Source organism: Gasterosteus aculeatus, chromosome 7 (genome assembly GCF_964276395.1).
Source record: "Gasterosteus aculeatus chromosome 7, fGasAcu3.hap1.1, whole genome shotgun sequence".
Classification (NCBI taxonomy): domain Eukaryota; kingdom Metazoa; phylum Chordata; class Actinopteri; order Perciformes; family Gasterosteidae; genus Gasterosteus; species Gasterosteus aculeatus.
In genome coordinates this window covers 9,607,584-9,828,599 of record NC_135694.1, presented here as the reverse complement: position 1 = coordinate 9,828,599, position 221,016 = coordinate 9,607,584, and the positions used below count along the sequence as shown (strand labels likewise).

The 221,016-nt window shown below is 46.1% G+C and overlaps 10 protein-coding genes across 30 annotated transcripts; 5 read left to right on the top strand and 5 right to left on the bottom strand.

Moving 5' to 3' along the window:
- Positions 1-10,708: 10,708 nt before the first annotated feature.
- Positions 10,709-18,747, bottom strand: LOC120821320 (up-regulator of cell proliferation). Of its 2 annotated transcripts, none has more exons than XM_040179735.2 (4): positions 18,028-18,747; positions 16,802-16,867; positions 16,587-16,689; positions 10,709-15,660 (listed from the first exon to the last, which is right to left on the bottom strand). In XM_040179735.2, exons 2-4 carry the CDS (start codon positions 16,805-16,807, stop codon positions 12,899-12,901), a joined length of 2,871 nt encoding a protein of 956 aa, XP_040035669.2. In that variant the 5' UTR covers positions 16,808-16,867; positions 18,028-18,747; the 3' UTR covers positions 10,709-12,898. The 2 variants fall into 2 exon arrangements, with proteins under 2 accessions (XP_040035669.2, XP_040035670.2); XM_040179736.2 differs by having other exon boundaries at positions 16,593-16,689; positions 18,028-18,746.
- A 399-nt stretch (positions 18,748-19,146) lies between these two features.
- pop7 (POP7 homolog, ribonuclease P/MRP subunit) lies at positions 19,147-21,492 on the top strand. Its single transcript, XM_040179741.2, has 2 exons — positions 19,147-19,471; positions 20,443-21,492. The coding sequence occupies exon 2, from the start codon at positions 20,498-20,500 to the stop codon at positions 20,951-20,953; it is 456 nt and encodes a 151-aa protein (XP_040035675.1). The 5' UTR covers positions 19,147-19,471; positions 20,443-20,497; the 3' UTR covers positions 20,954-21,492.
- Positions 21,493-21,577: 85 nt separating this feature from the next.
- epoa (erythropoietin a) lies at positions 21,578-27,905 on the bottom strand. 3 transcript variants are annotated; one of them, XM_040179740.2, is made up of 5 exons: positions 27,796-27,905; positions 23,991-24,121; positions 23,773-23,859; positions 23,438-23,602; positions 21,578-22,969 (listed from the first exon to the last, which is right to left on the bottom strand). In XM_040179740.2, the coding sequence occupies exons 1-5, from the start codon at positions 27,806-27,808 to the stop codon at positions 22,817-22,819; spliced, it is 549 nt and encodes a 182-aa protein (XP_040035674.2). In that variant the 5' UTR covers positions 27,809-27,905; the 3' UTR covers positions 21,578-22,816. The 3 variants fall into 3 exon arrangements, with proteins under 3 accessions (XP_040035674.2, XP_077963513.1, XP_040035673.2); XM_078107387.1 differs by lacking the exon at positions 27,796-27,905 and adding an exon at positions 27,574-27,719; XM_040179739.2 differs by lacking the exon at positions 27,796-27,905 and adding an exon at positions 27,356-27,718.
- A 7,900-nt stretch (positions 27,906-35,805) lies between these two features.
- Positions 35,806-38,662, bottom strand: LOC120823042 (endonuclease domain-containing 1 protein). The gene is made up of 2 exons (XM_040183104.2): positions 38,227-38,662; positions 35,806-37,722 (listed from the first exon to the last, which is right to left on the bottom strand). The coding sequence occupies exons 1-2, from the start codon at positions 38,551-38,553 to the stop codon at positions 37,141-37,143; spliced, it is 909 nt and encodes a 302-aa protein (XP_040039038.2). The 5' UTR covers positions 38,554-38,662; the 3' UTR covers positions 35,806-37,140.
- Positions 35,888-37,015, top strand: ufsp1 (UFM1-specific peptidase 1). Its single transcript, XM_040183105.2, has one exon. It carries the CDS (start codon positions 35,888-35,890, stop codon positions 36,638-36,640), a length of 753 nt encoding a protein of 250 aa, XP_040039039.2. The 3' UTR covers positions 36,641-37,015.
- Positions 38,663-39,498: 836 nt separating the features above from the next.
- On the bottom strand, positions 39,499-40,973 carry LOC120822122 (endonuclease domain-containing 1 protein-like). The gene is made up of 2 exons (XM_040181519.2): positions 40,548-40,973; positions 39,499-40,395 (listed from the first exon to the last, which is right to left on the bottom strand). The coding sequence occupies exons 1-2, from the start codon at positions 40,836-40,838 to the stop codon at positions 39,811-39,813; spliced, it is 876 nt and encodes a 291-aa protein (XP_040037453.2). The 5' UTR covers positions 40,839-40,973; the 3' UTR covers positions 39,499-39,810.
- Positions 40,974-41,552: 579 nt separating this feature from the next.
- Positions 41,553-45,042, bottom strand: LOC120822121 (endonuclease domain-containing 1 protein). The gene is made up of 3 exons (XM_078107385.1): positions 45,019-45,042; positions 43,675-43,948; positions 41,553-43,091 (listed from the first exon to the last, which is right to left on the bottom strand). The coding sequence occupies exons 2-3, from the start codon at positions 43,858-43,860 to the stop codon at positions 42,453-42,455; spliced, it is 825 nt and encodes a 274-aa protein (XP_077963511.1). The 5' UTR covers positions 43,861-43,948; positions 45,019-45,042; the 3' UTR covers positions 41,553-42,452.
- On the top strand, positions 44,966-61,699 carry gigyf1a (GRB10 interacting GYF protein 1a). Of its 13 annotated transcripts, none has more exons than XM_040181517.2 (25): positions 44,966-45,389; positions 48,679-49,339; positions 49,446-49,509; positions 50,687-50,816; positions 51,001-51,096; positions 51,277-51,394; positions 52,037-52,145; positions 52,430-52,674; positions 53,275-53,510; positions 53,693-53,813; positions 54,015-54,206; positions 54,701-54,855; positions 54,958-55,117; positions 55,269-55,492; positions 56,016-56,110; positions 56,229-56,329; positions 56,414-56,487; positions 56,770-56,907; positions 57,221-57,433; positions 57,550-57,764; positions 57,913-58,070; positions 58,218-58,381; positions 58,661-58,705; positions 59,078-59,222; positions 59,689-61,699. In XM_040181517.2, the coding sequence occupies exons 3-25, from the start codon at positions 49,475-49,477 to the stop codon at positions 59,754-59,756; spliced, it is 3,237 nt and encodes a 1,078-aa protein (XP_040037451.2). In that variant the 5' UTR covers positions 44,966-45,389; positions 48,679-49,339; positions 49,446-49,474; the 3' UTR covers positions 59,757-61,699. The 13 variants fall into 13 exon arrangements, with proteins under 13 accessions (XP_040037451.2, XP_040037447.2, XP_077963509.1 ...); XM_040181513.2 differs by having other exon boundaries at positions 55,269-55,570; XM_078107379.1 differs by having other exon boundaries at positions 45,101-45,389; positions 53,696-53,813; positions 55,269-55,570.
- A 3,524-nt stretch (positions 61,700-65,223) lies between these two features.
- Positions 65,224-74,693, top strand: wrap53 (WD repeat containing, antisense to TP53). 6 transcript variants are annotated; one of them, XM_040181306.2, is made up of 10 exons: positions 65,224-65,438; positions 65,856-66,461; positions 67,073-67,168; positions 67,830-67,938; positions 68,966-69,054; positions 70,761-70,984; positions 71,895-72,106; positions 72,415-72,518; positions 72,688-72,831; positions 73,250-74,693. In XM_040181306.2, exons 2-10 carry the CDS (start codon positions 66,028-66,030, stop codon positions 73,458-73,460), a joined length of 1,623 nt encoding a protein of 540 aa, XP_040037240.2. In that variant the 5' UTR covers positions 65,224-65,438; positions 65,856-66,027; the 3' UTR covers positions 73,461-74,693. The 6 variants fall into 6 exon arrangements, with proteins under 6 accessions (XP_040037240.2, XP_040037241.2, XP_040037239.2 ...); XM_040181307.2 differs by having other exon boundaries at positions 65,233-65,408; positions 65,852-66,461; XM_040181305.2 differs by having other exon boundaries at positions 65,233-65,438; positions 65,852-66,461.
- A 7,336-nt stretch (positions 74,694-82,029) lies between these two features.
- efnb3b (ephrin-B3b) lies at positions 82,030-152,318 on the top strand. The gene is made up of 5 exons (XM_040181656.2): positions 82,030-83,588; positions 116,619-116,908; positions 141,142-141,234; positions 144,394-144,456; positions 147,971-152,318. Exons 1-5 carry the CDS (start codon positions 83,440-83,442, stop codon positions 148,381-148,383), a joined length of 1,008 nt encoding a protein of 335 aa, XP_040037590.1. The 5' UTR covers positions 82,030-83,439; the 3' UTR covers positions 148,384-152,318.
- The last annotated feature ends 68,698 nt before the right edge of the window (positions 152,319-221,016 follow it).

Sequence of the window (221,016 nt, the reverse complement as noted above, 5' to 3'; positions counted from 1 at the left end):
CTTTGTGAATGGGTTCAGGTATAGGCTCTATATGTCTCAGGAGGTGGCCAAGAAGAATTTAGCAAGGGCACAAGCTAAAATGAAGGAACGTTATGATTGTCGAACTGAGCGTAGAGAGTTTCTCCCAGGTGACCAGGTTTTGGCTCTGTTGCCCATAGTTACCTCTCCGTGGCAAGCAAGATTTTCGGGACCATTTTCGGTGCTGAAGAAGCTGTCTGATCAGAACTATTTAATTTCTACTCCCGCTCGTAGGACCAAGGCCAGGCTCTGTCATGTTAATCTTTTGAAGCCTTATGTCTCCCGTGCATCATTTGGGAGTGAGGGGGAGGTGGAGTTGTCTGAAGCTCGTCCTGTCTGTTTGGCTATGCCATCGTCCTCAGTTGTGTTAGAGGTGGAGGATCTAACAGGGCCGGATGAGGTTATGTTTTCTGGTCGGCTAAGAAATAAGGAAGCTTTAGATAAACTGGAACGCGTTTTGGGTCATCTAGAGTCTGGTCAGCGGGTACAGCTAGTTAAACTGATTAGAAGTTTCTCTTGCCTATTTGGAGATACGCCGTCACGTACAACTTTACTAAAGCATGATATAGACGTTGGAGGTGCGAAGCCCATTAGGCAAAGATTCTACCGTGTTCACCCAGAGAAGCGTAAAAACCTGGAGGATGAGATTAGATACATGCTTCATAATGGAATAGCAGTTCCCTCTGACTCTAGTTGGGCCTCACCCTGTCTCTTGGTCCCAAAGCCAGACAATACTCCTCGGTTCTGTACAGATTTTCGTAAAGTGAACGCAGTTACCAAGCCTGACTCCTTCCCTCTTCCTCGTATGGAGGATTGTGTTGATCAAGTGGGGGGGGCGAAATTTGTGACTAAGCTGGATTTACTTAAAGGTTACTGGCAAGTGCCATTGACAGACAGGGCAAGGGAGATTGCTTCTTTTATTACACCAGGGGGGCTGTACTCCTACAATGTTATGGCTTTTGGTTTAAGGAATGCACCGGCAACTTTCCAGCGCCTAATGAACTTGGTGGTGCGTGACCTGGAAGGATGTGCAGTGTATTTGGATGACGTGGTGGTATACGCTGACAACTGGGAACAGCATTTGGGGCGTGTTCAAGCTTTGTTTATGCGTCTAGCTCATGCTAGTTTGACAGTGAATTTGGCAAAGTGTGAATTTGCTAGGGCCACAGTGGTCTACTTGGGTCGTGTGGTTGGCCAGGGGTCGGTGAGACCAGTGCGTGCTAAAGTATGTGCAATTGATGACATCCCAACACCAACGACAAAGAAGGAGCTCATGAGATTTCTCGGTATGGTGGGCTACTATAGGTGTTTTTGCAGGAATTTCTCTACAGTGGTCGCACCTCTAACTGATCTTCTGAAAGGGAAGACGAAGTATGTGTGGTCTCCGGTATGCCAGCAGTCCTTCGAGAGGGTAAAAGCTCTGATATCGAATGCTCCGGTTCTAGTGGCTCCTAGGTGGGATCGTGAGTTTTGCCTGGAGGTGGATGCCAGCATGGTTGGGGCTGGGGCAGTGTTGCTGCAGAAGGATGATGAGGGGATTAACAAGCCTGTGTGTTTCTTTTCCAGGAAGTTTAATTGCCACCAGCGAAATTACTCGCTCGAAATTACTTACGTCATAGAGAAAGAGACGCTTGCGCTTATTTTGGCGTTACAGCATTTCAGTGTGTATCTGGGCTCCGGTCCGGTGGTAGTTTTCTCTGACCACAATCCTCTAACCTTCCTCAGCACTCTACAGACTCCTAACCAGCGCCTGATGCGCTGGGCTCTCCACCTCCAGTCCTACACTTTGGACATTCGACATATCAAGGGGCGGGACAATGAGGTGGCAGACGCGTTGTCCCGGTCTCCAATGTGTTGGGTAAGATATGCCGCCTAAAAATTTGCGTAGTTTCATGGGATACCTGCAGCTCAAGGGAACCCGTAGGTGGTCCCTGTTTTGTTAGGGGGGGGTGTTACGGCCCTTGGCCTGTTTCTGGTCGTTCTCCTGCCCCTCCTCTCGTTTCAGGCCTAATTGCGGACACCTGGGACGATGGGGGTTAAATGGGAGGTTCTCTGCTGCATGAGTTTTTTCTTCCTGCGCTGGTCTGGCGACGGGAGGATCAGATGCCGCTCGGTTGGCCCATCCGGCTCCATACCTCGCTTGGGGCTCCAAGGACGTGACAGATGCACATTTAAGTTTATTTGCGGTTATGTCTTTTATTTTTACAACCAACACTTGCTCCCACACATACCACACATCCCTACACTTGCTTTACACCACTGATACTGCCGTTCACACCTCATCGTTGGTTTTGTTGTTTAAAGTTGTGTTTGAGGCACAATAAACTTATGTTTGGCACCGTTGCTCGTGGCATGGTCTCCCCTCTTTTGTTGCGGCCTTGAGTCAGCCGTAACAAACACACACACACATACGCAACTCACTCACGCAACGGTAAAACAAAGTGCGTTAAAAACAGTTCATGCAATATCACACCACATGCTAAAATCTAATCTAAGAAAATACCCACGCTATCCCTCCACACAAGGGGCACCCCCCTCTTGAAATAAATGAAAATAACAGTAGGCAAGTACCCGAAGCAAAAACCGGAGCGCAGGACGCATACAATGTTATGATACCAGCTGGTTATAATTGCTAATCGCTACTCGTACCCGGATACGTCAAAACAACAGTTTGTGCGCCACCTGGAAAGGCTGAGGAGCTAAACCCTTCCCAACGACGTCCGAAGGGACTCCAGTCGGCCGGAAAAACCTGTAAGGTTGAGATCTGTAAGCTGACAATTTCCCCATAACAAACAACTCACCAGTTAGCGACCTACCTGCTACTCTCCTCTCAGTGGACTGCTAGAAAACGGGAGACGGCCCGTAAAATAGGGCGCTCATTGATGACGTCAGCCCGACCCCTTGATACTACCCGTCACACATGGTTTTTTATTTGGCTTCTACATATTCTACAAACAGCGACCGACTTATTTAGAACACCTCCGTGTTTGCAAAAGCCAAAATGTTTCCACGCGCTGGATCGATAAGATGGTTTTTAAATGTCTTGCTCGCAGTCGTCTCCTCCACGCTGTGTTTTGTTGCTGTTCAGAGTTTCGCGCGGCTGCCGCTGCGTACTGATGACGTCACAGACAGGCAGACTGAATCGAGTAACGTTTAACGTGTCTAAAGTGCTAAAAAACTAACAAACAAACACACATCCATCCAGTTTTTGTGCTTAAGTCCAATGTGCAGTTTCCAAATATCGATACAAATCGATTATGTACCATTTCAATCGATTCCTAATCGATATATGTCTTCCGGAATGCTGATTTGCTGAGCACAAATCAATTCAGTTGGATCGCAGGAATATAAATCGATTAATCGATTCAGTGGATGAATCGTTACACCCCTAACAGTGTTGGTATTCTCTGTTCTTTCATACTTTCTTATACACAGACATTGTGTCTGCTCTTGGGTACAGCTTAACCCCACCGTAACACTTGGGGTACCACAGATGATCGTTTAAATCCTAAGTTGACTACCAGCACTTTTAACATCCAACTATATCTTCCTGCTCCAAAGATGAAGACCTTTGAGTAGCCTTGGCACATGACTTGTATGTCTGTCAACTCTGTCTCCTGTTTGCAAATGTTAAATATCCTGTTTTGATCATTTTACACCGGTGTGGAGTGAGAATTTTTCTAACATAATTGGTCCTTCAAGTCGGATCTCAAGAACTCTTTTTCCTTTCAAGGTTTGAACCTGAAACTGTGCACAGGGAGTCTAGGACTATTTTCAAAGTCTTCAGCCCTAGTTTTGGGCAGGAGCCGTTTGAATTGGAGGAGAGCGATGAGATACGTTTTACTAGCGAAACTGTCGCGGATGCGTGGGGGAGACAGGACTCAGACGCAGACTTCTCGGAAAACAAAAGACTTTAATAGTCAAAAGGCAAAATCAAAAGGCCAAGGGGCAAAAACACACGAACCAGGGGGAAAAACAGCAGGCGGGAAACTACGGACATCCACGACAATAGACAACGACGCAACAAGTGACACAAGAGACACACGGCTTAAATACACAAGGGAGGTGCAGGTGATTGGACACGGGTGGAAACTATTAGACGATCACAGGGGATGACGGGACAAGGCAGGAAGTGAAGTTACCCAGGGACACGAGTGGCAGAAAACTACAAAATACAACAGGAAGTGAACCACACCGTGACAGAAACTGGACCAGTATTTTTCTTTATTACAGGTAAGAAAGCTAATAACTCGGTTATTTCAGTAACACGTGTCCGTAAGTCGAAAAAAAACAGGAAACATATATTATAACATCAGGGATATAGTCATGATACTGCATATTTATGAATAATGTTCTGTTTAATGTCATTTTCGTATGAAAACCAATGGTTCTAATTGTAATTATTCAGAAGTATGCAGTGTCATGTACAGGGTAGGGATTTCAACAAGCAGCATTTCTTGATTTATGATTTTAAAGTGAAATCTTGTACCTATTTTGGAACATTATTCTATTTTTTAGTACATAACATAATTATTCATAGTATGTATGCAGTGTCAAGTTTATAACAAACCAAACCGTTTAGAAGTCGGTTAAAAGTTTAGCAAGTTATGGTTATTTACCACTACCAACACAATGTTATGGTTTGGTGAGCTCACTTTAGCGAGATGGCCGCCATGTGCGCACATTCGACTCCATTGGCCGGCAACGCAGACGGGGAGACGCACCAGGAGACATTTCCAGGGGCGTGGACACTGCCTTTCACCTTTACTGATGTTGGGCAAGTTGGGCGCCTTACGCGGGGCACAACTTTGTTGGGCATGACGTAGGGTATGGTGCGTCGTTTGTAAAATGTTGCACGTTCTAAAATCCTGCGCAGTTTTGCTACATTTAGCATTATCATTACATTACATTACATTACATGTCATTTAGCGGACGCTTTTATCCAAAGCGACGTACAATAAGTGCATTCAACCATAGGGTACAAACTCAGGAGAACAAGAAACAAGAAAGTGCAATTTCTTCAAATAAGCTAATTTACAATTTGCTATAGATGAGTGACGTTACAAGTACAATTTAAGTGCTACAATTTGTTAGTCTTTAGTCGAGGTAGAGTCTGAAGAGGTGTGTCTTTAGTTTGCGGCGGAAGATGTGAAGGCTCTCTGCGGTCCTGGTGTCTTCAGAGAGCTCGTTCCACCATTTCGACGCAAGGACAGCAAAGAGTCGAGATCTAGTCGAGTGTATATATATATATATATCATATGAACAAAAAAGCACGACAATATTCATATGTCACTTTTTCAAACATTTAGAGAGAAATTCATGTAAATTCATGCAATAACCTTTCCAAGGATAATGTTTGGCAGTAACACAAAGTTGTTAAATAGTATAAATGTTAAATGTAAATCTAAATATTAAATGTTCGGTCATCTCTCACGGTAGACCGTGCATGCTTGACGTCACTGCCTTTGGGATCGACAGCTTGATCGCGATCGACGTATTGAGCACCCCTGAATTAGAAAATGGTTGTAGAGGCCTGAATCCTTAATCCTGAGGCCAGTCCGAAAAGTTGATTTGAAGAGGCTGTGTTGTCTCATCCATAAACTGATCAGAGTCAGTTCAGAACGATTAAGGAGAGACTGTCTCTAACCTCACACTGAACTGAGCCCAGTCTGGAAAGATTGAGGATTCAAGTCGCAAGTCGATTTGGAAAGATGTGGATTTGGAAGATTGTCTTTAACCATGCGCTGGCAAAAGGCCAGTTCAGAGAGAAAAGATTCAGGAGAGGTTGTGCTTAACCTTACAGTCAGCGTGGTTACATGGATACGAATAACTGGCTTAGTCGGACTGAAATCGAATTATCCGTTTCATGTAAACACCTTTGTCCGACTATGTGCGGTCCGACAACGATCCGACTAGCACCCCTGGATAACCGATCCGATCCAGTTGATAGTTCGACTATTGCGGCATGTAAAATATGTAAAATAAAAATAGTAGAGGGATGTAGCTTCACCTTGCTCTCCGTTCGCCATCTTTCTCGTAATGTTGTTGTTGGTGGTTGTTGTTGGTTGTTGTTGGTAGTGGTGAAGTGGTCAAGCGGAAATGGCTGTATCACAACTAGTTGTAATGAAAACAGCGCCACCTATCGTATCGGGTATGACATGCTTTCGGCCAATGATTCGATTTATTCACGGCCATGTATATTGGGATAATAGCACTTGCCCCGAAAGATGGCATAGTCCAACTAAGCAAAGATTCAAATTATACCATCATGTAAACACACTGATTGACCAGAGTCAGCCCGGACAGAAAATTTGAGAGCGGGAACTCACAGTAGAGACCAGGGGGACTCCTGTGGTGTCTGTGGCCTGGCCAATCAGATCTCTGAGCTGTTTCACCGAGAGAGAAATCACACCTAGGTGTGAAGGCACATTCCTTTCGGGGGGTTTATGTCCTGCAGCAGAACACTGCATTTAAAAGTCAGCCTTGGTCTTACGCTATGGTTGAGCCCAACACCGACCTGTAAAGATACCTGTAGGCACTCATTGTTCTAGACTTGTTGGAGGATGCAAGAGAAAGTCACTAAGTGGTAGTCTTTGAACTACTCTGTAGCCTGTTGATTACAGAAACTAGCAGATCCTCAGCTGGCATTTTATTTTTAGCACAGTCTTTTTTTAATTAAATACTTTTAATGTAAACTTCAATCCAAGATTTATTTTGGCCGTCCGAAGTTTCCTCATTTTTGTCCTAAAAAATAGATTAGATAAAAGCCCTAATGAATAATAATTCTATATAATTAATTATTGCCCGAAATTGGCTGGGATAGACTCCTGCAACCCTGTGTGCAGGATAAGCAGTGTGAAGATGGATGTATAAATAATATAGAATGGGGTCGCTCATCGGCAAAGAAAGGGAGGGTGAGACATTCAAGGGAGATTATGGAGAGATTATCGAGAGGAGTGTTAAACACAAGATGGAAAGATCAATATGGGTGTGACGGGAAGTTGACAGTTGCGAAGACATTGTGTCAGCATTGAACAAAGATAGGAGTCAGTGTTGCTGTTGTCTCTCTTGCGTTGTGTAATTAATAAGTTATTAAGACACAAGTCACGTTGTGGCTCCAACCGGCCATTTATTTCAGGCTACGCACATGAAGGCAACCAGGTGAACATAGAGAGGTTAGCGTCCTCAGAGAAACACCTTGTGACATCAAGTTTTATAGCTGTCAAACAACGTGAGCTGACTGTGAATTAGCAATTGGCTAGGGAGATTGCTACGGGACAATTTACATGCAGCAGACTGTAAGACACAGTTTAGCCCGTTTAGTCAAAATAAAAGCTGTTGGAATAAGGCAAGTCTTTCTAACTCAACAAGCAATTACTACAATTTTGGCTTATCTGTAAGGGGTAAATAATTAGTTGCACAGAGGTAAAGGAAATGTATAAAGTAACTCCTCAAACTGTATAACAGAATGAGAATTGGAGACTCAGTGCGGCCAACAAGGCCGCCCAAAGGTTATTCCTGGAGGAACTCTAGCCATTTCAACAACACACACACAGTGTTGAATAAAATTAATCTTGAGTGCAAATATTTCTCTAGGATAATTGGATTATGTCCTTTACTTAAATACCATGGCATAAAGATTGTCCATTTGGTTTTGCGTTTAATTCTAAAGAATAAGCTCATTATTGCTGGAATGTAAAAATTTACAACAAAACTTTTACACAAACGAGCAGGACATTTTCAAGATTCAAGATATTTATTGTCATGTGTACAGTTTAACAGGTTACTCTGTACAATGAAATTCTTATTTTGCTAAGCCCTCCTTCCGCATAGCTATTGACGTTAAACAAAAAAATAAAGTAAAAAGGAGATAAATAAATATACACTCTATAGAGCACAATGTATATATATGTGCATGCGTGCATACGCTAAAGTGCACCATGCGTTTTTGGCAATATTGCAAAGGAATTGCTGACATGAAGTCAGATTAGCGGACAGTCACAGGTCAGTATGTGTGTGTGTGTGTGTGTGTGTGTGTGTGTAGTGGGGCTGTTATCAGTGGTGTGGGGAGTGGGGTGAGCGAGCTGCTCATCAGCCTGATGGCCTGCGGGTAGAAACTTCTTGCTAGTCTCTTGGTTCTAAATTTCAAACTCCTGTAGCGCCGTCTGCCTGACGGCAGGAGCGGGAAAAGTCCGTGGTGGGGGTGTGTTCTGTCCTTGATGATATGTTGGGCTCTCCTGGTGACCCTGGAGGAGTAAATGTCCTGAAGTGAGGGGAAGGCTGCTCCTGAGATGAACTAACAGATCTATAAAATACAATATAAAATGTCCACATTGGAATTGTTCATACAGTAAAGGATAGAGTTGTAAAGTTAAACAGTCACAAGGAGTAGAAACTTCTAAACATGACGTTGAAAGATGGACGGCTTGTCAGAACGCTTCCCTTCCTTTCCCAATCTCTGATCCCCGAAACGAGTCTTTACTTTTCTCACTAGTCCGTCTCTATCAGTCCTCTAGATTTTTGCACAGTTTCCACTCATTCCGTGGTTGATCATCTGCTTTGTTCATGACAATGAGCTATTATCCTATAAAAATTACTGATTCTGTGAATTAGGGAGCAATGAATGTTTTCGTCTCCTCCCACCTTGAGAATCCCATCTTGATCAAGAAAAGTTGGGATCCTTTACTTATCAGCACCTCTGAATACTCCTGGATCTTTAAGTCTCTTACCTAAAGATGACTGAGAGTATTCGCTCCTGCTCCTGCTCCTACGCAACGAAGGAGACAGCTTGTGTGGCTTTATACCATGACGAAAACTTTGACAGGCGGTCAGAGACACTTGTTTTTTGCACATTCAGTGTTCAAATCCTTTCGACTTCAGGGTCTCCAATTGGGATTTCTGTGAAGACCTCTGAAGGGAATACCTTGCTGCCTGCAATGTTTTAGCAAACAAATACTGGGTTATGACTGCACTTGACATCCTAAGTGCTGTTATGCTAAATGTAAGTTGCTTTTTGTTTGGACTGTTACTGACATCCTTAAAGTCATCCTCAAGAACCCTGATGGCTTTGGATGGTGTCACTAGAGGAAGTTCTTTGACAGCAACTCTGTAGCACAAGTTGGTGATGCTTAGTGAGTCATTGTGAGGTGATGAACGGAATGTGTGTGTGATTCACTGGTATACATCTTGTGTATAGGAAGGAGGTAGATCTATGACTTTTGAGGAATTGTTAACAATTGTCAATTCTTATCGATCAACCTACTGAATGAATGAACAAACGCAATCAAAATTGGAAGCCCGGTTGGGGACAGGTGGAAGAATTCAGCCAAACAACTTCTCTCGTTCTGGTGGATGCATTTGTCAGATCACAGGTCAAGTATCAGTGCTGCATTTGCAAAGGCAGGAACAGTTCTGTTGGCCCGCAGGCCAGAAGAACAACTGGCTGACATCAGGAAGAACATTATTGTGGTGGCGGGCGTGGTTTGGCTCGGCTGCAGAGGGGACGAAGAGGGGAGTGGTTCGGGGAACGGTGCCGGGGGAGGCATAATCAGCCTCAGCTGATATTAATCAGTGTGTGTTTGTTCTGCCTTTAAGTAGGAGAGATCCGGCGACAGCGAGAGAGCTGAGCGAGGCGACGAGGCTGGAGCCGGTCGTGCTTGTAAAACCGATAAAATAAAGACTGATCACTAAAACCCTCAGCCACATCCTCATTATTCCGGGACCCCCACAGACCCACATGTTACAATTATGTTTCCTATTTATATAAAAAAAAGATTTCTATTGGCCCTAAACTGGCGTTTAGGTTTATTTTGTGATAACAAAAGACAACAGGTGCAGTTGGCAACAACAGAAAATGGCTGCAAGCTTGAGGTAAAAAAAAAATGCTTTCCATTAATAACATCCTAAATACATTTTCTTCCCCTTTGTCTCACATTGTCCACAATTACCAGGGCATCCTGTAGCACCATGATTCCTTACCAGGAGAAACACTGTGACATGAATGCATCATCACTGCAGCCCTCACTCGGCAGAGAGCATAAGACGCTGAAGTTAACTTTTTCTCGTTTCCAATTGAAAGAGTTGTGATGCAACTATTCTGCAGATAAAAGACTAAGAGCCCGAACAAAAGTCAGCTTTGACCGGCTGTCTGACTTAGTGGTGTGGGGGCTCGGCCTGTGATTCCTGGTCAGGACTTCTAAACCGAGACACTAAAAATAAAGTAGGGAAAACTAAATATTCCCCCAGTTCTCCTGTAGCGGTGTTTACATGTATCTATTTAATCACAGGTGGGATGGATATGAGGGCCTTTACACCACACGATGCCTCAGAGAGAAATGAAATCACACAGGACTTTTTGCCTCCACACACTTTGTGGCATTGTGGTGAAAGAGGTGGTGTTGAACTTAGTGATGTGAAGGAGAAGTGGAGAGCTTCATGCTCGCAGCAGTTGAGACGGATGAAATGTATCTGCAAAAAGTCCTGTGCGCTTTTAGAGTGTGAGCGTGTGTCCAACAGTGGATCAGACTGGATGTACGTGACACACACTTCGCCTCGTCTGTGTCATGAAGTGAGTCGCTGTGGTTCAGTGTTGCCGCTGGATTTTGGTTTACTCTTATTTAAAGGTGCCCGAAAACTACAGTCTCTGATAATGGCTTCATTATCACTGAGATATTATACATTAAAGACAATCATTCATTAAGTCTCTTTATTGATACAGTGAACAAAAGAATACACACAGACAAAATGAGTAAATTGTTTGTTTTTTGTAAACATGAATATGTGTATTCAGAATCTTAAGAATATTTCCAGTATATATGTCTAATTGGCATTTGAAAACAAAAGTTATTATTTGAGATGGAAATGTCGTAGAAACAAAAAAATGAATTAAGGGATAAGGCATATGATTCATGGTGTCAATCTTTTCACTGAAATATCATCTTCCTCAAAAACATTTCAGATTCTAAAATTGAACACAAAAAATGTTATATTTTAGCTTGTGCCCCTTGCGTATATATTGGCTCAATATATATCTGTATTTAGAATTTTCCTTATCAAAATAGAAAACATAACTTTACTTAAACATGTTTAGTGTGATCTGAGCATTGCATTTCCTTGTTTAACTTGAAAGCATGTCGTCTCTCACTTGATTTTAAAGGAGACTTTGATGCTTGCTTTTGCTTCCTTACGTGTGATCAGTTTCCATGTTTGAGGAACATCTGCAGGCTTTGCATCAAATTCTTTGGCAAACTGCTTGTTGAACTTTCTCACTACATATTTCCAGTAGTCTGAAGCCTGAAGGCTTACATCTGGAGCGATTCTCCAGTATGGGTAAATCTCTGTGTAACGCTTGTAGGGGTGCCATTCATTCTCTGTGGCAGAGCAGCGAAAACTTGCGTCACTGATCACAGAGGAAGAGCATACGTCAGTGACAAGCTGTTCTGTCAGAGTCCACCTGAATCTCCCCAGAGCCTGCGGCCGATGTATTGAGGTCCAGTGCTCGGTGTGGACTTTTTCTCCTGCCTCACAAGGCGCTGCACAGAACGGACACTGTTTACCACATCCAATCATTTTGGCGCAAAGCTCGTTCTGAGGATTCACGTTTAATCGTTGTAGTTTTGTTAAGATGTCTGTTTTTTTAAACTTCTCTTCAAGGAACTGTTTCATATCCTTCACACAGCCAGTCAGCCAGTGAGCAAACAGTTCCTGGTTGGCATTGTTCAGGACCATGAAAGTAACTAGGGCATCTTGGGAAATGACCAGTTTATCACCAAGTTCCTGACAGACATTTTGAACGAATGACCTCAGGTTTCCACTCTTCTTGGTTTTAGCTTTGTTAACTGCTTCATTTATGCTCTTGATACTTGACAGGAGATGTCGATCCTCAAACTCCGACATCGCAGAGCTGTTTGAGAAGCGCTCCACCATTTGGTCCAGTATCCATTTCTTTACGTACTCTTCATAAGAGCAAATGTAGCTCCGATAGTTCTCAAAGACATCCTTTGATAACAAATCCAATAAAACTGAAGACTGGAAGAACATTCGTGTGCTGAACTTCTGGTCTGTCAGCATTTCACCAATGATATCAGGACCCAAGAAACGGTTGACAAAGTCTTCGACTGCAGGCCTCAAGCAGCTCTTCATGAATTCTTCTGCCTTTTTGTGGCACTGGTCTCGTTCATTGAACACATCTTTAAAATCTGTGCGGAACTTTTCCTTGTTTTGCTTCAGGCATCTGTGGGGATCGTTCACATTGATGAAGTCTTGATGCATTTCTTGAAACTGTCTTGCTGCGATTCCACAGATGTGCTGTTTGAGAGAAACTTCAAACCCGATGTCTGTCATAACATCCTGATGGTTTTGCAGCCTCTCATCGATCAAATTCAAAATCTCCTGGATGTAAGTGTCATGATAATTGTTTTTACTTTGCTTTTTTCCAGTTATACACTGTGTGCAACTTGAAATGATGCTGTCTGCAACTTGTTGGACAGCCTTTGGGTGACTGGAAAACCATCCAATCACTTTCTTTAAGAATCCTTCAGCTGTTATGTTGAAGGGTTCAAGTCCACAATCTTGCAACTTCTTTTGATTTAACAATTTGCATGCGTGACTTCCCTTGTGCTGTACATTTTGTCTCAGGTGGTGAGACACACTAGTGTAAATGTCCTTGACCTCCATTTCTGAAAAGGAGAGTTCCTTCAATGTTTTAGTCCACATGTTGTCAAATTCTTCATCCAGCTCTTTTTCTGTCATTTGGACTTTTATCTTCTGGCACTTTTCAATCAATGCACACACTCTCTCTTCTAATTGTTTTGTGTGGTTCTCCTTGATTTTATCAAGTTCCGTCATCCCCTGTCTGATGTCAGCTGCTGCTGTGAGCTGATTAAACACAGAGTTCTACATTTCTACATTCTGACATTTCAGATATCTCAGATTTCCCAGCAACAGTTCCAAAGTTCTGAATCCTTGTTTCGGCATTCAGAACCCACGTGTACATGAACTTTCTCATTTCCCAATCCCATTTGTTGAACTCTGTGCACAGCCTCATGTATGCATCAGCCACAAGGCTGTTTCTGAAGCTGAAGATGAAGTTTTCGTGCTTCACCGCATTCCAAAGACTTTCTATCCATTCTGTGAACTCCAACACATCATTGGCAGTTGATTGACATCTTCCTAAAATTTGGATTATGTTCTTCTTCAGCTCGTACACGGCTTCACTGTACCCTGCATTGACTGGTGCCATTGGTGGGTTTCCATTCCAGAGTCCAGGAATGTACCAGTTCCCAGTGTCTGGGCTGTACTCCATCACATCAGTGAAGCTCTTGCTCTCTTCTTTCTTTTCCATTTTGGCTGCTGCCTGGGTCATCTCGTTTAACTGTTGCAGAAGCAGTTTCCTGTCTCGTAGGTTCTTCTCATGGGCTGAAACATCTGACACATTCTGGTGAACAAACTGACATTTGGGCTTTTTTCCCACTTCTGTCATCCTGAGGAAAGCATGCACAACTATTTGTAGGATGTCTTTCATTTCTGTCGAATTCTCCATTGCAATATTGATGATGGTGATATCACTCAGTCCCACAACAAGGGTTGCGAGCTCATTGTCGTGCTCATGGCTGTTGTCCAGCTGTGCAAGCTCTGGTGACTTTAAGCCCTCAGTGTCAATAATCACCATGAAGTCACAGTTGAGAACTTTTTTAACATCTTCCTTGATTCGGATGAGCAAGATAAAAGCACCTCGAGTGCATCTACCACTGCTGACTGCAAACTGCACTCCAAACATGGTGTTGAGGAGAGTCGACTTCCCTGTGCTCTGAACTCCAAGAACTGTGACCACCAGTATTTTGCTCTTTGCTGATATCAAGTCATTGAGCTGAGAAAGAACGTCACTGACCCATCTGAGAGGTATGTTGGATGCATCTCCATCTACCAGCTCAAGGGGAAATCCATCAAGTAACAATTGTGCGCAGAGTTTTGGCAGATGCTGTAATTGTTGGCGTGATGGATGCCTTTCTGGAAGGGAAAGTGATGCTTCATAGATCTGACCCATTTCGCGGAAGAAGTGTTCAATCCCCAATGAGCTTTTGGAAAGTTGTCTGTCAATTTCTTTGATTTCTTCTTTATTTTCTGAATTTTTGCATTTTTCTTTGTACTGCTCCCTGAGATCAGACAGTTTCTTTCGGGACACGTTATCAAGGTTTATTCGCATCCATTTCAGGAAGTAGCACCTCTCGGTCCCCGGGTTTGATATCGCCTGGATGAAACATGCCATTGCATTTGACATGTCATAAGAGTTCTGTTGTTCCCGAAGTTTGCTTTTCTCTTCCTGAAGATTGCTTTTGTAGTCTTCTATTTTTTCAGAACCAACATTTCGAAGCCGACATTCTTCCTTCTCTAAGCGGGTCAGTTCCTTCCAGATTTGACCTTGCAAGGGCAGCTGGGCTTCTTTGTATTCAAGGATATCTTGAATTTCAGAAGTGATGGCATCTGCATTTTTCTTGGCAGTCTGGCACTCTGGAGAATCTTCATCAACCCAGATTCCCAGTTCATGAGCAATGTCAGCCATTTCCTCGATTCCCATCTTCACCTTTGTGTTCTCAACAACATTGCTGACTGTCTGCCGCAATTTTTTGACAAAGTCTGCATCATTCATTTGTTTAGTCTTCAATATTATGTTGCTGTTGGTCAAGCCCAACTTGGTCGCTACCTTTTTTAGAGCATCTATACCGGAGCGCTTGCTTTGATGGTTCCCAACCAAGAAGATCTGTGCTTTGTGTCGTTGGTTGGTAAGCAGCTCACACTTAGAATCCAAAGTGTCAAAGAAGACAAAAACTGCTGCAGATGTCTCACACAAAAATGAAAATTGTGTTTCAAATGAATCAATGTCCCCACGAAGGTTAGCTACAGCTACCGGCTCACTAAAGACATCCATGTTTTTGTTCCCACAAGGAAGGTACCAAGTGATTTCAACCAGTCCATTGGATATTCTCCTTGGACTGTCACCACACTCCATGTCATGATGAACAAAGGTGTCATGGTACTGCTGAGAATTACTCAGAAGCTTATTGAGGATCTCGGACTTTGACAAGGAGCATTCACCCAGTCTCACAAAAGATATCATTGGAAGTTTAGAGAGAACAATTCTTTCTTCATTAAAGCCTTTGGATTCTGTAAGGGACTGAGGTCTGTACTTTTTGACGATGTCTCTCATGGCCCAAAGCATGAGTGTACACTGCTTTGTGTCACAATTAGGAAGCAGCAGAGGCACAGAAAACTGACACATGGACATTTTAAGTGCCATTTCCTGTCGTACAAAACCATCAGAACACAGAAAGAGGGCGGTGATTATGTCAAGGGGGTTTAGCATGTCACCTAAATTCAGATCCTCAAACAGATCATCAAAATCTAACTCTTTCTTTGCTGCTGCAGCATCACGGTTTGGCTGACTTACAGATGTACACTTTGCATTTCTAGCTGTGACATTAACCATCATCAGTTTCTTGAGAAAGTACCATGGTAGATCTGAGTTACACTTGGCAGGTTCATCACTGATGGTCTTCTCGTCAATCTGAAGTATTGTGCACAGGGACAACTTCTCTGGGTAGAGCTGCATCAACCCCAGATCCTCCAGAAAGGTCGCTAAGGTCTCTGTGGATATGAAGATTTTTGTTACTTCAAACCAATTGTGTGTCCACAAAACATGTATGTAAGCTGAAATTTCTGGGAAGGCTGTACAATTTCACACCCTCACTTTGCATTCAAGCTGCAGGAAACCATAAACCTCTATTCAATTGTTTGCTTTTTTTTTTCGTACGTTGTCAGCTCACAATAGAATTGTGAAGTGTGAGAAATATTATAAAACCAAACAGACTGAATTAAGGCTTGGTTTTCTTGTTCATTTGATTACCTGCTTTAATAATTGTGACGAGACAAGGTTTTTCTTTTTCAACAACAGAATACAAATCAATATGGCTTCATCATAAAATCCGGTGTGAATTCCACTCTTTCCACTACCCTACCCTGAGTCCACGTGTGCTCAGGTGATCCGTCATCATCACAGATCATTTCATTTTATTTTTCTGACAGACTCAGGACACTGACCTGGTCCTTCGATGTATGCTGCAGTAAACCGCAGTTTAAAGTGTACTTTATGCATGAAAATCTCAAGATCTCTATTTGTAGTCATTTGTTATCAGGCTCTTTCGTGTATAATTATGCCTGCACCAGCACAAACACTATAAATCTACTACAAAAATATCATGCAAATGTGTTTTAACTTAATTTAGTATCATTTTTTATTTGATTTTGATTTGATTGATGTATATCAGTTAACAACTTATTGACACACCTGACTACAGAAGAATCATCATTTACATTAACGTGTTCCTTGAGGATTTTAAAAGATTTGAAGTAAAGTTACTTATGTAGACAGACTTGCTACTGGCATGACAGGGTGCCATCCTCACAGGCTTGGCCAAGTGGAAATATATGAAAACCTGCTTTCCTTAAAGCTACTTATGGACTTAACATCATTTAGTGCCTTTCTGTAGTAAAATAGACTGTGTAAAACTGACCTTTACCACACGTGGCGTGTTGAAAGTCGGACCATTGCATTGATGCAGTGTCCTCTTCTCCCGAACGGTAAAGATCGGGGGATGAATCTTCATCATTGACCCCCTTGATGAATGACAAAATGAAAATTTTCAGGTTTGATGAATCAACGTAGAATCCCACACACTTTTTCCGTTCGTTTTCATTTTTGTTGTAGATTTGCAAACTGGCTGTTTACCTCCATTGTGGGTCAGTCACCCCAGATCTGGCTCACGATTGCTCTTTATTATTGAACAGCTTCTTGCTGAAAGTTAAAAAGAAACAAGTGTTAGGGCTTTATTGCTCAAGTGCTATAATATCATGCCAACACTAAGGCTACAACAACCATAGCTATTGGTAACTTTGCTTAGCTATGTAACTATTTTTATACTTGCTTATCACGTGGAGGATCAGGAGGGGTACGAATATGAAGAATTTGTTCTATCACGTTTTTAACATTGTGTGTGCGGTATGTAAATGTACAACTTTGGTAAATCTAGTGTAACTATGAACACAATGAACTAAAAAGTTTCAGAGAGCTAAAGGTTATTCAAAGAGTTCAAAGAGTCAACTGTAAAGTTAAACTTTAACATGCTCTTGAGCCCCTTCCTAACCTCTTCCTGCAGCGCTTATCGTTTTCATATTGCACAGTACTTAACAAACATAAGCAACATGAATCATAATGTCATAAAAAAACTAGAACATTTTGCCATTTGCAAACATGTATGGTTTCTTGGTCAAATTGTTTCTTCCCCATGCAACCTTGGAAGGTGTTTTGTCCCGTACCGGGTCATGAGCAAATATATCACAGCAGAACACTCCCTCTACTCTGCTGGGGGAAGCCACTTCCTTAAACATGGAGTTTATCAAAATCAGAATTTTTCAGGTTTAAATTCAATTAGTTTCACATTGCAAATCATTTAAAAAACGGTGCGTTGTAAGTGTAGAGGGGAAATGTTTTTTGTGTGTTCCAATATCAATTTAAATTCATTTTTATACAGTAATGATAGATGTTGAGATTCCCATACGTCATCATACAAAACAAACGTGTACTAATCGGTCTTTAATCATCAGTTTATGGCGTGAAAATATGAAACTTTGGTAAATACATGACTGTAAACCCAAAAGAGTGATTTAGATTAACTGCGCACAAATTCTGTGCTGAGTCAAAGGAAGAGTCTAACATTTTATCGGTGAAATATTTAGTATCCGCAATGAAGTCAAACGATTCAGGGCGATTGGTCAACAAAATAAACCCCAAAAGGTTTCGTAAATGACGAAGTCTGCACCAGATTGAGGTGACTGTCAAGTTCGAGGGAGTTTACAGCGATCTCCATTTTGGTTTCCTCGACTTGTTATAAAGATATTCTCAATCGTCACATAACTGCAAAGTAACGAACAAAACAGTAGCATCAAGAGACCCACCTCCCGGAGAACGGGTGTCCCCCCCTGGCCATGCAGCGACCTTTCTCCGTGCAGCTTTGAGTTGTGTTTGTCCTGTACGAGGCGCGCCGCGGGTGCGGTTCCCCTGCAGACCTCTCCTTATGTCCTCCTGCTGGGGAGAAAAGTTTCACTTTCGTTGTAGGGTTTCTTGATCACGTGGTTTCTCGGAACCGTAAACTGGGTTATGAAACTCAAGCAGCACTTCACACTGTTTCATCCATTAAGTAGTTCTCTCTGCTGTGCTGCACAATTTACACCTCGTTAGGAAATTAATTTCGAGTCCATGAAAATCACGATGTTTAAACATCTTCTCCTCGTGCAGCACAGTCAGGCTTAAATAACATTTTCACGTTACACTTAAAAAGCCATACAATTTAGCAATCCTCAAATTGAAATAGATTGGATGGCCCTAACTAGAAAATGTTCCACCAGCAGCCACTGTTATTGTATAATTTTCCTTCCCTGATTTTTCTTGTGAGGCAGGGATTTCCCCTCTTGGCCACTGTAGGCCCTAGAGAGAACAAGAACAAGAACAATACATTTTTACTTGGAGCATCATATTCACATGCGGTAGACATTGCCTAATCCAATATACTAACTTGTTATCAACGATGGCATTTAATTGTTTTCCCTCCATTGAAATTTCATGTTTTTTTCATGGAATTGCTCCGTGTGGAGATTTAAGCACATGAAGCGTGACCACTTACATTAAGAGAATTGAGGAATCCGTACAAGTGAGAGATTTCTTAATCAAATTAATGAAAAATATGAAAATAATAAGAACATTTTGAAGACATATGGAGTTCTAAACATTTGTCAACTTCAAACTTCTCCATATAGTATCTTGATCGACATTTTCTGACAACTGTTTGTCAGTGGTCTATAAATGGTTTGAGAACTGTGTTGAATGCATATGTCTGGATTCAACTATTAAATGATGATGTCATATATACACACACACTCACCAGCCACTTTATTAGGTACACCTGTACCTGTACCTGTTCAATTGCTTGTTAACACAAATTGCTAATCAGCCAACCTTTAACCAACAAAGTGTACTTATTGAAGTGACTGTTGAGTGTTTCATTTTGGCAGAATAAACACGGATAAATCCCACCTTTTGCGAAAATAGAACGGTTTAATGGGATTTTTCAAATCGAAAAACTTAACGTTAATGATTGATTATCAGATCATAATTATCTATCGAGAGACGTTAGCGACGTGCTCACGGACAGGCTGCCTGAAGTGTGTCACTTCCGTTTAAGGAGAGTGGCAGAGGTAATTCACTTCCGGGGGGCACGGAAAATAAACAGCTAGCAGTAGTTGGCTAAAGCCAATGCTACTGTTTCACAAATGCGTGTAACGCGTCTTCGGTTTATATCGATGATGTAAGGCGTGTTTCTTGACTTGAAATCATCTTCTGAAGGTAAGCGTGCTCATCACATGGCTGTACTGCTAGCTTAGCTTAACGTTAGCTGCCCCAGCGCTCCCGGGCTCGGTAGCGTTAGCTTGCTGTAACGTGTGCGTGCGGTTACCACACTGTGGTAGCATCGGTTATGCGCGCTGCTCCATAACACAGCGTGTTTTTCTGTCATTTAAACGTTGATTTTAGTTCCTCAAGTTTTGTGACCAAATGTCAAACATTGCGTCTCAACAGATGGGTTATATTCACTCTGACAGTTAAATGGGATATCTGTATCATCTGTTTCTATTGCAATAGTTGTTATGTTATATTCTCCTAGTCGTATTGACATGGAACGTGAATTATTTCCATTAGCAGTGTAGTAACTTTAGTATGATTCCGTTTATTTACTGGTCCTGTTACCTGTTTAGTAACATTAATTAGTCCTATTTGGAGATAATTAACGTTTCGGGTTGTTATTTTGTCTATTACTCCTGCAGTCATAAACATATAAGCAAGTGTTGGGAAAAAGATCAGTTTACAACATTTCAATAAAGGTGAAATTTATGAGTTAACCGTTCAGCCAAATTTGTCTGGCTCGATTAGATGAGTTACAGCTGCATTTTGTTGTTGTTGTTGTTGTTATATCAGTACAATTACGTCAGGGTTTTGAGCTGAAATAATAGTAATAACTGTTGATTGACCCAAACTGAATCACTTACCCTGTGTGAGGTGTTTATTAAAAATATTGTATAACATAAAGCGCTAGATTTAAGAATCAAACTGTCTTTGTTTGAGTCTTGAGCTTTGGACCGGTTGTAGATAGTAACAATTTTTTTAAGAGCGTGGCTAAATGTTGATGGGAATTGTTAATGTTTGCATACTTTTTATAGACCCCGTCCAGCAGATAATATTGCTACGCAAAACACAATAATCCGTTTGTATGCTGGAATGTATCACGACGTTTCATTAACTTCTTAACTTTATTTTCTCAGCTTGCTCGTTTGGCCCCATCTGCTGTCCTAAAGCTCATATCTACACGCTGGAAACATGACAGAGCCACGCAGCTCAGGAATGACCTCTCCGCCTCAGACAGCCCCCGTGCACGCTGACTCCGCCCCTCCGGCCGCAGACATGGACCCAGTGGAGTACACCCTTAGGAAGCGCCTCCCCCGGAAACTACCGAAGAGACGGAACGACGTCTACGTCAACATGAAGACGGATTTCCGCGCTCAGCTGGCACGCTGTCAGAAGCTGCTGGACGGTGGGGGTCACAGGGAGATCTGCGTCCACGGCCTGGGCCTGGCCATCAACAGGGCCATCAACATCGCCCTTCAACTGCAGGCCAGCAGCCAGGGGGCGCTGCAGCTGGCTGCCAACACCTCCACGGTGGAGCTAGTGGACGACCTCGAGCCAGAAGATCCCGACGAGGCCGGCGAGCCAATGACGCGCACCCGCAACAACTCGGCCATTCATATTAAGGTCTTCTACCCTGATGCTCAGTGAGCTGAATAGAAGTCCTTCTTGTTTCCTCGTGAATATAACATTGTCAGAAGGCGGGACTGTGTGCATGTGTTTGGACACCTCTGAGGACAGCAGCAGGAGACTGCCGAATGGACAACGTGTTGGTTGAATGCCCATTTAACTGTGTTGTAATACTCTAGTCTGTAAAACCTCTCTTGACTAAACATATTGAGCATGTTGAATTGTTGCTGTCATTTATTTTTTTTACTTTGCAAGTCGTCTAGCAGCAGAGGTGTTTGTCAGGTGAACCCTCGTGTATTTAACTACTTGTAGACATGGCTGTGTTAAATTTAAAGGGACTGTTCAAGTGTTAATGTTAGAAAAGCTGAAGAATACAAAGCTTTTACTTTCAAACAAGTTGTAGTAGTAAATGTCCACTAGATGTCACCACTGTAAATCAATTTAAATTTGGTTTTCAGAACACTGAACTGCTGGTGGTGTTAATCTTTATGTATGTAATGGACCGTTTTGGGGAAAACTGTGTATTTGATTTCTTGACTAAAAATAAATTGTACATTCAATGTGCTGGAATATTTAACTTCATCTTTTACTCCACTGACCTGAATAAGACCTGGGACATGAATGAACTGGACAGATCTCCCGTTATTGTGTTTCCATCTATCCTTTTATCCAAGAATAATATTTTGTATTTAAATAGCAAATTCTACACTGATGGGACAAAAAGAACAGGAAGAAAAACATGTACAAACATCCTAAACAACATCTTGCACTCTCAACAAGATAAAGCAATACGGGAAAAAACAAGGAAGGACACTTAACCGGTCTGAAAGAGTTGAGCATACATTTTGTAGAAAACCACGAGTTCCCATGTCTAACTAATTGCCCGTCTGCAGTTTGATGACGAACAAATGACGGGAGGAAAGCAACAGTGTTAACGTCAGATACTGGAAAACAATTTGCGATTCCAGCCTCGCAGGATGTGAATTCTAAGCGGGAAAACCGCATTTTTCCGGTCAGTGGGGCTATCAGTGTGTGAAGGGAGACCGGCTGAACAAAAACATCTCGTGCAACGCTCCAACCAGCCACACTGTCTTCTTACTCCTTTGCTTCTGCTAGCCGGAAGGACAATGCTTTGATATTAACCGCTAGTTGGGTGCATAAAACACGCAGCCAGACGGCAGCGTGCCATCGCAAATTATGCCAGTTGTTTTCAGTGTTACACAAGAGATCAGACACCAAAAAATACTAACACTGGAGCTTAAAAGTAGAAAACTTGTATAAATACTAATCCTACAAATGTATAAAAATATTCATCAAAAAAAAAGAATCCCAGAGAAAGAACTGTGACTGAGGCGTAGTTGAAAGGGCTTGTGGGGATGAGGCCTCGTTTGTTCGGCGCCTCCTAGCAGTGGCGGTGGAAAGGGACGCCCTTTCGCAACCCTCGGCTCACCGATTTCCAGGTGCAATCAATATTTTCTGGCAGTTTCACCCCACAATGCGAGTTAAGTGCAGGGGTCAGACTTACTGGAAACAGACACATGCACGCTTACACACAGATAAAAACTTGCAGCATTCACACACAAACACACAGAGTGCAAGAGAGCGTGCGAGAAGACCAGCGTCCGGAGCGGTGCCTCCCACGGCGTGTGCATCACCGTGTCCATGTTTCAGGTCCACGCTCCAAGGTGCAATCATCTGCCGCCCACCCAAAGCCCAGCTGGGACTGTCCCCTCCGCTCAGCGGCCGCCCCTCACGTGAGGATGGCTTCATCTCTCTTTCTGCACGTCGCTTCCAGCAGCCAGCGTGCAGGTCAACAGTGTCAAGTCCCTCCTCTTGCCTTCGGATACGCAAATGAGCTTCGCCTGGAGTGGGGAGACCGGCCGATCAGCTGACATCTTGCTGACAAGCCTGTGCGTCCAACAGAAGGAGGCGCACTTTGCCTCGCAGGAAGTTGACGTGGACTTGAAGCAAATCTGTCGCCGAGGACACCGACCACGTTCCCTCAAGCCCCGTTGCACTCGTCGGGGGGGTGTATTCCTAAAGGACAAGACAAAGCAACATGTTACGCTTGTCTCAATTTATGTATGTGCTGTAGCAGTCTTCTTCATCATGCCTTGGTATCAACGAAATATATCTAGAATCTTCCCAGGATTGGAAAAGTTTGTTTCTTTTTTGTTTTCCGCATCTTGGTTTTGGTTTTCATGTTTTAAGAACTTCATTCCAGATGATGAAACTTTCATTTCAGTGACCCCTGACCCAGATCACAGGCTGTTCATTCAGCTTCAGCTTGTCTATCCACAAGGCCTTTCCGCTTGACCCTGACTCATTTCTAAGGCTGCGAGGCCACAATTTGACGAACAAACTCTGACAGCAGCTTCAGTGCACACAGTCTTACTCTCAAAGGGTAACACTCCTCACTTTCTCTGTTACCGGACAAAACACCATTTTATTACAGCAAAGCAACAGACCGTATAAAAAAACAAATCTTGCTTTTCCGTAACTCACCTGTATGTTGAGGCTGCGCAGCACAGCGTTGATGCTGAGCAGGTTCCTGATGCAGTTATCGATGTGGCTGTGCAGTGCTGTGTCGGTGACCGAGGTCCGTAGCGAGCTGAGGCCCTGTTGTAAGAGCCACAAGCCACACTGCACCTCTTCGGCTTGCTCTAATCCCTTGCCAACAAAAAAAGAGACAGAGGACAGGCGTTAAAGAGAGCAGAATTAAGGAAGTAGCTACATTTTGAGTTCCTGGCCGGCCAAAAGGCCTCATATGTCCATGTCGCAGCTGATCTCATCGGGTTGTCGGCTGCTTGGCAAGTGTGCGGTTTTCTTTAGCTACTTACATTTTTATTCTCCCAGACATCAAAGTCGACTCTGGTCTGGGGAACAGTGACAGGCTCTGACATGGTGCATCCTTCTCCACAGGATTTCTAAGAAAAATCAGAAAGGGCTGATGTTTATCCAGTGGTGCGCAGACGTTCAGTGTGGCTGATATCCTGGGCCACACTATCTCTGAGGCGCTATACCCCCGAGATCAGAGTGCATACATGTCTCTTCTCACCATAGCGACTTCTGCGTCTCGTGCTTCTTTCATGAAATGGTTCAGGACCCTGAGATCACAGATCGGCCTCAGCGGGGACGGTAGGCCTGGCCGGCTCCACTCCAACACCATCAACAGCAAGGCAAGCAGTCCTGTCACAACACAGACGCAGATCCAGTCACACAAACGCTGGTGGACGTCACCACTGAATAAAAACTACGATTAAGGCTTCCCAGTTGTATGCCTTTGCCACCTGGTCGGTTTCGGGTTGACATCCAAGTCAGTCCAAAATATCATCAGATGTGTGTGACATTGTCCTAATTAGCTCATTCGTTCTTGAGTTATGGCGTTTCGTGACGTTACGATGACCTTTGCCGCTTAAGCCTCTACCAATCAGATTCTAATCGCTTCAAACAATTGTAGCCTAAAAGCATAATGCTTCGCCGTCGGTGGCGTCTTATCAGCTTTCTGTAGCCTAATAAATGTACACATTCCAACGTGAGGGAGCAGGACGGTTCATATGCTTCACAGACCAAGCTGTGACATCCCGTTAATCATACATGCGTGTCCTGTTTTACTTTGGGACTAATCTCCCCTTTCAGTTCCTTTCCTCGTGTTCCTCCTGATCCCTAACTCGTTACTCCTGAACCTAATCACCTTCCCCCCCCTGCCAGCCTTACAAACATACCCCCCTGCTTTCCCCCCCATTCGGCTGCCGGCTTGTCTTTGTGTTACCCCGTGCATCATCGCTCTCCAGTAATTTGTCCCAGTGTTTACAATGACCGGCCCTCCCTTCAGAAGCTCTAAAGAAATTGGATTTAAGTGAGTTCCACCAACTTTGAGATGTCTTTCAGTGCAGTTTAAATAGTAACGATCAACACAGACCTCTCATTTTGCATTGCTGTCCACAGCTTAAAATGTTTGAGTTATGTTTGAGTTAGCACCATTTGGCCTCTTTTGTTAGATAAAAAAAAAACTGTATGAACACCACAAGACTTTAGGAACAACTGCGTCTTGTGTAAAACGTCTCCACTGGACCCGCCGCCCTCAACGCCCTCGTCGGTGACGCCAGTCAAGGTCTTTCATCGTTATACACAGGCTTCACGGGACAACACATTCGGTCACTTTTTTTTCATGTATCTCATGAGGTTCTAAGGTCCAACCTTCAGGGGTAACGCCATATGATTTATATCTTTGAATCTTTTGTCTACAAATACCCTTACCACTAACTATCCATGACCCGAGCCGTAGGACCATTCATTTCGCTGCATGTGACGCCTTAGAAACCATGTGATATCCTGGATTTGGAGAGGAAACCTGATCCTACCGTGACAGTGCAGAAATGACTGTTGAGAACAGGGCGTTTCTATAATTGTGCGACTGGTTCAGCTTAATTCATAGAAGTAGACATTATTTCTAGAGAGCAGCACTCTGAACCCCAAGGACGCACTTGGCAATGACAGTAGCTCTGCTGTTGTGGGTCATGTGGGCCTCGGGCCTTTCACAGAGGCCTGAAGGTGTTATGCAGAAGCATGGTGGGAAACACAGATGATCTTCAAAGGCAGACAGGTCGAATACAGGCAGGGTTGAGCTCCCAGACTCCCAGATAACATGAACAAATGAAACTGAATGGCAAAAAAAGAAGTTAAGCTAATCCTGCGGGTTGGCTATCGTGGAGGTCAGTCGTGTAATCATGTTAACCTCCAAGTACTACGAGTGTAAGGTCATTGAGCAGACTGTCGTAGACACAGAGGACCAAACTGCACCAAGCTTTTCTTTCACAGAATCCTTGTGTATACTCAATAGTGTATAGTTATGCATAATGTTATTCAAAGGGAACTGCAAACTTTAAATATTTGTGCAGAAGGTATTTATCAGCCCTCTTATGGTACTCTAATTTTTTCTAAATAATCTTTTCTGGTCAGAAAACTCAGATTAAGGATTCCCAGTTGTATGCCTTTGCCATCTAGTCGGTTTCGGGTTGACACCAGGACTCCAGTAATCTTTAACATGGACCATTGATATATGGATATTGCAGTGTCAGTGTTGTCTGAAAATGACCTCCTTTCCATAAACTCTGACATTTGTCATTGAAAAAGGCAGCCACTATAAATATCTTTATACAAGTGTGAGTGACTCGGCTTGGCGATTATCACTGACCTTTTCACCTTGGCCGCAGCCTACGTGAGAATGCATCAATCTGAGCTGAGTACACACACTCTCTCTCTCCCTCCCGCTCTACATTCCAATGGAATATCAGTCCAGGAACGGTGGCCAAACTAAAGGTTATCACCTTTATCTGTCAACATCAGATGCCACAACCATGTTTCTATTTTTAATTGGAAGCCGAAGTCCCTAAGCGGCAGTGCTTTGGATAATGGCAAGCGTCCCCCACGTGTGGAGTGATTCTTTGGGAGGATGATCACGTGTCAAAGCTCAAGTGAGCCATCATTTGGCTCACTTGAGCTTTGACACGTGCCATTAACTCTGCCGTGTCCCACAGGTGAACAGAGAGACCTCTGCCATTAAAACCAACAAAAGCCCCCCCCTCACACAGTGCAGAGTGGTAAATAAGTGGGGATCACATGACACAGGTGTGACATAATTTCCTGTCCAGTTTCAGCGGAATCCCTCATGGCCTTTGATAACCTTTTTCTCTTTTCTGCTGACACGTATATGACGACAGCACGAAAATCTGCAGATTCAGCTTTTGCATTCAATACACTCAAGGTCCAGTTCTGCTATGTCATGATAGATGATAATGACAGAAAAGGAAACCGTGCTTGGCAAACCCCCAGGACACCATTGTATCTGCAATGGTGGTTTACAGTAACAGGATTTAATAGAGCTTTAGTGGCGATTGAACCAGCAACTGCAGTTGATGCACTGCCCTGCTCCGCTCTATAAAAAGGTCCAAGACCAACATGAAGATTTGCTTTGTCATTTTCTCACTAAACACTGTCTTTTCTCATGCCGTTATCTTCGTTCAATGTTGGTACCCTGTCATTTGGCTTAGTTTGCAAAGGGTGAAGGATTACAGTTTGGCAGTGAATACAATCATGAAGCATGCAGGAAAAGTTAGGCACAGATCAGAGAAAATAAATAAAAAAAGATCCAGTTTTCACCCATACACATTATTGAATTCTTCACTTCCAATTCCTATATATAGCTCTCTTCTGCATTATGCTCAACTCCTGTCCTGCGTGCTTCACCGCAGTATCACAGGAATATGTCAAATCCTAAAAAAATACTAGAAAGCCGCACGCCTCCGTCCACACTTCATACACCAGTAACGTAATTAACGTGTTGGGAATACGGCGCAAACAGACAGACTCATGCAGCACACAAAGTCACGCACGACACCACAAAGTTCCGGGCGCTCTTACCTCTATTCGTTTTCTGCAACATTCGCAAACCGGTGCCACATGTTTAAGAAACATCGTGTGTTTAAATATATGCACGAACCGTACGTGTCAACGTAAAGGCACCGCAACCATTAAGTCCAGCAGGCAAACCAAGAGCGCGGGTCCCTGCTCTAGTCCGACCGGTGTGTTGGTCCGTGTCCGTGAAACCATGTGTGCTGCTGGTGAGCGCAGTCACCTACCAGACTTTGCCTCCCCGCTGCGTTTGGCAAAACCTTTTATTTACCTCCCCTAAGGGTATAAGAGATAACGCGATAGTCCGCAAGTACTTGGACGCGCCTTTTTACGCACCACGGTGAGCGATTCAACTTCAACCCGCGCATGCGTTTGCGTAAAGAGTGAAAATACGCTGGCTGCTAAAGCTGTTGTACAGAGGGAGGAAAAAAATCATGTCCATAACTCACTGGGAAAGTCCATAGCGGTGTCCGCATAGCCCCTCACAGGGTCCTCGCGGTTTGGCCCATGGGTCCGTCTATTGCCGCTTAATTGGAATCGAAGCTCTTTTGTGGGTCTCCTGCACTTATCCGGTAGGTGTTTCTAAAACTGATCCTGTTTGATTTTTTTATTGATGACTTTGTAAATAAAGTTGCATTGTTTCCATGACAATCTGCACTACATCCTCCCATAAAACCGAATTCTTTTCTTTCATCGTTATCCAAATAATAGGTTATCTCTGTTTATAAAACGCTCAGCCACAATAAGTAATGTCTTTGAAAAAACGACGTGCGTAGACTCCATTGTTCGGATGGTTTTTAGAAACCCTCATTACAGTTGTATCTTATCAAAAAGACTGATTGTGTAAACATTGAAATTAGATCTCAAATGGGATAGTTTGTCCTGCTGCCAAAAGCATCTGGCTTGTATTAGAGAACTATGGTGTCCGTGCCAGGTAATCAAATGATGCCCCACAGAAATCAAGGTTTTGCATGAGTAAAACTTCTTCACTATTTGAAATTTGACTTTAAATTAAAATGGATAATAGTGGCATTTGGTCAGTAAGTATGTTAGTTAATAACTTTAAACATCCTCCCCAACATTTTGTCAATGGCATTGAGACAGAATGTGAAAATGCTCTGTGGTGCCATAGCTGGACCGCTACAATATTTGGACCTTGATAACCTAAATATCGACCTTCAATATATGAACCTAACCTTCATATAATTTACATTATGGACTTATTGTACATTATCTGGACATACGTCATCTTTACAGTATTATCACACAACGTGTTGTTATGAAACTGATCAATTTAGTTTGTTCGTATATGGATGAACTTTAGCCAATTGAAGCCATAAGAAATGGCACCAACATCATAAGGCTTTGCAAATATATTGCACTCAATTTTAATTAACAGAGCACTCAAGTCCATTTTATTAATTGTTTTTGTGGTTTTATTTTGTCTGTTTTATTGTTTTGTTTTTGACAAAACAAACCTTTGAATGGTTCGACCTGCATTTTTATACTATTACATTTTCATTTGATCAGTAGCATATGGAGTTAAAATGCAAACACTGTCTGCAACATATCCTCTGAACACTATATCGTCCAACAAAACAGGAGAAGCCTTTGAGTCCTCACCTGCCCCTTTACACAAGAATGATCATATTTCCAGAGCTTCCAAATAATCAATCTGAGACTGTAGTGCAGGCTTCCAATCCTATACCAGTATACAAGTATTGACATCAACAAGGCATGGCCCATCCTTCTAAATGATTATATTGGCCAAATTGCATCACTGAATTAAAGTCAATCCATGTTGGCTTGCCTGAGGCCGAAAACCCAAACAGTCATGCCAAACTTGTGAAACACAGAGAAACAGATATTTGTAGACCTTGTAACGTCAACAGCGCAAAAGGGAGAGGTCAGAAAGCTGGCTGTGGGAAATCATTAAACATCCCATACCTCATGGTTCTTCCCATTGTGGTGAAATGGTTCACATCCAAGTGCCAAAACCATAACGACCGTCCGTTTCCTGGATCTGTCCTTACTCAAAACTCCCCTTTGTTTCCAGCGGTAACAGGTAGCAGTCATAACAGGCATTTTCCACCTGGTCTACTTCTACCTGAAGATACCATACCTCTTTCAATTTGTGTGACCTGGAAAGCACCACTGAACCCAATATTTCTGAATCACTGATATTACCATTTTGCTTTAACTCTCAGGTGATGAGCTATCGTAGTTTGGTCGAAGAAGTATCGTAGTCTGGCCCTTCTACATGGATAATTGCCTTTCATTACCTGAAATGGCCAAAAGGCCGGTGGATGAACCACAGGAGCTGCTAACAACTGGTGGGTTATTAATCTCATAGTTGGCGTCCCACAAACCAACCGTAAGGGAACTTCTACCAAACAGTCTCAAGTAGCTGCCTGCAAAAAGTGGCTTAGATTTACTGTCTTAAGTAACTTGGGTATAAAACCTGTCCAGTGAAGAAGGCAGGGCTCTACAATGACCCACTTTTACAATGGGGGATACGTAGCTCTCATATAAATCAAACCAACAAGGTGAGTAAAAGCATTAGCATTTTCCTAAATGCTCTTGGCAGAATGTAGGAAAGTAGCAAATAAGTAACAACTTTGTTGGGCTAATTTTCTAAAACCGTAGCAATAAATCATGGTGGAATGGGGAAGCTAGCTAGCTAACAAGTGGCTAGATGGACAGTTAGCTGGCTTGCTAATACCACCATGCTTACAGATAATGAGCCTAACAGCTGACTGGTAGCTAGCGGCAGGACAGGGACTAACAGCCCCTCGGCCTCACCACTCATGAGAAGGACAAGCAACCCAGTTAACCAGCCAGTTATCCGTCTTTAGAGCTGCGTTTGTGTCAATGCAACAGTGCTATACAGACACCGACCAGATCCGTGTTAGACAGGCCAAGATCCAATGGGATGCCTCTCCGAGGGCCTACAGGTTTGTCTACCAACGCATTAAATGTGAGGAGGGCTACGTCTAACCAGCAGAATGTCTTGATGTGGCCCCAACCACTAGCCTGCTCTCTGTTGCCTTCTTTAATTTACCAAATGAGGAAATGTCTTTTGAAGAAGCCACCAGAATCCGGCCTCATTATCTCTAAAACTATTCACAGAAACCCTTTCAGTTGTAGATTGCAAGAATACAATGCAATTCAAAATTAATTGCATTTAGTTTAAATACTACCGACCCCTTCTTGTGGGTCAATTCAATTAACTGTATTTACTGTTTGTATGTGCATTATCTAGAGCAAACATGAGATGTCATGTGACCCACAAATTCCTGGAAACACGGATTAAGGTTCATACGGTTCTACCTTTTGTATTTCATAAGCCTATGTAGGGGAAATACGCACATTGTTGATGCAAGTTAAATAAAATGGTGAAGGTAAAATATTCACAAAAGATTCACAAGATTCACAAAAAATAATTGCACATAAAATCATGAGCATGGGATTTATAAATGATGAATATCAAATTATATTCTTGATAATTTAACTTATTTTCCATTCAACACTATAAAGCCTAAGTAACCAAAATGTGATGCTGGAAGTTTAGGACTAATATGCCTTGTATTCAAATATCTTGCATGTTCTTCTCAGTGAAAGGCGTTTTCTTATTAATGTATATATTACTCTTTCTGACATGAGTATTAATGCTGTAGGATCACCGCTGTCAGAAGTGTTGACAAAAAAAAATTGTTGCTCTATTTGCTCAAGGGGCTGTTTGCTTTTGTCTGAGCCAACATGAGGGAGAGAGAGGAGAGGGAGACAAGGTACGTGCTGTGAGCCATGCTCCATGACCAGGACATGGGGATTGGGGTGGGGGGCAAGCAACGTGCGAGGAGTGCGGGGGCAGGGGAGTCCAGTCACAATGTCTCCATGGTTGCAATGGGACACAGTTAATGAATTTTGGATGATTTAAAAGTGGACGGCTGTTTTTAACATCAACCCAAACAATCTTTACCTGCGATCAGGGAGGATACAAAAAACATAAGGAGGGAGAGACTTTATCATACTCTACAGAAGGCAGTGAAAGTGCATTATGTGTTCGTGTGTGTGTGTGTGTGTGTGAGTTTGTTTGTTTTTCGCTTTCTCATCCAGGTTTTGGGCTCGCAGCCAGCTAGGTCTACTCCTCTGGCGCGACACAAGACAGGAAGCTGACATAAAAGAATGGGGTGACTGTCTGTGAGAGACACAGGAGCCAAGGCAGGAGTCAAGACAGTAGCCACTGACGAGGTCGGAAGTTATTGTTTCAGCTTTCAAGCATCTACAGTGACTGGAATCGTATCCCTCTATTGAACATAATGGGATTCCATGGTGATGGGCACGTGTGGATAAATATTCCATGACGGCAAACCCTATGACCAAATACTTTCAAGTGGCCCATGAGTAAAGCATTTAACCCCTTAAATGCTCAATCGTAGCTACTTGCAGGCCAACAACGTAACATTATAGTCATTGAAATCAAACAGTATGTAATTGAATTGCAGAAATTGACTCATGTAGAGGTCCGGGCCATTGTTGTTTTGAACAACAAGTTCAAAGTTACCTCTCAGTGTCAAGTAACATACACCTATACAACGCTCCGTAGATGCAAGTTGCTCCTCCCAGGACCCTGATTGGTCCAAATCACTGTGGTTTAAACACAAAATCTAGCCTGAAGACAGATTGTGGTTAATTGTCCCAATGAGTCTCCTTGTCCCTCCTCTCCATTTCTAGTCCACCTCTTTGCCAATTTCCATCAATCCACCAGATGCCCTCAGATTCTCCCCCCGTACTCAACCACCAGACTGCTTAATCCATCTCCACGCCTACACCCATTCCCTCACCAGCCGAAAACCTTTATTCCACTGTCAGCTCTTCAACGTTGCCACAGGATTTTCTGTCATATACTCCGAGGTTCTGTTAGCTGCCGGCCTGAATGACCTCATCTGAACTCCTGTTAGTGTCCTTCCCTTGTTTCCACTGCCCATCGTTGTGACATCAAGTCCGATTGAACATGTTCAATATTTAATCCAGCATGGCATATTTTTTGGACAGGTGGTTTGAGTCCCTAAATAATGAGATATGCTGATACTTTATTATAATAACGGATGTTGTGGGTGAAACAAATAAAATGTGTTGCCAGTGAATGTTTTGCCAATGCATTCAGAAAAAGATTTGCTCTCGAAAGAAAAATGTGAATGAGAATAATTTGAAGGAGACAAGGTTCTCTGAGGCAAATGAACCAAATGGCTACAAACATTGACTATTGATTATTCTTGAGTGCGCAGATATTTCAAACATTATGTCCCCATATAGTTAAAAGTCCAAGCTGTGTTTGAATCCAGAGCAGAAAGTTAATCCTATCAAAGGCGGGACGCTCAGGTGAGCTGTCCGTCTTTGTACCAATATGAACGCGATCCAAATCACATCCTGTGACGTTAACTTTGCATGTTTGTTGTCCTCGTTGTAATGTCACCATCAATGTCAGTTCTCATTTGCACACTGGATCAGTTTACAAGCAATTGTATAAAAGAGTAGACCTCAATGTCCCCTGTCTGAGTAGAGAGGCTCCAACTCCCGGAGACATCAAACATAAAACATTATCTGATGTGTCAATACTTGCATCACACACTCCAGTGTCACTTGAGTCAAACTATTTGCTATAACAACACAGGAAACCACATAACAGATATGAAGGGTGAGCAGGTAGGTATAAACATGCAGAATGCCTTAAATAGCGTAGGAAAACTGTTAACAATTATGTTACTTAGACGCTGTGCATATAAAGCTCCTTTCCATTCCTACGCACACAAATGGCACAATAAGTAATTTGCCATGAAATCTAACACAGAACTTCATTTTTTGGAATATACAAATATAGCTTTAGTCACTCATCTGTTCAAAACACACGCTTACAACATAATCCAAACAAGCCCGCACCACATAAGTAGATGTAAATGCTCTGTGTAAAGTGTTCCATTCACAAAGTATTTAACTACATTGGTCTGTGCAGATCTGAGGAGCAACTTCAAGAAAATCATTCTGAATGAGACAATGGCTATATATGTATATTCTAGGTCTAGAAAAAATCTTCTTTGAAATTAAATAGTTAATTACATTAATACAGCGCCTTCATTTCAGGGACGCAGGTCCATAAGTGGAACCAAGACACCAAGTCTTGCCAAGTGAAAACTAGGTTTCCCTATCTTGGTCTGTCCCGTTTCCTCTCACGGGACCCGACAAGTCTTCCACTGCAGACAGGGGATGTAAAGCACATACAGTGCATGGCTGCGTAACTGTCCCATTCTTACTCAAATGTCTGTTTACTCTGGTGCGCTTGTTGCCTCAGAGATATTTTAGGTTCCATTGTAGTTCTTCGGCCTCTTTGTGGAAATTCTTCATGGGTTCGTGTTCGTGACAATGAATTAAAAAAAACGACACATTCTTCAATCATGAGGAAAATACCTGGTATGTCTTGGGATGAGACCCGCATTTATCAAGAGGATTTCTGTCGACATCTTTACAGTATTTAAAAGAATTTAGATTACTAACAAAAAATAGAACCAACTGTAAAAAAGTAACTTCCTGATTTTTGTATAATACACAAAACTTTGTCTATTGTACGTTTGCTTCTTCTGAGGTCAGGTATTACTTCCGCCAACTACACACGACTGAGTTTTGTGTTAGGAGCATCTGCGGTCACACCAGGAAGTGTTGTCCGCTCAAGTTCAGACCATCTGCGGCGTGACGGTGTATTTGGGATTACTGAAGTTTACAAAAATGATCTTTGTTATTTATTTGTTTGAGATAATGTAGATATCTGCCACAAAGAAAACGTGTAGGAGCTTTCGTAGGTGCCTCAGAGTATCGACCACTTCAAATCCATGATGAGATGTGATGGAATCTTCGTTGTCCCCCGTCCCCCCAACTGCTCTGGCGTCGGTCTCGACAGTCATACCCACCAATATGTAGAGTGAGCAAAAAGCCGTTTTAGTGACTGACTGTCGGAGGGCCCTGTCCAATGGGAGCTAGGCACCGTGTGAAGTGGCCCAACTGTCTGGTCCATTGACATTATTTTATAACTTTGTGTGTGTGTGTGTGTTTGTGTGTATAAGGGATGAGTAACCTGCATCTAGTTGAGTTGAGATCCCAGTGTAGTCACTGTTCTCCAGTCGCACAGCATCCACGCAGAGCATTGTCCCATTCTGTGGCTCTCCAGCTGAATGACAGAGAGACATCCTGATAACACACCTCAGCTGCGATCCAGTCCACCTCTCATCAGTGGACGTCATGAGCCGATACTTCAAATCCGAAGCACGGACCAACTGAACTGATTTAACAACTGAAGGGCGCCAGAAGAGGTGTCATTACTCCTAGCTGAAGTGGAAGGCTTGGGCGCAGAAGCAGTCCTTATCTTGCTTCCTTGAGGGGAATTTAGATGGAGACCCCGGCAACAGACTGTCCATGAGACGTCTGCAAACGGAAGAGCAACACGTGAGGAAATGACTCAATCAAATGTAAACATGATGTAGCCAACCCATTATTTTTATGAGTAACTTTGTTGACCCGTGCTCGCAGATGAACTTGTAGCTCAGAGGAGATAGTGTCCAGCAAACAGAGCCGGAGGAGGGAGCAGGGAGCACGTAGTACCGAGGAACTACTATTTGTTTTTCATTTCCAATTTCGCCACATATGGAGAGAATTCTTCCACCGATGGAGCCCGGATGTAATGAGAGGTGGATTTCGACCTGCCACGGTGCAAAGGGAGAAGTGCAGAAGGCCAAAGCCCCCGAGGGAGGATGTCGTGGGTAGCCGGGTTGGGGTTAACGGTTCACTATTCACTGTCTGCTCTCTGTGCTCACACACAGATAACGCACTGGTTACCCAGTGACATGGCTGTCACTCTTGACTTTGATCCTACACCCACATGTTACCATTAGGAGGACTAATCGTGTGTATTTCACCCTGGTAGCCATAGAGCTTTATGTCGTCTGCTTTCTTTTGCGAAAGAAAAAACCCATAGTGCTTCATGGATCATAGTGAAATCAATTTGTGTGCACAGTTCAAAGTCTGAAACACCCGACAAATAAATAGCATTGACTTTGCTTAACCAAAAATATGAGATGAGGACATATTTCTTCATAATGCTTTTATAAAATGATTTTGTTGACTACTTTGAAATCACAACTCACTATTCCTATTACTGAGAACAAGCTTATTAGTGCAGCTTTCGGCCACTTTGCGTCCTGAGCCAACAGCTGTTCGCGTCGTTTTTTTGTGGTGAGGGTAAGTTAACTATTAATCTGATCTTCACGTTATGGTTACATCAGCGAGAACGAAACGAAGCCGACGAAAAGCCCCTGAAGGCATCACCGTCAGTGGGAACAATAATATAGCTGCGGAACGAGTGTTCTTGCAAGTGCGGCGGAGGGACGGGCATCGCAGTTGCACCAAATACTATCCGGCTAAGTACTTCATATTACATATTCTGCAGGGAATATTGAATATCAAGCGCTGTATGTGACATGCCAAATACGACAAATGGACAACAACGTTGTGGTCGCGGCATCTGAGAGGATCGACTGGGGAGGAAGCAGAGCGGAGGACGGCACGATTGTAACCGCGACCGAAACCCCATCCAGCAACGTCCACGCCGGTCTCCCCAACCCGTCCACGGGCCCCGTGAGATGTTCTCTAATAAAAGGAGACTACTTCTACTTCCATTACGGCTGCGATGGGCAGGACGACAGGGGCTGGGGCTGCGGCTACCGCACCGTGCAGACGATGGCTTCCTGGCTGTGCCGCAGCAGCAGCTGTCCGCGCATCGGGGACATGCAGCGCGCCCTGGTGACCGTGGGGGACAAACCGGCCTCGTTCTCGGGCTCCAGGGAGTGGATCGGAACGGTCGAAGCCGCCCTGATCCTCGACTGTTACTACGGCGTGCCCTGCAAAGTGGTGCACGTCCGAGGTGGGGGGGCAGAGCTGGAGCAAGTCGCCGCGGAGGAGCTCCACCGGCACTTCGAGGAGCACGGCTCCCCCGCCATGATGGGCGGGGACGGGGACAATTCTTCTAAGGGGATACTGGGGGTGTGCACCGGGGACAACGGGAGCTGGCTGCTCGTCGCGGACCCGCACTACTACGGAGGTCCGCTGGAGAAGGGCGAGCTGCAGAAGCGCGGGTGGGTGGCGTGGAGAAGCGTGTCCTCCCTGCACCCGTCCTCGTTTTATAACCTGTGTTTGCCTCAGACTGCCGGCAAACCTTTCTGTCCCCTGCAATCTGACGGTCCATCGTGAGGACGAGCGACGGAGTTGTTGGGACAGACTTTGTAATGTAAGGGAATGGCATCCTGTGGATGAAATCAATAGCTACAACGTATATGAAGAATATATTGATCAAATAACCTGGAAAAGCTTCATTATGCCTGATGATTTTTATATATTTACTCGTATATTATATAGTTTGTATTCATTTTGTATGTATTAAAGGGTCCATCTGTAAATTTGCAAATTAGTTTTTTGGATTTGGTTTGCTTTTTATCAGACTTTTGACAAACAGTCAGTTTTCAATTGAATATGCTTTGATTGTGTCATTCCAGTCTGTCAAACATAACAATTTGTTTATGTTCGATGATAGTCAACTTTTTGAATAAACCGTAATCTAAATGAAAAGAACTCTTACATGGACATTCAGACGATGAGGCCGACTGCAATCAATTGGCCATTTTATTGTGTACAATGTATATTATCAGTTTATAGAAACTTTCTAACACACTTCAAGCAAAGATCACTTCATCTCAATTATCTGGTACACAGTCGCTGTAGAAAATCTGGAAGTTCTTATCCACATCCATCCTCCCCTTGAGAAACTTCTCCAGGTTCTTGAGAGGAACTTCCACCATGTGGTTGTTGACGCGATCGTTCAGCCCGTAAGCTGCAAACACGGGGAACTTGTAGCGCACAAAGTACGGTGCGTTTTGGTCGAACTCGGTGCAGCAGTAGGCCGACCACATGTACTCCGGCACAGCCACCCTGTCCAGGTTGTTGCGGCGGATGGTGTGGCCGGAGGTGGTGACCCCGGTGACCACGAAGGCTTTGCCGCGGCAGTAGTTGTTGAGCCGCTTGCGGACGAGGTCCTGGTGTTCCGACCAGGGGCCCAGGTTGAACTCCCTGATCTGGGGCACCACGTTTGTCAAGCTGTAGGTGGAGGCTTTGTCCAGAGGGTCGCTCTGGTGCTCGTCGGGATTCAGCTGGCCACGTTCGTACTGCACCACGTCAGCGTAGTCCTCCAGGACGGCCTGCGTGTCCTCGAAGTTCATGTGCATGCCGGAGGACTGGGGGAAGGGCTGCATGTTGCTGGTGCTCTTCTCTGAGGCCAGCTGGGGACGGCGTGACAAGGAGAGGCACAATATTGCAGGAATTTCCTTTACTGTTTTTATCACTTCTGTAAGTTAGAGCTGAAACTAATAGTTGATTTGTAAGTGATAGACTTCTTAGAGTCTAAATACATGTGCTACATTCACAATAAAGATTGGCAAGTGATACGATTGAATACGCACCATAAATGGTCACGGCTACACTATCTCGTTGATATGCTATTCACAGTCAGTAAAGCAGCTTATGTCAAGCTTACTTAGTTGCCAATAGCAACAGTAATATAGTAGCCACAGCTGTCTAAACTACTTGTCAGGTATTAAATACATGAAATATTTGGTTTTTGTTTCTTAGACATTAGAGCATCGATCAATGTAAACATGTAACTATATAAATATACTATAGTATACATTGCAAAAACAACCAACAATGGACTTGAATTGAAACTCTGACTGAAAAAAGTCTTTTAGTTGACTGTCATTCGGACTTGGAGTTGGAAGAACACTCACCTGGGGCTCAAACATCCACGGGAAGTCCACCTTCTTCTCCCCGTCTGACTTCTTGAACGTGTAGGCAGAATAGACGGGGATGTGTTTGCGGGGGTCGTACACCGTGACGTAGCGGGGTTTCTCCTCGTACCTCTGGCAGATCTTGGTGAAGGAGTTGCCGAGGTAGCCTCTGGGTGGGGTGCCCATGTAGAGGAAGTCCTTACAGCGCTCCTGATGGTTGAAGTCCTCCACCACTCCTGCCCGAGCCCCCTGGAGCAACGCGCAGGTCAGCGCGGCCACGACAGCCGCCACGGGAGAGACCCGGTTTCCTGCTGCGGGTATCGTCATGGCGCTCTCCTTCCCTCACACGTTCTGTCCTTTTAGACCTCGACGACGCTGCGAACCCACCGTGGCCCGACAAGTACAACCTCTACGACAGCCCTGCAAACTTCTTGCTTCATCTGTACTTCCAGCAAACTGGCCTCCCATTGTAGAGGCCTTTGCATATATTCAAAGCTCCACAGGTAATTCAAACGCCTTGAATGTTATCAATCATGGAGAGAAGTTTATTGCTGCGAACACCGGGGGAAAAGAAGGACGCCGACTTTGTTCTGGCGCAGTGACATTTTAGATGTGTTTCACGTTTCACACAGCAGATGTCCTTTCATTGTAAGCTATGCAGATGACTTGTGGCCCCTGCTGGCGGCGGAGGGGGGTGGGAGGGGGGGGCGCTTAATAGACATTACTGAGGAGTCAACAGGCAGTCAGTGACAATAAAAGGTGTTTTGAGAGGGTTTGAATCGCTGCAACCACGAGAGGTCGGGGCAGCTCTTATTGAGCCCCAAAATGTGTGTGCGGTTTCCAGCAGTATGTGAGATGAGCAGTGAACAAAAAACTACACATTTCGATGTGAATCCGTGTGCGAGACGGAAGAAGGACATCTGATCCTCCAGCTATAGATTGTAGTTTGTTTACAGAAATCTAAATCATCTGTTCATTCCAAAGATTTAGTCAATGTTCGAAAGTTCGAGGCGACTACAAAAGCACTGATGCTTTAAAAGGTGTTGGTGCAGCTATAATGCTGGTGATCAGTGTATATATACATTTAAATTTTACACTATTCTTATATATTTTATTAATTTCAATTTGTAAATGTATAGAAAGAAAATAAAAGCATATTGTATATATATATATATATATATATATATATATATATATATATATATATATATATATTATGTAGTATTACATTTTGAATGTGAATGTGAAAACAGCTGCAGAGACGGTTTGATTATAGTTCACAATGGTTTATTCACACAAATTAGACAAAGTAGCTGGATCTTTGATGCATTTTCCCTTTTCTTAGCACCCCTAAGGAACTCAGCCTCTGTGTTTGTATTTTTAGTAATGAAATTAATTCCATGTTGAGCTCCTACATTAGGCTGGAGAAGTTATTTCACAGCAGAAAAAGTCCAGGTGTGAACAATAGAATCAATACCATTTAGCTGCTTCTACATCCTGGTACTTTGCATGCTGGCTACCTGTCTGTCACTGTCATCGCTTACTGGGACACATGAGCACAACCATTATTCACGCTATTTAGTTTCATCTAGACCCTGGTGGGACGCAGTCCCTCACAAAGATCTGAAAGCTCTGGTCTACGAAGGTGGTCTTCTTGAGGAACTCCTTCAGCTTCTCGACGGAGACTTCCACCACCTCGTTCTTCTCCCCCTCGTTCAGGGCGTAGTGAGCAAAAGATGGGAACTTGTAGCGCTCGTCATAGGGCGCGTTGTGGTCGTAGTCCACACAGCAATAGGCGGACCACAAGTAGGCCGGGACAGCTACGCGGTTCATGTTTTCCCGGCGGATCGTCTTGCCCGAGGTGGTGATGCCCGTGACGACGTAAGCCGTCCCGTGGCAGTAGTTGTTGAGCCGTTGGCGGATGACGTGCTCCTGTTTGTTCCACACCCGGTTGTTGACGTCGGGCACCATGGGCACCACGTTGGTGAGCGTGTAGGTGGAGGCCTTGTCGTCGGGGTCGTCCTGATGCACGTCCGGGTTGAGGGTGCCGCGCTCGTAAAGGATGGCGTTTGTGTAGTCGTCCAGAACAGCTTGGGCGTCTTCAAAATTCATGTGACTGTAACCGAGCGGGAAGGGCTGCATCTCCTCTGTGTCAGAGGCTGTGGACAGCTGTGTGGGACACACAGGGACAGCGCCAGGGACATGAGGAGGACAGCACAGTAGAACGTGGTCGAGTTTATGTAAAACGATAAGATGGTGTTCATATTCAAACCTTTTAAAGTTTTTTAGCACATTGGATTCAACATTTCAGTCTTCCTTACCTGCGGTTCATACATCCACGGCACGTCCACGCATTTCTCCCCGTCGGAGCGTTTGAAGGTGTACGCAGAGTACACGGGTATGTGGTCCACGGTGTTGAACAGCGTCATGTAGCGGGGCTTCTTGTTGTAATGCTGGCAGATGAACTGCAGGGAGCTGTGCTCCAGCCCGGTCGGCGGCGTTCTCAGGTAGAGGAATTCTCTGCACTCGGGAGGCGGCTCCTTTTCCACTCTCCCCTTCACCGATGACGTTATCAAGCAGACGAGCGTGAAGGTCCGAGCCCACAATCCCATGGTCAGGAGGGCTTTCGAGCGAGTGACCGCTGTCAAATCCAGGTTGGGTGTGTTTCAGTGAGCTGCCACGAAGGGTTGAATGTGTCTCACTGACTTTTCCACGCAGCTCAAAAGAGAAAGCTTTGCCACCGTCTGTAATCAGGACTCAGCATGCAAAGCAGTGCACTTCCACACCTCAGCAGATCTACCCAGAGCCAGAGGAACGGCTGCACTCGGCCCACAAGGGAGACTCCGGCGTTTGACTACTCTAATACGCAGAATTACATCTCAAATAAGGACAACGTATGTTGCAGTACAGCCGGTGCAACTTGTTCTTCAGTTGACTTGAGTGGTGCCTTGGCGGATGTTAGTGAACTGTGAGAAATTAGCGTGCATTGGCAAAGGGCGGCCTAGAGTGAGTTGGGAGCGAGCGTCCAGGGAGGGGGGAGGGGGGAGGGGGTCTGCCGTCCAGGTTCAGCTGGCCCTTTTTGTAGCTGTTGAATTGTTTATGAGGGGTTTGAACCAAAGGTTCTCGTCTCTGTGGCGCGCTAATAGAGAAGTTTAGGGATTACACGTTTCAAATGAATTTCGGGTGGAAATTAATCATTGTAACATTATTTGACAAAGATCACATGTTTATAAAAAGGCAAGTACAGGAGAATTTCACAACAAGATACGGGATAAGTGGCATGACATTTAGTAGGGAACACTAGATAGCCATAGGCAGTGCACTTTGAACCACACAACACATTTGCAGCTGTATTTATTTTTTTATTTTTTACAGACTTGTTTTTCACCTCAAACATTGTCAGTAATTAATATATACAATTTAAGCAAAGAAACACATCCACAGTAAATAATCAGAACAATACATTCACAAATCCAACATATTTTCTAAACCCTCATGTGTGATAAATGAAGGTGTGCTGAAGGCCAGAAGAGATGGTTTCTTCCATCATTCACGGTTGGTTCCGTTGGAGACTGTGAGATGCATGTAATGGTCAAATATGTTATAACATTGTCTTGTGCTAAACCTGTGTCTCAAGTGTCTGTATTTGACCCTGACGTGCAAAGAGCAGGATGGTACAAAACTTTGAATTGGCAGCTGTGTCCCGAGAAGGGAGGACGGTCAACTCGATCTCATAGACGCTCCATCAAAGGGAATTCTGTTCAAGGCCTTCGTTCATATCTCATTTGGTATGAAAGTTTTTATATCCGCGTTTCTACTTTTTGTCTATTAATTATAATTTGCACCTGCCACTGAGGATGACCTTGTTGTGTGTGTATAAAAACTCAGCGTTGTTACTGCTCTGAGACGCCATTTACGCAGAGCACTGTAATACGTGCTGGTGTATTCGACCTCCTGCTTGCAAGCAATAGTTAAAGCCAGATATATCTGCCGAGAATTGCTCATGTAATCTTTTTCTCTTCTAAATAAATGTTAACTTTTTGACTTTAATTGATCAAGGTGTTGCGACCCTTCTCATCAACCAACTCGGGGGGATCGGAGATCCCGACAAGACGTACAGAATGTCAGAGGTACTTGTGTTCAAACCACCATATGATTTAAGATTTAAGACGATCTGAATCTAAAGCCAACAGATAAAGAATTCTGCACCTTCAACCCCGCCTCTCTTACAGTTTATCTGAGTCAGTCCTGTTCGCACCGGTCAGCTCTCTCTTCTTCCTGAAGGTGTTTTCTGACACACAACCCTTGTAGAAAATACTCAGGTCACTGTCTCCGTGTGACTGGCTCTTCAGGAAGCTCTCCAGAGTCTTCAGAGGGACTTCCACCACACTGTGGTCAGTCCGTCCGTTGAGTGCGTAGCCCCCGTAACTAGGGAACATGAACCTCACCTCGTAAGGAGAGTTGTGGTCGAACAGCGGGCAGCAGTAAGCCAGCCATATGTGTTTTGGGATCGCCAGGCGGTCCCTGTTATCTCGTTGGAGGCTCCCCCCAGAAACGGTGACCCCCGTCACCATGAAAGATTTGCCGTGGCAGAAGTTGTTGAGGCGCCGGCGGATGATGTTCAAGTATGGGTTCCAGGAAGTGTCCAGGAAGTGTGTGATTAAGGGGACGACGTTTGTCAGAGTATATGTGGAGGATTTGTCATCGGGCTCTGATTGGTGCTGGTCAGGGTTCAGCGGGGCGCGTTTGTATTCTACGGCGTCTGTGTAGTCCTCCAACACGGCCTGGCTGTCCTCAATCAGAGGGGGGGTGTCCTCGGTGAGGGGAAGTGCTCTCATGCTTCCACTCTCATCGTTTGAAACCAACTGCAGGGAAAAGGAAATGGATGCAAGTGACTTACGTCAAGACCTTCAAGATTGCAGCACTACAGCACTAATATAATCTGACAGAAATATGATTACACTCAAAATAATTCAACTTCTTCCACAAATCTATTTATCATAATAGTGACAAAAACAGCAGTTTTGAGCCATGAGATTATCAAGTTTCTTGCCAAGATGAGAGAATGTCATGTTTTCTTAGTGTGTCACTGTGTCAGTTATGTACGCGTAGGCCAGCTGTCTTTGTGCAAAGCTAAACCAACCAGCTGCACCTCCACCTACATATTCACATAGAGATTCATCCTCTCGTTCAACTCTCTGCCAAAAAAATAAAGCAATTTTAATCAACTTTCTCTAAATATTCCTCCCTTTAAAGTCTGTTTGGGTGATTGACAAGTGGCAATTGCTCCTTGTTTGTCCGGCATTATCCCCTTGCAGTCATTGGCGTTCTTTACCAAATTGTGTCACCTTAGCTGGGCAACTGATCTTTAACCTAGAAACAGCTGGAGTGAAATACAAACTACAGTTGATCCTCTTTTTCGGCGTAAACTGACACATCAGCATCTACCTGTGGCTCGTACATCCACGGTGTGTCCATCCTCCTCGTCCCGTCAGACTTCTGAAAGATGTAAGCTGAGTAGAGGGGGAGGCGGCGACTGCTGTCATACAACGTGGCGTAGCGCAGTTTGTCTGCGTACCTCTGGCAGACCATCCTCAGGTCGGACCCCCTCATCCCTGCAGGGGGTGTGTGCATGTAGAAGAAATGGCTGCAGTCTTTGAAGCTGTCCAACACACTAGCACTCACCAGGGTGGACGCCGCCAGCAGGGAGAAGGAGAGGAAGCTGGTGCACAACAAATGCATCGTCAGACAACCGCAGTAAATAATGCCACAATCGTGGGGGCGACATGTCCCGTCGCACACCTCTGTGGGTGAAGAAATTCCATGTGATGTGGGTGAATGGTCTGGTTGATATGTAATCGAGCGCTGCAGTTGCGTTATAATCGGGTAAAATGTAATGGCAGTTGGGCAGATGCTCTGTATGCAAAGTTGCAGCAGCTTACGGTGAATCTATTGGCTGGACGGTTGACTCATCTGCGGCCACAATGCATGCGTGTGCAGCCATGCATCCCTGCACAGGCCTCTGTCCGGTTGTGTACATGTTCTAGTATATCTCATGAATCCACACCGACATGATACATAATGCTTTATAACACTGCAGCCTTTCCCATTAGGATTAGTAATAATAATATTTCTAATTAAATAATCTCATCTATATGTGTCACACTGCCACTCCTCCTGGTTGCTTATGCTAAGGTAGTTAGCTCAGGTTCCAACATTTACAGTTTTAATATACATTTGATTAGTTCCAATTTGAACACCTGCATGTGACACACCCACTGAAAAGGTTTATACATGTACATTTGTACGTACATATTGGCATTCAAGTTCAAAATAGTTTTCTCGTTCTTTTGCAAACCCCTGTGGATAGCGCATAGAATGTATTCCTGGATTGAATTGAGCCTTAGTGCATGTTTACGGTATCTTATAATCACCATAGTGTGAAGAACACATCCCCAATCGGCCAGCGTTCATTCGCAAAGCGCCACTGTTCTACAGCGCCCTCTGCTGGCTCAACCTGCCCCCACACAGTCCCGCACATCGTGGCTAAAAATACTCTGCTATTCATTCAGTTCACTTTTAAGGGTATTGATAACTAATTACTGAACCTATCGAATTATACATCGTTATTTTGTTACGACGCGCTGCTGCCTTGCGAGTGCGAATCGAACTGGCTGCTTATTTCGTTTATGCCTAAAAACACAATCTTTTGCTAAAGTTGGCCTCGCTGAGCAGCTTGCTGGCTGATTCAACGCAGTCGTTAAATGCGCTGTATTTTGGGGGGAAAATTACCGTTGCAAAGTGGCTTGTCGAGGTCGCCCGGGTTGTTAAACAGGGGTGTGTTTGTGCTGCTACGACATTGGTTCGCCGCTTGTCAATGTCCAGTCACGTGGTGACACACGGACGGCCATGTTTCCGAAACACAAACAACAAGAAGAGCAGCGACCAGGAGCCAGCAGACACATACTGATACGCAGCAGCGACCGTTGGAGGAGAGGGGGGAAAAAAATAATAAATAAAATACAGAGCACGACTTTCTGAAAGTACGGTTCTGTCGAATGAATACGTTTACAGTGTTTGGAGAGACCAATGCATACGATATATTGGCTGTAGACACACCGTGCAGACAACCAGTCTGGTAACGTTAGCTTTAAACAGCGAAGGTAAGCCATGGTTCCTCTTTGCAGCTTGTCTTTTTGCTAGCTAGCTAGCTAACGCGAGCTAACGCGCTAACCTCGGCTATAGCAGCGCGAGTGGTTTTGACGCCTCTGTGTTTATTGGCTTCACGTACGTTTAAGGCCGAGACGTTGTTGTTCCTGCTGTTGTGTTTCGTTTTGTTTACACCACATTAGCCCAAGCTTTACACCGCGGAGTGGAAGTGGTCGTCCGCACATTGGCGGAGAAGGCCGGGGAGTCTGCTCGCAACACTCCGCCCCCCTCCGCCATCATATCTGGTGTCATTTGAACCTAGAGGCCTTTACGATCAACGCATACCTTGTGCTAGGCTAGGCTGCTAGCGAGCTAATCTTTATCTGTTATGCAACACAAATGTGATATTGTGGGTCGCTAATTCCGACGCATCGGTCGACGTACGTTATTTTGCCCACGCGCAAGATGCGCAGCGACGCGGTTTAAAGTGCAACATTGTAACGATGTTCGCTAATGTAGCTCGCAAATACTGAAGGTGGCTAATGTCAACCCGAGCGATTTTGTCAATACGTTAGCCATCTTTACGACGAAACTACTGAGCATCTTTAACTTCGTCTAAGTGACTTTTTTTCCGCCGCCATCCATCTTCTATCGTCTTTAGTGACGCTTTCCGGGCGGCTTTTTTGTTTAAAGTCGTTGTCCCGCCAACATTTTTAAGATCACAACAACTGCTAAGTTTCAAATGTAGAAGGAATGTCGTGTTCTGCAGCCGACGTTATGTTTGCGTGACCTTGCTTGATTTTCCCCGGTACAAAGTTTGAACTTCCCTACACATCGGCCTGTTGTTGTTGTTGTTTTTGTTGTTGTGGAGTAAAGTTGTGAAATGCTAAGGAGCTTTTACTAAGCGCGTGCGGTTTACACACGTACACACAGTTTTTATTGTGTTCCTTTTCTAAAAATGGCCTAGGTCTCTCAATGCTCACTAAATGACCAGACGTTCCCTTTATACGGGATGATTACCAGCATCAAAGACGGCATTTTGCATCTGTAGCCTAAAGACGTTTATCAAACAGTTGTGGCAACCAGAAATGGTAATAATAATTTCAATAATTCAATCACATTTGAGGCTTTGTGCTTCAATGACAGTTCTAGTTTGAAAGTTTAACAGTATGACATATTTTAACTATATTAGCACCAACTTCCTCTCCAGCCAATTTATTCAATGCAATGTATCAATGTATGATGTATTGATGTATCGATGTATGATATACAGCCACACAGCTGTCTGGTGGAAGTTGAAGCCTCACTTCCTAATGTCACTCCTTCCATCAAGTTATACTTGATTCTAATAGTGCAGTGTAGCACAATAAGTTGTAGAAGACCTGTGCTAGTGTGAATGGACTGCTAGCTTAATGAACAATACCTTTCAAAAATCAAATGTACGTTGATGTTGGATTTTTAAATAATTCGATTCAATTTACTGCACTGGCAAAAAATAAGTAACTTGCAGCCAACGCGTGGTAGATTTGTGTCACTTTCCAAGGGGGTGCAGACTGCGTAAAAAGTTCATTTGAATATTAGAAAAGTAGAAGGTGTCAAACTGTTTAATTTTCATAAGAGTACTAGAAAATAGTTCACATGCAGCAAATGTTCAGGTCTTCGCCCTGTGATTATTTCATTCAACTCTCTCCTTGAAAAAGTTTCACTTTTCGGTAATGCCTGCACATCCCCAAAACCTGCTGGTATCCACTTCTTTGATAATCTTTAAAAGTAGGTTTGGTTTTCACGTCCAATCAGGGATTCTCTTTTGCGTACGTATCTCTGCAAAGTGTTTGTAGCTTTTTGTGTAGAACCTCTTTTTAGCGCTCACAGCTGACCCGTAATAGTGTGCTTGTAACGTGCGATGGTTTCATGTACATTCATTTGTCACATTTGCTGTATGTTTGATGAGTGCATTTTTAGTAATCCTAGTTTTTTGGCCGCAGGACTTGAATGTCTTTCATAGTGATTGGCAAGTTTCAGTTTGCTTGAAACATCAGATTAATGAAAAGAGCCTTCTTCTACATCATGTGAATTCTGACTAAAATCTAAAATGGTACGCACTCGGATAGCACGGAAGCACTCTGCATTAGACATTTGAAGTAGTTTGGTTTGAAGTGGCACTGGCATGTATTCTGTAAATTGAGTTTCATTTTTTAATAGAGTCTGATAATGTAAACCTATTCTGTTTGTTTTATGTTTGATTACATTTAGACTGGTTTCTGATTAATTTATGGTTCCAGACCATTTTCTTAAAGTTCGTTCATGCTACTACAGTATCAACATCTTGCTTGGTAAAAGGCACTCTTAATTAAAACGCATTTATAACTGCTCTTCCTCTTAGATTAGCCTGCAAAGCCCAGCAGCATAGATGCATGCAAGACGGTGGTTGGGAAACCTGATATCTATGTCACTGCATCTGACGGCACATCTTGAACTCAGCTTGTGGAGGTTGGCTGTTCTGTTGGATGTTAGACAGCAGGGCTCCGTGCATCTGCAATGTGATGGCCAACGTGAACGTTGTGCTGGTAAAAAACAAACAAAAAACAATTGGGGAATAATGTCTGGGCTTAAAATGACCACATCTGCTAACGTAAAACGCTGTGAATAACCAACAGCAAGACCGGGACATTTTCAATCTGCCAGCCCCGAGTTGGACGTTGGTTACTGTAAACCCTTCTTAAAGTGATACGGCGTAAATACTATCGCCAGGAAGATGTAAATGTTTAGATGAGGGGATGCCAGGTATGTGTCCGTGACGTACAGCAGTTGAAATTCGGTTTCCTGGACGTCATTTTTAGGAACTATTCCAAAACCGGTTGCTGCTTTACGACATTCCGGAAATATACTCTTGTTTTTCTGGGTGGAAAAATGCCCTGTGAGCAGCACAATTGTTGGGCTATAATCGAGCGCTGCTCTAGAAATAGTTTGCTCGTTTCATTTATTCCGTGAAGGGATACCAGTGTTTGTTTTTTTTATTCCTCCTGTCTCAGTGTGCTGTGTCGGATCAATCGATTGGATTGCACTGGTACCTTTCAGCTAGTCCAAGGCGCGCTGTGAAAACACTGTGTCCAGGCAACACGGTGGAAAATCCCATCACACTTGTTTTCCTTTTACAATAAAGGCGGCCTGCCAAGCTGGGGAAATGCATCTTGCCAACAGCTCATTCATTCCGCTTTAACCGTATTCCTTTACATCTGTCTTTTTTTATGTTTTATGATTCCATTTCTCTGATCTGCTCTCTCCAACTCTGCTTTATTTCAGTGGTGCAAAGGGAGGAGGACAGAAAATAAAGGAGTTACCTGGAGGGTCTCCGTGAATCCACATTTCAGTTGGAGTGAGAGAAGGGCCACGGAGGGAGAGAGGGAGAGAAGAGAGGAGGAGTGCGAGTTGCGTCTGCTCTTGGCAGCTGTTCCAGCAGCCCGATTCAGTGTTTTGGCTGTTATTTTGTTCCGGCGTTACTTTTTTTTGATGAATCTATTGATATTTTTAACTTTAACGTGAGATATAACTGCTGTAAAAAAAAAAAAAAAAAAAACTAAAAAAAGGAAGAAAAAAAAAATAACGAGAAGAAAATATTACTAGCAAGAGTGTTTTATTTTGTTCCACTGTTAGTTTCTAAGGTTCATTTTTGTTTCGTTTTTTTTTTTTATGTTCATCAACCCTTTTCGGCTGTGAGTAGCAGGAGCTTCCATTCTCCAAACTATAGCCGAACCCCCTTCCTTATCTCGCCTGATAACCTGGTATTCCTCAAGCACCTGAAACTGGCAGCTATTCTCTTTGTGTCTGTGTGTTTGGGGAGCTCTGTGACCACAGCTTAAGCACCACTTAGCCTTCTAGTCACCTAAGCCTAACTAAAGCCAGCCAGCCAGCCAGCCCTAGCCTGGTCCAGCCCAGTCCAGCCTGCTCCGATCATCTGGACAGGGTAAGGCCTACAGGGGCACACGCGCTCCGCTGTTTGAACATTTCCTCGAGTTGTGTTTTGTTTGTTTTTTGACAGGAACTAACATTTTATTGTGTATTTCTCTCAGATACTCAGTTCTGTGCAGACGGGAGGAATATGACTGCTGAGACTCTTAACTTCGGCCCAGAATGGTAACTGATCCGATTCCTCAACATTATTTTAACACATTTTTGGAAGTTGTACTGAACACGTTAATAGATTCCACGAGGTTTCATGTGTGTTATGACTGGCTCGCCTCACTGTGAACTTGCCTTAATGCTTCTTAATCTTGTGTAAAATGTACGTTTTACAAAATCGCGCTGACGTTTTGCAAACGCTGTCGTTAAGCAAGTGAATAATGGGCTGATAAATTGATGATGAAAATGATCATTTCACCCGACATCACTGCATTCAGTGTGAAATGTTTTTGGGAATTTGTTCCCCGGTGATGAAATAAAATGTGTGTCTGTCTAACAAATCACTACAACTCTCCACATGGCGGCATCATGGTACTCAGGAGTTGTAAATGTAACGGCATTGTGTCGGTGGATGGGTTTCCCCTCCTTTTGGGAAAGCGTGTTTTTTAAATAAGGTCAAAATGTAGGTGGCCGTCTGGCAGCAAGCCTTGTAATACCTGCTGGCGTTGCAGAGTGATTTACACCGTGAGGTTCTGTTGGCAGTGGAGTCGTTCTGCTGTGCATTTGGATTGGTGTAACTTTTATAGGCCAACCTTTGCTCCGGACGAGCGCAAAGCATCGTGAATGTGTAGATTTAAATGAGGAAGATCCGGTTAGATTTCATGTTGTGTTGGGGAGGAAGCAGAAACGTATTCTTTGATATCTCCTCCTCAGTGCCCCTTTTAGTTTTCACATCAGTCGCTGCACCACTTATTTTTACCCTCTTTGATATGCCACATGCCATCGACTGGTCTTTTATGATGCCTTCCTTTACCTCTCACCCCCCCCTCCCTCCACATCTCTTGAGAGTTTCCATGTGGTTTTGATGTGGGTCTGTGAGTCAATGACCTGGTTTGTTGAGGCACATCAATGGGGCCATTGTTACAACAGCAGGCCTTGGAAACTGGGCTGCTGGTAAAAGCTTTTTTTAATGAAATCTTGAGATTGGAAAGCTAATATGTCATCTGTGTTGATCCAAGCTTACTCAGAGTGACCTGCAATAGTTGCAACACATTTGCCAAATATCCTTTTCCCTGCTGCAAGATGACTGGAATTTAATCCCGCTTACACACTCTCTTCCATTTGTTTGTATTCTGTATTCTGTGCCATGCATTTATGAGACATCTTCCTTCCTTCCTTCTTCCTCACTCAGGCTCCGTGCACTGTCCAGTGGGGGGAGTGTGACTTCCCCTCCTCCTTCCCCCGCCATGCCAAAGTACAAGCTGGCCGAGTACCGCTACGGCCGAGAGGAGATGTTAGCACTTTATATCAAAGACAACAAGGTTCGTGGCAAACTCGGGTCTACAGGCGAATAATACACTTTAATGTCTGCTTCTTTAAAACCTCCACTGACTTCCCCGTCATTCAAATTGAAGAGCTGTTTGGAGGTCCGTTGCGTTCAGAAGTCGTGGGGGGAAGAAAATGTTATGAAGATCATCAAAGTGCCTGTTGTTGTGGTTATTTTAGGTCCCAGAGGACATGCAGGATAAGGAGTTTGCTGCTATTCTGCAAGATGAGCCCATGCAGCCACTGGCACTGGTGGCACTCACTGAGGAGGAGCAGGTGGGTCACAAACGCACAGTGACGCCGGCAAACGCTGAGCGCTCTGAGCTCGCCGTGTGCTCCGTCACAGCACTCCCGACTTCGATTGTGGAGCGAGCTGTTCTGCTGATTAACGAATATGGCTGTGAGCTCGCATTCCTCACATTCCTCCCCTTTTCCCTCTTTCCGTTCTCTCTGCAGAGGAACTTCTCCATGTCTGTGAACAGCGTGGCTGTGCTGAGGCTCATGGGAAAAGGGGTTGGCGCGCCCGCCCCAGCTGGAGTGGCGCGAGGACGAGGTGCCCCGAGAGGCGGTCGAGGTAAAAACTAATGGCAACCCCCCCCCCCTCTCCACCTCCAACACCCATTAGAAGGGAAACTGCAAGAAATATGGAACAGCATTGATTGGGCCTAAGTACACTAATGATAAATCCGCAAGCACTTATGCTGAAACTCACTCGAGTCCAACAGCAACACAAATGCTGCCCATAAGCTTTGGCTGGAACTCCAATGGCTGTTATCCATTCAAAGTAACGGTTTATTCAAGCCAACCACTGAAGTGTTTATTTCCTCCTTTTCTTCCACCGTCTTGATACAGCACACTTCTCTTGGCCTGTCTGCATAGTCGTCCGTTTGTCCAGACACACGTGTCTCAAACGGCTGGGCTTATGAACTCCCCTTGTGCACGAACACCAAGGGCCAACGTAAACACCAGCCGTCCGCTTCAGGAAGGCCTAGGAAACAGCTGTTGGGTTTTTCGCAGTTTGTGTGCATGTGCTGGTGTTTGTTTCAGTCTGCACCTTTGCAACTTTTTCATCGGTGTTCATTCAAAATGGAAAATGACAAGCGAGCACATTCTGACTCTTATTACAAGTTCTCGGTTCAGATGATGCTGATGTGAAATATAAACACCTGTGTGTGTGTGTGTGTGTGTGTGTGTGTGTGTGTGTGTGTGTAATCAGGACGAGGCCGTGGAGAAAGTGGATTCTACCAAAGAAGTATTGAAGAACCCGAGGTGGGTTTCGGACGCAGCGTCCGAGAGATCCACCGTAGCCAGAGCTGGGATGACCGGTAAGAAAGCCGGCACGCACCATTAAGGGTCAAATAATTCATGGCTGCATGTTCTCTGCGGCATATTAATGGCAGTTGTCTTAACCGGTGACCGAAGCCTTCATCCGTGCCGTAGACTCAATTATCTTGTTTGGAATTTGTATTTGCGTCGAGTATCTTGTGTGGCCAGTTAAAGTGGACAAATCGGTATCGGTGGTGATGTGCTGCAAGTTTCGGCCAGAAATATTTCTCTTCACGTCTTGGTGACTTGACTGATCCGTCTGAATTTCCCCTCTCCTCCTCAGGGGCGAACGGCGGTTCGAGAAGCCGCTGCGGCGGGAGGTGGGGCGTCCTGGCTTCGAAGAGCCCGTCGCTCCCGTGGTTCCGGGGAGGAAGGAGTACACGCGGGCGGACAGCGACAACTGGCGCATCCTCCGGGAGGAGCAGGAGGAGGAGGAAGGCGGGGGTGGCAGCGGGGGGGTTGCTGGGGGTGTGGTCAGCAGCGGAGAGCCGGGCACAAACTGGAGACTTACTGGAATCCGCAGGGATGGTATGAGAAACACACACGTATTTATTGGAGTGCCGCCTGGTTAGTGTTGCAAATGAAAGCTAAACTGACGGGTTTAAATGGTGATCTTCTGTGTGTGTGTGCGTGCGTGCGTGTTCCCCCGATGTTGTGGCCGGGGAAACATTGGACCTTTTTTTAACTCAATCTTACGTTGGACGTTGAATAAATCATGATTCCTACAAACGGGCCCGAACTGTGCGCTCGACAATGGTTTGGTACACCTCTCAGATGAGACCATTCATCCCCGTAACAACACAAGGCGTTACCTCTTGATTCACACTTACTTGTGTGTGTGTGTGTGTGTGTTCTGTAAAAATACATAGGATGAAAGCTGATGTTTTTTTAATATATACTCCTAAAAGACATGGTCAGGTTATAGCTGAAACAGGGCACGTTAAAGACATGTTAAAAGGTTGAAAGGCCTTGAGACCTTTCTCCATAACGCTTAGATCGCACAGAAAGTGGAATTCATCATATCAAGACAACTGCTGTAACTTCCATGTGGTTTTAATGCTGTACCTTGTTTTTCTTTTGTGACTCCAGTCCAGTTTGACACTGATGGCGGCGCATGTCTTTTGTCAGATGGCGGTCCTCGCTCAGCAGGCTGGCGGGACCACACCGGTCCGGGGGAGAGTCGCCGTCGGAAGTTTGATTTTGATTTCCGGGACTCCGATGGCCACGGCGGCAGCGGCGGCCGGCGGCGCGCGGGCAGCGAGGGACTAGAGGACGACAGGGACGGCCTGCCCGAGTGGTGCACAGACGAGGAGGATGGAGAGATGGGCACGTTTGACTCCTCTGGAGCGTTCATGACTATGAAGGTGGTTTTTTTTGTTTACGTTCAGCACCTGGTTTCAAAAAACATATTCACACTTTTTTTTTTTTTTTTTAATGCAAAACGGTCTCAAAAACCAGCAACGTCTTGTATTTTACAGTCAGCCCTTTTCACTATTTGTTCTATTTCCTCTAATTTCTACAACTTCTCTCGCTCTTCTTGGGTCAGAAGGGTGGGAAGGATTCAATCCTGGAGGAGGAGTTTGAGTTCAAGGGCATCGAGGAGGACGAAGAGGAGGAGTGCTATGCTGACATGGACATGAAGAGTGCGGAAGGAGACAAAGACAAGGGTGAAGAAAGACACTATTTGTCAACTTATTTTGGAATATTTAGGCTCTTCAATGCCCACCTGTTGTTTTAGTGAGTTAAACACAAAAATGTTAATTCTAGTTGATGAAATGCACCACTGAAGATGAGCGCTCTGCATCCCAGGATGAACGCACGCCTAATGATTGTGGCATCTTGCTCTCTTTCCTCCTCTGCGACCTCAGAGAGTAAAGAAGCTGGCTCTGCTGGTGGGGAAGGGGAGACACAGCAGACGTCTCCCTCGTCGTCTCCCCCCGCTCTCATCCACTGTTCCCCTCCCGCCCTGGAGCCTCGGCCCTGCAAAGCCGGCCCTGTGGTGGAAAATCCTCCGCTGAACAACAGCCACCCCGTCAAGGCCAGCATCACGTCCAGTGAAGGTACGCCTTACTGCAACGCCATGAAGATGTATTTAGTCAGCTGCGGTATCGTCTGTCTTTATTGAGGTCAAACTTCTTACAAGATCTTGGATTGATTTAATAAAGCCAAAAATTGAAAAAGATTACATGAACCTCATATTGACTGATTCTAACCAATAGACTCACTCTTTTTGGAAGCCCTGAAGCAACCAACAGGTTTTTAAAGAGTTGACTTCCAGACCAACACTATCCAAACATGTAGCTATTCCAGATCTGAAGTGTTGAGAGTCCTGGCTATGTAACTTTAGAGCTTTTGGCTCTTTAAGTCTCCGACCTCGTGGGTGTGTGGAAGGAGATTCAGCCACGTTGATATTTTGGTTTGATACACAATATGTTTATCTCCAGTCATTTAATATCTTGTTTACTGAACCTGCTGTTGCTTCTGTAGCATATAAAGAGCCAGGAGCCCACCTACGCCCCCAATATCTAAACTCTCCTTTTTGTTTGTGTGTCAGACATGGCTACGTTCGGCTTCTCCAAGATCCACATGAACCTCGACGCCCCCGCCTCCTCCAGCCTTCCTCCCCCACCCCCTTCCTCTGCTGCTCCTCTCCACCCTCCACCCGGAGGAGACACGGAGGACGATGAGGGCATGAAGCACCTGCAGCAGGTAGGAACCACACATGCCGCCTCAGGGTTCAATCTAATCTTTGAAAGGGTCAACTTATGTTTTGGTGTAATGACTTGCGTGTGTGTGCGTGCACTTGCACAGGAGGCGGAAAAGATGGTGGCGTCGCTGCAGGACACTTCTCTGGAGGAAGAGTGTTTCACCCAGACTCTGCAGGAGAGCAGGAACACCGCAGCCGCTCTGCCGCTGTCGCACGAGGCCGCCATGAAGTGGTTCTACAAGGACCCGCAGGGAGAGATCCAGGGTACACTCGCACACCGCCGCATTCGCCGCCCCTCTTAACATGGCATTTTGATTCGTTAACATTAGTTTCGTCTGAATGGACGGAAAGGAAAATAGTCAGGTGCACGTAAACTCACTAGTCTGCCTCTGGAACCCCCCCCCCCCGCCACCAGGTCCGTTCACCACTGTGGAGATGTGCGAGTGGTTCCAGGCCGGCTACTTCACCATGACCCTGCTGGTGAAGCGGGGCTGCGACGAGGGCTTCCAGCCCCTGGGCGACGTCATCAAGATGTGGGGCCGCGTGCCCTTCGCCCCGGGGCCCTCCCCGCCGCCCCTGCTAGTGAGACAGCCCCCACCGACGCAGCGCCCGCAGTCCAGCCGGGGGTCCGCCGGGACTGTGAGTCAGAGCTCAGCCAACGCTGAGGATGGGGAGGGGAGGATGCAGAGGAGAGGGAAGCTTGATAGACAGGTTACGGTAAAAAAAATCATTGACTCATTCAAATTCCGTTTAACTTGAGAGATTTGTGAAATTGCTCACGCTTGGTTTTTAAGATTTGGCATTTTAACCGTTTTACAGCTAATATCCTCTTCCGTGGGAAGGGGATATGCAAATTCAAACCACAGTCATATAACAATATTACGCAGTGGCCTGGCATAAAATCCTTGTTTGCATGTAAACTTCATATTAGTGGTGGAGCACAGCCTCCAGACCTGCATTTAATGCTGTAATATAACACATCCTATTTGGCCCATTTGTAACGGCTCTCCATTCTGCAGACACGCAGACTAATTTGTAAAGCACCGCCTATGGTTGTAATTAATGTACAAGTCTCCACAAGCAATTCTCTCTTAGTCTTTTTAACACTTTATATGCATAGCTGTATTTTGGAGTTTTATTGATTGGTCTCTGAATTTCTCAGGGAAACCTGGACCAGGACCGCCTGAAAAAGGAGCTGGCAGCAGCAGCTCTTTATCAGCAGCTCCAGCAGCAGCAGATATTCCAGCTCATTAACAGGTCGGAATGTGGGGGTGTAATGTACTTTTGGTTGGGTCCTAGTTTCAGTACTTCCACGGAGGTATTTTAATAATTTGCCCTTTACGTCCATTGTTTAACTTTGTTTGGTTTGGTCCAGGTGCAGTGAGCAGGGTATGATGCCTTCGATGAACAGGTCGATGTCAGTGCCAGATACAGGGTCCATGTGGGACATGCATACCTCAGCTTCTCAGCCGTCAGGTACGCCCCAGACTGCCACCTGCTTGTGAACCGCAATGCACGTTCCTACTTATGCTTAATTAATCCAATTTTCTTTCTATGTAGGCGGTGAAGCCAGTCTTTGGGACATAACAATGAATCCTTCTACTCAGGGTCCAACTCTGGAACAGCTTCAAAAGGTGGGTTCAGTCATACAAAGCAACGGTACACATCTACAATTGATGGCTTTCTTTTTAATGTGTCTATTAAACTGTTTTGCGCGGAGTCGTCTGCTTTGTTGTATCTAATTGAGATACAACAAAGCACATGACTAATTGTCAAAAAGCTTTGATCTGAAAGCTCTAGCTGGCACAAAAACTATTCAAATTAGGTCGTGTCCAATGCAAAATGTGATTCCAGTCCTTGTTGCGTATTTCAGTCTGTGCCTTTTTCTCATTTGACTGCTGATGTTCTCCCTCCAGCTCCAGCAGGAGAGGCGAGAGGCTGAACTCAGGGCAAAGCGTGAAGAGGAGGAGCAGCGCAAGAGGAGGGAGGAGAAGAGGAGGCAGCAGGAGGACCAGAAAAGGAGGGAGGAGGAGGATCTCTTCCGACGCAAGCAGGTCAGCTGAATGAACAACATAATTCAGTTCAATTTGTTTTGTAGATGCCTAAAATGACTAATTCTTCAGAGGGCTTTAAACCTGTACACACGACATCGTCTGTTCCGAAACCCTCACAAACAAAAAAAGAAGAAAAAAACTTTAGACGGGGAGAAAAGAAGAAACTGCAGGAAGAACTGCAATGTTTGTTGCATTGGGCTTCAAATATCTAATTTGACTGAATTGGAACGTCTACCCTTTATGTTAATTTATGGTATAATGCAAGAAGAATGGCTCTTAAGTTATGAGTGACCTCTGTCTTGTTTTCCTGTAGTGTCGTCAGCAGCAGGAACTGATCATGAAGCTGCTCCAGCAGACCCCCCAGCAGCAGGGTCCTGGGGCAAGTGGATCAGGCTGGAGCGGGTCTCCCTCCTCTGGGCTATCCAAGTCCGGGAAGCCCCCGGCTCTGGCTCTGCTGGAGATGCAGCAGGAGGCCGAGAGGCTGCTGAAGCAGCAGCAGCAACAGAGAGCGCAGCAGAGAGAGCGCGTGAGTAGACGAGACGTTTCTCAAGGTTCAAACTGAAAGTCCCTTGTGGCGGGGGGAGGGTGGGAGGATGCAAATGTCCTTTTACTCGTCCTAATGATTTCTCTATCCCTTTCCAGCACTCTGGCCTGTCCATGGGGAGCTCCTCCATCGGAGGGCAGTGGGCGGACGGAGTCGGCATGTGGGGCGGAGGCATGGAGGGTAAGAGCAGCAGCGGGAGCTCTTCGGGCAGCATGGGCATGTGGGACGAGGCTGTGAAGAACCAGTCCGGCCTCCGTGGCAACAGCAACAACAACATGGGCCTGAAGAACAGCCGCAGTAGCCCGTCACTCAGGTACATCGACCAGATCGAATAAACTCAAATGCAAAAAACACTGTGCACTTTTTCCCCCGCCGACTGTGGCAGTTTTTTTTTTTACCTATGTTTTTCATGAGGAATGTGGTTGAGATGCATTTAACCTTCTGCCTCCCCGCTCCCGCAGTGAGCAGTACATGATGCGCCGTAAGCGGACGGAGGAGGAGGAGAAGTTGCTGAAGCTGCTGCAGGGCATGAAGCCTCAGGACGGCTTCACGACCTGGTGTGAACAGATGCTGCACGCTCTCAACACCTCTGCCAACAACTCGTCCTCCTCTCTGGATGGTAGGTTTCTTTTAAAGTTAGCAACGTCAAGGGGTGGGGGGGACACTTCCCCCTAAACCTAGATATGTGCTTGGTATGTGTTGTAATACAACTCACTTTATGCTCTTTTTAGCATCGCTAATCATCTCCACTCAATCTTTTATTAAGTTGCCACTATCGTGGCCTACCTGAAAGAGGTGGAGTCTCCCTATGCAGTACTGGACTTCATCCGGTCCTACCTAGGGGACACAGTGGAAGCCAAAGAGTTCGCCAAACAGTTTCTGGAGCGACGTGCCAAACAGAAAGCCAACCAACAGAGACAGCAACAGCAGGTAGGCCTGAGAGTCCAAAACATAACCTGACATACGAATTCAATCCGTGTAAATCATCTTTAACCATAACTGGGATGTGCTGAATACCTGGTACATTTTCATTGACAAATCTGGGAAATCTGTTATTGTAGAGAAGAGAGGGGAATAGAGCATATGCTTAGTTGGGAATCAGGTTTTCAACTATCAATAACAAGCCACGTGAAGTAAAATGGAGGGGCCTTCTAAAGTGTGCTATTTAAATGAATAAATCCCTCCTCTTCCCCTCTTTATGGATCCCAGTTATCAAAGGAAGTGGCTGGATTGAACATGAACTTCCCTCTGCAGGTAAATGCAGATGTGCTTTTGTGCGGTATGCTGATGGAGCTGAGTTGTTGTGATTGTGTCTTTTCTTTATGTCTGCCGCCACTTTTTTACAATCTTCCACTGAGACTCAAGTCCACATTACGAGCATCCTTCATGAGGAAACAAGTTCCTTCGAAGAAGTCTTTTGCACACTTGCAAGACGTCAATTTAAGCTATAAAAGCAGTTACTGAATACCATGACAAGAAAGGGCATTGATTTCCCCACGAAGCGATGATTCATGAATTTAAAATGTAGTTAAAAATGCATTCTAATAACTTAAAACGGTACAATTATTTTGTTTTTTTATTATTATTATTATTATTATTAATCTTTTCTTTTTTCTTTTGTTTCAGGACTCAATGCGAGGTATGAATCCAAGCACCCTGCAGTCCATGTTTCAAGCCAACCACATGGGCAAGTCTGGTCTCTATGACATCCAAGGGGGAAAGATGAAGAAGAAACAGCCCATGATGCTGCACTCTGATCCCAGCATCTTAGGTATGTGACCACCAGAATCTAATCTAATCTCTTGGCCCCATATTCGTATTGTGAAATGTGACAAATGCACCAGCCACACACCTTTTAGATCAAAGTAAGAGTTGGAGCCAAAAAGGAAAAAAATGTATCAGGAATCTGTAGAGTGGGACGTGCTCGTTGGCTGGGCTTCCGTCTGACCCATGCATGTTACCGCCTTGGCTTGGATGTGACCACTCTCTAAGTTTGGTTATTACTCAACTGAACATGAATGTGATCCAATGAGTGTTTGTTTCTTCTCACATTTAACATTTAAGGTCCAACCTTAGTCCCAACCTAGTCCAACTTAGTCCCAACCAAAGTCCCAACCTTCTATAAAGAGATAGCTTTTCTTATCAAATTATCTCTTGCTTGCCTCAGCCTCTGCTTTCTCTTTTTGCTCTTTGTCTCTTCTGATTGTTCCCCCTCCCCTCCCTTACCATCCCTGCAGGCTACTCATTCCACAACACGGGCGAGTGTCTGAGCCTGAATGAGATGGAGATGGTGGAGGATTACTGATGTGACGCAGCGCAGCAGCAATAGCTACCTGAGGCCTTCTGTCTTTTAATCAGACAAACCTGATGACGAATGTGCACTGCTGGGGGAACCGGGGGGGGGGGTAGGAAGGGAGCAAGCATGAGGGGATGTGCAGGGTGGAGGCGCCTGGATCTGCGCCTCCCACTCTTTCCTTCCCTCTGGCGTGAAAAAATAAATAAAGGGCTCCTTGCTGCACCAGTTGATCACTTGAGCGAGGGGGTGGGGGGTGGGGGGACGGGTGATGTTAAAAAGGAAGATGGGTTTCCTCTGGCACTCAAAAGATTAAGCACCTTATACTGAACTAACGCACTTTATTGAGATGGGATTTGAATAGGTTCTTTTTTTTCATGTGTGCGAATGTGAGTCTGTTGGGAATCAGTGCGCGCACACAATGTGTACATACACATTATCTGTGTGCGTCAGAACTGGAATGGGGGGGCGGGACGGGGGGGTCGGGGGTGTGAATGTTCGGGGCTGGTAGGTTTTCAAAGTCAGGGGGACCTTTAGTTGAAACCTTATCAGAGAGCAAATCCTTTCTCAAAAGACAAACACTGTTGATATTTCTCTTGTTTAGCATTTTTTTTTACGTTTATATAAAAAAAAAGTAAAGCTATTGAAAAAATGGATTATAAAAAAACTTGAAGATTTGCACTTGCCTAAAAAAAGAATAACAAAAACAACAAAAAAAACAAATGGGGTTAGTTCTAGAAGTGAATATTTTTGTGAATGTGTATGTATGACCTTGAGAATGACGGCTGCGTGATGGTTTGTTTGTGTCAGTAATATACTAGTCTGCACAAGTTCGTTTGTTTCATTCTTTTGTTGCTTACCAAGATGTATGAAACATAAGAGGCCATTTTTGTCCCTTTTTTTCTGTTCAGATGGTAATTTTTGTATTCTCATGTCAAGTGTGTGTCCCTTCTCCAAACAGGGACTTGATCTGTATGTCTTGAGAGAGTGACGAGAGAAGTTTTCAATGAATGAATGAATGAATGTGTGTTTGAGAGCGAGAGAGGGCAATTGCACAACACATCCTTTTCTCTCACCAGCTCTTCATCCCCAGATAGACGAAATAGAAATGCATACATTTGTAAATACTATCTTTGCGCTCCTCACACGATGACCACCACTAGTTTATTTCCCTTAGCCTCTCCCCGCCGTGGGGAGCCGTCTGTAGACCTGTGAGGACTAGCAGGCGGGGCGAATCATGAGGGACATTACTGTGTGTGCATCACGAGACTTTGTATGAGTGTGTGAGTGTGAGTGTGTCCGCGCATGTTCATTTTATTTCATAGAACTGAGTTGAGACTACAGGTACTCATTCTTTTGAACACGTGCTGATTTTGTATGCGTATGAATGCACATTTGTGCCTAAGAACTTGGATCGGGTGCGTGGCCATTGAGACATTAACTCTTTTTTGAGAGCGAGTGTGATGTGCGTCAGTGCTCAGCACAGTGTATGTAAAGTATGTCGGTTTATATATCGTAGATATTTCTAGTTTAGTCTAGGGGTGATCCATCGGAGGTTAGTCCAGTCTGTTGTCCTGGGGTGTGATCACGTTGCCTTTCGTCAGCTCTCGAACTTGTGAATGAAAGGTGTCGAGTTGCTGACTCTGAAAAAAAACAAACAGCATCTTAATGTGCAAGTGCACAGAACGGTGCATGAAATGTTAGCAAATTGTGTTACTTATTCGTTGTTGCAATTTGATAATGACGAGTTTTCTTTTTTTAATGAAAAATATATATGAATATATACATTATATACAAAGTTTAAAAAGTATTTGGACTAAGATAATGAGCACTTGGGGCTGCTATTTTTTGTTGTGTTAATTTTCTTTTTTCTTAAATTTTTTTTTCATTTTTGTTTCATTATCGCCATGTGAAGTGTGTGTGTGTCTCAGATAAAAAATGAATGTATTCCAAAATATTTTTGTTTCTTTTTACAAAGTGGAGAAGAAGAAGAAAAAAACAAACTTTGGATGGATACAGATGAACACACTGCCTCTACAATCCTGGTCATACAAATAGTGACTAAAATAAAAGAAAGGACTCTTTCTATTCCATACTGGAGCTTTGGTTGTTTACAAACCACATGGATAACTGTGGGTGCAGTTTTTATTTTCCTTTTTTTCCCCACACAAAACAGGTGGGGTTTGCAAGTGCGCTTCTGCCATATGGACATTGAGTGGTGTTATTTTTTTTTTGTATTTGTTTTTGAGGACGAGTGGCAGGTGCCCTGAGAACACGGACCCGATCCTCTGACCGGACCTTTCTGTGCGTGCTTGTGGATCCTGAGACTTGATGATCAACCTCAAGAGCAGAGGCTGGAAAATCGAGGATGGGTTCTGTTTTTGAAGAACGGCGTGCGGGGGGGGGCTGCATAACCCCAGAGGGAACTGAAAGTGGGGTGGGGGGGTGGGTCACCGGCTTAGTGCGCCCTTCTTCACCTCCACCCTCACGAGCACCCGCGCCCTGCCCACTCACCGACTCACCTATGCACTTTTGTTCATTCAAGCTGTGAGGTACCATTTTGGGGATGGGAGCACAAATCGCCACGGGAGGATTGCTACGACTTTTGACAAAGTCACTGAAAAGATATTCCCCAAACTGAAATGAGAGACTCAAGGAGCTCGCCTTCTCCCACCTCCTGTGTGTACATAACCGTATTTTTGTATTATCTTTCAGAGCAGAAAGAACATTTTCAAATGGATGAAGGAAAATTCATGAGACGTCGATTCTATGGAGTGAATGTTCCTCAAGGAAACCAATCTTTTTGAGTATAGTTTTGAGATGGACTCGCTGCGAGTTTCCCTTAGTTTGCCAGTAACCTTGAAATAATCGGGATGGAAGGGAGAGTTTAAAAAAAAGAAAATAAACTTAAAACAAACATGGAGTGCGTTGGAGATGCGACAGCGGCTCCGAGACTGACTGACTGACTGACAGCTACTTATCAAAATGGATGCTGCGGTCGCTCCAAAGAGCCCCGCCCCAAGATGCGTTTGATCTACGTGCGACGAGGCAGACCTGCGTTTTTGAAGAGCTTTTGGCAAGGAGGCTTCCACTTCCTCTCCAAACCTGATGACTGCCTTCAGAGACCGCAGGAGGAGAAGGCTCTGGCAATGGTAAGATGTTCCTCTTTGGTTCTTCTTGCCACCTCGTGTGATCCATGTTCTTCCCGGTCAATGCTTATGAGGGGTCGGACCGTGTGGTGAGTCTCTTCTCTCTCTCTGTCTTCTTACAGGAGTCTTGGCTGTGCTTTATTCGCTGCCCTCTGCAAGGAGGATCTAATCTACAGCCGACCCATGAACCAGTTGACCCTTGACCTATCATCATTTGGAATGAAACTCTCCTGTCCTGACCCGGCACGCCATTGGCATTATCGGTTGGACAGTGACCAGGTGACGGTCCCGCGTTTATCAACCGTGGGCCCCCGTCTGTGTTGGAGAGTGTCCGGTTTGGGATTTTGTCACAGACGTCAGAGATTCCAACGCTGGATTTTTTTTTTTTTGTTGTTGTTTTGACGGATTACATCAAAGTTGCCGTAAATCCCTGCCGCTGCGGACCTGGATGAACTAAAAGAATTGTACAAAAAAATACTTTTGAAACATGACAAAACAGACGCGTAGCTACATGTCACATAGACTCTAGAGTGCCGGGGAGTTGTAGACGCACACTACATGGACACACACACACACACACACAGCAAAAGCAGCATACACACAATCCCGGTGGCGCTCCTCTGGAACCACATCTTCAGACACAACAGGGCTACATCAACATGGAGTCCACACACACACACACACACACACGTATCGTCGCTCATAATATAAATGCTGAGCTGTGTAAATAATGTAAATGTTTGTGTTTTTGATTTTTCTCTTAGTGGTTTTGCTTCATTTCTCTGTTAAACATGCCTTAAATTGTACAGTTCAGTCCTGAGCGGCGAGCTGAAAGTGTTCTCTAAATAATCCATTCAAGTTGCAAAACCACCTCCTTAAACTGTCCCCTAAAGTGAAAGAAAGATGGGAGCTTTCTGTAAGTCCGGGGGCCGTCTGTTCTGCAGTCATTTGCGCATCCGTGTAGCTCCACAACAGAGCAGCAGGCGGCCTTTTTGATCTAATTTTGCTGGTTGGCTTTTGTTGCCCTTTTGGTTTCCTTTTTAAAGATGGAGAGTGGTTTTGTTGTGATGTCCTGTTTTGGATGATTGCTGGTGCAGGCTTAATAACCGCGGTCTGCACTGAGAGGAGCTGAGCTGACGGGGAGGGGGATGCACGCGTGGACTTACACACTGGTTGCTGTTGGGGCTTTTATGGTTGTTTTTTACACTCCGGGGAGGGACTTCAAGGTCTCGGAAGCAACTAGGTACTTTTTACACTTTTGAGACGTCGGATCGGGCTTGTAGGAAGCGTGGTTGTGAGAGCGAGCTTGCGTGATTTGCAGTATTTGTGGGTCTCGACGCTAAACCGCGAGGCCAAAGTTGCTGCAGATTTGGTGGGTGGTTGTGATGCTGCCTGCTGACCATTTTTGGTAGCACTGGATAGATAAGGAAATTAACCAGGCGTGTGTGTGCGTGTGTGTGTGTGTGAGTGTGAGAGAGAGAGATCTTAAAGGAAATTATATGTCCTAAAAAATTGGAAGGTGTCTTGCTCCAGGTATGTATATGTAATTGGATTTAAGAGATGAATGCTTTTAATCAACCAGTTTTTGGTTTGTATCGTCGATATCTAAACAATATTCAGTTTTTAATCCAAATGACAGCTGATATTGAGTGAATATCTCGTAATAAACGTGCAGGTTTTGTCTAGCTGAGGGTTCCGTGGATAGTTACCAGCTGCAGCGAACTATGTAAACTGAAGTAGCAACAGCAGGTGCCAGTTTGTCGTAACTGTTGAATTGTGCTAAAGAGTTACCAAGTTAATTGTTGTGATCAGTTGCCAAAATCATAAATATACTATCAGGTCTCATTGGTGAATATCTTTAAAAAATACCTAATGTTATGGCATTTTTAAAAGCTGATGTTGCTGTGGTGTTAGTTGTCGGTCGCTGTTGGAAAAAGTAAAACGAGGTTGCGTACCGTTCATTTTACTGCATTACACATATTTTTATGATTAGATCAATACAATTTTTGTTGTCAAAGCCCTGGATGTTTGGTTGCAGTCTAAAAACTAGAGCCAGTTATCAGTATGAAGTCGGTTTATTATAGCTCTGGAAACTTGTTTCAATCACATAGTTTGTAATGATGTGATTTCTATCCCTGTCAGCTCAGCTCCTTTGCCTAATAACTCTTGAATGTTGTTAAAATAACAGCATACGAAAAGAACAACTGAAAGATTTGTAAATATTTTGGCTTTTTGTTTGTTTGAAGAACAAAATAAATACAAAATAAATAGCATTTAACAGTGACTATTTCTTTCTGTGTGCGTGCGTGCGCGTCATACGTAGGCGCGATGCCATCATTAGTGCAACTCTCGCGATAGTTAAAAACGCATGGCCGCCCACAGTGTTTACAACTTCTCGCAATGAACCGATGAGTAAAAACACTGAAGTCCCGAAGAAGACGGCCGTAGAATATTTCTCTAACTCGCTGGTAGTCTCCGGCTTGCAGTTAAACCTTCTACACCGGCGAGGGGAAAAGTGCGTATTGCCAAATAGGCCACAACACAGGTCGGTAACATTAGCTCTAGACTGCTAGCTTATGCTAATGCTACCAAGAGCTAACGTGAGGTGGCTGCCTTGTTGCTGTTGTGGACCGACTCTTAACATACTGCATTTTCTAAGAAGTTCATTCAAGTTACGCGATGGGGGCGCGGCGGGACGTGCACGGGTGGGATTTGATTCCTCGCGAGCGTGAATTTAGCAATACGATTATCAATGCTTGTCCAGAGAGGAAGGCACGTCACCACCAGCCACAGGTGTCAGTAGATTGGTTGCACGAGCAGTTCCTTTTATTTATAACCCCCAACTAAAACGTCACGTTCCCTCCTTTTCAGTCGACGGATGATGTTTGATCACCGCGCTCATGTATTGCATGTTTTTGATATTCGCTCTCCCCTCTCCTTGTGTTGCTTGTTTCCAAGTCAGTCGGTGCTGTGATGTCCTCGACCCCCAGCAGACTCAAACCCCCCCACTGCAGGAAGAAGCACTATCCCAGTAGCACTTACCTCACCCACGTCTGACAGCCCCCCCCCCCCCCCCCAAACTTGTAGGCATCTGTACGCTAATTGGAGGACAGGAGACAACCAACCAGAGGGAGATGTCTGACACGGCTGGAGGAGGTGAAAGCAGTGGTGTAGGAGAGCCTGATGGGGACAGCGACGCCCCTCGTCAGGGACCAGCTTTGCCCGAGTGGGACATCTTGGAGGTGACCTCAGAGGACGGGGTCCCTTTGTCCGCCAAGCGGCCCAGAGTGAGCGAGGAGGAACCGGGTCCGGAGCCGGTTGCAGAGCCCGTCGATGTGCACGAAGGAAGGCCGGCGCAGACCGGCCCGCTGCAGGAAGATCCAGCCCCGCTAGAAACGGGAGAAGCGCTACACGGCGAGGACGCGGCGCAAGAGCTGCCCGTGAGTGGGGGAGTCGAGGAAGAACGGCATCAGGATGGAAATGGCGAGCATGAGGCACCCGTAGAAGAAGGCGAGACGAGGCCAGAAGGCGATAACGGTTCTGCAGACTGCCCCGGGGAAGAGCCGCGGTAAGTGGAGGAAGAAGGTCCTGGTTAGAAAGAAAAGGAAAATCAAGTTTTACAAACATTTGAACCATCGAGCATACTTGGAGTAAAGAGAAGAAGCTTCTGTTGTGGGCCTTCAAACAAGTAAAATGTGTAAAGAATTCTGTCAATCTCTAAGCAACTAGACCGTGTTTTCAGTTCCCTCCGCCCAGGCAGAGAGCAGTGAGTGAGGGTCTCGCTATCAAAATATTCTGATCATTTCACAGTTGTCAATCATCACCGTGGCGATATCTGGCGAGGTTTTGAAGGGTTTGAAAAGGGCAGGATTAACCAGTGGATGTGTGAAATGTAATTAAGGAGCACATCCACTGTGTGGCGACACTGTCTACTTGATTTGGTTTGTGTTTTATACACTGCAACAGTTCAGTACACAGCGAGGAAATACTGAATCCAAACAATTCTTAGCAGAACTACAGGTTGATTATTATTATTACCATTATTATTTATTTGGTTGCGTTCATTCTGGCAACTTAATGAGTACGATGGAAAATGTAGTCCCTTAAAATGACTGTGTGAGGTTTTCTTTGCAGTCTGTTGGAGTCATTAACTGAAGTCTTTCTCTGTTTTGCTTCCAGACTTGGTCTAGATTTCACCCAGAACCCGCAGATGCTCACTGGTTCCTGGACAGAGTACTCCAACCTTCCAGAGAATTACCTCAAAGGCTGCAAATGGTAATCGCTAATAGAAAAAGCATCACACCGACCACGTGGAGGTCAAACGGGTACTTTGTCACTAATATGACCAAATAGATTAGAAATAAGATCGTTACATTAGTACATTCACCGGTTGATCAGGCAAAGATCTAGAAAGATTTGAGTTATGTCGCCAGTAGGGCAGACAGTACAGTCACACACAACATGTCAGTAATGTTGCTGCTTAGTTTGAATCAGTCATCAATTTTCACTTCCAAAATGAGGATATAACCTTAAAACGATTTGCTACTCCATAGAACAGTGTATCTTATAACGGAGCTATCGTTAAGAGCTTATTTTATGATGTATCATGTTTTGAAGAGCTGCTTTTAGAATAACATGAAATGGAGGCGAGAGAGGGAATTATGAACCTGTTTAGCACCAAATTAAAACTTAAAACTTAAAAATATAATATACTAATATGTATTGCATGAAAATAAGCACAAAGGATCTGCACCTCTGATATTGCGGCGGGGAGCAGACACTGGGTTCATTCTCAGACCGTGTGCAAGTGAGGCTCCAAGCAATAAACATCTCAATCTTATGTCCCAGATAAAACCCAAATCAATTCATTTGTTCTCAGTTCACCGCAGTAAACCCGCCATCTGGTTCCAATTCACTTCCTACTCTTCTACTCCAGGGCTCCTGATGGTTCCTGTATCCTGACCAACAGCGCAGACAATGTGCTCCGCGTGTACAACATCCCGCCGGAGGTTTACAGCTATGACTGGGATTCTCTCCCTGAGATGGTGAGCAACCCCATAGCTCTGTGTTGATATAAGGGAATCGTTAAAGGAATAAAGAAAGCTCAATGCAACACGGCGTCGGGTGGGGACGCACAAAAGTGCCAAGATTATGGATCTTTAGCCTCCACTACCGCTTTGTTTGCCAGTGACCTAAGCGAATATTTACACTTTTCTTTAGCTAGTGACAAACAAGCTGCAACCGCTCTGATTCGAGCCATCGGCGGTTTGGGGACCAAAATGTGCACATTTAGATAAAAGACACCAGTCAACATTACTTAATGAGTTCACGTTCACCTTTTGTGAAATCTTTTTTCATACAAAGGTGAAACAACATGGATGTTATCTAGTTCGCTTTCATTATTTCACACTAACTCACCTCCAAGTCAATGTAGGGGTTTGATGCGGATATTTTGCTGTTTTAGTGCACGTGGGTGAGCTTCACTGGTTAACTCGCACCAACTTTTTTTCCCAATATTTTGAATCAAATTTGAAGCGGTTTCTCTCAAATGGTGTTTCTGATTAAAAAGCCACACTCCTGGTTATTACTAGAAAGTAATAAAAGGTTGGAAACTTTGGATAGAGGGGATAACATTTTGGTTATGGTGGCGTGATGAGGGGATTAAAATAACATTCAACTTTTACAGTGGCAAAATAGGGACGTTGATGACATTTCTCTGAAACGCTCGTGTTGTGTCATCAACGAAAGGAAAACATGTCAATCAGTGTTGGGCAGCAGCCTGAGTTACTTAAGATCTAAGGAAAGACATTGTGTCTTTTAGGTTTTGCCCGCCAGGGTCTTATATGTGTTACAGGCTGATAGATTGGGATCAGTGAACAAAAATAATTGAAATATAATCCCTTTTTCCCCCCATCACAGAGATCCGTCAGCGCTTGCTAAAAGGAGGGAAAAGCTGAGCTTTTATTGCTTCATCTGTCACACGCTGGCCGGTGAATGTGACTCCAGGGTGTCGCACCTGTTCAGCATCACAACTGTTTACGTTCCTGACGCTTTTCTTTCCTTCTGTGGCAGAGTCCGGTGCTGAGGATGGCAGAGGGCGACACCGTCTACGACTACTGCTGGTACCCCAAGATGAGCTCTCTGGACGCAGACACATGCTTGTGAGTTCAGCCAGGTGTCAGTAAAGACGTCCAAAGTTCAAGTTGTAGGTCCGCCCGTACAACGGGGAAGGATGGACACGCAGAGGAAGCCCCATGTTGTGTCGCTGATCGGCTCCGGTTGGTTCGCTCGGGCCGGCCTAATGGGCTATTTGAATATGTACAGGATATGGTTGTGCGCTTGTGAGTCATCCTTTGATCTCCGTGGTATTCACACCCGTTGTGCGAGGCCGGCCCGGCATCGCGGAGACTCTGAAGTGTCTCATTATGAGTGAAGAGTCGGCCTTGGTCTCGCCTGCCTCGGCCGCCGTGCTGTTTGAGGCCCACGGTGCTTTTCAGCACGATTCAGCCCACTAACTGCTCTCCCTGGTACAGACAACGGCCAAAGAGCCTCGCGATGCTCTAAGGCAGGGCATCGCTTTTCATCCCATTCCTCTTTTTCTCCTTCTTTTCTTCACTGCCGTGCGTGCGTGCAGTGGTGCACTCTGGAGGGCTTTTGAAAAGCGCTATTTGTGACGTCACGGTGGGTGCGCTGTTGAACAGAGCGGACATTAGTAACACCCCGCGAGAGAGGGAGGGCGGGTTCAAGTCGATAACAGTTTTTGCCCTGTATGCCCCCCTCCCATCATCCTCCACTCACTGCGTCCTCCCTCCCCAAAGATCCCACTGATCAAGGCCCCGCCATGGCACCACTCCACCCGTAACACCAGACAGCCATCACTGTGTGAGAGGACAGGGGGGGGTCAGGCGCTGTGTGTCCAGAGATGAGTTGTGTAAACAGCAAAACGACTCATGTGGACAATGAACAACTCAAGAGGCGTGTGTGTGTGTGTGCGTGTGTGCGTGTGTGCGTGTGTGTGTGCGTGTGTGTGTGTGTGTGTGTGTGTGTGCGCGCGCCAAAGCCGTGGAAAGGTCTGTCACGACGGTGAGGATGGCGGGCGATGTTCTTTATCCTCTTCAGATCACCGCCACGTACCACAGGGGGGCTCCTGCAGGGCTCCGCCAGGTGGTTGGAGGAGAAGCTCCGAGGCGACGGGTTAAGAGCCGATCAAAGGTTGCGCGTCGGATTGGTGGACGCGTTTACAGAAACCTGTTTTTTCGAGGGCCCCCCCCCTCCTCGGTCCCTCCCCTGCGCTCTTGAACTTCTGTCTGCCAAAAGCCGTGTGTTGTTGATGCCCCTCCTGTGGAGCGGGAATAAGGGCCCCTGTTTAGGCCCAGTGAAGTCGCACTGAGTTCTAGGCATCGCTCCAAGCCAGCAGCAGTCTAGCATTATAATTGGGCATTTTCCTGCCCTGGAATAAAGCTGCGGCGCTGAGGGGCCGCAACCCAACGCGGCCGCAGTAGCAGGGGCTAATTTCCTTTTGTCTAATTGAGCTGCGGCCGATGTCTCGCCGTTTCTTCAGCACCCAGTAATTGGAGTTAAAAAAATCTTACAATCAATAAGAACGGTCTCCATTATGACGCAGGGCACAGCGCGGTGCATCTGGCTGGGTGATGCGTTCAGGGGGGGGCGGTGTAGCAGAGGCTAGAAACTGACTCAAACAAGATGTTTTGTGGTCATACATAAGGTATATTTCAAGACTCTTAGCAGCTAATGTCCTTTTGTATCTTCTCTTCACTCACTGCTCATAAAATCTCAATCTCTCTTAAAAAAAAAAAAAAAAAAAAAGTTTTTACTCTTTGTCGGGCCTATCGCTGCTCTTCTGTAGTCTTGCCAGCAGCAGCCGAGACAACCCGGTCCACCTGTGGGATGCCTTTTACGGGGAGGTGCGAGCGAGCTACCGGCCCTACAACCACCTGGATGAGCTGACGGCGGCGCACTCGCTGTGCTTCTCGCCCGACGGAACGCAGCTCTACTGCGGCTTCGACAAAACGGTCAGGGTCTTCTACACCGAGCGGCCCGGGAGGGACTGCGAGGAGAGGCCCACCATAGGTCAGTCACCCGCCGCCAGTGGCCTCGATCGAATCTGTGTTAATCGTGGCTGCTTTACATCAAACGTTAACTTGATAAATTCTATTATGTATTGAAATGCAGTGGCCGCTCTGAAAACTCCAAAACGTTTCTTTGAGAGTAAAGAATAAATCTAATTTGCTAAAGATTTGCATTCTACAAGCTAAGATCTCGGAGAAACAAACGATGTGACGAAAATGAAAATTGTTTGTTTTCTTGTATTCCAAAACGTTTGTTTGACAGCTGGTTATCACATCTAACGGGCTAGAGTGTCCTTGAACAAATCAATGTGCCTCGGACAACAAAATAAAGAACTAAATGTTTATGGAGACGACGTTCTATCTACCTGACGAGTTTGAGCCGGCTGGCAGTCTAAAATGAACTGAACCGTTGTCTGCCTACTAGTTTCTGACTATTAAGTATTAAGTCTAAGTATTGTACACCCCCCGAAATGATCTTCATGTCCATCTATTTTTATTATTGGAAAGATGTGCAAAATGACAGGTTACTTCTGAGATGGCATTAAAAAACTCAAAAATATGCAAAATGGCTGTAATGAGCTTTTTTCCCTGTAATGAGTAAAGCTCAACTCTAAACTTTGCTGCCATGATTCCATCTCGCTCTGATAGATTAAGGCTGCCAACAGCGTACTTTCCATTGGACTCCATCAGCTTGGCCTCACAATTGATAACTGCAGAAATGTTATGATTAATCTCGAGAAGAACTCGTGTGACACGCGAGGACTGTGCCAAACCCCCACCTCGCCCACTTTGTGGCAGCAAAACGTGCCAACAGCCTTTTTCAAAGAGTCAACTTTGAGTGTGAGTGATTGGGAGCTGTGTCGTCTTGTTACCGCCTTGCCAAATGTCCCTCCGCTGTCCTCGCGCTGCAGTGAAGAAGCAGGGCCAAAGTGGCATCATCTCCTGCTTTGGCTTCAGCCCCTGCCAGTCTGTTTACGCCTGCGGCTCCTACTCCCGCTGCGCCGGCCTCTACTCCTGCCAAGACGGCACCCTGCTGGCTCTGCTGCCGACCCGCCACCACGGAGGCCTCACCCACCTGCTCTTCTCCCCTGACGGCCACTACCTGTACACGGGGGGCCGCAAGGTGAACGCACGCCTACATTCAGCGGGACGCAGAGCGGAGAGCCGAGGGCTGTTTCCGTTTACTTCCAGGCAGCGTGTGGATGTTTTATTGAACACGTGCACCGTGGAGGCTCCAAAGCTGTTAACCGCTCTGTAGTTCAGTTTGTGTTATTGGACGGACAAACTGCGCTCTAGTGAAGCTTTCCAGAGTCTACAAACTAATTGATCTGCAAATAAGCAACAGCGTCAGCAGAATACATTTTGAAATTCCCCAATAGTACCTGTGATACCCACCTGTAACTGTGGATAAATGTGTGTGTGTGTGTGTAGGATCCAGAGATCCTGTGCTGGGACCTACGGGAGCCGGACCAGGTTGTGTTTTCGCTCAAGAGAAACGTGTCTACTAACCAGCGCATCTACTTTGATCTGGACCCGTAAGTGTACCGCACCCATCAGTGATGTGACCCGTGACAAGGTGCTCATACTGCCCTCCGGACCACGACACACATTGATGTGTGAGCGTTCTGTCGTTCATGTACAAACTGAATACTTGCATTATGTTGATTGGGTACAAATGTTTCTTGCTGGTTCTGTCGTGTGAAGGTCGGGCAGGTTCCTGCTAAGTGGGGACACGGATGGAATGGTGTCTGTCTGGGACACCCAGACAGCGCCTCCTGATGGTAACGAGGTGCTGCTGCAGCCCCAGCTCAGTTTCCAGGCCCATTGGGACTGCACCAACGGCATCAGGTATGCAGCACTAAACGGGGGGGGGGGGGGGTGGGCAGAGCACATGGCTGTGGTTCAGCCTGGCTTCCTCTTTCATGGTTCTTAATACAACCTTGTAACCTGGGAAATTGTTCTGAATGAATTAAAACAGGAAAAGAAACGGCGCCCAACTTTTGAGTTCTAATATTAATCCTGAGTGTTGGTGCTTGGGTTGAAAAACACGGAGCAATAACAACTGCTTCAATATGCATATAAATCCCTGGCTTTGTGTTGTTTGTAGAAGATGAAGTAGCTGCTCAATTGGAAATGATGCATCCATTTATGATGCACCAATTAAATACCTTGTTTTTCGGACCGTGAATCTTCTTTTAACGAAGATAAAGTGCAGCGCTGGAGTTTCCTCCCATTGTCTTCACTGCTGCATCCTCCTCCCCCTCAGCGTTCATCCCTTCATGCCGCTGTTGGCCACATCCAGCGGGCAGCGGCAGTTCCCGTCGCCCGGCGAGAGTGAGGGCGACTCTGCCTCTGAGGGCGAGACAGCTGAGGCCGTGATGTCGCCTCAGGACGCCCGACAGGACAACGCCCTGAGTCTGTGGTGGGCCGGGCCGCTCGGCAGCCAAGAGCAGGAAGGCGAGGCGGTGGAGACCTGACGCTCTGCACGTCACACCTGTCCCGGGACATTTAGATTGGGGACGGCCTTCCGTGAAGCTGACTAAGGGGTCGTCATGCCATCCGCAACATTATGTCCTGGGGTGGCACCGCATTTCAGGGTCATTTTAAAATCTGGTTACATATAAATATCTGCGGGCTAATTAAGCTAAAGTGAATCAACATAACATCTGCGAGTTAACATTTCCTGACACATTTGCGAAGATTAAAGGTCAGTGCAGGACAGATGTTCAGCGTTCTGTGTATGAAGTGTCGTTGATGTGAAGCTAGTTTGGTACATAATAATTAGAACGATCTGCCTATAAGACTGGTCAATGCTAAATGGAGGGTAGAGACAAGATGGGGACTTATTTAATTGGCAGAAGAACAAATCGTTAAACGTAAAAAAAATTGTATGAAACCTTTTTTTTCAAGATGAATGTTCTTCCTGATTTGTAAAGGTTTGGAGGGACTTGATTGCGAGAAGCGGCCCAGTGTCTGTTTGGAAGAGTTTGTTCACATGTGTGGCTATAATGGAGGTTCCTCGCAGGTTTTTACCTACATTAAGGGCCATTTGTTTTGTAGACTGATGGGATCTTCCGGTTTAGCCGTTCTTTTTTAAATCTATTTGGCTGTGCGTGTGCGTCATGTCGCTCAGTGCATCACCCCATGTATATTTTTGTAAAGCCGCGATGATCGCTAATGTTTTCAAATGCTCTGTAAGCAGCTAGCTTGATTTCTGTGACCTCATAACGATCTGTGAAGTCTGTAAGTGAACCAGGAAAAACAAGCGTTTTTCTTTCTTTTTTACCTGCGAGTGTTGATGTGGCAGCACAGAACACATTGTTTGTACAGTTGTATTAATAATGCCCTGCAGTGGTCCATGCTCATCATCGCCCCATCAGTGGGGTCGGCTTTGCTTCGGGTGTTATTCTTCTGCAGGTCGATCGGATGAAGCACAGCATGATCCAACTGAAGCCTCGTATCTTTGACACGGAGGAATCAATACGTTTCGAAGCCTCTGCTGATCCAGGGTTCACTCCTTGAACTCATATCGGTTGCTGGTAACAATAGCAGCTACGATTGTGTGGCTGCCTTTGAACAATACTACACTAATTTGAATTGCCAGAAAGCATCGGGAAACCATGTGACATACGTCCCTAGATGGATGGCTGTGTGTGCCACAGGTGGTTTTCTTCAAGCTGCAGTGAATTAAAAGCATATCTAATAACGTCCTCTTATTCGTCTTTTGTCCTTTTTCAGTTTAAAGCAGTTCAGAGTGGGATGCCCTGTATTAAATCCCCATTTCATGCGACACGATGCTCGAGTCGAGAGGCGGCTCTGAAGCGCTAAAAGGACCATTGGCTTTCGCTTATGAGACGGGAACTATTCATAGCTTTCACCTTTCCCACCCATTCTGCATGAATGCGCACACACTCGTGTATTTGATTGTCTGAAACCACAGGGGCAGAGAGCCGGGTTGGAGAGCTGCACGGCTGTGTGTTGTGCACGTTGCTTGGATACGGTCTCCGCCTTGGAAGAGGAAAGTAGTTACAAAACCGCCAGGCATGAATATCGGGGGCCGGAGAGCGAGACATAAACAAGCCAAACATGATAAATAGTGCAGGGCTTTAGTGCCTGCTACTGTTTCGCCTGATGGTTCAGGACTCGGCTAAATCTCAAGCCTCCCGCAGACTGAAGCGTGTTGTGACTATGGCACTGTGACTGCAGTCAGTCATCAGCTCTTCTGTATCCTCCCTCAGCCATAGACCTTTTGGAAGTACATATTTCCACGGCATCCCAGACCAGAGGAGCTCCGAAAAAGGGCTGTTTGCATTTTTTACACTGACCTGAGGGCTTTTTCTTCTCATACATTTAGCAAAGGGAGGGGAGAGGTATCCAATTGTTTTCAGTCTGCAACCGCAGCGCTGGATGTTCTAATGATGGGCGTCCATCGAGTTGGTGCTCGCAGGTGTAACCGGATTCCCAAAAGCCTGTCTTAATTTTTGCCCTGAGCTTTAGTCAACTTGGATCTTTTGACGATAACACAACCGGAGATTTTGTTAAGCCAGGTGGTTTAAGCACTGTTCCTAACGTCAGCTTGTTAAACCCCCCCCCACCCCCCCCAGGCTAAAGCAGCAAGGAATGCATTATCTAATGTTTCATTGGAGTCCACCTCGCCAACGATTAAATTCTAGACACTGTTTGCATAGAAACATATCTGCGCTGCCTTCAGGAGGCCACGCCGATCCAAGCCCCGGCTTCGGTGTCACACAGATGACAGCGGAGCCGTTATCCTCCTCCCCCAGGTGGCTGCAGTGTAGTCTTTCCATTTGTGCACTTAATGAGCCAATCCACATCGAGTGTTCCTGTGTTTCTGTGTTCTCTGCTTCCATTTACCTCGCATCCCGAGTGAGTCTCCATGGCCTCGCATAAGTGCCTTCCATTAGACAGGCGTACACACACACACACACACACACACAAACTTAACAGTCCCAGCGCTCATCGCTAGAGAGTGTGCGGAATAGTAAGTAATGGGATCTTGATATTAAGAAAGACATTTGAAAACAATTATTCAAATGGCTGTCTGCCTGTTGAATCTCCTAATCCCACAGCGAAGCACTCAAGCAAACACTCAGAGGTCGTGACCCCGGCTGAATTAGCATGGAGGAAAAGGGGAACGCAGCTCCGGAGCCGCAGATGCTAAAATGTCTAAACCGCTCTCTGGTTTGTCACTCTCGCGCCGCCTTCTGAAAGGAAAAGTGGCTTTTTAGAGCACGAGGCAGAGCGAACGGATCCGCTGTGGCTTTTAAAGGTTGTCATACATGGCATTTTCTCAAAATGTCAAAGGGGCGGCTCCTTAATCTCCGAGAGGCTTTGAACGCGCTTGGCAGGCGCTTAGCGGCCTGACCCGTCTGTGGCACGGCGGAAGCAGGGAGACGCTGCATCCAGTTCTCTCCCGACTCAACAGGTTGGGCTGCGTGTTCACGGCCGCCGCTCACGTCGGGCAAACGGAGTGTGTTAATCTCAGGCCCATCGCACCCGACCTGCTACCGTCAATACATCTTTTGAATCATGGCCCTCCGAGGGAGAGAAGCCTTTTGGGGGCCCTTGTAGAGTCCGTGCGTTGTAGAGTGGCCGCGAGTAATTGAGTGGCCCTTAGCGGTTTAATATTTAGCGATCGCCGCCATCGGCCCATTTGTTCCACCAGAGGAAGGCGGGATTATCCTCCAGTGAGGATCCCGAGCGTCTTCCTGAGTGTTGGTCCTTAACAGTGATGAAAGGTAACCACTCAAGTACTGCTCTTCACTACGGTGTTGAAGTATTTGTACTTTACAAGAGTGTTTGCCTTTTAGAGCTTATCTGTTATGTTTTTTTAACCGGGCAAGCTATAATCATTAGTACCTACTGACCAAAATAACCCAATGACAATTAGTATCAAAACTTCTCTACTAAAAAAAGAATTTACCTTTACTTCATACTTCTTGTACCCGCAGCTTAAAAACAAAAGGGACCCTTAATGTGTCTTTGTTTCCCCATCGCTGCGAGCCGCCTTCTCAGTTATAGTACGGCCATACTTCAATCCTGAGCTATGTGAGAACAGGTATGGCCCATAGATTTGATATAAATTCCCTTGGAATTGGCATTGCCTTAGAAAACCTGCTTCACCGTGACCAGCTGCACAATTCATACGTCCTTTATTGAGGGAAGCATCAGTAATAATATTCCTAAAAGCTACATTCTGCCTGATGCCTGATATGATTCCATGCAAGCGTCACATTTAGCACTGACATTCGGATGAAACCCGCCCACCGTCTTTTGCCATTCGGTGGACATGTCTCGTCAGCATAGTCTTGTTTGTCCTTTTGTATTTTCAAGGCTACGTGCATCCTTCAGATGATGGCGTCTCCCGCTGACACGAGTCAGGACAGAACTCCCAAAGCAGTGAATTCTCTCATGAGCGTGTATCACAAATGAAACCCGCCGTTGTTCTCAGTCAGCAATCGAATATGATTTTAACGCCGCCGCATTCTCTGCTCATTACAGACGGACCCGTCCGAAGCTCAGATTGCTTCCAAAGCCTGATTCCGCAGGGATATTTTAATAGGACCCAAACGACCCATTTCATCCGCCGCCAAAATAGCCGCATTCCAATGAATGCAACCCGTTTCCATTCCAAGGGGCGGCAGCAGTGATTGACGCGTCCCTGTTCTCTGGTTTACATTAGATGGGAAAATAATTGGCACCTGTATTCCTGCACATGCTCCGAAGCCGGGGGGAGAGCAGAGCACCGCCAGGTTTCATTTCACTGAGAAGTCTGATCCCCTATTCACTCCAGATGTGCAGGCACACACACAGATTTCTATCTGGAATACCTGGGAAGATTAAAATAGAGTAAAGACGCTTCTCATCTCGTCATGCAGCCATGTAGCTCTGCATTGATATTTCATTAATGGATACGTGAGCTCAAAATATCAACATTAAGGTAGGTACTCGCATGGGTGCCTCTACCGTCCCTCTATCCCGCACCTCATCTTCTTCTCATCAACTCGTCCTCTCCCAATCTCCTCTTCCTGCTCTCCACATCGGCCCTCTGGCGATCCCCTGTAGCTAGTTATCATGAGGGTGAGCCGTTTGAAGTCCATTAAGCATCCAGTCTCCTGGCCGGCCCAGGCAGATTGGATGTGATCTTGGCGGTTTAGTGGAGGGGGCCGAGCGGCGGGGGGGGTGGGGGATGCCCGGGCAGAGTAATTGCTTGCGTAATTGCACTCTGGGGAAAAGGTATAGAGCAGCAAGGCCTAAATTCATCCGCTTATGCCCTCAGGCTGCACGGACAACGCTGGTCGTAGCGCCTCGCCTCTCCTCACACCTCCCGCATTCCGCTGCAGGGGAAGGTCTATGGCGGCAGGAGGAGGAGGAGGAGGAGCGGTGGCGGGGGCGTCAGGTGGAGCAGTGGGCTGGGTGAGAGGAACTTTGCTCGGGGCTGAGGAGACGGAGGGAGCAGGAGAGGAGATGGAAGTGCCCTGTTGGTGAACTGAAATACAAAGTCCCCGTGGGGAAAGGCGGTTTTCTTGCGTCAAATCACCTCATGCAAGTTGGAAGATGAGACAAATCTTCCATTTCTGCCAATAGATTCCACTAAACGGTCTACTCAGAGTGACGTTCCCATAAAACCAAACTACTTTGCCATTTCTGTTACGAGAAAAATGTGTTTTTGACTCGTCACAAATGAATACGTTCATCATTATTTATGTGATGTGCTGGGTCCCCGTTGCATTCTACCTTCATAAGCGGCTGTGGTCACGAGGTTTGTGAGATGGTCCGTTAAACAGGACAGTCGGAAAATTATGCTAATTCCATTAATTAATTCTCAATTATCTCGTCAAACATTGGATGTTTATTTTTAAATTGTTTGGCATATGGCTGTTGGTCATATGAAACGAGCGGATGGTTGCAGGCAGACATTTCTTTTTTTAAGACGGTTGCCAGGCAAACGCTCGGTTCATAGAACGCTCTTGCAGTGACCTATGAGTCACGATGCAAACGTATTTTTCTTGGTATGGCTGAAGGAAGGTTGAGATGAAGAGGCCGATCACTCCCTGTACAGTGGAAACCGCGTACTGCACCTGAACCATGCGGCGCACTAATCATCATACTGAGATCAGAGGTTGAGGGTACAATTACAACTATGGTCTCCGTAAATCAGGAGAAGGGCCGGCATTGGGAAAGTCCTTGAAAGTGTGGCTACAGAATTGCTGCACACCCACTCAGACACACACACACGCAGACAGACTGCTTAAGTAGACCACCACCGGTGTGTGGGGGGGGGGGCGAGATCAATGGTCAGGTTCAAACTGTCTGCTCATGCACAATCGGTGAGTCACTCCGGATGTGTGTGATCTGCACATCCCATGTTGCTCAACCCCTCACCTCCACTCATTTACCCCCCTCCATCCCCACACCCCCGACCCCATATCTCTGCAACGGGAAGATAGGACAAGGTGTGTGTGGTGGACGAGGGTGGGTGTTTGCTGTGTGTGTGTGTGTGTGTGTCGGGAGGAAGAGGAAGCTCACAGGGGCAGACAGATGCTGAAGGATAAAGATGTCCAACTGAGATCTATCAACCGCCAGGCGGGCGGGTGTTGCTCCACCGCCAACCCACATCCCCGCGGACGCACGTGCTCACGCGGCCCTGTGCCTCCCTCGGCGGGAATTTCACTCCCACCAGGGCGCACGTTGTCGTGTCTTTGGTCTTCGTATGGCCGCCACCGTGTCTGTCCTTAACCTTAACCCTGACCGCGACATGCGTACTGCCAACCATGCACTCAGCAGCCATACATGCTGTGTGAAAGGGATGCTCGGTTTTGTGTGTGTGTGTGTAGTACATAATGTGTGTGGCGAGGTCTGTCCGCTGGAGCAGACTGTAGCCAGAGTCACCAGGGAGAGGATGCGGTTATGAAGACGAGTTGAAGGTCGGTGCAGTAAATGAGGTCAGCATGAGTAAATAAGCCCTAATACACAGCGACAGGGCACCTATGGGTGTAAATGAAGCATGCACGCCGACATCATCCCCTTCCTTCTTTCGGCTGAGCGCACTCGGTCATTCGGCGCGGCGGCAGATTGGATGTAGGTGGTGCGTCTCTGCACTTTTTAAAGCCAGGTTTTCCCACACAAATAGATTCCCAGAGGGAGCAGGGAGGCTTGCTTTTGTTTTCTTGTTCACGCCAGCTGCACCTCTGAACCGCTGTTGTCGGTGAACCGGTCCGTCTTCCTCCACTACATTTAGCGCTGTCGTGCGGCGTGCCAAGGTCACAAGAGGTCAGCGCGACGGGCTCCGGCTCCCTCTCCCTGACCATGTGCATGAAACCTCCCCGCTGCATGTCTTTCTCGTTTGGATCGCTTAACCCACAATTACATTTCTTGCTGAAGGCACGCTGTAATTTAGCACCGCAGAGGAAAGGCTTGAGCTTTTGTGTTGATGTGCAGATGAACTCTCAGCCCCGTTAAGACCACTGATCTGCTCCGCTTAAGGTCGAGGTTCCCTTGAGAAACACGCTAAAACCCTGACAGCTTCAGGTCTGCGGTCAATGGGGACCTGAGTTTTCTATTGCTTTTGCCCCCCCCCTCCGCGTCTCCATATTGTCTCTGACTCACTTTGCTTTCTCTCCCTGACTGTGTGAAAACAACAGGGGGGAAATCTTTCATCCCTCTCTCTCTTATAAGTGAAACGTTTCCCATGAAAAGCCTTAAAGGCATATTCTCCTCTTGGTTTGTCTCTGGGTGTAGGTGTCTGGATCTGTGCTGTACTGCAGCTACGGGACTGGTGGACTTTTCACACACTGGATCAATAAGCTCCTAAATACCCACTTATTTTAAACCCCTACTACGATTAATGCACTCAAATACAGAGACATCTTAACCCTGTTGACATAATTACATTCAGAGCATAAAAATAAGTGTTTATAGGCTGAGTCGTAGTTAAGTTGTTCCTCAGGATTCAGGAATAAGGAAACATGTATTGCCATAATACGTCAGATAAACAAGGAATTTGACTTGGCGGTTGGTGCGTAACAGCAAATAGTACGACAATGGACGACAAGACAACAGTGCACGAGGAATAAAATACAAAATAATGGTATGAGTTGGTATTATAGGGCTATGGTTTAGTTTAAAATAAAGGAATAAAGTTAAATAAATACATAAATAAAATTAACATTTAACTTTACATCTCCATTCCTCATAAAATGTCTTTGTAATATGACGTGTTTGTTCTCGGGTGCAGCTGTGGAAAGCAGTACAATCATGAAGGGGGGATTTGGTAGAGAGCAGGTTAAACTGTAGGATGTCCTGCACTGTTCCCACCACATGGGGGCAGTGCAGTCCCAGCTTTAACAGGCCCACGTGTCCCATCACATACATGTAACTGTGCGTGTGTGACAGTGTGAAAGTGAATCTGTAGCAGTGTTCTTTCCACAGTGTAAACAGACTGGAGTGTGTGTGTGTGTGTGTGTGTGTGTGTGTGTGTGTGTGGCCCTAAGCGGGGCCTGTTTCCCGGCTCGTCCTGTGCTGCATCAACTGAACGGATCACTTAGAAGCAGTTCTGCTGGATGCTGGATCACTTCCCCTGCTGTCAACAGGAGGGCAGCGTGGGAGAGAATGGGGGAGGGGGGAGGCATCATCCCACACAGAGAGAGAGGTGTTTTCTTTTGTTTAGACTGGGCGACAGACTTATGAAGTGAGTCCAGTCCACTGATCACGCGTGTATTCACTCCTGTCAAGGAAGCACGTCTGTTCCAAAGATCCCGTGTTTAAATGTCGTCATTATGAGCTGCGGCTCTATCTTTAGTAAAAGTAAAAATATGGCCTCAGGGAGACATTTGTGTAATATCCTTACATAAAAGGCCAGGTGGATCCCATCAATACAACCCTGTTGCAGAGCCGCATGTGATGCCCGTTGCATGCGGAGGTGGCGCTGTTGTTCTTCCACCACGGCGTTGTGTGATGGGGGGGGGGTCACTTTTGAAAGGATGCAGAATAGCGCGCCAGGGAGTCCAAAGGTCCAATGGGTGTGTGTTGGGTGGGGGTGAAACCCATAGAGAAGGAGCAGCAAGGATGCGCTGAGAGTGACTCGATACACACCCCCCCCCCCCAACAAAAAAAAAAAAACTGGAAGAATTGCGCCCCGTCAGTGCGCCCTGCCTGCCGGTCGGAGGATGGGATTTTCTTCCCCCCCCACACACTCACGCACGTCCTCTTTACTCTCCTCCTCCTCCCCCTCCTCCCCCTCTCAAACCAGCCAGTCGGTCTGTCAATGTGCGGCGAGCAGTCGGGCAAGTCGAAGCAGTGGGATTGTGGAGCGGAGAGACGGATGAGATAACCGCGAGAAGCGCTTTCCTCCGGCTCCAGATGATGCGCCACATCTGATATGCGTCCAAATCCAAACCGGGCACCGATGAGCACGACTCGCGACTGATTTTTTCCTTCGTTTTTTTTTTTTTGTCAAAGAAAGAAAGAAAAAAAAAGAAAAATCACTACACAAGTTTCACGTCGGCCTCTTTTTTTCTTCTCCAGACTGCGAGAGCGGAGATGCTTTTATAGTTCTTTGGTTTGTTTCTGCCAGTTTGCTGGTTTTGAATTGATTCCTGCACTTCTCCTCATTTGGGATCTTGATTTTTTTTTCTCCATCATCGAATCCGTCGCTGAAGGAATTTGCGGATTTACCACCGGCGTTGAACCTTTCCACCCCCGCGCAGAGACGGGAACGAGGACCGCGCTGCGCGTTGACTAAACCACCATCAACATGTCCTCACGAGGATGGAGCCGAGGACACGCGTGACATCTTCTCCTTTTTAACCGCGTCCCCCCCTCCGCCAGCCTCCCCCTCACGGAGCACGTTTCTCCTCGGTCCGGCCCGACATGTCGGGAGTGTTATTTCAACAATAAACGAAAACAAAAAGGTAATGGGAGAGAAATCCCACAGAGTCGCCACGGACAACAAGGGAACATTGTTCGCGGGGAGACAACCAGGGCGCACCGAGAGGCTCCGCGAATAGACTGACGTCCGAAAAGTCCATTCGGCGGAGTTGTGGTTGAGTGCAGGAGAAGGAGGAGAAGAGAAAAAGGAGGACTAACGACCGAATTGAGGTGGAAAGTCGTGGGATCGCCGCTGAAATAGTAGAAAACCCACCGTGGACGCGCACAACTCTCGTTGGTTTGTGGACATCCAGACGCGCGGATTGAGCAAGTTTCTCCAGCACATTTCCAGTTTATTTATTTTTTAAATTATCCAGTAGGTCTGATCCGGTCCACCTGATCCGGATCCCCTGAGGTTGTACGCTTCACACTTTGACTGTCTATACAAGCCGGCTCGGCTGCAGTCTCGCCTCCATTGTTTCGACTAATCTCCTCTCTCCACACGCATCTAAAGCAACAACAACAACAACAACAACAAAACTAAAACGATTGGCCCGCTTCCTTTGAATGGGGCTGCTTGTGCTGGGCTTCAGGGTTGAAATGGCGTGTCGAGGAAGTGCCAATGGAATGGGGCTCCTTCTGATATTCTTACTGGATTTACTGGCGACGACGGCCAGCAATATGGAGCCGATCTACTGGAATTCTCTGAACGAGCGGTGAGTTTCTTGTTCGACTCTGTCGATTCACCGCCTCGATATTTGCGCGACCGACGCGACGGCGATCAGCGACCCGTGCGGAGGAGCCGACGCGGGCAACTTCACTTAACGGAGCGTTGCGCGAAGTTGCACGAGGTCAGCGGTTCACCGCTGTTTCACTGCGCTGGTTTGCCATCGATCCGCGCGGGTTTGCGCGCACCCGACGTGTGCGCACCTCGCGCGGCTCCGGTCATTTGTCTCCTCGGCGCGGATTACAGCGGTGGATCCAGCTGCAGCTCTCCTGTACTGTGTGTGTGTGTGTGTGTGTGTGTGTGTGTGTGTGAGATGCTCTAATTGGTGCTCCTGGGTGACCTTGATATACAGGAGGTCCAGGGGCCCCCCGCGGCCCCCGCAGGCCTCTCAAACACCGGCTCGGCCCTCGCTGGTTTGGGTCTCTTTCTTTCTGTCCTCGGGACAAGGTGTCGGGCATTAGCGGAGGAAATGTCTTAAAAACACCTCCCGGCCTGTCCGGCCTTAACGACCGACACCACTTTCCTAACACCTCTGCTAATTTCCCAGTGTTTGAGTAGACGCCCGGCGGCAAGAGGGGGGGGGGGGGGGGGGGGGGGGGGGGTAACAAGGCGGCCTCTGTGTGCGGAATTCAGAGACACCAGGCTTCATTTTCAGACCTTTGACATATTCTACTATACATGTATATTTATACATCATCATCATCATTATATTCCTCATCTTAATAAATGCTTCATGAAGTCCACCAAACCATCAGCCTTGAGGCACCGCCGTCCCCGCTCCCGTTTCTTCGACGTTTTGCCTGCATGACTCACCTCATAATGACACAAAAAGAAGCTACAAAAGCAGATTGAGGCTCACTGATGTGGAACTCCACCAAACCGTGCCGTTCTCAGCTCACACCCACGCCAGGGGGCTTTTTCTTTTAAAGAGTCTAACAGGTTTTAACGTGCTGGAGGCCATGGCCTGCCCGGTTTCTCCACAGATGTGACTGTGCGTGCCCCCCCCCCCCCCCCCCCCCCCTGCTGTGGAGCCAGCCATGAAGCCCTTAATGAGGGCTTTTTTTTTTTTTTTGTCAGCAGTGGGTGGATTCACCCGACAGGGAGTAGAGTTGGACACGCGAGGGCGGTTCTCAGCGAGAAGCCAGCAGCTCGGGCTTTTCAGGCCTCACAGGTGATTCCGCGCTATTGTGTCCTAATGGAGTTTGGTGTCGGGTGGGTGTCGGGTGGGTGTCGGGCCTCGCTGGCAATTAGAGGGGCGGTGGCTCCGACGGGCCGACTCCGTAGTCGTTCCCACAGATTTGCTCGCTCGTATATTCAAAATACAAAGCCTATTGTATACTTTGGGGCTTATTCGTGAGGCTTACTATTCATAGTTAATCAGCTTAGTCATTCCTCCAGTAGTTTATTTTCCGTTTTTTTTTTTTAACGCATTTCCATGTACTTGTTTCTCCTCGGCCCCCACGTGTCGAGAGCGGTACACTACTTTACTTTCAGCTTGCCCGCGGGCAAAATAGGTTTTGGCCCTGGGCTGAAATATGTTGTGAGGCCACTGCTTAGACCAAATGGCGTGCTGCTTCTTCCAGGGAGAGAGTCCCGAGCCCCCCCGCACCCCCCACCCTCCCCCACCCCCCCACCGCACACGCGTTGCCCAGCATTGTCGGTGCGGGGCGATGCCGGAGCAGCCGTCTGTATCAGCGAGGTGCAGGAGTGCACGGTTCGCGTCCCGTCCGCGTAGCAAATGGGCCGTCACGTTGTTAACCTGTCGACCTCGGCCGGTTGCTGTGCTTTGAAGCTCAGACCGTCCACCTGCAGCCTCCCTCCACCTCCCGTCCTCCTTTCCGCTTCCGCGAGCATTCTCCGAGCGCCTCCGCCTTTCACCCTCTCCCTTATTATTCCTCCTCCTCGTGATGCCTCTGGTCCCAACGGCCTCCTCTGCCCCCCCCCCCCCCCGCGCCCCTTCCTTTTTTTCTTTTTCTTCTTCCTCTTCCTCCTCTCACCCCTGTCACTTTCCGTCTGTCTCTATCTCCACCTCGCTCCGTCACTCCACCCACCCTCCGGGGCAGTGGCCAGACGTAGCAAATTGGAAACATGTGTCACATCCAGCGACTAATTATAGCGCCGCTGACGGAGTCAAAGACGCGCTAGGAGTGACAGAGGTGAAGGGGGAGAAGGAGGCGCCGCTTGCCTCGGACTCGTGCCCCCCCACTAATAACCCCTTGAATACACACTAAAAAACAATCCAATACAACGAGCGGGCTGACGGAAGTGTCTGTGAAATAAGTAAGTATCAAAATGCTCACGGCCGCATCCACCCTTTTTATTGACCGCTGCGTCCGTCGGAATTACTACGGCCGCCCGAGAAAGACGCGAGTGGTGTGCAGGGAGGCGTGTGAGGGCCACGGGCAGAGAGCAGAGGCCGTCCCCGACCAGAAGTAAATCAATGCCAGTTTAATCCCAAGTGCCGATTACAGCTTCTGCTCGAGGAAGAGAGAACTGAACCAGAAGGGATCACCTTGGGAAGACCCCACCCAAACCCCCCCCCCCCAAACCCCCACCCAACCCACCGGAGACGTACATTACCCTTATCCTCAGCATCTCCTATTATCGGCCTTACACGGCCGCCCTAATGAAAGATCGAATCTTACATCACTGCCAACACACACACACACACACACGGGGATCAAAGAGGTCAGACTAGTGGTGGACACACACACACACACACACACACACACACACAGATAAAAAGAATGCAAGAAGTGCTTCTTTGGCTTTGGACACTGGTGTGATTACAGCATATGGCGTCGGGCCTTAAGCGGGTTTGATGCCGGTGTCTGTTCTGATTCCGCTCTCACAGCTTCTTCCTCTGCTTCAGCAAAGGGCTGTAGATTATTGTAAACGGCTGCCGAGGGGGGGGGGGGGGGGGGGGGGCGCTGCGGCTCGCCGCTCGTGGTGACTTGTAATACAACCATTCCCCCCTAAGATCCAAATTAATATTTAATCCCCCCCCCCCCATTCCCGTTTCTCAATAATTCATTAATCGCCGGCTAATTGGCGCCGGATAAAAGACGAGCTAACTGGGCTAAGTGTTTCAACTACAAAAAAAAGAAAAAAAAAAGAGAATGAAATCAGTACAAAAGACTCGTCAAAAACAAAAGAAATCAGTGTGAATCTTGTTGGCGGGGGGGCGGGGGGGGGGCTTTCTGGGCCTGCGAGTGGAATGAGTGTTAGTAGGTCAAACAGGGTGTCGTATCAAAGGAGCAGCATTCCACACATTTATTGATTGTTTGTATGTTTGGAACCCCACGCCTGGCTTCACCCCCACCCCAACCCCACCCCACCCGGTAGACTCCACCCGCAGGTTTTCCCCCGTCATGAATAATGCATTCAAGCGCCGAGGCTTTTCTGGGCTGTGTGGATAAGTAAGCGGGAGCTTGGTAAGCCTACACGCATCCTTAGGCGAAATGATTAGAGAATATCCACCGGGTAGTTTGTGTTTTATTTCGAGAGCGAGGGAGTGTAAAAAAAGAAGCGAGAGGAGGGACGTAGAGATGGAGAAAATATGAAGCACATTGCTGGAGCTGCCTGTTAAAGCAACCCGGCCGCAGCAGCTCCCTCGCTCCCTGTTCCCTTCCGATCCCTCCTTCTCCCTGGGTGAAAAAAGGACTAGTGTGTGTAAGTTTACGAGCTGCGAGCAACAGGAGCTGTGAAAAGAGGTTTCAGCTGATGTGGCAGAATGGAAAGCCAAGGGGGGGGACGGCAGCCGATCTGGCCAGAGGCTGCCCTCCTCTTTCTGTCTTTCTTCCTTTTCATCATTCCCTTGTCCTGTCTTTGGACATTGCAGGCAGACAGACAGACTCACAGGTATGCACTGTGCAAAATTCAGACGCACAAACACACTGACCTATTGCATGTTCTTGACAGATGCCTGCTCACACACTCGCACCCATGCGCACGCAGAAAAGAGACTCGCGGGGCTCGACCTCATCTGTGGTGGAAACGTGTAAAGAGTGTGTGGTCCTGATGTATCTTCTGTGTCGCAGTAAAGACACGCATTTAGAGGGGACACACACACACACAGGAGAGGTGAGGGGAGGGAATTGGCAGGCGTCACAGACCGTTGTTCCCCTGGGAACGCATTCATTATTCCATCACTCGATTATAACTTTATTTATTTTCAGCAGTTGATTATAACTTTTCGTGCACATTCATCAACATCATAACGGCGATGAAGCGCTGGTGTAAATGTGCTGGGGCGAGCTAAAGAACTCATTTACTTCTCCATTCCCCGGGGGCTCTAGAAGTGACTTTGGGATTTTGCTAATTGTTAAAAGTGCTGATGATCAGGATGGAGGAGATTAAAAGCCGGTTCAGAATGTTCGAACACATGCGGAAACAAGCGGCAACTTTTCTTCCCTCGAAGTGGCCTCAATGGCAGAGATGGTGGCAGTTATCCCGGCCTATTGGTCTGAGTGGGGTCACATGTGTCCCAGCATCACTGGGCAGATTGCCCCGGGTGGCTGAACCCAGAGGCCCTCAGGAATGGCCAGACACACACACACACACACACACATACACACGCGCATACACACGCGCGCAGGCCTCTCATTAGCTTGCTTCACAGCACACCCTGCCTAAGCAGGATCATCCAACCCTCCTGGCAGCATTTGGACCAGGCCAGGTCAAACCCCCCCCCGTCCCCCAACGGGTGACACAGAGAAGCGGGCCGGCGGGACGAGGGGCCGTAATGAAAGCGTGGGCGGACGGACTTCACGGGTCAGACGGGAGTGCAATGTAAGGGCGACCTCTGTCACACTGCTCATCACCTCCTCTGTGCTTTCTTTCCTCCCCCCTCGTCGCCCCTCGAGTTCTGTTGAGGCTCAGTATCACGAGACTCCACTGCTGCAAGTCTCCACGTTGGACTGGTCGGTTTTTTTCGTCATTCAGATAAACGGGATCGCAGCCGGAAGGAGTCGACGTGCTCGTCATTCTGTGTGTGTGTGTGTGTGTGTGGATTGTGGCCTGTGACAAAGCATGTGCTGGTATGTGTGTCTTTGTGCCATGAATACTGAATGGTGTGTTAGGATCTCCAGGCTTCTAAGCCCCTTTTTACGTGTGCCGTGTGCGAAAAAGTCTCTTCATTTGCACCAAAATTGAGTCATAAAGCCTTGTTAATAAGATTTTTCCCAACCTATTTCCAATAAATATCAGGATGCAGATTGCTATTTTCCACGATTGAGTAGAAAATATCTCAGTCCCAGTGCAGCAACCTGCATTATCCTCACTTCTTTCAAGATGCAAGAGCTGTGGACTATTCTAGAAAGACTTGGATTTCCTGCTAGACACCGGAGAAGAAATTCTTTTCTTTTCTTCTTTGAAGAAAATAAGGATTCTTATGAAGCCCCCAAAAATTAAACCCACTAACACCCACTTACGACTGGCTTCTGCTTTTAGTGGGAAAAGTCGGCCAATTTATTCCCAGTACAAATAGCTCTGAAGTAGTCACAGGTATTTATCAGCTCCAATTGCCTATTTTATTGGGTTTTTATATGTTTGAAAAAAGACCAGCCTTTACTCAATCATTTTGGTGAAAAAAGTATAAATTACTTTAAATGTTTCAGGGCGTGTGTTGATTCTTTTCACACCTGTTCTGCCCCAAACACCATCAAGGTGGATTCCTCCTTTTTCCGCAGCATTTTTACACAAAACCTGTAAAAGACGAAAGCCAAGCGCTTTGTGCGCAGCAGCTGCAGTTCATTTCTGTTTCCTCCTTCGCGTCCTTTCACTTTAATCGGCACCGAAACGCCGTCGTTCTCATCTCGTCGCCTTGCCAGTGGACGTCACTTTGACCCCGGGCGCCGGCCCCAAAAGGCTTTTGGAAGTGAATATGCTGAAGAGAGAGAGTGTGTCGAAACAAAAGGAGACGGAACGAGGGGGCTTCGCTTTCGGACAGCCGTGCCTCGTCACTGGGCAAACATCTTGGACTGACACGAGCAGGAGGGCGGAGATGGGAACGGACGGCGAGGCCGGGCCGTTTGGCGGGAGACGGATGGTTTGACAGCGGTAGTGGCTGATGTGACGCGGCCCAGACAGGGGAGGGTGACTGATGAGCTACAGGTCACCAGCACGACTAGCCGCTTCCTGCTCACACACGGCCGCGCCGGCCCCTCATTCCTCATTACTGACACGTCCCATAATATTTATCCCTGTGAAGTCCACCGTGGAACCTGGTAAGCCTTAAAGGAATTCACTCGCTCTTTGGCCAGAATGGGCCCTTTGATCGACTCGGCGTGGAGCGATTTAGGAGACTGGCAGCTGTTCCCGCTCTCTGTACTTACTACTCGTGTGATAAGATGCCGCAAACACGCATTCAGTGCTTCAACTTCACACACAGTATTGCGGATCTAACCGATGCCAAACGCCTCGCGGCAGAACAATGGGTTGATAGGCTTAATTTGCCGAAAGCTAAATCAATTGCTTTTAAAAAGAAAGCCGTGCTGTTGCACGGTATAATCAATATTTGAAGTTCACGGCTCTCCAGGATGAAGTGTTGTAATTTACCACCTTTCATATCGTAGAGGAGAGTAAGGAGGGGAGAGGGGATAGTAATGAAGCAAGTGTTTTTCCTGTGTCTTCTACATAACTCTACTTTGATTCCGGTCCACCGACGCTTTAGGCATCCGCTGCCTCGGCCTCGCCTTTGATGGATTTCATCCCGCGCGATTGTGGACCAGTCGAGGAGTCCTCGCTCTTTGATTCCGGCAAAAACGCTCTCCAAGTAACCCGATGTTCGCCTGTATACTTTCCTTTTGTCGTGCTCCATTGTAGCCCAGGTGGAACACAATCTCGCGAAGTCGTGTCGGGAATAACAAGAAATACACCGTCAAACGGCGAGAGGCGGACCTTGAAAAGCGAGGCGCGGAGCCGGCAGCTGCTCTTTGTCACCTATAAAGTGGTTACATGTGGCTGTTTTTCTTCTTCTGTTAAACTCATCTTGCGTTCATATTTTTTTTGCCTGAGAATCTGTTAACAAGACATTCTGAAACACGCAGAACCGCAAAAAAGTCTGGTACCAAAGCTCAGCAAGTGTTCGGTGCTTAACAACGGAACGGTGCATCTGGTCTCTTGTGTGGGAGACCTGTTACTATGAAGCAATCGGAGCCGTAGCCTCATTGACTCACAATGGGTCAGAGATGATCCTCCTGCTAAGAGGCTTGTCCCACGCTGTCCCCGCTGCTTTAACCACCAGTCATGTTGAGACTCAGCCTGCTTCTCTGTGTCTGCGATGCATAAACCCATATGAGCCGCGGCCTGCTTCTCTACCTCAGATGTTTTGTAATATCAGGCATCACTAACGCCCAGCACCGTGATTATTTTCCCAGGCCTCACGCTTTCTTCTCTTTTGATGCGTGTGTGTGTGTGTGTGTGTGAACATATGCATAGTTCTAATTAGGAGGTAAAAGACCGTTCAGTCCATCTGGCTTTGGCATTAGGCAATCGTTGGTGCGGTCCACGGGGAGACTGACCTTGGCTGGCTGCGTAGGGGGAAAATTCTGCTCCATTTTCCTGGGCTCTGCCTTGAAAACAATTTAAGTGGGATTTACAAAAAAAAAAAAAAAAAAAGATTGAGATGGACACGTACTTCGGGGGAAAAAAGAGGTAAATTTGTATTCTTGCCGAGGATATCAATACCACTCGTGTCAAGTTAAAAAGTTCACATCCAACCTCTAAACCTCTCACATGTCGTATCCTGACTTGTTTATCCATTCATAAACAGCAACGTAAGTGTGTTTGTGTGTGGATTGAGGGCTGCTTATCAAAGCTAATCAGCACATATCTCCAAATGCTCAGATTGCTCCAACGCACTAAGTAAGTATTTGCTGCTGCTGCTGTAGCAAAGCAATATTGGACCATGGGAGTTGTTGTTTACCCATAAACATTTGACATGATTCAGGCAGAAATAAGGTTCACAGCTTATATATTACAATTTTATTGTAATATTATTTTATTGTAAATTGTAATCCTACTAAAATTAAAAAAACATGTCAACCCGAAGCTACGATTTAAGGCCAAAAACGGATTTGCCTCCAGATGTAATTTTCTTTTCTTGTAGGACATGGAGCCCAGTGCTTTGTTGTGTAGAACAAGTAACTCTTAACACGATCCATCTTGTATAGAAAGAGTAGTGAAGTGGACTGTTGTTGCCCCCGACCACATGGCCTCATCTGATACCAGTGGCTCTAAAATACGAGCTGTTTTTAGCGTTTTGCTCTGTGTCTCGGTTTCTTCCTCTGTCCCTCTTGCCTTTGTCCTTGTGTCTTGCGGTCAGCGTTAACACACAGCAGCATTCATATTCCCTGGCATACACAGAGCCAGGCATGCATGCACACAGTGGAGGGCCTGTATCTGCACACACACACACACACACACACACATACACGCACACTCATGCACGCACAGATGAAAAATGTTATTGCTCTCAGTGCTGGAATAAGTCCAAGTGGAGGAGTTGAGTTTCTTCCGAGGTAACCTCCCCCCCCCCACACACACACCCCATCTCTCTCTCCGTTGGTAGCGTACCCCTCACTCCTTCCTTTTCTACTCTCTCACTCCTTCACTTCATCTTTCTCCCTCTGCTCCCCGTGAACAAAAGAGCCCCCCCCCCCCCCCCCCCCACACACACTCCCAACAGCGCTTTCACCGAAAGCCCTCACTCAAGCTCGGCTCCTGGGCTTCGCACTCTCCCACACGCACCCTCACCCCTCTCGCCGTCTGTAAAACCGGTCCACTTCTCTATACTAATCCCCCCCCTTCATTTCCTTTGTCTTCCCTTTCGCATTGTCGCTGGTCGCCTGCTTCGCCACCAGCCGTTATCACGTTACGGCTTGTTTGGCAGAAATGCATTTCCTCCTCTAAAAAAAAAGCAGAAAAAAAAGAGTTGCTTTCTTCTTTTACTCTCTTTCCCACCACAGCTTTCCCTTTTTCTTCCTGGTGGGTGGCTTTTTCAAGTGCAGTGTCTGGTTCTCCTCATTCGCTCATCACTGTCCAGCAGGGAAATAGGTCCTCTGTAGTGAAGACAGGAGGAATAATCGTGATTGCCTATCACGGCGGTGTCAAATTCATTTGGGAGCGACAGTGAGCTAAAGTTGGCCCCACACACACACACACACACACACACACACACACACACACACACACACACACACACACACACACACACACACACACACACACAAGAGCAGATGTGCCACTCCCCCAAGATCGGAAAGCCATTCCCTCATTAGCTACCACGTCCCTGAGATTCCCCTCCGAAAAATCTCTTATTCTATATCGGTCTTGCTCTCCAACAGTGCAGCTGTATTGCGGGTGGAGGGGTTTGGGGGGGGGGGCAGATGGATCACGGTCCCTTTCTATCATCCTTCCTTTCTCTCTTCACTCTCTCACTACTCTCTCACAAAGCAAATCGAGTCAGAAGAATGCCGGTGAGCGGGGTGAGGGGGGGCGGGGGAGATGGGACAAGGTACAAAAGCCTCACTTTTTTTCGACAGTCTCTCTCTTGTGTCCTTTGGTTTTCAGTTGATGGATGGGTGGAGTCACCGTGGGTCGCCGCGCCAAACACGTGCGCGCATGTGCCCGTTGCGTGGCGCTGATAACTCTCTGGCTGTGTGGGTCTTGGTGTTTGAAAAGTATGCACACGTGTGTGTGTGTGTGTGTGTGTGTGTGTGTGTGTGTGTGTGTGTGTTTGTGTGTTTCTTTGCGGGCTAACACACGCAGCTGCTGGGGTGTTTGTATTTGGTTCCCCATTCTGTGTGTCTCAGTAAAGCCACTGGTCCCAGTTAGGCCTATAGCCCATCTGGAGACTCAGTCTTGGGTGGCCGTTTATTTATATATATACATGTGTGTGTGTGTGTGCACAGCTGAGCATTGCAACGTTCCGGTCTCAGAGCGGGAACTTGGTAAATCACGCTCATTATCTGACTTATCAAAGCCTTAACATAGCTGCTTCAGACCGGCCAAGCACCGGCGCTATCATGCACAAGTGCTTCAATTCAACTGTTTCAAAAATAAAAATAATGTTATCTCCATATAATCAGAGCCATGCTTTCCCCCTTATGTTTCCTCTTAAAGTGATCACTGCTGTGACGGGCGAGCTAACTGTGTTATGGTGGTACTCGGCTAGAACAAAAGAATTCAGCGAAGGTCTTGTTTTAAGTGCTTCTGCACCCTCACGATGCCCTTGCATGCTGAATAGTCTCATTTCTACGTGTGTGTGTGTGTGTGTGTGTGAGTGATTGTGATTGTGTCAGGCATGCGTCATGCGTGGGTGCGTGCACTTCTGTTCATAGCCTGCGTGGGTTTGTGTGCACCCCCCCCACCCCACCCCTCTCTGATGCTGCTTTCCATCCACCCCCACCCCCCCAGCCTCGTCCCTCCATCGCCGCATTAGGCATTATTTGCAAAACAACACAATCATGTGAGACAAAGCAAAGGTTCCTGGGCGAGCATGAAAAGAGAGCGTGGAAATAACAGGAAGTGGCCTGTACCACTTGACCCCGTCGAAGCAGAGGCGGTGTTGAGGTGGTGGTGATGAGGTGGTGTGGGGGGAGGAGGGGGTGGACGGGGGCGATTGTAAACCTGCGGAGAGATAATCCCTGCAGCCACAGCGGCCTCCGTGTGCTTGGGCGCTAACGCGGCGTGCTGGGCTGTCAATCACTCAACAAAGCTGTCTGTAAGGGGATTACGAACGCGCGGACCCTCCCTCCTCTCCCTCACCCACCCCCCCCCTCTCTTTTTCTCTGCCCATTGCCTTTTCCCCTCTTTTCATCTCTCAAGGCATGTTTTCTCCTTCTCCCTCTTCCTCCCTGGGCCAACTCCTGCAACCCGCCCCTGTTTTCCACCTTCAAACCTGTCTGTCAGTCCATTTGTCCACGGTCCCCTCACAAGAAAATGCGTCTTTTCTCCCCAGCACACGTTCTGCTTTGCCGTCTGAAGCTTAGTTTATCTTCAGCTTTCCAACCGTCCTCCCTCTGTCCTCCGTTCTCTATCTCTCCGTCCCACCCGCGCATTAGGCCGTTAGACCTAGACAAGACGTGATTGTGTTTTTAGGAGGGGACAGATGTCCCAAACTCATGCTCGAGAAATAGTCCCTGCACACCTGACACTTTCTGTCCTTTTTGTGGCCTGTGTGCACCAGAAAAACACACATGCACCAATCTGTCGTCTGGCTAAATGTCACCGCTCTCGTAAATGTGATGAATGGCTCGCAGTCCCAGCTTATCTCCCCGTCCTTAACCACGCTGTTTTTAGACCCAACCACTGCGTCCAGCGGCTCCTGCCGGTGGTGACAGAAAGGCCGACCCCCGGCCGTCACCCTCCATTAATTCTCAGTTTTTTCCTCAACTCAACTATCTCTCCATCTCTCTGTCTGTTAAACGTCCGTTTAGCCCGGACGTCTGTCAGTGCGCTCAAGGAGCTTTCACTCTTCACCTCCTGTAACCGGTTCGCCCACCTGTGGTCATGTTTTATCTCTCTCTCTCTCTCTCTCTCTCCGTCACCTTTTGTTTTTAACTTCACCCTCCTCCGGTTTGCATGCACTCTCGCTCTTCTGCCGTTTGTCCGCTCACGGGTAGTTTGGGTGGTTTACCTGAATTGGTTAATCTGCCACAACCCTGTGAATGTTCTCACTGCTGTAATCCAGCATCCAGCAGTCCGCCTGCATCACAGAAATTTTTTTTTCTGTTAGTGGTTGTGAAAAAGATTTGGGTCAAGGATTTTACAGTTTCACATTAACTTTTAATTAAAGTTGAGTTTAACATCGTTTTGGTTCACATTTTTAGAGCAGTTGTTATTTATTTAAAGGCTTCGTTTTAGTCGATTTGAATGTATTATTTCAAAGAGGAGATATCGTACTAATTATCTGGTCCCTACTTGTATTTTGGCTCCATAGAGATACATTTGCTTGAATATTCAAAAGCCTCATTTCTTCTCTGATCCACTCCGTCTGAATTTACATGTATTCACCCGCTGTCTGATATGCTCCGTTTTAGCGCCTGTTAAAGCCCCTCCTGGAAAAACCCACCTTTCCAAAGGCAGCTCTTCAATGAGGAAGTCTTGTTGAATCACATGTTCTCCACAAAAACCAGAACCAACTGTCTCATTTCCCTCTTTGTAGGTTGATACCAAATGCACAAGCACTGGCAAATATTTCCGTGATACGTCACCTTTGAAAGAAACTTCCCAAAAATTCATATTCATTTGGGGTCAGTTGTTTAAAGAATACCTCTGTACATTGGCAAAGAAATATTGTTTTTGTTATTTCATTTAATATCCTTACGGGCAAGATTTGATTTGATTTTTTTCTACCGTCATTTTCTATCAAATTATATAATATAACAGTGGCTTTCATGGCTAGATTCGTACTTCTTGTTAACAGTAATAACCCTGAAGGAAACCATGACTCAAATAGACTTCCATTAGAAAAACAAGACGAAAACTGACGCTGACATTTAACAACCATTCATTTTACCATTAAGAATGCGCGTCTTGACAATGGCGAAGAGTGAAAGAGAGCGAGATTGGGGGACGAGGCAGATAGTGGGGGACGGGGTTGTTATCTAGCAGGCGGCTGATGGCTTTAACGGCTGTATTATCTTATATTGGATTAAGCTTCATTCCATCACGTGAGTCGCACCCTGATTGACGCTTTTGATTAAAGACTTCCGCTGGCTGAGGCCGAGGGAGTGAGGGAAGGAGAGAAAGGAGGGTGGAGAATGGAGGAGCAGTGCTAAAACGGTGCGATAGGGATCAGCCCGGACCACCACTTTCTAATGGATTAATGGGGGCATGTGGCTAACCCGAGGACAGACACTACCTTGCTTTTTTCCAACGGTCGCCTCCCACTGGTTTCGGCGCTGTAAAACTTTTAATGTGAAGCAGCGGCACACTTCAGCGCAATTAAAGTGGGCTTACGCGGGCCCGTGGCAAAAGGAAAAAGCAATATAAGCGTCGGCCAAAATAGGTTTGGTTTCCTGCTCAAACAACCCGAGAGAGGTGAAAGGGGAGAGGTGAGAGGAGGTGTGGGACAATATGAGGTCTGCTTCAGTCAGAACGCTGCTTAGATCTCTGCTCGCACCTCCAAAATCCTCCAAAATATTATGCACTCAGTCGAGCAGGTAGATTGTGTTAGTGTTGTTAATTTGAGGGTATAAATTCACAATTATTTAGCAGCATTTGTGCCCACGCATGTGCATGAAGCTTTTTTTTTTTTTAAACAAGAGTTCAAGCACTGGTGGGGGAGGGAGCAAAGGTGTAAAGCTGAATAAAAAGAGGAGGCAAAGACGAGAATGTGTCATACCTCTTATTAGAAACGGTGACTGATCTATTTGCTCTCATCTCACTCACACCTCTCTCTCTCTCTCTCTCTCACTACTCTTCTTATGCGCTCTCTACCGTATTCACCCACACGTCTTTCTCTCTCTCCCCCCATCTCCTCAAATTCTCACCCTCCACCTGTTACCCATATCTCGCTATTTCTCACTCGTTCTCTTTCATATCCTGCAGTCTCACACCAGCAAAAAAAACTTCTCATGCTCAGTTTGGTGTGCAGCCTGTCAGGCTTGCTTTGAATACACACACACACACACACACACACACACACACACACACACACACACACACACACACACACAGAGCAGCGTATACTCTTATAACTCTAGCATACAGCCAAGGGAATAATAGAATCAAGGAATACCGAGATAAAGCGGTGGATGGGGGCGAATAAAAGGATAAGGCGGGATAGAGAGCTTCGTATTATTAATTTAGCTGGAGAAAGAGAAAGAGAAGGAAATTCTTCCAATACCCCGCTACACCGCTTCCATAGAGCTCTATAGTGGCACACAATGGAGAGATTGGAGCAGGAGGGGGGGAAACAGAGGTAGATAATCCATCCCTCGGCATAAACCACGGAGTTAACTGTTTCATAGCACTGGCTCGGCCTGCTGTTATTCCCCCGTCATTATGGCTCTCGATCTTAATTTCCGTCTTATCTTTCGTTTACTTTAACGCTCTTTCATTTTTTTGTCTTCGTCTCCGTCCTTCCATCCCTCCCGTAGTTCCTCCATCTACCTCTCTGTGGGCTCTCTCCCTAATCCTCCAATCCATCTCTTCCAGACTTATAGACTAGAATAAACCTGCCCACACACAGCCAAGATTGGGTTTGTGTCTGCTCCTGCACACACACACACACACACACACACACACACACACACACACACACGGCTCTCCATGTCCTATATGCATGTGATGTGTCACATGCCAGCGTATGATTTCGTGGCGCGGTTGAGAGTGTATGTTCGCTGCTGGCAGCCCACATGCCCGATGAAATTGGCAGTCTATCTCCTCATCTGGCACAGGAAGAAGGGAGGGCGTCCCGCAGCGAGGGATTACACCGAGTTACACCCACACACACTCAACACGTATTGGCACATATTCGCACATTAAGAAATGCAAAGCCTCATCTTTCTAGCCACACACACACAGAGACTTATTTGGGGTGGTTCTCCCATTCATATGAATGCTTCTCAAACTTTTAGTGGGTATCATGAGCTGACAAAGTTTGGAGGGAAGTTAAACCCTTGAAAGAAAAAATATAAAGCCACGGGAGGTATCGTGCATCACTCCTTGAGGCAACGTATTCGCCTGCAGACGGCTCTATGCTGCTATGGACCAATTCGCCTCGGCACAATGTGTGGTGAAGCAGCTTCCTGGTCTCCCTTCCCAACGAGAAGGGAAATGTCAATGAAATGCATTTCTATAATGGGCCTGCTGACAGCGCAGCAGGAGGAAATAGTCTTTTCTAGCAGCCGCGTGTTACTGTAAAGGGTTCCTTTGTCTCCGAAGAGCAATGGAGGTGCAAGTTGGGGGGTGGGCAGATGCAGATGCAGCCCTTTGTATGAAGCTGATTGATAGGTGTCTCTGACCTTTGACCCCTCTCGAGAAATCCAACAAGTCATTCTCTCCCCTTATAGTTTAGTCCCCACTGTATCTGCTCCACACACACTTGCAGAAAGGCCCTGGATGGAAACCTAATTCTGTCTCTTCTCGCTCTCCTTTTCAAAAACCCTCCCAATTACAGCCACTCCATTCTCAAACCTCCCTCCCTCTCTCCTTCTTCCCCTCCCTCCTTTCTTAACAAGCAATCTCGTTAATGTCAGAGCTTCTCTTTCTCTCTCATTGGTCCAAAAGCCTGAATGAGAGAAAGAGAGAACGAGAGAGAGAGAGCGATACAAAGAAGTAGAGATGGAAAAATCAGAGCTCAGCTGAAAGAACAAGTGTCTGATGAAAGAGGTTGACGGGGAAGGCAGTGTGTGGGCAGAGACAAGCCAGAGCCTCCATAATAATGGCCAGACAAGTGTGTGTGAGATTACTGCCCCGGTTTCAGGGGGGACATAATTGCATGCAGCACGGGCTGTCAGAACAAATGAGATGACGGGGTTGTATTTAGTGATGCACAACTCGGAGATTGGTGAGCGTAGGCGATGATTAAATCTTCAGCACAGCTGGCCAGAGCGCCTCTAGACCTCTGTGTCTGTGTATGTATGTTCGCGGGATGAGTACTGTTAAGCCATTGAAAGCTGTAAATTATTCAGAGGCTTCATGCATGGAAACATTATAATTCCATGTCTAGTGTGAATTACCCTCCATTTTACCCCCAGGCACATATCTCACTCTAGCCCAAGGCCTCATGGGAGATTAAATGGAGCGAATACCATGGAAGCTGGACCAGCATATAAACCACGTACATCCCAGCATGACGCGACACCTCAGCTGTACTCTGAATGGATTCTGCTTGAATCCATCTAAGTGCTTGTTATCTGCTGTCTGCTCCCAAGTGTCCCACAAACCCTAACCAAGAAGAAATGACCAAATTAAAATCGGCCCCTTCTGGTGATTGGTGTCGGGTGGTTCAAGTCCGCACTTTGAATAGAGTAAAGGCCGCAGGTGTTTCCAATTCATCCAGTTCAATTACTGCAGCGTCCTCTCACTGAGATGTTATTTACTGTCTGTCCCGCTCCTCGAAGCCTCCTTATTTTGGGCTCCTTTAGAAGGGGATCACCGAAATGGGTATAAATACCTCCATTACGTCAGTGCAGAGATTTGTTTTTTGATTCACAGTAAATAAATCCCAGGACACAAAGACAACAAGGGCTTTTGCACTCTGCAGAGATCCAGATCCACAAAGTAGGCATGCGAATTTGAGCTGAAATGCTAAGGAGTTGGCCAATTTGGGGGTAAGAAAACATGTAAATAGGCTCTCTTTGCTGTTTACAAAATGTATTTTTATTGGTGGGATTATAACATTTTAAACACCAAAAATCCTACCGATGCATAAATACACAAAACCTATCTCTCAGTAGTGGATTGTAGAAACCACCATCCGAGTTGCCTTGTTGTTTTTCCAATGCACTTCTTATAACTACGGTTCAACATCTGTTTTTCGTTCTCTTTCTATGGGTGGGATATTTGTTTGCTCCCCTTGAGAACATGACACAGCAGCAACCCTGTTTAACCGCCACCAAGCTAGGCAGCTATGTGGCTAAGTATGCTAATGCTAGTCGGTAACGATGGCTCTTCAAGCTAGCCGGGACAACGGTCCTTCAGTTTATTTAGGGGACATTCTGTATTTACTGAGTCATGCCTCTTTTGCGACTTGCTCACGCACCAGGTTTTATTTAAAAGTGGATGTTCCAACGTAGCTAAAAAGCACGTGAGATTTGTCTGTTATGAACTATCAGGCTGTGCGTTCCCTCGAGGGTCAGCTCTATTAAACAAAGGTCATCGCCTTTAACTTGTGTGTCACCTACATTGTGTGTCGGGCCTCAATGCCAGAGATTGAGTGAATGGGACTTTTTGAAATTGCTAGTGTCATTTGACCTTTATGCATTGAATGTCAGAGGCAGCTCAGTACAAAGCTATATTTATCATGTGAGCTGTAGGAAGGAAAATAACAAGGTCGATGGTGGATTTGTTTTATTTTCTTCAGCCCGTACCATGCTTTTGTACTGCCAGCCCTACCTGCAGAAAGTGACAGTTTTATGGCCATTGATTAGACACTGTCTAAACACATTCCGGAACAAAGCTCTGGCTTATGTTGACACGGCAAGAAGAGCAAGTGGGTTCAGCAAGGCCGTAAATTACAGATCACACGAGACATTAAACATCGCAAGCTGGTAATGTACGGCAGAACGTCCCTTTAATCTGCAGCCGGTGGTTTCGTCTTCATGCTCCCCTAATACCATAATGTCACATTAAAGAAATACTCGTACAACAAGTCTGTCTCCTCCTACCAAGGGACAGGAAGTGAAGTTTGAGAGACGCAGGGATGGAGTTGGTTTCTAGGTTGTAGTGTGTGTGTGTGTGTGTGTCGGAGGGTTGTGGAGTCGTGGGTGTGAGTGGGAGGTGAACTAGCATGCAGCATTAGTTCTGCATGAGCTGATGTGTTAATTAGCCAGCCGGGTGCATAGATAATTAATGAGAATCGTGATTAATGACTATACAGTATGCGCGGCTAAGGCGGAGCCACTGAAAAGGCGGATCAGTGGCGACTCACCCTCTGCTGCGTCCCCCGTCACGTCTTGTGTGTCGTATAAGAGTTTGCACGTGTGATTTTGTGCGTTGCACCAATGTGTGTGTGTGTGTGTGTGTGTGTGCACGTGCGTTGCCATGCATGGCAGTTGATGCCAGTGTGAGTTAGCAGGTCTGGCAACCCGTAGACCTAGCAGCAGACTGCAGCAGGTCAGGGGGGCATTTAGCACTACTAAACACTCTGGCAGAGGTGCCCTCTCATGCCAGATCAGGAAGAGGACCTCATACACAAATCAACAGCTGACCACACGGACCTGCTATTGCTTCTTTTATAGGCTGAAGATCAGTATTTACCCAGTAAACAATTTCCAATTTCAGTTTTTTTGAACATGTGAAAAGATCTGTCGAATATTTCAAATAGTTTCCAAATTCCTTTCTTTGGCTTATTGGCCCAGTCTCATTTTTCCTGATTGTAGAACACCAATTTTATTTGTCTGGAAATACACCTAAAGGTGGAGTTCCCAGGATGGTGAGGCCATGTTACAACTTCCCACTGAGAAGATATCAAATATGACATTATTTAAGCCGATAGCCTAAAATGGGTTTGCATGTTAATCTTATCTGATATTCCCAGCCAGAGCGCAGTCGGACTACAAGACAAAAGGAAATTAATTTGGAGTTAAACGCTCCCCGGATAACATTCTACTGATTGTTATTGAGTTTAGAGAACTGAGTTGATCTCCTAGATGAGCGAATTGAGCATGGCACCAAAACAGGATTCAGTCTCCAGGTGTCCTACTTTAACTATGAATAATAACATACACGTGTGGTGACCTTAAGCGCCCACAAAATGTCAAACAAGCTTTGAGATGTGGAGGACCGCACAGGCCGAGCCAATATGGCGTCCAGGGTTTATCTGCAATTTGACTGCTATGAATACAAACTCCACTGTGACATCAGGCCCGGGGCAAGAGGCCGCTGACCGCGCGCACACAAGCGAGGCCTTGACCTCTCATTGGTGCAACCTGCAACATATGATGCTATCCGCCCCAATAAGGCCGAGGCTTGAGAACAAGTTGGGAGGGGGGGGCGGGGGGGGGGGGTCAGAGAGTGACATACCACTGCTCGCACTGTGTGTGTGGGTGTGTGTGTGTGTCTGCTTTGTCTGGACGGATGCACCATCAGCATTCAAGCGTGACCCTTAACCTCCAACCTCAAATAAAGGAGGACGGAGCTGTGGTAGAGGCCCCCCCACCACCCCATTAACAGAGAATAACAGCTATTTAGTTGCATGGTGTGCTGAGGGAGAGGGGCCGTGTTTAAGGGGCCCCGCGTCATGCAATGAGAAGGGTGACGGGGGGGAGTGAGGCGAGATTGAGGAGGACAGGGATGAAGAACATTGTGTTCTGTACCGTCTCCTCTCTCCTCTCCTCGCTCTCTGATGAGTAGACAAATAGCTATTGTCATCCAAGAGACGCAGGAAGAAGCAGCTCGCGCTGGCGCTCCCTTTGTCTCCCGTCGCCGCGACGACAGAGGCTATTTTCACGCTCTGCGTCTGTCTCTGTCACCTGCTCCTCTTTCTCTGCGCTCACTTTTAAACCTCTGTCCTCGTTGCTCCCCTTTCTCCCCCCCCCCTCAAGCCGAGCTTGCCTTCGCCTCAGTCATGCCTCCAGCCCCGTTTCCCTTTCCTATTCCCTTTCCTCGTGCTATGTCACCGTGTCCTTGCCTTCCACACTGGTGCCCCTTCATCTCCCCGCCATCCATCCGTCTTTCCAACCTCGCTTGGCCTCCAACCGTCCTTCCACCTGCCACGCTGATATGCCGGGGGGGGGGAGGTAATTATTCCTCACTCATCCCATTTTTTCTCCCCCGCGACTCCCTCAACCGCACACACACCTGTAAGCCAGCATGACACCTGGGAGGCTTTCATCCCATTCTTCCCATCGCTCTCTCCTTGCTCAGTTTCTTTTTTTTTTCTTTTTTCGAAGTTCCTATAATTCCACTTTTGCTCTCTTTTCTCTCCGTTGCACCCGTTTATGCGCCTCCTCGGCATCTCCGTCTCACTTTTTAGCTGTCAATCAACCAGTCACTGAGGTTTCTTCTTTTTTTGACAAACACAAAAAACATGCACCCAATTTGAACCAGTTGCACTCTATTTATCTCTTTGAAGAAAGGCAGAGGGGAGCAATCCAGAGATTTGGGTGGTTGCAGAAGGAGATGTTCGTGGCAAAGCAGACAGTAGGAGAAACTGCTTCTCGTTCTCGGTCTCTCTCCTTTCCCTCATTGTCAGCCAACGGTCTCACCGGAGTTCCCCCCGAAACAAAGGGAGAAATAAAACAGTATTTTTAGACCCTTTCATTTTTCATTACCATAATGATTCAGGCTGTGTAGGATCTTTTCATGTGTATTTGTCTCCTTGTGCCTGTTTGTGTGATTTCAGCAGGGTGTGTCGGGTGTCTCCTCTGCTGCACTGCTGCTCTCCTCACTCGGGAGCAGAGTGTGCACGCTGCCACACACACACACACACACACACACACAACTTGCAAATCAGTCATACTCAATCCCCAGTCGAGCCTCTTGTCTATTTATTCCTAGATTCATCTGATTCTTTATTTATTTTACACGCTACTTCCTAATGCAAATAGGTCTGTCTGCTCCCTGCCGAACCGCATGGTGTCCGGAGTGAGTGTTACTCTGTTTGTGTGTGTGTGTGTGTGTATGTGTGTGTGTGTGTGTGTGTGTGTGTGCGCGCTAGTGAATGCGCAAATCCGTGTGCATTTGGGAGGGATAGGTGAAAGTGTGTGTGTATGTTAGTGTTTGTGTGTCTGTGGGACCGAGTAATAGAGCCAAAGTCCTTATCTGTCACCAGAGAGCTGCCTGGCTCTCTCAGCTGTCAATCATCCAGCCCTAGAGACAAACACTCTGCTTCAAACACTATGAGAGGCAAAGAGAGAGAGGATGAGGGATGGATGAGGTAAAGGGGAAAATAGAGAAGGGGAGAGAGCAGGAGGTAGTGTGGGGGAGCGAAGGAGCAGGGGAGAGAAGGAGGGATAAAGGAGAGCTGGGGAGGAAGATGTGTGTGAAGGGATGTGAAGGACAAAAGGATAGAAGTTGTGATAAAAGTGAGGGAGAAGGATGGAAGGTAGGGGGTATTATTTCAACACCTCTGTTGTGTGTGCCGCAGGCCCCGCAGGTAAACTGGGAATGGAACTTTCAAACACTTCACCTACATGAATTAGACAGGCCCCTTGAAAATACCCGGGCGACTTGAAAAAGCCACTCTTTAGAAAATAAAGTGGGAGAGAAGTGGCGAGCTACACGCACCGATGTGCTCAAGCACACACCCACACACAGCCATGCACACACACACACACACACACACACACACACACACACACACACACACACATTCTGGCAAAGCTATCAGCACTGAAATATTGGCATGACACACTTCAATATCCTGACGTGAGTGAATGGGATTTTTGATGACCTGCAGGCTTTCTCTTTCAGCGTGTTTGTGTGCAGACATGTGTGTGTGTGTGTGTGTGTCTGTGCGCGTGCATGTGCGTGTGACTGCACTTATGTGTGCCTGTTTGCAATTGAGGCAGCCCCCAGCCAGCCCTGGATCCTGTCGGTCTTACTTTCATGGATGCGTCCCTCCCTCCCCGAACTGCTCGGACTGTTGCGGGCTAACTGTTGATTTTGCCGCGGGGCTCCGCAACCCCTGGGTCGAGCCGGGACTGCCGCTCCAGCGCTTTTCCCTAAGCCCTTAAGGCTTCCTTCAGCCGAGAACGCCAGGAGTGAGGGTGAGGGTACAGGGGGGCTGGGGGGGGGGTTTGGACAGCCAATGGGGGAGGGAGGTGGTGGTGGTGGAGGGAGAAAGGGAGCAGCAGAGGGTTTGAGCCCCAAATCGCTTCAAGATGCGTTCCACTGGAGTCCGAGTAGCTGAGAGCCTGGGAGTCGGATAGTGCGGCTCTGAGCCTGTGGGGAAAACCGAATGGAAGCCAGGTTCCCATTTCCAATGGTGGATTAAGCACTGCTGCAGATACATAGGCCCCTGTTGGGATCCGCACAGCAAACACACACATATCCTTGGACTTATGTCCTCATGAAAACCTTCTTCTGTCCAGAAACCATGTCCTTAATCTAAACACATAGATAGTACTTCTTTAACAACCCCAAAACTAGAGGAATAGTGTCACATTTTCGGAAATATACTTAATTGATGTCTACTAACAGACCCCCCCCCCCCCAGAGTGGCTGCGGCCACAAATCCATATCATGGTATTTGGAAAGATCCTGACGGTATCCCGGTATGTGACAGTATAGCTTTTTCAAGTAAACACATTAATTCATTGACTCCGAAAAGGACCGCCGGCTACCAGAACAGCTGTTTGCCGCTCGCTGGCCAACTTGCTCTTAACTGGCCGGCGAGTTAGCGAGTTACCGTGTTAGCTTGTTAGCTTTGTTGTGTCGCGGTGTTTTACCCTGTTAAAGGGTGTTCGTTGTGGGTTATTCATTGTTGTTATAAAGTTATAACCGTGACTCAATCTCAACAAGTAGCGCCGGCCGCTTGGCGCTCCTCGATGACGTGTAAAAATAAATTCTGCCGCCTGCCGAAGAGCAACGTCAGTTGTTCTGGCGTAACACCGGTATGAACGGTACGTGAGAAATTCTTATACCGTTTTAACCGGTATACCGGCCAGCCGTACCCCAGAGTAAATAATGAACTAACAGCAGCACAAGTCAGTTTTTCCATATCCTTTGTCATAGTTAATACGCTATAAGAGCTGGTTAATATGTTCCAGTTTTTTGGATGGGGAAATATTGTGAAAGGAAACCAGGACCCGAACATGGTTCTCTTATGGGAACAAGGTGAGGAACCCTATATGGCTCTAGTTAGGCCGTGTGTTTCCAAGCGGGTAGGAGCTGACAGGTTACGAGAGTTGGGACATTTTGATGGAGAGACAGACATTGTTGTTTTTTTGTCATGTGATTTGTTGATGTTAAAATATATAACACCTTACTTATCTTTTGAGGTGTTGATGTTCACACACACTAATAAACATGGATATACTTTTTGCACCCTCAAAAGTTGAGCAGCTTGAGCTAAGTCCCAGGAGCCCCACATACTTTCTGGCCCCTAGGGGCCCCCGATGGATTACACTGCTCTCCTGACACCGCGGCCTGACTGAGCTTAAGTTGAGTCGCCTTTAGCTAAAGTTTCAGACTCCTTGCACCCTATGGCCTCTCCGGAGCAAAGTTGAGCCGACACACACACACACACACACACACACACACCATCGCACACACACACATCCTCCAGGGTCACAGACGGGGAGAGGGGACCCTAGCCTACATGCATGAACGCCTGTGGAAACACACACACAGACACACATCCACATAGCTTTGGACATGTAGGTGACCCCCACTGTGCCAGGGCAGCGTCTCACCTCACTCCTTCACTCCCAGAGGGACTGTGTGTGCGTGTGTGTGTGTGTGTGTGTGTGTGTGTGTGTGTGTGTGTGTGTGTGGAGCATAGAAATTGAGAGCCGCTGCATGCATTATAACCTTCGGCCCTCCAGAGCCCTGTGTGACCTAATTAAATTAGCGAGGTGGTTGGAGTGAATGAGTTGAAGCTCAAAGACTTTTCCCACACTAGGCATTAACACCAGCTGCCACATCCATGTATGTGTCATCGTGAGCCGTACTCTTAAACACGCCGCAGACCTCCCCGGGAATTTCTGGGGGTCCGGAGCATGTGCATGTCCGTCTCAAGGGTCTCCTTCAGCCTCTGTCAAGGGGTTCACATGCGTAGGTGTATCCATTTGTGAACTGGGGGGCCCTCTCAATCTCTTCCTCTGGCTCGCAGACACACACACACACACACACACACACAAGACTGGCGGTGCTCTGTCACCACACACCTCCACTAGATGACCTTAATGGGCCCAATCCAGACTGCTGCAAATCATCCAGAGTACATGCTGAAAATAGGGAAGGGGAGGGGAGGGGAGGGGAGGGGGGCACGGGGGCAGGAGGAAATGGTGGTTTGAGAAGGTTCAGGAGAGCAGAAAAAGAATGAGGTCCTGTTTTAGGTTTGGTAAATGTTGGTTTCATGGTGGGACACTTAACGTCTCCACTGGGGGGTTCATGCTGGTCAGAGCACGGCATCATGTTCACTTCAAACCAAAAGGTGAAATACTGGCAGCAATGCCGTCACTGTTTCAAAAGATTTGGCAATTTCAAAAGAACTAAAACGTTGATAATCAATTAATGAAAAAAAGTTTTGGTTTGTTTTTTTAAATCATTTTCAAACCAATATCTTGTGGTTCAGACTACTAGACGGACAGAATCCGCCATGTGAAGTAGTTCCACCGGGCTCTGGGGAATTCAGATCGTGTTTTATTGACAAAAAGATGAAGATGAAAGATGAAAATGATTTCTGGGGCCACGTGGTTTTCACGGGACAGTGACTCACAGATGTAGAAGGACACGGTAATATGCATTAATAGACGAGTGGCAGGGTGAGATACGTTTTGAAATGCAAATCAATAGCAAATACATGTAAAACACAGATTTAAGAGCACGTTCCCACGATGCAAAGTGCACTAGATGAACATGTGATCACTGAACCATTTTCTAAGCACAGCTTCCTGCCTATTAGTTAGCTGAATTCCATGTTTGTGAGAAAAGCAAAACTCCGAAACCACTGAAGGTTTCGTTTAAGAGAACAGACAGCGAGCGAACGGAGAACGGTGCAGGGAGGTGCGTGCCTGCATGCGAGGTGGAGCGAGGGGAGAGGCGGAGGCGCGGGATTGAACACCGAGCGGCGTCTAGAACTCCCTTCTAGTGAGTGTTTGGAGGAGTCCACAAAAGTTGTAAGCTGGAGATGCAGGAACAGGAACCAGGATGCAAATGAGTGGGAGATGGGGGGGGGGATCGGGAGATGTTTGCTTGAGAAAAGTTTCAGTTGACCCGAATACGCACACATTGTTCGGCTTTGCTGAAAGCGAGAGAGACGGCTTCCTCCATAGTCGGTTTGTTGGCGCTTCTTTCTCTTCACGGTGCAGCCGCAACCGCCAGCCCAATGTGACACGCTCATCTGTTGCATTGTATCCTATAGATTGTACTGAACGCAGCGGGAGTGCATGCAACAAGGGAGCTGACGGTTGTGTGTCTATAGGAGGGACAAACCTGTTGTGCGTATGTGTGTGTGTGTGTGTGTGTGTGTGTGTGTGTGCGTGCTCATTTAAATGCCAGAGCATCCATCTTGCCTCCTTCCTGCGTCTCCGTGGCTACGCTGGGTGTGATATGTACATGATGTGACACAGACGCTGCAGTATCCTGGACCACCTCTGGATAGAAGGATGAGTTTGTGTGTTTGTGTATGTGTGTGTGTGTGGGTGGATGACAAGGACACAGTTACCTTCAAAGTCCCATGATGCCAACTAACTATTCAAACATTCTCTGCATTCCTACCTGCTGACTGCCACCTCCCGTCTCTCCCTTTCTTAGCATCAGTGGTGTCTCTCCACCTCTTCGTCTCCTCTCATCTCTCTCTCTCTCCTCCCTCGCTCTCTCACCATATGGCAACTGTTACCGCGGTTGTCGTTTCTCCACACCAACATTCCTAAGGGCTTTCCAGCGCTCACTGACTTTACATCAACCTTGGTCTTTATAGTTGGCTTATCTCTCATTCTGTTGCACTAGTGTCTGTTAAACCCTTCAACATCCAGCTTACCTCTGCTGTTTAGTCATATGTAGATTTAAAGCTGCAGATGTATCATTGCCAAGTTAGAGTGTCTGTGGGGATTCAGCCTTGTTCAATTCTTTGTTGTGTTTTAGCTCTTTTTTTGGTCTCCCTCCCTCTACAGAAGTGAAGGCAAAGTACTCAAAAAATTGGGAGCTGCCATCTTCTGACTTCATGACCTCTACTGCCGACAGGCCCCAGGGGGTGAAGGAAGGAAATAAACGTTATTTTTGGCTCGTTAGCTGCTAAATAATCCATATGTTCACTAATTCTTCTGTCTGCAGCTGTACCATTCCATCGAATGCTTACATTATTAAAGTTTCATGAATAGTTGTGAACACCATTTCTCCCAAATTCAGCCTTGCCACACTTGGTATCTTTCGACACTTAAATAAGTTATTGTTGTTTGTTTGTGTTTATATTGCAGACATTAGTTCCAACTGTTAGATGACAATACACAAAAGTTCTTGGATGGAAACCTAGCGTGTATCTTCCTCCCTGTCCCAGATGAACTTTCCTCCTTTCATCCATAATGGAAATGTTCGGAGGTATCTGGGCCGTGGCTTCTAGAGAGACTCAAACCCTCATCCATTTACGCTATAGCTCTCTCTTAGGCCCCTCGCTGTCTCTCCCCAACCCGCCTCCCTCCCTTTCCTCTTTCCCTGTCCAGCTCTCTACACACAGTCAAAGACCACTTTCTGCAGTTCTTCTCCAGGGTATATGGTTCTTTAATGAAGACAGCGATAATGATTATGGATATTTTAAAACCCTCCGATTGCCCTGTGCACCGATGGAAGCAGAGGGGCTGCAGTCCATAATGCTGAATCTCAAATAACTAAATCATGAGCATTGATTATTAATTCAAAGAGCATTTTAAGATGACAAACATTGTGTCAAAGACGACACGGGACCGGAAAGTGTTCTTTTCCTGTTTCCCAAGATCAAAGGCACTTTATGAATTTTTAACAATTTAATCCTCCCACACTGATAGAAAAGTGGAATAATTCTGTTACAACCTGAGCATTCCGCATAATTCAGTAATATTACAGGGGATGACCTCACACACCGAAACCGCTCCAGACCGTGATAGCACTTCTTTTCTTTTTTTTTACCCAAGGCCTCTAGTTCAACCTACAAAATGGGCTTCAAACCGGCTTGTACCAACATTGATTACAGAACGGATGAAAGCGGAGGTCAAGATAAAAGATCTCAGCATGAGTTGAATCTAAACGCTCCTGAATCTTTTATTTTAAGCCCCGTCAGATGGAGCGGCACGCAGAACATGTGGGGAGACGTGCTGAGCGCAGCCGGGCCAATTTGATGAAGCTTCGGTTCCTTACAAACACCGCGTCGAAGACAGAGCGATTAGAATACCCCTGACCATGTGTTTTACGTTATATATGGCTGGTGTTTCTGGACTGCACCCCGCATAGAGGCACTGATTGCTACAGCAGAGCGCTGGAAAATAATAGCCACCGCAGTCCCTTCTCGGCGTGGCTGCTCTGCAAGAACTCCATCTCAGTGATTTAATCCAGCGTCGAGGCTTGGAATAATATTTTTCTTATAGTGGGTTAAACAGCCTGTCAGTTGAGTGAGATAATTTTACCTCTCCAAACTTCTTGAGATCCTTTTCTTCATGTGAGAAGAGGAGAGTGTTTTTTTAAAAGTTTTTTTTAAAAATGCTTCCTTTTGAGACATTAAGGAAATTCGTAAAAGCAAATGAAACGTCGGAATAAAGTGAATTATGGCGCAGCGTTTTTCCTCCAAAAGTGCGGTTTCGTGATTTCACGCGGGCTTGAATGACACATTTAAAATGCTTTTTTTCCGCTCTGTGTGTGTGTGTGTGTGTGCGTTTGCTCTTTGTGGCATTCTTTGTAAAAGCAACCTCTCCAGCAAATGAGACCCGGCGGACTCACTCGAGACAGCTACTAGATGGCCTGCAGGTGTTGCAGCTCCACGGGTGTGTGTCCGTGCACGTTGGAGTGTGTGCTCCTGCCGTAGCCGATCGGTTCGCCCCTCTTCAGCGTGCGTGCCCCCCTGCTGTGCGTCTGACAGCGTGTGTACATTGAAAGCGTGGGTTGGGGGGGGGGGGGGGGGTGATTACGCTGTGTATACCGTGAGATTAGTGCAGACAGCTTTATGCGCCGGGCCCGCCATAAATCTCCCCAGCCGCAGAACCGAAAGCTGCCGTCGTTTATTATTCCCTAATAGATCGGTCCTTTTGCTGTCTGTCCTCGGCTTCCCGCTCACACCAGGTTGTGGTTAGCTCAAGGACGAAACCCCCCCGCAGAGGATGGGAGAGGGTCAAAGTTGGTGCGGCGCATGGAGTAAATCCTCCACGCTGATTTCACTTTAGTTTAATTCGTGCCAACTTCCGTGTCCTTCAGTCGCTCTTCTTTTTCTTTTTTTACATCCTCCTTCTGTCTGATTTTTGCACTTTCCCCACTTTGTGCTCTGTTGCAATCTGTTTGACTTCTTGCTCTGTTTTTGTCCTTGTATTTGTGTCTTGTCCCACTTTGAATGCTACATCCTTTGTCTCTTCATTCTCTCCATCCCTTCGGTACGTTTTTGAGGATTTTTCTCTCACAGGCTCGTTGCTCACCCTCGTCTTTCCTCCCTCACCCCCCACCCCCCGCCTCCCCTTTATATTCTCATGTTCGCACAGACACACGCTGGCATACACACACAGACACACACACACACAAACACACACAAGTACACACACCCTCCCTTGTCTCCTCTTGCTGGCTGCACCTGTGGGCCCGGCTTTGGTCCGGACATGGCTCGGGTTGCCGCTGTGGAATCTGGGAAATGTTTGCGCTGTCCGATACGCCGCCCGGAGCAGGTAGAACGCAGACGGACAAGAAGAAAGACGAGAGAAACAAACACGGCGCTCACAGGCCGACCTGCAACAGCTGTTAGGGCTTTTAAATCTCCTGCACTTTCGCTTTTTGCTTTTTGCTTTTTTATTGGAAATTTGTTTCACATGAATGTTTGCGCTTATACGCGGACAACAGCAATGAAAGAGGAGGGGGGAGAGGGGGAGGAGGGAGGAGGGCAGGAGGTGTAAGAGGTCGGGGAGGGGGTCAGGCAGGCCGACACTTGAGTGTTCTCCCCTCAGCTTGGGGGTCGCGGCGGGGTGGCGCTTGGTTTGAGAAAATGATGTTTCTTCCCTCATAAAAGAGCTGCGCACAAGAAAAGAAAGCCCCCCCCCCCCCCCTCGTCCCCCCCTCCCTCCACACACACACCTCTCTCACCCTCCTCCTCCCTCTCTCCTGTTCCCTCCTCAGTGTCACCTCTGGCCCCTTCCAATCCCCCACGCCATGTTTCAAAGTGTGGCCACATCAATGGCTCTTTTGTTAACGGCTGAGCAGAGGGGGGAGGAGAGGGAGGGGGGAGGGAGGGAGAGTGCGGACAGCCAAAAAGAGATGAGGGAGAGTAGCAGAGGAAAGAAAGTAGACGCTCAAAGACAGGGGGAGAGTGTCTCTCTCTCACAGCGAAATGTGGTATAAAAAAAGGAAACGAGAGAAGGGAAAACGTATATAAGGGGGGAGGGAGGGAGGGAGGGAGGGAGAGGGGGGAGGGCGTCTGAACAGGAGGATTTATTTAGACGTTGTCAGACGTCACAGTTGAACCCCATAAAGCTGCTCACCCCACTTTCCCTTCCTCTCCCCGGCACTGGGAACACCGTTGCGTGACCGTCTGTGCGATTCACCGGCCTCACAAACCGTCCTGTGCTTTCACGCCGCACTTTTAAGGTGCGTTTAATTCATCCCAAACCGCGCGCCACTGATTGTATATCGCCGCACTCCCAGGGCGCAGTTTTTCACGCTTTACCACATGATTAGATTGGGAGAAGGTGTCCCTACCCCATCCTGTTTACGGTGCGCACACACACACACACACACACACTATAATTCAGTCACACACAAGGTTAACCCGGGTTAACTCAGCAAATCTGACACTCTGAACATGGAGCCTATCAGAAAATTGTGTTCTTTCGCAGGAATGTGCTGGAATGCAGTTTCCCTCTTCCAGTCTTTCTCCAACCTTCTCATTTCTTGTGTTTCCTTTCTGCTTGTTCATCACGTTCCTTTGTAGTGTGGATATTGGTACCAGTATCAAAAAGAACTTGGCCAGTAAGCAAATCTATCCACCGATCTGATATATATACCAGTGCAAACTGGTACTTCACACCTGTAGTTGAACACAATGCTCCGTACATAAAGTACATTGTGAACGTCGGTGTTAGCGGTTAGCTGCACAGTCCTGTTACGATAATTAAGGGAGGTTGTAACGAGTTACACAAACATTGTGTTCAAGCAATGAGTATTCAGTAAAGGTAAATTATTCCTATAGCATCATTTGTTCAAATGTTCACAAATGTAAAAATAAGACATTTTGTGGAGAATCTCAATACAGTTATTTGAAGGTTGTGTTTACACAACAATATAAAGCAGATACTAAAGATGGAATCATAAGCTGTATGAAAGCATTGGATACTCTGTGGTTTAGGAATCAAAATTGGAACCTCTAGTTCTTTGTGGTTGCTAGATACCTTTCCTGACTTGTTCAATATTCTTTTCCCACTTCCCCCCCCCTCACTTCACGGATTCCTCCCGCTTTCTTTCTTTCCTTTTCAAGCACTGCACCTGCCCGGTGGCATTTTAGCTCAACACTCATTCCATCCCCTGCGCTGTGTGTGTGTTTGCTTTGCCATTCTGCAGTGCAGCTCGGCTGTGACTCAGGACACCATCAGATACACTCAGCGAATGCGTCATGCAGGAAGCAAAAGGTGCCTGTTTTTATAAGAATGTTCGTGTGTGTGTGATCGTCAGTGGATTTAAGCGTTCATGTTTAGGAAAAACCCAACCTGTGTGTTTGGATGTGGGTGGATGTGTTTGGGCAAACCTTTTGTGTTTAGCAGAAGGGCATTTGTACGGGCCTGTGTGTGTGTGTGTGTGTGTGTGTGTGTGTTCAATAGATAGTTCTGTTTAGGCTTCGCTGCAGACGCCTCAGGAACCTCCACCATGTTTACAGTTCATACTCTATAAATGGTGCGAGCTCGCCTGTCTGAAGCCGTCAGGAAGGTGAAATATGTGTGCATGTGTTGAGTGAAGCTGAGTGGCTTCCTCTCCATTCTAAGTATTGCCTGATAACCCCCAGTGACCTGGGTAATGACAAGTGGCTGAACGGTGGCTTCCCAGCAGGTCTGTTTTCCAAAGTTCCCCTCCGGAGTATAAGCTGGAGGCGTAAGCAAGCAGATAAAGCTTTACATCTCAATTTACAGCCGGTTTGAGCCTTTCAACTGGCTGTGCTCAGAGGTGGACTGCACGAAAAGCGAGGATGTGGTTCAGAAAGATGCAGGTACAACAAATGAGATTCATAAAACCCCAAAGTCTCCTCTTAACGGAGGTCGGGTTAACGCGGTTAATCGCACTATCGCGGGAGTGTTGTGTCTTTCATGGCAGTTTGGGAAAAGTTCGGGCAGCACTTTAAAAAAGTGGTATTACCCTGATTTGACACTTTGCTTTTTTTGGCTCTGAAGGAAAACTGGAGGAAGTTGGAGGAAATAACCCAACTTTAGCAATCAGCAATCAGAGTTTGAGCTTGGGGACTTCAGCGTTTTATGGGAAGCCTGTTTGAAAGTTTTACAGCTTTAGCAGGGACTGAGAGTCTGACAAAAAGGCAGTTAAGTTGCACTGTGGTAACGTGGGATCCGGTGGTACAGCGTTGTGTGTGCGATCCTGAGCGTGTCCCCTATCAGGGAAGTCAATACACCTCAGAATGTTATTACATTTCTGGAGTGCTCCCTTAATTTGCACAAGTTGATGTAGTTAATGAGACACATGCAAAGAAAGTTGATGTTTTCCCAGTTGAACGCACAATATTAAAAATCCACTTCCTTATATCTAATTGGTCTGACTTTTTGTCAGCTTTCAAGTCAAAACCAGAAAGAAAAATGTAACGTCTGTAGTATTTAGTGTGTTTAACGGTTCGGTTGAGCAACATAAGTCTCGTTGCGTTCGTGCCTTGTGATGCTGTGCTGTTTATTTTTTAACGGTCAAACAGTTGTCAGAGAGCAGAACAGAGAGAATAGCTGAGCCCGGTGTGTGTGCAGTGACTCCCAAGTGTCAGTGAGGATTTGTTGCAAACAGAACAGAAAATGGGCTTTTTTTTAACATTACAGGCATTTGCTTCCTCCCACTTCAACATCAAAGTGTCACTTAACATTCTCTGTGACGGAAAAAAAAACCTTGAATCTCCTGCTTTTCATCTTTTACCTCTGTAAACATGTGCCTTCTTTCTGCCGGGGGTGACATCTATCTCTACCTGAGATAAAGTCATGATGGCGTGGACTCCTCTCTGATCCTCCCCCCCTCCACCCCCCCCCCACTTGCCAATGCACGCATGCCTGTGTTGAGCATTGAAGTCATTATAGGCCTCAGGGGCCAAGTTGATAACTCACGGTATTTGGCCTTATCAGCGCTGTGAGGGGAATGACGGACTCTGAGTCATTTGTTAAGTTTACGCCCTTCTGACTGCTGCGTTTCATGTGCTCCACCTAATGAAAGCTGTGCAAGCCCCTCGGGCCCCTCGGCCACCAAAAAAATAAATAAACAAGCTTGGTTTTGACCAATTGGCAGATATGCAGAATTAATTTATCGTGTCCATGTGAAATATATTCCTCCAAAATCCGCTGCGGCGTTTACACGAGAAGGGCCAAAGTTGTTGACTAAACAACCGAAAGCCAAAGTGGAAATTCTCGTGTTGAGGATGCTGACAAAACCATTTCAAGGCATATTTTTGTCGCGTTGTGCTCGGTTCAGGCTGCTGGTTTCCCCACCGATAGCAGGTGTCAAACCATCAGTTAGGCCATAAACAAACAGACTGCAAATCATTCATATCAGACGGCGATGACAGACATCAAAAAAGCTAATTAGCAAACTAATTAACTGATATACCTGAGATTTGGCAGCACAGTTCCACGGCAACACTCGTCTGCCAGCGTCTTCCTCGATGGACATGCTTCACTTCTCACTTCCAAACGCGAGCGCTGAGTAACACGAAGATGAGTTCTGCCAGAAAGTGTTTGTTGTTTACGTCGTGTCACTTTCATTTCCTATGCAAACACTCACACAAGTGTGTTCGTGGCAGGACATTTTGTTGACTTTACTGAAACTTTTTTGAGTTTTGAATTCAATCTGGGCTCAAGGCTTCTACTTGGAGGGGAATATTTTTTGCTTCTGCATACTTCTTTCGAATTTAATGTAGTTTTTGCGTGATTAAAATCCACATCTTAGCCCAAACCCATACTTAACTATGGGTAATTTCTCCAGGGCAGTTGTGGTGAGCAGGAAGAAAAAGCATAAGTGAATTCTTTTCTAATAACGGAGTTCTCTCTGGCTTTGGACGGGGGGGCTTATTTCCCCCATGAGGGTCGTCAGCTGGTGGTTATATTTCCTCTGTTTTTCTGATCCACTTCACGGGGTCAACCGGGGATTGCGTGTGATTGGTGGTAAAAGGGTATTTGTGAAGTTAATTGGACTACGGTTCCTCTGTAAAGGCACCTGTTCTGTGAGCGAGAGGAAGTAGAGGAAATAAAAGCGTTGGAGAACCCATCTGTTGCTCATCTAAGCCGGTTTAAGACTATAACGAATCTTTCTCTTCTTCTCCCCCATCCAGGTTCAGGGACGATAAGGGCTACGTCCTCTACCCTCAGATCGGGGACCGGCTGGACCTCATCTGCCCGCCAGTGGACACGGCCCGGTCCACGCCTGAGTACGAGTTCTACAAACTCTACCTGGTGTCATTGCGGGAGCAGGCGGACCGCTGCGAGGTGAACGGCGCGCCCAACATCGTGCTGACCTGCGACGAGCCGACCCGCGAGCGCCGCTTCACCATCAAGTTCCAGGAGTTCTCGCCCAACCTCTGGGGCCACGAGTTCAAGAGCATGCACGACTACTACATCATCGGTGAGTCGGGGGAAGCGGGGCCGGAGATCATGGTTTGGAGTGTGTGTGTGTGTGTGTGTGTGTGCGCTTACGCCTGGGAGGTTGTTATGATTGCATGGCTGATTTCTGATTGTGTCTGAATGTGTTTGTTTATTCCAGTGATGATGATGATGGTGATGATTGGGGCGGGTGTGTTTAGAGTAATTAGGCTGGAGAATTATGTGTGATCCAGCCCACGGCTGGAGACAATACGGGACTTGGACTGCAAAGAAAATGACCATATGAATCAGTTTTTCTTCATTTCAGTGTATCAAAAGTTTGTTTTTACACTTAGAAGGATTTTCTTTTCTTTTTTTTCTGTTATTTTCATCTTTTGCAGCCTGTCCTTGGACGTGTCCTTCGATGCAACTTGTGTGGGATTTTGTGTTTAGTGAAGTATGGTTAGATTTGTTCCTCAGCGTGTGTGTGTGTGTGTGTCTGTCATTGCTTCGTCCTGCTCTGACGCTGTACCGGCCTCGGGCCTGTTTATTGTTACTGCCAGCCGCGCAGTGACCGCAAATGGAGAAGCGCAGTTTGTTTTTGGTTTCCTCAGAGGGTTTGTTTGGAGTTATGGCCGCGTGAAGACCCGGTGAGGTCATCGGGGAGGGCCAGAGCCAAGGACTCGTATCGGACGGAGCAATCTGCAAGGAGAGGTCGCTTCAACCGAAACCTGTGGCTTGTTTTTAAATACAGCGCAAGAGCCAAGAGCGCTCACAAGACACACACACACACACACAGACTCATGTGGATGCATTCATGCACATTCATACACCCACAAGTTTCCAATACAAACACAAGCCCTGTAAAAAAAAAAAAAAAAACACCCCAGGAGTGAGCAGCACAGACAAAGAGCGAGAGAGACTGTTTGATTCCCATAGCTCTCCTCCCACGTACCTGCTAGGTGTATTTACTCGGGTGTGTGAATGCTCTATTCTTTACTTTTCATCTGCGGGTATGAACACCCTCTCCACCCCCCCGCAACCCGCCCACCAAAAAAACAACAACCCTAAAAACGTTGGAACGAGTAGAGCCAGGAGGAACAGGAAGCTGGGACAGAGATGGAGAGACGGGAGGAGACAAAGAGAATATAAGATCTCTCCAAGTCTGTGAAGTCCCTCGTGGTCTGTTGTTGTGTTCTGTTGTTGTGTGCCGTTTTCAGGTGCGCTCGTTTCGCTATCAGTCCTCACACCCGGCGTGTTGTGAGGCACTGCCCATGTCTTCTGCAACCATATCAATATAGATAAGTATTTCTCTTGAATTAGACCCGAGTAGGCATGCAGTGGGCCAGTAAGCGTGGTGTCTGTGTGTGTGTGTGTGTGTGTGTGTGTGTGTGTCCGAGCCCTGGTTGTGCGCCCAGGGACCCAATGATACAGGAATTTTGGCACAATAACTAGGGAGGCAAATTAATGCAACGTGATACCTGACGATACCCGAATCAATGACTGACAGATGGTGAACTGCCATATTGAATATGGCCGCTCTTACAGGATTCATAAAACTGACACTGATGGCTGTATTCAACAATCTTGTGGTTTTAAAAGCTTTTTTGGGGGGCTTTTTTGTCTTTATGTGAGCTTTGGGGCCTTAGTCTGCGATACACGCCTCAGGTTGCTTTATGGTGTGATTATGTGGATATTTATCATATGAATGCACAGCGCATTTCATAATGCTGGTGTTTTATTACACTGTATATATTAAGGCCATTATGCTGTCATTATTTCACAAGAGTCTCACTTTTCATACGTCGCAGCAGTTTTAAGTATCAGACGTAAATTCCTTACGTATGGACGTATTTGCTCCACCTGTCACTAAATCTTCTTTTTTTTTTTGGCGTTGTGGCGGAACCTGTCTAAGCTTAATACGAGCACTAAAAGGACAAAGTTAAACAAACGACCAACAGGTAATCAGCAACGTACTTATGCCCTATCAGCAACGCTCTGTTGCTTTAAGGACCGCCCCAGTTAAAAGCGGGGGGGTTCAAACTTGTCATACCCCCCCTGCTCACCTTGCACCGAGCCGGATGCACACTTGCAACAGTAAACAAGTCGTTTTACTCTCAGCATCTTAAACTTGAATTTAACGACATTGCCGTAAAATAAAACCAGTCATGAAACGCTTGCCCGGCGCACAGAAACATTCGAGGCGGCGTGGACCACGGATTCTACTTTGCACGCCTCCTTTCTGTGCGCAGAGTGTCCAGAGATAGAAACGCTTTTATCTTCACACACAGACCAGACTGATCGATTGACAGCTCCAGCCCGATCGATGGCGGCTGCAACACAAGGTCACACACACACACGCACACATAGAGCTGCACAAACACATTTGAAAGGTGACAGGTGAGGAGACGCTGTAGCCGAGCGCAGAGAGCATTTTGGGGCGGATAACTTATGGATAGCTCGTGTGTCCGCGCTCTTCGTGAAGAACCGCGTGCGGTCGCTCAGCAGAGCCTCCGCGTGCTCAATGAGGCTGCGAGATAATTGACGATGCGCCGCTCATTTGGAGGCACATGTCTGCAGTGGCTCGTGCGTGCCAACCCGCCTTCCGCAGGGGTGGGGGAAGGGGGGGGGAGACCCCGTGCACGCCGTGAGCACGCGGTGGACTTCCGTTACAGCAAACGTATGTTTGCACCAGTGTACGCGCGAGCCTCAGGGAAACCGTGTTTTAATTAACTTATAGCGTAACGTGATTTAATTTGCACACTGCAGCAGACCGTGGCGGCAAACGCAGAGAGCGTGCTCGCGCTGATGCGGTGGCGGTCGGATGGCGGAGCAGCCGGAGCAAAGGGGGCAGCGGAGGTTAATTTCAAAGTTAAACCCATTACAGATTACCGGTAACTTGCTTAAAGTCCACTGGGTAATCTGTTTCCTCCGCGGGTGCGTGGCGAATGATACTGAAAAAGGCTCTCGGGGTTTTCACCGCCGGTCTGCGTTGACACCATCAACACGTGGCACCGCTGATCACCTTTGTGCGAGCGCTCCGGAAACAAAAGATCCCAAAGTTTCCTTTTGTTTTTTGCACTTTCTAATGCATCACAGATGCCACTGTTTTGTAATCAGATTACTCAAATCCCATTAAAAGTAATTCTTTACTTCTGTATCCCGTGGAGAGGAGCGAAAGAGGGGGGAAATTGATTAGTTATACTCGCTGATTGATGTTTTTCATTCATAACGCGAGGTCAGAGTTCATGTAAACCCTTTTGTCTGTCTCACTCTCCTCAACCCGCTCTCTCTCCGACTGGTTAGTCCCTAACTCTCTCTCTCTCTCTCTCTCTCCCACCATTTTAGTTTCTCCTTTCTTTCCCCATTCAACCCCCCCTCCCCCCCCTCCCCGCACACACACACATGCGTACAAACACACAAACGCACACAGACATGCTCAGTACATCAGCCCAAAACCTCAGATTAAGCCTTTCACCGCTTTTAATGAATCCTTTGAAAGCAGGCGCCAGGGCGTTGTGAAACTCACACTACGTGCACACACTCTCACACACACACACACACACACACACAGACAGACACACAATTAGTGTGGTCTTGATGACGTGTTTTCTGAGTTAGATCTCCGTCCCCATGCAGCTGATCTGCAATTTAAAGGACAGCGTACACATGTGTTGTTGTACACATGTGTTGTTGTACAGGTCCAGGATCAACACATTTTTAAAGGGTCAGTTCACACAAACAAAAAAAAAGAAGGATCCTTTCTCACTCACGCCTTATGGTAGCATGCCATGCAGATTGTTTTTGTTGAGTTTGCCCAATTTGAAGGTATTTTCCTGTTGTTAAGGATATCTGAATAATCTTCACAATAATCCGTGGATCTGACTGTGACCTGCTTTTTCAAACAAAATACTCCCTATAAATCCTGATGAATACTGAATTGAATTGTATTACATTGTAGATTATATTGTTAATTATGCTATACTATGGGGCAAAGAAGCAGTGTCTTTTAAATTGTAGATTTGTAGACATCAAAGGATGTCGAGGGCCAAAGGAGAGAGTGGGATGGAGAATAAGGGGACGGGGAAAGGAAAGGAAAGACGGATTAAACAAGGGACCGGTCCCTGGCTGTGTGTGCGGCTGATGGAAACGGGACGTGAGTGTCAGTCAACACGCAGAGACCCGGCATCTCATCTGCAGGGTGACACTGAAACAACACGGCCACTTTCAATCACGCCGGCCACTGCTGCTGCTGTCAGGGGACACACACACACACACACACACACACACGCGCTCTTCTATGTTTGAACACACACCAACTGGCACACCAGCAGTGAATGATTGCAGGCTCACACTCAACATACATATGACCTCATATGGGAGTGACCTCTCTCTCTGTCTTTCACACGCACGCACACGCACACCCACACACAGACACACACCATCTTCTTTGGTACTGGTAACATATGCATGCTCACATTGCTGTACACGGAGGCTTTCTCATAAGTATATGCACTCACACACATTGGTGTACAAGCAGGCTTGTGGTTGTATGCACAATAATAGCCTGGAAATAGCACACACACACACACACACACACACACACACACACACACACACACACACACACACACACACACACACACACACACACACACACACACACACACACACACACATGCATATTGGTTGCAGTGAACAGGTCACTCGTCGTGGGATTGCAGTGTAGTTTTCAGGCAGATGGCAAGGATTGTGTGTGAGCGTGTGTGTGTGTGTGTGTGCACGGACAATGGGTCGCATTTTTGCATCTGTTTTGCGTGCGTCCACGATGGCCACCACGTGCACGTATGTAGCATGAATATTAACGGTATTTCTTCTCTGTGTTTGTGTGCACATGAATGACTCCCAGCGGTGTTTTCAGTGAGTAGGGCCCCCGGGGCTTTGCGGCGAGCCCGGCGTTTGCCGTCGCACAATAGCCGAAGATAAACAAACCCTCCCGCTAATATGAATAATAGAAGAGCTGACTGGGGCCCGCACACCTAGAAAAATAACTTTGTGCATGTGTGCATGTGTGCATGTTTGCGTGTGTGGGCCTTAGGCTAAATTATAAGTTTAGCGGGGACATTTAATTGGGCAGTGGCGTGTGTGCGTGTGTATGTACACGTTGGTGTCCAACATATCTCTGTTCCCCATTCTGCGTATGTCTATATTCATATGAACTTGTGGTTTTTTAATTGCAACTTTTGGTCGGGGCTACTGTGTGCAACTTTGGACAGGGAGGAGCTTTGTGTGTGTGTGTGTGTGTGTAGTCGAATTGTTGGACAGTGCGGGGTTGCCGACAGCGCGTACACGCGGCGTTGTCGAAGTGTTCAATAATGCAGAGGTACTCACTGGTTTATTTATCAGGGTTAAGCTGAAATAAATGACACAGAATCCAGATGGGGGAGAGGGAGGGAAGGCAGAGAGGGGAGGGTGGGGGTGAGAGTGAGAGACAGATGAAGGGAGAGAAGGATGGGGAACATTAGTGAAACGGAGAGTGAAATAGAGGAGAGAGGAGAGACAATGGAGGAGAGGAAGCGGAGAGAAACACTGCACTGCAGCCTAAATGAGCTGCACCTCGCCGCGGCTCGGCTTTGGTTTATGATTCCCCGTGTGCATACGTGCGTGGCCGTCTACGTGCCAGTGTGTTTGTGTGCGTCTCTGTGGCGGAGCAGCACACAACTTTGCGACTGCAGCGAGGGGAGCCAAAGTGAGAGATCCAAGGAGCAGACGGGCGGAGGGACCGGTGGAAAGCAGCTGGGTGGAAGAGTTGCAGGATTCGGGGACTACGAGGGATCTATATCTGCTGAATATTTGATCAAGTTTAAGCCCTCAGATTTGAGCCCCCCCGCCAGGCTCTGAAGCAAACCGCAGACACGGGGGGAGAGGAGAGGGAGCCGCGGGGGAGCAGGGCAGAGGAGGTAGAAACGAGATGACCACGCTGAGGGGCTTAGAGACGAGAGTAGGGGATGTTTCACACTGAGTGATCCCACTGAATACGAAGTGTATCCCATCTCTACTTCTGTCCGAGATAAAGAGAAACAATTCAATGTGAGGGCGGTTGCATAAAGTAATGTTAACTTCTTAACGCATTCATTGGATGCAATTAAGGAAGTGTCACCTTTTTTCCGGCACTGGCTCAAAAATACCCCACTGATGAAGGCGGTGAAGGTGGGATATTAAAATGCACCACAGACACAGAACATTGAGACTTTGTTAACAATATTTGTTTTTTGATCATTTCACTAAAAATCCCACACATCTTTATTGTATCACCGTGGGCCTTGGGGGCAGATTTGTTATAACATTTAGCTGCAATGCCGGAGAACAAACTCCCCCTCATTGTCAGATCAGCCGAGTCCGTTTGAAAAGCCTCTAAAAACCCACCTGTGTGATATCTTCTCAAATTTATTGTGATATTTAGTTTTATCCCTCTATGTTCGACCACATCTTTGAAGCCCCTGTTTTTGTTGCAGTTGCTGTGAATGACGTTCTTTGAAATCTTCAGTGAAGCACTTCAGCACTGCCGCTTTGAAAGGCGCTATAGAAATGAAGTTTTATTGTTATTGCTTGTGGCGCAGACCACCCACAAATGTGGTCTGAGTGATCGGATCTCGACGTGTCCCAGTGCATTCACACCTGTACTTTGAGCTGTTCACTTGTAATCGGATCACCCGTCAGGTGTGAACGGCGAGATCTCTTCTTACCTTTAATTCTTCTCCCCACCACCACGTGGCCGACCGCACGCGGGGTGACGCACAAGTGAAATTGTGTTCCACATTCTTCAACTTCCAGCGCGTGAAGGCGTTCACACGGGCCCGCGGCCCTCAGGGGACACGCCTGGACATGAGGCTTCTCTCTAGCGGGCAACACCTTTTTAACTCCCCACTAAACGCAGCGAAAAGTTCAAATCTGGTGTGTGAAAATTGGCCCAAATAAAGTGGCAAAGTGGAAAATGGGGGTACAATAGGCCAGCGTGCGGTACAGTGCAACAGGCCCAACTAATTCCCTCTCCAGATGAAGTTTATCTGCATCTCTTAATGGATGAGAGGAAGTGGATGGCAGAAAAAAATGACTCCATTTCAAAGCACGGTAGTCAACTCAAGTGGTTTAGATGATTAGATTCCCCCGAGCTGAACTGCGCTGTTTCACATGTTACTCCATTAAATGCCTGAGAATATGCGCGTGTGCTTACTTACAGCGGTCACGCCACTGCAGGAGCAGCGTAAACATGCGACACTGGGACACTAATGACAAAAACAAGGTTATTGTGGCAAAGATAATCGGGTGGGGGAGGGGAGCTGATGTAATGTGACATTGGGAGAGAGCCCGGGATATTTGGGCAGGGGTGCAGGAAAAAAAAAAAAACGATAGAGGGAGAAGAGAAAGGGGAGGGAAAAAATAGCTGTGTGAGGAGTGTGAGTAAGAGAAAGTGACAGATCGCCCGGCCGATTTAGGTCAGCAGTCAGAGCTACTGTCTGCGAGATTGGCTGTGCGTGTGATGAGGGTCCGGAGCGTTCCGGGCGGCCTCGCTGGCGGGAGGGTGCCTTTGTGGGCGTCGGCCTGCGCTTGCGCGGCCGCCATGTTTGTGTGTCCATCTGTTAAGCTGACTGTTGAGTTTGTGAGAGTTTGTGTAGGCTTGTTTGGTTTGGTGGGTGGATACGTCTCTCCTGTTAAAGGTCAGACAAGAAGAATCCCTCCCTAATTGGATTGGGCTTGGTTTACATTGTATGATCCATTTAACCTTCCTACACTGTTTGTCTGTCTTACACACACACACACAGACGGATACACAAACGTCTCTCTTTGCCCATCGCAGGTTGACAGACAAAGGCATCATTGTGCTGCGGCCGTCTGTTGAGATGGATGTGTTACCCAGCAATCAGACATGGGGGAGGACAAAACAAGCGCACCTCTCTGCTGACCTCTGCCATCAGGACAACCCATTAGCCTGCTAATATATCTTTGATTTAGTGTCCAGGTTCATGCAAACATGACCTCTGATTTACACGGTGAAAAATTAAAAAATATAACATTTTAATATACATATATATGTGTATATTAAAATGTTATATATTATATATATATATATATGGCTGGAGTAAGGGTATAGTTAGCTTAGCTTAGCATAATGAGTGGACTCAGCAAATGTTTCCAGCTGTTTTGCACTGTCTTGTTAACACAATCTTTTGCTTGCATCACTTCTGCTGAGCGTGAGATGAGAAGGCTGTGTTTAGCGGAGCTTAGCATAATGACAGGGGCAAGCAGCTACTATCCCAACAGACAAGACAATTATCAAAACCTTCTCCTCTAGCTTTTTGGAAAGAGATAAGTGATGTTGAGCAATTCCTTCAAGAGCCTCGCTGCTGAGGATTTCCATGGGTTTGTCTCGGAGTTACAGGCGTGATCTTTGCCATGTGTGAGGGAGATTATGCTGCTCTTGGATTTCAAATTGGAGCCAGCAGCTGTTCAGGAGACGTAGATGGAGAGGGAGAGGAGGAAAAGTAAATTACAGGGAAACGGACGAGCTGGAACAATTTGAGCGTGCAGATGGAGAGCGGGTAAACGGAGGAAGAGGTTGACTTTGGACGGGCTGATGAGGGAGTTCTGTGTGCTTCTGTAAGGAGACAGATGAAGACGACCGTGTGGACACTGCTCGAGGGCCCGCGGCTCAAAGACACCAGGACAAACAAATCAGCCCTTTTCACCATTTAAACAGTTCTAATCACCCCAAAAACGGCAAAGAACGTCAATATCACTCTGCAAATGTGCACTGAAGACAGGATCATTAGCAGACTGCCTGCGCGCTTGTTCTCGATTAATCGTCATTGTTATGAGATGCTAATACAACCACCCATTTTCTGCAAGCCCCCCCCCCCCGCGCCTTGGGAGCCAAGTCCTTCCCCTCCACACAAACACACCCTCTACCTCCAACTGGCTGCTTCTGAGATGGTTTGAATAATCGCTTAGAATGCGCAAAACGCTTGAGCCAAGCAAATAAAAACCTTTTTTTAAATCTTTTTTTTTTTTTTTTAAAGCCCCGGGAAAAGTGGAACGAGCGGCGGAACTAATGGTTCTGATGCTGTCACGGTCCCTGTAAGTCTGCGTGACGCGCCGCGGGGCCAGACGGGGCGAGGCTCCGCGCAAATCAGCGGCAGGGTTTGGCCTCTTGAATGTCACAGCGGAGAGTAAGTGATACAGTTAAGAGTTTCAGATGAAGACTGCTTAAAGTAGTCCCCTAAGGTCTAATATTAATCCCTCTGTTCCCTCTGGGACTGGGGGGGTATTGTCCATATAAGTACCACACATCTGCCTCTGCTACTTACGCTTATTATATATTGATGACAAATAGGGGGGGGGGGGTTTGGATAATTGAACATCCTCATCATGGAGAGGGGCGCTTGGTCTCGTTTCTCCACTTGAGACTACCTCAAGTGGGCGGGGGAAGGTGGAGTTAGTCCGTGTGTGCGTGTAGCCTTTTGTCCTCCTGGGCCCACCCTCCGTCTCCAGCTGAAGACCCAGGCCCAAGCGAAGCTCCAGCCCTGCTAACCACTAGTTTAATATATGCAATTAAGAAGCTAATTAGAGTAATTAATTCAGCCAGGGCCGAGGCCCAGCCTGGCCCCTATTCACAGCTTTGGAGCTGCCATAATCCCCTCCCTTCACACACACACACACACACACACACTCAGACACCGCCATGCCCTCATTATGAGCGGGGGCTTTGTAGGCTGTGTGGGTGTGTGGTGCCAGAGAAGTCGAAGATGAAGAAAAGGCTGTAAATAAAGACAGAGAAAAAGTGAGGCAGTCAGTTGGGCATAATGAGTGAAAACAGTGAACTAATTCATTGGCACCTCCAGCGTCGCTCGGCTGCTCTCTTCGGCGGCGCGGCGAGGGAAGGGGGCCCCGTCGTGGCGAATAGCGCCTTACCTCATCCGCAGCAACAGCTCGGATGTCATTTGCCTCTGGAAGCCAGCCGGCTGCGGAGAGAGAGGGGGGGGGGTCCAAGGTTTAATGAAGAATGCTCGCTCTGTTTTATCGGTTCAACTTTTATTTGTCCAAGTTGGTCCCTGCAAAGATTTAAGAAGGGATTTGACAAGGCAGATTTTGCCAATAAAGTACTGCAGGAATTTTCAAATTATTTGAAGCTTTAATTAAGAATAAAGTTGTATTTTGTACTTTTATTTCACAATATAACAAGGTGAATGGGGCAGTTTGTTAGTCTTTAGTGATTTATACGCGCCATAAACCTTTGATGGCTTGCATTTGGCTCTGTTCTCTTAGAGAAAGGAGAGCGTAAGTAATTCCAGGTTTGTTATTTTCGGAGTTTGATTAGGAAATGTGTGATGAATTGAAGATTAGAGGAGCGGGGCAGATTTACGGCATTTGGAGCGCGCTGCTTTAAACGGATTACTGATAAAGTAATCAAAGAAGTTTTGGCGGCGGCACAAGAAAGAAGGTCGCTCAAGCCACAAATATGACACTGGGTGACAAATAAGTCACAGCTCATTTGGGGGCCGCCGCGTTACATGAGATGCTAACACGATTCTGCCTATTTGCCTGGATTTGTGCTGCCTTTTTATTTTTGTGCTCCCGTGGAACTGATATTTCTAGTTAAGTACCCCCCCTCCCATTGAAGACATCGACGTTGTAGTGCTCTCCTTTGGCTCCCCGCGTTCTGAGAGTACATCACACTTACACCAATCCTTATGCCACCAAACCAGTTCTAGTTATGTGAGATTTTGTCAGTGTGCGAGAGGAAAAACGTCCCCCATCTGCCATGTTTTGGCACCTTTTTTCCTTTTTTTGACCAGGCCTTTCAAGCACCGCCAGCGGTCCTCAGAGGTAAGAGTTGTGAGGTTGTGATCCTACGAGAGCTGTGTGTATGTACGTGTGTGTGTGTGTGTGTTTGTGTTGTCAGTGGCACGTTTAAAATGTGAATAAGCCTGAGCTGTTTGTACAATAGAGCCTCATATTTAACCCTGTTAAACGTTTCGATCAGGTGGACTTCTCTCCTATTTTTTGATCTCTGTTTTAGCCACTGTGCCGCTCTACCTCTGTTTCCGCGTCACACCCAACACTATTTTTGCTGCTCTCTATTGTCTCTCGCTTCCCGTCAGTATCTGAAACACACAGAAAAGACCACAACACAATAGGTAACTTGTCCTGAGCTGCGTGGAAAAACCCCCTCATACGCCACCATGAATCTGAATGCCCGTCTGTGGTTTGTGGTTATAAAGTTTCAGGTGGTTGTGATCAGAGGTCATAAAAAACGTCATTTTATACAGTGACTACAATATGGCTACTATTAGAACTTACATCATCACACATACATACAAGTAGGCTACTTGGATGCACACGAGCATCAGCCTTTCAGCTATTAGGGACCCTAGTACAAGGAAATATTAGTATACATTGCAAATAGCACATTAACGCTTGCCTGCACTACTTTAGGCGGTGTTGTTGCCTAAAAGAGCCTCCGATTAGTATAAAGGGAGCATGTCTATAAAGGGGGGACTTGTGGGAACCCGTAGAAACCGTTTGTATGAGAGGTCAAGGGAATAGTTTTCTTCAGTTGGAGCAAGACTTTCTTTCAGCCTGTTGAAAGAAAGGAAAGTCGGCCGAGTTCACTGGTTTGCACTCAGTTTTTCTGATCAACTTTGACATACTCTGCGCCCTGTAGTTTACTTTGGCGCCGTGAGAATGATCCTATCGGGCTGGCAGAGCCAGTTGAACTTGTAGACGCAGGTGACAGAGAGAGACAGACGGATATCTTTCAGCCGTCAAATGAAATAAACTCTGCAATAAAGCCAACGGAAACGCAAAACAAACCTCGCGACGGCACTCCAGACCAACCGTGTGCTAATGAGCGCACACAGGTTAGCACCAGATAGTCGCGGATGGTTTCACTTAAGCAAACGAGACCCGGAGATTAGCCGTTAAAATAACCCGCCCCTACGAGGGGGGGGGGCGGACCGCAACGGACCGCGGCGCTCGCATGCATCAACCCGAGACTCCCGACGAGCAAATACGATCTGAGACGTTCACATAAACACATTCCAAAACTGAAGACAGACTGACACATGCGGAGCGCAAATACACCCACATTTGTGAAAAGCAGACAAGCACAAGCGTGCGTACGCTAACACAAACACACATGCAAGCCGACAGAGCGCCGTGCAGCTACGCACACAGCGCCTAGCAGGCTGCTTTAATCACAGAGGAGCTAAACAAACACGACTGTCATCACTCTCACTGTTGCACACATATAGACATGTACACTGGCACACACATCCAGCACGCACACACACACAAACAGTATATAATTGCCCTATGCTTTTCTGCTGTCTATCATCCTCCCCTTCATATCTAACCCTTCTTCTTTCCACTTTCTCCCTCTCCAATCTCTCCCCGGAGCAGTGTGCAGGCGCAGATGTCAAGATGTATTATTTCGGGCTGGCTTGCTCCCATGTTTTGTGTATCTGTGTGTGTGCGCGTTTCCTCTATTTGAATTGAGAATAATGGCGGTGGGGGGTGGTGGCTTGGTGGTGAGGGAGAGGAAAGAGGGCCGTCCTGGTAAAGATTAGTCAAACATTTCTGTGTTACAATGTGCATCCCTGTGTAGACTAAAGCATACATCCCGAGGAGAAGAGCACACACTCTGCATGCAAGTATTGCAGTCATGGTTCAAGGACATTTAAGGCAAGTAATACACACGTTGGAGCATTGAATTGGATCTGTGTTGATCCATTAGAAAGACCTCCATGCTTGTCGTGATTGTGTTATAGCTCAGTCTTGGCTGGTGGATTTAAACACTCGAAGAGAGCCAGGTATAAAGTGCTTCTGTGTGTGTGTGTGTGTGTGTGCACACACGGTGCTGCTGGTCAAAAGAATGGCATGCAATGAAAGAAGGAAACTTACGGGAGAAACAAAAGAGAGACTCTTTCTATGTCTACGCTGTTTCTTGATGTACGAGTTGGGGCCTTAGAGTGGATGGTGGGCCTGAAATTAAATAAATGATAATCGTACGATTTATAGTAATAGATAAATAATACTAGTGATAGTCCCTTGAACCTATATTGTTTATACTAACTATAAATAAAGAAATCTCGTTCCTCGCATACCTTGAGAACTATCCATGCGTTTGCCTTCACAATAGAAGTTCTTTGCGTAAACTGTGCTGCAAGGATGAGTCCAGGAATGAGTCGGCCTTTTGTGTTTTGTGTAGAACTTTGTGTAGATCAATGGAGAATAGCCGCACCCATATGCATCTATAGCAATTTTCCAACATTTTGAATTGTGTTTTGAAGATCGCAGCGAGAGATCTCCCTGAGCCAGTGGTTATAACCGATTTAACTTGCCCACCCATGATCCAACAAGTAATTCTGGTTATTACTCGCTATCTGCCACTAGATCAAGACCAAGCATTTTTCCAGGCTCCCAGTTCAATCTATTTTCCTATAGCTGGCCGGCCAAAAACACTGTAGCCAAGAGCTCAATGATGTATAATGCAGATTAGGACCCCGCCAGGAAGTACTTTAGCTCCAATCCTAAGTAAAGCTCTTCCTAATGGAAAAACCAATTGTTTCAAAGGCCTCTCCTTTAGGTCCAGTCTCGCTTCTGCAGTGGGCAGGGCTTTAACACCTTATCGCCAGAGGCAGTGTGACAGGAATAATTAATTATGTGTGTGTGTGTGTGTGGGGGGGGGTCCAGGTATGCATGTTTATTAGACGGTGGACCTTAAACTGCACTCAGACTCATTAAAATGTTTGATTGTGTTGCCGGTTTTGCGCACGTTCTGTCTTGAGCACGTCATTTATCACACACGCGCACAAACAAAACGTGTGCCCGTGTTCCAGCAAACTTTTTGTCCTCTTTGAGCTCTCGTGGAATTCATTAAAAGCCCTAATTAGACTGACAGTTATGTGTGATTACAGTCTTTAAGATGTACAGCTACTCGGCATGCCCACTCCCTCACTGCCTCGTTTCAGAAGTCTTTTGTCTGGAGGGAGAAACTCTGGTTGAGAGCGTCCTTAGATGTTTTTGTGTGTATTAAGGAGGCCTAACCTCCTTAAGTTCTGGGTCTTTGACATTTGCCATTAATATCCCCCAGAAAGGAGTGACATTTACGAGGCCCTTTCCTCTAAAGGCTCCAGCCGCCCATTGGCCCCCGTCTTTCCCTCACATTTCCACCCTCACTTGTCGTCGTCCTCCTCCTCCTCCTTCACACCCTTCTGCTTCCCTTCTTCTTAATTTAGAAACACCTCCCCTCTCCCCGGCGCCATCTTCCCGCTTGCTTTGGCTTTTTTTTTTCTCTACTGCTACATGTCACAGATCGCTGTCACGTTTCTCCCTTCAGACCGTTGACCCACTTTCGTCTTCCTTGCACCGTTCCAAGCTTCCTGTTCCACCAGACGTGTGTCCTTCAGCCGAGCAATTGCCCCCATTTTTCCATTTCACCAAACAAAGCATAACCCAGATATCAAACTCAGACGGTATGAAATGGGCCCAATGGCATTTGACCGCCTTGCCTTCAGGGAGGTTTGGTGTAATCTCAAAATGACTTACTTTTCTTATAAAAATGTGTTGGATGGGCGGGACGGGGTTCAAAATGTTGCTTTTCTTTCTTTATCAGGCGTAACATTTCAGCACCGTGTCCTGAGAATTGTTTCTAATTGTAAAATGAATGGAAAGATACAAAATACCAGCCAATAAATCAACCCCAAAATAACCAGGAGGTCCGAGCTGTATTCTCATAGCTCCGTAAACACTATCAGGCTCGTTCCTCAGCAGCACCTCTACTGTCTAAAAGTCCCCGTCAGCCGCACAGTTGGCTCAAAGTCCCCCGTATTATTGTATCCTGACAGCACAGTGTCTGCGAGGGAAGCTTTGGCTTCGGATACATGCAGAGTTTCGAGAGCTGACGTTCTCCTCGCAGGGTTCGTAGCAGAACGAGTAAACGGCAAACGGCTGCCGATGCCGCAGCGTCTTTGGCGGAGCGCTGTGGCGAGTTACCGGTACGCGGTAACCCGGGACTGACGGGCAGCGCCACAGCTAGGTTCGGCCTTAGAGGACGCCCCAACAAAAGAGCGGGACGGCACGAAGGCCTTGCAAACATGAAGGCAATAATTGAAAGGAGAGGCAGTGGGGAATGTTCGAGAGGACGACCGGCTACCGGAGGAGAGCGTGATTGCTGCAACGGAGGTTTTTTTTTCCTTCTTCCCACCTCCCCTGTATGACAAAGTGATGTGGAACCGCGAGTTAGGTGTTGGTTGTTTCCCGTTTTCCTCTTGGCTGCCCAGGAGGCACGCTTTAATTGGGACACTAAATCAGGATAACGTGAGACTGAGGACTTTTATTTGGTAATTGTGTGCTCACACAGGTGTGTGTGTGGTGTGGGAGTGTTTTGAGGGCATCCTACTGGCCCAACGGGATGAATGATGGGAGCATTAATGTTCGAGGGGGAGAAATCCCCCCCGTACTGCTCTTGATATGGTATCCTTTTACCTGTGTCGTGTCTCACCCACTCTTACACAACAAGTGTGTGTGTGTGTCCACGCTGAAAGCTACAGGGAGGAGAAAGACACAACGCACGGAGGAAACTCACTGTGACATGTTTTCAGTGGAGACACACGAGTCGGCTCAGCGACATGACAAATCCCAACTCATCAAAATCACCACAGGACTTTTCAAAACGTGCTCATGACTCCCTCCTAACGGCAGGGTTTTGCCGTCAGGAAGGAGGGGAAAGAAGGGAACCGAGGGAATGGACTTTGCTGGTTTAACCCAGATCCAGGCACCCGCCAGGAGGAGCGGACAACCGGAGGTGTTTGGTTTTTATTCTGGGAGCAACTAGGGAATAAAAGAGACTTGGAAATAAAAAAAATAAAAAATTCAGGAGAGCGGGAGAGACGGCGAGAAGGGAACGAGGAGGCTGGCGCTGACCCATTTCTCCAGGCCTCCTATCGAGCGGCTGACGCAACGCAGAGCGGCTTCACGCCAACCTTGAGACGGACACATGCCACCAGACGGCGGCAGAGGACGACGGAGTCCTCCTTCGCCAAGCGCCGCTCCTCCTGCCGCCCGCTGCAAATCATCTCCGCGCCGGGATGTATTATCACATCCATTCTGCATTCTAACGCGCTCGAGCACTTGTGGGGCCGCGGTGCCCGCTGAGACGCGTAGGAAAAAGCTTTTAAGAGAGAATTTAAAAGAAACCTGCGCCACAGAAGTCACTCAGGGACTCACCGATAAGCATTCATCAAGTATTGATAAGTAGTCATTGAAGTATTCATTCAATATGCATGTATTTCCACTCCGAGGTGCACTTGACCGGGATAGCAGTTTGTAGCAGGTTTGTGGAAGTTAGCAGATAGATACTCACTACACACACACACACACACACACACACACACACCGAATGCCCTTGCTGCCCCGGGACGGGGACATTGACCCAGTTGTTAAGGAACATTGGTCGTGACTGTCCTACATGGCGAGCACTTTACTGACGTTACACAAGGCTCATCCAGCCAGTCAGTGGGCCTCTTTTTAATGGCTCCCTCTTTTCTTTCTGCCTCTCTGTTGGTCCATTGAGGGCGTCCATTCGCCCGCCGCGGATTATTTGCTCGTCCGGGGGTTTGTTGCTGTTGGGGTCGTTTAATTAACGTGAGAATGACTGGGTGGAAATCTACATCTGTGTTTATGCCTGCTGATGATTCTCCCTCTCTCTCTGACCCCTTTCAGCCGCACATATATAAATACATCTTATAGGGACCATAAGCGGTTTTAGGGGGTTGTGCGCGGATTGTTTATTGATGCGCACGGAGGCGGTTACACGCACTGTGTTAATGCTGCGGTCGGCAGCCAGCATTGACCCGCCGACAAACCAGATTATGAGCTGGGTTGATGTCTCTTATACACACGCCGACACACACAATAATATAAATGTATGAACCATTTAGATGTACGGGAGGACTGGAGGTCGCACACACACACACACACACACACACACACACACACACACACACACAACATTACGATACCCAACTGGATCATTCGTTTATTTTCGTCTCAAAAATTACGAGATGGATTCAGTCACAGCCCAAACAATACGGCCGCATTTTTCAGACCTCCAACAATATTGTTTCACCCAGTGCCGCCGTACTAAAGCATGGAATCACAGCGGATCTGTCACAAGCAATCAGACTCCCTTCTCAGCGGTGTGCGTGCATGTGTGTGTTTGTCAGAGGTAGAGATCAGGTGCGCTCCACACTCGTCCTTTTGTAGCCGAACTCTGATGGGCGGTGTGAGGAGGAGGAGGAGGAGGAGGAGGAAGGCTGGGGGGATGGAGTCTGCTGTGCCGTGGCCCAGTTTGTTGTGTGTGCGTGTGTGTGTTTTGGTGCTGGAGGTTAATACGATGTGATTCCGAGTTGCCAACCCTCCAAGCGCACGGGACATCCAAAGACGGAAAGACAGAGGGAGAGGAGAGCGAGGGAATGAAGAGGCGGGGTGGTTTGATCGTAATGGAACCGGAAGGATGGAAGGAGAATAACTGCTGAGAATTAAAACGTCATCGGGCACAGAGGAGGATCAACCGCACGCAAGCTAAGACACAAGGATCATTTTCCCCTGGTGGATTGTGTGTGTGTGTGTGTGTGACATATCATGGTTTTGAGGTAATGGTGTTCTCTGTGGAGGCGTGTGTGAAATTGGGTGTTTGCGTGAGATTGTGTGTGTGTGTGTGTGTGTGTGTGTTCGTGCTGGTTCAACCTGTGACCATGACTCAGCTCCTGATGTTGGCCTTTCACGGTCCCATCGCCTCTCAGACAAACCCGTAAGAAGCCGTTTAGAAAGGCACGGATGGCATTAGCTCCTTTACTTTAGAGAAAATGTCATACCTGTGTGCCTTTTGAATCACATTATTGCAGAGTGGAAATGGAAATGAAGAGTCCTCATCAGGAATCAGACAGATTGGGTGGCAGCCAGGAATTTGCAGTAAAGTAATTTGATTTATCTTACCCTTTACTTACCCAGTACTGCATGGGTCAGATTCAGTATTATTTCAGGCTAAAAAACTAAAAGTAAATTAAAAAGTAGATTTTTTTTTTAATTGAAACCATAGGAACCAAAGAAATAACCTGTTTTTTGTGCTTTTTCCACTGACAACACAAATATTTTTATTTAAGACATAGGAAAAAAAAGCGGATGCTTTCCACAACTTGCCAAAAACTTTATCAGCAAAATCTATTCTTGCGTTATCTCATGAGTCAAACACATCAACTTTCTCCTAACCACAAGCAAACCGCCGCGTCCCCGCGTGCAACAGAGGCGCCAAACAGGCAGACGCCTCTGCGTGGTCCTTGTTTTGAGGATCAAGTGCTTCCTCAACAGCCGCCAACAGACAGCGGGCCTTTGTCTGCAAAAACAGAAAGAAACCAGAGAGCGGCCCTCCTTGCACAACAAAAAGTTTGGAAACCTCATGCCATGTGGGAAGTGATGCAGTGTGTTGTGAATTTGGAAAAAAAGATACCCTGTTTTGGTTTTTTTTTTTTGAGGGGCATCTAAAATAATGCCTGTTCTGTTTCAGCTTAATGCCTTTTCCCTCCTCGCTGCCGCAGTGAGGTAATGGCTTGTGATAGCTTTGTTAATGCGTCATAGCCAGGTTGTAAAAGCGCCATAGGAGATTTATTGAAGACTCTTTAGTTACAGGATATTTTGTTGAGATTATGGTTTTTTTTTCCCGGGGGGTTTTGGCTGGGGATGGAGAATGGGAGGTAGGACTCGATGGAAAGGAGGGACTGAATCCTTCAGCTTCAAACTCCAGGGAGATGGGATCAGGTTTTATGCTCCTCATCATCGAGATGACACACATGAAGCTCATAGAGCCCCTGGAGAGTAAGGACTACACATTTAAATAGAAAGGCAACTGTAAATCTCCTCCCGCCCCCCCCCTCCCACTCATATAGACACACGCACACAGACACACACACTTCCCAGTCCGCCAGAGTAACAGACTTAGTTTTTGCAGAGTGTGGTCCAAAAGCCAAACAAACTAAAAGGAGGTTTATAACGGCAAAGCTGCTGCGAAGCAACGTTTGTTTTAGGTTTGCACAGATGGAGACCTTTTGCGCACACATACACACACACACACACACACACACACACTCTCCAACCACTCCAGTACCAGTGTGCCCGGGGAAAACACCCACTCGCATTTTTGTCTTTCACGTCGCATTTGCATTCGTGATCGTCGCGTTGGTGAAGCTGACACACCAATGACGCAGCCACCACGCCATCACACGCCCAACGGGGCGGGGTGTGCCGCTGTGCCCCCGTTACGTCAGAGGGCGCAGAGCGGGCAAAGCTTTGTTCCTCGCCGGCCCTTGTTTGCTTGTTTCTTCATTCCGTTTGTTGCTTAATCTTCTCTCTCTACGCTCCGCATTCCCGCTTTTGCTCCCTTTTAATCTCGCCGTCATCGGGAAAGATGTTACCGCGTCAAGCTGCAGGCACATGCGTGTGCGTGTCATTTAGGTGTGCACGCTACAGCACCAGGCTCGGACTTTTTGAAGTGACACTAATCTGCCCGGGAGCCCTGGTGTTAAACCAGCCCGTCCCGTTCCCATGTTGTCAAGGACTGACACCGTGTCCCGCTCCGCGCCGCGCGAGGCCTCCTCTGCATGTCACACATCAGGCTTTCAAGTAAACCCAAAGTAAACCCATGTTAGACGCTGGGAGAAAGTGCTCTGCGAGTGTGATCCCGTAATGTAAAGACTGACAAAAGCCACACAGAGAAGGAGGGGGGGGGGGGTCAAACAAACTCATTACTGTCACGTTAGAGATGTTTGTGGCATGTTTTCGGTACTTATGTCATGACATCTTACATTTTACTTACATATTCCAAGCCCCAACCACCACTTTTCCTAAACCTAACCAGGTGTTTCAGTTTGAATTCAAGGTGTTGACTTTGATTGTACTGCGACAGTAGTGCAGCGTCACGGTTTTAGGATGTTAAATAAAAGTGAGCAACAGAAGTGTGTGTCGAACATGGCTTGATTTAACACACATTTTAATTAAACATTTATTTGATTTTCATTCCTTTAATGTAAAAAAAAAATCATCTTTATGGTTTAATTAAATGCATATTTTGTTAAATATTATTTTCAGACAGAATTCTTAATAGGTACTATAATTAAACATTAACACAACGGGTCTGTTTGAAGTACAAATGTTAATATATTTATATGGATTCATTAAAAAGCATGAGGTCTCTAACAATGAAAACTACATTTCCTTCTTCTTGATAGCAAAATAAAATAATAAAATCTCAAACCAGCTTGGGGCCGATGACCTTTGCCTTCGGGAGAAGGACCCTCAGTGCGACAGTGACCAAGTTCCTCTCTCGGGGCCCTGGCGAGGCAGCCAACTCTGCATAAATGCCTTGCATGTCGGGTTACTTCTCCCCGCAAAGACCATTTGCATTTTTGAAACGGCACATTGCACCAAGACCTTAATGCATATTCAAAATATCACACTTCCATTTCACCCCGAGATACTTGAAATCAGGCACTAAAGCAACACTTCTTGTGACTTGTGAGCTGTGTCCCGACGTAGACAGAAGGACGTGACGGAAATAACAACCTCCGCTCGCGCACAAAACTCACATCACTCACACAGGAGCAAGTGTTTTGCCGCGGGAGGCCGGCTGTCACTCAGCATGTGTGGAATACATAACCAGGGCTGCACAACACACCGCAGGAGGGGGAAGGAATAGAGCGGGGCGACAAACATCGAGGTCCGCGCTGCGTCTTGATGCAAATCGAGTCGCTTTGCATAGTCCGCTGCAGCGGGTCACAGTCCACCCGGAGCATGTTAGGCCTTGTGTGTGTGTGTGTGTGTGTGTGTGTGGTTAGGGTGAGGGGGGGTTAAGCCCCTGAATGAATGAACAATGCAAGTTGTGATTTCCACTTTTTGCACTTTTGGCAGCACAGATAGCTGAGGTCCGGCCCCGGCACTGACCTTGGTAATAACAAGAAGTATCATCCAATCCGTGCTCCTTTCTATGGTCTGGATACACAGACTCCTCCCCCGGCCTGCCCGGCTGCACACCCCCACCCCCCCTCCCCCCATAGAGAGACGCTGTGCGGTCTGATCGAGGTTGACTGCAGTATTATTTCATTAATTAAGGTTTCCCACTTCCTCGCATCTCCCATCCCGCCCTGGGTGGCAGAGCGACGCCCTTCCTCTCCTCTGTCCTCTGGCGCTTCACACACCCCCCCCCCGTCCCGCTCCCACCCCTCCCCCCCACCCCCATCACTGCTGATCATTGTCTCAATTACTCATCCCTCCCCTGTCTCCGTCTTTCTCCCTCTCGCTGCTCTTCCTCCCTTCTCCCCTTATCTCGTCCCGAATTCTTTATATACTCCTCCCAACTCCCTTTATTTTCTCCCCCTCTCTCTCTCTCTCTCTCTCTCTCTCTCCTCTGTCCTCCCAAAGGGAGGCGGGAAGAGATTTGAGGCACGCCGTCCCTACATCTCCCCATCTTCGCTGCTCCCATCTCTCGTCTCTCATCAGGATTACACAGGTGTTCTGTGATAATTCAGACCTAGATTTGGCGATACCTCTCTTCGGCGTTTCCAGTGTTGAGAACTGTATGTTCGAATCTCTTTGTCCGCTTTGCTCCTGTGTAATAGAGAGGCACGGAAATAGGGACACCTGCAACATGTTTGATGGATAACAGAGGATTTTTCCTAATGCAGTTCACTGCTTTAACAAAGATTGCCGTTATTTGTGACCTGTTGATTGTGATATAAAAAAAATAACTTTTTGCATTTGCAAAATTCCACATTTGGCTGCTCTCCTGCCTCAATTTGGCTCTCAGTCTCTCTGTCTCCCTCTTCTTTGTATCCATTACTGCTGCACTTTTCCATAATGGAGACATTAGAGTATTTTACCTCTATGCTATATATCATGTCAACTCTTTCCTTGGTTTCTGTTTTTTACTGCTCTACTTTTTCTCTGTTCCACCCTTCTCCAATGTTCCTATGAACGTTGTCTTCCTTCCTTGTCCAAGAGGCCGTGCGTGGGTCCTCTTCAGTGTCTCACTAAGTCTCCTGTCTCCATCATATCACCAACAGCCTGTCATAGGCAATCAGTATCCCCGCCTTGCTTCCCTGCATGGCCTCTTCCTCCCCTCCTCATCCTAGTGTTCCTCACCTCCCTCGGCTCCTGTCACCTTCTCGTCCTGCTTCGCGTGTCAGTAGTTATTACTCTCAGGAATCCTCCGCTTTTCACTCTCAAACCAGGCAACTCCGTCCTCCGTCCAAGAGGACATTATCCACTTAAAATGGAGATTCCACATAAACATGAATACAGAACACATTTTAATTGTATTATACACATTTATTTGGTTACCATGTACAATTCAACTGTAACTGAATCAGACCAAATTCAAAGAGCCTTTAGTTTATTATGTTACGCTATGAATCCATCTGTGCTTAAAGAGAACATTTTATGAATGTGACTTTAAAGTTGTAAGTGCAACATACTTTTTTATTTTTATAAAATGAAATCATTAAAAAGCACAAAATGACTTGACTGAGCGCTGAAGAAACTGCAGCAGGAGCCTACATCATTAAGCACAAACTTCATTTCCAATCACTTGAACTTTATTTAAATAGATCCTACATAAGTGCAGCAGGATATATGACACAGGTCTCACACACAAAGGAATACTATCATTTAAAATGCGTACCACAACAAATAGTAGGAGAACTTGAAAGAGATTGCAAACTTTTTTTTGCAGCACTTCTCTAAGCGTCCCCTCATCCATCCCTGCTGCTGGCTTCCCCACCGTACTGCTGCTCGCCTTGACCCCCGCCTGCTTCTCTCCTCCTCCTGCTTTCACACTCAGCATCCTGCAGAGACGGCGCGAGAGAGAGCGACGGAGGTGTTAAAAGAAAAGCTGCCTGTTTTTCACACTTCTCTCCCTCCCGAGCCATCCGCCATCCCTCCCTCCCTGCCTCTCTTCAGACGGTGTAATCTATTGCCTGGAGCTAAGTGGAGGGGCTGCAATGATTTTTTTTATATTTCTTTAAGGAGACAAGATGAAGGTTAGCCACGGGGGGCTATGGAGGGGAAAATTGGGAGAGACAGGTGGTGTGCTCGGATGTTTGGCGGAAGGAAGGACAATATGTTTACTGTATATTTTTATGCCAGCAACTGTGGCGTAGGAGCTCTTTGTCATGTGATGAAGGCCGGTGGGCGAAAACGTGTGTCAAAGGCTTTGATTCTTATCTCTACAGCAACCCCCCCCCCCCCCCCCCCCCCCCGTGCACTCCCTTGTCTTCTCTCCGGACAATTAGGGTCCTCATGTCTCTTTCCCCCGACTTTTACTGTTTGATCCCCCATTCGGCTTCCCCCTGTGTGTCTCCTGCAGCCTCTGTGACCTGCAAACCAGTGATCTTTAATGCATTCGCTTTATGTAAGAAGAAGCGTTCGAGTGTTGCAGGGATTCATGCCCACATGCCCTCGTTGACCTCCCGAGCAGGTCGGGAGGCTGAATGTAAATGTGGCGCCGTAGTTGTATGTAGCTTTTTCAAAATGAAGTGTTGCATTATTCTTTTCCCATGTAAGAGAAGCATTTATAGCTTAACATTGCCTGTATTAACACATCACTCCCGCAGTTGTCGAAACGAAAGTCTTTGCTAATTCTCTTAATTAAAACATGAGCCACTTTTAAACATTGGAGCTTTAACTCCATTCTTCCAGTTTCTTTCTACGTACAGTGTTTTGTGTCTCAGGGGCCCCATTTTATTTTATATGCAGCCTTGATTGGATTACCATCCCTCTCTTTTCCATCGCTCAGTCTGTGGCTCTCTTGATTACCCCCCTCTCCTGCCATTTTCCCAGCCCCAGCGGCCATTGCAGTGGACTGAAAGCGGCGGAGACCATGCATCGCGGCGGGGGTGTTAATGAATTCCTGTGGGCTGCTAAATGAGGACTTAAAGTGCTGCCGCCACGTAGTTTGACATTTCAGAGTTTTAAATCCCTGCCTCTGCAAATGTCACTCGCTGACTCTCGAATGGCTGACCGTGTGAAAAGAGGCTATTGTTGGCGTCGGCCATAGATTGGGAGAAAGTGCATTTGTGTGGCTTTAACGGGTGGTTTTTCACTGTGTGTGTGTGTGTGTACCACCCTGTTACTTGGCTAACTGTGTAATTCTGTCTTCCATCCCTCCAGCTACGTCAGATGGGACGCGTCAAGGCCTGGATAGCATGAGAGGCGGAGTGTGCGCCACGCACGGCATGAAGGTGGTCCTGAAAGTGGGGCAGAGTAAGTCTCGTCGACTCCCTTGTCCTACATTACTTTCTCTCTCTCTTACACACACACAAACACATGTGAGCTCCCGCTCTATTCAAAACTCCTGGAGTTCCACACTCTTCTTCACACGCTCACTCATAACTCACACATTTTGATTCATGCTTCACGCACAGCCGCTCACTCGTAGGGGTGAGTTTGGGTGTTTTGAAGCGGGGCTGCATGAGGTGCTTGTCTGTGAATCATACGTACAGCACAGATGATACCTGGAGTTTGTGCCGGTGTGGACGGGGGAAGCAGCAAAAACAGACATTTTTTAGACATCTAAGGAAATTAATGTCAGTTTAAATGTACACTGTATTTTGGATATATATTCAGACGAGGAAGTGAAGCCGTTAGCGATGCCCGCTTCAAAGCAACCACATTTAAAAAAAAAAGAAGAAAGAAATTGTTCCCCTAAGAACAGAGTTGGCGCTGGTCTACGACGCGATAGGTTAGTTTGTGTGTGTTAGTGTGACTTTGATCTTTAAATTGGTTCGTCCTGATTCCCCTGAAGTCCCACGATGTCACTAACTAACTAACCGACAGAGGCAACGCTAAACCAGATACGCCCCATTCTGTGCCAGGTAATATGGCAGCTTTAAAGAAAGTGCATGGACAGCTCCCGTCATCCGTAGAAAGGGCTCTCTGAAGTCAAGGGGAGCGAAATATTCTAGATATAAGCCACTTGAAAAGAAACGTTTTCCTGCTGCCCCCTTTCACAGCGGTGCATCTCTGTAAACTGGTGGCTGGATGACCGCCGTCTACACTAACTGTGGATAAGCCCCTCATTCAACCCCACTTCACCCCCCCCCCCCAAACCTCCACCTTCCCGGCAAAGTAGGACTACAGCCACCGGCTCCGGCCCACTGCATCTCACACCATCTCCCCTCTGCACCACGCCGCGCGCTACGCACGCCCGACGCGCAGCCTCGTCCACCTCTAAACCTCTTATCTTCCCCCCTTCTAACACACACCAACTCGTCCCTGCGTTCTCTCTCAGCGTATTAGGGCTCGTTAAGTGGCGAGAACAGCCGAGGAGTGTGGGATCAGTCAGCTCTAATGAGCCCTGTTGACTCCCTTCTCACTTTCCCTTTTAACCACCAGTGACTCATGCTGGACACACACACACACACACACACACACACACACTCAAACGCGCACACGCACGCACATGCAACTTGCCTATCCTTGTGAGGGATGTGCATCAAGCTGAGCTCACACATACGTGTCAGGCAGGCTCGCAGACACACACACACACACGTACACAGCGTACATTTCCCCACATGGCTGACCTGCCAGCAAGCGCGCAATAACAAAAAGACTTTCGGCGCTGGAGCTCACGGTCGTGATTTGTAATGGCTCGTAGCTGCACACACTCCTAATCTGGGGGGAAAAAACGTTACAGGTCTCGTATGCAGGCTTTTTTTAGAAAAGCAGCAACCAAAAAACGGCCCATTTAAGCATTTTCCCTGACATGCGCATGCCTACACATAATAGGCACCTGTCCTTCACATGACCCCCCCCCACCCCACCACACAAATGCTATCCCCTGCTATAAGGCCTTGTGTGCTGTAGGTGCACATTGCAAGTGGCGCTGATGTGACTCTATCAGCCAATGAGATCAGCACAGTCAGCTCAGCTCAGTAGAAAGGCCACACACTTTCTTTCCCAGTGCTTTTTACACCATGTGGGCGATGGAAACGCTGCCATGACCCCACACGCTCATACTCAAACCCCTCTGGCCCTTTTACACGACTCCCTGAAGCTCAAACACCCTTCTTTTGGTTTGTCACCTTTCTCATCCCCTTTTCTCCATTTTCTCTGCATTTGCCTTTTTTTTTAAACTCCTTTTTAATTTTTATAAAACGTGTCTTGGTTTTCAAATGTCCCGTTTCTCATCCCTTCCCTTTCTCTTTGCATGTCGGCCACCGCTCCCTCCAAATCTCTCCTCTCTGTTATTTTCCACTCTTTTTCTGTCTTCCTCTATTATCTGCTGTGTGGCTAAAAGGTCACGTCTGTGTTGTTTGTCATCTAAATAAGCGGCGTGCTGCCTCATGGAGATCCCTGATGAGATATGCAGCTTTTCTTCTCTCCGAGGATCACACACACACACACACACACACACACACTTGTACCCTTGCCCCACACACAAACAGTGACCTGCGTTCCCTCATTTTATTCTTTATCTATATTGCTTGTCTCTGTCTCACACACACACACACACACACACACACACACACACACACACACACACACACACACAGAGCCTGAACCTCCCTCCGCTGCCCAACACACAGCAGTTTCTATTGATCCAGGCTGCACACCGCCCCTAACTTCTGTTTGGTCGACTGTCATGAGGGAGCCGCGAGCCGATAGCTTTACTCTTCTCTAAATGTCAGCATCTATAGGTTGACGGCTGTGCACACACACACACACACACACACACATTCAGCAGTTGCGCCCATGTGGCATAATGCAGTGTTGGATTTTTACTGTACAGTTTTATCCATAAGCACCCCTCATGGTCATATCCATTTTGCTCTCCCGCTGCTGCCGCAGTGACCGATAACAAACTTTCTTTTAAAAATGTTGCATGAACTGCAGAGCAGAGTAGTCATGCATCCCGATATAAATCCCTATTCTTGCAGCCCACTGTTGGCCAGATGGCTCGGAAGCGAACAAAATGATTATTTTCCCGAACCATCTCTTTCAGCACTGAGGAGTGGCACTTGTACACTAGCTGCATCTGTGTGTGTGTGTTTGCATGTGTCACATAAAGGCACTTTAATGGCATCACCATTACTGAGGGCTTGCTAGACAGATGGCCTGATTTAGTGACTACAGATTACAAGCCGTTATGGCCTCGTGTAAATTAATTCTGGCCAAAACAACAAGCAGCCTCTCCTTAGTTTCCCATTCAAACAAATGGAAACGTGTCGATACACGGCGCATAGAAGCCCGATCAATAAATGGGAGCAAAGCTTGTCATTACAGCTCTTCCGTCTCAATTTCTCTCTCCGGCTTGCTCTCTCTTTGCTGATGATATTGGTTCCAAATCCGAGAGCCTTGACAGTTGTTATCTTGGTTTCCCGTCCACCCTGCTCATATTTCACCCTTATTTTTGCTCCACAGGCCCATACGGGCTGCCCCCGAAGAAGGAGCCGCCGGCAGGACGCACCACCAGCAGAAACCCAGGTGAGCAGGAGACCAAATGACAATAATCCTCAGCGGATCTATCCACAAAATGGATGAAGGGAAAAGACTGGTGGAGAAAATGGGAGGGAGGGAGGGAGGGAGGGAGGGTGCCAGGGGGGGGCGACAGATGGAGAATGTGCAGCGGCGACATGTGTGGATCTCTGTATTTAATTCCACATCTTTCTCTCTCTTCTCTGCTGTATATATCGCTCTCCTCCCGGCCCCTCCAAGCTAAGTGCTGCAGGCGGGCAATGGACGGCTAATAGCTACCTTGGGAGAACGAAAGCAAAAAGAGAGGGAGGAGAAGGGGAGACGGGGGAGAGGGCAGCAGGAGAGCTGGCTAGACCGGCAGCGACATTTCAGAGAGTTATATTGTCATTAGTTTGGGTGGCCTGGATTCTCTAGTTCCGTCAAGAGGGAGAATGGAAGAAATGAGGATTACGGAAAGATGAGGGAGGAGAGAAGAAGAGACAGGGGAGTGATGGAGCAGGCCGGGGAGAAGTGGGAGACACACAAGGAGGAAAAAGTCAAGAATAATTGAAAAGCAAAGAGGAGCAGGGAATAGAACAAGGAGATGGAAATGGAGAGAGGCTGGATCTGTACTCTCTCCCTCAAAGTCATCCAGCGGAGGAGAAATGATGTCTCCCTCTCTGTATTTGTATCATTGCTTTTGGTGGTAAATACGTATACTATACCCAACACGTCAATCAAGGCCTTTGCACACCGTCCAGTAATTGGTCCATACCTCACTCACGTGAGAGCTGCACGTGTGAAGTGAGCAACAGTACCGTTTGTCCTAGAATGACTCACTCACTACAAGGCTGATTTACATCACAATCATAGGGAGGGATTTTACACATTTTTAATACTCACAAATGGACGTATTAGCGCTCACTTATCTGAAATGATTGTTTTTATTCCTGACACAACATCTATGCCAACATTTCTAATTCACGTGTGAGTCATCTCAGCTGTTAACTGGAATATTGCGGGTTATTCACAATCGTTTTGTTTGTCCCCTGTGATCTTCTCTAGGGATGTAGACTAATACACTATTGGGTCATATGAACCTGCCTCTCAGGGAATTAAGCCAAAAAGACGTCATCCACAGGATCTAACATGTCCATTCATGATCATGGATCATAAGTCTAGTTAGAACCCTAACCCTTCCAGAAAAAAAATCAAATTTTGAAAAAAAATCATTTTGCAGAGTTACCTCAAAGCAATTCCCTTTTTCCAAAATAATGACACTGTAACAAAAGACAAGCAGTTTTATAAATTATAATTAAAAAAAAATCTTTTTAAGGTATTACACCCGTAAGCCGTATATCCAAAAGAGAGCGTGTATTTATCCCTTTTACTGTACCAGCTCATCAACATTTGCACCTTGTGCTCACACAGACACGAGCTCTTCATCAACCAGAAGACACACGTACAAAATATATGTCATTTGGTTTGAATATTTCCTCTAAACCTGCTTTCATAATCTTTATATTCAGACAATACATTAGAGTATCTCGTCTGCACCATTCAAAGAGCAAGCGCCAGCACTAAAATAAAGCTTCATGACTTGTCACATTGTGTGTGACTTAACCGTAATTGGATGATTGTACAACAATTTTAAATCTAGACCCGCCCACTCAGTTTAGGTTTGAATCCAGATAATTGTATGAAATAAACCAACATAGATACAGATTAGATAATAGCTTAGCATGACATCCTTAATTCAAACAACCTGCGTGAAACAGCCACAATATTTTAGCAAAAGTTTTAAAACCTTTTTTCTGGTTCTTCCCTTGTAAAGCAGGTGTTGTCATGTTCTGTTTCACTACATCCTTAAAAAACATAAAAGAGCACAGATACCCGGAGTATGTGCAGTACACATAGAGAAAAATAATTTATTAAAAAAGAAAAAATGATGTGGGAAGCAGCAATGAAATGCCACGATGCGTCAGAGTTACTGGTGCTCTATTAATGATCAAATGTTCTCGGATCTCCTTTAATGTATTCCTTCAGGCTGTTGATGGAAACACGCACTGATTCACACTTGGTTCTGACATTTTACCAAATGATGTAAAAACAAAAAAAAAGAAAGAAACATACGACCAACTATGTGAACTCGAGTCAAGAAATGGAGCAGCGAGTACAGCTGCCTCAAACAGGGGACCATGTGGTCACTTTTCACCTGTTGAGCGTCTCTCTATAGACGAAATTCACCAATGAAATAATGAAGAGCGACCAAGGTGGGGTAAGAGAACTTGAGAGAAACACAGGAGGGAGCGAGAGGTGGAAAATGTAGGGAGAGCGAGAGGAGGTGGCGTAGGAGGAGAGGTGACGAGAACCGGTGAAAGCGGGGGGGGGGATCATAATGGAGATGGAGACTGAGCGATGTTGGGTTAATGGAGGGAGGAAGAAAGCGGACGGGGGAGCGTAATCGATGTCCGGCATTAGCGCTTTGCTCCCGCTCAGTCCGGCGTGACGGGGGCGCCGAACCAGCGGGGGGGATGGGGTGCGTCCGCACGTATTTCCTCGCCTGCCCGTGGACGTCCATGCGTTTGTGTTGCTAGGCACTGAGCTCAGAGCAAGGTGGGTCATTACGGCTGCAATAACCCGAAGATGGAGAGAACCACGAAGCGAGCGAGGGCGTGGAGGCGGAGGAAGCGCAGCGGAGAGACCGACAGGGAGAAAGGGAAAGGGATGTGTGCCGAGAATAATAATAGACCAATCCAAAGGCTCTATATGGCAGGCACTCGCATTACCGGCCTTAACCAGTTCGCCACACACATACACACAACCCAGGCGCCCCTACCACCCTCCTCGCCCCCCCCCCCCCTATACGGTGACGCACACACACCATCATTCACCTGCTGAGTTCTGACCCGACCTCCTGTTGAGAAAACTGTGAGCTCCCAGGCTGTGAAGATCTTAGGTTTCAGGCAGACACACAACAGACAGACAGAGCGAGTGTGGCAGACAGGCAGATAAAAAAAAAAAAAGAGACGGGCAGGGCGGCCGGCAGGCCGGCGGAGTGTGTGGTCTGGCGGCAGGAGCAGGACGCGGAGGCTCTCTTCATGTGGCCGGCGGTAATGCAAAGCAAATACAGTTGTTAAGGCGAGGGAAATAGAGTGTGTTACCTTGACACACACTGCGGCCTAGCCAGGCTGTCCACAAGCGCACATATGCGGCGCGGTGCTCTCGCACACCGGAGTCTACGCGGACATCCCCCCTCCGTTTTATAAGCACTTCTGTCCACTTCATTACGCCAATAAGGAGGCCACATGTGAGCGTCTGTGATGTTTGCTGCACTCCTCTGGGTGAAGTCTTCATTTTGCGAGCTAAACCACCACCATTACTCACGGAGCCATAAGGATCGCTGTGTTTGTTTAAAAGCTCATCAAAACTTAAATTGCAAAAGCAAGCTGTGTTATTGCTCTGCTGTATTTGCATTGATTAATAGCCGCGTATAAAACAGCCTGTGATGCCAGAGTGAGATTGTTCTGTGATTTCATTTCAGGCGGTGCGGGGAACTCCTCCCAGGGACCCACCGCCGGCGGCGAGAACGGGCCCCTGCAGTCCTCCAACATCGCCGTCATCGCCGGCGCCGCGGGGGGCTCGGCCTTCCTCCTGCTGGTGACGGCCGTGATCTGCGTGGTGTGCTACAGGCGGCGGCACGCCAAGCACTCGGACACCCACCACCCGCCGCTGTCGCTGTCCTCCCTCACCAGCCCCAAGCGGGGAGGGGGCGGGGGCCTCGGCAGCTCCAACAACAACGGCTCCGAGCCCAGCGACATCATCATCCCCCTGCGGACGTCGGACTCGGCCTACTGCCCGCACTACGAGAAGGTGAGCGGAGACTACGGACACCCCGTCTACATCGTCCAGGAGATGCCCCCCCAGAGCCCCGCCAACATCTACTACAAAGTATGAGACGGCCGCTGCTCCGGCCGACTGGACACACCCACCTCCCTCTAACCCGTACCGACCAATCCACCCCCCCCTCCAAATGAAGAGCTCGCCATCACAGCTCTGATCCTAAACCCCTCGATACTACCAGTATTGCCCCGCAACACCCCCCCACGCCCCCCCCTAACCCCCTGCCACACACTTCACCACTCGCTGCCCGGCCACAGTTGTGTTCCCAGCAGAATAAACCCCACCCACACACCCGCCCGCCCCGTTCTCACACACCGGGCCACAAGGTGTGTGTTAAGGGCAGTTTCCTTAACAAGGGCCCTCACAAATGGGCACGAGCCTCTTGAGAGCCCCCTCTCCCGTTAACTCGGAGGAAAAACGAGACCCACCCGTGCCGAATTGAAGAGTGGTCCCCGTAACGCCAGCGTGTGTTTGTGCGTGTGGAAGCACACTTTGTGTCTAGGAGGATGGACCAGGCGCTGGGACCTGCAATGTTTTACAAAAGAGGAAGAAAAAAAATTGGGATAAAAGGACTTTAACAAAAGAAAAACGTCTGGATCCCACTTAGCGCCGGAGATACCTGCCTGAGCCCACCGCCCCCACCCCTCAGAGCTCCGTCAGCCAACCAGAGACCGGCCTCCGCCACGAACTCACCAATAGGGTTCTAGTTTGTTTGTTTGTGAGTTTTCTCCTGAGAGAAATAGGGGGCCTCGGACTCACCCAATCAGCAAGCTCTTCGGTGGTCACATGACCCGGGCCCGAGTCTGAGGATGTCCGGGCAATCGGTGACATTCAGAATCTTGTATATTTTAATAATGCGTGTGTGTGTGTGTGACTGCGAGCGCGCATACACATTGGATAGTAATTATGGCGCTGCTGCTCCACATTAGACGTGTGTGTGCGCAGTTAGTGTGCTTCAGTACAGCAGGTTTAGCATATGAGGTTGCATATGCGCACGTGGGGTTCAGTTTGTGTGTGCGCTTTGTGTGTGAGTGCGTACGTGTGCGTTCTTTAGACGTGTCTTAAATACCAAAACACAAAATAGTGAGCGAATATCAAAAAAAGTGAGATTTCTACAACACTATCAACACTTATAGATTATATATATATGAATATCCAGTGAATCATTTCTAGATGTTCTTTTCAGTTTTCTATTGTTTTATTATTTTTACCCGCTCTGTTAAAATACACTTCCGTTGCTAGACATTTTTCCTCTGTTGTTTATGTTTTTCACAATTTATAGCAGCCTTATTTCCTTCCTTTTCCCTTTGCATTGTATATTAATTTAATCCCTTTTTTTTAAATTCTCCCGGCGAATAGAGGTTGTGTCTCTCTTCCTCTCTTGCCCCTGCCATTCACTTCCTCCCCCCTTTTTCTCCCCCTCCCTCCCACTCCCCTCTAGGGTCTCTGAACTCTGTGTATATTTTTATAGCTCCTTGTACTATGCTGTAGTTTTGAAGTTTAGACCTCGTTTGTGGAAGTGTTGAGGTAGAACCATCTATGAAAGTTTCTTTTCTTTTTTTTTCTTCAAATGCTTTTTTTTCTTCTTTTTTTCAAACGCAGAAGTGAAAAGAGGTGGGAAATGGGGGGTTGGTGGTGGGGAGGGGAGGGGGGCATGAGGGGGGATGAAATGGAAGAATAAAGGAAAAAGAACAGGGGGGGAGAAAGAGAGAGTGCTGTCTGGGGAGGAGGAATAAAGCGGCGTCTGAATGCAGAACTTAAAGAAAAAATAAGAAAGGGAGGGAGACAAGGGAAGAAAAGACTGTGCAGGAATTGCACTCTGAAGGAAAAGAAGCTGAGGGGAGGACGGGAGCGGCGGGAGCGAGAGATGAAGGATCCCTTGGAAGGAAGGACAGAGGGAGCAAATGACCAGAGTGGCTGGCTGAGGAGAGAAACATTTTCTTTGAACGGAGGGGTTCCGAGCCGACGGACCAACAGCTGAAACACATTTTGGAGGAGTTTGAACTTTAACCACGGAAAGGACAGATCTCATCTGACGCACACTCTCTCTGACGCACGCACACACACACACACACACACACACTACATCTACCGTGTCCCACTTAACGTCAACGTGAGGCGGCGCATTTCGGATTTGCTCCTCATTTCCGCCAACATTTGTGTTGCAATGCATCACACACCCTCCACACACACACACACACACACACACACACACACACGAGAGAACCCCCCACCTACTCCCCCAAACAGTCACCCCACTCATTTTGACACACGCACACCATCCCACACAACCCAACACAGATTTCACACCTTTTAATGACTGTCCCAGATGCCTACTGATTGCATTGAGCGACATACATTCTCTCTCTCTCTCTCTGTGTCTCTCTCTGTCTCTCTCTCTCTCTCCCCGGCGCTTGCTTTCTCTCAGGCGCTCAGCCACACTCGACAGGAACGCTGATTGCTTTCATATGACGCTATTTCTGTGATCGAGACTGACCCGACGGACACGGGACAGATGAAAAGAGCGCTTGTGTTCGTTGTGTTCTCCACTTTTTCACACGCCCTCACACACACACACACACACACACACACACACACACACACACACACACACAGCGGTGCCAGTGCTCAGCACCTCAACCTTGAGGGCAATAACACAAAGCTGTGTTCAGAGGTGCAATATGTTCACATGTGCATACTTTAAAAAAAAAATCATTTTAAAAGGCAGTTTTGTGTTGCTCAGACATGTTTATGGCTTTTGTGTAAAATGGGTGGCAATGAAAGTGGAAAGGCTCAAGCTTTTTGTTTCTTCAGACACACACATAAGGCCTCCAGTGACGTAGACATGTTCTGTGTGTGAAGCTAGTGTTAAATCTGGACCTGACGACATTTCTCAACTGTGTTTTGTATCAGTATCTAACATTGTATAAGGATCTTTCATACTTAAGTGTCACATTTGTCTGAAATGGATTTGTTCAACACACAATGATGATGTTCAGATAAGTTTTTATACCATAAATGAGTTTGGATTGTATTTGACTGTATCTAAATTGATTTTAAAGATGAAATGAAGGGGAAAAACTCCAAATTCTTCTTTTTGTACAACTGACAACTTGTGTTTTATTCTTTTTAATTTAGTTTTATGTATGCTGTTAAGTCTATGTCTATTTAAACATGCTCAGAGTACCTAAAATATCCTCCAAGCCAAATGAAGTGTCCGTTCCTCTCCTTCTTCGACAACTTCTGCGACTCTCCAATCCAAAACGACAGTATTTTGTTCAAAGATGGCCGCTGCCTGCGGGGAGGAGAACGAAACGCCTCGGACTTTACCACGTCAATTTCCACGACGAAGCCCCCCTGCCCCCCCCCCCCCTCCTTTCGAGCAGAATGTCGAGTATCTCTTGGACTCAAGTTTTAGTGTTTTCTTTCTCCTGCTTTTGTTTGCTTTCCACGTCGATGTTTTTTCAAAGTCGTGTCTCTGGCGCTCACTGTTTGTGTTTGACTGGTCGACTCGACGTGTTGGCTTTTCTAAAAACCGCGGACACGACCACTGGTTGTCACGTTGAAAAGAGAAAGAAGAACGTGGAGAGAGAGGAAAAAAAAATAATGAAGCAGCTCCCGCCGATCTCCCTCACCTCTCCGCCGGTGAAAGCGAGTGTGCGTGTGTGTGTGTTCACATGTGAGTGTGCGTTTCTTTGTGCCAATAGACAGCGAGTGGAGGCCGCGGAGCGAGGTGGCTATCGTGTGTAACGTGTTGAGACTTTGTATTTGGGACAACTCTGTCTGAGAAGGTTTTTTTGTGTCCTCTCCTCCTCCTCCTCCTCCTCTTCTTCTCTCCTCCTTACCCCTCTCATCATGGCGACCCTTTCCTTCCTTGCCCTCCCCACCCCCCCCTTCCCAAACACACCTCAAAAGAGAGGAAAAACTAGTACATTCCTGGTTTGGAAAAAAAGGTTGAATAAAAAACAAACAAAAATGTTTAAGCACCACTCTCTTGGTCCAGTTGTCTCATTCATTATTTGGTGAGAGACCGCTGAGGTCTTTTGTTCTGCTACTGTGTGTGTGTGTGTGTGTGTGTGTGTGTGTGTGTGTTCCTGAGGCCCACTAGTAACCCTGTCTTTAGTAGAAGGTCTCTCTCCTTATCTCCGCTTTTGGGCTTGTCTCAGCAGGGGCTCATGCACTGCCTCTGCTAATAACACTGCCATTTCACACACACACACACACACACGCACACACACACTTACACTCTGGCTCTCCTGCTGGCGTTATCAACAAGTTATCAAACCCGGCTTCGTTCGTGCTGAGGGTTGCTTGGCAACGTATTGACAGAGCTGATTTCATTCTGTGTCTGCCTCTCTAACTCCCCTCTTCCTCCTCCATTTCCCCTCTCTCTCTCTCTCTCTCTCCCCCCCCCCCCCCCCTCTAGCTTTGTGGCATGTTTCTATGGTAACTGTTGGCATCTTTTGCCCCCTTTCCAACTTTCGTTTCATCCGGTGGTGAATGCGTGTGTGTGTTTCCGGAGCGCGGCGTGCCGTCAGGGTGGCCTGTAGGGTAAGACGACCAGGCGGCGGCCCCCACTCTGTGATCTGTGATGTGTGAGAGTAGATCACAAGCCACACACGCACATTCACTGACCCCAAACTACACAGAGACCCGCACATGTCGGTATGTAATCCTGCGCAGTGCCACTCGTCACCGCTTCCGCCATGACAACCTGTCGTTTGTGACTGAGGCCAAGTACAAACCAACGTCCGTTGACCAGCAGCTGGCTGCTAATCTTCCATTAACCTTTAGCCAGTGTCACATTCCGCAGCAATTTCCCCCCCTTCCCTTTATAAATACACGGGCAATATCTCATTAACTATAATCGTGACCGGCTTTTGAACAAATCTGGTTATTCGCGGTGCCTAGGCTTTGGAAATGAGAAGTAGATTCTAATTACAGTTGGAACAAATTTAAACCATTTCCTGTCCAGCCCCCCGGCCCCCCAGTGTCTGCGGGCTTTCTCCCCAGTAGACATCTTGACTTGCCAGAGCGGGAAACGCACACAGGTGTTACTGATGACATTAAGGATCGCTCGGTTCCAGAGCGGCGTGACAGTAAGTAATGACCCAGCATGAACAACAGCAGGACCCTGGAACTGAAGCAGGTAAATCCAACTCCAAATCGTATCACTTATGCCTGTGCTTTTCCTACTGCTACATGTCGAAAGGCCCATTTGGACAAAACTACCACACTGACGACATTAAAGCTGCTACGCGCCTCACCAACACTCACACAGGTGCCTTCACTAATCTGATCAGAGCTCTTCTGGGACTGTGGTCATGAACAAAACCCTCCAGCCATGTGTGTCTGTGCCGGGCGCGACACGCAACGGAAATTGATGATACTTAGTTCCTGATTATATCTTTTTGATGCGCACAATGAAACTGCAGCTTTAGGTCACCAGAAATGTTTCTCCCGTGTTCCCTACTATTGTCTCCTTGTAGGAAACATTAACAAGACCTTTCAACAGGTTCAGGTTTCTCGAGGTCAAATGGTGAAATTGCCCACCTACAGCTCATAGCATACTAATGCTGTACTATTTGAAACAATTTGCTGTCAAAATAGTTTTCTTTTTACACTTTAAATATTGATCGGTGCTCGCAGAATCATTAAAAACCACCCGTTTTTTTCAATTTCTTTGCATTTTCATGCCAATACAAGCCTTAACCCTCTTACGATGTCAACGTTATCACCGTCTCCCCAGGGTCATATGTTGTTAACATTTACTTTTTACCCCAAATCAAAAGGACATGCCTGTTTCTTGCCTGTAGTGCTATTTATTAATCTAAATACATTTACACCGAGTCCGTAGACATTAGCCGTATGCCGATCAGCTCGTGGTGCCACCAGCTTTTGGGTGACCCTCTTTAACGCTTATACTATGCAGGTTTTAGTTATTTTTTTCTGATTTGTTTGCATCCCATGACGTTGCTACAGCTTTCCCTTTACACACTTGGGTGGCGGTTGATTAGTTCACCTGCAGAGCAGCTGGATGATCTGCTACCGATAGCAAATAGGTAAAAGTAAAGAAGCTACAAGCTGCCATTCACTTAGTCTAACATCAAACTGGTATAGTGATAATAAATGGCTCACCACGGTCGCTAATCCATGGAAACCAGCAGCCATATTCCCTTCAAAGAGGAACTAATGCTAATCGAATGGCTGTTAAGCTGTAATGAGTTTGTCTGCTTCTTTACAGTCGGGTTTAAAGGAGCCCTGTTCAGACTATCGGGACTGCTGCGGTCCCCTTATCATTACATGCTCATCATTACTCCTGCTAATCTGTTCTGCTCAATGCACACACAGATGAATATTAATGCCAAGGAGGATGATAGCCGGGCGTGTGAGCGTGCCGCTTGAACACACGCAGACAGATGCAGATAGGCGCCAAAAAGTTGCAGCGACACGCGCCGAGGCACACAAAGACGAACACGTGCAAGCCGGCGAGCTTTGAGACGGGCTGAGCCTCCTCTTCAACTCCGCCGAGGAAGGGAAGGCGGGCAGGTCGCACGCGCAGAAACGCACACGCGCGCCGCTTCCTTCTTTCGGATGCTTTTGTCACCAGCAGTCGAGCGGCGGAAACAGAAAAGAATCGGTTTTAAGTGAAATCAATAGAGATAATCCCCTAAATTAGATTTTGAACAGCTTTTCTGCTGATGCGCAACTTAAAACCTAAAGGATTGGCCCACTTGACTTCCCAAATAACAATCCCCGAGTGAGACGCAGTTACCATGGGGATGAGCGAAGGTCAAGGATAAGAGCAGAGCGGGGGAGAAAGTGTGGCGCTCTAAATCAAAGGAAATATACCCAGGAATCTGCATAGTGAATCGGGGGGTAGAGCCGCTGTGATTACAATGTCACTGTGATTAATGTAACGTAGCGCCTTCACACCCTGAGGAGCAGAAGCTGCACAGGGCGCAGTGATGGCTCGCACCTGACGGGCCTCAAATGTCACGTCACGATCGGAGAAGAGATGAAGGGTTAAGAAAGGTCAAGCTGTTTGATTGGACGCAAAGGCCTTTCTGCGTGTGGCCGGACCCGGGGGCGGGCAGATAGCTCTGGCAGAGGGTAATTAAACCTCGGCAGCAGAGGAGGAATTATCAGTCGGAAATCCATGATTTTCCAGCACTGATGCTGGCAGCAATTTCTCTGTGCCTCAAGATTACCCCCCCCCCCCCCCCCCCCCCATCCCCCTCCCCACACCGTCACCACCACCCACACCCCACCCTCCTGCCACCATCCTCTGCTCTTGGTCTGACTCTCTCCTCTTTCGCCACCTGTCTCTCATTGGTCCTTTTTCCCTTCTTCTCCTGCTCACTCTCTCCCCCCCACCGCACCACATCTTTCCTTTTCCTTGCCGTACCTTTCCCTCCATCTCAGCGAGTGAGAAAATGTTGCAGTTAATAACGCGCCTGATGACAAGTGCAGCTGCTATCTGCGAATGCAGAGTGGATGGAGAGTGAGAAAAAGAGGGAGGGAGGGAGGGAACGGTTAGAAAATAGTGTGGTTGTGCAGTCGGTGGGAGGGGAAGCATGTTGCTCATTATGCGTTTGGCTTAAGGGTATAACAACATTCATTTCAGATGATTAACTCGTTAATATTCTGGAGTGGACGGTGCACTACGGCCCTCGTTGTTGGGGACATAGCACGCTTCCGCTTGTCGCGCAACATCCCTCCCCACTCACCCCCCTTCTGCCAAATACAGACACACACTCGCACATAATTATGCAACACGCACCTGGCCATGATCTAAACAATCCTCAACTACTCTAGAAAGTTCTTAACATTCATGAGCTTATCAACCGTATCGCCAATCGTGCTTCAGATGTCTTCAAATGCTGTAGTCTGCATGTCAAGCGTGCTTTTGAATGGCCTTCATAAAACTACAATCGCTGTAAGTATAAGCAATAATAAACCGGAATCTCACTTATAACACATTTGTCCAGTTAATCTGACTGACTAATTGAAGATTAAGATGAGATTAGATTAGATTAACTAACTATACTGTGAAAATATCTTTTCCAGGAGTCACACAACTCCAGAACAACAAATATCTTGTACACAAGTACATTCCACACTCTCACACAGGCCCCCAAAGCAGATAAACAACCCAAGCAGACTTTATATAAACCGCATTCTCAGAGACATTCCAATCAAACCAAGCAAAACAAACCCTGCATATGGGTGTGACGTGTCCTAAGTTTGTTTCCAAAACACCCTTCTATTGTTTCATTTCATTCAACTTTACCAGGAACCTCATTTATTTAAAAACTCCTCTTAGTTGTTAAGCTCATTGTGAAACCGAAGGAATAGGCTTTCCAACAAAAGAATCTGTGCATGTGGCGTCAGGGTGGTCTGGTGGTTGAAGAATCCCACAGCTGAAGGACTGCGGGTACTTTGTTCCAAAGCATGTACCCTGCAGAACTGGTCCAGTTGTACAACACTTAGAAAAGGCGGGGGCCATGAGGTAACAAATATGAGCCTTCTTTTAGACGGTTGGCCTTAACGGTATGCCTGTAATCAGGGCCTTCCACAAGGGCGCAGCCAGTCGGCGGGGAAGAGGTAAGTTAGATCGGTGTGAGCAGACTAATACAAAGGTAGTTTTCATACAATAGTAATAACCATGACTTGAATGTGCACACGCTTTACAGTGTGTACAGACTGGGCAGCGGTGTGGCCGCCACCGCTTGCATGAGTGACGCCGCTCTCCCCTGGTTTTATGGGGCCAAACCAACCAATCCGCTACTAGTAAATTAATGTTCATGGGGCCATTTTAATGATTAGTTGGACACAATAAAATGCTTCATACGTGGCTGAAGTCGTGCAGTTGGGAAAATCCACAAACCAGTTAGTATCTATTGTGAGGACTCTTCTTTCTCAGTGTTACATGACTATTGCACAAACCTGAGAGAGGTATTCGTGCTTGTAGTTGGTCTAATCGCTCTGTACACCGCTACGCTACTCTTTCAAAGAAGGAAATTTATATGAAGGGACGCAAAGCCCAAGGCATTGTCAGTCAAGTAATGATGAAACAATCACTGCATATTGAGCGCAGTTTAAGATCTGATGTACAAAAATAAACATTTGTACTACTAACTGTCCAAGACCACAAAGGACCTAATCAAATATTTTTATTAAATTAGCATTTCTTTGAAGTCAACACAAATACACAAAACACTTTATATGTTTAGATGTAAAAAGAATGTAAAAAATGTAAATACTTATTCTGTCAGGTAAACACAAGCAAATGCTTTATAATTTCTGCACCTTAAAGTATTTGCAGGTGAGATAATGAAGAATCAACACTTAAATATTTCCCATTGTTTCTTACCCACATTTCCACAATAATGGCATTGTTGTTGTAAACCTACATCAAAGATAACTTTAATGCAGGGAGTTTTCCATCTTTAGATCTGAAATCAGGAGAGAAAAAGCTCCAGTTGCGCGGAGGCTTTAGGGTGTACGGCTGCCAGACGAGCTGGATTAGTCTTAACAGCTGAAGCACGCAATTTGCTCTTGCGGTTGGTGATGAAGGGAGGCTTTTTGGATGAGCAGTGCTCGTCTTCAAGGGCTTGTTTGTGCCACAACTTGATTTGCATACATTTCTAAGGCCGAGATGAAAAATCTTCACTTATAGTGCAACCGAAGCACAAAAAATATGCAGTTGGCCGTCGGAAGGCGCTCTGGAAGTGAATCTCCGCCAGCTGGATACACGCTTCTGTTCGGAAACGTGACTCTTGACCTCCCTGCAGATGGAACCTCCTTATAAAACAAGCCTTTATCTGAACTGTATTTTATTTCAGGCATCTCAGGAATTTGCTGGACCTTGATGTACTGTAGAGCCAAACTAATTAGTAATGGAAGCCTCTCTGTTCAGCAAAGACGTGTGCGACAGCCAAGATACAGAACCGTTTTCATCATACCAATTGGTGCATTACACACCTTTCTCAAGTCTTTAATGCATCAGCATCCCCGCGAGGAAGTGTGTGCATAACAAGATGAGCGTCTGGAGAGGCCGGGAATTTTTTCATGTTAAGTTCAAAGTTTAGGATTTAACCACGGGGAGGCGGATTCTTTACCTGCACACATTTCTACGATCAAAATGTGTCATGAGACCTTTCTCTAAATGATGCCTGGGCCGAGTTCAAAGCAAATCCTGTTCAAAGGCGATCTGATTTAATTTTCAAGTCTAAATGCGATCATGCCAAAGTCATCCTGGTTTGCACCACACCCTTTGAGATGCGGGAGAAGGCAAGCTTTCGGATCCCTGAAGAGACTTTTCCATCCATCAAGGAGGATTTCACACCACTTGTGCTGTGGCAGCCTCCCATTAGCTTCTTCCAGCTCGTAGCAGTCCGTGAGAGTCAAATTTTATTCATAATGTTAGTCTCTCTCTTTTCACAGTACTCTGATTCATTCCCTGATTTTGGAAATCCCTGTACAAATGCTGCAATCCACAGTTTTAAAATGTATTAAATCAAATAGATTTTACTTTTGGTAGCAGCCTACTGTGTTTGCGGTATTAAAGGTATCCATCATTTTGTGAAAGTGGCAGTTATGAAAAAGGTCAACGTATCGTTTTCCAACGACCACAGACACCATCTGTCCCTGCAGGAATACTAAAGTGACTTTTAAAAAAGGCTTCTGTGAGATTTTAGTAAAAACACTATAGAACATATCCCAAAAGAAATCGCTTCCGTTTCCTATTTGATAGTATCTCGATTTGACCGTAAGTCTTGTGCTAGGTGGAGGATATGGGAGGAACTTTGCCCTCCACCTGTACACCGTAAACAATCTGCTTTTTACATCAATGTTGAATGTCGACATTTGTGCATTTGGTCAGAACAAGTCACGTAGTATATTGAGCAACTGTTATTGAAAGTTGCGATGAGTTGGAGGAAGAGACTTTCACACAAGGACATACTGTTCGCGCTCTAAACACAAACGCCAACGGCGCCTTTACGCTTGTTACATAAACCTGTTAGACTTGTTACTTCACATAGGAAAGTCCGCTGAGGACTGACAGTTGTTTCGTTGCGGCTTTGCATTATTATTTTAACATGATCTTTATCAGAGGAGTCATGTCACCTGAACCGAAAAACAATAGTTTCACAACCGTAACCCACATTGTGCATTTCTGTAAGCATGAAGAAGGCTAAACTGAAACGGATATAAAGCCTTTGTCATTTTAGAAACGTGGATCCTGTTATCATATGGTTCGTAAAAGTGTATAATAAAAAAAAGGCAACCTGGAGGGTTTTTAGAGTGAAACAGAGTCCAGTTCTGCTTATGGAAAAAAAAAACGTACGAAGGAAAGATTGAAATGTCATGTCATGCAATTACATCGCCGGCCTTTGGAGATTGTTAACACACTAGATTATTGTTGTGTTTGCTGGAGGCAAGTGAGAATATCAGTGTTAAGATTATGATCCTCAGTATCTAATAGCATGGGATGAGGCACAGTCTCACTATTTAAAATATTACTGAAAAAACGTGTTTTTTTTAGCTATGAAGGGGTTTAATTCAAACCATTGGAAGTGGCACCAAATGATTAATTTCAGTCAGAACCGGAGGTTGTCAGTCGGAATGGAATTCTATTGTTAGCTGCTCCTTTAAAAAAAAAAAAAAAAAAGAACTCATTTATTCAGTCTGTTAAGATAACATAACAGACAATGTATAAATTGAGGTTTCATGGATGGTTTTCAAGCAGTTGCATAGAAATCCTAATGAAATTGAAGGTGGATAGCATGACTGACTGCAAACTTAAAATACACAAAAAGACCACAATCAATCCCACAAATCAGTCAAAGTTTCATCCAGCGGCGACGGCGTTTGTCCATTGGCTAGCAGCACATCCAGCATGTTAGTTTCCATAAATACAAAGCAGACAGGGCCAAGGATCTTCTTTGGTAAATAGCTGCAACCGACCGTTTCTGTTTACATCTGCTGCAGCCAAAGAGAGTAAACAGAGTGTGAGAAAGAGGTACAACAACTGCCATTTAAAACTCTGCAAAACCAGCCAAAAAACACGTGCCTCCCTCCCCCGCCACCGCCACATGCTCCAACTCTCTTTCTCCCTGTTGCTGAAAGGGAAGAAAGTGAATGAATCACCGTCCTCCCTGTCCATCTCTCCCCCTGTCAACCTCCCCCATCTCTTTATTGAGGCAGCTGCACCCTTTGACCTTTCTGCCTGTGGAATGTGTGTGTGTGTGTGGACCAGTAGTGGTGCAGGCCTACGGTTAAGGGGAGTATAGGGGTGAAAGCGGGCAGGGAGGAGAGGAGAGGGGCTGAGTTGGTGAATTTAGGGGACTGGGGGGGGGGGAAGGAAGAGGGGAGAGGTCGCTTTTTCTCTCTCCTACAAAAGCTGTCAGTAGGAACAATAAGTGTGGAGAATGGTATGTGTCCAGGGAGGCACTGAGCCGTGTTAGTGTGCGAACCGGGCCGCGAAAGGCCATAAGAAAGAAGGCCAAAGCCTGTAAGGAGGGGGGGGGAACAGAAAAAGACAAATGATGGAGATCGAAAACTGGATGAGAGGACTGTGGAGGAGAGGGGATGATGACAGGATAGAGAGAGATATAAGAGAGAAGTGGGGGGGGGGGGAGAACGAAAGAGAGTGAGAGACACAGGAGTGCGGAAGGGTATTTGTTTTGTCTAGCAGCACTCTTAAATACTGAACTTCCGTTGCCAAAGGAAACAGAACACAAGGCCCAGTTTCGGGACATGTGTGTGGCCAGCATACCAAAGGGGCCCTTCTCCGCACTGTACCAATGACATCAGTTTATAGTTAATGCCTTCCATCCACCAAGTCCTCATTAAGTCTATCTGTATCTACGTGTGTGTGTGTGCTCAAGCAACTACACACAGTGCAGCTGCCTGCAGACAAAGGTGTTCATCGCACGTTTTTTGAGATGTGGGTGTGAGTGTGTGCGAGTGTTTGAACAGTCGCAGGGGCGGAAGAGGAGTGGGGGGTGTTGGTGTGTGTGTGTGTGTGTGTGCTTCACTCTGTATGGAACGCAGCGATAGGGTGTTTTGCTTTGAAAGCAAACTAAGGAGAGGAGGCCGTCAAACACCCCCCACCACCACCTCCTCGAACACACACAAACGCGCTCCGTAAAAGTATAGATTTAAAGCTGGTGTGTGAGCTGCGGTAAGTGGTCGGTAATAGCGGGAGAAGAGTTTTGTGAAGTGGTGCAGGTTAAGAAGTTTGGCTGCCGGGTAGAGATTTTGTCCCTGGGACGAGGCCAGCGATGATGGGATGAGATGGACAGGGGTCAAAAAACACTCCAGAATCTCTAGATGGTGAACAGAGACGCGTAAAACCACTAAAACCACTGAAGTGGATCATCTCCAAAGGCCCGGTTTATTACACGCACATGCGGCACGGCTACTTTTATGGCTTTGTTGCTTCGAAAAAACACACGTGACCTGTTCAAATTGAAAACATGAATCGAAAGCTTTATTAATCGCCAATGGGGAAACGCATTTGCCACCGAAAAACACTCAGACAGACAACAATGGACACATGGCACGACAGACAAAAACACACCACAAAGAAAAAATGAATAACACCAGAAAAAAAGCCACGTGGAACATGATTAAAAGGCATCCAAACGGACACAAATAAGGGTTTTCTTTAGAAAAATCCAACTGTGATCTAACAGTGTTCTCATGCAGTGGTGTACATATCGCACAAACATAGGTTGGGCCAGGAAATTTTGCACCAACATTCACACAACATGCAGATACACTCGGATGTGGGTTTACACATGCTACACAAACATGTCAGAATGTACACGCATACCACTCGGGTGCACCAATGGATTAGTTCTGTTGTGCTCTTAAATGAATTATACAAAAACATGAACACATTAGACAGACACTTAAGTACAAAGCACTTCCATAATTACACAGACACACCAGCAAATGCTGTGTATATATGTACACACACCCTCTCACACACACACACACACCCGTACACATGCTGAACACGTGGCGGTAAAGTGGGCACATGTTCCAACACGCTACCATTATACCAAAAACATGCACACACAGTTCCTTAAGAAGATGGCATGCACGGCACATGTTACACATTTACAATGTATTGTCCATTTGCCCATACAAACTTTCACAAACATGACCGGGTCTAGAAAAAATAATTATATTTTATTGGTTTCATAAGTGAAATATGTCTCCATCCATACGAGCGTTAGCACATCCTTTTATAAAAGCTGGCATTCACATTCCATGTTGCAGTGTGGAGCTCTACAGTTTATGAAAGGTGTTTGTTGCATAACTTCAATCACGTGAAGTCAGTTACTTTACGTCACGCACATACTAAGTAACACAGGAGAGGAGCAGCGGTCATCATTGTTCATTTCACCCGTCCATCTCCCCCATACCTCGCTTCGTGGACTCTTGCTTTTAATACTACGCCATCTGTCATCCGGAACATTTCTCGGGGCGTCTAAAATCACCCTGAATGGGTTTACATTGGACTTAATTGAAGCAAAGTGAATCTCATAGAGACGAAAAAGGATCCTTGTGTCAGTTCACTGTAAATATGACCGTGCTGACCTTATTGATTTAATGTATTAAATCAACATGTGAATCCAGGCAAAGCAGGCCATCAGACTTAAAAAAATACATGTTTTATAAGAACCCAACGAACCGTAAAGCATGGAATGCCTCAGCACATGGCGACCTTTTGATAGGTGACAACCACAGCATTGTACGCCATGTGTGAAAGCTTTCACCCTTTCACGCTGTGATTTCACTTCATTAAAGTTAATTGTAAAATGAGCCTTTTCTTCAGCACTCGGTCGTTCTTAGCTCCACCCTCTCGTGTCACTTCTGATTCCAGGAAGCCAAGAACCAAAATGGCGACTTCCCAAATGCTGATCCAGGAGCCTTCAGAGCTTTAGTCCGCCAGCCAACGGGTGATGTCACGGTGACTCGTTCCACTTCTAATGTGCAGGCTGTGGTTGCTACGCAGTAGGGCCTGATCGTGTCTGTGAATGTTTACGGCGACACATGAGAGTTTTAACAGGTTCCCCCTGTCCTCACGACAATGTGGATATGCACGCACTGCGGAGAGCGTTTTGAAAAAGCCCATTTTTACGGGGTTGGGAAGCGTCCAGCTGAGCGTGTGTGCAAGGCCTCATTGAGCAGGTTGCTGCCAGCAGTAGTTAAACGCAGTCTATAGGCACGGAGAGGAGGAACGTCTTTAAGACCTGTGAAATCCTCGGCCGCTTCTCCCCTTGTTCGACCTATGTTTTTGTTTTTTCCTCTTACAAAACAGGTGGTCTCTGTATAGATTCGCCAGCCCACACCCCCACCCCAGCACACACCCCACCCTCTCCCTTTAGGTTCGCTCCATAATAGCTTAAGGATGCTTTTTTCCTCAAAGCCTTCACGGCATCTCCGTCTTACCCCATTTTCTCTTCTATGCTTTTTCGCCCCCCCCCATTACACGCAACAGCTGCCAGTGTCCTTTTGTAAGACAAATGATTTGCCTCCAAAACAACTGATTTCTCCGGTTCCTCCTTCTTCTGCGCCCTCACCTCTTTCTCCTCTTACTGACCAGTTTCTCCCCCACCTCGACCCGCCCCTTCCCCCCCTTGCTCTGTCCTTCCCTCTGCAGTTGAGGCGTGTACCACATTACATTCAGACAGGCAGGCAGAGAGCAGTGGTGATGGGAGATTTCCTGTCTGCCAGACGTGCACATGTGAAGGTCCCCGGTTGCCTTTATCATCTCGCCTGACAGATACACTGATAGCACCGCGGAGCACGAAAGCACCGAACTCTCGCTTCCTCTCCCTTTCTCCCGGCGCACACGTACAGGCAGATGTGACTGGGCCGTTCACATGAGGCTCATTCAAGAAGAGAATCTTCAGCTCAATCACTGAGTCATAAAAAAATCTAGCAACGAAAGGTTGGATGCCCTCCACGTGTCTTTTATTAACGAATTAAACGCACACATCACAAAGGCAATTCACACGTAGTTTTGGAGAGCAGAACAAGTGCAGCGTGAATGGACACACTCAAACAGCCCCCGAACAAAAGCAACTGTACCCATGCAAACTTTTAAGCCTCTTGCAAGGCTTTAGGTACAATCAAAGGTCCAAAGGACAAGTGTGCCTGTGTGTGTGTGTGTGTTTGTGTGTGTTCTATTGTTGCATTCGCCTAGGTGTTTAAAGGGTGTGTTAAGGGTCTTGTTTTATTTTGTCCTCTGCGAGGTGCGATAGAGGGAATTACATTATGCAAATCTATGTCTCTCTGCTGATGAGCATGCCCTCAGGCTTCTGTCTCACACACAATGCCGCTCGCACGCACACACACACACACTCACTCACTCACAAACCCTTTGCATCCGTCAACCACGCTCACGCATTTGAATACTCTCATTCCAGGCAGTCTGTGTCTCTTTCACCAACACACACTCTCTGTAACACACATTCACTCACGAAAACATGTGTGACTGTGCCGCATAGTCAGTCACAGTCACACATATCATGTCTGAGACTGGAGACACAGCGGGAGGGCGCGGGGGGGTGCATGTGTGTGGGTACGTGGTGAGGCAAAAAGGGGTTGCTCGAGGTTATGAACAATTTCAGGGATACAAAGTAAATTTGCCCCATCTCACTTGAACGTGGCTGCCCTTGGGACCCCTACATATTAATGCAGTTGGACCATTGAACACTCACAGTAACAGATAGACCGATACTACAGCATGCAAATGCAGCAGCACACAAGTAGATAGATGTTTGGACATGTACACATGAAGAGAAAAAAACACAATCCTATGTGTGCATGCGAGAGGTCACATTACATACATGCACACATACACACACAAAGAGAGCACTACCCCATGTGGATGTGACCCAATGACCCTGCTGTCACACACAGTGCCCATCTGCCACAGAGCGGCACAGAGGGAGGGGACAGGAGGTGGGACTGTCTTGTGAGAGGGAGAGGGGGGGATGTAAATAAGTAAGTGCTCCGGGCAGGAGGCCTGTGTGTGTGTGTGTGTGTGTGTGTGTGTGTGTGTGTGTGTGTGTGTGTGTGTGTGTGTGTGTCGGTGGGGGGGGGTTACTTCGGAAGGATGAGAGGAAAGAAAGAATGTGTCTTCACGGTAAATTTTGATTTAACTTCTGCACAGATGTGCTGTTTGGTGCCTGGAGAAGTTTTAGTGGTATAAGACCCCCTCCAGTCTTTGTTCATATCCTCCCCCTCCTTAACACACACACACACACACACACACACACACACACTCAGACAGAACAAAGTGTATTGGTGTTAGCTCGGGGGCTGATCTATCCAGAACCTCCTGTCCGCTGCCGTCCCAAGCTTCCTATAAATAAAGAAAACACCCGCAGATGCAGGCAGACTACTGTCCTGGATGTGGAACAGATGAGGACCAGAGAGGGAACAAAGACGTCAGACGCAAGGGAGGAGCAGTGGGGGAAGGAAGGAAGCTTTCTGTTTGCCATCTAAGAACTGTGCGCCTCCACTTACTAAAACTTTTAGTATTACACTAGCTAATTCAGCAGGTCTAAAATATCAATAAAGACAAAGAAAAACAACAGCAACTCGTTTTTGATCTGAGAGGTATGACGTTTGCCTAGATGTGGAAAATCTTAATATTGACAGATAATCTGCCAGACAAAGGGACATTTGGCTTTAAAAATGCTGTGTGGACACTCCTGGGTGCACAACAACAGTACAACAGACAGGAAAGGATGGGTCTGTTGTGAAAATGTGGTTATAGTTATATGGTGATTTATGATCCGCAGTTACTTTGGGCAGTTATTGCTTTTTTATTATATCATATATTGGCATCCACTGGTAATATGATGGCAGTTCCTCTTCGACCAATGCCTGAATGCAGCCATAAAGTTTTATTTTGTGTCCCTACTGAGCTTCATTATTTTATTGTTCAATTATTTTTGGATAAGGAGGAAGAGGAGGAAGAAGGGGAGAAGAGGTGCAAAGTAGGCAGTCCCCCCCCCTCCCCCCCCCCCTCCCGGAAGTGAGGATGAGATGGAGGGGGGAGGAGGTGTAGGAGAGTAGGGGGTGCAATGGAAATCCAGAGGGGACCAACTGTATCGGTGTCAGACGGGGCCCAATGCCAGCGCACGTCCTGCCAACACACACCAGGAGCCACAGAGACACACACACACACTTGGGTTTGCCCTAAGTGTGTGAACAACCCTGCCAACTGTGGCCTACACCCAACCAACACCATCACCAACACCCTGACCCCCCCTGCAACCCTTCGAGACCCAATCTGGGATCGGTCTGCGGCGACAACGCTGGTGCCAAGCTGGCCCTGCTGCCGGCCGCGGTTGCGTGAATTTTGCACAAACGCAGGCTGAGTGAACTCTCGATGCAAGGACTGATTACGCGTCACTGCGCTCTGGAGGTGGAGATGCATGTCGGTGCTGTGGGTCGTTTGGGAACATTTCTATTCTTCTGGAACAAAGAAGCCAAAATAATAATAATAATAATGTTGGGGGAAAGTTTGCCATTGGCCTCCGTGAACCCTTGTGGACGTACCCTCAGTTTATTTACGCCCAAGAGTGAAGTGGTAGTTCAGACGATGTAGTCGTACCCTTTAAGGCTTTTGTGGATTTTAATTCTGCTCGCAACCTTTGTCGTGTCACATCCTCTCTCTCTCTCTGAGTTTCACGCCCTGCGCGTGCTATTGTAGGATGAATGCCTCGAAAATCTTAGAAATCCCATAATGCATCTTTAACCCTCTTCTCAGCCCTGACCCCCCCCCCCACCGCCAAGCGACACTAACCCTCTTAATTCCCAAATCATGTTTATGCAAATTTCATTTGAATGTAATGTGTGTACATAATGGATGCCGCTATCACCTATGGAACAGGCTGGTCTTATTTATATGTATGTGCAGATTTCTCTGTCAAAGGGCGGCTGATAGATAATACGAGTCTGCAAATGGGACCGGTAGTTTTCATGGTCAACCTGGGCTTCTAAATCTGATTATCTAAAGGTCGTACTGTAACTTGGGTTGCTATGTAGATTCACAGTTATTGGAAACTGGACAAAATGATCACATATTTGGTTTGGTTTCTCATTTGTTGCTTTACCAGCTTTTTTTCACCCTCAGTTGCCTAAAATATAGCTGAGCTGTGTCTTTGCAGAAATGTAGACTTGGCAACAATTAATGAGACTACAGTCATCCTAGCAGCTCTGTGAGGCAGCGCTTATGCACAGTGGTGCTTTGAGCTAAATGCTAACATCAGCATGCTGCACAATGCTCACTCTAACCTTAACCGCATTTTCACAGGACAAGGTTCCACGCTACTTGTTTAACATGTTCACTACCATAGTTCAGCATAGTTAACATTTTACAAGTATCAGAGGCATTATCTATGATAATGTTTAGTTAATTTAGAAGATATTTACAGACACAAATAAATACCAAAATGCATGTTTTAGATTGTGCCTTTACACTATTCTAAAAGAAGTCCGGTTATTAAAATTCTGACTTTTTGAAAAGACTCTGGAAGAGGCTTTTGAAATATAATTAATTAGCTGAATATTCAGAAAATTTTATTCATAAAACATGGTGACTGTTTTGTCAACTAAAGGAAACCTCTTTTTTTTTACCTGGAAATGTCCCAAAATCTGATTTTACATATAGAGAAGTTAGTACACATTTAAGATCATGCCTCATTCCCTGATTTAAAACCCCAAAAATAATTGTCTCAATTACTGGTGAAGTTTCCCTGGCGTCATATAGTTCATTTATCTTTCCCTTTTCACCTTGTGTGTCTCCCTATAAAGGTTTGCACAAACTGAATGCTGCACACTGATATTAGATCAGCCCAGATAGTACAGGGGTCCACGATAATGTTGGATACATTGCTCTCCTACAACCTGTAAACGTTTGTATCTCTTTGACTCTGGAGCTGACATCGTGGCGGGCGTTCCTACATTCTGCTAACCAAACTCCATCGCTTTAACCTGTAAACAATTTCCTATTGTAAACACATGTTGGGGATGAATCACTCTTTGGTTCAACTCTCAGAGAGGACATTTCAGACAAGTTCCCCCTCCTGTTTCCCATTTGGTTGTTTAATTGTCTCAGCGCTGTCAACAGACTATCAAGGTAATTAGCCATGACTGCACAACAACACAATCAGACCGACAGGAACGAACTGCAGCCTCTGAACATGATACTTAGAGAGGGAACGGGGTGGGAACAACTTAATGTGGGTGCACGTATGCACACGCAGGGGTGCGCACACATCCGGGGAGCGCGTATGTACCCAGACACACACACACACACACAACCTCTTATGCACGGCCATTACCGTACCCTGAGTACATAGTTCCATTCCACACATTATATTTCCTTCGCCAACCATAACCCTCCAACCACCTCCTCCTTAATCCTTCTACCTCTTACAACTCTCTCCCCCTCTTCCACTCACACACACCCACAGACACACACACGCTCACAGTTACAAAACCCAAACCTCATTTCCTCTGCGCCTGCAGCTATAGGAGCAGTGTTAATTGCGAGAAGGTGGGGAGTGAGCAAGGGGCGTGCTTTTGTGTGTGTGTCCGTAGGAACATGAGCTTTATGGGTGTGCGTAAGCCGCCGCAACTGTGCACACTTGTCTGTATGTGTGAGCTGATTTCTTTCGAAGTGTGTAGGCCGTCTCTCCTGTGCCAGTCCGGGCATAGCTCCAGGGTTTCCTGCACCACCTGGGCATCTGGGAGTCCCAGTGGCTGCCATCGGGTACCGTCCCAGCTGGAGCGTGTGTGTTCCACGGTGTGTTTGTGTTTTTTGTGCGTCAGCCGAGATGGGGGGGCGGAGGGGGTCGGCTATGATGAGCCTTTAGCACCAGCAGCAAACGCCATTGTCTCGGCCACGTCTTATCCTCTGAGTCAGGGGGGGGTACACAAACACACACTCTGTGTGCACGTTGTTCGGCACCTCCAATTTCCTTCTCCGCACGCTGAGTGGATTCTTTGAAAAACATTTCCAATAAAAAGAGGGACACAATTATGAGGGAGGGGTAAAGGGATTTTATTAAACAGCCACCATTAAGTAGCCAATGAAGCTCTGTGCGTACTCTTGCTTTAGACTACCATACATCATTAGTGGTTCAGGCCATAGTAGACTTAAAAGAACCTTGACTCAAAGGTCATCTACCTCCATTGAGCAGAGCTAATATTAGATTAGCTCTAAGAACCAAAGAAAAAAAGAAGAAGAAAAGAAATGGAAGCCCGGGCAGATTGGAAAAGAAGAGATTATATTGACTCTTGGGTGGCCATCGTGTCTGCTTTGTTGAAACAAATACATTTACAGCTATGATTTGTTTTTAGGCGGACATTTGTTAGAAGATGTAACAAAAAGAACTTTAAGGAGGGGTAATTCCAGCAAGTTAGTTCAACTACCATTTTTATGTATTCAACATAACAAAAGGAGTGTGGCATTTGTGTTCGTTATGGAGTATATAGTCGTAAAATGCATCAAGGGGGGTAAAAAAACGCCACCATTAGTGAACTGTGTCATTTCCCCCTTATGACGACCAACTAATTGGGTTAGTCTGCTTATTTTATTAACCACTTGTTTTTATGGATACAGAAGCTGAAAGAAGTAATTAGTGGTACATTGAATGCTTAAAATATAAATATATATATAATAAAACTACGGTAACATGTTAAGGGGAAAAAAAGAGTTAATACAGTGTAGAGTGCTGATACTGGTGTCAGCGGATATGGGCAAAGGCTAAATTAAATGACTTAATTAAATGACAATAAAGAGAGAAGAAGATAAATACATGCGTAATAAGAGAACGCCCTTGTTCCTCTGTGGTGCTGAAAGTGCCCTCAAAATGAGTCATTCTCTCAAGATGATTGGAGGAAAATGTTTCAAAGCTTCAGCAATTTTCAGAATGTTGAGGTGAGGGTCAACGGATTGCTGTGTACAGAAAGATTTCAGGGTTGAAACGAAAAGACACAGCGCTGGTACAATAACACTTCAGGCATGGCAACGGATGCGCACACACACACACACACACACACACACACACACACACACACACACAGAAACTTACTCTCCTGTGTTCGCTGCCCACTATTGCCCCAAGGTTGAAACTCTAAACCTAATCACTCACTTCTCATGCACATACCCCCTTCTCACATTTCTGAATTAGTGTTGTTCCCCCCCCCATGGCTATAACTTTACTGTGAAGGATTTGTTTGTGTCTAAGTCATGTATGCTAACCCAGGACGTATGTACATAAATTATAATATAAAATTGTGATAACAATGATTAAATAGTTCACGTAAAAACATATGGCTTGTATACAAACGAAAAATAATATACCTGGGACATTAAAAAACAAAACATTGCAGTCTATTCAATTCTGAATATGCGTGAAATACTTCGGTGTATTATTTGTGCTCCTTGTTGATTGGTCAGGTGGCAATCAGATGGTGAAGGTGCTGCAGGTGTGCAGATCGGCAGCTCCTGTCAACATGGCGGAAAATGAAAACAGCAACGGGGCGAAATAAACAGACTGCCAAAAGATATGAATGTCAACACGTGAAGAACAGTCAAAACCCAAACTTCTGCTGGCGTGGAGGAAAAAATTGACCGGAGTTTGGTGCGTCGTGACGTGCGTCGCGGCCGCCGAGGGTCCCTTGAACACCGCGCGGCGAGAAGGTATGAGTTCCTTCTCACGGTCGTTGTGTTTCTGACCCACATGTCGCTGGCTGGTTCTCTGATGCGTGTGGCGCACTGCTGCTTTTTGCGCACTAATCCCAGCCGATGTCCCGAGGTAGCGACGTGGCCACTCGAGTTCTCTGCCCAACGCGCTCTGTTAAGCAGGGGACTGTTATTTGTTTCTTCAGTGTGTTGCATGTTGTAGGCTCTCTGCGGAGGGATAACCATCGGCATGCTCCAGTTGGCGCAATGAGATTTGGAGAGTTTAGTCTATTTTTAGGAGACAATGTGTTTGTCCATAACGTCCACGTGTCTCCCTCTGTGTCTAACTAGCGTTTTTGTATGGTAGTCTAATGGAAGTAGCCCCGTTACTCAGCCGTGGTGCAGGTGGGGGCCTGGATGATGACCGGGGCCCAGGGGCCTGCAGGTGCTGCAGCCTCTCTCACTAGCTGTTTGTCTGCTCATGGTGTGCAGTGTGTCCACTCACGCCCTGGGAGAAGCCGTTCTATGACTTCTTGTGGGAAATAGATCCAGTACTTGTTCACCTTGATGCATCAATCCGTGTGTGTGTGTGTGTGTGTGTGTGTGTGTAAACAATGTACTCTATCAAAGGCCTCACTTGTAGGCAACACATCTTGAAGTTTATATATGTATATTTAATTACGTGTGTGTGCGTGTGAGAGAGAGAGGGTAAGAATAGGGTATTTGACGTGCCAGGGGTCCCGCAAGGCTGATTTCTGCACCCACCCGACTGTCATTCGGGTGTAATGAAAAAAGCAACCCTCTTTCTAATGCATATTAAAGCGAATGGGCTGTTACATTGCCACAGTGTCCAGTTCTCTTCGTGGTGGCATGTCGGCACATCTGAGGAAAAGATGACAAGCGGAGTGAATGCTGGCAGAACGCCAACACCAGTGTGTGTTTGTGTGAAAGAATGTAAGGATGTAAAAGTTGAGTTGGATATATTCATTTGTGTCCGCTTCATACGCGTTTGCGTCATGACACCTGACTGGTAGCGTACATGCATAACACTCTATGGACGTATTCTTGTGCATGCGGGCCAATGTTCATGGGTGGATACTGTGTGTCTGTGTGTAGTTATTTCCCTGAGTGTATGTGGGTATCACACTGTATGTGTGTTGACTTTCTCACAGCCATGTCTGCTCGTCTCCATTCGTGTGTGTGTGTGTGTGTGTTTTATATTGGCTCTGTGGCTCCATCGACCCTTTTCCCAGTGTAATATCCGTGGCGGGGCCTAAAGAAGTGCTTGATTCAGTGTTTAATACAGTAATCACAGCGAGGGAGAAGTAATAACCATCTACTAGGCGCCATTTAACGACTGTGGCCTTGACTTCACGATTGACTGCATCTGAGGCGACGCATTCAGCTTCGTTACACACTTCTGCGTGCGTCTACAGTTCCCGTGTGTGTGTGTGTGTGTGTGTGTTATGGCCTCATGAGTGATGCAGCAACTGGTTGCTTGTTGTGTCGGCAGTTAAAAACAAACTAAAGTGTATAAAACAAGCTGCGTTGCTCTGAAAAGTTGAACACTGCTGCCTTCTTGCTTTTCCTCGACAGGGACCACGGTGAAGGATGAACGAGTAGGCGTGTGAAATCCTTCCTCCTCGCTCTGTGTCACAGCACCGTGTCTCTCTTTCTAAGTCCCTTCAGAATGATTTAATATTTGCTCTCATTTAACATTGCCGTCCACAAGACGTCGGGCAACAGAGACTCACATAATACACAAATTCACAACACTCACAGCCTAGTCTACCCATTTAATTAAGCACTCTATGAATAATTCAGTTTGAGCCTCTGGGCAGAAGATAATTATAACGATCAGGATAATAATGTTTATTTTGCTTTTTATTGTATTAAGACATCAATATCTCTGCAGTGCAGTGAGGACAGTTTGCAGCTACACTGCTAATGCACCACCTCTAATATCCAAACAGCGCGGTGTGTGTCTGTGTGTGTGTGTGTTGTAAGGGTGGTACTTGAAAATATGTGTGAAGTTTCTAGGATTGGCCGCCTTCGTCGTGCCAGGCAGAAGTCTTCTTCTCAAATATTTTTCATCAGCTATGGATTGATGATGATAATCCCGAGGATTGCTGGTTCGGTCCCAGCGTTCCGACTGCGACCTTGGAAAGCGCAACGCTTCTCGTGCCCAGCAGAAATATGGGAGCTCATAATCCTCAGTCTAGTAGATCAATGATACATAATGTGATTACAGTTGTGCTCCCTGGGCACAGCAGCTGTTCTCCATCCTACGTGGCCTCTATCAAGTTCTGATTAGTTGATGATTGTCTATTCTTTGGCGGGCATATGGAATCAGCGATCTATTCGCTGTTACTGTATAGCCATTGATTAACCCCGGCAACAGATGTAGCACCCGTGATTGTGCGCTATTGTTGGTCGGCACCCGGCATATAGCAACACAGTGGGAAGTCTTTTCCAAACGGCTGCAATTTACTATTCTCTGAATATTATTATTATTATTATTTTTATTATAAATCTCTTCTTCCACATTGTGTAGCTGAGAGGTTGAAGAAAGGATCTGACTTTATTATCTGAGTCATGAACCAAATCTGATCCTGTCACGTATTTGTTTTTCCGATTGCGCTGTAGTGTCCTGGAAATGGCGTCGTTCATTATTCTCCATCAACACGCGTTCGTTGCCGGATTTTAAAGTCACAATTATCGTCGTGCCTCATAGGTTTCCGATCATGGTTATCTTATCTGTCCTGTTCTTCCAAGCATGGCCATTCCTAGCCATCATCAACCACAAAAAGGCACATGTGACATCTATCCTATTAGTGCTGCGATCCTTAAAGTCTACCATTGATCCGGTATCCCCCCCCTTCCCACCGCCAAAACTCCAGGGCGTTTGTCCAGACACCCAGAGCTTTGAGGCCTGGCCCAGTGAAGGCCTCTCCCTGTGGGCTTCAGCAGCAGGGAAAAGTCCATCTGCAGAGCTGGACCTGCTGGATTTAACCCATCAGTCTCTGGCGCTGATGGATAACCCGGACAGACAGGACGGTTCTTTGGGTACATGTGCGCACACACACACAAACTGAACAGCAGATTGACAAGCTGATTGTGTGTGTGTTCGTGTGTGTGGTTCACAAATCTAAGAAACTTGAGAAACTTCCAAGTGCCTTCTGTGTCCCCTCAGTGTCGGCCTCATTTGATTAGTGGCCTGAAGGGCCCACCGGATCAATAACTGACTCGGTTTGCCTCTTACAGCGTTACACACACACACACGTGCACAGAGCTCTGCAGCAGTTAATTTAGGCCAAGCCGTCAATCACCAAAAGGACAAGTGCACTCTGTCCCACCGTGTCTACGCTGTTGGAGGGGGCTTCTATTCATGCGCGTGTGTGTGATGAGATATTATGTGACTCCGTAGTCCATCTGCCTTGTCCGTATGTGTGCGTGTGTGATGACAATTAGTTCATGTTCCTTGTTATCACCGCCAATAACAGAATGCCAATATGAGCAGGTGGGTCAATAAGCCTTGTAATTTTTTTCTTAACTTAATATGATTATTTAGGAACCATAATAATTTGACTTGAGGGTCACCTACTGGGAGATCATTGTTCACACACACACACACACACACACACACACTGGATGATCTCACTACAGAGTATGACCACAATCCCCCACTGCTATAATATTTGGATAACTGCTGTGCTCAAGGGCGCTATGACATTAAATGTTGAGGGAGGTGAGAGCATTTTATCATCCAACTTTTCCCATGTGGTTCACTACTTGGACCGGTTGAAACAGAAGATCCACCTGCCGCTTCATGAATTTGATAAGGTGCATCAAATGATGAAAATGCGAACTTTTGTACATGTTGATGACTTAAATATACACAATAAAGTAATTTGTCCACTTTTGAAGCCATTTGAAAGCGCAAAGTACAATTTATTGAACATCAAGTTGTCTGCCACCAGGCAAATATCAGGGAAGCAGCACTCAGTGACTCGAGACTTGCCCTGAACTTGCAAAACAAACACTTGTAAGCATCTCTGGGTTTTAAGAATTTAGAGTGTTCAATTACACCAGATTACAAAATGTCATTAGTTACGGTTCTTATTTCATGCCTAATTATGTGAGCCCCAGCCTGTTAAGTGATCATACAACAACTCAAACTTGAAAAAGAATACAGGATTTATACCAATGTTGTGTTCTGATCAGAGCAGATGGCATGCAGGTGGTGATAGGGTTGTAATGAACATTCTAAGGGGTGTGAACATGAAGTGACTTGAACATGTGTCCCAATATATATTCTGTTTTATGACGGAACCATTTTATGCAAGAGGCACAGATAAAAATAGTTTGGTGCAATAAAGTGTCTGGCAGGCCACTGTCAAATAGGATTTAATGAGGTTAAACACTTTTACTCCACTAAGGTCTCAAATTTAAACAATTATCCCAGTGGTTGAGAATTTCAGTCTTGCTTAACAGATCCCACTTCAGAATTTGCTGGAAAATCTGACTTAAACCGGCTAATTCATCCCAACTGAAGCAGGCGCCAGGCCCCGTCCCGTCACGGGGGGTCAGCACTCAGTCCTAGTGGTCATTTAGGTGCCCATTGTGATCCACTTGTCCGAGCTAAATGTGAGCCGTGTTTAACAAACCGCCTGTCCACCCACGAGCGTCCTTCACTGGCACTCACGGCAACACAAATGCGCACAATGTCGCCTTCCCCGGGGTTCTTTTTTTGGCCGCCGAAGAGTAGCCCTTCGCCCACGCCACTGTCACTCACATGTAGCTCCGCCCCTCCACTCAGCCTTCACGCACACGCACACATATGCAGTCTAAACACAGTCATTGGCCGCCCACGCGTGCCGGTTAACCCTCTAATGAGGCGGCATGGGTCGCGTCGTGTTCCACTGCCCCCACGGGGCTGACCGACCTGTCCGCGCGTCAGTTTAATCCCTGCCCACGCTGACTGCTTGATAGACTGCCTGGCCTAATTGACCGACTGAATTACCGATTTACCGTCTGGATGACTGACTGGATAAACATGTAGCATGCTGGGATAGCGTGGGAACTTTGAGCGAGGCTTGTGGGTGGGACCGGAGCACGAGTGGATAGCTGTAGCTCGGCCAGAAGTAAAAGAATCAGGGCGATATGCTTAGTAATTCCTATATGGACTCCTGGTATGTTCTAATTATTGCAGAGTGAGTCTTTTCCTCCAATTACCAATCGGAGTCCTTCTGGTGTTTTCCAATCGCTCTATTATGGCTTCTGCCATCCCTGAAGGGCACTGTTTTACTGCAGGACTAAAGAGTCAGAAATTATTAGACTCGTAAGATCGTTTCTAAACACTACCATGTCCAATTTAAAACAGCATTTTATTTTTACTTCGCACTACTACTTTAACAGAAAGCTGTGTTTGACTCTGGTCTATATTTACCAGGGAGGAGATTGTTTTTGATGGTGGACATCAGGCCGATAATAGATCTGTGCCGGGGAAACGGTTTATTCTGTTAATTATGGTCACATTGCACGCCTCCTTCTCCCCCTCTGTCAGAATACTGCTTGGGAGTGCTCAGGCTTAGCTGTAACAATCAAAACCAAATGGAAGTTTGTTGTTATCCATACTCGTGACTGATGGCCGATACTTTGGCCCTAATTGATATGCAGCACCTGTCTTGCTTCCCCTGTTTAAGCAAGTGTGCGGTGTCATGCGTTTCTCTCTGCGTGCGACTCGTACCAGTCCCCAGGTGATGATCAACTATCGTGAGCGTGGCGGCAGCCCAAACACTTGACTGCACAACTGATAATTTTTCTCTCAGTGCATAAATTAATAGTTCACAAATAAGCGAATAAATTAAAGAATGCATGGGAGGAGAGTGAGGGTAGGAGGAGAGGAATGGGGGCAGAAAAAAAAGGTTTCTCATCAGAAAAATTTAATTTCTCACTCTGACACCCACGAGAATGGGGGGAGAGTGGCTGTGTGTGTGTGTGTGTGTGTGTGTGTGTGTGTGAGAGAGAAAGGGATTCAGTTCCAGCCTCTCTATCACACCACTCTGAGGGCTGACATGCTGGCAGTTTTGTTGTTGTTTTTCGCAGTATCCACATTCGACAAACATCTGTGCCTATTACTGAACTCTCACACAACTAAGAGTCCTGACTGAGTTGTTTCTTTAATCATGACGCACCGTGGCTCTGGTGCAGGTTTAACGCCATAACTAGATCACTCCTCCGTCTCAATCGTGGACCCATCGGGAGAATGTCAAGCGAGAGCCGCTTGTTAGAGAAGGGCTCCGATGAAAGGTTGAGCGCGGCGCTGGTAGAAGCATTCAATTTGTTGATTGTGTCATGAAAGGAACACTCGCACAGGAGCCGTGTTATTTCTGTCTGAAATATCATAGTTAATTGATCGTCATGGCGAGTACAATTCACTTTGGTGTAATCGATCCACGCGTTTTTACTGTCAAATAAGAAAGCGACGCTTTTCTATGCAGTGCAATAACGCTGACTTCCAGGGAGAGAAGACCCCGCTGAAATGAAGCTGTTGTTCCCTGTTCTTTTCTTCTGCGTGGTGCGTCGATATAATATGTTGGCTGGCTTGAATATCATAGAAACTGTTAGAGAAATAACGTGATGTGAATGGGCCTTCAGTGCTGCTGACAGGTTTACTGCAGCTGCTTGAGAGTAAAAGCAGTCAGCAGCAGTAAATGGCGCACGATGCAAGCATGGAGATTGATGGGTTCAATATAACCTCGTCTTTTGGGGCCCGCGTGTGCAGAAAGGTGTTTATTGGCCCTGATCAGAGAGCGATGGGCTGATGAACAGCTGATTTCCCAGATGAGCTCCCTTGATCACGCACATCCTCCGAGCACGTTCCTGACCTCATGTTCATGTCTGAAGCCAGTTATAATACAAAGAAGTCCAAGTAAGGAAATGAGCTAAGAGCATTTAATCTGAATAGGTGAACATTAACTGCAGCACGCTTTTGTTAACCAAAAGATGTCTTCCCTCTCAGCCGAGAACTAAAAAGGCACTTTTTGAACGCAACCGCCACATCGTGTCTCTGCGTCAACATCTGATATCAGACAAAAGTATGTTGCCTTCCAGAAACAGGATATTTGTATCAGCAGTTTAATCAGGAATTAATGTGCAAGGTGTCCGCAATGTACGATAATGTTTGCGGTTGAGAAGCTGTAATGTGCAGAAGCTGATTTCCCCCGCTGGTCATCAGCGTTTCCAATAAGGCGTGGATCGGCCCGGTGCTGATACTTGGCCAGCCGCTTGGGCTTAGGGAGGACTCTGCCGGGCTGGAACGCGGCCACGCTGGTGAACAGCGATGTTGTTTTGTTTGTTTTGATCCAAGCCTCAGCGCGGCATGCTGTTTGGGAGACTTTTCCCAGGATTAGACAAAAGGTAGTTTAGTGCACTCGCTGGATTCCCACCAAAAACTGGTGAGAGACGAGGCCTGCGCGGCTCTGCTCGAGACTACGCTCGTTCAATTATTTATTTTGGCGCCCTGCTTTTGTGGATAGGTCCTTGTGCCCGAGCGAATCCCTGCGACGGCTCTTCCACTTCTTTTTACCCTGAACCAAAAGTGGCGTTTTGCTTGGTGGAAAAAGGAAAGACAAAACACCTTAAATCCATCAATAAGACACAACCGAGGAGCGGGAGCGTCCGGTTGGCCAGATAACTGTGGCGATTAAAATATTTTTTTAATGGATGTTTTGCAGCCATGCCTAGCCTACTTCTCTGAATAATATTTTTAAACTTTTCCTGATTGTCCTGAAAGTGCCCTTGAAGAGAGCAGCAGACGCTGCAGCGATGCTTCCTGTAAAAGTGCTTTTAATTATTAATCCTGCCCCCCCGTACTGGCAGGACTCCAGGCTGCATGTGGACGGCCACAACGTTTCACGCACTCACTGCCGTGAATTACTCACAGAACACACACACACGCTCAAATACCCAACTGTACTCGAATGCGACGCAAAACGCGGGCCATTGGAAGTAATAATCATTTAGGTAAACACATCAAGCATACTTATGCAAGAATTTACATAAAACCTCCGTGCAAATATACAGGCGAGCTCACACATGGTCCTTCTTTGCGTTATCTGACACATCACACACCCAACCACACACACTGACTTCAACGGACTTACAATAGATCCCCGAGCACACACGGGGCCATTTGCAGTATTTCTTCTATTCAGTGTGTTCCGTCCAGCTGTCAGCAGGCTGTCAGTGTGTTCAGTTGCCAGGCGAGCAGCCCCGCCTCCCCCCAGTCATAAAATATGCCTTTTAGAATGTCACTCTCTCCCCAAAGAGCAAAGGCAGAGGCAACAAATTGATTCACATTAGTTGTTCAATTGACTTTGGCTTGAACTTAGCTCCCAGTCTGCCTTTGTCTCACCCTCGTTCGTTATTTTCTTCTTCCCTTTTTCCTTCCTTTGTTGCTTTCTGATGTTTTTTTTTACCTCCTGTCTCTGCTGCAGCTGGTTCTTCCTTTGTCTCCTCCTCGTCACCTGCCTTTAGGTTTTGCCTCCCGTGTTGCAGGTTCACAGCTCTCTCCTGCTCCCTTCCTTCTCACCTCGTTTCTATTTCCCCCCTCAACTATTCTAAGCCAGCGACTGCAGCGGCGGCACCATCCGCTCTCCCCCCCGACCGCCGCCACGGCAGCACTCATTTCAATTTTCGCCTCGTTTTAGACTTATCAAATTGACATCATTAAGATTCCCTCTCAGCGGCGCACTCATTCGTTATCCTCTCCATTTTACACCTTTCTATCTCTCTCTCTCGCTCTCTCCCTCTGTTTTGCCTGCGTCTCTGCCTCTCTCCTTATCTGTCTCGCTCTTTCTCAGTGGAATAGAAAGGCTATTTGAGCGCGGTGTGTGTCTGGGCTTTGGTTTTTATCCTTGTGACAGAAGCCTGTTGCAGTCTCTCCTCATTCATAATGAACAATTTCAGAAGAAAAAAGGTACAGCAGGTCCAAAAGCAGGAGAGGGCTTGGGAATCTGAAAAAGTGATACACTCCTAATTTTGTTTGATAATTTCAAAAGTGCTAATGTTTTATTTCCCCCTTTACAACCTCGGAAGAATGTTTTACATTTGAGGAGGTCAAGTGTTTTTTCTGAAGACAGAATGTCATGTTGATGAGAAGGGAACGAACTACATCAAGACATGACTGAGTGATACAATATAGTGCTAAAACAGAACATTTGCCAACCGAAAATGTATTGGGGGAAAAAACTCCATTTAAAGACCTCACCCATGGACCTAGATCAACATTAAAAACTACATTTTACAGATTTCACAGCAATAAATAAGTTTCTTAATCACTGCTTATATAATAATGTATTTACTTATTTTAATTTAGTTTTGGCCAATAATGCCATTGATGTCTTAAAGAAAGAATGTAAAATGATTTTTGACTATTTACACGTCTTAAATCATTGTTTGGTACGGTTGGCGGAGCCTCGCAAATCAAGTCATTTTTTGGTGTGGCAAACAAAGCAGTTGGAGCATCTTTAAAAGTTATATTCATCCCCTACCGTGATCTTTTGCACCAACACAAACTAACCAATAATGAAAGTCCATGAATTTGCAGCATCACAACTACCCCTGAATAGATATTACAGCTCCTTGTGGTGAGAGGAAATTGTCACCACAGTAGACCGTGTACTTTCATGTTTGTGTTTTTAAATATTATTGTGAAACTAGAGCCCAATACAGACATTTGCATATATCTGTTGGGAAAAATATGGCTTTAGGTAAAACTGTAAGCTGACAGAAAATACAGATTAGTTTCTCTAATGTCATGGGACTGGCCAAGAGGTCGTCCTGCAGCGCTCCACTGTACTCTGTGTTTCTGCATACGGGCTCCAGCTCGGATGTGTTTGCCCAACTACTTGCAGCAGCTTATCTTCCATCCAGCCGCATCTTGTTATCTGCGACTTGGAAATAAACACAATCATAATGTGCAATACTTTTGTTTGCCCTATCTCGGCGCAATGTTTTCTCAACATTGAATCAGTTTCCCCACAGTGTTGATACTTCACTTGGCTTATCTCATTGCGTCGCCCACATTAGAGGAGGGCCGCTCTGCGCTGGCTTATCTGACCGCTGTTTTCACAGACGGCGTTTGACACAAAGGACCCAATCGTTGGCCGGGTGGCAGAGGTCAAGAGAAGTGAAAGTGGCAGAGGAGGAGGTCAGGAGGAAGGAAATAATAGAGCACTGTGAAGGGAGGCAGAGGTGGAGGGAGGTTACGACCCCACTGAAAAGGATGACAAAGTTAATATCCCTCGCCATCCCCTGCGCCTTAACCTGAGGCTAAACTAATATGGCCTCTCCTAATGAACAACAGCGGCCCACATCTGCATTGTTAGTCAGTAATCTGCACTGCCATCTTGGATCAATTCGAGGCCATATAAAAACTGCCACCACCATTTTTGGGTCTCCAGTTTCCCACTCAGCACACCGCAGGCGGGAGTCACAATGTGAGACTGCCCCGAAAAGCTTTTACACACACACACACACACACACCACCTTCCATCTATAAACTGACGCACTGGCTAGGGAGCGGTCCTGCGGCCGGCGTCGGGCTGGTGTGTGCAGCGGTGAAAGCTACAGGTTAGGGCTGGCGGCGACGGTGGCAGCGCCGCGGTGAGCCTTACGAGCTTGGCGTCATCCACCCAGTGTGTCACAACTCCCCCAACGAGAGCCCGTTAAGACCTTCTCAAATCCAACAGCCCTGCTCAACAGGAAGCTGAGGTTTGCTGATGGAATTCTTTTTTTTTCTTCTATTTCTTTTTATAAACATCCAGAAACAGCACGTCCTTATTTGCATCAGATGTGCCTATGCATATTTGATGTGTGTGTGTGCATGCACATCTGTCTGTGTTCACCAATGCGCGGACGGACATTCTGACTGCTGTATTTTAAACGTGCACGTAGGTGTAGAGTGTAGAAAAGTCAAAGTAAGTGTGCCACATGGGATCGTTTATCTCGCTAATTGGCGTGAAACAGGGAGGAGAAATATAGTCAACTGTAATTAAAGTATGGACTCCAAATGAGTGCGTTGCATGTATTGTGCATGCGAGTGCGTCAAGCTTTCCATATGCACTGTGAGTCCCTGAGGTGTTTTCAGGTAAAGCTACCACTGCTGTCAGAGTAAATGTACTGCATATGTTCAACAGTTCCATCCACACTCCAACATCTCCTCTGAATGCAATAAACTGAAAGATTAAAAGTTTCCGGTTGTTGTGTAAGCCTAAAACCGACATTTCCAAACTGGCTGAACCACCGGGGGTTCATTGATTTTAGGATGCGTTCCCAGCAAGCCTGTCTGCGGCAGCTTATTCAAACGCTTAAGTGCGTCATGCGTCTGTCCAGGTGACAACGAAGCGTTCACATTTAAAGAGAAGCCTCTGAATTCAGCTCTGTCTGTCCTCCTCTAAGACAACTGCAGCAAGTCGTGGAAAGACTTAGAACATAATCTGAACAGGAAATTGCTCCGGAACGCAAGGGTTTATGGGTATATGGAGACAGATTATAACGTCTTAAAGCCAAGTCACTGATGCTCGGAAAGAATAACCGAAAAAGAAATAACCACGGGCAGATTGCAGTCTGGGCTGATGCTTGGATTCTATTTTTGTATATATTTTTAACTGGTTTGTACAGCAGAGACGGTTAATTATAAGCCTACAAACCCATTATGCTAAGAATCTGATATGTGTTTTGTCCCCCTAGGACTACATATAGAACTTTAATAAGATGTTCCCAAAAGTCTAATAGACAGGACTTAAGTCCACGTTGTTGTTGTTGACTTTGAACCTTGCTTCACCTGCAATTAGGCTCTCGCTAAATAAAGCACATAAAACCCTGCACGATGGTTGAGGATACGGTTTCAACTTTATGATGGTAGAAACTCTATCCTCATATTCCTCATAAATCCACCCACTGTGTCACTTATTTTCCACAAATTGTCTACTTACGTCTATTTTGTTATGTTTAGCGAGAAATTAAGGAGAAAAACACTACCAGTTCTTCACATATTAGATGCAGCTCGGTATATTTTAAATTAGCCTTGGCAAGAATGTAAACAGCAGAAACAAATAAAGACAAAAAGACAACAAAAATTATGACCTAAATGCAGCAAAATTCATGCAAGCTGCTGCCAGCAGCATCTATGGCCTTTGCCAAAATAACATTTTGCTGATTGTATATGAAGGGCGTCCAAAAGCAAATAACTTATTAGCATAAAATAAATGAAGTGTATTAAATTGATAAGGGGTCCTGCACTAAGGAGGACAGCCACCACCACGTGCCCTGCAGCAGAGTATGAAAAATAATTTCCAAAGAAGAGAGAACCTATTTTAGAAATAATTCTCAGGTTTGCTAATGGTTTATTTCCACCGGTTACTTTTTTTTTTCATCTTCTTCGGCGTAACTCCGAGGAGGCACCTCTGCTGAGCACAAAGCGCTCCATATCTGTGTTAAAAGAGACCAACTCGGCTCTCAGTTCTCCTCTCCCTTGTTGTGACATTTCTTCTTTACCATTCTCGCTGTGTCGCACATGGAGGTTTTGGGAAAACGATTTGTCTGGCCATAGAATGTGATAAATGAGAGCCATGTGTCTTGGCGAGGACAGATTGAGCCCTGTGTGTGTGGACAGTACATTTTGTCCCGGTGGGGCTTCCATGGAAGCTTTGACATTTTAAGGCAATATTGCGGTGTGGAACCACAATCAGGGTTTCATAAGTCAAGCTAGCACCAGAGAGAGAGACGTGTGTGTGTGTGTGTGTGTGTGTGTGTGTGTGTGTGTGTGTGTGTGTGTGTGTGTGTGTGTGTGTGTGTGTGTGTGTGTGTGTGTGTGTGTGTGTCTACCAACATCACAATCATCTCTCCCTCCCTGTCTCCGTGTTTCAGCGTCTATGTCACCGCACTTATTACTTCCTGCAGCATGTGTGTACTTGTTTGTGTGTATGTTTAAATGCATCTGTCTCAGAACGTACCCTGAGCCTCTGAATATGTGTTCCTTTGAATCCCTCTGCCTGTCACTCTGTTGGCCCTTTATTTCATAAACCTGTCTGTTGTGCGGGGTAGGATGACATATTATTTTTCCATGTTTATCTGTCCGTCTTTCCTCTGCCTTTTGTCTTTTTATTCTGGTGTTTTTCTTCAAGGCCCAGGTAGCCGTGCCATTAGTGTGCCCGTCTCTAAAGCCTTGGTGCTATTTGCCACATCTGCACTAATGCCGTACTTTTGTACTATCCCCATGTGCCGCTCTCTTGTAAAAACAGGCTCTCCTCTATCTCAGAAGTCACAAGGACTTCACAAGCCTCCTCATAGAATGCTGAGGGAAGCTTCTGTTGTATATTTCAATACACTTTTCTGCCTCTACCATTGAGGAAATAATTGTCCGTAGAAGTAACCATTCATTATGTGTGGGAGAAATGGATGAGGGAGGATTTCTGGAGAAGCTTCCGCTAGCTACTACTTTTTCTCTTTACGGCCCCTTTATCTATAAGTTGTCATGCCTGCAAACCTGGTGTTTTTCGTTGCAATTTACTATTCTAAAATATGTCATCCTCGTGAATCGTGCAGATACGAAGGGGGTCAGCCTTTCAAGACAACGTTTCAGACAAGGAGGAAAGGTGATGTTGCTTTCATGTGAGTGGTCTTGGCCAATCAGCGCTCTGAAAATTTCACCTCCAATTTTTCATCCCTTCACTCCAAATTGAATTTAGAGCCGATACAAATTATTATCATTAATACCAAATGTGTTTCGCTGCAATCGATCTCAATCAGATCAGTTTAGACTTTTGGTCAGAACAATCCAAAGGCCGTTATAAAAGCTTGAGGGCCACACAACGTGGGTGCGGTGCCCAAACATGGTTTGCCGAAACGTGAAGTTTAAGACCATTAAACTGCACGTAGCTTAATATGACTGATATATCTGTGGTTTACTCACATTCCATGGGGATATATTCTGTCAAACCAAGTTCATTAGTTTATTAAATAAGAGTGTAAATGCCTCAAAGATTCTTATGTTAACTTTGTTTTGGAGAGGTGTTGCTCATTTCAGAGGCTGCAATTTGTATAAGTTCAATCATAGAATTCATCGAGTGGACTAAACATTAGTAGTATTAATGTTTTTTTTTTACAAATGTACATACTATGTATATGCTATCATGTTATATTATAAATGACATGCCAGAGCACATAACACTGAAAGCTTTCAGGGATGTGACCTTGTTTGTTCATTCTGCCGATGAGCTAAAGGGAAGATGCCATTCTGCACTTTATCCCCCTTTCTATATATAATGCTCACTCTGGGAATTCTTTGAGCAACAGCCACAATCATGGCCGCCCTTTGCCCTCTCTCCACTCTGGTCTCTGTAAACATCATACCACACTGCTTGATTTCTTCCTCCTCTTACACACTCCTGAGTGTTCCTGCTGCACATTTATTAGCATAACATGTGGATTCTGTCTGTTGTGCACACATGTTTCTGTCTGATTACTATGGAAGCCGTGATCGCTTAGGTGTGTTTCACTGTATCAATATCAACAGCGGGTCTCAACTTTACAAATCTCATGCATGCTGTTTTTTCTTTGTTAATGCATAGGATTTTTAGGCCAGTCTTGGCCGTGTGTCTGCGTACATGAATTTAGAAGTATCTGCTAGAAATCAGATATGTCTTTAATCCCTTATGACTTTCTAAATCCTTCACTTACCTTTTATTGTGTGTGTTCACGTATACATGTCGCAAATCCGCCCTCTATTGTGAATTTCTTGCTTGACTTTGATGTTATATGTGCAGTATTTCCGACCCTTCTGCTTGTCTCACTGTTTTTTTTTACTCACAGTATGAGTTTGCAGGATGCTACCATGTGTGCGTGCGTTTGTGTGTGTGTCTGTGTGTGTTTGCCTGCCTGCTTGTGTATTAATATGCAAGGGAAACAGCTGGCATGGCTAATGGGTGTCCCTCCCCACATCCCTCCCAGATCCCGTTCTCTCCTCCACACTCTGCTCATTCGTTCATTCAACTGAAAACTGCTTCTTTTTCTCCTACTTCTGCTCTTCTCTCCTCCTTGAGGCTTCAAACAGAACCAGGTGTGCGTGTGTGTGTGTGTGTGTGTGTGTGTGTGTGTGTGTGTGTGTGTGTGTGTCTGAGGGGGTGTTACGGAGACATAAACATAGGGGGAGTAAAAAGTAAAATGAGAGAAGGTTGAAAATAGGCAAATGCGGGATTAGTGTGGAATTATTTACAGTAATGATGAAAGAGCAGCGATTGCATTAGTCTATGGAGCCGCAATGTAATCACCATGCAAATTTAAATTAACGCTAACAGCATGGACTTGATGTCCAGAGAGAATGAAAGATGAGTGGAGGAGTAGGAGGAAGAGAGCGCTTCAGCATAAGCGAGTTCAATTAGCAGAATTTAGCCTATTAATTAGCACTATTAGCAACACCACGCTGGGGTGTTACTTAGCGAGTGTGTGTCTGTGTGTGCGTGTGTCTGTTTGAGATTTGACATGAAAGTGACTTGTTAAGAGGCACAAACAAGAAGCTTTGAAATGCCAGACTCAAAACTACACACACGCTGGCGGACACACACCCGTGCAGGTCATGGAGCTGTGCTTTGCAATTAGCATTTTTAAGTGCATTTCTGCTCCCATTCGCGCACATCCACTTCCACGCACGCACAGTCTGTGGACCAGTGCAGGCCGCTACACCCGTGTGTGTGTGTGTGTGTGTGTGTGTGCGTGTGCGCGCATGTACGTGTGCCAGGCTGTCGAGAAGTGGGCGCAGTTTGGCGTCCTGGCTTGCGTGCCTTTTCTTCATAAAAATGCCACTCAACTGCTCTGCTGAGGAATCGGTAGCAGCTGGCGGCAATTTCTCTCTCCTTTTCTTTTCTCTCCTTTTGAAGCCACTCTCGTTGCCTCCTTCCCGAGTTTCTTCCTCTATTTTTAGTTTCCTGCGTTCATCTGTGAGATTCTCGGTTTACATCCTCAGTTTGGGTGCCTTCAGCTCCTTCCCTGACTATTTCTTTTAAATTTTATTTCTTTCGCCGGTTTCCACGACATCCAAGGCCGACTGCCTTACTTTTGAGCAACCCCAAAACGCATGAATCATTTTTATTCAGACAGGCCGGTGAATGACGCTGCTGGGGGCTCAAGGGGCCAACTGTGGGTCGGAGCAATGATCGATGGTGAGAAACTAGCTTGTTATTTTGCAGCTAGTTTCTTTCTCTCGGTAACGAATGCACAAACCATTTTAGGTTATATGTTCAGATGTGAATGATTGGCATGAGCTTAATAGAAAGTTGATGCATTTCTTTCTGTTATCGCTGAATGGTGAGAGTGATGCAGGGCGAACAAAGGAAACCTCAGACCGCCCTCCTCTCTCCCTCCACTGAGTGGGAAGCTCATCAGCGCCCTCTGCCGGCAGGAGGCGCCACTCCAGCAGGCCACTTGTTGCCTCCTCTCGACTCAAACACTTTAATTGTGTCCTCATTTATACATTTCACCACTGAATTTCCCGTAGAGGCTGACGTGGCTCTAATCAACAGCGACTGGCTGTCACGGTGTGATGGGCGGAACAAAGCCAGTAAGCAAACACAATGCAAGACGAGTGTGACACTCTTGTGTGTCTGTGAGTCACAGTGTGTGTGTGTGTGTATGTCCGTTTTGTTTGTGTTTGCACTTGCATCTCTATCAAAGTGTGCCTGTGTACAGATTTGCCACACCGTCAGTCCGCTGTGTACGTTTGTGTGTCTGTGAGTACACGTGACGAGCATGTGGTAGCTGCTGAAGAAAAATGGCGAGAAGCAGGACAATGTGTCATAATTACGCCCAGGGTGTCACCGCGAGCACAGCGCTCAAGCCAGATGAGGTGGTGTTTACCGATATGAACAGACAAATAGAACACCATATTGGTGTCACCCCCCCCCCCCATCCCATGTGACCATGCCTCCCTTCTCTGTCACTTCCTGTGTGTATTTATGGTTGTGTGCCAGTACGTAAATGTATGCAGTGTCTGCCCCATTTCTTCCCCTTGCTTCAGATGTGATAGAGGGTAGTAAAAAGGAGAGGAGGGGGGGGAAATGAGACCGTACCATTATAGATTCGGGCCTGGAAAGAAGGTCAGTGTATTATCAACAAAAGAAGAAAGCAGGAAAGATAAGAACCTGAAATAAAAGCCCAAAGTAATAAGAGGAGAGTTTGGGGAGAAGCAGAGGGTAAACCAGTTAGGACGTGATGTAACAAAGGCAGAAACTTTCAGAGAGTGAAGGTTCAAACATGCATGTACTCGTGTAGAGGAAACGTTCACCACCTGTAGCATCAACCTAAAAGCAGGGGTGTGGCCACGTGGTGGCCAGGGGGGGCCACGGCCACCATTGGTCAGAGAATGGCCACCCTGCCGCCCCCCCCCCCCCCCCTCCCAACCTCACGGCACGGCAAAAAAAAACCCTCCTGAACAACAAACTAATGAATAAATGCATTAGTATTGTTTTTATCAAGTCGTCTTATATTGTCATTTGTCACTTATGCTACAAGCCCCATATTCGCAACATGTTGGGCCACGCCCCCATCAACAGCGCAAGACACAAACCAACATGCCTGCATTCTGACAGCGCTTCAATGGAGACTAGCAGCTAACCACTGGAATCCAGTGACAATCAAGTGCCACCCCAAATAAAAGACTGGCCAGAGCTGGCCCCCCAGAAAAAATGTCCTGGCTACGCTCCTGCCTAAAAGGAACAAGAACATCAAAAGATCTGAAACGGAGTCCACTTCCACCAAACACGGAACATGGTTAGAACCATTGCGTTAATCTGCTGAAATGATCCTTACGTATGAAAACGGTCTTTCTATTGGTGTCAAAAAGCTGCCAAAACATGATTACGCCGTGATGTTTCCTTTTTTAATGAAGCCACCTTTTGGCGGGTCGTGATGTCAGGAAATTACTCTGCGACTCACGATTCAACTCAATTAACGTTAGCTTGTTTATCAACAGCACCGGCAATCTGGTTAATATCCTAGAGGGGTATGTTAAGATAAATGTGAATAAATGTTGCTGTTGAATATAAACAAGAACAAAACCTATATTGTAATTCTTTTCTGGCAGTTGGGTTGAGACCGCATTTGGACATTCCTCAAGCTGCTGACGTTAACGTGAGGTAATGATGGTCCGTGCTACCTGTAAATAAGAGTCCTATTACCCCAAAATCCTGTGCCTTTGGCTTTGCTAAAGAACAGGTATTGATAAAAGATCAACTATTCATTGCTTCAGGTACTTACTTTGCCAGCATGGACCCAGCTATCCAAACTCCCTGTAGAAATGTGAAGTAAAGTGGACTAAAGATGTAATATTGAGGGGGAAGAGGACATGGAGGCAGTGAAGAAGAAACCAGACAGGAGAGATGGGAGTCTCTGGAGCTCAGCTCAGAAAGACAAACCGAGATTAAATTTCAAACATTACTATTCAATCAACATTATTTGTCCCAAGGCAGCTATAACTGCAGGTATGCATTTAAAAGGCATAAAAACATCCAGAAGATAATATACACTCTAAAGGTCAGGAGCTGCTCTAGATAGCGTGCTACACCCACACTATATCATGTCTGAGATACAAGACGTATGAGCACATAAATGGTGACAGAGGACTGGACTGACGATGAAAGAAAAGACAAAGAGAGCGAGGCGACTGAACGAGACTTGGCAAAATGGGAAGATTGACAAAGGGGGGAGAGGCTTTGCAAAAAAAGAAGAGTACTTAGCAAAAGGAGACAGGAAAATGCTTGTAAAGAGGATGGAACGATAAAAGAAAGCTGATAAAAGGGGAGAAATATGCTTTAGCTGGAGCCTGTGCGAGTGAGAAATTATCTAAAATGATATAAAAGAGCTTTATGCACGCTTGCATAAAGGAAAGAACACGCTTAATGTGTGCTATGCACTTTCCTCCCCGAAAGAAAAAAAACTTTTCCTTAAACGGCCGTCTCCTCTATCGTTTCCTTCCAAGCTGCAAATATCATAAAAGGCTTTACGTGTGATCATATGTCAGAATATGCATGTGTCTGTGAGCGCGAGCATGTAAAGTGTTGAACCAAGTGAGTTTTGCTATAAGCGCTCTGACAGTGAAGTGGCGTAATGTGTTTCAGTCTATATCCAATACCAACCTAATTCAACCTATTCAGGCTTAGCGGCTTCCAGCCAGCGCCAGCAGTGCTCCCACGCGCAGAAACAGGCCGCGGAGAGCGGGTTCCTCTTTCTGGTTCCACATGTTTCTGTTCAACCAAAGTCAACACGCATTTGAATTTACTAGCGAGGAGTTGTCACCCTTAACCTGCACACTCGACCCCCCCCACCCCCCAAAAAAAGAGACATTTTTCTAATAAACTGCCAGAAAAGACTCACTGGAGACCACTTCTTGAAGGGCTATCCATTCCCATGACGGCATTTCTTTTGGCGTCACAAGATAGTAAAAACACGGTCCACTCACACAAGCATGCGTCGACGCGGCATAACAATCCAAATTTATGTTTTAATTTGTGCTGCACGCAGGGCCAAAGTGAATCTCTCTCTGACGTCATCACGCGTACATAAATAAATATGGCCGAGTCCGGCTGCACCGACTGGATACAGTGCCGTGTGCCGTTTGCAAGGCAAGCCTGTCGTGGTGGTGAGGCTGCAGCCGTCTCACCTTGCATATCTTTTATCTTTACAGACTATGCAAGGAGCTCACACACAGGCTTCCCAGAGTCCACGAGGTTCAGAGCCGCCGCGTGAGCTCGCCTTCTCAAAGGGTATCGGCTCTTCTCAATTATGAAAAAAAGCACAAAAACAAGAAGGCATTGAAAATGCATTTTTTTTCTTCTCTGAAGTCTGGGCATCATGAGAGTTAAAAAAAATTCAATGTAAACAAAATTCAATTCCACCCCTTTCCACCTTAAAACAGCCTATCCTCATACAACTTGCATCTGCTTGAAGATGCCGGCTAAGATGTGGAAGGCGAATCTTATCTCATAAATATTGATGTTACTCTCTGAAGGTGGGCAAACTCTATTCTGTAAATAAGGTGTATATTGAGATTAGCCAGCGTTTCATTTTGATGCGTACAACACGTATCAAATGGCTGCCTGTGCCACAAAGGAGCGCATCACACTGCCAGTGCTTCAACGCGGAGAATGAAGCAAACACGCGGACTGCGAGACCAAACCTTTCTTCTTCCTGTGCGGCGTCCTTTCGCCCTGAATGGTGCCATTACTTGAGTGCAGCCCAGGATGGTAAAAATGGAAAGGGAAATAAAAAAAACACAGATTGTATGAGTGGTGAAAGGGCTGAGAGAGGGAGAGATGAATTTGCACACATCTCGCTTTGGCCTTTTTAAGAGGCGGAAGCTGTCTCTGGTTTGTCATTTAGTGACGAGCGCGTGAACGGAATAGGGTCGTGACATTAACAGCACGAAGAGGGAGGCGGAGAAAAGGAGCGGCAAGGGGGGTGGTTATGGTTGCAGAAGATGCTGGAAGAAGGAGTAAAAGATGGAAAAGAGAAAACGGGGAAAAAAAACAAAGGCCGAGAGGAAGAATAGAGGCTGATGAGAGACAACAAGGAAAAGTGCAGGACTGAGTCATCTTTTGAGTGCAGGAACAGGAGGACAAGAGGAAGAATGAGGTGATAAACAAAAGCACAGAGGCGAATGTTGAATTGTGCTGCTGCTCATTATATTTCAACGCATGGATTCTGTCGGGGCGCGCTGGAAGCTGTGCATCTGCGTGAGCGAGAGAGATTGCGCAACAGTTTCATCCAGAGACGCATGTCAGTTCACTCACTTGTATTGAACACATCTGTATCTGCACAAACGGACATTTGATGATCCCGCATTGCGTTCATGTAAGCTGGAGCCCTCAGCCTTTTCAACCAAATACTGTAACACACACACACACACACACACACACAATCAAATGAGAGAACACAGCAGGTGTCCCACAGCTGGGCACTGATGACAGAGAGAGGGAGAGGGCGTTCGACCTGCTGTGCGAACAGGCAGTATTTCCATACAAATCAATGGACCGTCATGCTAAGCTCGGGGACACATCGGGGGACAAGCCGAAGTCACACACACACGATAAAGTTGTGTGTGACACACACACACACACACACACCACATCTGACATGCGGACACAGGCAACTGCAATCACCTGCCCTTTACACTAAGAACATGCGCACACACGGAGCCAGCTGGCTGGAGGTAGCACTAGAGGATGGGTGAGCAGGCAAGGTTACTTTCACAGTCATCTGCAGCACTGATTACCTTTTGTTACTGCTCCTCATGACTTTGCTCTCTTGCAGAGACTTCTCGGTTGGAAGTTGTTTCTCTCGTAGTCCCGTCTTATGTGAAACCGCTAGTTAGCTTAGCTGGACGCAAAGACTAAAGATTTGAAATCTGTTCAAAAGTGCACTAATGCCCGTTATGTTGTGTGCTGGGATGTTTCAATTTAACTTTGGACAGAAGTCAAGCTATGCCTTTTGCGTCGTATTGAATGTACAGACATGTGTTTTAAGTGTCCACATCTAACGGCAAGAAAGGAAACCATGTTTTTTTACCAAATGTTGAGCTACTATTCATGAGAAATCTTAAATCTGCATCATCCAGTGAAGGTTTAGACACAAGTGTGCAAAATGTCAGCCAGGCCTTAATGCCAAGCTTCAGTACCCAATGCTGATGTGGCTGAATGGTTGACATCACATCTGAAAGTCATGTTTGGCATATAAGTGTGTAAATATACAGTACCAGTCAAAAATGTGGACAAAATATGTCTGACTGATACTGTGTGCAATAAATATACTTAGTAATGCTGCATCTTCATCCTAATCTCTGATACCCGCATGGGTTAAATAAACAACCCAGATATCATTCACAGTTTAATTAGTTTCCACATGTTTGGATACGTCTTCCTCATTTACTTTTTCATCTCCTTCACCCAAAACATCTTTGCTTGCATTAGAAGTTGGTGCCACATAACATGTTGGGAGCAGAAATTGGATACTTTTATGTTTTTGGCCGAAAAACTGTGAAACGCTTAATGAATTTCAGCCCAAAAACAGTCTGATGGAAATGGAAATGCCAAAAAAACGCATTATTAGTTTAAAAAAATACAACCCATAATGGTCAAATCCCATTGCACGCCAATTTTATCTGCCAGCATCGTCTTTTGTGATGGGGAACAAGAATTAAATATCGCATTAGAGAATGCGTATTAAGAGGATAAGAGCATCCCTACAACACTGACAAAATTGTCCAGAGATGAGGAGAGAAAAGGACAAAGGGAGCATAGAGGATGGAAAAAGGTTAAAGACGGAGGTTGAATTACCCTGAGTGCCGGGATGAACAAAGACGTGGAGGACAGAGCCCGAGCGAGGGCCATTCATGGTCTGCTGTTTGGTGAAATAAAACACAAGGCTGGAGAACGAGTGAGATGAAGAATTGAGGGGGGGGGGGGTGATCAAACAAGCGGGCGGAGAGGGAAATGAGAAAGAAAGCGGAGCCAATTCATTATTAGCCCGGGCAGGCTGGACAGCCAGAGACGAGATGGATGAAGGGAAGAGAAATAGAGTTCAGGACAGAGAGAGCGAGAGAGAAAGGGGGGGAGAGAGAGAGAGATAGGAAATGCAGACAAACAAGCCATCATCTATCCCATCCTCTCCCTCCATTGTTGCTCAGCCCCACTTAAAGGTCGCCACTCCTTACTTCCAACTTCGTCGACAGAGAGACTGAAGGACAACGGAGCGGAGAAGAGAAAAACCCCCAGTGAAGATTTATCTATCGAGAGGGAGGGAAGAGCGGCGGCGGGCGGGCGCTTGAGAATTCTTGATCATTGCCACGGCGACCAGTCACCTGGCAACCGGGTACACAATTGCTGCGGTAGCCTTGGCGACGGCGTGGTCGCCGTTGGATGCGCTTAGAGGCAGGCAGGCAGGCAGGCGGGCAGGTAGGCAGATGGAAGTGGTGGGGAGAGAAGTGTGAGGTGCAGGGCAGGAGGGCGAGATGGAGCGGTGGGGGTAGGAACAGGAGGAGTGAGGAGGAGGAGCAGGTGTAAACACAGAGCCGGTATATCACACCTCAACAAGTGCAGAGGATCGGCCAAATGTGTGTAAAGACATAATGAGAAATGTAATGAGCTACTGACCGGGAGAATGGCCCACCATATGTGACCCTGCATGAAGGTGTTTGTGTACCTTGTGTGTGTGTGTCTTTTCTTTTCTTCCACCCAAGCATTTTCCTTTTTCATGTTAAATGTGTGGCGGCTGTTTTGGCCCTCATTTGCTCCAGCACTAATGATTCTAGTAGCGCTGCAATGAGTCACATGTTTGTCCATAATGACGCTGACTAATCAGGACCCGCCTTACTACATTTTTGTTTCCCTTCACCTGGCCGAACTTTCCGGTGATTCACATGTACTTCGGATGAAAAGGGACAATGCATATTCATGTGAAACACCCACTTGTGTGAGAAGACATGGCATGACGCAACATCAATCAATGAAAACAAACGTGAATACCTGCGCATGCATTCACACTAAATTGATCAAAAACACAGTGGAGCAAGACCTCACTAGCACACGCATACTCTAAATGAGTCGGTTTAGAAGTGGACATTCTGCATGGACGTGATTTAATAGTTAACATTTCAGATGAGACTGATTGAGGCTTTGGGGCTCAACATTGCCAAAATGTAGTTGTTTTGTGTGTGTGTGTGTGTGTGTGTGTGTGTGTGTGTGTACTGTAGTACAGCCTATAAGCCCATTAGCCCCAGGTTAAGTGATTTACAGCTTCAGCTTTAAGCTCCTCCTGCAATCTCATCCCCAATACCCCTGTCTATCTGCTCCCTCGATCTGCCTACTTTATCTGGGAGATTACACACACACACACACACTCTCATGCACACACACTTGTCACTCTGCGCCTGTAGACACGCTGCCAGACACCACTTGGTAAAGACACAAGCTCGTCGTGTACAGACAACGAATACAAGACAAGAAATACACTGATCGCAAGCGTTGTGCGTGCGCCTTTTGGCACAAGACACAAGCTCGTCGTGTACAGACAACGAATACAAGACAAGAAATACACTGATCGCAAGCGTTGTGCGTGCGCCTTTTGGCCTGCGCCTCCTTATTAGGAGGCACAGGGTTCCTGGAGCCCAACACAAAGGAGGTGTTTCATGTGCTCTGTATGTTTGTTCTCATTGTGGATTCCCTTTGATTACCGGCGTCCTCATCGATGCATCTAATGTCTCTACGCACTCTGTCACTTTCTAATGGTGTGTGTGTGTGTTTGAGAGAGAAAGCGAAATATGTAAAAGGAAAAAGTGTGTGTGCGTGTGCGTGTGCGCGTGCGTGCGTGCGTGCGCCATCAGCCTAATAGACTTCCCGGCTGCTCTCTCACACAGCCACTTTTACGGGAGCGACGAGCAGCTTCCAACCTCGGAGACAAAAGGAAATGTAGAAAGCAGCTCGGAGGACAGATAAAAGCAAAAGGGAAGTGCTAAATGATTGCTAGAGCTCATGTGTCACCCTTCCAAACCTGCCTCCGTCCCTCACCACCTCCTCTCCCCTGTCTGCCGGCCCCCGTTTTTAAAAAAATTCTCCATTTCAAAGAGACAACGAGAAAGGGAAAAAAGGAGAAACCAACAGCGGCAAAGCAGCAACTGCACTTACAAACACGCAGACATTATGATGGGGCGGCTGCGGCGTTGCCACGACAACACACAGGGAGGTGAGGTGAGGGGGGGGGCGGCTGTGGTGACATGGAGGCAGAGATGGGAGAAAGGAGGTGGAGCAGGTGCGACTGAGGGAAGAGGGGGAGATGAAGGCTGTTATCTCGGCTGTATTTACCTGCAGTTCTCGTGGCTGTTTGGCAGAAATGTCTCTCCGTCTCGCCACTGATCCGCCGTGTCAGTCAGCAGGTCGATGTGTTTATCGTGCTGCCTCTCCCAACGCACGGGGAGAACGACGCGCAGGCAGAAGAGCAGCCATCTGATCCGGGCTTTGATTTTACTTAAGTCATATGTTTTGTTTAAATGATGTCAGTAATGGTCATCGTCATACAAGTTACTTTGTCTCAGCTACCTGTTGGACTTGAGCTGTTCACTTGACAAATATTTTCATGTGGGGTATTTATCTGACACGCTCCGCTGAATGTAATAAAAGGAACAGAGACCTTTCGACATTTATTTGCATTAGATTTATTAGATTTAGTGAAAAATGTAACAATTAAGGGAACAAAACAGGGATAAACAGTTAAATTATACAGCCAATCATAAATAAACTCAATGAATAAATATATATTACATGTTGGAATTGGTGTTGGCAGAAGATGACAGAACAGCACTTTGTTTATCCCATGTAGACGTCAATAATCATGTACTTGAATTGCTGTATAACTGTAATTAGCTTAATCAAATTTTTAACTATGAAATAAATTTCACCTCACACATTGGCCCACAGACTCACAAACACACTTGTGTTGCTTGGTGTCGTGTGGACGCCAGAGGGGCGGTGGGGAGTTTGTGTATCCTGAAAGACACAACAATGAACGTGTTGTATGGTTTGTGAATTCAACGGTTGTTCTACTGTGTGCAGTGTCTGCACAATGCGCCGCGGTGAGCCGTCTGTCTCACATTTCCCATGGAGATGGATCCCCTCCGGATATTTTGGCTAAAGGAGAAAGTCAAGCGCGTGGCATGTGTTGCGACCTGTTGCTCCTCCACTCTGCAGCTGGGCCGCTTTATTTGCTGATGATGATGTCAATCAATGTAATGTGGAGTCTGTCTTCGCTGGAGATTGTGAGTCAATGGTGTTTAATTTTTCCTCTCGGTGCACAGCAGCAGACGGCCAAGTGGAGAGCGGGAAATAAACCAGCAGGATAGAGCAAGAATGTACTGCATGTCTACTCTAGTGGGGTGGAAGATTTGGCACAGTGTAACTCTTATGGTGTCACACACGAGTCAAATTCACGTGTTTATTCTGTACAATTCCGGTATTGGTGATGTGGGAGAAGGGGGAGAGGGGGGCGTCAGCAGTCTAATTATGGGTACAAAAATCTGATTTCAAGTGTTCTCCTTTCTCTTGTGCAATAATCACACCAAAAAAGCAGCAGCAGCCCATAAAAGCAAATTTGCTCATAAACAACCCTATAAACAAATGAATAAACACTGCAGCCAATGCCAACATATAAAATAAATACTTGGTTGAGACTCTATTTATCTCCTCCAGTGTGTTCCAGCACAGCGCGAGACACACAGGGAGCAAACAGCGCTATCTCTCTGAGAATAACGTAAAATGATGAATGTTGATGCATCATGAATAATGTGAGACTGCTATTCCTTATTTCACGGGCTCTTTGGGAATTTTCTGAGTATCGCATAGCTTATGTAAACAAAAGGGATGCTGATTTGCACAAAGAGTCGCTGCTTTAAAGCCTTCAGATCAGCCCTATGCAGATCATTTCCGTGACATCAATGTGGAGATGGTTTGTTTCGTCATGTAACCCAACATGGATCACATTTCTAAATCCTTGAACACCTTTTCTTTCTCATGTGACATTATTGAATTCTACTTGCTTAACTATATTCTGCAGGTAAAAAGCCAGTAGTCATCGTACGTTTTAGCCTCCACTATATATATATATATATATATATATATATATATATATATATATATATATATATATATATATATATCATAGGTTACAGAGGCTGGATTGATGAAGTTTGCTCTTTAGCAGAATCTTTAGGATTCGCGGCAGCTCACAGCTGTGTGAACATGGTTTTGGGTTCCCGCCTGTTTTACAGTTTAGATGTCTTCCAGACGACGTGTGCAGAGGTGGACAGGCTGCGCTGTGTTGCATGTCGAGGGTCTGTGCATGGATCAGATACACTGCGCTGGTTTGAGTGACGATGACGATGGCGTCCAGCAGGTCAATGAGCGAGGAACACTGGGAAGGGTGGAGACGGCTGTAAGGGAATGGAGAAGAGATGGATGGAGAAGAAGAGGACATATCATGAGGGGAGAATGAGTGCAGAAGGGCATAAACGCGGAGCATTCACTCCACGCAGGAATGGAGAAATGATTCGGTACGGGGAGTTGGCGAGTGAGACGCAGTGGAGTGCAGGAGGAGGCAGATGGATCTGGTTAAATCCTCGTCCTGAGTATTGTACCAATTGTGGCAGAGAGGCAGACACAATAGCTGAGCGGTCTCCTGTCGCTTCCATAAACAAGATAAATTGACGGGCCTCCCCCGCCCACTAACATCCACAGTTTGTTTTTATTGCCTTCCTAGAGAACGGGATGGAAAGCTTCTCTGGAAAAACCTCTGTTAAATATTCCGTTTCCCCTCTTTAAGGCTTTCTCACTGGCATCACGGATGAGTGGCAGCATTTGATGCTATTGTCTACAATAGCAAGCTTAGACTTGTATTAGGAGGAAGGTTGCCGTCTGGCTCCCATGTTGCCGAGAACCAACTAAAAGGGATGGAATTGAATTAGATGGCTTTAAAAAGCCACCTCTTTACAATAACATTTGATTATTCTAGTTTGGACCAAACATGATGGACCATAACCAGTATTGATTCTGACCAGAATTCTTTATCTCTGACAATACCGGAGAAATTGTTTTATTTTACTGTGATAGACGGAAATGTTTTACACACATCAAGCTTGGAGGAACATAAAGCAAAATATTAAATCCTGGATTTGTAGTAAGCATTACCGAATGGATTGTAAAATAAGAAATGACACAGCAGAACACACTTACAGCAAACCAGGACTTGTTGAACTTCTCTATCTGAGACACTTCATTTTAACACATGTGAACTTGAGTTACACAGGAAAAAAAAAGTGAAACAATCTCATCCAAACATAAGACGACCCTTAGAGACTGACATTTTTGCGGCAAGAGCTCAAAGAAAAGAAAGAAAAGCATGTTTATTGAAGTTGCCCTGTCTCGCGTGGTGTTTATTCAACGCTTGTCTACTCGTTGATGCAGCGTCGTTAGCGGTGATCTACGCGGCCTTCGGCCGAGTCTGTGATTTAATGCGAGCTCCGACACTGAAATGGGCCGCGAAGGCAGGGGTCATGTTAAATGAATCTGACCGTCATTTATCTGCCCGCCCAATCAATGACGCCATTCAGACATATCCTATCCAATCAAAGAGTCAAGTTTTTCCTCACTGACACGCCCGTAAGGCAGCCAGTCATATTTGTTGCATCATCTCTCCAGACGTGTGTAACACGTAGCCGCTCTGACTTCATCCGTCTGGTGAATGATGACTTTCTTTCTTCCTTAAACCTTTCTGCTGCTCCATGTAGTCTGTGGAGTCTCTGTTCAGACTCGTGCTTCGCGTTCAGAGTGTGACGGCGATGTCACCAGGCACAACCTAATGAGATTGTCACGGGAACAATAGAATTGCTATGACGTGCACTTACAGAGGTGCGTGCCTGAAAGGGACTTAATCAAAGACGTCTCAATTATAGACTCTGGAAAGGTAAGATGAACAGCCGCCATAATTAGTGGCATGACTGATTAGTCAATAGACAAAAAAATGAACCTGTAATTATTTTGAAGAATCAAACTGTGACTTGAGTCTTTTAAAAAAAAAACTAATTGTCACAGCTAAAAATTAGTAAGCTTTTAAAGATATCACTCGTTTTGGGAATTTATGATGGTCATTTAGACTTATTTTAAGATTCTGAAGGGACATCCCAATTAATAACCATTATAACCATTAGGGGCCCTGATTGTATGCACCGGTTATTTTTCCAGCCGTACCCTTTAAGAGCAGCAGCTGCCTGTGAATCATGTGTCAAAAATCAACCCTTAAAAAACCCAGGCTATGTAACCACGGACAACGCGGGAAAAGATCTGAATAAGGACATTAAGTGTCTTGCTGCTTGACAGCCGCTGCCCAAATTTACGGCTTTAAGGAAAGAATTATAAAAGGAGAATCTGCTCACAACTGCATTAGCGGAGAGGTGGGAAATCAATCTTGAAACTTAGTGTGCATTGTGAAATGATCAGCACTGATGTGAAAGTATATTTGATCGGTAGTTAATGGACTAAAATGTGCAAAACTGCCAGTATAGCCTCCCCAGCTAATAACCCCGCCGAGAGGCGTACTTGTCAATCTCAAGCCCATAATCCATCTGCGTGCTCTGAATGGCTCTATTATTCATGGTAAAGCTTCCCTCTACCTTTTAAGGTCATTTATTTCCGCTGTAGCTTGAGTTTGTTTCAGTGGCTTCTGTCAATTAGCATTTTTGTGAGAGCAAACATTTTTTCCGGGTGTCTTTATTGTGTTTAAAACCCAATCTAAGAATGTCTGCTTGTTATTTAAGGGTCAATGCACTCTAACTAGAAGTACATTGATCCAAATTTTACTGAAAACATTGCAAACTAATGGAAGTATATTTCTTTCTTTCCAGCATCTGGAAACATGATTCATTTTGCCTAAATATTTTGAGGCTGTGTAGCTTGGCTTTTTGTCAGAAATAACTGGCAGTCAACAAGACATGTTTAAAATGGTACTTTCTCCATCATCTGTTATGCTCTCCACAATGACTTATAACATTTGCCAAGTCACACCCAGGCTTGTTGCCCAGTGCCCTTGCTTCAGAAAAGTAATCCTTCCCTTCAAAGTCAAGCGTTTACCAGAGAAGCGCATGGTCAGAATTGTAAATAAATCATCAAGTTGGGCCCGGACATCCCGCCAGGAGGAAGCCGCACTCTTCCAGCAGGAAAATGATCGGTGTGTTTGTCTGTGTCGAACCCAGGCTCCTATAGAGGAGGTGAGCAGGCTGCTGATGAATGGGAGCCTGTGGTTTCACGAAGTGTGTTTATTACAGGGTGATCGCTGGTTAACGGACGGACCTTTCCGTGCAATTTACTCAGAGCATTACAGCAGACACACTGATGAGGAGGAGGGAGACTAACGTAATGGAAAGGAGTCGGCAAAGGAATTGTCAAAAAGAAGGAAAAATTACCTTTTTTAGAGGGGGGCTTGAAAGACCGTTAAATAAAGTAAAGGAAGATGAATCGATCCATTTGATTTGGCCCATGTGTGCACACACACACGTACACAGTCACTGGGGTGGAGAAAAAGGGGCAGAAGTAATATCAACGGTTTCCTTTCGTAAAATCAAATTATATCAACAACATCAATGGCTCTGAACAACTACATTCACAATACACCCTGCTAGACATCACTCACACACACACACGCACACACACAAAGACGTCGTAGCTCGTCACATTCAGTTTGCATTGTTGGTTTACAGGCAGTGCTGGGAGTTCCTCTCAAGGTCGTATTAATAGACTTTTGCTTTCTCACACGTACTCACTCACACGACCACGTAAGCTGCTACCCCCAGTGCAATCAATCTCATTCACACACTTGCACTCATCCATCACCGGGAGTGAGTCAGAATGACAAATAATACCTCCAGCAATAGGTCTTATTCATCAATGTGGGCATATGTTTTTCAGCAGTGTAAGGATGCAGGAATAATGGAGCAAAACGTATTCAAAACGAAAACGCATGACAAATGTTTGAAAAACTTCATCACAGGCCAAATTGAAGATGACTATTTCTGGCAGCGGGAAGCTATAAACTTTGCATTTCATATAGCTCTGTTCTGTGTTCTGTATACTCAAATATAACAAACCTACATTGGCAGTTGCGATATGTTACGCAAGATGCAGTGATTCTTCGCATCGTTAAAATCTGCTTTTTATAGACAAAAGAATGTTTGTGAAGGATGTTCGTGTTAAAGATAAAAACGTTAACGTTAAAAAGTTAACATCTGGGCTGAGCTGGATTTATAACACACAAATGCAAAAAGTGATGCCAATTTGCAAAGGTTACAACTCCCTTTCCATTATGAGATAAACATAGTTCAAATTGACTACCTATTGACCCAGAGCAGACAGGCTGTCTTAGCCAAATTGTTTTGGGGCCTAAGCTACTGTAAACTAATTCATTAGCTTTCCTTTTTAGCAAAACACGAGAATGAGTTCTCTGGTAAACAGTGTGTATGTTCAGGGCTTTTATTGTGAAAAGCGCGAACAAAAGAAGAGCTTGATTGATGCCTTTACTTGCTGTGCGAAAGCTCCGAAGATTTGACCTTGTTCCAACTTCAGATTTAGTTTTTTCTGCCAGATAATATTCCAAATCCAGGTGGAAGTAACTCATCCACAAAAAAAGAAGAAAGTGACACGGCTTGTGAAAGCCTTCTGATTAAATATTAATCTGCTTTATTAATCTAAAAACTAAAAGTTCTAAACATACTAAACACAATACCACCGATGTTTTAAGGAAAACTCTGAGTCCGTAACGCCTGCAGAACATCCTGCTGCTTGCCTGCAACCTATTGTTGGTGCCACTATACTGGCAGAAATCCACTTTTATCCTCATATAGCAACCCCAAATCACAACCTTGCTCCAAAAAGCTTCAGATTGGCACCCGTTTTGCCCTCTATGTCCGTTGGGCAACCATGTGACCTGATATTAGAAAGGATTTGAATCCACTCGAGCAGAAATGCAAATAGGCCAAACGAGGGCTTTAGATTGAGGCTCTGATGAGGTTCATAGTGTTAAGGCCAGCTCGCCATCCAGCCCCGTCAACAATCTGCATTCAGGCACAATGCTGACTGATTAGTAATCACAGACACTGAGAAACAGCCAGCTGCACAGCCTATCGCAGCTCTCTGCACGTACACACACACACACACACACACACACACACAGTGGAGCAGAATGCACACAGAGATCCAAAAAACTGTGATTGCATCGAGGAAAGCAAGTGTATGCCCATGATGTATGCGTTTGGGCAAACACAAAAGACACCCACACATCATTTTTTGCTCACACACATATACATGCACACACAAACACACATCCAACTGCCTCCAATCAGCAGCAGTGCCACGTTGAGATTAGGGGACCACACCTTGCTCTGAAAACAACTGAAATCAGTTTAAGGACACGTATTACCACAGCATCACTTCCGTGACCCACCCGCTCCGCCTTCTGCCCCCGCTCATCGCTCCCTCCTACATGTGCAGTCTCCCTCTCTAACTCCTGCTTTTTATTTTTCATTGTGTACCACCTGAGCTCTTCAAGGTTGCTGCCACAATTTGGGTCATTTGGCTCGGCGCCATTTCAGCCAGCGCACGGACCCGAGCTCACACGCTCACACACAAACGCACAATCACACAGCCTCCCGTCTGCGTATTACCTGACACTGCCAGGTGGGAGAGACTCCATTACCGAGTTGAACTCTGACCCCGCTTGGACTATCTGGCCAGAGAAGAAGGATGTGTGGTTAGTGTATGTGATTTGTGAGTGTGTGTCTGAGTGAGTGAGTGAGAGAGACTGAGGAAATCGAGAGGAAGAATAGAGTAACTGAAATGAGCCCAGCCTAAATGTTTCGTGTGTGAATGAGCGTTCACGTTTGTGCGCGAGCGCGCGCGTGTGTGTATACAGGTGTGCAGTTAGAGTTGGTGGGTGGTGCGTGTCTCAGATGACCCCCCTGGCCATTATTCCAGTCCAGTTTGCTCTCCGGTCTCTGGCATCCTTTCTCCTCTCCATATGTTCGCCTATTTCTCCTGAAATTAGGTTGAATGTTGATACTTGGAGCCTAGTTGCACCTCATCCACTTTCTTTCTATTACATAACATTTTATTTAGCTGACGCTTTTATCTAAAGCGACTTATAATACGTGCATTTCAACCATAACAATACAGACTCAAATGAACAAGAAACGAGTTTAATTTCATTAACTAAGCCGATTTACTTGCTATAAATAAGATCCATTATAAGTACAATTTAAGTGCTACAAATTGTTAGTCTTTTTAATAAAGGTAGAGTCTGAGGATGTGTGTCTTTAGTTTGCGGCGGAAGATGTGAAGGCTCTCTGCGTTCCTGATGTCATCAGAGAGCTCATTCCGCCCTTTTGGACAGCAAAGAGTCGTGATCTTGTTTTGCTCTCAGTGAGGGAGGGATAAGCAGTTTTGCAGATGCAGACTGGACCCGATCCATTCACAGCATGGTGAGTAATGTTTTGAACTGAATGCGGGCAGCCACTGGCAACCAGTGAAGACAGCAGAGGAGTGGAGTAGTGCGGGAGAATTTCGGAAGGTTAAAGACCAGTTGGGCTGCTGCATTGGTGATGGCGGTGGCAGGGAGACCTGCCAAGCGGGAGTTGCAGTAGTCAAGGCTACTACATCTCCTTATGTTCTGCAGCGTGTATCTACAGGATTGTATTGTTGGGAGTCAGGGAGAGTTGGCTTTCAAGTGTCACACCAAGGTTCCTGGCAGTCAAAGTGGACGTTAACACAGAGTTGCCAAAGTTAACAGTCAGGTCCTGTGTAGGAGAATCTTTTCCCGGAAAGCGAAGTAGTTCAGTCTTGTCTGGGTTGATTTTCAAATGGTGAGCGGACAGTCACTGAGCGATGTCAGACAGGCAGAGATCCGTCCCGCCAGTGTCTGAGTAAGGAAAGGAGAGAATTAGTTGGGTGTCATCGGCATAGCTGTGGTAGGAGAAGCAACGCGAGCGAATGACAGCGCAAGAGAGTCTGTGTATAGAGAGAGAGGGAGAAGAGGAGGGGACCCAGGACGGAACCCTAAGGAACTCCAGTACGCCAGGTTACCCTGACTGGTGGGGGTCAAGGAGGTTCTTGCGTTCAAGAGTTTTGGCCAAAAAGGGAAGAAGAGAGACCGGTTTGTAGTTGTTTTCTTTAGATGGGTTGGAGGTGGGTTCCTTCAAGAGTGGGTTAACTCTTGCCTCCTTCAGAGAGTTGGGAAAACAGCCAGATAACAGAAGAGTTAATGAGACGGGTGAGGAAAGGAAGAAGGTCAGGATGATAGATTGGGGTCAAGAGGGCAGGTGGTCGGACATGCAGAGGTTACTAGGGTAAGAACTTGGTTAGGAGACGGGGGGTGAAAGAGGGAAGCGAGCGTGATCGAGATGAAGTCTGTGGGACACAAGTGACAGGAGATGGCGTACGTCAGCTATTTTTTTTTGTAACATAGTTGAGAAAGTCTCCCGGAAGAAGAGTGGAATTCTTTATAGTTTGCTTTATAAACAATCATGCATTTAAAGTGTCTGTCCTTTAGTCACTTACCCACAGGTAGTGCCTTGCCACGCAGATCTTTTTTTGGTTAAATAGTCCCAATTTTGAGATATCCGTCTCTCGCACACAGTTTATTACAAGAATTCTTCCTCCCACCAAAACGATCATGGCCCTGTGTTACCTGTCTTCTTTTGCATGCGCCCACAGTGGCAGATGTGCATTTTTAACTGAATTGAATGTATTGAGGTGAGATTTTCAGTCTAACTGGTCAACTATGTATTCTCTGCCCCCACTTTCACCAATGCGTTGGTGTAGAGGCACTGAATCCGTAATCGGTTCTGTTGGTTACACCTGTTGATTCCCCATATACACACTCGTTCTCCCATGAGCTCTTCCACTTGCCGTAAGTTGGTCTCTCGTATTGTTTATTAACATGATTGAAATGAGGTAGCTGTGGTTAGTTTTGAGTAAAGCGTAAACATAAATGCCACGGTTGAAGAGTCAACAAGGCGAACACTCAAAGGAGAGAGCCTTGGCCGCTGCCAATACCGTTTTACTGACGAGTAGGAAACGCAATGCCAAAACAACGCAGTGCTGTTTATTGGAGAGCCAAAGATGAAGTAAATGTTGGAAAAACAAAGATATCATGTATTACCATCTAATCTAATCTAATCAGGACCGGAGCCGCGGGCCAACATGTTGCGCGTTTGTGTGTAACGCAGCACTGCTCAGCTCTGTTTACAACAGAACCCCCTTAAGCAGCCTACTACAATGTGGGGAAAAAGAAGAAGGGAAGTGGAATTTGGGCAAAATGTTGGTGTGAGCTCTCCATGGAAGAGAGCAACAGCCTCCTTCTGTTTTCTAAATGTGGACTCCTTCCTCTCTACAGCATGCCAAGGCTGCCGTGGTGGGTGGACAGAGGGAGAAGGGGTTCCTCTGTGTGTGTGTGTGTGTTTGTGTGTGTGTGTGCCAGGAGAGAAAGAGATATCTTCTGTATATGGATGTCTTTTTCATTATTCATTCTGCATCCCTCAGAATGTTTGCATTTGTGTGTCTGCATGTTTGTGTGTGTGCGTCTGAAATTGGGGGAGGTGGCTGTGTGACAGAACCCATTTGACGGAGGCAGGCAAAATGGTAGTCAGATCAGTCGCCGTGGTAATTGGGCGCCCTTGACGTTGTCATTTGCGGGGCCTGGTGCTGCCATTGCAGTGTGTGTGTTTGTGTGCGCAACATTCCTTGACTGACACCTTACATTAGGCACTCGCCCCCATAACTTCTGGCTCCTGCGTATAGCTTAACATCAGCAAGGATGATGACGATGTACACTCAAAGGGAACAAACACACACACGTTTATGCAGATCAGTTTAACAGTTAACAAGATCAATCCGTGCATGAATATTTTATGGTAACATTTGTCCCATATAGAGGACCCCATCCGCTCTGCTCATACGTGTCCCAATTGTCATCGATATTGCCCCAGCCTCCTGCAAAAAACCCATCTTTGCATGTTGCACTCTTTAGTACCTCAATGAGATCGAGTTTTTTCTTTCTTTTTTCTCGCTTTGTTCAAATCTGTCTCTTATGAACTATAATATTAAACATTTGCATTAGCACAGTCATTGTGATGGAACATGGACTCTGCACTAATGGGTTTACATCCGGTAACGGGTTTTGGTTCAAACAACCAATGGCGCTTACTTATATTAAGGGAAATATTGTGGCCAAGTCGGTGCCCAATACCGGTTTGTGGGCATCAGAGAACATTACACAAATGCTCCCTGTCGACCAATGATTCTCTCACAAACTGCACATTTAGACAAGGGGGTCCAAAGGATTCCCTGCTTCTGATCTCAGATCTTCTTTTTCACTTGCAGCAGGTTGTGTTGGAGTAAAACCCCTCTGGAGTCCTCCCTGTCGTTGCGTCTTCATGCACAGCGCGTCCTACTAGCACAGCGCATGTCTGTCTTCTTCCCGTTCAGTAAACCGTAAATGCTACAAAATGTGAAATCAGTCCAACACTTCTAAAAACATGTATTCACTATATTAATGAACTTACTGTCTGCATCATATGCCCACAGAATATAACACCTGGTTTAGTGAGACAGTCTCTCTATCGATCTCCTCTGTGTTTCGACGCACCCTCTACGCACTCCAGTGTTTCCTGTCTGAGATTCATTTTGTTGACTATTTTCTCAGTTTTATTCAATGAAATAACATTTCACTGATGGAATCTTTTCTTATACATTTGTGTTCTGCCTCTTGAGTTAAACAGTCTTCATAACATGACGCATCTTACCTGTAATTCAGTGCTGGTTAAGGTGGGCGGATGAGGTGTGCAAGTTAGGACCCTGTCCCTGTGTGCTTTCAGTCGACCCAAAGTTTTGATTATCTAATTTCATTTGACGTTTTATAATTAAAACTGATTCAGACTTTGATTACCATGGCGACGACCTAAGGTCTGAGCCCTTTGCGTCAGCCGTTGTTCTACGCTGACTTGAAGCAAACAGTTTTTTTAAATCCTTCCCTGAAAGCCCAATCTTTCTCAAGCCATAACCCCCCCCCCATCACGCCCTCCTCATACCTTCTTTACATTACACTTTGCATACATGTACAGACATTTGATAGACGCGCCACACGTTCTCATTCTCCACCTTTCTGTCTCTAGCCCCGCTCTCTATCCGTATGTTCCATAATGTGTTGAGTTGACATTTTACTGTTCTCACAGCATCCCTCACTCTGCACCCCTCAGTAATTTCCCCGCTGACTGTCTGCTATCTTCCTGTCTGTGCTCTCCTATATGAGGTTGTATGCCTGAGTCACCTCCATCTTTTTCCGCCACGACCTCAATAAAGTTTTCCCATAGTCGCGCAGCCTGTATACACGCTGTTTTTATACAGTAGGTCTCTGTCTCTCGGGCCACCTGTCTCATCTTGCTCTTTGTCTCTGCCGATAACGAGCGCTGGTCAAATCGTTACTTACTGACCCGTACATGCCCAGACATCTGGCGTCACTCGGCGGAAGGAATCAATAGTCTACCATCAATGATTGTACATGGAATAAAAGCAGAGGGCAAGGTTCAACTAGTCTTTATTGGTTAATACCAAAGCAATCAATGGCCTATGTACTCTGTATTTTCTACTTTGAATACAGTCATTTGAAATAGAGATGCACGATATGTATCTGAACACTTCAATTATCAACTGATTTGATTGGAAATTTAGATTGTTGTTGTATTGTTCAATCATAACCAATATGCTAATGCTTGAAAATAGGAAGTCAAATTGCTTTCATTGACTTAAAAAGTGCGGCAGCTACACACCCGCTATGTGGGGCTGGGTGATGATTAAACATGGCAATTTACTTTTCAATGGATTGGTATTGTAATAAATCAAATATGGAAGGAAGGACTACAAATATGTTATCTAAACTGAAAGTAGCAATCTGGTGTGAGATATTTAAAGAAATATCATAGATTGCAGTTAAGGTTTTAGGTCACACTTTATATTCCCGCACAATTATGGGATTAAGAAACTGGACTCAACTGGCAACCCTCAAGTCCTAAGTTTCTCCAGCCCCTGAGCTCCATAGCCAGATCATCACGCCGATTAAAGAGCCAAACATGTCAGCGACAGATGTGGATATGCACGTTTCTCTATTACAGAAAATAAATGAACTCCTGAGGGATAGCAGTGTTTTGTCATGTTAACAATAATGTTTATGGTTTCGATTTTATTAGGTTAAAGCTACAAAATATTTCATTAAGCATCTCTGCACACAAGTTAGCTTGTCTTACCCTCAGTGTGCAAGATTATCACTGTTTGCTCTGGTATTCACCAAGCAGTCAATTATCAATTACCAGTAACGACAAATTCATATCGTGCATCCCTAAAAATAGTTTTTCTTCTGAACTGTAGCAGACTAGAAATGCCCCTGAAACAGCATTAGACATGGCCCACTGAAACCTCTCCACCAACTCCACTGAAAGAGGATGATAATCATAATAATAATTAATTCATGCACATCTGATTAGAATATGATGTAGCAGCTAAATTGAAAAGCCTCTCCTGGAATCCCCTCCCCTATAGGTTTATTCAAATGTCCTTCTCATACAGAATTCAGACCTGTTGCTGCTGTTGTCTTTGCGTCTGGTTAAAACCTCACCAGCTGATCCTGGTCCACTACCCTGCTGGTAAACTGTAGTTTGGACACCATTCGGTTTTGGTGACTAGCCGTGTCTCTTGGAACGCCTCATAAAGGAATCATCATCATAGTAGTGCATGTGTGAAAAAAGTTGTATAAAGCCTTTTGTGGCTCCAGAGGGAGCCGTGTGAAGTCTGATAAATGGCCTCAAGGGAGGTTGCAAGAGTCCGCGTCAGCTGGGGCTGAAAACTACTGGTTTGAGAAGTGAAGAAAGGATGTGTTGGGTTGGACAGAAGTGAGCTCACACACCCCTGGTGGCTCCCCGACCTCTGCTAGCAGCTCAAGGCTACATTAGCCGTCACTAGCCTGACAATTGCGGGTTACGCTGCCTAGAATTTCATCTTTTTTTTACTGTGTACATTATAAGAATGCAATGCTAAATGTTTTGACTTGTGGACGAGGACGAGGACTCAGAGTGATTTAGTAATATATTTATTATTATTCTGTAATGTATTTTGTTTTTTTTGTCATTCCACGTTTAAAAGAACTCCAGTTGCGTCTAGAATATTTTGAATTATGTTTGGATTATGAGTTATTTTGTGTAAGTAATTAATAGATGTGGAAATATATGATTTCATATCAACGTTAAATGGATATAAGTGTGAATGTTGTTATATGACCATGTCGTTCTCCTTAATAAAAAACAGGGAATCTATTGTTCAAATATCCAATCAATCAAACTGCATCAGCTTGAGATGAAGCTGTCAACGAAAGGTCTGACTCTCATATCGTCAAACCAACAATTTGTCAAACCTCCGCAGAGGAAAGATGTTGTTTTGGACGTTGCCTGTCCCTGTGAAAGATTGTCCACCTTAGTTGGGTCTCAGCTTCCTGTGCAGTGTCTCGTGATCTCGTCCACCCTCAGGTTTCCATCTATTTTTTTTCTGGTTTCAATCTAGTTTGGCGTATTTGCTCCTCCGCCTGTTTGTCTCCGTCTGTTTGCGTTGTGCCGCTCTTACTCTGTTTATTGACCTTTTGCTTTCCGTCTGTCTGCTCATCTGTTCCCCATGTTGTCCCCCTACCTGTCCCCTCCTTTCTATCTGACTCAAATCTTTTTTTCTTTTTTTCTAGCTGTGCCATCCAATCACACACCTTCACGTTCACACATGCTGTCCATAAAACTACACCTGTTCTCCACTGGGGACAAACCAGCATGCAGGTCGGTGTTATGCGCGCAGGTGTGTACTCGCGCATCTATTGTTAATTAACCCCCGTCACCCCGGCCAACCCCCCAGTAGTGACTGTGTGCTGAGCTCGCTCCCTAAGCACCGGCCGACTAATCCACACCTGGGTCTGCCACATAAACACACTTACGCACATATTTATATATTATATATATTATATCTCACACACTCCTACACACAGATCACATAGTGAGTGTGAAAGATTTGCAACTCGTATGAATCTGTCCTTGAGTGAGAACACAAATGCATATCAGCTCTGGAACACCTGTGAAACCGTGGTTGCTGTGTGTTTGTGTGTGTGATGTCACACAGATTGAGCTGGAACACATTTTACACACCTGGGCTGATTTTAGACTCATTGTGCCACATTGCTACACACCCAGTCACACAAGAGAAGTAGATACACACACCACAACTATGCAGGCACACACACAGCCGCATAGAGTTCCAGGCGGGCTCACCCCTACGGGCCTGGGTGCTAGTTGTCGTGTTGTTTGTGTGTGTGTGTGTGTGTGTGTGTGTGTGTGTGTGCGCACCGTGTGCTGCCAGGGAACGAGTCTAAAGCGTGCTGTTACGCAACCCGCCGTGGACGAGGACGACAACTGTGTCCCTGGGTGACACGCACTGCTACACGCACACACCACGGGCTGGGTCTGGATTACAGCTCTCTGCCTCTTTGTATGAATACCAGACATGGGTACCATGCTGCCAATGCAAATGCCAACCCAGATGCCAACCCGCGTGTTTGTGTATTTGTGTGCGTTTTGGGCAGGAGAAAAGTCACGACTACAATGCACACGCGAGTTTGATTGGTGAGCAAACGAATTGACTGGCGTGTGTACATACAGCCGGCTGCAATGCATGCACACGTTTGGCACATGCATGCGCACCTATAAATTCACATACACACGCAGGATCTCACACACACACACACACACACACACACACACACACACTCCATTGTTACTTCATGTGCAAGAGTTAATTGTCTCTCTGGTGCTTTTTGTTTTGCTATTATATGGCTCCCCCCTCTACTCCCCTGTTCAAACGGAGATACTGTATGACACTGTGTGAGTGGGTGCATATGTGCCTCTGTAAATTGGTGTGTGTGAATACAAGCGTGTCTGCCATTTCAATCCCCTCACTTGGAAGCCCACAAAGAAGGCTTGTCCTGAAAGAGTCCTGCTGTTGATGTGATTGTTTTATGGCTGTTTCCATATTTGGGCAGATTCAATATTCTATTCTACTGTCTCACTTGCCAGCAGCTATTTGCCTTTCCCCGTCATTCAGGAATGCTCGAGCCCATTCAAACCTAAACACAGCTTGTGTTTATACCACCAACTCTGTGAAACACTGGGCCTGTTAATACACTTGAGAATTATCCTAAAACAAATAACTTTCAACTGTCAAGGTTAGGGGACTATGAAAATATGTGATCCCCGCCTCGCTCGGTCCTCCCGGTGGTGATGTTTAACCGTATGAGCTGAGCTGCCAGTGGAGCATTTTATGGAGCCCATTTTGGAGTTGAGGGGGATTCAGGATGTTATTTAATGTGTGTCTGGCCCCCTAAGTTTTTTGACTGGATGACCGAGCCAACACCGTAAGTGAGAGAGGGCTAAACACCCCTCACAAGTAGATCTCGCTGAGCCGTAGCTCTCTCTACACTCAATTTCCCTTCGTATGGAGCTGCGCCAGGTGAAAAAGTCATTGTCGTGGGAATGAAAGCGTATATTACTGTGGCCAATCAGAGGCCAGGGAGGTGTCCAAAACTGCCTGCTCCATGAGAACGGTCTCTGGGAAACTCTCCTCTGTTGAACCCGCACTCACCAGGCACTGGAGCCCATAATGTGGTGGCTAGGAGACCGAAGTTTAAAGTCATAAAGTGGAAGAGAAGAGCTCTAGTGAGCAAACAAGACAACTAACAGAAAGCAGACCCTCTGCTGCTCTGGTCGGCCTTTTAAAAGCAGCTTTCCGTTCTCTTCCTTTAGGTAGATATTTAATTCTGAAGAACGAACACACAGGATCAAGTGCATTAGGAAGCACTTAGCCGCTTAGCAGTTATAGCTTTGCCGCTCTAGTGCAGGTCTTTAACCGAGTTAGAGCAGAATATTGGGGCAATACATTAAAGAGGAAGGCCCCTGTTGTACGAGCAGCATTTGTGTTAGACCTAAAATAGTGTTGGTCCAAAAGGCAGCAGCCAGCGAGCTTTGTCAATGCCTGTCCAATGACGTGATAAACACATACACAAACTCACGCCACTATTATTGTCTAGGATGAGTACATGTGTTTTCCTCTCATACTGAATGCATGCATTTTGCTGTAATGACCTGGTCCGTCCGACGGAAGAGCTGTCGGCACCTATAGCGCGACTCCATCATAACACACGTGTGTTTGTGTGACCATGACTCTGACGCGTGGGTTAACATAATAACTGCTATGATAATGAAGCAGCAATTTCCCCCCGGACCCCCCCGCTGCTCTCAGGTAATTGGAGTGTTTACAGACAGAAATGCTATGATGTGTGAGGGGATGTGGTTGCATCTGTTTAGTCCGAGCGTGTGTGTGTGTGTGTGTGTGTGTGTGTGTACGCACGCACGCACGTGTGTTGATGTGTATGTGCAGATTTTGTGTGCGTGGACAGGTGGGCGGCTGTGTTTGGACAGTAGACAGTTGAGTGTGACAGATGATGTCTCTATCCTACTATTATAGAGAGATGAGAGCGAAGGACGAATGTGTGTTGGTCCATGTGATATAGCGGAGGTGGGATGGTGGCATGCACGCACACACAAACACACACACACACACATTTCATCTAGCATGTGCACACATGTGTATTTTGGTGTTGTTGTTGAGAAGCAAGGGGCGTAAACTGACAGCTATGACAGATATCTTCATCCAGCTGTTTCAGAAGACGTTTGCGTTTTGTGTGTGTGTGTGTGTGTGTGTGTGTGTGTGTGTGTGTGTGAGTGAGTAATTTTCAGGGTCATATCTGCCCCCAAGCATTTTGGACAGGATTCCACGCAGGATGAAAGGGAGGGGTTGTTCCCATTCACACCCCAAGAATGTCTGTGTTCCCGTCTCCTCTGCTGGGAATTTCCCCTTCTTTTCCCGCCCCCTATCCCTCTCACTCACTCCTTCATCCCTGAGGTGACAGGCAGGTAGAGGGAGGATGGTACGCCAGAAGCACACCTGGTTTATTCCTGAGAGCAAGAGGGAAACTGGGAGAGAGAGAGACCTGTGAGGGATAGGCCTCGAGTTAGTCCTCTGCCCAACTCGTTTATTCATCCAGAAGCTTGTGAGCGAGTGTGCTGCAGTGTCCTTGTTGGTTTGTGCATTGCTTACTCATGTGTCCTCCATCTTGATAGATAGATAGAAAGATAGATAGATACATACTTATTGATCCCTCAAGAGGGAAATTTTGGTGGCACAGCAGCATGTACAGGGAAGAAAATATAATAAAAAGATACACATTATATACAATATAATAAGATAGAAATATTACATTATTAAATTAAATAAACTAAAACTGAAACAAAAGAATAACCTTGCATGTATGCAATACATATGCATAATATAATAGTGCAGCGGTCCCTCTGAAGTGCTCGGCAGTAGTATGAGTGCGTACATTTTCAAATGTAACAATGAAGTACTGTAGATATCAGACCTGTAAATAAAATGCATTCAAGTTTTGTTCGTGGACTGGAGTTTGGATCCTGCTTTTCATTTACTTATCCAAAGATGACAGGGTTGCCATTGTTTATTCCAGGGCACCATGCCAGCAATTTAACATTTGCTTTTATTATTTAAAATGTGTGGGTGTTGGTTGTGCTGTATTTCTTCCTCTTCCTTACGCGCAGGACAAACTAATACGCACACAGCCAGTTAATCATTTGTTAATAGAGTTGTCAATGTTTGGCATGTGTGCTCTGACCTGCAGCATTAACTCATGTCTGCAAACAGGGCGGAACAATAACGCATTCACCCCTTCAGGGGAAACTGCAACCTGAGGTGAGTGGTGGAGCGGAGGTGGGGCGGATAAAATGTTAATGGGATTTGAAGACATGTCATTTTAAACTTTTTTTTTTTTTATTCAGTATTTGCCGATATACACTTAAGGGCCATATAATAACCTTTTTCCACTAAAATTAGCACGTATATTCCCACAGTAAAACTTCTAACAAGGCGATAGGCTCTTTTTCACACTGCCAGTAGACTGAAGAACAGGTTTGTTATGTGTAATATCACAAATAAACTGGCAAACAGGATTAGTTGTTGGAACTGGGGGAAGACATTTGGATTCCGCCCAGTTCGAGTGCAGTTGGTCTTCGTTTTATCAGTGCGGTAAAACGACAGTCTCAAGGTAATAAATGTTGGAACGATTAAAACGACAGATGATTAGTGTATTTCTGTCAGGCTTGAAATAAGGTGTCTTTTGATGACCATCGGGTGGAACATAAGAGTGTTTCCCCCAGGTGTCATTAATCAATCACCCTCTTTTACCCTGAAGAAACCTCTATGTCGAAGCATTGGTACATTATTAAATATAATTTGCATTGTCTGCGAGTCTTCAACTGATTTCCTTCTACACTTAAGTATTTGATCGCTGCCAATCAGAGCCGGGACTTGTATAGACTTTAGCCGACTTTAGCTGAAGGAAAACCCTGCTTTTAGCTTGTTTTACTGTATGTTGTTTTGCCCAGTGGGAAAAGGCTCACACTGTATTTAAACTATAACAGATTGGTCCGGTTAACTCCGCTATTGTCATATTAACCCTTTAATAAAACTTACCCTCTGGTGGTGGATGCAATTTTGTAAGTTGCTGGTTTGAAGTTGTTGGGGAAAGAACTTTGTGATATATAGATATTGAATCAAGTTGTTTGCGATGTCCATGTCGTGCCTCTGTGTCTGTTTTCTGTTGGCTGTTAAACAGCCTAACTACCAAACAGATTAATGGAATTCAAACAAGCAGGGGGAAAGACTTACTGGCCTCTACACTGAGTTGTTATGTTTAGGGAGAAACCAAGGTGACTGGACAATAATTCCTCCGTATCAGACCAAATGAGTTGACAATTTAATGGGCTGCTTCCTTTTGAGTCTCTTGCAGAACATTTTAACAACCAGTTGACAAATACCTTTCAAAAATAACTAAAGGAAGTAGGGAAAACCTCAAATCTCTGTAACCTGTGATCTTGGAGCGACGCATCATTTAACGTCAGCTGTATGACCCCAGGAACACAGCGGACAGTGGAGCTGACCCGGCGACACTGCTCCTCGGCTTGATCGCCTCCTCAACAGAGCTTACAATGCGCACGGCTTCTTTAACTTTGTGCAGAGGGGTGACGAGATTCTCCTCTCACGGCACTGAGGTGCCAGCTAAGACGCCAAATGAGTTTCATGGGTAAACCAAGGGAGTTGGCAGGTATGTTAACAGATTGGGCCCCAGTTTCTAGCGTGTGGGGCTGTTTCTTTTAGGATATCGGGTGAGCGACTTCACAGCCAGGCTGTGTTTGTATGTAGAAGGGAGCTTCTGCTTTTTTGGATTTGCCTTCTGAAGAATCTAGAGCGAGGGAGAGATTTGCATTTGGTTGAAGGTGCAGATGTACCTTAGGCTATCATGGCCACTCTGTGTGGATGTCTGCATCAGATATTCTAAATTACTAAAAGGTCAGTCTTCTTTCTTCCTAGATGTCTGCAATCATTTTTGCCAAAGTGATTTATTGGTAAGAAATGGATGCTTCACCACCAAACTATCTATCTACCATGACAGGAAAACCTGACCTTGGGAAATTGTGAAAAATATGTTCAGTCAGGCCCAGAATGTTGTTTTGGGTGACATATTTGTAGCAGAACACGTCCGGCTGCACTGATGTGGAGTCCCTGTGTTTTCTTTGTGCTGATAAGTGGCAAGGCCTTGGGCACTTGTGTTTTAATTAGCATCAGGTTGTATGAACTCTAAATTCATGAAACGGTAGTATAGGATCTGTCCTCTGCCTGAATGCCTTATGAAGAGGCTTTGTCAGAGACGGCTAAATGGCCAACGCAGCAGAGGGAGAAAGCACTTTGAGCCAGAGAAAACAACCTGAAATGGCGGCTGCTGGGTTCATGGCCTGTGTGTGTGTGTGTGTGTGTGTGTGTGTGTGTGTGTGTGTGTGTGTGTGTGTGTGTGTGTGTGTGTGTGTGTGTGTGTGTGTGTGTGTGTGTTTAGCAAGAGAGATACTCAGAAAGAACAGTACAGGGGGAGGACTAAAAACAAGAAAGCAGAAAAATACAACCTGACAAAAACAAGTATTGATTTGAATGTCCTCTCTCTGTCTCACTTTCTGCCTCCCCTCTTTTCTCTCCTCTCGCCTCACAATCCCCTCAGCTTTTATTTCCTTGTCTCTCTTTGCCTTTTTCTCTCCATCTAGAGAGCCGTTGGAGGACTTTATTTTCCATCTATCTTGAAGTACTGTAAGGAGGGGTGGAGGACAGGATGGAGGGTGGAAAAGAAGAGGGAGGCAGAAATGGGGGGAGAGAGGGAGAGAGAGCGAGAGAGAGAGGCCGGTAGTTGTTGAAATGAGTGCAACCGGTGCAGCTGAAATGGAAAGCGATGCTTACAGTAGAATGGATGGATAGAAAGAGAAGAAGAGCAACAACTACAAGGGAGGGACGTGCTGGGTGGGAGAGAGGAGAAAAAAGGGAGGAAGGAGACAAGGTCTGAGACAAAGGAGTAAGAGGAGCAGATAGAGGAAGTATTGGAGCAAAGGATGCTGGGAGAGGTAAAGGTCTTGTCTCCCTCTCTGCTCCCCCTACATCCCCAACACCCGCTCGTTATCCCTATTAGCACCTGCTGGGCTAACGAGGGCCCCGCTCCCCGTTGCCAAGGCAACTCCTCGCCAACCTTCGCTCATTCTTTCTTCCCTCTCCTCACTCCACCACACACACACACACACACACACACACACCTCTAACTCCAGCAACCACTAACTACTTTCAATCTCAGCCCCTCCCTGCCTCCTTTCCTCCCCTCTGCCGTTTCCTCTCCAGGTAATGAAAGGAAGATATGAAGTGAAGGGTGTGTGGGGAAGGAGAGGGGGGAGCGCTGAAAGGGAAAAGAAAGACGATTTGAAGTGAACATGCATTATACCCTGTTTTCCTTCCCTCTGCCATATTATGTGCTGCTCTGCGCTATTGACTATTCAATGCATTCAGATGGTGCACTCATTGACGTAATGGTTGGATGTGGAGTGGACCATATTCCCTGCTCTTATTGGAGGAATCTGACAAGAGAAAAGCCGTAAAAACAGAGGCCGAGCTAATGCAGCCTTTCAGTCCCCGGAGTCGGCCTTGTTCTAGGGCTTATTGGGCATTATGGTAAGTTCACCTGTGGCCCTTTAATAATATACCACATTCTATGCATTTAATGTGCAGTTCTTCTGCTTGTTCAAGTCCTCCAAATATTTGTTTTACTTTACATTACTTCAGCATTTGTGGGGCCGTCACTAGTAGTTGGCTTTTTTCATTGAATAAATCGTCACAGTTGGGGAGGCACAGGTATAAATAAATAAAGAAACAGTAAAGATTAATAATGAATTTCCTTTTTCCACCTCAGTTTCAGGGTCCTGCATTGTGCATGACGGCACACTGTCATATTGCCACTTGAATAGAAGGAATATGCGTGTGCTTTTCCAGCTATGTCGTTGTCTGCTGTAGAAGTCTTTTATTCTTGTTATTGATTTCTGTTTGCTGGTGTTTCATTAATCATTTTCTTTAAAAACCGAAAAGCAAAAGTTTTCTCAAGATTACTTAATGTGTTTAGTTAAGGGTGTACAACTCAAAGATATTCAATTTGAACTTATCAAAGATATTAAATAAACTTGAATGAAAGTAGTTGAATACATTTAAAAATTATATTTAACTGATTTATTGTCATCGATGAATAAAATTAGCTACACTTCTATCGGTAAAATATAAGGGTTGTGCACCAAAGTGAGCACTATTTTTATGCTTTAGTTGTCTTATTTTGGACACATCATTAGGTTAGTTTTAGCAAAGATTATGGAGTTCCACATTTTGGGCCATTTTCTACTTGTTAACTGAAGGTTACAGTAGAAGATTCATACCACTCATGTCTATACCTTGAAAATATAGTTGGTTTACATGAACCAAAACAATTGTAAAAGCAGCAAGTTATAGGTGCCAAAATATTTATTGTGTGCGGGCTGTTGCCAGGCAACCACCAGGGACCCACGAAAGTCAATGGTTCCAGCCCAAAATAGTTAAACATGTAACCGCTGCAAAATTGAAAATGAAATGTACGTTTTCTTCTGCAGATTAAACAATCTGACATTGGCCTACTCGGCTAATTCTCATAAATATAAATTCAAATTGTACAGTATAAGCAACTTGGGGTAGAACCTAAGTGAGTGTTTGAGTATTTGAGTAAGTATAACTTCGTAAGAGTAGCTTAGTTACTTTACTTACTTTACTTAGGTGTATTTTCTCATTTTGTGGTCTACGTCTATGTTGATTTTTAAATTTTTTATTATTTGGTGTCTACATGTTCAAGAAATAAAATTCTTCAAATCAAATCAAATCAAAAGGGGCTGTGGATTCACCATGTGTCCGGTAAAGTGCTGATAATGAAGCTGTCTGTGGTGATCAATAGAGATCAGCTCTCGTCACTTCTGGCCGCTCTAGCCCTCTCTCTGCTTCTCTCGCCATGTCTTATCTCCCTATCCCTTCCCCTCTGCCCCCCCCCCCCCATCTAGGCCCCCACTCCCCCCACCTGTCTGAATTTGCGCCGCAAATTGATTTTTATATTTATATATAATTTCATGGGAATCAAAGGTCAATTCCACTCTCACCCCTGCGGCCAGTGTTCAATACCATAATATAAGATTAGATGGGGAGATTGTGGTGATATTTCACATTTGGTTAAATTGTGAATTTATCAATACAGTTGTCAAACAGGGATATTCATGAAAGTAAATATTGACTGAATATTGAAATCTCCACGTCCCTCACACAAACATATATTTGCAAAATTTTGGTGATATTAATATTTCTCAAGATTGAGAAATGTTAAGATTATAGTTCATAAATTGTTGTTTACAGTCATTGTGTGGTGGTAATTTCTCTTGTGATATTCTAAATCATGTTGAAGCACTGAGAAGCATCCCTTTTTAAAAATTGGTATCTTTCCCATTTTGAAGCATTTCCTGCTGTCGAGGCTTCAACTGGTCTTTCACAAACGGTTTTATATGCCAAGCCTTCGAAAACACACGGTACTTTCATTTGGACCCCAGCTTGGTTTTGCTGATTTTGTCATTGCACGGTATAGTGATGGCTACACAAATACAGCATAGCCAGGCAGCCATTATGTAGAGTGCATTGTTCAAGGCAGTATTTCTGAAATGGAAGTCCTTGAAATCATTGTTGATGTTTGGAGGTCAAACGTAGTGGAGATTTAAAACAGCAGTGAGTTGGGAGAAAACGTGGGGGTATGAGGGAAGCTAATCCGCATTTCGGAAGAATGCATTTTTTTAAAGTTGCACCACTCACGTTTCTCATATTACCAGGAATGTAAAACCTGAGTATAATTTAACAGAGGCCTTTCCCGTTATGAATGGGAATAATCACCCGCCTTTGCGGTTTGCCTTTGTCTTTCAGTTTATGGTTTTGGTGTCACAGGAAGAGTTTACTAATGCAGTTTTGAAGAACAAGGTCTTCAACAGGTCCATTACCAAATTCAATTATTTGAGTAGTAACTTTTTAATAATTTCCCCAACTTGACGTTTTTATTTTTTAAAACTAGTTGCTGTATTTGTAAAGAACAATTTTGAGATGCGTTTTCTGTCCGTTTTTATTTCCTTCCAAAACAACATATTTTCTCTCCTTGCAATTAAACTGGCGAATACTAAAAAAATCTAATCGCAGCTGATAGGAGTGAAAAGCATATCTTCCTCCATCAACTGCGTCCTCGATGCTTTCATATCCTAACTGCTGAGATGACAATTTGGTTTAATTAACACAATCTTGAATTTGAAGTCACACCTCACCAGGCATTTTCATTTTCCACCGAACAACAACTACAGAGAATTTTCCATCAACTACAAACCTTGATACTTTAGAAATGTTTCAGATTATTACGTTAATAATCAATGAGGCGTGACCCTCGTATCTAGAATGAGTCGAGTCATTGCCCATGAAGTCCAGTCGGCCTTAGCCTTAAATGTCAAGCCCCTGCACTTTACCAACAATGTCCTTGATATTCCTCCCTCCCTCCTCCCCTTCATGCTCCCTGCACCCTCCCTCCCTCTCGGCTGATTGCTGTGCTTGATGGCTGCGAGGAACGAGGGAAAGAGGCAAACTGGAGAGGGGAAGATGAGCGGGGGGTGTGTCGGAGGAGTGACGGGGGTGCTGTTTGCCCGCCGTGCA

What these genes read in the sequence shown, in the direction of transcription:
- wrap53 (XM_040181306.2), top strand. Translation starts at nt 66,028, where the DNA reads ATGTCTGACACGGCTGGAGGAGGTGAAAGCAGTGGTGTAGGAGAGCCT. An exon ending in TGTACACGGGGGGCCGCAAG is followed by an intron (nt 72,107 to 72,414) that starts GTGAACGCACGC and finishes GTGTGTGTGTAG; the next exon opens with GATCCAGAGATCCTGTGCTG. An exon ending in ATCTACTTTGATCTGGACCC is followed by an intron (nt 72,519 to 72,687) that starts GTAAGTGTACCG and finishes TGTCGTGTGAAG; the next exon opens with GTCGGGCAGGTTCCTGCTAA.
- LOC120822121 (XM_078107385.1), bottom strand. Translation starts at nt 43,860, where the DNA reads ATGCACACACCCCCTGCAGGGATGAGGGGGTCCGACCTGAGGATGGTC. An exon ending in CGTGGATGTACGAGCCACAG is followed by an intron (nt 43,092 to 43,674) that starts GTAGATGCTGAT and finishes TTTTCCCTGCAG; the next exon opens with TTGGTTTCAAACGATGAGAG.
- efnb3b (XM_040181656.2), top strand. Translation starts at nt 83,440, where the DNA reads ATGGGGCTGCTTGTGCTGGGCTTCAGGGTTGAAATGGCGTGTCGAGGA. An exon ending in TGGAATTCTCTGAACGAGCG is followed by an intron (nt 83,589 to 116,618) that starts GTGAGTTTCTTG and finishes TCCCCCATCCAG; the next exon opens with GTTCAGGGACGATAAGGGCT. An exon ending in GCACGACTACTACATCATCG is followed by an intron (nt 116,909 to 141,141) that starts GTGAGTCGGGGG and finishes CCATCCCTCCAG; the next exon opens with CTACGTCAGATGGGACGCGT.
- LOC120823042 (XM_040183104.2), bottom strand. Translation starts at nt 38,553, where the DNA reads ATGACGATACCCGCAGCAGGAAACCGGGTCTCTCCCGTGGCGGCTGTC. An exon ending in CGTGGATGTTTGAGCCCCAG is followed by an intron (nt 37,723 to 38,226) that starts GTGAGTGTTCTT and finishes CGCCGTCCCCAG; the next exon opens with CTGGCCTCAGAGAAGAGCAC.
- epoa (XM_040179739.2), bottom strand. Translation starts at nt 27,377, where the DNA reads ATGTTGCAGAAAACGAATAGAG. An exon ending in GTTGCAGAAAACGAATAGAG is followed by an intron (nt 24,122 to 27,355) that starts GTAAGAGCGCCC and finishes GTGTTGTGACAG; the next exon opens with GACTGCTTGCCTTGCTGTTG. An exon ending in GAGACGCAGAAGTCGCTATG is followed by an intron (nt 23,860 to 23,990) that starts GTGAGAAGAGAC and finishes GATTTTTCTTAG; the next exon opens with AAATCCTGTGGAGAAGGATG.
- LOC120822122 (XM_040181519.2), bottom strand. Translation starts at nt 40,838, where the DNA reads ATGGGATTGTGGGCTCGGACCTTCACGCTCGTCTGCTTGATAACGTCA. An exon ending in CGTGGATGTATGAACCGCAG is followed by an intron (nt 40,396 to 40,547) that starts GTAAGGAAGACT and finishes TGTCCCACACAG; the next exon opens with CTGTCCACAGCCTCTGACAC.
- pop7 (XM_040179741.2), top strand. Translation starts at nt 20,498, where the DNA reads ATGACAGAGCCACGCAGCTCAGGAATGACCTCTCCGCCTCAGACAGCC.
- LOC120821320 (XM_040179735.2), bottom strand. An exon ending in ACACGCCACGTGTGGTAAAG is followed by an intron (nt 15,661 to 16,586) that starts GTCAGTTTTACA and finishes TCATATCCACAG; the next exon opens with AGACCTTAGCGACCTTTCTG.
- gigyf1a (XM_040181509.2), top strand. Translation starts at nt 49,475, where the DNA reads ATGACTGCTGAGACTCTTAACTTCGGCCCAGAATG. An exon ending in TTTATATCAAAGACAACAAG is followed by an intron (nt 50,817 to 51,000) that starts GTTCGTGGCAAA and finishes TGGTTATTTTAG; the next exon opens with GTCCCAGAGGACATGCAGGA. An exon ending in GGAAGGAGACAAAGACAAGG is followed by an intron (nt 53,814 to 54,014) that starts GTGAAGAAAGAC and finishes CTGCGACCTCAG; the next exon opens with AGAGTAAAGAAGCTGGCTCT.
- ufsp1 (XM_040183105.2), top strand. Translation starts at nt 35,888, where the DNA reads ATGGACAACAACGTTGTGGTCGCGGCATCTGAGAGGATCGACTGGGGA.